Genomic DNA, 283573 nt, shown 5'->3' on the forward strand with positions numbered 1-283573 from the left:
AAATAATTTTTAAAAATGAACAAAGCTTTTGAGAATTATGAGGTTATGTAAAGCGATCAAGCCTATGACTTATTGGCATTCCGGAGAGAGAAGAAAAAAAAGTAAGCAACCTGGAAAACATATTTGAAGGAATAATTCAGGAAAGAATTTTCCTAGTCTTACTAGAGAGATTGATATTGAGATACAAGAAATTCAGACAACTTCTGCAAGATACTACACAAGATAACCATTGCAAAGCATACAGTCATCAGACTTTCCAAGATCAATGTGAAAGAAAAAATCTTAAAGGCAGCTGAAGAAAAGGACCAAATTATCTCTAAAGGAAATCCCATCAGACTAACAGCAAACTTCTCAACCAAAATCTTACAAGTCAGAAGAGACTGGGGCCTATTTTTAGCCACCTAAAAGAAAAAAAAAAAAAGTGCTTGTCAAAGTTTCATACTCTGCCAAACTAAGCTTCATAAATGAAGGAGAAATAGTTTTTCCCAGACAGAGAAATGCTAAGGGAATTCATTAACACCAGACAGGCTCTAAATAAATGTCCAAAGGCGTTCTAAACATGGATGGTACTTGCTACCATAAAAGCACATGTAATTACAAAGCTCATAGACCCTATAAAGCAGTACATAATTGGGTCTACAAAGCAACTAGCTTAACACTATGACAAAAATAACACCTCACACATGAATATTAACCTTGAATGTAAATGGCCTAAAAGCTCCACTTAACAGGCATAGAGTAGTCCAGGCATGATGGCTCATACCTGCAATCTCAGCACTTTGGGAGGTCAAGGCAGGCAGATCACTTGAGGTCAGGAGTTCGAAACGAGCCTGGCCAACATGGTGAAACTTCATCTCCACTAACATACAAAAATTAGCTGGGCGTGGTGGTGGGTGCCTGTAACGCCAGCTACTCGGGAAGCTGAGGCAGGAGAACCACTTGAACCCAGGAAGCAGAGGCTGCAGTGAGCCAAGATCGCACCACTAAACTCAGCCTGGGTGACAGAGTGAGACTCCATTTAAAAAAAAAAAAAGGCATAAGGTGGCAAATTGGGAAAAAAAAAAATCAAACTTTCTGTGGCCTTTAAGAGAGATCTATCTTACATGTTATAGCGCCCAGAGGCTCAAAGTAAAGGGATAGAGAGAGATCTGTTATGCAAATGGAAAACAAAAAAGATCAGGAGTTGCTATTCTTGTATCAAGTAAAACAGACTAAACCAACAACGGCTAAAAAAAAAAAAAAAAAAAAAAAAGACAAGGAAGGGCATTATGTAATCAGAAAGCATTCAATTCAACAAAAAGATTTAACTATCCTAAATATATATGCACCTAACACTGAAGCACCCAAATTTATAAAACAAATACTACTAGACCTAAGCAAAGAAATAGCCATACTATAATAGTGGAGGACTTCAACATCCCACTGACAGCACTAGACAGATCACTGAGGCAGAAACCTAATAAAGAAACTTTGGACTTAAATTGGACTCTTGACCAAATGAATCTAATAGATGTCTATAGAATACTCTATCCAACAACCACAGAATATACGTTCTTCTCTTCTGTACACAGAACATTCTCTAAGATTGACCACATACTCAGTCATAAAGCAAGTCTCAATAAATTTTTTTAAATGAAATTATATCAAGTATCTTCTCAGACAACAGCAAATAAAAGCAGAAATCAATGCCAAGAGGAACTCTCAAAACCACACAAATACATGGAAACTAAACAACAGAGTCATTTTTGGGTAAACAATAAAATTAAGGCAGAAATAAAAAAATTGAAACAAATGAAAGTAGAGACACAATGTGTCAAAAACTCTGGAATACAGCAAAAGCAGTGTTAAGAGGAAAGTTTATAGCACTCAATATCTACCTTGAAAAGATAGAAAGATCTCAAATTAACAACATAATACCACACCTACAGAACTAGAAAAAGAAGAAGAAACAAAACCCAAAGCTAGGAGAAGGAAAGAAATAACTAAGATCAGAGCAGAACGAAATGAAACAGAGACAAAAAAAAAAAAAAAAAAAAAAACACACACACACACACAAAGGATCAATGAAATGAAGAGTTGGTTATTTGAATGATTGATAGACCACTAGCTAGATTAACCAGAAAAAAAAAGATCCAAATAAACACAATCAGAAATTACAAAGGTGACATTACAACTCATACCACAGAAATACAAAAGATCCTCAGCGACTACTATGAGCATCTCTATATGCACAAACTACAAAACCTAGAGGAAATAGTTAAATTCCTGGAAGCACACAACTTCTTAAGATTGAACCAGGAGAAACTGAAATCCTGAACAGATCAATAATGAGTTATGTAATTGAATCAGTAATAAAAATTCTACTAATCTGAAAGAGCCCTGGACCAGACAGAATTTTACAACTGAATTCTACCAGATATGCAAAGAAGAGCTGGTACCAATCTTACTAAAACTATTCCAAAAAATTGAGGATGAGGGATTCCTAACTCATTCTATGAAACCAGTATCATCCTGATACAAAAATCTGGCAGGGACACAATAAAAAAAGAAAACTACAGGCCAATATCCCTGATAAACATAGATGCAAAAATTCTCAACAAAATACTAGCAAACTGAATCCAGCAGCACATCAAAAAGATAATTCATCATGATCAAGTGGGCTTTATGCCTAGGATGCAAAGATGATTCAACAGATGCAAAAAAAAGATGCTATTCACTGCATAAACAGAATTTTTAAAAACCATATGATTATCTCAATAGATGCATAAAAAGCATTCAATAAAATCTTACATCCCTTGCATGATACACACCTTCAACAAACCAGCCATCAAAGGAACATAACTCAAAATAATAAGAGCCATCTATGACAAACCCATAGCCAACATCATGCTGAATAGGCAAAAGTTGGAAGCATTGCCCCTCATAACTGGAACAAGACAAGGACGTCCACTCTCACCACTCCTATTCAACACAGTACTGGAAATCCTGGCCAGAGCAATCAGTCAGGAGAAATAAAAATAAAAATAAAAAAGCAATCATCCAAATAGGAAAAGGGGAAGTCAAATTATCTCTGTTCACCAAAGACATGATCCTGTATCTAGAAATCTCTAAAGATTCCTCCAAGATACCCCTAGACTTGATAAACAAGTTCAGTAAAGTTTCAGGTTACAACATCAGCATACAAAAAATCAGTAGCATTTCTATACACTAAAAATGCTCGAGCTGAGACCCAAATCAAGAACTTAATCCCATTTACAATAGCCACACACACACACACACAGATAAAATAAACAAAATACCTAGGAATATATTTAACCAAGGAGGTCAAAGATCTGTACTGGGAGAACTACAAAACACTGATGAAAGAAATAATAGACAACACAAACAAATGGGAAAACATTCCATGCTTGTGGACTGGAAGAATCAATATTGTTAAAATGAGCATTCTCTGCAAAGCAATCTAAAGATTCAACGCAATTCCTATCAAGTTACCAATGTCATTTTTTACAGAATTAGGAAAAACATTATAAAATTCTTATGGGGCTGGACATGGTGGGTCACACCTGTAATCCCAGCACTTTGGGAGGCTGAGGCAGGAGGATCACTTGAGGTCAGGAGTTCGAGGGCAGCCTGGCCAGTATGGTGAAACCTCGTCTCTATCAAAACACACAAAAATTAGTAGGCGTGGTGGCACACACCTATAGTCCCAGCTACTTCAAGAGACCGAGGTGGGAGAATCACTTGAACCCAGAGGCAGAGGTTGTAGTGAGCCGAGCTTATGCCACTACACTCTAGCCTGGGTGACAGAGTGAGACCCTGTCTCAAAAAAAAAAAAAAAAAATCCCCATGGAACCAAAAAAGAGCCCGAATGATTAAGGAATCCAAAGCAAAAAGAACAAATCCAGAGGCATCACATTACCTAACTACAAACTATACTACAAGGCTATAGCAACAAAAACAGCATGGTACTGGTACAAAAATAGACACATAAATCAGTGGATAAGAATAGAGAACCTAGAAATAAAGTCACACACCTACAGCCAACTGATCTTTAACTAAGTTGACAAAAATAAACAATGGGGAAAATGATACCCTATTCAATAAATGGTGCTGGGAAAACTGGCTAGCCAAATGCACAAGAATAAAACTGGACCCTCACCTCCCACCATATACAAAAATTAATTCGAGATGGTTTACAGACTTAAATATAGGATGTCAAACTATAAAAATGCTAGAAGAAAACCTAGGAAAATCTCTTCTCGACATTGGCCTATGACTAAGACCTCAAAAGCAAATGCAACAAAAACGAAAATTGACAAATGGGACTTAAATGTAAAAAGCTTCTGCACTGCAAAAGAAATAATCAACAGAGTATACAGTCAACCTACAGAATGGGAGAAAATATTTGAAAACTATGCATCTGACAAAGGACTAATATCCAGACTCTATAAGAAACTTAAATCAACAAGAGAAAACCAAATAACCCTATTTTAAAAATGGGCAAAGGACATGGGTAGACACTTATCAAAGAAAGACATACAAGCAGTCAACAAATATATGAAAAAATGAACATCACTAATCATCAGAGAAATGCAAATTAAAACTACAGTGAGATATCATCTCACAGTAGTCAGAATGGCTATATTCCAGGCATAAGGCAACTGTGCTCTTCACGACTTCTCAATGTTTATTCACATTGAGAAGTAGGTTCTGTCATTCTCTTGAATGAAGCTCACCTGATATGGTAAGTTATCCTCATTTTAAAACATTCAGATTTTATCCTACAATCTTTTCACATGTGACAGTTTTTCTGTTCTTTCTAAGCATGTAATGGAAGTCAAGGAATTCTACATCCTCACGATCTATTAATATTTCTTACCTTCCCACAGCAGTGAAATTCTCATTCTAGTCTTCTGAAACAGAGATAGCTAATAAAGAAAACTCATTTCTTCTTTAACCTTTTCCATGAATTTCAGACCATTCTGGTTTTATTCTTTTCTACACAAAGTTTACTCTTTATAGGTGTTCAATAAATAAAATATAAACACTAATTTTAAAAATAATTTATTAATTTGATCTCTTCATTTAAAGATAATATCCAATGCCTCCAAGTTCCCACCCAAGAATTCTGTTGCACAGGGCTGGAAAAGTTCTGGAGAACATTCTTCTAGACCCTCTAGGCATCATGTCACAGGATGTCCTCGCCACAGCTGGAAGAGTGACTCTGAGTATATGAACGAGGGGCTACAGTGGACTGTGCAGTACCTAGGGAGGGAGAGACAGGGTTGCAATGAAGTCTGGAGGGATTTAGGGAATTCACTGATTGTACCAAACAAAAACTGATATTTCTTCTCTCCTATTCCATACCCAGGTGAAAGTGGGAAAGACAGGAAGAGAGACCCCAAGCTGCTTTCTAGTCGACAGCTAGTGACTCTCTGATTATCTGCAAAGATTGGGAAAGGAACTTAAACATGACATGTAGATTTTCCAGAACTATTTACTCCTGGAGCTAGGAGTCTGTGAACACGTAGGTGGGATCTTGTAAGAAGCAGCCTTATCTAGATTGGGAATAAGCTATGATAGTTTTAGGCTGTGTGGATCTGGTCAATTTTTGTGCTGCCTACTTCTCTTTGCTTCTATGACCGGGCATTGCTGCAGAAAGGAAGAAATATGGAAGTGACTTCATCTTTGATTTTTTTTCCTTCTGGAAGCCAGAAAACTCCAGTTTTCTTCCCTGAGCCCTTTTTCTGTTGCAGAACTACGGTGTGGACTACAGGTCCTACCTATGGAAGATGGAGGTAGATACTTCACAGGGAATACAAACAACCCAGACAAGTCGCATCTTTAGGTAACAGATACTTTCAAAAATGTACTTTCCTGCACCCATTAAAATTTTAGTCTCAGCCAGTCAGAAAACCTGGTGTCCTCATGCACTGGGATAACAGTGCAGTATGGCTCAGGCTCAGGTTTTGCTGGGCACACCACAGTAGGCCACACACTCTCACATGCAATGGCTTCAGGTATGGACCAGGGTCTTTCCCCCTAACTGGCTTTGGTTATGATGTTGTAGGTCATCATTCTTCTGGCCTTAATATGAGAGAAGAAGGGGTGTAGAATAATTGGTCTCCAAGTGAGAGCATCCAGGGTGAAGAGTGTGGGAATAAAGGTCGTTAGCACAAGAGAAGAGGCAGGTGATATCCAAGGCATATAGTAATGGCATAAAGGTGGAATGTTGCTCTCATTCTGCTGAAGTGGGCACCATGGAAACCTTGGTGCTACCAGTCGCCAGTCAGGCCACAAGCCCAAGAACAGCACCAGGCAGTATAAGGACATATAAGAATGGCATCACTTCAGATAGTCCTGAGAATGAGACCTAGCCCTGTTTGGGGCAAACCACTCGCTGGGAGCAATAGTACCCTTCCTGCTTCCCTATCTGGGCTGATTGTAAGGAACAAATGAAATCATGCACACAAATGTGCTTTACACCTGTAACACTCTGCCCCAAGAAGCGATATGCCCTTTTGAGACTCCCTAGATGTGGACAGAAACATAAACTTTCTGCCTTTCTACCTTTTCCTTGGTCACCATTGCTGAGCACATGCTCCAGCCTCTCCCTCAGGCGGTCATTGAGGCTGACAGACTCCTCCAGGCGCTGGCGCAGTTTCTGGATCTCAGCAAGATTCTTTTCCAGCAGGTCAGCCGGTACTGCAAACCACCAAGACATAGGAGAGGTAGGAGGTGGGGAAGCCTGATCATCCCTGGGCAGCTGTGGGGCCTGCCTGGCATCTGTCTGCAAGATCTCTACCTATCTCTATCCTTCCGTCAGCTTCTTCCTCTCTCCTTGGCATTCCTCTCTCCTTGGCATTGAGGAAGCACCAGGCAACTTTAGTTAAAGCTCCTGGGCTTTCAACCACAAGGTGGCCCCTGTGAGGAAACACCACAGGCCTCCTCCCAGACAGAGATCACCAAGTACATCTAAGGGAGATGGACACGGGGTGAGAAACTACTAAAGGCCTCTAGGCAGAACTGGCCTAGTAATGGGAAAGGCTGTCTACCTCCTGGGCATGGATAGCAATCCAGAGAATCTCTCTCTCCATCTCATCCCTCTCTCCCATGATGATCCCAACTCAACAGCCTTTGAGATTCACTCACTTACAGAGAGAAAGACCAAGGTAAGTGCATATGAAATTAAACCAGGCTGTGAATAATGAGTAATAGTGAATGTTCTCCTTTAACCAGCTTTGGCAAAAAAGGAACATGAAAGAGCCTGGGGAGGTGTCAGGATCTGAAGTAGGAACAGGAGAGAAGGGAACAATCTCCAAGGAAGGAAAAAGATGCACAGAGGGAGGAGGCTGAGAATAGGCTTTACCCACTGGGAGATTTTGCGTAGGGTCAGGTTTTTCTCTGAGAATTTAAAATGTCATATTGTTATATTACCCGGGACACAGAAATGGAGCTACTTCAAGCCATTCCTCTAAATAGCTGCACTCCTAGCTGCTGGGTGCCAGGATGCTTGGCTCCAAATCCAAAAGCAATGTTTATGGGGGCAGGATTGGCTCGTGGTTGTATGCATGGTGTGTGTCAAAGAGTGGAAAGAGTGTGTAGGGGTGGGTGACTCTGTAGAAATAGTTTTCCATCCTACAGTAGCTCTTGACCTAAGGAAGACCTTCCCCATGGAATCTGAGCTTAGCATTCCAGGGCAGTCTTAATCTAGGCTTAAGAAGGTTGTAGTACAGAGAGAAGCCAGCATTTAAATGTGAGGTAACTTATCCTCCTTGTAGAGCACCTCAGAATGTCCCTGACTTCTCCTACTCTCCTGCCCAGAGTGAGTTCCTAGGTAGGATGACTAGGAGAAGGCACTTACAAAGAACCAGCACTGAGCTGGTTCTCACTGTCTGGCTTATCCACATATTGTCCCATCATTTTTTATGAGCCAAGTTCTAACAGAGGAATCAAAAAATCCTCTGGCCAGGAAAGGAATGTGTCATTCCTATCAATGGGCTCGATTTCACCAAGTGCACCTTTGTGTTTTACCAGAGGTTTCGGAGTTGGGCTGGTACAAACAGGAGAAGGAGGCTAGGTCTCCAGATGCATTCATTTTTTGAGGCCTCATCTCTTCCCATGGGCCACTGCTACCGTGTTCTAGTGTCCTGCTCAGCTGGCCAGTGCCGCTTGAAGGATGGAAGGGCTGAGCAGACCTGGCTCCTTGGTTGCTGGGCAAAGCAGCTGAATCAGCAGAAGTGGCAGCGCTGGCATCTGTCCAGAAAGGAATGTGAGTGAGAAACCAACAGGGAAGTCATAAATGAGTGTTTTAAAGGTAATTATAGTGAGTTGAATAGTGTCCTCCAAAAATTCATTCAGTGAATGAATTCATTCAGTTCACTTGGAACTTCAGAATGTGATCTTATTTGTAAATGGGATTTTTGCAGATGTAATAAGCTAAGATGAGATGACACTCAATTGGGGGTATGTCTTAAATCCAACATGACTGATGTCCTTATGAGAAGAGAGGAGACACAGATAAAGAGACACATAGAGAAGAAGACCATGTAACAACAGAGGTAGAGATTGGGGTGATGTGTCTACAAGCCAGGGGAACACCCCCAGAAACCACCAGAAGCTAGGAAGAGGCAAGGAAGGATCCTTCCCTGGAGCCTTCAGAGGGAGCATGACCCTGCTGACTTCCTGATTTCAGACGTTTTCACTTCCAGAACTGTGAAAGAATACATTTCTGTTTTAAAACGCCCAGTTTGCGTTTCTTTGTGTTGGAAGCCCTCGAAAACTAATAAAGCAATCCATGGAATGAAGGCTAAGGCAGATGTCATCAGATTCATTTTCCAAGGACTCCCCATTTCACTCTAAAGTCACTGGTATTTCTCATCCTATGACATAAGCAGTAGTGGTTAGATATGATATCTGAGCATCACAGCACACACAGGAAAAATATGGGGCCCCTCTCCTAGCTCCTTTTATGATTTCCAGATCCTGGGGAGGTACTTCAGAAATGTTTCTTCTAATAGCAGGACTCACACCCAGTCCTAGGAGTTCAGACAGTGAGGGATGAAGCATTTTGTTGGTCTGTAAACAGGTGACTATTTATTCAACATTCTATGCCCTTGCCAGAAACACACCAGCTACTCCTTCCTGGGATTGTTTTACATTGAGGCTATTGGAGGAGGAGGGGAAAATGGCCTCCACTTCTGGACAATGTGCAGAGAACCGAGACAGTGTTGCTTCCACTCCTAGTGGTTCTCGTTCTGGCCTCGGCTGACTCTGGACCTGCAGTGAAGCTGAGCGGGTGTCTAAGGCAAGTGGTGATTTGGATTCTACCTAGAATGGCTTTTGACACTGCAAAAATAATTCTTATGTACAGCTCACATTGTCTGGCTCCTATCCAAAGGACAGCTAGTGTACTGTTGCATAGGGGATTGTAGAAGCAGAAAACACATGGCATCTTACAGCTCAGTGATGCCATGACAACATGGCCAGATCCTCTGGGCCCTTCATTACTGTCTCCCTTTAAGAGAAAAAACCCAGCTGGGGTGGCAGGGCCATAATTCAGAGAAAAGTTTGAGTCTTTCCCCTGTCAAGGATTATTATCAAGGGCTAAAGAATAGACAAGTTTCTCCTCTGAGCAGGTGGGAGTGAGGTTTCTGTTTGCCCTCAAAACATCATGTTCTTTTAGGAACTGTATATTTAAATCAGTATCCAGTAGGTCTCTCCTTCTCCAGTTGATAAAATATCAGATACTAATTAGAATCACTCTGAAATAAGGAGTAAGGACAACTATGTTAAGTCTTTAATACAATGCCTGACTTAAAGTAGGAACTCAATCAAAATGTGATTCCCACCCCCTTTCAAACCTCCTTTATCTCAGAAAATCAGTTTACTCTCAACCATGGCCATAGGAAGTTCTAAGTTTTATCAGTAACAGTGATCAGTGTTTTAACATTCCCTGGCCATACCACATGGGGAACATGCCCTACACTGCAGATGGAAAGCAACAGAGACTAGACTTTTGTGAGGGAAATTTAGCCTCACAGTGTAGTTGTCATGCCAGTGCACTACAGGTTGACTGTTCTAGAAATTCTGATTGAAAAAGCAAAGAGGAAGTGGTGATAAACAGTTGCCCCTCTGAAAGGACAGTGACTTCCAATGGGAAAGAGAAGGGCTTTAATCTCCCTCAGGAAAGATATTCGCAGCAAAAAGTAAGGCTAGTGCTCTCCAGATGCATCACTCCAGAGGCCACACCTCACTGCAGGCAGTGGCAGGGATTGCAGGTAAGGGAAACATGGGCTTGCCCTTCTGCCATCTCTCGGGGCAGTGCTGAGGTTGAAACAAGTGCCTCTGGGCAACTGAATCAAGGATGCACGTAAAAGTCCCATTGGCCCCTTGAAATAGGTGATGTACACATCAGGGGCAGCTCATCTATTTACAAATGGTTAGATAGAAGTGTAATATGTATAAGGTCTTGTCCCATCTTCAGAGGCCAGAACTCTGTGCTGGGTACACAGAGCAGAAAAAGTGAAATGAGAAAAACACTGGCTCCAGAAGCCTAGCAAAAGAGGTGCTGAGGAGTGAGCACCCTCCGTATGCAGCCCTTGACTTCTCAGGCTGCAGAGTGAAATACTCAGAACCTGAGCTTTGAGTCAGGTAGACTCAAAGCTGCTTTGTCTTCAGTAAGTTCCTCAACTTTGCTGAGCCTCAGTGTCCTCCACTAGAAAAGCAGAACACCACTACCTACTTGAGGGGATCACTGTGTCAATTAAATGAGGCAACATATGTATAGTGGTCAATATTGTGAGCATAATAGGTGCTCAATCAATGAGAAGTTCCTGTCTTTCTTTGGCTGCTATAATCTTAGAGGAAACATTTTGCTGCTTTGCTCCTCATTGTGAAATGAGAAACGGGAGTAGTACCAGATCAAAACCCATTACGGGCTGGGCATGGTGGCTCATGCCTGTAAGCCCAGCACTTTGGGAGGCTGAGGCAGTTGGATCACCTGAGGTCAGGAGTTCGAGACCAGCCTGGCCAACATGGTCAAACCCTGTCTCTACTAAAAATATAAAAATTAACCGAGCATGGTATCAAGCACCTGTAATCCCAGCTACTTGGGAGGCTGAGGCTGGAGAATCACTTGAACGCAGGAGGCAGAGGTTGCAGTGAGCTGAGATCGCACCACTGCACTCCAGCCTGGGCGACAACAGCAAAACTCCATCTCAAAAACAACAACAACAACAACAAAAAACCATTATGGCTCATTCATTACCTAAAATAGCCACTTTAGAAAAAAACATCAGCTACAGCCAGGGACTAAAAATAATTTCCTGGTATTGTCCACATTAGGATTTGATTCATACTGGCCTAAAACTTCAAACACTTTTCTCAAGAGGAAAATTAAAGAGAAAACTGAGCAGGAGAAAAAAACTTAATCTCTTCTTCCCATCTCTACCAAGGCTACCCCAAGGACCCTCTCAGGGAAATTCTCAGGAGGGACATGCTATGCTGGTTGGTGATATACTCAGCTTGAACCTCACAGAATGTCCCCATTTACTGATGGTTTAGAGGGTGTTATAGCAAACTTATTAGGATGATGGATGGGGTCTGTAAATTCACAAATGATAAAGGTGATTTTAGTGGTGAACAAAAAGTAGGAACTGTGGCTGTTTACCCCAGGGATTCCAGGATCAGGTGCACAATGTTAGCAACACTCATGTCCCTAGTTTGAAAGATGACATAATTGTGTGCAGTGAAGAGGAACTATTTGCCCCCTTTCTCCCCTTCCCAACTCATGCCCCCCAAGTCCAACACCATGTATGTGTCAGAGAGGATCTAGTGACTGATGACATGTGAGACTGGGAATGGAGAAAAGCTACCAGAAACCTTTGGGGCTTATGCTGAGCACTGAGTCCCATAGCTATGTCCGACTAGGTGCATCACGGTGGATCTATAGGGCCCAGCTGCAAAGATGCCACCTCTTGGCCTAGATAATGTGTGAGCACCGAAAAACTGGAACCATGTGGGTACTCACTGACTACAGTCACTGAAGGACGCACTTCCTGCTTGTCAAGCTGTGGAGACGTGCTGCTCAGGGAGTGATGTGGGGCAGACCGGGTGTGGTTGTTGCACCAGATCTGGGGCTGAGTCTGGGACTGGGCATCCCGCTTGGTCTCTAGGACTTCTGTCACTTTACTCATATTATGCATCTTCCTCAAGATACTAGTGGGGTAAGAAGGAAGAAAAAATAAAGGCCACCTAATGCCACAGCTGTACTAATCTGGAGACTCACAGGAGAAGTAAAGGGGAGGTCAAGAGGATCATTCCTTCAGAGGAGAAGCCAAACAATTCATCTCTGTTTAGGGATAGAGTATGGAGGGAAGGCAGGGGGCAGGGAGAGCAGCAGTTGTCTGGTGCATTGGCTACAAACATCCTGAGGAAAAGAGAAGCCTTAACGGGCCCTTTAAATAACACTCATGCTTCCTTCACAAGACACCCAGAGACCCATAAGAGTTCAACTCCAGGTATGGGCATGGTGGCGCATGCCTGTAATCCCAGCAATCTGGGAGGCCAAGGCAGGAGAATTGCTTGAGCCCAGGAATTCAAGACCAAATTGAGAAACATAGTAGAGACCCTCTGTCTACAAAAAATAAAAATAAAAAATGAGCTGGATGTAGTGGTGTGCACCTGTAGTCCCAGCTACTCAGGAGGCTGAGGAGGATCACTTGAGCCCAGGAGGTCAAGGATGCAGTGAGCAGTGATCGTGCCACTGAATTCCAGCCTGAGCAACAGAGCAAGACCTCATCTCAAAAATAAATTTTAAAAAATGTAAAAAGAAAAAAAAAGTTCAACTCACTCTGTGAACATAGTTTTTTAAATAGTATTTGCCGTAGGCCGTTTAAAACAGATTCCCCGGGCAATGTAGCCTCACTGGTGTCTTGCAGTTTCTAGATCTCCTTCCCTAAGTATAGAGACACAGTATAAACTTTTGTTTGCAAGGAAAATTTGTAGCTGTTTAACATCTTCCAGCACTCCTTGGGTCACCCTTGAAGAAATCAGATATAATCTTACTCTGGTCTTTAAATAAGGGAAATCCCTGGAGGTTCAGAAGACTCCTAAGACCCAGATAGGTTAGAGCAGCTCTATATTACTAAACTGGTGAATTAATTGGTGAAAATAAAAGAATAATACATTTTTTAAAAATTTTTAAAAGTGAGACTGCCTTATCACTAAGGATACATAATGGTTTAATGAATAAATAAGCTATTTGTTTTTTTACTGGCCGTGTATGCTACTATTTCTTTGAGCTTCTGGCTCTTGCTTCTGGATCCTTCACCAGATTACATCTTCGATAGTCCCTGAAAATTTGGAGTTACCTGAGAGTCGAAGGCACCTGTCCTACTTGATTCTTCTTAGTTGTACAGTCATCTGAGAACAAAATTCAAAAGGACCAGTCATGCTTTAAGTGGGTCTCATTTCCCAGACTGCAGACAAACACGGAGTTCTATCTGGGACCAGAGACCTAACTACCTGATGCTTGCCTTGATTCCAGGATACTCTGAATTTTCCCAGATCTTGGGTTGAGTCTTTAGAGAGCTTGCCTGGCAGGCTTTCCTGAGCCCACCATGAAGGTCCTCATCTCTACTTGCTTTGCCCTGAGTCACAGCAAAAAGCTAAAAATGTCTTTATTCCCACAGATCATGGGACACGTATCCAGCTGCCCTCTGGACCACTCCAGTCAAAGCCTCCAAGTCCTGGCACAAGGCCAGCACCCAAACGCCTGGCTGTGTGTTCCACCATAGATTTCATGCAGAACCTTCTCCCTTCTCCAAGATGATAGACATCCCTGTCCCACCTGCCATGAGGAGACAGCACAGTGAACTCGCCCTCTGCTACTATGTGCCCTTGGGTCCTCAGGGAGAAATTTCATGTAAAAGGCTCCTGAAACAGCTAATTATCTCAACACCTTGTACTAGTACACACAGCGCCTAAACCATGCCAAAGTCAACATGATTCTTTTTCATTTTTTTGAAGTGCGCTGATTAATGTTACTTATTTAATCCCTAGAACAATAATGCAACATTCAAGGACTGGTATTATTTGACTTAATTTTTTAGGTAGAGAAATAGAAATCAAAATAAATATTAACCTGTCCAGAGCTAGTAAGGAACACATATAAGCTAGAGGTAGGGTCTTTGGATTCCCAGTTCAGGGCCCTTCCCAGTTCAGCTGCCCTTGATCCTTCTGTCTTTCTGCCAATTAGTTTCAAATAAATACCATCATCCCCGGGGATGCCTCCTGCCCTCACAGTCATATTCCATGAGGGATGGAGGTGCTGGTGGTCATCATGGCATCCTCAACCCTTCTTCTTGGAGCTCCTCACCAGCCAGTCCTGACTCTGTCATGGTCTTAAGGTGGTAATTACAAAGCAGGACACCAGTTGAAAAGTGACTTGTGAATGGGGGTGGGATCCTGTGAACTTAGGACCTTGGGAAAGACTGAAAATCTTCCTAAGCTCTGCAGCCAACTTACCCGTGCTGAATTTTCTGGCAAGGCTCTCTGCCAGCTGGCTTCCTTTGGCCAGCTGCTCGCGGAAGTGCTGCTCCATATAGTGGTCAATGTTATTGCTGTGGAGTAGCTCCTCAAAGGCCTTTACTGTGTTCTTGACATGCTGAATGAGAAGCTCAGAGGCCACTCTGCCAAGCTTCATCTTCTGCCGTAGATGGGTTAACTCTCGAGCCTGATCCTGAATCAAGGAATGATACTTCCTAAAGTAGAAAAAAAGAAGTAAAGTTGGATAGGAATAACTGATAGGTTATAGCAATTTAGGAGAAGGGACTTGAGAGTATCACCAAAGGAGGCCACACACTGAATTCTAGCATATGTTTAGTGTCCTGAATATGGTAAAAGGAATGAAGGAAATGAAAACAATCTTTATGTGAAAGATCCCTTCTGAGATTGTCATTTTCCCTGCCACTTGCTAAAGAAGAAAAATCACATGATCATATTAATAGATGAAGAAAAAGCATTTGACAAAATTCAACACTCATTCATCATAAAAACTCTCAACAAAGTGGGAATAGAGGAGAACTTCCTCAACTTGATAAAGAACATCTATAGAAACTCTACACTAATGTCATACTAGAAACTAGAAGCTTTCTCACTAACATCAACAATAAGGCAAGGATTTCCTCTCTTACCACTCCTTTTCAACATCATACTGGAAATCCTAGCTAATGCAGTAAGATAAGCAAAGGAAATAAATGGTATACAGATTAGAAAAGACGAACTAAAACTGTCTTTGTTCACACATGATACAGTTATCTATGTATTATACAAAATCTCCAACATGGTGAAACCTATCTTTACTGAAAATACAAAAATTAGCCGGGCGTGGTGACATGCACTTGTAATCCTTGGGAGGCTGAGGCAGGAGAAGTGCTTGAACCCAGGAAGCGGAGGTTGCAGTGAGCTGAGATCATGCCACTCTGCACTCCACCCTGAGCGACAAAGCGAGACACTGATTCAAAAAAAAAAAGAAAGAAAAGAAAAAGAAAAAGAAAAGAAAGAAAATATGAAAGAATTGTCAACAAAAATCTCCTGAAACTAGTAAGTGATTATGTCAAGGTAAAATCTAACAAAACATGTACAAGATCTGTATGAGGAAAACTACAACTCTGTTGAGATCACAGAAGCACTAAATACACAGAGAGATATTCTGTGTTCATGAACAGGAAGACTAAATATTGTCAAGACGTCAGTTCTTCCCAACTTGATCTGAAGATTCAATGCAATACCAATCAAAATCTCAGCAAATAAATCTTGTGAATATCAACTAATAGATGCTAAGGTTTACATAGAGAGGCAAAAGACCCAGAATGGCCAACACAATATTGAAAAGGAACAGAGGGCTGATTTGACCTGGTTTCAAGACTTACTGTAAAGCTACAGTAATCAGGACAGTATGAGATTTGTGAAAGAATAGACAAATAAGTCAGTGGAGCAGAATAGAGATTCCAGAAGACTCCAAAATATAGCAGATTGATCTTTGACAAAGGGACAAGGGCAATGGACAAAAGATGGTATTTTCAACAAATGGTGCTGGAACAACTGGACATCCACATGCAAAAAAAGTGAATCTAGACACAGACTTCACATTCTTCATGAAAACTTACTCAAAATGGATCATAGGCTTAAATGTAAAACAGAAAATGATTATAAACCCCTAAAAGATAACAACAGCAGAAAATCTAGATGACCTTGTGTTTGGTGATGACTTTTTATTTATTTTATTTATTGATCTAAAGATTCAATGCAATACCAATTTTAATTTAGAGACAGTCTCTAAATAAATAAATTATTTTATTTATTTGTTGGAGGGCATGATCATGGCTCACTGCAGCATAATCACACCATGGTGTGATCATGGTGTGATTATGGCTTACTGCAGCCAAACCCTTGGGCTCAAGTGATCCTCTCGCCTCAGCCTTCCAAAGCCTGTGATTATAGGTGTGAGCCACTGAGCCCAGTTATATGATTACTTTTCAGATATAACACAAAAGGCATGATCCATAAAAGAAATAACTGATAATCTGGACTTCATTAAAATTAAAAACTTCTGCTCTGCAAAAGACACATCGAGAGAATGAGAAGACAACACACTTGGAGAAAATAATTGCAAAAGACATATCTGGTAAAGGACTATTATCCCAAATACACAAAGAACTCTTAAACTCAACAATAAGAAAATGAACAACACCATAAAAAATGAGCAAAAAACCCTGAACAGACACCTCACCAAAGATGACGGTAAATAAGAATATGAAAGGATGCTCAACATCATGTCATTAGGGAAATGCAAATTAAAACAATGAGATACCACTCTACACCTATTAGAATGGCAAAATCCAGTACACTGATAACACCAAATGCTGGTAAGGATGTGGAACAACAGGTATCTTCATTCATTGCTGGTGGGAATGCAAAATAGTACAGCCACTTTGGAAGACAGTTTGGCATTTTCTTGTGAAACTAAACATACTGTTACCAAATGACCTAGCAATCTGCTCCTTAGTATTTATCCAAATGAGGTAAAAACTTAACTTCACACAAAAACCTGCACATGATGTTTATAGCAGCTTTATTCATAACTGCAAAAACTTGGAAGCAACCAAGATGTCCTTCAGTAGGTGAATGGATTCATTTTGGTACATGCAGTCAATGGAATATTATTTGGTACTAAAAAGAAATGAGTTATGAAGCCATGATGACATGAAAGAAACTTAAGTGTGTATTACTAAGTGAAAGAAGCCAATCTAAAAAAGCTACATACTGTATGACTCTGACTATATGACACTATGGAATAGGTAAAACAGTGGAGACAGTAAAAAGATCAGTGGTTGCCAGGTGTTAGGGTGAAAAGGAGAACGAATAAGCAGAGCACAGAGGATTTTTAGGGCAGAGAGTAGTCATTCATTATAATAGTGGATACATGTCATTATACATTTATACTTGTGTCAAAACCTATAGGATATACACCACCAAGAATGAACCCCACTGTAAACTGTGGACTTTGGGTGATGATGATGAGTTAACGTAGGTTCATCAATTGTAACAAATGTTATCACTCGGGGGCAAGATGTGGATAGTGAGGGAGGCTATGTCTGTGCATGGGTAAGGGGCATATGGGAACTCTGTGACTTTCCACTCAATTTTGCTGTGAACTTAAAACTGCTCTTTAAAAGTCTATTAAAAAAAGAATGATCACAGGAGTATAATTTTTAAAAATATATTTGATAAAGTAGGTGTAGTGTAGGCTTTGCGAGAGCACAGGATTCTAATGTTATCTCTGCCAGAGGCTATTATGCAACTTTGATCAAATGACTGTCTCTTAGGGCCTAAGCGTTCTCGTTCTAAAATGATGAAATGAGACTAACTGACTCTTGAGTTTTTTGGGTGTTTTGTTTTGTTTGAGATGGAATCTCGCTCTGTCATCCAGGCTGGAGTGCAGTGGTGCAATCTTGGCTCACTGCAATTTCCGCCTCCCGGGTTCAAGTAATTCTTCTGCCTCAGCCTTCTGAGTAGCTGGGATTACAGGAGCCCACCACCATGCCCAGCTAATTTTTGTATTTTTAGTAGAGAAGGGATTTCACAATATTGGCCAGGCTGTCTCCAACTCCTGACCTCAAGTGATCCGCCCACCTCAACCTCCCAAAGCGCTGAGATTACAGGCGTGAGCCACTGCACCTGGCCAAGAGTTATTTTACCTCTAACTAACATTATTCTCTGGGTCAGTGAAATTTAAGTGGAATATATTGGGCAGTGACCTAATGGAGCATGAAGCAGGATTTGAATCACTTCCAAAGCTGTGCACCAACCACTTAGACAAATTAGTGATTTCAGTAACTTAGTATTTCAGTAACTGGTGCTCACAGGCAAATGCGTAATGGATTAACCCCATATTATTTAAATGCTTCCAAAAAGCTATAGGAAAATGGCCATTAAAAACTAACTGACAAATCTAGCCAATGGGCCTCTATTTGACAATTCTGCAAGCTTATTTTTAAAATTGAGCTTATCAAAATTGCCATTCCAGAAGCCAGGACCTGAGTTTCCATAGGGGATGGAGTAGAATGGAGGGGCCTCTGTATAAATCTACCTCCTCGGGAACTGGGATGGTTCAGCATTCACCGGAGCAACATATGAAGAAATAGGAGATTCCTACATGCTCCTGGGGATCCAGAAGAGAGACCACTCACGTGACTGGAAGATTTCCAGCTCAGGTAACCATGAAGACCATATATTTGGTGAATACATGCAATGTTAGTTAGAATAAAACCAAATTTCTCTGAATAATATAAAGTCATTACTAATAAAACTGTAATAGATTTTTCTCTAAAGAAATTTCCAGGAAGGTGTTAAGAGAAAGTCCTACAATTAAGGTATGGAGGCTGGCTGCAGGCCCTGAAAGCTACTCTGACGATCGATGACTTAATGCTGATAGTGGGAAGTCTCTTACCCACTGCGGGATACAGAGGAGAATTCTGCTTCCTCAGGCTGAGGCTTCTGCTCACTCACTTCCTTCTCAGCAGGTCCCTTCTTCTCTGAGGGCTGATGCATCCCAGCCTTCAGCTGGGACATTTTCTCATGAAGAGTTCTCTTACAGCCGTCTTTGAAAGGAAGGACAGAGAAGAAAGATGTCTACGTCTCCACAATGGCCAGGCTTTTCTCCAAAGCTACCTAAAGAATTGAAACAAAATTACGGCTTACAGAGATTAGATTATTAGTGAAGATCCTGTAGGAGGATAGAATCTCAAGAGCAGAGCCTACCAGGAAGTAAAGAGTGAAGCATACAACTTCCTCAGCCATGAGGACCCAACAATCCACTGGGTAAAGGAAAGATGCAGCAAGTGCGGGGAGCGGGGTGGGGGGTGTTGTTATGAGGAGGATGTGGAGGTCCCACAAGTGTTTAGAAAAAACAGGCAAATGATGAAATAAATGAATGATAACAAATGGGGTTTAAACTGAGCTAAGGGGTAAGTATTTTTGTTTCTTATAGTTGAGATAAGGTTCTTATAAAGTTCCCAAGGAATATTCCTTCAGAAGTCAGGAAGCAATTTTGCTTCCACAAGTTTTGAGAGTCATGAAGGCAGGAACATGGCAGAGCTCAAATGCCAGAGCTCAAATCCCATGTCACTGGGACATCAACAATAGTGCTATGGAGAAGACTCAGGTTGCCGGCTCTTGAGTCACAATCACAGAATTAGAATGTGGAAGTAGCTACAGAACCCAAGGAAGCCCTGCTTTCTGATAGCCACACTCAATGCAAGGCTGCCTGTTTCACCCTGGAGGTCTCTATATCAGTGGAGGCCACCCCTCAACAGCCAGCTCTAATGTTTGTGTACCCTTTTGCTTATATTGTCAACCAATTTCTAACCACAGTAAAATAACCTAAGTATACCTCTCCTTGAAAACATCAAAACATTTTCTCAGCAGACAATTTCAATAAAAACAATTCTTGTGGCTTTTCCTTAATTTTTTTTTTAACTTCTACTGATTCTTACTGTTCCTTTTTAGGAACTCTCCAGGTTTTCACTTCCTACATTCTTTCAAGAGTATAGTGCCTACAACTGGAGAATGATCATCTAAGTATGACTAATAAATTTAGTATCATGTTGTATTACCTTTTAATACATAATAAATAATATATCTCAATGCGATACTTGCTTCCTTTCCCTTGCAGTAGCAATGTGTAGGGGTTTCATTTAATATGAAGTCAATTTTTACCTTCCAAACTCCCATCCCACCGACCTTTGCTTGCACTGATGGGAAGACTCAGTCTATATCTGGTTTGCCCACATTCCTAGGCTATAGACTTCTGGGGCTCCCAATCTGAGAGGCACCATTTTTTTAGAAGGTACTGAATTTTAATTTCTGTCTCCTTTGCATCCTTACCAATGCAAACTGCTTTCAGCCACTCTCTGCTAGCCTCTCACCAGCACAGAGCTGAATTCACAAATGCCTTGAGGGGAAAACGTTTACCAAATGTTCAGTTCACATCTCAATTCACTCTAGAATCTTGGCTTTTCAAGTCAGAATACCAGGACAGCTTCACATGTCTACCCATTCCCCAACCCCATGAGGTTACTTAAAGTGCTGCTGTTTTCTCTGATTCCTAACCACTGCCCTCTCCCCAGCTTCTCAGCCTCTTGTCCCTTGCCAAGAACTAGCAAATGCCCTGAGGGGAAAAATTGTTTAATTCCAATGATCTTCTCTCTTTCTCTCTCTCTCTCTCCCTCTCTCTCTCCACCCCTGTTCTGTAGCTGGCCCTGTGGGTCCTAGCTTTTCAAAGACTTCAAACAGTATTCCTTTAAACAAGATTTTATCTACTTATTTTCAAAGGGAGTGCTGGTTTGCTACAAAACTCTATTGTAACTGAAAGAGGAAATCTACAAATTCCAGGTAAATCAAATTTTCTTACCTTGATTTCTGAAGAAAAAAAAAAAAGAGAAGAGGCCACTGGTAGGTACATACTTGCATTTTTCTTGTAATACTTAGGTAAGTCTGAATGGGTATTAAAGGCTCTTGCTAGAATCAAGTGCTAAAGATTGTCTACCATGAACTAAACAATCATGCCTGCCCAAGGTCCAAGAATTTGATAAGGTTGGATCCAGTCCCCTGGTGCACTAACAGAGATCCTGTAGGGGATAGAATCCTCCTATAGAATTCTATGTCTGCACTTTGAGTAGATCCTTCAAGTAACCAGTTTTTCAGACACCTGGCCATTAATGTGGGGAGAAGAGGTCAACTAAACCATTGAACATTTCTAATTTATTTTAGGGAATGTTGAAAGTTCTCACTGGCACAGTTAGAAATGAAAACAAAGACATAATAATAATAATAATAATAATAATAATAACTGTTTCAAGAGCATTATCATATGACTGGCATGGTTCCTAAGTGTTTTACTGTCTAGTAACTTATTTAGTCCAAGTAACAACCCTACAAAATAGTGTTGATTTTTTTGTTTGGTTGTTGTTGTTGTTGCTGCTGTTGTTTGAGATGGAGTCTCTCTCTGTCACCCAGGCTGGAGTGTAGTGGCGTGATCTTGGCTCACTGCAACCTCTGCCTCCCGGGTTCAAGCGATTCTCCTACCTCAGCCTCCTGAACAGCTGGCTGACAGGCCCCCACCATCCTGCCCAGCTAATTATTGTATTTTTAGTAGAGATGGGATTTGACCATGTTGGCCAGGCTGGTCTCAAACTCCTGATCTCAGGAGATCTGCCTACCTTGGCCTCCCAAAGTGCTGGGATTACAGGCTGAGCCACCGCGCCCAGTCGATAGTGTCGATTATTATAACCCCTTGTTGCAGGTGAGAACATTGCACTGAAAGACTGAACTTACCTTTCCAAGGGTCCCATCATCTCTATGAGATTGAGAGCCAGGACTCATCCAGACCCTTGCTCTGAGCCATTAGGCTTGGTGGGAACTAAGAAGATCTCACTAAGACGCACATTCCCTCCTTCTTGCTCAGTGTGCAAGATTTCGAGGAGAAAATGGAAATTAAAAGTAAGACCTACAAGATGGCTATTATTTTAAAAAGAGGGAAAGAAAATTACCAGTGTTGGTGATGATGTGGAAAAATTGAAACCCCTGTGCACTGTTGTTGGGAATGTATTAGGTTGGTGCAAAAGTAACTGTGGTTTTTGTCATTACTTTTAATAGCAAAAATCGCAATTACTTTTGCACCAACCTAATAAAATGGTACAGCTACTGTGGAAAACCATATGGTGATTACTCAAAATATTAAAAATAATATCACATGATCCAACAATTTTACTTCTGAATATATACTCAAAAGAACTGAAAGCAAGGAATCAAAGAGATATTTGTTCACCTACATCAATAGCAGTATTACAATAGCTAAAGAATGGAAACAACCCCAGTGTCCAACAACAGGTAAATGAATAAACAAAATGTGGCAAATACCTGCAATGCAATATTATTCAGCCTTAAAAAAGAAAAGAAATTCAGACACATGCTACAACAGAGATGAACCTGAAGACATTATGCTAAGTGAAATAAACCAGTCACAAAGGGAAAAATACTACATAATTCTGCTTATATGAAGTACCTAGAGTAGTTAAATTCGTTAGAGACAGGAAATAGAAAGGTGGTTGTGCCAGGGGATAGGGAGGGAAGAATGGGAAATTAATGGGTATAGGGTTTAGGAACTTTAGTCTAAGAAAGTAGAATATTGGATGCCAGAAATTCAGTTTTCTTTCTGTTCCAAGATCCCCTTTAGCTAGAGCAATATATTGAAGTCAGAGTTCTTAGGGAAAATCATTGTGTATGGAGATCATCCTGTGGATCAAATGTGACTCAATAGTAGATCAAAAGATATTCCACTTTTGCAGATATTGACACCTGTTGGACTCACAGGATTTTATCTAGTATTAGATAGATAAGATGTGAACCACTTCCCAACACTGCAGACTCAAATACTAGGAAATACTAAGAACCTCAAGACAAACAAATAGCCAATCCAAAAAGACTCACAGACTAGATAAGCTGTCAGCTACCACCTAACAGATAATGTATTCCTGTTAACCACTATCCCCAGATGTTCATTTCATAAAATCAAAAACAGAATTCCATATTGATCACTGATGGGAAAAAATAGTCAACAATGTACAAATGGGAGAGAGAAAAAATACTTGTCTAAGAATTACATTTAGTGTCTAAAAGTCAAATAGCTCAATTTCTGCTCATGAGATTCAACAGATGAACTGAGGGAACATATGCCAATAACTCTGAGATTACAGGTCTACATGGAATGCCCGTAAGGTGCAGGATTCTATTAGCTGTGATGATATGTCTCACGTGGGCAAATCTTTGTGGAAATAGCAGGAAAAAAGAAAAACTGTCAAGGAATAATATAGAGACAGTGTGATGGTTAATTTTATGTGTTAACTTGGCTAGACCACAGTGCCCAGGTATGTGGTCAAATATGATTTCAGAGGTTTCTGAGAAAGGGTCTTTTGGATGAGAGTAACATTTACATTAGTAGACTTTGAGTAGAGCAGGTTGTCCTATGTCATGTGGGTGGACCTCATCCAATCAGGTGAAGGCCTGAATGGAATGAGATTGACCTTCCTAGAAGAAGAGGAAATTCTACCAACAGAATATTTTAGGACTTGCATAACAACCCTTCCCTGGGTCTCCAGCCTCCCTGCCTCGAACTTTCACAATCATGTGAGCGAATTCTTTAAAATAAATCAATAAAAATAGATAATAGATAGATGATGCTGTTTCTCTGGAGAACCTTGACTAATATAGATAGCATACTAATTCACCCTTGCCATTTACAGAGGAAAGAGTGGAGTAATAAATATCAGATACCAATAACGTTTTTCTTCCCTTGTGAAAGCTGCTTGGCACAAAGCTATTACGGGCGCGGTGGCTCAAGCCTGTAATCCCAGCACTTTGGGAGGCCGAGGCGGGTGAATCACGAGGTCAGGAATCGACACCATCCTGGCTAACCCGGTGAAACCCCGTCTCTACTAAAAAATACAAAAAATTAGCAGGGCGAGGTAGCGGGCGCCTGTAGTCCCAGTTACTCGGGAGGCTGAAGCGGGAGAATGGCATAAATCCAGGAGGCGGAGCTTGGAATGAGCTGAGATCCAGCCACTGCCCTCCAGCCTGGGCGACAGAGCGAGACTCCGTCTCAAAAAAAAAAAAAAAAAAAAAAAAAGAGGTGACTCTAGCCTGGTCTTCTCCAGACCTACTCACCACAGAAACAAATTATAGCTATACAAAATATCTTGAAGGTTTAGCTGAAGAGATGGGGAGATACCCTACTGCTCAATGTCCCTCATGTCACCTGTTGTACCTCCCCTTAGTTAAGTCAGGAGGGCAACACTCCTTTTATTTTTTATTTTATTTTGTATGTTTGTGCGTATGAGATGGAGTCTCGCTCTGTGGCCCAGGCTGGAGTACAGTGGCATGATCTTGGCTCACTGCAACCCTGCTTCCCAGGTTCAAGTGATTCTTGTGCCTCAGCCTCCTGAGTAGATAAGATTACAGGAAAATCATGGAACCAACTTAATTTCAAAAACAACATGTAAAGGATTAGATGATGGAATAAACAAAAGAAGAAATGCCTTCATCAAAAATAATGCAGAGGGCAATAATAATCTTGATTCTACTGATAACATTATTGATCGAGCAATTATTAAATCTAGGCACATCCTGCAAATGAGGTATTATTACCATCCTCATATTACAGTTGAAAAAATATTGAGGTACAAATAGCTTGTCAACAGCCCAAGGGCACAGACAAACAGAAACAAGATTTCACCCAGAAGCCCTGAACAGATCACACACAGTTTCTCTTGTTCCCTAGTCCAAGGAACTTCTGTACCCTCCAACTACATTTCTTCCCAGGCAGAGACCTTCTTGGAGGATGAGAAGCAGCCACTAGATGACAGGAGGGGAAGTGAGGTATGTAGTCTTCAAGGGAGCAGACCACCTTGGGAGTTATAAAAGGGTACAGACGCCTCTGGGTGGGGTCGAACCACCAGCCTTTTGGTTAACAGCCAAACGCGCTAACCGATTGCGCCACAGAGACACAGCTAAGCTTTTGCTTTCATTCGAAAAGAGAGTAAGCTGTCACTAAACGCTAGCTAACACCATGCACCTTTTGCAAAATGACTGGGTAATCTCCAAAGCCTCGGAAAGCCTGAGCAGTCAGAGCGACGAATCCACTTGTTTGTCAAGTTTGAAACCTGTGCGTTGGGTGATTCCGAAACGCCCCGCGCCCCGTCTTGTCCCCTCACCTAACTCAGAAGCCAGCGCCTCCGGAGACGCGGGGACCGCGACTCCTGTTAGAGCGACTTGGGCCCCAGGGAAGCTGAAACGCCCAGGGCGCTCAATTAGGACTAGTTGAATTAATAATACATTTGAGAGACTGAATATACAATCGGACAGTGGCCGGATTATACGTAAAAATAGAACTCTGATCCACTACCAGGGGCCACCTGTACAGGAAATCAACTTCCTTATCTACAAACAACCGGGGAAGCCAGCCTGCTATTATATAAGTCAGACTCACCGGGAGCAGTTATCTGTAGTAACAAACAATAACTTCCATAACAATCGGCTCCAAATGGCCAGAGCTTGGTTAGTAACTGACACTTTCCCTAATTTATCTTCCCACTTGCAACTTAGGACGAACCAGGGAAAGCCAAATATGCACCCATAACCAAGCACACAGGATGTCCCCCTTCTAGTTAGCCTCCCTCCCCCACACCAACAGCCTCCAATCAGGGCACACCTGAAGCCTTCCCTTTCCTCAGCTCTAAGGCTGTCCCACTCCTCTGCCTGCCTTCTAGGCTCCGTCAAAACGCAAGTGCCGCTGGCTGATGCCCTAGTGTCAGAATAAATAACCATTGCTTTTTCATTTGATTGGCCTTCATTTTCACACTTTGTCATCTTTAAGCTTTTAGTCCTTTGGAAAATTCTGAGAGTGGAAAATAAATGAAAGGTTTTTTTCAAAGTGGGGAGTTCTTTTTTTAAAGGCTTTATGCTGGTCAACAGATTTCCAAGTGTGCAATGTCCCATGGGGTAGGCCACAAAGGGGCCTAGAGTGCACCATCTGCGCTGCTGCAGCTCCTGGCTCTCAACAGATCTGAGATCTAAGGGGTCTGTGGGGTCAGTGGGCAAGATCAGGAAAGGGGCAGGGACCAAAGGAGACATGAAGAGGGAAACAGCAGGGACAATGAGACCTCCCAGGAGACTTGTGCAGAGGCAAAGCCTGGATCCTGAGAGATAAGAATTGTTTTTGTCATGTATTTGAATGGGAAGAAATAGAAAAAGGACATGAAAGAGAAAAAAAACACAAGAACTTGTAGCTATCCAAGAGCAAAACAGGAAAATATTGTGGATGTTTTTGCATCAAAAATATTAAAAGCAGCCCACTGGCAACCCCAGGTTTATGATGCACCATGAGAGTATAACAGTTAGCACTCTTCGTTGTGGCCGAAGCAATCTTGGCTGGAATTGGAGCCGCAGTAGCATCTGGCTTCCTTCTTGGCAAGATTTGGTATGTGTTACAGTTTCACTTTTTAAATCCCCTTACCAACTGCACCCAGTAGCTGTGGTCAGAGAGTAGGGCTGTGTCTCCCTGCAACACAGTCAGGACAAGAGAAGGAAACCCCCACAGTGCACTGACCTAGGGCAGAGTCTTTGGGGAAGGTTAGAAGGGGCCGTGTGTCTGAGCATGTGCAGGAACCATCTCAAAAGGTAAAGAGCCCTGACTCTCCAGGAGCCTTGTCTGTAGCTTCAACTGATGTAATGGTGTGGTAATAACCATTTTTCTGGCTGAGATATTTCAAAGGTCAGTAAGGCCTTTTTAGATGCAATGACAATGAGCTTGGTATGAGTTCTCATTCAACAGGGTACTTTACAATAAAATCTGATAATGTAAAACCCAATAAATGTAATAGAACCTAAACTGGATGCCATCCTCCACTTCCCCCACCCCGTTTTTTGGTAGTTTAATGTAATTATACTACATTACTGAAGTATAATTCACAAACAGTAAAATGCACAAATCTTAAGGGCATAGAAATGTAACCATCACCTAGATCAAGTTATAGAAAATTTCCATCAGCCCAGAAAGGTCAATAACCTCCTGTAGATTCCCACCTACCTTCCTTTCACTTAGGCAAACCATTCTGATTTCTATCTTCACAGATGAATGTTGACTGTTTCTGAAATTCACATAAATGAATATACATTTTTGTGTCTGACTTCTAATTTCATGCAGCATAATGTTTTTGATATGCATCCATGTTTTGAGTATATTATTTTGGTGTTAATTAATGACAATTAATTCTGTGTGGTTGACTGGGTTATTTCCAATTCTGGCTCTCATGAGCAAAGCTGCTATATTCTAGTACGATTCTTTTTGTAGACATGTGCACTCATTTTTCTTGAGTTTGTTTATACTTTGAAGTGGAGTGGCTAGGTCATGGAGTAGGTCTAAATTTAACTTTATTATAAACTGCCAAACAGTTGTCCAAAGTGGTTGTGCTATTTTACCTTCTCACCAGCAACGAGAGTTATAGTTACTCCACATTCTTGTCAGTACTTCTTGTCTTTCAAGATTCTTCCATTCAAGCTGTTAAAATACCTTAAACCGAGTAGCTTACAAACAAGAGAAATTTATTTCTCACAGTTCTGGAGGCTGAGAAGTCCAAGTTCCAGGTGCCAGCAGATTTTGTGTCTGATGAGGGCTCACTCTCTGGTTTATAGGCTGTGCCTTCTCCATGTGTCCTCACACGGTGGAAGGGCAAACAAGCTCCCTCCAGCCTCTTTTATAAAGATACTAATCCTATGCATGAAGGCAGAGTCCTCATGATCTGATCAGCTTCCAAGGGCCTAAACTTCCTATTACCACCAACTTGGGGATTAGGAGTTCAACAAATAAATTTGGTGGGGGGATGCAGACACACAAACATTCAGACCATAGCATTGCATAAAAGTAGCTCATCACTGAAGTTTTAATTTGTGTTTCCCTAATAAGTAATGATTTTGAACATTTTTTCTTATGTCTTTTGGCCATTTAGAAATTTTGTGTGTGTGAAGAAAGCCTATTCATGTATTTTGCTCATTTTTAAATAGCTTGGCTTTTATTATTAATGTATAAAAGTTCTCTCTAAATATTCAATATCTGAGTTATTTTTCAAATAAGCATACTGCAAATATCTTCTCCCAGTCTTAAGAAGGCTTGCCTTCTTTCTTGTGGTAATTTTTTGATGAGTAGCAGTTTTTAATTTTGATGAAATCCAATTTTATTTTTTTGTGACCTCTAAGACACCTTTCCTACCCTACAATTGTGCATATATTTTCCTGCATTTTCTTCCAGAAACGTGTGTTTTTATTTTTATTTTTAAATCTATAATTCTTCTTAATTTCATTTTCTGATCTCAGCATGATGCTTAACCACTATAAAATCCACAACTTGCAGACCAACAGTTCAGTCTCCCGGAAACTTGTATAACCCTTGATGTAACAACATTTACAGTAGTTTCCTGCTGTGCTCTTTGACAGCTATAGATCCTTGTGCTTCCACCCCTCACTCCCTCCCTCTCTTGCCTTCTCCCTTCTTCTCTCTCCTTTTCTCACCCCTACAAGGTGAGAAAACCAGAAAGACCTAAAACTGAGGAGAAGAAAGACCTGGTCTAATCTGTGCTCAAGATATTAGAGCACAAGAAGAAGAAAGACTGGGTCTGATCTGTGCTCAAACCACACCTGTATTCTGGTTTGTAAATCTAGTTCTGCCCCTGTGTGGCCTTGGATAAATAACTTAAACTTTATGTGCCTCCATTCTTTCTTCTATAAAATGGAGCTAATAAGAGTAGTCTTAGGCCAGGTGTGGTGGCTCATGCCTATAATCCCAGCACTTTGGGAGGCCAAGGCAGGCAGATCACTTGAGGTCAGGAGTTCAAGATCAGCCTGGCCAACATGGTGAAACCCCATCTCTACTAAAAATACCAAAATTAGCTGGGCATGGTGGCAGGCACCTGTAATCTCAGCTACTCAGGAAGCTGAGGCAGGAGAACTGCTTGAAACCAGGAGTTGGAGGTTGCAGTGAGGTGAGATTGCACCACTGCACTCCAGCCTGGGCAACAAAGCAAAACTCCATCTCAAAAAAAAAAAAAAAAAGAAAGAAAGAAAGAAAGAAAGAAAGAAAGAAAGAAAGAAAGAAAGAAAGAAAGAAAGAAAGAAAGAAAGAAAAGAAAAAAGTAGTCTAATTCATTTTGCCATTGTTAGCTGTGTCTGGATATGGTTGATGATTAATTAATAATCAAGCAGAATGATCTTCCTCATTGTCATTTTCCTCTGCATTATTTTTGAAAGCCACTGTGCTGATGTTTTGCATCTTAAATTAGTTTTGCTTCTAAGAATTCCTGTAGATGGACTCATGGAGAATGCCCACTGTTATGTCCAGTTCTTTCTTTCTGCATAATGTCTCTGAGTTTTATTCACATTGTTGAGTATATCAGATGTTCATTCCTTTTTATTGCTGAGCAGTATTCCATTGAATGAGTATACCACACTTTATTTACCAGTGTCCTGATAATAGACACTTAGGTTGTTTGTAGTTTTGGGTATTGTGAATAAAGCAGCTATGAACGTTCCTGTTATAATTTGTGTGTGTGTGTGTGTGTACATGTTTTAAAGTCTCTTGGAAGAATATCTAGATGAAGAATTGCTAGGAAAAAAAAAGATGTTTATGTTTAAATTTATAGGAGACTGTCAAACCAAAGTGATTATAACATGTTACATTCCCTCTAAAAATGTATGAGTTCTAGGTTTTCCATATCTTCACCAAGATTTGGTGTTTTCTGACTTTATAATTTTGCCATGCTAAAATGGTGGAGTGGTATCTCAATCTTGTTTAAGTTTATTTCTCTCACAACTAATGATATTGAGTACTCTTTTATGAACTGACTGGCCACTAGTATATTTTCCTGTCTGAAATGTCTGTTTAAGCTTTTGCCCATTTTTAAGATGAGTGTTTCCATTTCTAATACTGAATTGCAGGAGCTAATTATATACTCTGGATACAGGTTCTTGGTTAAATACGTTTTGTGAATATTTTCTCCTAGTCCATGGCTTGCTTTTTCATTTACTTAATGGTGTCTTTGGATGAAAAGACATTTCATATCGATAAAGTCTAATTTATCATTTTTCTGTTTTACCTATTTCTCTGTGTAATATTTAGAAAATACTTGCTTTCTGCCAAGTCATAATAACATTTTCATGCATTTTCTTCTAAAACTTTATAGATTGCATGGTTTGTTCTGTGATAAAACTCAAATTAGCTTTTGTGTATGTTGTGAGGTAGGGATTGAGACTTTTTTCCTCACTAGGAGATATCTAGTTGGTCCAGCACTATTTGCTGAAATGACTCTTCTTCCCCATTGTACTGCTTTGGTGCCTTTTTTGAAAAAAAAAAAAATCAATTGGGCATATAACAAGGATCTGTTTTAGGTGTCTCACTTCAGTTTCATTTATCAATATGTGTATCCTTTTGCCATGTTCACACTGTTTTGTTTATAGTAATAAATAGCTTAATAGTAAGTCTTCCAGGTTTGACAACTCAATAAACCTGAAATGTGTACATCCTGTGGTGCCACCATGAAAATCAAGACATGCTGTCACTTAATCTCCCTCATTTCACTAGAGGACACATCTCTCATAAACAATGGTTGACCCCTTAGCCAAAGATCCTCTGTTGCACTCTCTGGAGAAAATAAATCTCCAGTTGCCTTAAGAGCTGATCTAGAGGTGATCTAGATACCTGCAACATTCAGCAATGAATTTAGATTTTCCTTGGAAAAAAGTTCATTTTCAATGTGGTTTTTTTTTTTTTTTTTTTTGCCACAGAATTTTTTTTTTTTCCTGTTACTTAGTAGCATGAAGTACAACATTTGGTTTGCAATTTCTGTTCTGTGTAGGAAGAAAAACTTTAGTGGAAACAACCAGTACTTAAAGACCATTTTATGAGGCTGTCATTCACATATTATCTCTTTTGCCGTTTTTGTTAAAATGGTATAAGGTGGGCTTTATATGCTTTCTGTATATTCTTTGGAATGTGTATTTAAATTAAAAACAAAATTAAAATATTCATCCTAGACTCAGGTTAAAGTCCACCAACAATACACTTAAAATAGGATGGGCCCAACCTAAGTGTACAACCTACCTGCTTGAAGTGTGTAGTTGGTGTGTGTGTGAGACATTCTCAACAGTATTTGTGTTCCCTGATGTAGTGATTTTCGTTTTCTTCCCACCCTTGAAAGTCCTCGACTTAAAACCCATCTAGAACATTTCCTTTGCTAAGACTTTAAAGTATTCTTTCTTCAGGTAAGGGCAGTTTTTAAATAGTTATCAGTTACATGCTTGGAATTCATAGAAAGCTTGGGGAGAAACAATCCAACGGCACAAGTTCAAGCGCCCGACGGGGCGGAGAAGGGACTGTATACTCACTGATTGCCAAGCCGAAATTGTCCGACTTGCCTGCTTTGGCTGAGACTAGAGACGGAAACTCCATTCAACAGCGACTAGAGGGCTGAAACAGGGCGCAAGAGTGCGGCTGCCCTTCGCCTACCGGTCCCTCCTGCCTTGACGCCTTCGGAGTTCGAACTGACCCGGGACGTTGCTGGAGCCGGCAGGAACTGCAGACTCACCACGCGCGTCCCCGCACACCCGCACCTGCGCCTGGAGAACTCCTCGCCAATTGAACACCCGGTCCCCCGCCGAGCTTCGCTGCAGGTTACAGGAAAGAGGTGCAGGGTTGCGGACCCGAGGAGAGAAGCCGCGCGGAGAGGACCGGGTCCTGCCACTGGTCCCCAAGAAGACAGGCCTAGAGAGGCCGATTTTGACCTGCAGGGCCACAGTCCAATGGCCGCTTAAAACCCTAATGTCTGGTAGCGAGTTGAAGCGATCTCTGTGCCTTGCTTGTCGTTTGCCAAAATTCAGAGACCAAGAAAGACAATAGCTGTGGGGATCAAAATCTGCAATTAACCAGAAAAGAAACATGATCCTGTGTTAGCTTGTTTAGGAAAAAAGGAAGAAGGAAGGAAAGAAGGAAGGAAGGGAGGAAAGAATGGAGGCAGGGAAGAAAGATGAAAAAATCAACCAAAAAAAGAAACATGATTTACTAACTAATCGGATGTGGGTCGTGAGAGAAAGACCTGCGTCCAGTTTTTGGCCTGAAAGTGTGGAGGGTGGAGTTGCCATTAACTAACGTGGGAAAAGGCAGGTGTAGTAAGTTGTAGAGAAAATATCCGGAATTCCGTTCAGGGCTCTGGGGTCTTCCTTGAAAGAGTTTTCCATCCAGGCCGTCTCGGTTTCCGCATCCGTCTGAGTTGTTTATGATGTCGGGAATGCAGGAGTCTGAGTCCTTTATGATATTGAGGGTGCCACGGTCTCACCCCAGGCGCCTCCCAGCTCCAGCCTCCTCCCGGGAACCTGGTGCGCTCCGGCCCCGACAACCGGCGACAGTCTCTCCACGCGCTGCGGCCTAGCAAAGGTGCATCTCTAGGTAGGTGGTGAGGTGCGGCCGGGACGCTGCAACTCGCTCCGGGACTTGTAGACCTGGCAAATGTTCCGGGAGCGCCACTGGCTGGACGGAAAGGAGAGCGCCACTGGCTGGACACGTCGCGTGTGGGCTCGCAACTTGCAGAAAGCAGGGAGAGGACGGCCTTTTGGGACTATTCCTTGGATGTGCAGGTGGCGCCAGGAAGGGTAGATGGAGCTTTCTAGAGGTCAATGTCAGCGTAGTTTCTGCTGGAACAATTGAAGGAGAAAAGAAAAAAAAAAAATGTGCGTTGTGGTTTCCTGGTAGTCTATTGGCTAAAGTTGGGCGCTTTCACCGCTTAGACGAGTTGATTCCAGATTAGGGTACGACGAGGTCTTGGCCTCACTGTGTGATATTGTTCTTTCCTGTGTTTGCCATCTACCACCGCTGTGGCTCAACTATTCCAAGGCTGCTGGAGAAATGGAGTTAATTTCGATCCTAAAATTTAAGCTATTTATCTAGGATAAACTCCAAATAGTGGAACTGCTAGGTGAAATTTAGTGTGAATTTAAGATTCCGATTTATACAGTCCACCAACGTATAAGCACCAATTACATGCCCCAAAGTGTGTGACACTGTATCTTTTCCCCAGCATTTAAAACCAACGCTAGAAAGTATTAATCCTTTAGACATAATGTTAAGCTATATTTATCATCAAAGGATTTCTTCATAGTTTCCCCTTAAACTATAAATCCGCAAGAGATGGCAAAGCTGGAAGAACTTCCCAGAATTTCAGTAAACTTGAATTCAATAGTCTCTCTGTTCTCTCCTGTTTTGGCATCTATCCTTTTCTTCCAGGTAAGATTCGTCATAATAGAAAAATAATTTAATAAATGTAATAAAAATGTAAGCCTGGACTTTTTGCTCACAGTGTTCTCCCTGGGTCTAAATTTTGTGAATGTGGTGCTGTTCCTTGGATAGTCTCATGGTTTTGCTTGAGACTTTAGGCCCTTGGGACACCTGGTGCACAGAAGGGTCCCAAAACCCATCTTTGGGTGTGCTGGCAGAGCAAATAATAAAGTAATAAAGTAATAAACCAGTAATAAACCAGTAATAAAGGCAAGGGCACCTGAAGACCTAAGGCTGGTTGGAACCAAAGCAGAGTTTTCAAAACCAGAGAGGGCTTGTGTTCATAATTTAATAATTTAATTTTTATTTTGATGAAATTTAAATTTGATTTAAATTTTCATAATTTAATTTTCATTTTGATGGCCACTTTATTTTGAAAAAGACACTAGTGGAGGAAAGTCTCTTTATTGGACCATCAATTTCCCTATAAATCTTTGTCTCAGAAAAATTTAATAATAATTTAATAATAAATTATAATAAAATAATGTTTCACATCTTACATTATTCACATTTGATTTAGTTGGCTTATGCTGTCAATGTGTTGCCCACTGTATAACACTCCTGAAGAGTTACATTCAACTATGTAGTAATACATATTACTATACATACACACACGTATACATGTGTATACGTATACGTGTGTGTGTATATATGTATATAACCATATGTGATTTCAAAAGGTAAATTAAAGATAATGGGAAGGTGTTGGTAACCTCTCAGATAGTGTAGCACTAGGATAACTGAATTTATGGCGTGGTGTCACATACTTCAGATATCTATGCTGTAATATTAAAATGGCATTTCATTGGCCAACTAACTTGTCCATTTCCTGGCCCAGCATGATACATGAAAGGAGTGAAAATGGGAAGAAAATAGACTTTTGAAAGACTTGCCTAATAAACTTCTCCCTTAGCATTACTTGGAGTGACATCAGAAAATTGGAATGAAATAATTGTGTAAAAAAGGCAAATTCTCTGCTCTCTTTCTCCCCCAATCCTTAATAACAAGGAGGAAACCTAGACTCAGGTTAGGTTTTCTCTTCTTATTCTTCACGTACCAGGACAGGTTGAGCTTGTTTGTTACTATTTGGGGACTTAGTATATTGTACAAAGGGATGTGGCTATTACTGCCCCTTTTCTACCAGAGCATCAAAACTGGCAACCTGGCTGGTGTTAAGGGGAGCTTCTAACCTTGAATCCCCACTCCATGTGACTTCTTTCTGGTTCTCTCTTCTCAGAACTTGCAGTCATCAGATTCATTTGGAGAAGTTTGATAAAGGTTGCTTTATGCTTAGACAGAAGAAAAAGCCCTAAGGCCTTGAACTGAGCCTTATCCTCTGATAGGGTTTACTGGAATTCCCTCCACTGTGGCACAAGCCCTGCCGTAAATTGTGATTATCTATACCTTGTCAGTTTTATCTATGTATATATCTTTTATAGTAGTCCCCACATCCACCAGAGAATCTAGGTTATTGGCAGAATGAGATTTGGCAATTTTTTGGTCCTCTGGCCAGACATTATCAGTTAGTACTCTGATTCCACCATTTTTGAAATTATATACAACAAATTATAAGTACCGTTTATTTTGGAGAGTTCAGGTTAAAGGAAATGAAGGTTATTGTTGAGTATTATTTCTGTAATTTTCTAATTGTAACCATAACATAGGTTTCTTATCAAAAAGTATGGAAGCCAGAAAGCAGTGAAGCAATAATACTTTCTCCAAAACAAACAGGCCAAACTTTGGCAGGAGTTACAAATCTGACATGCAATCGTGGCTTCTATATCAGAAATCGAGTCTTTTACTTTGTGAGAGGCAGTAGCTTTTAGTTTTTTGTCTTCCTTTCGGCTGCCAGAGGAACTGAACATTGTGAATTCACTGGCATAGTCCCAAGAACCTTTACTTGGCAAGCAAGCTATTGATTTTGGTGGGGTTTATCAGTCACTCCTACCAGCAGAGATGTGATAACACTGCAGTCAGAGAAGTTGAGTTTTAAAATTTTGACTTGCCAACCAACAGGACACTATTTATACGGTGAAACTTAGACATCAGAGGCTACAGGCACTCAGGCTAAATTCTGACCCGTTCATTGGTGGCAAATATTAAGGGATTTTTGCCCCATTAGCCCTTTTTTTACTCATGATGGTACTCTGAACAGAAGAATCTCCTCTAACAGTTTAAGACCATTCATTGTAGAAGCATGTAACTCATCAATCTCAAGGACACATTTTCACAACTATACATTGAATTGGCTCAGAGGCTTCACTCATAACTTTAACTTTTTTTCCCCCCTTTACTGAAAGTTTTACCCTAACTCTGTCAGTTGAACTCACACTCTGCAGGAACACATACCAAGAGGTTTAACACATGCACTTTAGTTACAACAGCACCTGCCAGGAGAACATCTTACCGCCTTGACTGAGAGTTCAACGAGTGCAGGGAGGTGTGACCGGCCATCAAGAAGCAGTGGAAAGACTTCTTTCCTTAAAGTACCTGAGTCAGGTAGAGGGGAAGAGAAGAATTAGGAGCACAAAGAGAGCAGGCACACAACAGGAAGCACAACTCTGCAATTGCTTATGGTTTTAAGAGGCTGTCCATTCAGTTTTTTGGGGTTTTGTTTGTTTGTTTGTTTGTTTTTTCTTTTTTCTGAGATGGAGTTGCCCAGGCTGCAGTGCAGTAGTGTGATCTCAGCTCACTACAACCTCCACTTTCTGGGTTCAAGCGATTCTCCTGCCTCAGCCTCCCAAGTAACTGAGATTACAAGCTCCTGCCACCATGTCTGGCTAAGTTTTCTATTTTTAGTAGAGACGAGGTTTAACCATGTTGGCCAAGCTGGTCTCGAACTCCTGACCTCAGGTGATCCGCCTGCCTCGGCCTCCCAAAGTGCTGGGATTACAGACATGAGCCACCATGCCCAGCCTGTCCATTCAGTTTCAATGAATTTTAAACAACAAAAAATGCCATTTGGGTGGCTGGTTTCAAGTCCTCCTTGTCAATGCTCAGCCTCCAAATATTCACTAACACATAGGACAGTAGGAGGACTGTTACTCTCCTCTCACACCTACTACTTGAGAGAGAACATCTGCTACCAAATCCTGGACGCCCTTCTCAAGCCTGCTAACCTGGCTCCATGCAGTTCTTTCTGTTTTTTCTCCTAGAAGGCATTGTGACCTTACTGGTCCCATGTTGGGCATCAAATCTGTGAATGGCTCACACTTGGACTTATGCACACAGCATAAGTAATAGGGGATATCTATGCATAAGAAAGATTAGTATGTTGTCAGCTCCCCACATCCATAATTCCAGAGCATGACACCAAACTGGGTTACTAGATGACAACCCAAGTGGTGGGTTGCTCTGTCAAGAAGGGGCCAATTTTATATTGCAGCTAGGCAGTTATAGTCTGTAGTTGTACCACTGAGGGAATTGGAGCAAGATGGAAATTTCCATGGCTTACCAGAAACAGGTGAGAAACTGCCTGCTGGTAGCCTGTTGCAAGACAAGGAGGCCCCCACAAGAGATGAGTAAGAAAGAGTCTTACGATAACGCCTCCGAAGACTACCTATCTTACCATGGCCCAGGAGGGCATTTGGTCAAGGTTTGAGTCATAGTTTGGTTGAGCCTTGCCTATGAGAAGTTTAAGCAAAGCTATTCCCTTATACCTTGTACCTTGAACCTTGAACCTTGAAGAGAGCTTCATTGGATATAATATCCTTAATTTATACTTTCTTCTTTTTAATGAGTAAATTGCATTTTATTTTATTTTATTTTATTTCATTTTTTGAGACGGAGTCTCCCTCTGTCGCCCAGGCTGGAGTGCAGTGGCACGATCTCAGCTCACTGCAAGCTCCGCCTCCCGGGTCCACGCCATTCTCCTGCTTCAGCCTCCCAAGTAGCTGGGACTACAGGTACCCGCTACCACCCCTGGCTAATTTTTTGTATTTTTAGTAGAGATGGAGTTTCACCATGTTAGCCAGTATGTCTTGATCTCCTGACCTCATGATCCCCCCAAGGAGTCTCTCTCCCTCCTTGTGTTCTAGTCTGTGAATGGTTCAGACTTGAACTTAGTGTAGGCTCCTAGTGGGAGGAGCAAGAGTGGTGAAAATCCTCATCATATGGAAAAATGTAACCCAAACCTCTAGAGGTTTCATAATTTTCCTCTTGCTTCTAAAAACATAGTTATGTCTTATGGGGTGTTATGTGCTTTATATCTTAACATTTTCCACTTGCTGCTGCTTTGTTTGAGGGGAGAAATGCCAGCATGTGGCAAATGGAGAATAAGACTGGTGGAAGCTGCAGGGCAAGGCCTTTACTTCCAGTGACACTGTTCCCAACTCCCTCCAGCATGAGCTGAGCCTCCTCAGGCTGTGGTTGTGCAGCAGACAGGGTGTGAGGAAATCCTGCTTTGCCCTGGTTACCCAGGATGGCACTGAATTCTAAAAGGCAAAGGGTATGTGGTGAGGGGCCAGGCTGAAGACCTGGTGTGGTACTTTTGTGAGCAGTGGCACAATTTGAGGCTGGGTTGAAGAGAGGTGCAGGGCCTGGCTCCCCAAAAGACCAGCAGATAAACTGGGGCAGAGAGAGAGATTCCAGTGTAACCAGGAAGGCTGCAGATCATAACAACTATGGCTGCTGATTTGGCATCAAAAATGTGGCATAGTCTAAGCCATAATTGTTGAGAATGGCACCAACATGCTGCAGCTGCAGAGAGTGGGTGACCAACATTTTGAAGTGGCATCGTTGTCTGGGGTAAATATCCAAGGTTCATTGCCTCACACCAAGGGAATTGAGGACGTGGACACACAAGAAGTGGGTTTAGGAGTGGAGGTTTAATAGGCAAAAGAAAGAGAAAGGAAAATAGCTGTCTCTCCTGAGAGAGAGGGTTGCCAGACTGGAACTTCTGGTTTTGTGGTGAAGCGCACAGGGTTTTATAGGCTGGCTTGAGGAGGCAGTGTCTGATTTACACAGGACCCAAAGATTGGTTGGACCAGATGTGACATTTACTTAGTGCTGGAAGAAGCTGGCCACCCCGCCCTAATCTTCTTATTACGCAAATGTGTTTTCTACTTGACCTGTGCCATGTTGTTTGCTCCTTACTGTACACGTGGTTACAAAGGAAAAGGGAAGATGGAGCCACCATGTTGAACATGCCTAGCCCCCAGGTAGCCTTGTCCTATTGGCACAGCTGCCAGTATTCACCCGTGCAAGCTTCCAGCTTGCTTATCTATGTCTGCAGCTCGATTTTAGAGGCTGCTCTTTGTTAGAAAAGAAATTATTTGGGGGCTGCTTTTCATTAAAAGGGAAACCTTACCGAGGACTTCCTTACCCTAGTGCCTAAATAATTTCTTTTTAACTCCTATATCAATTTGTTTGAAGAACAGATAACATTTTGAATGGCCCAGCCTACAGCCCAAAATTTCAAGGGAAGACCTGTCTGCTAGCTTCTCTTGGATGATGTCTTCCATAAAACCGCCTAGGCACTTACATAGCATATTTTTCTGTCCACTGTCTTGCTAGTCTGTTGTACTTCTCTCTGTTGGCCTTGTAGGTATGGGCTATCTCTAGAACTAGAGGGTCATTGAGGTTGGGGACGCTGGGCAGTGAGCAGATGGACAAGAGAAATTTTGACACAGTCAATGCTAGAGACCACTGAGACCATAGGATGTCGAAGCAGATGCTGCCATTGCTATTGATATTGGGGTGATAAATTTTGGTTGTGAAAGCAACCTTTGGGGGCTTGAACAGGTAATCCATAGGAAAGTGGATGGTCAGGAAGAAAACACCTCCTTGGCAAGGACTGTCATTAATTATCACCCAGAGGCCCCGTGGAGCACTGGGCAGGAGGATCCCTCTGCAAGTTGGTTAATTCATTCTGGATTCACTTTAGTGCCATCCTACCCCATTGCTGGGGGCTGGGGCGGCCCAGCCACACTGCACTTTCTTTTTTTTTTTTTTTTTTTTTTTTTGAGACGGAGTCTCGCTCTGTCGCCCAGGCTGGAGTGCAGTGGCGCAATCTCGGCTCACTGCAAGCTCCACCTCCCGGGTTCACGCCATTCTCCTGCCTCAGCCTCCCGAGTAGCTGGGACTACAGGCGCCCGCCCCTGCGCCCGGCTAATTTTTTCTATTTTTAGTAGAGACGGGGTTTCACCATGGTCTCGATCTCCTGACCTTGTGATCCGCCCACCTTGGCCTCCCAAAGTGCTGGGATTACAGGCGTGAGCCACCACGCCCGGCCTGCACTTTCTATATACATGTTTTTTGAAATTGATGCTTCACTGTTACCTTGCCTTTTATGTTAGTGCCCATCTAATTCAGTTGCTTTTGTAATTTGTTCCACAGTGATGCCTGGAGACCTGAGTATGTTTTATCTTTAAAATCTAATAATTTTACTAGGATATTGTCTTGAAGTTGATCATCCTGGTTTAATTTTTGCTGCCACTTGATGGGCCATTTCAATGTGCTTCATCATGTAAGTAATCTGTCATTTTCATTTTTGTAAATCAAGTCTCCTAGATCGTTTGCCTGAAAGCCTGATTCCTCTTTAGAGAACAGAAAACAAAAAACAAAAACAAGAAACTGTATATCGCATTACAATTTTTATTCAACAAATACAGAGATTCCCAAAATAGTTAAAACAAAGTAGAAAACAACTCTGGTGTTATAGAAGCAGTAGGTTCATATGCCCACTGTGCGGTAATAAACCAATACGCTGAGAGAACAGTTTGCAACAAATAATTTAATGATCACAGGGCAGCCAAGGGGAAAGATACAAGTAGACCTCAAATCCATCTCCTCAAGAACTTCTGCATTAGGGCTTTTAAGGGGATTGTGGAGGGTGAGGGGTTGGAATATTAAGGTTGTTGATTGGTCAGGGGAAGGGGGATGAAATCATTAGGATGTGGAAACTGCATTCTGAGTCAGTTCCTCAGTGGGGTCCTTCAGATCAGCTGACATCAGTGGTTTCACTGGTACACAGGATCTGAAAGAATATCTCTAACGGAAAACTTAACATTTCATAATGTTCAGGTTGTTATCTATAGAACAGTTCAGGAGAACTATAATCTAGGGCTTGCCTGATTCTAGCACAAGCACCAAACAACTGTGAGGAAGCAGGTCCAAGAGCAGGCTGCCCTCAAGAGTAATGCAAATGTGCAGCAAGCTTATTTATTTTTGTTTCTCCACTTCCCTTCTTCCCTGATTAATTTTATAAAGTTTATAGGGACAGTTTCAATGGCTTCAACACAGTATTGCCAAGTAAGGATTTGAACCTGAGAGGTGGAAGTTGAAGTGAGTTGAGACCAAGCCACTGTTGCACTGCTCCAACTCAAAAAAAAAAAAAAAAAAAAAAAAGGTCAACACCTGTTGACACACATTGCTAGAAATCCCTTTGGGAAAGTGAATGGGCTTACGGAACACGTGGAGGCCATGGTAGGTGACAACGTTAACTAATTCTGTTCATGGCGTCCAGGGTACAGGCCTGAGGGTCCACTTGCCACCTCTGCCCAAAGCCACGACTCCGCCACTCCCCTCATCTCCACACGGATTCCTCCCCACATGCCTCCCCTTTCCTTGGGTTGCTGACACCTGACACCACCAAGGTGACTGCTCCTCCCCACAGCTTCTCTCCTTCCGGGACTTCACTTCTTGATCCTTGCTCCATAGTGAGGCATGACCCAGCGGTCAGCCCAAGGTCTAGCATGCGAATCAGGGATGTGATGGTTCTTCGGGATTCCAGGGATCTACCTGGAGAATAGATGAAAGTAACAAAAGTTTTACATACCAATATTCAAAACTGCATCGAACTACCAGAAACACTTGCCACTGTCAAAGATAAACTATGCTAAGTAGTTCCAGGCGTGCACCACCATGCCTGGTAAATTTTTGTATTTTTAGTAGAGACTGGGTTTCATCATGTTGGCCAGGCTGGTCTTGAACTCCTGACTTCAGGTGATCCACCTGCCTTGACCTCCCAAAATGCTGGGATTACAGGAATGGCTTTTGACTCTAATTGCAAGGTCACTAGATCATTAGTTCATTTCCTGAACATCTTATGCTTCAGGCATTGGCCATCACTTGGGTTACCATTGTCATCGGTCAAAAGCCTCTACAACCAAGGCCCTTAAACACGGGATAGCTGTGTAGGGCAGAAGTATAAAGAATATAGAGAAGTGAAGGACAAAACTTGTTGCATTGCCAGGAATTGAACCAGGGTCTCCTATGCAGGAGGTGAAAAGTCTACCACTGGACCACCAATCCAGCTCCTATGTGTGGTCCTGGAGGAACAATTGAAATACAATACTGAAAAAGACAGAAATTTTTCCAAAAGAAGCTTTTTACAATATTGACTAAAAGCTAACAAAGACATCCAGAACCAAGGTTTTCATAGAAGACTTTTACCAGACAAAATTATAAATATTAAAATAGACAGAGTTTGTCTGCTCAAACTCTAATTCCAAAAAAAGCTCTTTCCAACTGCATAACAGACTCCTATATAAAAATGAATCAGAAATTCAAACAGGTTCCTTGTTTTTGATCCTAAATCTTCAATTTAGGACCTCAACCTCAAACTGTTGCTTCAGTGACTCTGAGAAGGGAGCACTAACTGGTAGCATAGGTAAGTAAAATTTTAATCTAGGGAAGAAATAAGAAGCAGAATCAGAATTAGAATTAGAAGAAAGAGGAAATATGTTATACCAGAATATCAGAGGCAAAAAAAGAAGATTAAGAAAGAGGAAATAAAAGGCCAGAATCAAGGTAATGCCAATGGAGTTAGTTCTTTACAGTTGTAAAAGAGTAATGATCAGTCTTGTAATCATTATAATACTATTATTTGTCTGCTTTCTAAAATGTATAAAATATTTGAAGGAATATATGATATAAAAAGATTAATAATGCTTGCAGTCAATGTTTCATTGTTTGGGAGAATTCAGTTTCCTCAGTTAATACACTTTCGTGTAATAGCTGGTTTAAAGACATATTAATGGCTGAAATATTAACATATTGGTCTTTTGACGAAGTTCAAATAGTAGAGATATTTCTTTCCCCAATTTTCCCTAGAAAGATTAAACAGAAGAGAAAAATCTGGAGAGTTTGCCCCACATGTTGGGTCTAGGAGTCATTATGACTTTTTCAAAGACAGGAGTTGTGTGTGACATGGAATCATGCTTCTTCTCTAGTTGAGAAGCCAAGCTAGGTCCAGGTTGAATCATAAACTTGAACCCAACAAGGAAATCACCCTTCACATTGACCTTGCAGAGCTTTGGCTCTATCTGTTCTCTGCCCAACACGCAAGACACATACTAGCTCTTGCCAACAAACCTTCACATATTGTCTATGTCAACCAGAGCTACATTTATTCTCAAATCTCTCTCTAAAATACAAACCTGTACTTTCTACTCTCAACTCCAAAATTTACAAGAGACCTCATATGCATCTCAGAGTCACAGATGCTAAAACTCAACATACCAGTGTGTTCCCTGTCAGCATCATGTACCACCCTCTACCTCAAAACTCAGTGGTCAGCCCCAAGCCAGCATCTCCCAAAGAGTAGTGCACTGTCCTGGGTGTTTCAACAGATCACTAAAACCTGCTTCTACCCCTGCCTAGACACTTACCCTCACTGCTATGCATCCTGCTGCTCAAATCAGATGTTGATATCTTCTTTAAACACTCCCAGTCTCCCAACACAACAATTTATTTCCGAAGAATAACAGTATTTAAGTTTATTGGACTCTCTACAGACTCATTCCCACTTTGCTACTACGCTGGTCCATCCATCACCTCCATTAACATAAGCAGATCAAAAACTGGCCTCTCTACAGCCAGTCTTGTCTATTCTGACACATTTGCCACACTGTATCCTGAGTCACCTTTCCACAGTGTAAATCTGGACATAACTGTAGCCTTAAATCATATCTACCAACATAGTAGCCAAGCAACAGCAATCCCCTTTCCTTTGGTCATTAGAGTCCTAGAGACCAAGGGGATGTTAGGAAAAGAATTGCCATGGATCAGCTCTCAGGGGCAGTGGATTCTGGACTTGTGCTGGCTTTGATGTATGTACATTGGAAAAGCTCAAGTACCTGGCAATGCTTGGAGATTAGGAAGTAAGGATGAAAATAAATCACTGCACTAAATAACATGACAATAATCACTTATGCAAAAATTTTAAAGATAAGGAATATTTAAAGATTTATTAGTTTATCATAGCTTTATAGTTGGAGAGTGAAGAAGAAAATACCAAAGCTCTTTGTCTAAACAAAATGGTGCAGAGAGATTAACATATATTGTTACCTATAATAACCAGTCAGCACAAAAAGTATGTAGAAAGGAATGGCTATATTCTCTAAGAGGTATATTCTGATGTCATGTTTTTTTGCCTTAGAGTCTATTAATGTAGCCAGCTTTTTGTTAATGTTTTCAGTCAAGCTCCTTTTCTCGCCTTCCATTTCCAATGTTTCTCTCACTTTCTGGTTTAGATACAACTCCTAAATACAGCACATAGTTAATTTTAAAATCCAGTCTAGCAATATTTTAGGATTTTTTTTACTGGATAATTTGGTCCACTTACATTTAATGTAATTGTTGACATATATTAATTTTAAATCTACCATCTTTATTTTTTCTCTATCTATTCTCCTTATTCTGTTTCTATTTCTTTTCTTGTCTGTTTTGGATTGGTTATTTTTAACTATTATAATAGTATATCTTTTTACTTTTTTACATACTTTGCTTTACTTTTTTCCTTATATATTTTTAATTGTATTTAAGTTGCTTCTATTCTTTTGCAGTTACTTTAAAAATTACAGTCTTAATCCTTAATTTTTTTTTTTTTTTTTTTTTTTTTTTTTGGAGACAGAGTTTTACTCTGTCTCCAGGCTGGAGTGCAGTACCTCCATCTTGGCTCATGGCAACCTCTGCTTCTTCGGTTCAAGCGATTCTCCTGCCTCAGCCTACAGAGTAGCTGGGACTACAGGCATAGCTAATTTTTGTATTTTTTTAGTAGAGATGGGGTTTCACTGTGTTGGCCAGGATGGTCTCCATCTCTTGACCTCATGATCCACCCAGCTTGGCCTCCCAAAGTGCTGGGATTACAGGTGTGAGCCACCATGTCTAGCTAATCCTTAATTTATTAAGCATAGTAATAGTTGATACCCTTATCCTCATCCTGGACAATATATGGATGTTGGAATACTTTTATTCCATTTAATCTCACTCTATATGTATGCTGTTCTCATTTATTAGGTCTAAGTATTAATATTTTTAAACCCCAGAAGACTAGACATATTTTATGTAGTTAATGTTAATTTAGATTTGCAACATATGTGCTGCTATCTTGCTCTTTATTTCTGCCATGTCTCTGAATTTCCATATGTAATCATGGTCCTTCTACCTGAGAAACGTCATTTAGAATTTCCTTTTGTGTTGGTCTGCTTGTGAAAAACTGTTTCAGCTATTTTTCTTTGAACATGTCTTTGTTTTGCTTTAATTATTGGAGATTATTTTTACTAAGTATGTAATTCAGGAGGCAGTTATTTTCTTTCAGCATATTGAAGATATTTGCATTTGATTATTGCTTTTCAGAAGGCAGCCAATTGTCTAGCTGCTGCTTATTTGAACGTAATCTTCCTTTCTTTCCTGTTTTTTGTCTTTACTATTTTTGTCTTTTTTTTTTTTTATTGTCTGCAGTTTTACCATTCTGTCTTTAGGTATGGAGTTCCCTTTATTTATCTTGTTTGATTGTTAGGCCTTCTAGAATCTGTTGACTTTTGAGTTTCATTTTGTCTGGAAAACTCTCAAATATTATCTATTCAGTTATTGCCTCTATTTTCTCTCTCTTCTACTTTTGAGCCCCTAACTAAAAATAAAATACTTTCTCACTCTATTTGTTATATTTTTGTGTTTGTGTATTAAATATTATTTTTTCTCCTTGTTATATATTCTGAATTTTTTTCTTCTTCCCCATCTCCCACTTTACTAGTTCTCTTTTCACCTGTGACTGCTCTCCTGTTAAACTCTTCCATTGAGCTCTTAATTTTTTTTTCTGAATTTCATTTGCCTCTCTCTAAATCTATTCTGTCATTTTTTTTGTTGTTTCCAATTGGTGTGTAAATTGTTAACAAAACCCTTTTCTACTTCTGCATGATAATTTGACCTTTAATTAACTTTCTAGCTCTGACCACCTAGAGCCTTCTAATGACAAAATGTCAACTATTTTACTAAGCAAACGCTGCATATCATAAAAAAGACTCCTAAATGATGGACTATGCTTGGACTGGGAAAACTAAGTATCTGGAAGAAGCCAGGCTTCGAGCTTCTCTGAATGCAGTGACTCCTATAACTTGCATACACCTGGCATGAGCATTGGAAACTGCTCCATTAAATTCTTACAAGAGATAATGGCTCCAGGATGGTGCCACATGCACCTTGGCTGTCCCCAAGTAGAGAGTGAGGGGTGGAGAGCCAAGAGACTATCTCCTAGTTACTGTGTGGACTGGTGCTGCAGGGACTGCTCCTATAGAAATATCATGCCTGATGCAGTCCTGCTAGCAAGCTATAGTTCTTATCCTATGTCTTTCTGATTAGACTGGTGCCAAGTATGGCCTCTGAGATTCTTGTGAGCCTGAATGTTAAGTTGAAGCTAAGAAAACATCCGAGTGGGCAGAATTCTTCCAAATTTTTGTTTCATGAATAATGCAGGCATCATTGTTTTGCAGTCTTTCTAATATATCTAATATTTGGGGGCTTGATTTCAACTGCCTGATGTGTCTGCTGGTTTTCACACCTGGTTTAGTTTCTTTGTGTTCATTATTATTTTTGAGTATGTGCCATATCTTGTGTTTGGAAAAATACTTTTGGAATAATTTGAGATCTACGACGAAAGCTTTCTTGCCCAGCACCTGGGGGCACTTCCAGCCCAGAACCACCTTTAACCAAGTAAAAGATGTGAAAGATGCTCTGAACTTAAACTGCGTAACATAAGGGATGTTTCTTTTATAGCTCATTTTCATCCCAAGATTATAGAAATTTAAGGTCCTACCTTACTGTAGGATTATTCTCCTGGTAAACTCCCCAACTTGGGAAGACTCTGGTCTGTCCCATTAGTCACAGAAGGCTGTCAAAACCTAATATGCAGGTCAAGAAATGCCCTTAGCTAAAAAATGATTTATCTGCTTGCTTATGGCTCTGGGTTCCAGTTTTTCCTTTACTTCAGGCCTCGTAATTCTTCAGTGTTAATCATCATCTTGATGCTTTTAAGAATATTTGTTTTCTATATTTTATCTAAATAGCTTAGTTACTGTTACCAGAAATGTATCATCAACTTTTTTTTTTTTTTTTTTTTTTTTTTTTTTTGAGATGGAGTCTCGCTCTGTCGCCCAGGCTGGAGTGCAGTGGCACAATCTCGGCTCACTGCAAGCTCCGCCTCCCGGGTTCACGCCATTCTCCTGCCTCAGCCTCCCTAGTAGCTGGGACTACAGGCACCCGCCACCACGCCCGGGTAATTTTTTTGTATTTTTAGTAGAGGTGGGGTTTCACCATGTTAGCCAGGATGATCTTGATCTCCTGACCTCATGATCCGCCCGCCTCGGCCTCCCAAAGTGCTGGGATTATAGGCATGAGCCACCGCACCCGGCTGATCAACTTTTAAAATATACTAAATGCTTAAAAAAATATAAAGTCATATTTTACTGCAATGGCTCTGACTGAAACTAAGTTGATGAGGCCATGAGCTGGAGCACAAATCAGTCCCCCCACTGTGAAACTGTCAGGTCACTACAAATACATATTTTATTAGCAATGCAGAATTTTTCTTTTCCGTCTTAAGTCATCCAGTGACCAATTGGTTCTAGGCCACAAGATCAAAAACTCCAGTCTCAAAATCTAACAACCCCCAGCTGGTAATCTCATGCATGCTCAGATTTTACTTTGTAAAAGAGAATCAAGCCGCATCATATAAAATTAAACATTTATTATTTTTCTTCATAGTGTAATAGAGAAATGCGTTTGTGTATATTGGCCAGAAAGTGGGCTAAAATTTTCACAAATGGAAATCAAGAATGTTACCATAAAACTGTCAATGCCAACTTTAACTATCTGAATCAGATGGCATAGCCTACTTTCCTCCACAACTGACAGCACACTCTTTGGTATCTGGTAGTTTTCAGTGTCCTTGAAATGTTTAACTACCCATGAAAGAACAGGTCATATGGAATTAATAAACAAAGGGCTTCAGTTTCCATCAAGAACCTTCAAGTGAAAGGAAATGGATTTAAATAAAAGAATCTGAGTGAGCACAGGAAAGTGACTCTGCTGCCAAAGTGACTCAAACTCAAAAGGACAGGATGAGACTTACTCAGGACTTTAAGGAAGTGTAGAGAAATTCTCCACCACTTTTTATCCGAGAGATGCCTTCGTGGTTGTGACTCTACAGTGTAATGATTTGGGGATCCTTTCCAACTGGAATGACATCTTAGACTGAGGGGACCCAAGAAGCCTGATTTCTGTCACCCCTGACCGTCACAAAGCCCATGCAACAGGTCCATGCATTATCTAATGTTGACTCTGGGAATGGTCATTGTCATTGTTTCCTATTTGAATGGTTGTCACATTTCCTGCTTCAAATGATATCCAGAAATGATGGCTTGGGACCACATTCTCAATTTTTAGGTGGCAAGTAAACTCCAGAGACATCTGGCCGGCCGCGGTGGCTCAAGCCTTTAATCCCAGCACTTTGGGAGGCCGAGGCAGGTGGATCACGAGGTCAGGAGATCGAGATCATCCTGGCTAGCATGGTGAAACCCCGTCTCTACTAAAAATACAAAAGACTAGCCAGGCGAGGTGGCGGGCGCCTGTAGTCCCAGCTACTCGGAGGCTGAGGCAGGAGAATGGCGTGAACCCGGGAGGCGGAGCTTGCAGTGAGCCGAAATCGCGCCACTGCACTCCAGCCTGGGCGACACAGCGAGACTCCGTCTCAAAAAAAAAAAAAAAAAAAAAAAAAAACTCCAGAGACATCACACAAAATAAAATACTTGAACATTGAAAAGAAACAGTCAAGTCTATGACTTACAAGCTTGTAAAGATCCCTCAGATTAGTTATGTACATGGATTGAGAATCAGAAAAGGAAGGATGCTCTCTCAGGAGATAGAAAACCAGATAAAAGGAGCAACTGAAATTATCTGACCCACCCCTTCATCGCCTATGTAGAAGGGAAATTCTTACTTTATCTAACCAGTAGATAACAGACAGCCGCTTTCATTTCGGAGCTACCAGAAAGTAAAATAAACTGTGGTTTAGTTCAGTTCCCTCTTCCCTGTTCTTGAAATTTTGAAAACATTTTACTCTTTTTTCTTTTAGTGTTTCAGTGTGGATAATTTAATTTGATCTATTTTCAAGTTCATTTTTTAGGCCAAAATTTGTCAAATATTGGCAATTTCATATGATTCAACTTAATATATTAACCTAATGTGCAAAATTCAAATTTGTTTCTATACTACTAAGTAATATCCCCCTGAAATACTTTGCCAGGTTACTCCTATTGACAATGTATGAAAATATCCATTTTATTTCATCCTTTACAAGGTGCTATTATCAATAATTTATACTTTTCCCAATTTGGGAAGTGAAAAAGATGTTTAATTGTCTTGACTTGCATCTCCCTTATCACTGGTTAGTTTAAATTTCTATTCTCTGTTCATTTTTCTGTTTATTTTCTTTTGTAGTACCTATTACTTCTTGATATCTTTATTTAAGCTTTATATATTTACTTTTTACCTGTTAATTGTTGTAATCACCCACTAAAGAGTTAATACTGTCTGGGCACAGTAGCTCACACCTATAATCCCAGCACTTTGGAAGGCCCAGGTGAATGGATCACTTGAGGCCAGGAGTTTGAGACCAGCCTGGCCAACATGGTGAAACCCCATCCCTACTAGAAATAAAAAAATCAGCTGGGCATGGTAATGCACACCTGTGATCCCAGCTACGGAGGAGACTGAGACACAATAATCGCTTGAACCCGGGAGGCAGAGGTTGCAATAAGCCAAGATCGCACCACTGCACTCCAACCTGGGCAAGGAAAAAGAAAAAGAGTCAGTTCCATCAGAGCACGGATTAAGTCTCATTCACCACTGTATCTCTAGTGCCTAGAATATTTTATGTACTCAATATATAATAGTTAAATGAATGAATGAAAGTTAGACTGTAGGGGTGTCCATGAAAGTAGATATTAGCTAAGGTCCCAGAGATTGACTCCTCTTTTCCTGGTTCTCACACTTCAAGCTCTGTTAAGCCTGGAGAAGGGTGTTTCGTCTTTAAAAAGATACAGCTCCAGATTACCCCTTTGGACTAGTTCCTGTTGTTAGGTCTCAGACTTCCTCTATTCATGAATGGTGGACAGATATGATTTCCTGTGAAGTTTCTTTACATTATGACCATAATGAGTGTCGATTTTTAGTTCCTGATAACCTCACGTAATGACTGTTCAATTAATGACTTTTTGCCATAAGGGCTATTAAAAAGTTATGTCACTTTTTGGACAACTCCTTTTTTTTTTAATGATTTGTAAAATGATTTGTAATCCCAGCACTTTGGGAGGCCGAAATCGAGACCACAGTAAACATGCTAAAAATAAAAAATTATAGTCCCAGCTTTTGATGTCATAGCCACTTTCAAGCAGACAAAAAAAAAAAAAAAAAGAAATTATATTTTGATGTCATAGTTTCAAGCAGACATTATATAGAAGGATGTGTATGAATGAGTGTGTAGGGAAGTGGCCAAAGATGGGCCCACCCTCTGTAATCTGCTTTTTGATGCTAAGGTGAGGACTCTGCAAACCACATCTTTTTTGGCTTGCTGGATTTGTTGGTTTCTGTCAATAAGGGGTGTTAAAAGGAGACTGAAAGGCTGGAGGAGGGATATAGGTCTTGCTGCTTCCTATTTTGTTTCTTGTTTCTATTAGCATCATCTCAGCCATAATTTTTTACTCTGAAAGTGGTTGTTGTTTCCAGTTTCATTTCTTTTCTTTTCTTACAGTCTCAGAGCCAGTCTCGTGGCCCCCTCTCAAAGGCATGAGCATCAGTCACCCAGTGGATACCTCTTATTCAGAGGTCTGAGTCCCCACTACACTAGGTACTTCCTCTGAGTTCTGGGGGCACCAGCAACCTCCTTCTCAGAAGCCAGTCTCCCAGTTAAGTGTGACCCTTCATCCAACTTACTGAGTTCTAACATCCCAACACTTTTACCTTTGTTTCTACAACCCTAGGGTTGATCACTGCTTTGCTTTCTACACTTACTATCTCTGTGTCACATCAGTTCCCCATTTTGGCTTCTTAGACCTCCAATACCTGTTTCATTCCTTGTATTAAATTCTCTCTGGTATACTGTTAATTTTCTTTTCTTTTATTTATTTATTTTTATTTTTTTGAGACAGGGTCTTGTTCTGTCACCCAGACTCGAGTGCAGTGGTGCAATCATAGCTCACTGAAGCCTTAAACTCCTGGGCTCAAGTAAGTGTGCCACCATGCCCAGCTAATTTTTATTTTTTTTAGACACAGTGTTTCACTGTTTTTCCCAGGCTAATCTTAAATTACTAGATTCAAGTGATCCTCCCATTTTGGCATCTCAAAGTGTTGAGATTACAGGCATGAGCCACCATGCCCAGCCCATTTTCCTTTTAGACCCTGAATGACACACAGTACTACTCACCAATTTACCTGACATGACCATATGTAGTCAGAGAATATTGTGTGAAACAACTTTGAATTGCATGACTGTATTAGTCTGTTCTCACACTGCTAATAAAGACATATCTGAGACTAAGTAATTTATAAAGAAAAGAGACTTAATTAACTCACAGTTCAGCATGGCTGGGGAGCCCTCAGGAAATTTACAATCATGACAGAAGGAGATGCAAACACATCCCTCTTCACATGGCAGCAGCAAGGAGAAGTACAGAGTGAAAGCGGGGAAAAGCCCCTTATAAAACCATCAGATCTCATGAGAACTCACTATCACGAGAACAGCATGGGGGAACCACCCCCAAGATTCAATTACCTCCCACTGGGTCCCTCCCATTATGTGGGGTTTATGGGAACTACAATTCAAAGCATGATTTGGGTGGGGATAGAGCAAGACCATATCATTCTGCCCCAGCCCCTCCCAAATCTCATGTCCTCACATTTCAAAACACAGTCATACCTTCCCAACAGTCCCCCCAAATTTTAACTCATTCCATCATTAACTCAAAAGTCCAAGTCCAAAACCTCATCCAAAGGCGAGTCCCTTCTGTCTATGAGCTTGTAAAATCCCAAGTTAGTTACTTCCTAGATACAATGAAGGTACAGGCATTGGGTAAATAAAGCCATTGTAAATGGGAGAAATTGGCAAAAACAAAGGAGTTACAGGCCCCAGGCAAGTACGAAACGCAATAGGGCAGTAATTAAATCTTTAAGCTCCAAAATAATATCTCTTGACTCCATGTCTCAAATCCAGATCACACTGATGCAAGAGGTGGGCTCCCATGATGTTGGGCAGCTCCACCCCTGTGACTTTGCAAGGTACAGCCCCCTTCCTGGTAGCTTTCACAGCTGGCAATGAGTGTCTGAGTCTTTTCCAGGTGCATGGTGCAAGCTGTCAGTGGTTCTACTATCTTGGGGTCTAGAGGATGGTGGCCCTCTTCTATAGTTTTACTAGGAAGTATCCCAGTGGGGACTCTGTGTGGGGGCTCCAACCTCACATATCCCTTCTGCACTGCCCTAGCAGAGGTTCTTCATGAGGGCTCTGTCCTTGCAGCACACCTCTGCCTGGACATCCAGGCATTTCCGCACATCCTCTGAAATCTAGGTGGAGGTTCCCAAACCTCAGTTCTTGTCCTCTGCACACCTGCAGGACCAACACCATGTGAAAGCTGCCAAGGCTTGGGGCTTGCACCTTCTGAAGTCATGACTCAAGCTGTACCTTGGTCCCTTGTAGCCATGGTTGGAGTGGCTGGGACACAGGGCACCAAGTTCCTAGGCTGCACACAGCAGGGAAGTCTCTGACATGCCTTGAAGACCTTTTTCCCATTGTCTTGGCGATTAACATTTGGCTCCTCATTACTTATGCAAATTTCTGCAGCCAGCTTGAATGTCTCCCCAGAAAATGGGTTTTTCTTTTCTACCACATAGGCTGCAAATTTTCCAAACTTTTATGCTCTGTCACCTCTTGAATGCTTTGCTGCTTAGAAATTTCTTCTACCAGATACCCTAAATCATCTCTCTCAAGTTCAGAATTCCACAGATCTCTAGAGCAGGGGTAAAATGCTGCCAGTCTCTTTGCTAAAGCATAACAAGAGACCTTTCCTCCAGTTCCCAACTAATTACCATTTCCATCTGAGACCACCTCAGCCTGGACTTTATTGTCCATATCACTATCAGCATTTTGGTCAAAGCCATTCAACAAGTCTCTAGGAAGTTCCAAACGTTCCCACATCCTCCTGTCTTTTTCTGAGCCCCTCCAAACTCTTTCAACCTCTGCCTGTTACCCAGTTCCAAAGTTGCTTCTACATTTTCAGATATGTTTACAGCAGTGCCCCACTACCCAGTGCCAATTTACTGTATTAGTCCATTCTCACACTGCTAATAAAGACATACCTGAGACTGGGTAATTTATAAAGGAAAAAGGTTTAATTGACTCACAGTTCTGCATAGGTGGGGATGCCCCAGGAAACTTACAGTCATGGTGGAATGGGAAGCAAACACATCCTTCTTCACATGGCAACAGCAAGAAGAAGTACAGAGCGAAGTAGGGGGAAAGTCCCTTATAATACCATCAGATCTTGTGAGAACTCACTGTCATGAGAACAGTATGAAGGTAACTGGCCCCATGATTCAACTGCCTCCCACTGGGTCCCTCCCCATGACACGTGGGGATTATGGAAGCTATAATTCAAGATGAGATTTGGGTGAGGACACAGCCAAAACAAATCAATGACATATTAAGATGAACCCAAAACACTGTTTTTCATATACATGCCAAGCAAAGTGAATGAGAGGGTTGCATCTTCTATGACTGTTCAATCTGCTGTACATGTTCACCATTTCAATGTTCTATAAAGCCTTTTGGTGTTTAACTTTTATTTGGTCAAAGCCTTAAGGTAAAGGAAATTATTAATCACATAAAATTTGATACTGAATGCTGGTCTGGCACTGAATCTTCACTGACTCTGAAAGAATAATCCCTTCCCAGTCCTCTTCCATTGACCATCACTTACAACCAAGTCTTCTCTTCCTCCTTTGATGAATACAGTAAAAATTCATATGTGAAAACTGTATTTATTTTTATTTATCATTTACATAAATTTAGTTTGTTTAATCTATATGTTTTCTATCTATTGGATATCTTGGGTTAATTTTTCTCTTTAGAATAACAAAAACTTTTTCTTCACATATTTTCACTTAGTTGTAAGATTTTCAAGCATAAATTAAAGTCATTAAGTAAATGTTTGTGTACAAGACACACGGATCCAGAAACTGCCAGGAAAGGCTCTAGTAACTTCCATACTTCTAATTTTGCATATAAGCTGTCTTCAGGATACACAAAGACTGACGGAAGAGAAGATGCTAATCAGTTATGTGTTTATGTATTCATTATCAAGCATGTATTATCTGAATGTCTTTGTAAGGCAATATACAAATAGAATAGGAACGTGATATATTTACTTCTCCAATTGTGGTGTAAACATCCTCTAAAAATGCTTACACCACAATTGGGGAAGTAAATATGTCATGTATATAATGAATAGACTATAAAAAAGAACACATGGGCCAGGTTCGATGGCTCATACCCGTAATCCAGAACTTTGAGAGGCCAAGGCAGACGGATCACTTGAGGTCAGGAGTTTGAGACTAGCCTGGTCAATGTGATGAAACCCCATCTCTATTAAAAATATGAAAATTAGCCCAGTGTGGTGGCGCAGGCCTGTAATCACAGCTTGTTGGGAGGCTGAGGCAGAGGATCCCCTGAACCTGGGAGGCGGAGGTTGCCGCGAACTGAGATCACACCACTGCACTCCAGCCTGGGTGACAGAGTGAGACTCTATCTCAAAAAAAAAAAAAAAAAAAAAAAAAAAACACAAAGAAAGAAATGAAAAAGCAGGAACACGTGATAAAGTAGTCTGAGTCCTGTACAAATAGGAACAGTAACATAGACAAGGAGTAATTAGAGTAGGCTGAAAACAAATCAAAAGGTCTTCCTGAACAAGATCCTGAAGTAATTTATGAAACTGAGTTGACTAAGGGAATAAGGAAACACATGAGTAAATACAGCAACATTACCTAAATTCCCTTTCCATCATCTCTCTGTCATCTTCTCCCACTTTTCCTAACCAACCCACAGAGATTTAAAATCATCATTGAATTTTTATCTACATCTGATGGAGGATGGACAGGAAGAGAATTACTGATTACTCTTTCAGTCAGGATTCATCCTAGCAGCAATTATTTGTAACTTAACAGAAATAAGTCCATTTGACTAAAGAGATGGCCTGGAAATCACTAAAATGAGAAAGGAGATGTTTTAGACAGTATGACTTATATATGTGAATGAAAGAGAAATCACCCTTAAACTCCCTGGTTTGGGGAAGTGAAGGTCCCACAAATCTGACACACAGGAAATTGCCTTTCCGTATGTGAGTTTTCTGAACTGAACCAACTGCCATCGATCTGCACTAGTAAGACAGTATTCCTAATCAAAGCAGGGAAAACAATGATATGATCCCAGGAAGTCCTTGCACTCCCAGACTTCTAGCCTCATCTGTTTAATTTGTCATTGTAGGGACCAAGAAAAAGCTTTCCCTTCTACCCTCTGAAAGTTTTTTGAAAATGGACTATAGACAAATTAATAGGAGAAAAAGCCATACAAAATGTATTTAACATGTATAGCTCAGGGGAATTAAAGGAGGATGATTACCCAACAACCCAACAAGGTCTAAATGGTTATATACCCTTCCTTACAGAGAAAAGGGAGATGAAAGGTGTAGCAGTAAATAGTTTTCAGGGGGAATGAATGAACCCAAAGAATAGTGGTCTGGGACAAAGTTCCTCTGAGCTCTGGGGTCAGTGGCCAGAAGGTGAAGGACAGAACTTTACTGTGAACAAAGGTTGTTTTATTATGCAGATAAATCCTCTCGGATACTCTCTCTGAGCTGCACTCAGAGTAATACATGAAAAGTCTGTCAGGGCAAGGTAAGGATTCCTAGTTTCTTCTTTTGTAGTTAATCTTTTGTGGTTATTTGATGAGATTCCCAGGGAGAGAGTTTTAAGACAATTGCATTTTTATTTTATTTTATTTTATTTCATTTCATTTCATTTTTATTTTATTTTATTTTATTTTTTGAGATGGAGTCTTGCTCTGTCACCCACGCTGGAGTGCAGTGGCATAATCTCAGCTCACTGCAACCTCCACCTCCCATGTTTAAGCAATTCTCCTGCCTCAGCCTCCTGAGTAGCTGGGAGTACAGATGCATGCCACCACAATCAGCTAATTTTTTGTATTTCTAATAGAGATGGGATTTCACCATGTTGGCCAGCCTGGTCTCGAACTCCTGGTCTCAAGTAATCCTCCTGCCTCAGCCTCCCAAAGTGCTAGGATTACAGGCATTAGCCACCGTGCCCAGCAATTCTTTTGGAAACAATCTTTCTTAGTCAGGTAAGGAAGTTCCATAGAGAGTCCCTGCTGGTGCTTCAGGAAAGTAAGAGGATGGGGTGAGGTGTGGGTAAGGGTGGGGAGAGGTCAGAGAGAGATACTTTGAGGCTGCTTCTTTAGTTCAGCATGTCAAAGTGCCATATTTTGGGATATTGTTTTCTGAGCCCCAGCAGCATCAAAGGTGAAACTGCAGAGACAGCACTGAAGACTGCCATGTAGGAAACAGGATGTCTCTAAAGTGAAAGAGCCAAGACTTGGATCTAGGAGTAGTAGAATGGGAAAGAATCTAGTTGTAACTTAGAAAGCACCTCAATCCTTCCTGGGGTAGCATTTGCCATCGTTTACTTAGGCTGCTGCTAAGGGATTCGATTCAAGCCTCTGTGACTCAGCAGTGGGCACAAACATCGCTATCCCCCTTTTTTCTAGGATAATGTTCAAAAGAAAACCTTGACACAAACTGTGCATTAACCCTATATTACAACATCTTCATAGAGTCAGGTGAGAAGAAGGGAGGCCAGAGGATCCAGTCTGGAATGCTAACAGTATCTTGAACAGGGTCTTGATTGAGTTCTACCCTAGTATTGTAAATTATAGTTGTAAGGAGAATGGTCTCCCCTTGTCCCTTTTGACTACAAGAAGCCTGTACCTACCCTCTGAAAAGTCAGAAGATGTACAACATCTGCTACTCCTACCAAATGCTAAGCCACTGTGAGGATATAATGCTTTATTTTTATTTATTTATTTATTTACTTATTTATTTAGAGACAGAGTCTCACTCTGTCACCCAGGCTGGAATGCAGTGGTGCAATCATGGCTCACTATAGCCTCAAACTCCTGGGCACAAGTGGTCCTCCTGCCTCAGCCTCCCAAGTAGCTGGGATCATAGGCATGAGCCACCAGGCCCAGCAATGCTTTATTTCTTTTCGTGCATATGTGAGACAGAGTCTCGCTCTGTTGCCCAGGCTAGAGTGCAGTGGCACAATCTCAGCTCACTGCAACCGCTGCCTCCCGGGTTCAAGCAATTCTCCTGCCTCAGCCTACCGAGTAGCTAGGACTACAGGCACACACCACCACGCCTGGCTAATTTTTGTATTTTTTTTTAGTAGAGACGGGGTTTCTCCATATTGGCTGGTCTTGAACTTCTGACCTCCAGATCCACCCGCCTCGGCCTCCCAAAGTGCTGGGATTACAGGTGTGAACCACTGCGCCCAGTCAACAGTGCTTTATTTCTTGACTCTCTTTCTACATCCCTACTGCACAGGACTAGTTTTCTGCAAAGAGGACCTGATTTTGACTGAATTTTAGCCTCTTCCTCTTTCACATGATAAAGCTGCTAATTGCCTGAGAGAAGATTGCTGGGTTACAGTGTAGAGGGAAGCATACTCAGCGACAATTAGCAATAATTCTGTTTCTGTTAAACCTTATAATTCTTATATCACCACTGCACAGAACTAGACATGGAGCTAGTTTGTGTCTCACTGTACCATTTACTAATTTTTTGACCCTGAGGAAGTAACTTGACCTCTTGTAGCTTTATCTGATGTACAAAATTGAGACAACGGTAAGATGTTATCATCTAAATAAAATGTTGAAATGTTGGAGTGTTCCAGGCTTGTTGAGATGGATGGAAAACACACACACACACACACACACACACACGTTCTCTCTCTGTTTCTCTCTTTCTCTTTGTTACTCTGTCTTTCCAATAAGTCTTGTTTTCACTTCCTGCTAAGAATCAGCCTAAAGGTGACTGGAGGAAGAGAAACTAAGTTGTGGTAACAAAGAACAAGACTATGAGTAAGGATCAGTCTTACCCTTACAGACCGGATAAAACCCTAAGAAACAAAATCATTGTGCAAAACCTTTCAGGCCAGGCTTGGTGGCTCATACCTGTAATCCCAGCACTTTGGGAGGCCAAGGCAAGAGGATCATTTGAGCCCAAGGGTTCAATGTCAGCCTGGGCAATATAAGAAGACCTTGACTCTACAAAAAATATAAAAATTACCCGAGCGTGGTCTTGCATGCATGTAGCTCCAGCCACTCAGGAGCTAAGGTGGGACGATCACTTGAGCATGGGAGGTCAAGGCTGCAGTGAGCCATGATCATGCCACTGCACTCCAGCCTGAGAGCCAAAGCAAGACCCTATCTCAAAAAAAATTTTTTTCAAGGAATAGAACCACTGCACATGCTCCTCCTGATCCCCCAAAGTGTAAGATTTTCATGCAAATAGCTATCTTACTAAATAGCTACTTAAGTATCTGGATATAAAAATCAATGCTCCCTAAATCAGCTGCATTTCCATTATGTCAAAAATAAACATATTCAATGTAAATCTGATCTAAATCCCAACAAATACTAAGAAATCTGACAACTTGATTCAATGTGTACATTAATGAGCAAAAATCCAAGAATAACTATGAAAATCCTGAGATGAATAAGGAGATGTGCACTACCATATATAAGGATGTATTTATAAAGCTATAGTATTAAGACAATGTGGTATTGAGACAAAGATAAGCAAATTGCTGGTGAAATAGCCTAAGCTCTAGAAAGAGAAACACATATATATGAAACTTTGTGACAGAATTGTCAGTTCATATCAAAAAGAGGATGATTAGGTTTTTTAAATGGTACTGAGACAACTGGTTATACATATGGGGAAAAAAAAGAAATTAGATACTTGCCTCACATCACCTACAGACATGGATTTAAGGCTTAAATGTAAAAGGCAAAACTTTAATACTTCTAGAAGAAAATACTTTGGAATCGGCAAAGATTTCATAAGCAAGACAAAAATATTAATAGTAAAATAAAATACTGACAGAGTAAACCACATCAAAATTAAGAACTTTTGTACATGAAAAGACAAGATAAAGAAAGTCAGGAGATGAGCTGCCAATCAGGAAAAAAATAATTTCAACAGAAGTAAGCCATGAGGATTTGTATCAGGCTAAATTTTTAAACATTTATAAACCAATAAGAAATAGACAAAAGTACACACAATGAACAAAATAAAAGCCACAAACAGATATTTCATGGAAGAAACTACATAAATGGTAACATATGAAAAAGGACTCAACCTCATTAGTAATCAGGGAAATCTAAATTAAGACTACCATAGAGTACTATTTTATAACTAGAAAAATGGAAATGGGGACTAAGACGTCTTCTTACAACATATAAACCAAAAATAAAATTTTAAGGTCCCCCAAGCATCTGAATGGACCCCTCCTCTTGGCCAAGGGCATTCCAAAGTTAACCTGAAAAGCTAGTTCAGGCCATGATGGGAAGAGGGAGCTGAACATGCCTCATCATACCCTCCTCCCTTTTGGAATTACTGATAGAACAGATTCTTTAAATCTGATAAAAAAAAAAAAAAAATTACAATCTGTTCTCTCTGAAGTCTGCTGCCTGGATACCTGGAGGCTTCATCTGAATGATAAAACGTTGGTCTCCACAACCCCTTATCACAAGCCAGACATTCCTTTCTATTGATAATAACCAATTGCCAATCAGAAAATCTTTGAATCTGCCTATGACTTGGAAGCCACCCCACCCCTGCCTGCTACTTCCAGTTGTCCTGCCTTCCCAAACTGAACCAATGTACATTTTACATGTATTGACTGATGCCTTATGTCTCTGTAAAATGTATAAAACCAAGCTGCATTCTGACCACCTTGAGTACATGTACTCAGGATCTCCTGAGGGCTGTGTCACAGGCCATTGGTCACTCATATTTGGCTCAAGATAAATCTCTTCAAATATTTTACAGAGTTTGACTTTTTTGTTGACAAATACTAAGTGTTGACAAGGGATTTAGTGGCATGGAAATCCTTATATCCTATTAATGGCAGGGCAAAGTAGTATAACCATATAGAAATTAGCATGGCATCATCTTATAAAATTAAAAATTTATACATTTATAACACCTTCTTTTTCTTTCAGTACCTTTTAAAGATGTTGTTGCTACATTGACTTCTTACTTGCATTATTTCCAACAAGAAATCTGTTTCCTTTGTTCCTCTGTGTGTAGCATGTCTTTTCATCTCTGATCACTTTTGAGATTTTCTCTTCATCATTAATTTTCAGTAATTTGATTATTAAATCCTTATGCTGTTTTCTTCATGGTTTTTGTTGTTTGGGGTTTTTTTTTATTTGTTTTTGTGCTTGGGGTTCATTGAGAATCTTGGATTTATAAATTTATGATGTAGAGGAGAAAAAATAATTTTTCTTCTACCCTTCTGAGTTCTCAGCTGGGACTTTTATAACAAAAGACAGATTAGCAAGAGAAAAACAGATAATCAGGGAAAAATGAGTAACTCCCAAAGAGGTGGCCTAGAATTGTGGCTTATGTAGCATCTTCAACTAAAAGAAAGAAAGGTGTTGGGAAAGCAAGCTATGGGAAAGTGTTCAGGAAAATCAAACAAGAGTAAGGTTTATTATGCAGATTTAAATTGGTGCTTCTCCATGGATAAGAGCCTTTTGTGATTTAGTCCTCCTTCTTTTCCCAGCACAGAGAGGGAGATAGCCTAACAAATGGAGATTTCTTTTAAAAATGTAAATTTCTCTTACAGAAAGGTAACTTCTGTGTTTTTAGAATTCTCCTGTGTCTACTGTTTCTCAAAATAATCAGCTCAAAATAATCCTTATGCCAAAAAGTCATGTTTTAGGGTGGCACATTCCTGTCTCCTATAAGTTTTCATCAAGTTTGAAAATTTTTTGGTCATTCTTTGTTCAAATATTTTTTCTATCTGTTACCAGAAAGGGGTCCCAATCCAGACTCCATGAGAGGGTTCTTGGATCTCATGCAAGGAAGAATTTGGAGTGAGTCCATAAAGTAAAGTGAAAGCAAGTAAAGAATGACTACTCCATAGGCAGAGCAGCCCCAGGGGTTACTGGTTGGCTATTTTTGTGGTTATTTCTTGATTATATGCTAAACAAGGGGTGGATTATTATTCCTTTCCAGGAAAGGGAGGGCAATTCCAGGAACTGACAGTTCCTCCCCTTTTTAGACCATATAGTGTAATTTCCTGATGTTGCCATGGAACTTGTAAACTGTCATGGTGCTGGTGGGAGTGTCTTTTAACATGCTAATAGTTATAATTAGCATAAAATAAGCAGTAAGGACGATCAAAGGTCACTTTCATCACCATCTTGGTTTTAATGGGTTTTGGCCAACTTCTTTACCATATCCTTCTATCAGCAAGGTCTTTGTGACCTGTTCCTTGTGCTGACCTCCTATCTCATCCTGTGACTAAGAATGCCTTAACCTCCTGGGAATGCGGCCCAGTAGGTCTCAGCCTTATTTCACCCAGCCCCTATTCAAGGTGGAGTTGCTCTGGTTCAAACACTTTTGACATATCCACCTTCCTCTTTTTTCAAGGACTCCAATTGTAACGCTAAAGGTTTTTGCCTTAGCCACGCCAAAGAATTGGTGTGGCGGCTGCCCGTGGCGATGGAGACTCGGACCAAGAGAAGAAAAGCTGTAGGCTTTATTGAGCAGAGTGACAGTACAAAACTTTTACAGCGTGGAAGGGATTTCGAGCAGGTAGTCAGAGTTCGATTACGCAGTTGCTTTTTAAACTCTTTAAGGTGGGAAATACGTGTAGAGGGAAGATGTTACCAGAGCGAGAAACAAAGGCAGTAAATTATTTTGTGACATGTCTTAGATTTTGAGGAAAACCAGAATTGTAACTTAGGTTTTATTTATTTTATGACCTTGCAGCGGCATGGCAAAGGAAACAGGATCTTACAGGACTTTATAAAGTATGTTTATGAGGAATTGGAATTGGGAGCATAGATAGGGTTCGCTGGTCATAGAAAAATGGGCATTAAATATTCCTTTTAGTTTTGGGGGAGGGGGAAGGGAGAGAGGCAGAGAGGACACGGGGAAGCTTACAGCAAAATTTTTGCTGTTTATAGCTTTTTTGGGGAAGAAAACACATGCACAAATCCTGGTGTTAGGAATATTTTAAGCGTATATCTTTAATATTATTCATTCAGGACCAAAGTAAGTTCTGATGCAGGAAATGGGTGAGTTTTACAGCTTTCTGAGCCCCTATTTGACCCAGGAAGCCCAGCTGGCCCCTCCTTTCACAATTACACATGTATTAGGCCACTTGAAGTTGCCCCACACCTCACTGATGCTCTTCTCATTTTCTTTTTAACCCTGTGTTTCATTTTGGATTGTTTTTATTGCTCTGTCTTTGCATTCATTAATCTTCTTTTCTGTGATCTAATGTGCTCTTAATCCCATCCGGCATACTGGTTTTCATCTCTAGAAGTTGGATTTTAGTCTTTTTCTATTTTCCATGTCTTTACTGAGGTAAGTCCCTTCTGGGTTCTCTATCACAGGTCTTGTGAATTGTGCTCTCCTTTTTTGGGAACTGGCCCTATTTCCAGCAGCCCTGTGTGAGTGTAGGGTACTGTTCTAGCTAATGCTTTCAAGTGGTTCTTTCCCGGGGTAGTTTTTTCACATACATGCACCTGTGAAATAAAAAAAAAAAAAAAAAAAAGAAGAAGAAGAAACCTTTTATCTGAGGAATGTGAGCCCCTTTAAATTATCAGGCTCAGAGAGGCACTGGAATGAAACTGCAGTCACATCACTTCCCCTTGAGCTAAATAATTATCTCAGAAAGCCACTTGCTATATGGGCTCCAGACTAACTGATGCCAAGCAGCCATAAAATGCCATATGCTGGACACCATAACTCATACCCTACAGTTCAACAATGTATAGCCAATAACTAATCAATGTCATCTCTGTAAGCCAATGAACATTTCTATCAAAGAACTTTGTATCCACCCACTCCTTCTTATCTTTGCCTTTAAAAACCTGCTTGTAACAAAGGCTGACTGAGCACTCCCTGAGTTAACTTGGAAGTGTGTTCTGGGCAACTGTCTTCACTTTGGCTCAAGTAAACTCTTTAAAGTATATCTTGTGCTTCAGCCTCTTCCTTCTAGATCAACACACTGATTACTACTCTGCTGAATACTTGGTGGGGACCTCAGCAGATCTCTGGAATTCTCTCTGTGTGCAGCTTTTTCATTTCCATTTCTCTGGTCCACGAGCTCTCTAGCCACCTTGATCTCTCCAGACTCAGCTCTGTCTCCTCAATTCTGGGACTCCACTGGGATCTGCCGAGTTCCCCTCCCTGTACCACAGCCTGGAGACCCTCTCAATGCAGTAGGTGAGGCAATTGCAGGGTTCATCTTTTTTCTTCCCTCTCTCTCAGAGATGACTGTCTTTTGTTGCCTGATGTCCACAGTTTCAAAAAAACATTGTTTCATGTATTTTGTTCTTTTGTTTAGTTTAATTTTGTTTCAGGTGAGAGGATAAATCCAGTCTCTGCTACTCCATGTTGGCTGGAAATCTGGCATGTGATTAATAATATTCTAGTTGTTAATTTGAGTTGTGGGTTTATAAATGTTCACTTTCTTATTTTGCATCATTAACCATATACACATATATATTACACATTTTTTCATTTGTGTAAAATATTAGTCGACTTTTTCAAGTTCTAAAAGAAAGTGAAGAGCCCTAGGGCAGGACAAGGGCAAAGAAGTAGGAAGAGTCCGTGGCCAACCTCTTACCTCATGTACCTTTCTGACCCTTCTATCTCTTCTACCTAGAGCGCTCCATCTCAGCCAATTTCCCCCGTCCTTGTCACCATGACTCTGAAGGTGCTTTTCGGACACACCAAGATGGTCAAGGAAAAGTGGTGCTGGGTTAGGGGACAGGGAAGATCCTGAGCTTTCATACTTTATGATCTAACAAGCCACTATAGTCTGTGACACTTATGTACTAAATGAGGGTCTTTCAGAATAGTGCTGCAGTGTCTGCACCTGACTCACATTATCAGGCAGTTAAAAGCTGGGGAAGGAGCGCATATGAAGAGTTTTTCCATTTCGGATGATAGCTATTTTTAGGAACACAAGCTACATAAATGTTTTAACCCTTTTCCCATCCTTCTCCGCTTGCTGCTGTGATAAAGGAACAAAATCAAAATGGAGTGCCCTTGCTATCTGGGGAAAGATGAAAACTGCATATGCAAAAGCAAACAGACTGAGATTTATAATGAGTTGATCCCTTAAAAGCTTAGGAAAGAATCTCAAGGGCACATAGGAAAATAGGCAAAGGACTTGTTAGACATATTCATGACAACACAAAAAGGTGAAGTCAGGGGAAGAGGAAATGGACAAGGTCATCCCAAATTGAAACAACTTATAAAAGATAAATTATAATATCTCCAGAAATTAACTGTAAACGTCCCTATAAAATCATAGATGAGAATTTTTGAAAATAAAAGATTGAGTAGTAAGAATAACTAAGAATAAAAAATTAATGAGTTCCTAATGGAAACTTAAAATTGAACCACTGGGGGACTTTTTATAACGAACGGCAGTTGAAGAAAAACATCGGGTAAACTTTATGTGAATCTTTGAAAAACACCTCAAGCATTAGCAACTACATAAAAGTTATATATTTCACCTGTCTGAGAGCTGTTACAACAGTATACAAAACATATTAAGCAAAATTGTGCTATAGACAATTACTTATACTCAATTCTTTACTTAAAATTTAGCAGATACACTTGAATAGTTTCTAAAACACATGATCATCAGAGAAGGAATTGAGCAGGAAATAAAGCATTACTGTTTTTTACTCATAAAGAGATGAAAATAAAATAAATTATTGGTCAATTATTTATGAGATTTAAATTATCTTAGCATTTATTTGTTTGCTTTTGAGACGGTCTTGCTCTGTCACTCAGGCTAGAGTGCAGTGACACAATCACAGTGCACTGCAGCCTTAACCTCCCAGACTCAAGCAATCCTCCTGCCTCAGCCTCCCAAGTAGCTGGGACCACAGGCATGAACTACCATGCCCAGCATATGCTTTTTATTTTTAGTAGAGACGGGATCTCACTATATTACCTAGGTCAGTTTCAAATTCCTGGGCTCAAGCAATCCACACACCTTGGCCTCCCAAAATGTTGGGATTACAGGCGTGAGCCACTGCATCCAGTCCGTCCTATCTTTTAAAAAATATATCAAATAATTGTTCATAAATCATTTTCTGTAGTAGAGAAGAGAGCAATTTTTCTTAAAATTGGCAAATAAGATTTTGCATCTACCTTTGAGAAAATCGTATTTGTAAAGTGATTTTAAAAGAATGAAGTCTATGAGTATAATGGCATTATAAAAGTATCAGTGGCCAGGCACAGTGGCTCATGCCTGTAATCCCAGCACTTTGGGAGGCTGAGGCAGGGGGATCCCAAGGTCAAGAGATTGAGACCATCCTGGCCAACATAGTAAAACCCCGTCTCTACTGAAAATATAAAAATTAGCTGGGCGTGGTGGCATGCACCTGTGGTCCCAGCTACTGGGGAGGCTGAGGCAGGAGAATTGCTTGAACCTGGGGGGTGGAGGTTGCAGTGAGCCAAGATCATGCCACTGCACTCCAGCCTGGGTGACAGAGCAAGATTCCACCTCAAAAAAAAAAAAAGTATTAATATATGGAAATACAAATGTCATATATAGATGTAAATTCTCCTAATGGTTCTCCTGAGCATCATGATTTTTTTCCACGAATTTTTATTTTAAGTTCCGGGGTACATGTGCAGGATGTGCAGGTTTGTTACATAGATAAACGTGTGCCATAGTGATTTGCTGCACAGGTCAACCCGTCACCTAGGTATTAAGCCCAGCATTTATTAGCTGTTCTTCCTGACACTCTCCTTCCCCCAACCCCACCCGACTGGCCGCAGTGTGTGTTTTTCCCCCACCATGTGTCCGTGTCTTCTCATCGTTCAGCTCCCACTTATAAGTGAGAACAGAGCATCATAATTTTCATTGTCTATCAAATGCTAGAAGACTACTCTGTCTGCGTTTGTTACTATGTTTGCCCCATTTTTCTAGCTGTTCTTACATGAATTTAAACCTACATCAATGGCTATTTCCTCAACATTTGGAAACAACAGATACTTATTAGAAAGAAAGTATTTTATCCTTCCTGGCTATAGATCTTACATTCCTCTTATATAACAATCCTAATTCCCTCATGTTATCCTAATCAATGAAATGATTTCACTTATTTTTCAAAGAAGTAGCTATTTTACTACAAAGCAGAAATCGCAAGGCATGGGGTGGGCACTGTTATACTCCATCAGTCAGTATGTAAGGGAAATCAAACTGTCTGATTTTGAATCCTGCTTCTACTTTTTACAACCTTGGACAAATTACCGATCTCCTCTTTCACTAGATTTATTATCTAGTGATAATAAATGGAGATAATAAATCTCCATTATAAAATGGAGATACTAACATCTACTCATAGATTACTGTGAGGTTTAAATAAGAAAATATGTATCAAGCATATTTTTCTGGCATGTAATAAGCACTCTAAAATTTATGCAGTGATGAGGATAATGATCATAGACAATCTGACAGCATCTTATCCGAAGGAAAAAATGCGCATTTCCTTTGAGTAAGTGCTACTGATTCTAGGAATGTGTCCTAAGGAAACAATAAGTCAAATGTTTAAAGGTAGGCACAAGACTACTTATGGTAGTAAGCAATATTTTTTACTAGTCATACAGCAAAAAATTAGAAATAACCTACCTGTTCATGAAGAGAAGTTGGTGAAATAAATTATGGGACATGCATACAGTGGAAAACTTTGGAGACAAAATAGTAAAATAGTTACAAATATAGGCTTTGAATATAAATTTTGACAAACTGAGACTTCTCTCATCTCTTCAGAACACCCTGAGTTCTTCCTGGCCTTTCTTCCTTGCTTTTCATTTGTGTCAGTCAGCTCTTGCTCATATAGCAATCTTAAAATCTCAGTGGCATATAATGGTGAGCGTTTCGTTCTCACTGTTGCAGGGCAGGTGAGGCAGTTCCGCCTCAAACCACAATGTCTAGGACAGCTCTGTTTTGCACTGTGGCCGACTAGCTAAAAAATGTTCTTGTGTCAGCAGTCACAGGAGAACAAGAGGATGAGAGATAATGTGTGAAGCTTCCTAAGTGCTAAGTTTGAAATGAGCACCATGTCGTTTCCATTCACATTTCGCTGGCCAGTGAAAGTTGCATCATGAGCCACAGTCAAGAGTCAGAGAGGTACCCTCATGAGGCTGTGGAGAGAGTGTAGATTCAGGGAGCGGTGAGAAACTGGGGCCAGTACGTCAATCTACAGCATGATTTGTCATTTTTCATTCTCTGCCAGTAAGATTGCCAGTCTCTCTGCACTCATTGAATTCATCCTAGTTTCTGTTTAGCTCTCTTTCTCTCTTACCACAATACCTAAAAATCTTTTTGTAGGGTTACAACTCTGTCTCAGGAGCCACCTCAGTTTGGTGGCACAGAGCTCACCACTGGTACTCTGAAACTCTTTTCTTGAAGACATTCCTATCCATGGGCATGGGTTATTTTTCGTCTCCATGGCATCCACATTAAACATTTAATTACCTTGGATTTAGCCAAAATAAACACTCCAAATTTATGACGTCTTTCAGGAAGAGAGTGTGTTTACTTTTTTAACCACAATGGGAGATTGATCCTGTCTGTGTCCCCAGAGGAGCAGAGGCTGGTTTGCGTGAGGGCAGCTCTTGTAGATGTGTGACTTTTCCCATGGCCTCATAGAGGCTGATATAGAAACTTCTGGATCCAAAGGATCGTTTGGAGGCATTAGCCAGGCATTGAACCAATGATAAGAGTGAGGTTTTGCCATATTCTAACCCTAAGAAACAGAAACGGTAGAGGGAAAAACTAATCAGAATGGAATATCAATACAACTTTAGCCTTTCCCTGGATTCTGAGAGTTCATAACCTAAAAATTAGAACTTCAAAGTGGGAGAGATGGGCTAAGAGGTATGAGCATGGGGAAAGCATGTTTCAGAATTCAAGATGTATTTCCCAGAAAAGGAACAGTCAGAAAAGGCAACTTCCTTCCTCTTTTCTAATTTGGCTCTGGAGCCCCAGCAGAACCTCTTCAATATCTTGCATGTTACAGATTTCGCTGCTCCCACCAGCTTGGAGACAACATGTGGTTCTTGACAGCTCTGCTCCTTTGGGGTAAGTTGGACTCAGAGGGGTAGTTAGAAGGGTACAGGCTGTGGCTGTGGGGAGTCAAGAGTTTTGTCTTCCTGTGGTAACTCTGGGTAGAACTCATGAGTGTGGAGACAACTTGTATCTGTGCTTCCATGGTTTATTAGAGTTTATTTTATCAAAAGGATGGGAAGGGGGACCCTGAGGTAGCATTAAGCCTGGAAACACCACAGTAAAGTTTCATTGATAACCACCTGTAGCTTGTTCAGTTCTGTTAGTACTGGATTTTGAGAGACAGAAATAGAAACTCAAGAGACCTGAGTTGATCTCTCAGAGTCTACATTAATTCTGTGTCCCCAGTTCTCTCTTCCTCATCATTTTCCCTGGACCAACTGATATCTTTATTCTCTGATCTCTTGCAGTTCCAGTTGATGGGCAAGTGGGTGAGTGACCTCTAACTCAGCTTCTTCTCCTATGCCACTTTCCTACTTCCAAAGGTTGGATCCTATTAACCTGAAGAAGAGCATATAGGGAAAGCAGAGAAAGAAGAAAGATTCATAAATTATGTAAAATCTCCCATATTCAGAGCATGATTTTCATAAAAACCATGTTTTGTAAGCTTTCTTTCTAAAGTTCCCTGAGTGAGCTCTTCCCTCTGAACGAAATGCCTAAATATATCTATAATAGCAGGAAAGGGCCAGAATTGCACAAACACTGAAGAAGTCTGCTGGGTTTCCCAACATCCCCTAAACCAGTCCCTTTGCAAGAAAGCAGAGTGGGTTTTTTTCTCCTCAGAAAGATCCAGGCAAATACTGAAAGCTTCAAAGAGAGGAGTTTGAACCTCTGTTTCCAACGCACAAGCTGCGGAAGCCCTGCTCTGTACCTTCAGAGACTGTAGCTCAGAGGACAAGGAACACAGCTCCGCTCGGCTTGCCCAAGTCTAAAACCCTGCTTCATTGCTCCCAGCGGGAAAACCTACATCAGTAATTTAATCCTCAGCAGCCCCAAATTCCCAACACCCAGACGAGGATTTCATAACATGAACAGAGGTCTCTGCAGCAGGAATTGGACACTCGTAAAGGCTGGCTTTTGTAGGTGTCCACTTGCTTATTTTTCAAGTAAATCTAAATATGTATTTTTCCCTTGTGCGATCCACAAAAGCCTTACCAGTCACTCAGAGCCCTCCCCTTTACTCCACTTGATCTTTTTCTTTTTCTTCTTGTAACCTCCAAGTAGATACCACAAAGGCAGTGATCACTTTGCAGCCTCCATGGGTCAGCGTGTTCCAAGAGGAAACTGTAACCTTACAGTGTGAGGTGCCCCGTCTGCCTGGGAGCAGCTCCACACAGTGGTTTCTCAATGGCACAGCCACTCAGACCTTGACTCCCAGCTACAGAATCACCTCTGCCAGTGTCAAGGACAGTGGTGAATACAGGTGCCAGAGAGGTCCCTCAGGGCGAAGTGACCCCATACAGCTGGAAATCCACAGAGGTAATTATGACTTGGACCAGGAGGGCCAGAAACCACAAGGTCTTCCTCTGCGTTCTCTCCTTTCTGGACACCAGATGTGTGTGTGTCAATTTATCTGATGCAGGTCTCAGCACTATGTACCTACCAGGTGAAACTAAATCAATATACTCAAAACATCACAGCAGGGTCCTTAAACTATGTACCAACAGAACCTCAGCTGGGCCAGCTGTAAGTAGGATGTCTAGAGTGAGACTTAGGCCCTAAGATTGTATCATTATTCCAAATGTATGCCTGCACATAGTACATGATAATAATTCAAACAAATGGGCAATAATGAACAATGAAATATCTTCCTCCCACCCAGTACCCTAGGTCTGCAGTCACCTTCCACAGAAACAAAACTGCATATATATATATATACACACACACATATTATGTGTATATATACATATTATGCATATATATTAGCATTATGATATATAAACTACATATATATACACACGCATATACATAGTTTTAAAGCTGTGGTTGGTAAGAACACTTTTTAAGTATTGTCCTACATCTTACTTTTATCACTTAATAGAAATCTACTTTAAAATGTCTGCTGCACAGCTGTAGCAGAATTAATTTAACCATTCTGCCTATTAGCAAATTTTTAAGATGTTTCCACTCTTTTGATTTTGTAAGCACTGCTGCAATAATCATCTTTATACATACATCCCTGGGGCACATTTCATAGTATATCTGTAAGATAATCTGGACATGGACTTATTGTCATATTTTAATAAATGGAAGCAGAAAAGCCCACCACCCAAAGAAACCTGTAAGGAGTTTCTATTCATCAAGAGATGGAGACTGCAATCTTCAGGGAAAAATGCTTCATTCAATATGCAAGACAAAATAACCAAATGTATTATTTAGTTATTCAGAAGTACTGAGTTTAAACTTCTTTGAAAGTGATCATGCAAAAGTTAATCCACACTAGAGGCAAAATTACCTTTATGCAGACATGGTTGCTGTTAGAGGAAATGTGTTTTAGCCAAGGAAATGTTGAGAATGTCTGAGGGAAGGCTTGATATTTCTTGTGTGTCCCTTAGGTCTCTGTAAATAAGTTCTTAGGATGGAGAGGTGAGGGAAGCTGACAGAGCTGTTTCCTTTTTTTTTTTTTTTTTTTTTTTTTTTTTGAGACAGAGTCTCACTCTGTCGCCCAGGCTGGAATGCAGTGGTGCGATCTTGGTTCACTGCAACCTCTGACAGAGCTGTTTCAACAAGACACTTTGGACAGTTCAAGCAGAAGTGTCTCATGATTCAAGTGACAACAAAAGGACTAGGGCTGGGAAGAGGCAATTTTCTTCACCTCTAAATAGACTCTAGGACACCCACATCAGTGACTTATTGAAAATCATATCTTTTTTACATCACATTTTCATGTGAATTTTCATTGAAATGTAACTTATGTACAGCAAGCCATAAATGTACACCACAGTAAATTTTTGCAAAGTAAACAACATCCCGATCTATTTTAGACATTTCCAGCACCTCAGAAACTCCTTCTTGCCCATTTCTAGTCCACCCCCTGACACTGACTTCCAGCACCATAGTTTTTTTGCCTCTTTTTGAACTTCATATAAAGGGCTACAGTATGGGACAGGATGTACTCTTTTGTGTCTGGTTTATTTTTCTCAACATTATGATTGTGAACTGTATACGGTATAAATTGAAGTTCATTTGTTCTTATTACTGTATATTTCATATTTTCCCGTTCTGCTGAGGGACTCGGGCTGTTTCTGGTTTTGACCTCTTACAAATAGTAATGCTGTGGACATTTTTTAAACACGATTCAAATATTTTCTACCATTACTAGTGTTTGACAGTTTCTGATGGAGGTATGTTACAATTTCCCACTCTTGGATACACAAATGCAAATTAAGCATTTCCTTAATGACTATGATATTGACCATTTTTCACATGTTTATTACCTATTTGGGTATCCTTTTTTGTAAGGTCTTTTTGACAATTTTTCTATTGTCTGTCTTTTACTGACTTATAGGAGTTATTTATATATTCTGGATATAAGTCCTTTTTCAAGTGTTTTAAATATCTTCTCCCACTCTGTGGCTTTTCTTTTCACTATCATATTATAGTTTTGTTTGTTTTCAATGAACAAGACTTGTTAATTTTACTACAGTACAATACACCAAAAATTTTGGTTGGTGCTGTCTATGCCCTATTTTAAAATGTTTTGCCACAGTCAGCCACGGGGAATTCAATTGCAGCTCACTGACTCTGAGTCATTTCAATTTAATCAGTATATGCTAAGACCAAGAAAATGAAGCTGGTTGGTGGACCCGGGTCCTAATCATATGGCTGACTCCAAAGTCATGAAGATGGGGGAATGATTGCTGAGTAGGAAATTAGTAATGTCTGCTAAAAGCTGCATCTCGTGAATTTTTTTTTTTTTTTTTTTTTTTTGAGACGGAGTCTCGCTCTGTCGCCCAGGCTGGAGTGCAGTGGCGCGATCTCGGCTCACTGCAAGCTCCGCCTCCCGGGTTCACGCCATTCTCCTGCCTCAGCCTCCCGAGTAGCTGGGACTACAGGCGCCCGCCACCTCGCCCGGCTAGTTTTTTGTATTTTTAGTAGAGACGGGGTTTCACCGTGGTCTCGATCTCCTGACCTTGTGATCCGCCCGCCTCGGCCTCCCAAAGCGCTGGGATTACAGGCGTGAGCCACCGCGCCCGGCCATCTCGTGAATTTTGATATATAATACTCCCACTACCATTTAAGGTTAAAAATTTATAAATTTCCATTATACATTATTTTATTCATGAGTTATTTAGATGTTTTTTGGAGGGTGGGTTTTTGTTATTTTTTGTTATTTTTTTTGTTATTGATTTCTCATGTTATGGCACTTTGGTTAGAATTTGTGTTAAATATGGTATCAGTTCATTAGTATTTGTTGAAAATTGCTTTGTGGCCTAATTCACACTTAATTTTTCTAACATTGCATGTGTGTTTGGAAAGCATATGAATTTTCTTTCTAAAGGAGAGCATCCCACAAGATCAAGCCTATTAATTGTGTCATTCAAATATTTTCTACCATGACTAGTGTTTGACAGTTTCTGATGGAGATGTGATACCATTTCCTACTCTTTTAGACATATGAAGCAAAGATGGCAGTGTTTGGGCAGTGCAGTCTTTCAGCGCCTCCTGGCTGTGGATGGCAATAAGGGAGGGAAGATAATTAATTATATTCGGAAGCATTATATCCGTATCCATGACTGTAAAATTCATGCTACGTACGGCATAGAAACACTTGCCTTCCAGTCTTAGATAAGTTCTGGAGGGGGGAAAAGCACTATTGTCTCTTCTCCTTCTTGGTCTCCTAAGAGCCCCATTTTTATTTAGCCAAACCAACTGCCTCTGGAGAAAAGAAAAGTAGTTGAAACATTTTTGGTTATGTGTAGAGGTGTACGTCAAAAGGAAGAACTCATTGACTTGGAGCTTGTTTTGCTGGTGGTATCATTGATCTTACATATGTGAGTATTCATATCAATGTAGTGGGATGTTTATATCTGGATGTTTGCCCTTCTGTGTGTTTGTCTTAGGATGTGTGGTCCTGTTAACAAATTTGTCAAGAGTTGGAGTGTATTTGTTTTATATTGCTGTGTAACAAGTTTAGCAGCTTGCAACAACATACATTTATGATCTTCCTGTTTCCAGGGGTCAGGACTCCCATCACAGCTTAGCTGAGTGCTCTGCTGAGGGTCTTCCAAGGCTGTAGTCAGGGTGTTGACTTTGCTGTGTTTCTTTTTTCAGCTCTTCTACGCTCACAAGGTCACTGGCAGAATTCAGTTCTTTGTGGTTCTAGGACTGAGGTTCCTACTTTCTTGCTGCACGTCAGTAGGGGGCCACTCTCAGCTCCTAGAGGCCCTTGACTTGTGGTGCTCTCATAGGTCCTCTCCTGGCATGGCAGCTTACTTCTTCAAGTTCAGCAGGAGACCTTCTCCATCCAGACTGCTAAGATAGAGTCTTACATAATGTAGCAATCCCAAGAGTGACATTTCATCACCCTTGTCATATTCTCAAGGGGATTATACAAGGGAGTGGGTCATTGGGATCATTTTAGAATTCTGTCTACCATGCTGTATGAACTGTTTTTGTTTCAATCAACTTCTGAGATCTGGAAAGGGAAGATAAGAAAGGGCCGTGTGCACAGTTGCCAGTAAAGATTGCTTTTCTTTCCACCGAAGCTAAAGATATTTGAGGAACTGGATATAGGCCTGAGATTTAGCAGAGCTCTGAGGCTGGATGTTGCAAGGAGAAGAAACAGAAAGCCCACAGGGCCAAGCTTGGGCCTCCTTGTACCTCCTCCACTGTATACATACATTTTGGGTTCACTTTTTTCAGACTGGCTACTACTGCAGGTATCCAGCAGAGTCTTCACAGAAGGAGAACCTCTGGCCTTGAGGTGTCATGCATGGAAGGATAAGCTGGTGTACAATGTGCTTTACTATCAAAATGGCAAAGCCTTTAAGTTTTTCTACCGGAATTCTAAACTCACCATTCTGAAAACCAACATAAGTCACAACGGCGCCTACCACTGCTCAGGCATGGGAAAGCATCGCTACACATCAGCAGGAGTATCTGTCACTGTGAAAGGTATCGTATAGGAACAGTCATAGAACTGATAGTCCCTCCCCCTGAGGGACCATCATAAATAATCTAAACTCCTCACTTTAATCTACAAGCGAAGAAACGGGGCTCCAGAGAAGTCAACTGCCTTACTAAAGGCCACACCATGACCAGTAGCTGGAACCAGAACTGAGGTCTCTGGGTCCCAGTCCATTACTCTTTCCGGTGTACCGCAGCCCCCATCAATAATCACAGGAGCTAATGTCAGTGTCAGGGCATAATGGTGGTCCATTTCATCCATCTTATTTTAGTTGTAAGGAATAGAGACTCACTCTAGGTAGCTAGGAGAGTTAGAAAATAATGCCATGGAATCTCATGAAAGCTCCATAGAAAGAGAAACCTGGAAAACATGAGGAACAGGTTATACTGTCCATCTACCTCTCAGGGACAAAGCGGCCTCGGTGGCACCACTTCTTCCTGAGCATCTGCAAGCTAAGCAGTTTGCATATGGCCTTGCTCTGACCCTTTCACAGCCTTTCCTCCTAATACAATCACTAGCAATTTTCTCTGTCTGAAAAAAAAGAAGTTCACTCCTGTGGGAAAGAAATTATTGTTCCAGATTATCCTTCTAAGTCAGGAACACAAGTAATGAGTCACTGAAATGGCAAATGTGTGAGTCAGGGTCCACTCCTAGTTGACCACTGCCAGAAGGGCACGGTTATCTACCAGATGACATAGCCATTCAGGGAAGGATGGACCATGTAGAGCAGGGGTTCTCAACCCTTACTGGTCCGTGGCCTATTAGGAACTGGGCTGCCCAGCAGGAGATGAGCTTCCTCATGAGCCAGCAGTACAGCCTGAGCTCCTCCTCCTGTCCAATCAGTGGTGGTATTAGATTCTCATAGAAACATGAACCCTATTGTGAACTGCGCATGCCTGATGATCTGAGGTGGAATAGTTTCCTTCCAAAACCATCCCCACCCCAGCCCCCGGCTGTGGAAAAATTGCCTTGCACAAAACCCAGCCCTAGTGCCAAAAAGGTTGGGGACCACTGGTGTAGAGGTATCCTCGGTAGGACTGAGCAAGCTGGCAACCCTAATTATGTCTATTAGGACACCCCAAGAATGGCTTTCTGCTGGAAGTAAGAAGGGTTAATGCCTTATGGATGCATTTTCTAGGGCCAGGTTTCCCAAGGGGGTAAAGCATGTGTCTTTTGTGAAAAGGACCTGGATGCTAAACAGGTAACCCTGTCCCCCATCAACTTTCTCCTTAGAGCTATTTCCAGCTCCAGTGCTGAATGCATCCGTGACATCCCCGCTCCTGGAGGGGAATCTGGTCACCCTGAGCTGTGAAACAAAGTTGCTTCTGCAGAGGCCTGGTTTGCAGCTTTACTTCTCCTTCTACATGGGCAGCAAGACCCTGCGAGGCAGGAACACGTCCTCTGAATACCAAATACTAACTGCTAGAAGAGAAGACTCTGGGTTTTACTGGTGCGAGGCCACCACAGAAGACGGAAATGTCCTTAAGCGCAGCCCTGAGTTGGAGCTTCAAGTGCTTGGTGAGTGAGAATGATGAGAGGCCACTAGCGCAGGAGAAGGGACTCCCTTATCTCCCATGGGACTGAGGTTTGTTCAAGGGTTTCATGGCCCAAAGAGGAGGGGTAAGTCTCTTCAGGAAAAGCCCACAAGCAGACCTTTCCTTCCTTGATTCAGAACATCACTCTTCTCCTCGCAAAGTTTATTAAATTTCCTTTCCTTTCTTTTTCTTTTTCCTTTGCCTTTCCGTCCTCCATTTCTTTCCTTCATTTTCTCCTCTGTCCTTCTTTTCTTCTCCTTCTTTATTTTATTTTCCCCTCCCTCCCACTCTTTCCGCCACCCCATAACCCCCCTTCTCACTCTCTCTTCCTGCTTCCCTGTCTCCCTCCCCCTCACCAACAATCTCACCAACAATTTATCAAGTTCCTCCTATCTATTTTCGTAGGTCTGGAGATATAAAAATGTTTGAGCATAGTTTTTGCTTCAAGGAGCTCACAAGGTGGATTTATCAGACACTGATTTTGTAAACTGCAAATCACCACCTCCCCAAGTGTCTCTATGTAACTGAGGCAGAGGGATTGTGAGCTCCAGAACAAAGGCTACTTGGGGGTGAAAAAAGTTAATCTTCAACCCAAATTCATTTCAAGTATTAAATGGCATAGAGATACCAGTTGTTTCTGGAACTAGGGAGTAAGTCCACTGACAGGGCCCAGCGATTAAGCTCTTCCAAGGAGCCTGTCCCCATCTATACACCATATAGCCAGTTAGAGCTACTGCCAGTTCCTTCCTGCTCCCTAAAATGATCAGTGCCTCCTTGAGGACAGGCACATCAGGTCTCAGTCAACCTTCCCCTCCAAACATAATTCAGCCAGACCCCTCTGGTCTCTAAATAGTATCTCTTCTCTTTGTCTTTTTCTGTTTCAGGCCTCCAGTTACCAACTCCTGTCTGGCTTCATGTCCTTTTCTATCTGGTAGTGGGAATAATGTTTTTAGTGAACACTGTTCTCTGGGTGACAATACGTAAAGAACTGAAAAGAAAGAAAAAGTGGAATTTAGAAATCTCTTTGGATTCTGCTCATGAGAAGAAGGTAACTTCCAGCCTTCAAGAAGACAGACATTTAGAAGAAGAGCTGAAGAGTCAGGAACAAGAATAAAGAACAGCTGCAGGAAGGGGTGCACCGGAAGGAGCCTGAGGAGGCCAAGTAGCAGCAGCTCAGTGGGTGGCCATCGATCTGGACCGTCCCCTGCCCACTTCCTCCCTGTGAGCACTGCACACAAACATCCAAAAGTTCAACAACACCAGAACTATGTGTCTCATGGCATATAACTCTTAAATAAAGCAAATAAATGAACTGACTTCAACTGGGATACATTTGGAAATTTGGTCATCAAAGATGACTTTAAATGAGGCCTACTCTAAACAAATCTTGAAAAACTTACAAATCAAGCCTAGCCTGATAATAATCCTATTACATAGTTTGAAAAATAGTACTTCATTTCTCAGAACAAGGTAAAAAGGTGAGTGGGTGCATATGTACAGAAGATTAAGATAGAGAAAGAGACAAAATGAGAGAGAGGGAGACAAAGAGACACACACACAGCCAGGAGTGGGCAGATTTCAGGGAGACAAGAGGGAATAGTATAGACGATAAGGAAGGAGATAGAACTTACAAATGACTCCTAAGGGACTGTGAGACTGAGAGGGCTCACGCCTCTGTGTTCAGGACACTTAGTTCATGGCTTTTCTCTTTGACTTTACTAAAAGAGAATGTCCCCATGTATGTTCTAGGCATACAAGGGGGTAACTCATGATGACAGATGGATATATTATTCTTGCCCTCTCTTTTGAGGCTTTCTCATAACCCCTGTATTTCTAGAGACAACAGAAATGCTGCCAGTCCTAGGCCCTTGTCCTGTAGGAAGGCAGAATGTAACTGTTCTTTTTGTTTAACAATTAAGTCCAAATCTCCAAGTGCGGCACTGCAAGGAGAAACTTCAAGTAGGTAGAAGCGGCGATACCACAGAGTCCAGACCTTGCCTCCAGAGGTTTGCTTTACCTTCCTGATTTTCTGGTTGATTACTAACTAGCTTCAGGATACGCTGCTCACACTTGGGCTGTAATTTGGAGACAAAATATTTTCCTGCCACTCTGTAACATAGCTGAGATAAAAACTGAACTATGTAAATGACTCTACTAAAAGTTTAGGGAAAAAACAGGAGGAGTATGACACACGTAGCAACTTGATTCTAGATTATTTGACCCGTAAATGATGGGTTGGAGCGTCGCGCACCGAGCGTGTCCCACGGCAGGGCGCTTGCGCCGCACTGTGGCCGCCTGTGCATATTGCAGCCTCCGCCCCCATCTGAGGGCCCCAGCCGCCGGCGCCCGGGAACCCAGCGGCGGCGAAAGCTGTTGGGCTCGCGCTTCTCCGCAGCTCCGCCCTCACCAAAACCCAGTGAGAAATTATTTGCATTCCTGGAGGCTGCAGAAGCGACAAATGAGCTCTAGGAGTCGGTGGGTGGGAGCAGCGGCAGGCGGATGGAAGAGAGCAAGGGGTCGGCCGTTCGTGTCTGATTCGCCCGAGTCAAGGGGCAGTCCCCCAAAATCCCAACGTCATTGTTTCTTCTGGGCCGGCAGATGTGAAAATCCGGCGGCAGGATGCAAGTTCCGTAGTCCGCGAGGGCCCGCGGCCTCCCCAGGCGCGTAGCTTTGAGTCGCTCCCACCCCGCCCCGGGCCCTGCCTGCTCTCGGGCCCCGGTACGGCGCCACCTGGCGGCGTCTATGGAGGTTGCAGCTGCCGTCTGTGGAGGTTGCAGCTGCCGCCAAGCCTTGGTTCTGCTGCGGGCCTGAGGTGCGCCAGGCCGAGCCTCCGCGAAGAGTAGGACTGATAGATCACAGGAAGCGGGAGGACGGCGCTGGGTTCCCAGCAGCCGTCCCAGCTTCTTGGACTGGCGCTAGAGCGGCCAGAGGCGGCGGCGGTAGGGAGAGAGCGGGTGAGGAGTGCGAACGGCCGCCCGCCTCCCCGTCCAGCTCGGAGGACCTCCCAGCTGGTTCCCTCGCGGTCAGAAGCAGGAAGGGAGCTGGCTGGCTCCGCGGGATCAGCAAGCCCGCAGGCAAGAAGGTTCCAGGCTCCGCAGGGGCCAACCCACATGGACTCGGAAACCGCCGAGCTTCACCCACAAGGGTCCACGGCCCATCCTATCACGGATGAAAAGATTACAGGACTGACAATGAGGCCCTGGAGGGATCTGATGCATCTGGTGGGGAGGAGGGTGGGTCGGACTTTTGGGGGATCGCAGGGTGGAAGAATGTCTTTCTTCTCCCTGGGACCTACCGAGGCTTCACCTGTGAGGGTCTTGGGCCCATCCTTCAATCCGAGGGCTTCCAAGTCAAAGCACAACTCCCCAGAGTGGACAGGCGGAGTAGAACCGGCATTAGGTTGGGAGGGTGGGTCGTTGTGGGTCGTTAGCGGTCGTTCCTCACCTTCCAGGCTCGGTATGGAGACCCCTAAATTCATTGTAGGACCACAAGAGCTTCTGTAAGAGTCCGGGCCGTTTCAGAACACTCAGAGGGTCCTAACCTGAGAAGTAATCCCCAAAGCAGACCAACCCGGTTTGGGGTAAAACAGGAATAGCTTGGTCCATTCTGGATCTTTCCTAGCTAAATGCCTTCAGGATTTAGGAATCTTTTCCTAGGAGGGCCAAGGATTAGCTAGACCTGCCCAGCGATTCCAGCCCTGAGAACCAGACAGAATGGAGGCATAGCTGACAGCTGGCTGGGAGGGGGCTGACGGTCCTCACTGCCACCAGGCTTAGTTGAGACAGATCCCCCAAGCTGTAGAGAAGACAACAGAAGCAAGGAGACCAGTTAGGAATCTAGGTGAGAGGCAGTGGCAGCCTGGACTAACATGGTAACAGTGGAGCTATTGAGAGTGGTCACATTTGGAAGATGTTTTGTAGGAAGAGTCAACAAAGTTTCTTATTGATTAGATGTAGGGAATGTGAGAAAGAGAATGGGAGGGAAAACACCTAGATTTGGGGCCAAAGCAATAAATAGTCCATTGACAGAATTGAGAAAGCAAGTTGGAGGAGGGGAACAGGGTAGCAAGAAGCAAAAGTTTCATATTGGACATGTTAAGATTCCTATTTGACATTTAAGTGTAACTATTGAAAAAGCAAGGGATATATGAAGAATCCTGGACTAGAGATACAAATTTGCCAATCATCATATAGATGTGGTATTTAGAGTCAGAGGACTAGAAAGGACAATGTGAGGGGGAAGTACAGATAGAAAAAGGTCTAAGCCTGAACCGTGAAACATGCCACATTTTAGAGGTTGCGTAGAAGAGGTGACAGCAGAGGATACTGATAAGGAGTAGCCAGTGAGGTAGGAGGAAAAACAGAGAAGAAAATGCCTCAAGAAAGAGAGATCAACTATGTCAAATTCTCCTGAGAAAACGATTGGATTTGGAGTGGGACTGCACTAAATCTGTAGATCTTTTGGGGGCGGGAGGGAGAGGGTTAGGGAGGATTGATATCATTCCAACATTGACTTTCCAATCCATGAACTCTCCATTTATTTATTTATGTCACTGTTACTGTCTCACAACAATATTGTAATATTCTCTCTAGATGTGTTAGATGTATTCTTAGGTCCTTCATTTTTGTGTCATTGTAAATGGTATTGTTAGAATCTTCAGAAGTAATTATTGGCCACATGCGTGTAATCCTAGCACTTTGGGAGGCGGAGGCAGGCAGACGCTTGAGTCAGGTGTTGGAGACCAGCCTGGGCAACATGGCAAACCCCATCTCTACAAAAAATGCAAAAATTAGCCAGTGGCACACGCCTGTAGTCCCAGCGACTCGGGAGACTGAGGTAGGGGGATCAATTGAGCCCAGGAGGTGGAGGCTGCAGTAAGCCAAGATTGCACCACTGCACTTCAGCCTGGGTGGCAGAGGGAAATCCTGTCTCAAATAATAATAATAAAAATTGATTATTACCAGTCTCATAGCTGAGGTAGAAATTTTTTTAAAAAAATAAGTAAGTACTGCATTTATTCACTCCAAGAAAAGTAAAAGCTAAGGCCCAGAATGTGGCAAGTCAAGGGTTAAAAGAAGAGAACAAGTTTTCCTCTGCCTAGCAAGCTCACTTCAAGGACAATTATAAGATAACGCTGTCCGAATAGCCAAGGCCAAAGGAATAGGCTCCAGACACCTCTCCCTTCCAGAGCAAGGTTGAAGGAAAAAAAAGAGAAAGACAGATTCTTTTACTGTTACTCTTTCCCCAGGCTTCTTAAACATTATTATTTACAAATGTCTGTATTTAGCCAGTTTTTGTTTTTCTTTCAATGCAACTACAGGGTCACCAGCTATGCAAGGTCCCAAGTTATGTTATGCTATAGATTACATAACCTGTCACTGTATGATTAACTGCTTTTGTTTTGCTTCTGTAAGGCCGCTTCTAAAAACCCCACTCTGTCTTTGTCCAATGCTCAGCTTTTTAGATGCAAATCTAAAAACTGAAAGACCAAATATAAAAACTGAAAGACCTTAAGACACATATATCTTAAGCTTGGCAATGGAAAGCAGGATGTCACACACACACAAAGCTAGTAATGTGAAAATCTGGTCTTGCATAAGGTCTTTTAGGTTTAGACTTCTTTGTTAATGCACATTGGCAGGAAAATGGGAACCAATAAAATTGTTTGCTGTCCTTCTCCCTCTATTCTCCACTTCTGGTTTTGTTTCTCAATGTGGGGTCAAAACTTCCAAAGGGTAAGAAGCTCATTTTTCTGCCTTTCCCCTTCATCTCCCTATCGCACTAGGTACATACTACTCCTTAACACTTAGAGAAGATAAAAAAAGAATACATTGCGGAGAGGGAGCATATGTGAAAGTAAAAGATTCCCAGACATAAAATGGGAGTTAATGGAGAAAGAAAATCTCTAAGGAAGACTGGAAATAATTGGGTTAGGGATTCTCGAGAAGTAAACTAAATTCCCCAAATGTGGTATTCTCTGAGAAGATAATTTAATTTTGAAGAAGAAATGGCATGCTATCCAGTGAAACAGCGGTCCTCTGGAGCCTGGCTGTGACTTCAAGGCCCACTTCTGGAAGGTCAGAAAAAGACCTCAAAGAGGAGAAATGGGCATTTACGTAGGTTTATAAGTACCATCTTTATTTTAGAAAATAATCATTTTCTACCTTGAATTCTAGTTTATTGTGACGAAAGATTGTAAAATTTCGGGACATGACTGAATTGAAATCTTGGTCCTGCACTTCTATAGCTCCTTGAATTGCAATTTCTTATCCCAATTATTTTATCCTTTCATTCTACTATGAAATCTATATCATGGCACATAATAGTCAACTTTATTATTTTAATTTACCGAATGCTTATTTACCTTTCATGGGTTATTTCATTTAGCCTTCATAATATCTGTTGTCATTGCCTCACACTCAGTAGGTGGCTTTTAATACTATTCTATTATTTTGATCAATTTGTATGATATGAATGTTCTCTCCTCAGTGTTTGGTAATGCTGCCTGGGCTTGCTTTTGTTTGTTTTTTGAGACAGAGTCTTGTTGTGTCACCCAGGCTGGAGTACAGTGGCGCAATCTCAGCTCACTGCAATCTCTGCCTCCTGGGTTCAAGTGATTCTCCTGCCTCAGACTGCCAAGTAGCCAGGATTATAGGCACACGCCACCACACCTGACTAATTTTTGTATTTTTAGTAGAGACGAAGTTTCACCATGTTGGCTAGGCTGGTCTCAAACTCCTGACCTCAAGTGATCCACCCACCTCGCTCTCCCAAAGTGCTGGGATTACAGGTGTTGAGGTGCCACACCCAGCCTTGGTACTATTTTTAAGGATATGTATATCTGATTTTTTTTCTGTTTATCTTATAGTTATTCTTTATTCAGGTATTTTACTTTTCTTAGCTCAACTTTGGTAATGTGTATGGAAAAGTCACCATTTTGTCTACAATTGCAAATATATTTATATCAAAAATACACATCACTTTAGTATCTTCTATATCTAATATTACTTATGTGCTTTTTCAATAGTAAGCTTATGGAAGGATTAACTCTAATTTTCTTTTCAGAGAACAGCCTTTGGTTTTATAAATTCCATTTTGGTGGAATAGGAAGGTATGATCTGTTTCATTGACTATGCTTTCATCTTAGTTTGTTCCTTCTACTTTACACAGGTTTTTGTTGTGTTCCTTTATTAGTGTTTGAGTTAAAAACTTAATGCTCTCTCTGTTGCTCAGGCTGGAGTGCAGTGGCATGATCTCAACTCACTGTAACCTCCGCCTCCCAGGCTCAACGATCCTCCTGTCTCAGCCTCCCTAGTAGCTGGGACTATAGCCATGCACCAGCACATCCAGCTAATTTTTGTATCTATTGGAGACACAGGGTCCTGCCATGTTGTCCAGGCTGGTCTCCAACTCCTGAGGCAATAATTGGGAGTCCAAGGCGATCTGCCCACCAATTATTTTCTCTTAAATGCATTTTAAAGCTACGAATTTTCTCCTGACTGCTTCACATAGGTTTTAATATTATTTGCCATGAAATATATTCCACAGTGGAATGACAGATAATTGGGATAAGAAATAGCAATTCAATGAGTTATTTAAATATAGGGCTAAGATTTGAATTCTAGCTTACTGGGACCAAAGCTTGTGAAGTCTCAGGGTATGGTTGAATTATAGTGCTCTTGTTATTTCTAAAGAGTGTGTAATTTTTATTCTGATATCCCTTTTAACCCATGTGCTTTTTCCTAAGAGTACATCTTAAGGAGGGCATGTTTGATTATTTTATTGTTTTATAATCAGTTAACTATGCCCTGGTCCTATATGGTTTCAGCTTTTCAACACTTGAGACTTAATTTGCCATCTCACTTATGGTCAATTTTTGTCAATAGTCCATGTGAATCTGAAAATAAGGTAACTTTCCTATTTTGAATATAAGATGGCATAGGCATAATTATAGTTATGATTAATCTTATTAACCATGTTCTTCAAATTCTCCATATCCTCAATAAGTTTCAATCAACTGGATCTGTCAATTCCTAAGAAAGGTGTATTAAACTTATCACTGTGATTGTTGACTTACATGCACATATGTGTGTATCCTTGTTAAATGCAAATAATTCATGGTCATTCCTTAATGGAGCACTACCTTTATGAATATGAGATACCCTTCTAGTACCATATATAAATGTATTTTTAAACTTTTTTTTTTTGAGACAGGAACTTGCTCTGTCACCCAGGCCAGAGTGCAAAGGTGCAATCATAGCTAACTGCAGCCTCGACCACCTAGGCTCAAGCAATCCTCCTCCTTCAGCCTCCTAAGTAGCTGGGACTACAGGTGCATGTAACCATGCCTGGCTAATATTTTTACTTTTTATAGAGACAGGGGTCTTGTTTTGTTGCCCAGGCTGATCTCGAACTCTTGGCTTCAAATGATCCTCCTGCCTCAGCCTCCCAAAGTGCCAGGATTATGTGTGACCCACCATGTAAGCCCATATTTTTCTAACTTCTACAGTAATAGTATCTGTATCCTATTTATTTATAACATAAATCTTACTTAGCCTGTTTTACTTCTCTTCACTCTTGCTCTCCCTACCTCCCTCCTATATCACCTGGAATTGGAATTCCAGGTTTTCTTTTTAACTTTCTAGAACCTAAATTCACTTTGTTTAGCAATATCTTTTACCAAATACATTACCACCGTTGCTTCTGTTATCTCACATCTTCCCTTATGATTTTTTAAATTATTGCTGGAATAGAATTCTGAAAAGTCACCCACACTTAAGTGATAGTTTAATTGAATTCAAAATTGTTTTCCCTCGATTTTAAAAAATAATGCTTCGTGTCTTCTTATATCCAGTGGAGCCCAAATGAGAAGTTGGATGTAAATTTAACTTCCATTTCTTCATAAGCATTTTCCCTGAATATGTTTAGAAATTTCTCTTTGTTCTCAAATTTTGTCACTGTGAATCTAGGTGAGAGTCCTTCTCATCCTGTATGCTCAGAATTTAATAGGACCTTGCAGTCGAAGGATGTATGTATGCATTTAGATCCTGTGAAATATCCTTTTCTCATGACTGTGGTTGCATACTACACAATAGTAGGTTGTACACTACACATTGGCAAATCTTATTATTCAAATGGCATCCCCTGAAATTGTGCAGTGCACAATCAGCAAATCTTATTTGGTAGATCTGTATTTTATTTCTTACATGTTCTCAATTCTCCCCTCCTCTCTAACTCCTCATCCTACTAGATGAGTTTAGAACATCTGGATCTATTTTTCATATCATTTAACTTTTCTTTCATTTCTGCATGCATCTTTTTATATGGTTTTGTGGAGGAATTTCTGGCTTATCTTGATCATTGTGAGTGGGGAGAAACTCAAACTATGTGTTTCCTGTGCTTTCACACCACAACACTCAACACAGAAGACTGACCAAATGTGACGGGGGGGGGTGGGTGGGGAAAGGGTCTCCACACAGCAAGCAAGCAGTCAGTTCTGCAGTGGACAGCAGCTGAGTATAACTCCAATTCAATTTTTACACTATTTGTCAGGAGATCCCACAGGTTGAGGGCTGAGTCTACCAGACTGCCCCCACTTTAAATGCCAGTTGCAAGTCTGGGCCTCCAGAACTTCTGACCAACTATTTCCAGGTTGGGATTCCCATGGCTTCCTCGTTTGCATTGGATTAATTTGCTAGAGCAGCTCCTGAAATTCAGAGAAACACTTGTGTTTACTGATTTATAACAAAAAATACAGATGAAAAGATGCATAAGGGCTCAGCCTCCCAAAGTGCCAGGATTACATGTGTGACCCACATGGGGGAAGGAGCATGGAGCTTCCGTGCACCCTCACTGGGTGCGCCGCCCTTCAGGAACCTCTACATGTTCAGCTATCCAGAAGCTCTCCAAGCCCTGTCCCTTTGGGTCTTTACAGAGGCTCCGTTACATAGGCATCACTGATTAAACCATTGGCCATTGGTGATCAGCTTAACCTTCAGCCCCTCTCCCGTCCCAGGAAGTTGGAGGTGGGCTGAAAGTCCAAACTCTCTAATCCTCCCTTGTTCTTTCTGGTCACCAACCCCCATCCTGAAGCTACCCAGGGGCTGCCAGACATCAGTCAACTCATTAATAAACAAAAAGACATCACTTTAGTGTTTCTAAGGATTTTAGGAGTTGTATGTCAGGAAATGGGGTTGAAGACCAAATATATATTTCATAATAGCACAATCTTTCAGCTTATTTATGTTCTCTTGGCTATATCTATCCTGTTCTGGATTTATCCCTTGTTGAATTTTTACATAAATAACAAAATTTTAAATTTCCAAGGCGTGGGAGCGCCCAGTTACTTGGTACATTTTCCTGCCTCCTTGAATCAAATGACCACACTCATTGCTGGTGTCAAAGATGTCAGTCACCAGCCAGGCATGGTGATTCACACCTGTAATCCCAGCACTTTGGGAGGCCAAGGTGGGTGGATCCCTTGAGCCCAGGAGTTTGAGACCAGCCTGGGCAAAATGGTGAAACCCTGTCTCTACAAAAAATACAAAAATTAGCTGGTTGTGGTGGTGCATGCCTGTGGTCCCAACTACTCAGGAGGCTGAGGTGGGAGGAGAGCTTGAGCCCAGGAGGTTGGGGCTGCAGTAAGCTGAGATCGTGCCACTGCACTCCAGCGTGGGCAATAGAACAAAACCCGGTCTCTACAAAACAAATAAAAAGACTTCAGTCACCAAGGTAGGAGACGGGCAGATACTCCTACTGAAGTACCTGAACTGTCATCCTGTCAGCTGCCCCAAGACCAACTTTTGTCTCCTGGTTCCAAAACATGTGGATCATTTTTTGGTCCACTCCTGTCTTCTGCAGAAGTCCTCCTTGGCACTCTTCACTGTTACCCCATCTGCCATCTTCGTCCATTTTTTATCATTTCTAGGAATTTGGGGTAGAATATGAGAAGAAAGCAACATATCTTCAGTACACAATCTTGAATCCGTAGCTATTTTTCACCTGTGCATTAGAGACGGGAAACTTGCAGAGCCCTCGACAGGACTTCCCTACAACCATCAACTAATATTTATTGAATTGGTTATTAGTAGGAAACATTAAGCAATTATCCTTCATAAAAACATTATGAAGTAAGCATTACTATATTCCCAGTTTTAAGATGAGAAAACACAGATTAAAAACACCCTAAAGAGCAGAGCCAGGTTACACACCACGTGGTCCGTCTCAGGAGCCTGCACTCTTTACTAATACACTATACGATGGCATATCCGGATGATTTTGGGAACACATTATACTTCTAACCTGCCAGGAGGGCCAAATATATTTACTTTGTCATCTCTGTGCTGTAAGGGGCCACATTTCTACCCATCAACTCAATCTACATTACTCAAGCCTGCTTGTAATTCATATGATATTTCCTTATGCCAGGAACAATAGTCACAGTTCTGTTTTGCTACTCTTTTATCTTTGTGACTCAAATTCCCCCCTCCCCACTATAAATGATTTGCACATACTAGTCTAGAAAGATTTATCTAATATGCCACTTTCCCCCACAGACACATCTCCACAATCATAAACACCATGAAATAAACTTCTCTTAGACAAATGAAAAATTTTCTTACTTTTTTTCTCCAGGCTAAGGATCAGAATTCAAGTTTTACTTGGTTAACTCTCCAGCTAATCCGAAAGCTGTCTTCTTCTCTATAGATGCTTGCTCTTTCAGGGGGGCAGGTGGGAGTTAATTTCCATTACCTAATTCCTTGATACTAATGTGAAAAAATTATGAAAATCAGAGGTCAAACACTTAAAAAGATCCAGGAAAAATCTCCTACAAAGACACTTAAATAAGCAAAATCATCAAATTTTCATAATGCGACAGGGAGAAGATTGAAGAAACCAAAAAAAGCAAGTATGTTCCTTTGCTGGAACTAATCCTATGGCTGATATATACATGTAAGTTAATCAGCATACCTTTCTCCTGCTCATTATTCTACATATATAATATGGGTCTTAAGTAACTAAATATTCCAAACTAGATGAAATATAGTTCCAGAGAGAAATTATAAGTAGTTTAAGACTTAACCCTTTGTATTAATCAGAGTTCTCCAGAGGGATAAAACTAATAGGGGAGACATATACCTATATCTATAGATGATAATAGATTAGATATAGATATATTAAAGGGAGTTTATTAAGGAGAATTGGCTCACATGATTACAAGGCAAAGTCCCACAGTGGGCCGTCTGCAAGCTGAGGAAGAAGCCAGTAGTGGCTCAGTCTGAGTCCAAAAGCCTCAAGAGTGGGGAAGCCCACAGTGCAGACTTCAGTCTGTGGCTGAAAGCCCAAAAGCCTCAGGCCAGCCACTGGTGTTAAGTCCAAGAGTCCAAAGAACCTGGAGTCTCATGTCCAAAGGCAGGAGGAATGGATGGAGGCATCCAGCACAGGAGAGAAATGAAAGCCAGAAGACTCTGCAAGCCAGCTTAGCCCACTTCTTTCTCCTGCTTTGTTCTAGCCACCCTGGCAGCCAACTGGATGGTCCCAACCCACATTGAGGGTGAGTCGTCTTCTCCCAGTCCACTGACTCAAATGTTAATCTCCTCTGGCAACACCCTCTCAGACACACCCAGAAACAATACTTAGCTATCTAGGCATCCTTTAATCCTATCAAATTTATACCTAATATTAACCATCACATCCTAGAATTTAGAATTTTCTTAAGAACACTGAATGACCCTTGCCTAGGGTTGTATCTGTGCTGTGGCTGAAGTCTGTTTTAGACTCCCTCCTGGCCTAAAGAATTTTCCTTCAATGCATTGAAAAATGTTAATCCCACAAACTAGAAACCAAGACTTTTGCAAAATCAAAACATCATTGAGAAGGCGGGTGTGAGGAAATCAAGCCTTTATCTTTAGATATATTCTATTCCTAGGTGTTAAAAACACTAATATTAAAAAGTGGTATGGATCTCCACCTACCCTCTGGTAATTTGCAGTTATTGCCCTTTGATCATGTAAAGCAACTGAGATCATTTGCTCCTGACTTCACGTCACTAATCTGTATCCTTCATTTTTTGCTCCAAGTGTTGCTTCTTCTGAGTGCCGAGTGCTGCCCAGTACCTAGATTGATCTCTCTCTCTCTCTCTCTCTGTCTCTCAGTATCCAACCAATCCCAAGCTGTATTACCTCTTTACCATCTTTGGGAAAGTGGACCAGTATCCAGGCTTGGATAAGCCAAGGAAAAATACTAAGGAACTGCTTAAAGCTCTAGTAGTTCTTCTACTTTGCTGTTTTTGGCTTTGGCCATCTAAAGCAAAGTTCCTTGGACTGGTTGACAGTGAGATACTCTCTAGATTCTTGTGTCTTTTTAGTAGGACCACCTAAAATGTGTCATCCATTGTGTAACGAGTTCTTGACCAAAGAAAAGAAATCTGAAGGTCTTCAGACTCTGTCATCTTCCTTGTTTGCCACTCTTTGGATTGTAATTTGAAGAGAAAAAATCTTGTTTTCTTGCAAAAATGTTGGATGCTGAGTAGTTGGCAAGAACAGTAACTTCAGCTAGAAAATGCTGGAAACAATTTAACAAGCAGAAATGATTAACTCAGAAATCATCGACAGAACTCCACCAACCCCATTTTTAAATTTGTTTAAACATTTCCCAAATTATTTGCACATTCTTCTTTTGGCTGTAAGACATTATTTTCTCTATGCTAGCTAATAGTTTTCCAGATAATTTCTATTCCCTTGACTTGTTCTTATGTTAAATCCTCAAAATTAAGGGCTTTCCGCTCAAAAATCAGAAATAGGAAAGAAGTGTTTAATGAAATGATTTCATTTTTTTCTGAAAGTATTGATGTGAAGTATTAAAAGCATCATCTGATAGAAAAAGAAGGTACTTGCCAAATATTATATCGGCCTTTATAGAGCACTAGTTTAACAGACACTAGTAACTCAAAGTCTTTTGTTTCCTAATTTATTCTTTTCCTAATAGGCCACGTAGCAGACACTGAAGGTTCTACGTAACAAAGGTCCTACAAGTAAATTGTGAAAATGCCTTACTGGATGGTGTTTCTAGAATACAGAAGGTCTTATTTCCTTAATGCAAGATGCCTAGGGAAGTCACTCTCAAGTCACCAGAAATCTACTAAAGCACCACTTGCTGGAAAATGGAATGTGCTTTGGAAGTACAACAGTGCTCTTGCAAGCGCCTTCCTAACCATAACAATAATAAGAGCAACACTGATCAAATATGTACCATGTTTCAGCCACTGTACTAAGTGCTTTGGGTACATTACCTCATTTAATCTTCATATCAAGCCTAGAAGATAGTTTCCACTATTTTTCCCATTTTACAGGGGAATAACTTGAGGATCAATTTGCTGTAAGGAAGTTTATTTATCACAAGTAGTAAAGAAACTTTTCCAAGGTCATACAGTCCTTACGTGGGGAAGCTATACTCAAAGCTGATGTTCATCACCACTACAAGATAGTGCCTACTCAGCAAGAACTACTCTAACAGTGCTAAGAGGAGAAATGGGCAAGGTGGTAAGAGCCAGAATATCTGTTGTTGATGTGGCAGATTCAGCTCTGAACTTATGACCCTAAAATGATCTCCAACCTCAGCTGCCTGAGATGCCTTCAGCATGATATGTGATCATGTGAAAGCTATGTTATATGTATTATTTTTACTACCTCTTCTGCATCCAGATAGGTAGATTGTTTTTTTCCTCTAGAAAAAAAAAAAAAAAAAAAAAAAAAAAAAAAACAGAAAAGAACTAAGACAAAAAAACAGGGAGATCTTAGCAGAACCAAGGCAGATTAGATTATATTAGCCTTGAAAACGGTGATAGCAATCAGTGATGTTGAACCTGAAATAATTTAAATAATTATCAGCAACTTACCAGAGCTACGTTAGTGGACCACTGGGATCTCTCTTATTTGGGTCTCAGTCTTCCATAAAGTGAAGGGACTATAATTGTCCATCTTCAAGGTTCCTTCTAATTGTGACTCAGGTATAACCCCTTGACTCTTTTAGGAGATTTCTGGCAGTTAATGTCAATACTACCCTTCATATTGCCTCTGAGTTAGCTTAGGTAAGGTCCTTAAATACCCAATGACTTATACTCTGAGGCTTCTAACCTGGTATGTGGACCTTGGTGGTTGCAACTTCACCCAAATCCTCATTCTGTGTTGTGCTGTCCCTAATTTAGAGGGCAAAAGATTTCAAACTCAATTGTTTCTTGTTAAATTCAACTCTTGGAGCTCCACCTGTCATAAATACAACCCCATTTCCCATGTACTCAATTACTTCTGTTTCTCGAATCCATCATTCATCCCAGATATTTAGTGCCTAATGTATTTCAGATATAGTTCTACATAATAGGGATAGAGCAGTGTATGAAACAAAGTACCTACCTTCGTAGGACTTATTCTGAGGAGGTAGGAGGGGAGACAAATGATGTATTACTCAGATATAGTCTAAGTTATTATAACAAATAAGTCTTTTAAAACAGTGGCTTGAATAAGATACAAGTTTATTTATCTCTAATGTAACAGTCCAGGGCTAACAAAGCAGTTCTGCCATCCTCATCGCAGGGCTTCTGCCTCTCGGTCCAAAGTAGTTGCCCCAATTCCTGCCATCACATCTGCACCCCAGCCAGTGCAGAGGGTAAGAGGGCAAGGGCAACATATACATATTCTTTTTTACGGCACAAACTAGAAGTAATATATACAACTTCCATTCACATCTCATTGGCCCCAAACTTTGAACAAACCCAGATGCAAGAGAAGCTGGTAAATTAGCCTTTAATTGAGAAGCCATGCGCCCAGAAAGCAGGGAGTTAAAGTATACAAGGAAAGATCATTTTTATGGATATCAGTCTCATTCAGAAATAAACAAGTAAATAAATACATTAGTATTCAGATGGCATATGGGGAAAAATTAAGAAAGTTATGAGAGGCCGGGCACAGTGGCTAACACCTATAATCCCAGCACGTTGGGAGGTCAAGGGGGGTGGATCACAAGGTCAGGAGATCGAGACCATCCTGACTAACACAGTGAAACCCCATCTCTACTAAAAATACAAAAAATTATCCGGGTCTGGTGGCAAACACCTGTAGTCCCAGCTGCTCGGGAGCGGAGGTTGCAGTGAGCTGAGATTGCACCACTGCACTCCAGCCTGGGCAAGAGTGAGACTCCATCTCAGAAAAAAAAAAAAAAAAAAAAAAAAGTTATGAGATAAGGAATACCAACAACTGAGGAAAGAAGAGGAGGGGGCTTGTTATCTTACCTAAGATGTTCAGGGAAGACCTCAATGATAGTTGGTAAGGTAACTTCTGGGAAGAGCCTTTTGAGAAAAGGAAATAGCAAGTGCAAACATCCTGAGATAGAAGGGCCTTGATGTATTCAAGGAAGTACAAAGAGAAAATTATGATGAAATGGAGCAAACTAGGGAGTAGTAAGAGAGAAGGTCAGAGAAGTGAATGTGGGCCTTGATGCTGAAGCCATCGGAGGGTTTTCTGTTGGGGAGGAGTAAGGGAATGATATGATCTGACTTATGTTTCAAAAAGTGTACTCTAGCTGCTTTGTGGGAAATACAGGAGGGAGAGAGCAGAATCAAGGAGGCCATTTAAAAAGCCACTGCAAATATTCGACATGTGGAAGCTTGGAGCAGGGAAACAGTGGTGAAGGTGGTGAGATGTGGTTAGACACTGGACATATTTTGAGTCAAGAGGATTTTCTGATAAATTGCATATGGAAAATAAGAAAAAGCTTATTCACTCACCACTCTAATAGTCACACCAGTCTATAATCCCAGCACTTCGGGAAGCCAAGGCAGGTGGATCACTTGAGCCCATGAGTTCAAGACCAACCTGGGCAACATAATGAGACCCCATCTCTACCAAAAAACTCTAAAAATTAGCCAGGCATGGTGGCATGCACCTGTAGTCCCAGCTACTCAGGAAGCTGAGGTGGAATGATCACCTGAGCCTGGGAGGTCAAGGCTGCAATGAACTGTAATCATGCCACTGCACTCCAGACTGGGTGACAGAGCAAGACCCTGTCTGGAAGAAAAAAAAAAGGGGCGGGCATGGTGGTTCACACCTATAATCCCAGCACTTTGGGAGGCAGAGGCAGGCAGATCACCTGAGATTGGGAGTTCGAGACCAGCCTGGCCAAAATGTGAAACCCCACTTCTACAAAAATATAAAAATTAGCTGGGCATGATGGCTGCCATGTGTAATCCCAGCTACTCGGGGGGTTGAGGCAGGAGAATCACTTGAACCCGAGAGACAAAGGATGCAGTGAGCCAAGATTATGTCACTGTACTCCAGCCTGGGTGACAGAGTGAGACTCCATCTCAAAAAAAAGAAGGAAGAGGGAGAGAGAGAGAAAAGAAATAATAATCACACCCCAAGAAAAGACAGCCTCAAGAAAATCAAGCTACGACCATGGTGAACAATGCTCCAAGGGTTTTGTGATGCTGTAAGCTGAGTATGATGGGCATAAATTGTTTTGCACTCTGCAGGTAGGAAGGTGGGATAGCCAAAGCTGTTCAATATAATATTAAAAAATAAAATCTCGATTGAAGTAAAATAAAAGTTATCTTAAGAGATGTATTAAAGTAAATGGAAATGTTACAACCTGGATGATGGGGTAAGGAATTAATAACCTCTAATCACAGAATAAAAATGGAATGATTGAGAATTCCATCTACCCAAATCAGACAACTAAAAAGTTGAAAGAGGTTACAGTAAAAATTGGGTAAAACTAAATCTTAAAAAAAAAAAAAAATTCCAGAGGATACGTGATATACTTGTCACAAAGAAAATTCCAGTTGAATCTTATGGACTTGAGGAATGGATACCTTTGTGTCTCCATCACTTAGCACAATAACTGGTACCATGTAAGTTCTCACAGAATTTTCCTGAACTCTCCAACCAGAGGCAACCTTTCACTCTCAATTCACATAACATTTCCCTCTTACTCCTCTTTTGGGAATAACACATCTTGCTTTAATTGTATTTATCTTTATGCCAGTTTAATTCTCTCTTTTAAATTCATTTACATCTTTGTATCCTCTAGCTCATTATTTTTTCAAAATAAAATGGATTCAAATAAAAAATTATTAAAGAGGTAAAGTAAAAGAAGATATTACAACCTGGCTGAGGGGCAAAAATTATATGTTCAACGTATATTTGATAATACATACTGAGAAAACACAGCCTACTTTTACTTTTCAAAAGTTTGTTCATGTTGACATTGTGGGACCTAGAAGATTTTTATCAAGTTTTCTATTTTTGCCAAGTCATATGATCGGTTACAGTTCAGCTGGAGTTAACCAAATGTAGAAAAAAAAAACAAAAACTTCCATAATATCTAGTAATTCTCCAAAACAAGCTTGTTTTTTCCTTGTTGAACACTGACATTCTTTGATAACTCTATCCCACAGAGGTCATGTACTTATTTCCCATATGTTGTCCTATGCTTAAATTCCAAATTCAGTTGCATTGACTTTTAGAACAGCTTTAGGAACTGCACCTAGTTTTAAAATACGTTATTTGTCTACAAATTATGACAAAAGATTAAACTGTCATCTTTGTAGGTTTCTACACATACTCCAACTCATTCACTAATCCTTGAAAAGATTATGTAACCAATCTCAATGCCCTGACCCAGGTCAAGCCCATTTCTACATGTGCAGTGTTCTCTGGATCTGATATTTAAAGCCCCTTATCCTGATACTACATACCTTTTTTGTCTTCTGGAATGTGCCTCTCTTCTCATCCTTTTTCAAGGCACTAGAAAAGCAGACCATTTCTCCAGCACCTCAAACCACGGTGAGAAAGCTCCACTCGAATCTCATCATTTTGGCTACGTAGATACACTGGCTCAAGGGAAGATGCCAAGTGTAGTACTCTACCATTCTGAGAATTTTTGAATCTGTAACAGTTGTGTCAACTGGGCAAATAATTATGAAGGGCAATAATCAAGAGTATCCATGCTGGCCGGGCACAGTGGCTCATGCCTGTAATCCCAGCACTTTGGGAGGATGAGGTGGGCAGATCACGACCGTGGTCAGGAGATCAAGACCATCCTGGCTAACATAGTGAAACCCCGTCTCTACTAAAAATACAAAAACAAAATTAGCCGGGCATGGTGGTGGGCACCTGTAGTCCCAGATACTCGGGAGGCTGAGGCGGGAGAATGGCGGGAACCCAGGAGGCAGAGCTTGCAGTGAGCTGAGATCATCCACTGCGCTGCACTCCAGCTGGGGCGACAGAGTAAGACTCCATCTCAAAAAAAAAAAAAAAGTATCCATGCTAAAGAAGAAAAAAGTTAGAAAAAAGGTAGAGAAAAATATTTACTGGAGTATTTGAACCCACCACTCTCAGATCAATTTTCTAGTGTTCTGTTGACTGAGCAACCAGTCAACAAACTTTCACTGAGAAGCTATTTTATAGTAGGCATTGGGATAGCCTTTGTGGACTACCAAGCAGCATATGTCTCTAACAGAAGACAAACAAGAAAATGTAAAAACAAGAAAAAGAAATTGAGGAATAAGGCTACAGTTTACAAAGCTACACAATTGTTCATTGTGCAAGGAGTGAGGCCTTAAGAAAAGACTTCCCTGTGAACTACAATGAGATGAAAAGGTTTCTCAGAGTGAGATTTGAACAAGAGTTTAAAGAACTGACAGACTGATAATAAGTTTCAAGTAGTCTAGAGGACTGAGTACTAAAACTCAGAACAATGTAATAAAAGCACAGAAGAGAAAGTTAGGATGTTTTACATGACGGTAGAACATTTAGGCTAAGCTGGAGGACTTGGGAGAACAAGTGAAGAGGGTAAGTTTTGGTTAAATAATAGGTGGCCTTTAGTTTCAGGATGAGGATTTGGAAGTTAATCTTTTGGTCAATGGGTAATAAATGATGGTATTTGTGTAGTTGAGCCAGTTGACAATGCTTTAACAACTTCAAAAGGCCCTGAAAGACATGGTCCTAATCCATAGGAAAAAATGAACTCCTGACTTCAGGACCCTAAGCTAGGAGGAGATTGGATAGACTCTCTTATGGCCCAACTGTATAGAAAATAGACCACTTCGGCCATCTCACTTATTGAGTAACCTTTCCTACCAGAAAATGTGCTATATATTATTTATTTTCTTTCAATGGAAATTTTGGATTCTCAGTTATCTTTCCCTGACCTCTTGTCTGGTGATCAGAAAAAGATGACTAAACTGGGAATCTTAATTTTCTAGTGGAAAAAAAATCATGTATACCACATTTTATATAACTTTTAATTGGGTGTAAATTTGAACTCCAACATCATAAAAATTATTAGTAAAATTCATTTTAAGCACAAAGTTGTTAATTCCCCCAAGATTTATCAAGAATGGCTTAATTTCAAAGGCTGTCGAGTTAATTATAAACTAAGATTTTCCAGTTGCACCAAGGGCATATTTTATTTGGCAAAAGAAGCATCCACTGGCTTTTGTCAGGATGAGTTATACAAGTTTTGAACTGAGAGGTCTTCAGAAATTCATTCCACATATTAACTGTGGCCTTCTCTACACCACAAATTCCCCTCCACTCATCCTCAAATTGTTTCCTTTCTCAGAACATCTGTGACACAAAGACTGCGACACACCCACAGGTCGATTAACCTGAGTACCCAACACCTATTAAAACATCCCCACTCCTGAGAACACTAAAAACTAACCACCTCCTCAGGTCCCACCTCCAGTCTAGCTGAATCAGGAAACCTCAGGATAAGCACCTGGAAGCGGGTTTAACAAGCGCAAAGGTGATTCTTATAATTGGGAAAGTTTGTTACAGAACCAAGACACGGTCCTTGCCCTGGAGGAGGTATTTTCTTGTGGAGAAGGACCTGTAAACAGCCTATAAGTGCTCAGCTTTCACCAAGAACAAAAACATGGACTGGTAGGGTTAAGGAAAAGTTTGATTGATATGAGGATTAAATCCTGAAGATTAGGGATGTCTTTGGGCGCTGGGGTCTCTCAATCACCAAAGATCAACATTATAGGCTAGGTAGCTTTGTCCCCCCAGACTGTCCTGTGCCTTATGCTTAGCACTCCCGGCCTCTGCCCATTGGATACTTGTAGCACCCCACCTGACAACCCAAAACATCTGTAGATATTGCCAAATACTCCACAGGGGGTGGGGGAGGTGGCAATATATCTCCCTGATTGAAGTCACTGGAATGGAAGTTAGGGGAGGATGGCTAAGTCAGGACCTGCAAAAAGGCTAAGGGACGAAAGCACATGGCTATATTCAACAAAGTTTGTGACAGACGCCTCTAGATATATGGTTAAGGAAAACAGATTAAAACACTAAGAAATAGAAAGAGGTTGGACTGAGGGTTTCTCATCTGTATAGGAAATCTCATCTCGTTCATTACTTTCAGAAACGAAAAGGAAAACGACTTTCGAGATACAGGTTAAAGGTTGAAGGGGTGGGAAACCACCCCCCGTGCCTCCCTCCCTCCCTCCCTCCAAAACATCCCAGAACGATAGTCAAACCTTTCTAATCTCTTAGTACAGGTAACTAGCAACTCAGTGTAAGACTGGGCGAGGATGACGGAGGGCCACCTCATTTCAGGATTACAAGAAACTCCTTAGTCCTAAACCCGAATGCATCCGTGACCATGGTCACAATCCCCACCTGACCAAAAGCTATCCAACGCTCTGACAAGTGTTTACAGCTGCTATCTCGATTACTGAAGTGGCTCTGAAAAGAGCCTTTGGGGTAAGGTGGTTGATCTATTGCGTCCCTTGCACACCCTTACTTCGAGCTGGTGTACTTGGTGACCGCCTTGGTGCCCTCGGACACGGCGTGCTTGGCCAGCTCGCCGGGCAGCAGCAGGCGCACGGCCGTCTGGATCTCGCGGGACGTGATGGTGGAGCGCTTGTTGTAGTGCGCCAGGCGGGACGCCTCTCCTGCGATGCGCTCGAAGATGTCGTTGACGAAGGAGTTCATGATGCCCATGGCCTTGGACGAGATGCCGGTGTCGGGGTGGACCTGCTTCAGCACCTTGTACACGTAAACGGAGTAGCTCTCCTTGCGGCTGCGCTTGCGCTTCTTGCCGTCCTTCTTCTGCACTTTCGTAACAGCCTTTTTGGAGCCCTTCTTGGGAGCAGGAGCGGATTTTGCTGGATCCGGCATTTTTGCGCGAAAAATGCAACAGAGACTGAAAGAAGTAATTCCCGACTACCACAAAAAGGGCTGGTTACGCGCTACTTATAGAGCTTGTATGCAAATGAGGACTCACAAAGTGCTGCGTTTTTATTGGTTAACTTACAATGGTGTCGTCAGAGGGGTGGAGTCTATGTAAATAATAGATTCTGGTCGTGCTTCCTTAGTGGTCACTGGAACAAAAGTCTTGTTATCCAATCAGAATGGTCCATTTCACACTAGCCAGTATTAAGCTAGGTGAAGCGATAGTTTCAACGGCTAGGGGTTTTTTCTTGGTTTTCACTTTCCATCACAGACTTGCATACGGAAGAAATCTTAACGCCAGCTAGACAAGTTAACTCTTCCCTTGTTTTTGCATTTTTATTCTATACTTTGTGGAAATTTTGTTCTCTTCCTTGAAATAATACCTCAGCCCATATATTTTTAAAAATCGCCAGGTATTTACTCCCGCCCGCTTAAATTACTATTCTGGCTTGGGCACCGCCTGTAGTATGCAATGAGGAAGATGCTGAGCTTTAATTAAACTTATACACTTCTTAAATAAACCTGGAAACGGGTTTATAATTTTTAAGGGACTCGCCCCACCCTTACACTTAGAATCTTCCACATCTCGAAACTCCCCACATTGTCTCTTGCCGCCATGCAAAACTTGACCCACAGAATTGGGAGCCAGAGCTCTGGCCTTAAACCAGGGTGAAAAGGCAGGCTCGGCCGGAACCACAAGGACCATGCCTCTGTGGCTTTTTCTACCGCCAGCCAACTCGCGGCTGGGCTTTGGGTTCTGTAACGTCACCCACCACTACGAGTGCCCCTGGCCCCTGACCGGTGCGCAAGGCAGACGCACGCCAGATGGAGAGCCACTACAGCTACTCTTGATGAAATCGGCAGTGGCTCTGAAAAGAGCCTTTAGATCGACCACTTAAAAATATGCCTTAGGCCCGCTCCCCGCGGATGCGGCGGGCCAACTGGATGTCCTTGGGCATGATGGTCACGCGCTTGGCATGGATGGCGCACAGGTTCGTGTCTTCGAACAGCCCCACCAGGTAGGCCTCGCTGGCCTCCTGCAGCGCCATCACGGCAGAACTCTGGAAGCGCAGGTCCGTCTTAAAGTCCTGCGCGATCTCGCGTACCAGCCGCTGGAAGGGCAGCTTGCGGATCAGCAGCTCCGTGGACTTCTGGTAGCGCCGGATCTCCCGCAGGGCCACGGTGCCGGGCCGGTAGCGGTGCGGCTTCTTCACCCCGCCCGTGGCCGGCGCGCTCTTGCGGGCAGCTTTGGTGGCCAGCTGCTTCCTCGGGGCCTTGCCGCCGGTCGACTTGCGGGCAGTCTGCTTAGTACGGGCCATGCTGTATCATTGTTATGAGAGAGGCCAGGCAGTCTTATTTATAGACATAGCTTCGTCTTGATTGGGCATGAAAAGGAAATTTTCAAACTTGTTATCTCATTGGTTAAAATTCAATCCTATTTACCGGGGTAGAAGATTGTTCTGCTAATCTTTCTTCCCTTATTATTTCCCCCTTTCCCGATTCTTTTCTGTAATTTTATCTATCACGGGTTGTTTTTGAAACGTTTCCGTTAAATTGGTGTAACTTTTGTAAAAGCAATGTGTAAAGCGTTTTGCATCCCATTTTAACAGATTTTTTTTTCTCAGAATTCAACTATGGCCTTCTATGAGCTATTAGCCTATGTTTCAGGTTACCTGTTACTGTAGCTCTTCTACCATAGCTAACATTTATTTCATGTCTGGCATTTTGCTCAGCAAGTTAGATGCATTATGTACCATGGATGACCAAAGCTTAGCAAAAAAAATATGTAACTGAAGGAATGAAAAGATTGAACTTATTTATTTGACCTCCCAACCCAGCCAAAGCCACTTCATCTGGGTAGTGTGCTGACCTATATTGACCTGATATTAGAGTCTCTGCCTTCCTTTAGTCTTTTCTGCCTGCGATGTGGTTCCCTCTTCCTCATCCTCACATCAATGACCAGTTAGGTCTTGCAGATGATAAACTTCTAAATCGAAGAAGGACAACACCAGAAATATTCATTTCTCCTTTACAATGTAGAATAGTTTGTAAATAAGTGCTTATTAGCCAGATTAAAAGTTAAAGTTTCAAAGCAAATTATTCATCAGTTGCTGACTTGCAAACATTTTATTCAGTAAAGTGTTTTATAATGCTTAAAAGTTTAATATTTTTTTCTGTTCTCTATGAAGAGAGTAAAGATGCTTTGCTTTTTCAATTTCATGTGCTTTGAAGTATGTATTGTTCAGAACAGTAAATATCATAATGGTTATATAAAAGTAACTGATAGTTAAAAGTTGTAGTAGTTAATATAAAACTTTTAATCATATGCTTATTTTACTTAAAAATCATTACAAGCTATAAAAACTCAAACCTGAGAAAAGCAGGCCCAAAAAGCTTAAAATTTACTTTGATGGTGTCATTATGAACTATCTTCCTACTGAAGTAAAAGTAAAGTAAAAGTGATTTTAAGGGGACTTCCTGAACACTAAACACAATGTAGAAGTCTGTTAGCTTAATTAATATCTTCAAGAGTCTTTCATGGGCAAAAGCATCTTCCTCTCGAGAGATCTAAAATGTACAAAAGTGTAACTGATGTGAACAAATGTTATTGCTCTCTGTGGTCGTTTTGTAATAATGCCTTACAGACAGCAGGTACTACTCAGTGTTTAAAGTTCTTCTGCATATACTTTATCATTTAATCCCTACTCTGTGAAATAGGTGTTACTTTTCTCACTTTACAGATAAGAAAACTGAGTCTCAGAGAAATTATGGCTTGTCCTGGGTAAGTAACAAAGCCTGTGTAATATTCTAAAGCAAAAGAATGAAACTGTAATGATGAAACTTTCTATTTCATTAGGCTTAGAGGATACCTTTTTTTTTTTTTCTTTTGAGACAAAGTCTCACTCTGTCACCCAGGCTGGAGTACAGTGGTGGGATCTCTGCTCACTGCAACCTCTGCCTCCTGGGTTCAAGCGATTCTCCTGTCTCAGCCTCCTGAATAGCTGGGACTACAGGCGCAAGCCAACACCCCCAGCTTATTTATTCATTTATTTATATTTTTACTAGAGACAGGGTTTCACCATATTGGTCAGGCTGGTCTCAAACTCCTGACCTCAGGTGATCCACCCTCCTTAGCCTCCCAAAGTGCTTGGGTTACAGGCGTGAGCCCCACGTACCCAGCCAGTACATTTTAAAGCACAAAAGCGTTTTCCCACCATGCAATCACACCATCTAGTATTTCTCAAACATCTATACCCAACTCTTCCCATCAGAAGGGAACACTACCCCATGGAATCTGGATGATAGCCCAAAGCAGCCCACCCAAGCATCCCATTTCTTTGCAATATACTTTCTCTATGATGTATGCACTCTTGACCATAATGTATAGATGTGTTCATTTAAATAAGAAAAGGGCATTCAATCAGAAGAGTAAACTTCTAATGGCTATAGGTATCATTTCTCAGAATAAAACAATCAGATGTATAGTTGCCTTAGAAGTCATCTTTAAGAACAGAATTCAGATCAATTGTTAGTTCAATTTCACCTAGTCCCCACATTGGACACCAGAGTGACATTTCTGTGAAAGGTCTCAACCCACCACTATATCAGAAGCAGCTTTATGGTGCAAAAGAAGCTCTGCTTTTCTGGAGTTGTAACATAGAGGGAATATTCCTCCTAAAATTTTTGAACTGTCCTTCAGCAGAAATTATAAGGGTGTGCAGCTTGAATACTGAGAACTGGAATTTCATTAGGTAGCACGGGGGAATAGACAAGAGAAGATTAAAATTTACCTAACAAGAAATAAACAGGCAAAAGAAAATATTAATAAATGAATTATTAGGTACATAATATTTTGTATGTACATGTGTTTACTTTTAATACAAAAGTAACGGACTAAGTTAAGATAGATGTTCCAATAAGATACTTTATGTTTCATTTTTGGCTTCAAGTACCCTCAGGGTTACAAGTATCATAAGCTGAGACCAGGTGAATTGTTGGTTTGTGGGTTGGTGAGGCCCTGTGCCTGATTTGATTTTTCTCTTGAATGGTCTGCAGCCCTGGACCAAGTTGAGGAAGACTTGAGAGTGTCAGCTTTTTTCCTTACCCCATTATAAGTTAAACGCATTCCTTAAATATTCTGCTCATTTGATAAAACTTGGCACAGCACCCTTCTCCTTTCTACTGGTCCCTAATACTACCTGTACTCTACAACTCAAATTTTTTACAATTTCTGCCTTTATTATCTAACATATTCCACTGGAATATGTGTTACAGGAAAGGGGTCCCAATCCAGACCCCTAGAGAGGGTTATTTGATATCCGGCAAGAAGGAATTCAGGACCAGTCCATAAAGTGAAAGCAAGTTTATTAGGAAAGTAAAGGAATAAAAGAATGCTACTCCATAGAGAGAACAACCCTGAGGGCTGCTGGTTGCCCATTTTTATGGTTATTTCTTGATTATATGGTAAACAGCGGTGGGGTGGTGGGCCACGCCTTTAATCCCAGCTACTCCGGAGGCTGAGACAAGATCACTTGAACCCAGGAGGCAGAGGTTGCAGTGAGCTGACATCGCGCCACTGCACTCCAGCCTGGACCGAGAATCCGTCCCCCGCACCCCGCCACCCGCAAAAAATCACTGCCAGTAAGGAACAAACAGCCAAGACGAAGTACTGAGATGTAAAGAGATGTAAAACAGGCCGGGTGCGGCGGCTCACGGCCGTAATCCCAGCAATTTGGGAGGCCGAGGCGAGCGGATTACGAGGTCAGGAAATCGAGACCATCCTGGCTAACACGGTGAAATCCCGTCTCTACTAAAAATATAAAAGAAAAGAAACTAGCCGGGCGTGGTGGCAGGTGCCTGTAGTCCCAGCTACTTGGGAGGCTGAGGCAGGAGAATGGCGTGAACCCGGGAGGCGGAGCTTGAAGTGAGCCGAGATCTCGCCACTGCACTCCAGCCTGGGTGACACTATGAGACTCCGTCTCAAAAAAAAAAAAAAAAAAAAAGATGTAAAATAATGTGATACATTCTGCGAGAGTTACTAGAGAGTCAGAAAAGGGCAAGAGTGTTTCTTCTCTGCCCTGAAGCAGCCAAGGGGGAAGAAGATATCTGTTGCCAACGCTGGGGTGTTACAGGTGCACACTGCCATGCCCGCTAATTTTTTGTATTTTAGTAGACACAAGGTTTCACGATGTTACCCAGGCTGGTCTCAAACTCCTGAGCTCAGGCAATCCACCCGCCTCGCCTCACAAAGTGCTAGGATTACAGGCGTGAGCCACCACGCCCGGCCTATATATGTATATTTTTTCTAACACATACTTTTTCTTGGTGCCAACAATGTTTTAAACACTTTACATTATTAACTCATTTTATCTTCACAAAACCCTATCAAGTAGGTAGTATAAGTATGTCCATTTACAGATTGGGACATGGAGGAATCACAGAGAGGTTAAGAAACTTTCTCATCGTCACACAGTCGGTGCCAAACCAGGTTTCAACTCCAGAGTCTGCCTTTAGTCACTATTCAACACTACTAACATCAAAGAAGTAAGATGTTGATGCAGCATTTATAGTAATTTAAAAGATTAGAAATAACCAACAGCCGGGGTATAGTGGCCCATGCTTGTAATTCCAGCAGCTTGGGAGCCCGAGGTGGGCAAGTTTGTTGGGAGCTGGAGACCAGCCTGATGACATGGCAAAACCCTGTTTCTACAAAAAATATAAAAATTAGCTGGACGTGGTGGTGCATGCACTTGTAGTCTGAGCTACTTGGGAGGCTGAGGTGGGAGGATTGCTGGAGCCTGGGAGATCGAGGCTGCAGGCTGCAGTGAGTTATGATCACACCACTGCACTCCAACCTGGGCGACAGAGACCCAAAAACAAAACAAAACAACCTCTGACAATGTAGGAATGCTGAAATGAATATTAATTCTAAGTAAAAACTCAACCTATCCCAATTAGCCCAAGACCACTACTTAGTCCACCTAAGCCAAGTTTGTTGACTTATTACAATGAGGGAGAACACACAACAGAGAAACTGGTGGCAGGGTGATGGGAGGAGGGTGCTCACCAAACAAGAGGAAAATTGGAGTTATCATTGATTTTGGGAGAAGAGTGGAGTGTAGTTTTCATAGGCTCAAAGCAAAGCAGGGCTGTGTGAAAGGGTAGGCATAGGATGGGACTTTGAAGTGGATCCAGGGTCTTGTTTCCTTGGAAACTACGAAGTTGAGATAGAGGTGGAATGCTGTGTTCAGAAATCCCTTACTTGAAGTTTTGCACCTGGGTTGAAAATTACTGCGTTTTTTTGTGTCAAGGTGGCTTAGGTCCTTCACTGGAGAAGGGGGATGCTTCGTTGTTGCTTGATATGATTTCAAGCAGCCAAAGTTCTGATGGTCTTGATTTTGAGCACAAGTTTCTCAGTGAATAAGAAAGGAGTGGTCACTCAAAGAGGGGAGTTAAGAGCCTTTATAGCTGTAGCATGCCCTTGGGAGAAGAATGTTTTCTGTTATTTCTAGGCCAGCTTTATCTCTGTTAGTGCAGCCTAATGAATGGCAGAACAGGTTTTGATTTTCTCAGTCCTAGCGAATTTCTGCTTCTCGAAGTGCATGTTAGTGGTAATGTGTTTTATATCTTACTATCTTATTTTCCCTCCCTTTAATCTATATTTTATTTTATTTAGTTTTTTGAGACAGAGTCTCGCTCTGTCCCCAGGGTAGAGTGCAGTGGTGCGATCTCAGCTCACTGCAACCTCTGCCTCCCGGGTTCAAGCGATTCTCCTGCCTCTTTCTCCTGCCTCAGCCTCCCGAGTAACTGGGACTATAGGCGCGCACCACCACACCTGGCTAATTTTTGTATTTTTAGGAGAGGCAAGGTTTCACTATGTTGGCCAGGCTGGTCTCGATCTCCTGACCTCGTGATCCACCGGCCTCGACCTTCCAAAGTGCTGGGATTACAGGCATAAGCCACCACGCCTGGCCTAACTTATATTTAAAAAATTGAACTTTTCCATGTACTCCTGAACATTAAATAAACATTAAAAACAAACAAACATACAAAACAACAACAACAACCAAAAAGAAAAAAAAACAGGCTGGGCATGGTGGCTCACGCTTGTAATCACAGCACTTTGGAAGGCCGAGGCGGGCAGATCATGAGGTCAAGAGTTCGAGACCAGCCTGACTAACATGGTGAAATCCCATCTGTACTCAAACTACAAAAATTAGCCAGGCATGGTGGTGCGCGCCTGTAATCCCAGCTACTCAGGAGGCTGAGGCAGGAGAATCTCTTGAACCATGAGGAGGAGTTTGCAGTGAGCCGAGATCATGCCACTGCACTCCAGCCAGGACGACAGAGCGAGACTCCATCTCAAAAACAAAACAAAACAAACAAACAAACAAAAACCAGAAAAACAAAAACAAAAGAACCTCCCAAAAAAACCACAACTATAAGTTATAATCCATAGTACAATTAATTTACTTGGTAGAGATCATCTTTTCCTTTCATTTTGCCCTTTTAAAAGAATAATAAAACGAGAAAATATCACCAATAGTAATTATCATTATGTGAAACTTGTTGCAATTTTTATTTTCCTGTAAATGTGACTGGGAGGCCATGTAATGTATTTCTTTTTTTTCTTTTTATTTTTTTTTCTGAGACAGAGAAAGGCTGTTGCCCAGGCTGGAGTGCAGTGGAGGATCTTGACTCACGGCAAGTCGCAAGCTCCGCCTTCCAGGTTCATGCCATTCTCCTGCCTCAGCCTCCTGAGTAGCTGGGACTACAGGTGCCCGCCACCCATGTCCGGCTAAATTTTTTTTTTTTTTTTTTTTTTTTAGTAGAGATGGGTTTTCACCATGTTAACCAGGATGGTCTTGATCTCCTGACCTGTGATCCACCCGCCTCAGCCTCCCAGAATGCTGGGATTACGGGCATGAGCCACAGCGCCTGGCCAATGTAAATGTATTTCTTACTGTAGACTGAGGTCAGGAGAGTGGGCTGTACTGTACACATATTGATATTATTTGTGTCTATTCCATGTATCACTCTCCTGAAGCATCTAATCTAATACAAAAAAAAAAGCAAAACACAAAACCTAGGCCCAAATTCCACCTTGGCCATGTTTTAGCCCAGTAACTCACATTCCCCAGTGTCTAATCTTTACCAGAAACTTACTTATCTGTAAAATAGGGTAAAAGCCTTTTCTTCATTCCAGGGTTGTTGTGCACTCAAACGAGAGGCTGTTAGTGAAAGGTTTCTGTGAATTATAAAGCTCCTAGGAACCCAATTATTCCTGCTGGCTTGGCCACATAGTCTAGAAGAATCTCTACATAATTAGCATCTAGAGATTAGATAATTTACCCATTATTTTCCACGTGCTTGTCTATTTCCCAGCATGATGGTAACATTTCACAGGGAAAGATTTAGAATATATATTCTATGAATTAATGTTTATCATAAAAATAATGAAATTGCTAATAACTATTGATTTATTGTCATGTTGAGACTCTGCTCTAAGTACTTTGTATGGACTGTATAGCAATTTATCCCTGCACTAATCCTATGAGGTATGTGTATTTATTGTTACTGTTTTACAGATATTGAAACTAAGACACTGAGCCTCTATTTTAGCCTCATGTCTTCTTTCCTTCCAGCTTTCCCCAGGCAAGTAAAGGCAGGCCACAGTCTGCCAGCCGCCCAACCATTCAGGCTTTTCATTATTATAGGAGGTATCTGGTCAAGGACCACCAACCATCTTCCTGTCCTGCCCCGTGAGTTCCCCAAGTGGAGACACAGCCTGTTCCCCAACACCTACACTCATGAACACAGGAGGGTTGGTCAAAATTGCACAGCTTTCATGCTTAGTTTTATACTCAGGTGTCAGTGACTGATAGAAGGGCCTTTTGGAGGTAGAGAGTGCACAGGCTCTGAAGAGGCAAGACCAGGGGAAGTCTGGACCTGCTTCCAGAGTGTCCTCCCACAAGGCTTAGTGCTCAGGACCTGTAGTGTGTTGAATATGTTCCCTAAATTTCATGTCTGTATTCTCCTTGAGAGCCTTTAGAGGGAGCATGGTACTTTATTTCAGACTTCCGGTCTCCAGAACTCTGGAAGAATACAGTTCTGTTGTTTTAAGCTACCAAGTTTGTGGTCATTTATTATGGCAGGCCTAGGAAACTAACACAGGTTGAGTATCCCTTATCTGAAATGCTTGGGATTGGGAGTGTTTCGGGTCTCAGATTTTGGAATATTTGCATATATATAATGAGATATATTGGGGATGGGACCCAAGACTGAACACGAAATCCATCTATGTTTCACGAATACCTTAATAACACTTACACTGTGCTCCATTTTCTCCAACAACTTGACTTTCTGTACTATAGATAAACATAAATGTTTTCTCTCCCCACCTACGCTTTTTTTTTTTTGAGACAGACACTTGCTCTGTCGCCCAGGCTGGAGTGCAATGGCACAATCTCAGGTTCACTACAACCTCTGCCTCCTGGATTCAAGTGATTCTTCTGCCTCAGCCTTCCGAGTTGCTGGACTACAGGCATGTGCCGCCACGCCTGGCTAAATTTTTTGAATTTTTAGTAGAGATGGGGTTTCACCATGTTGGTCAGGCTGGTCTCAAACTCCTGACCTCAGGTGATCCAGCCGCCTCGGCCTTGCAAAGTGCTGGGATCACAGGCATGAGTCACCGTGCCTGGCCTTGCTTATTCTCTTTTAAAATCACTGTAACTCATGGGGTATCTGCAGGCCTCTTTCATATTTTCAACAATATCTTTATACCACAGAGCAGAGAATAAACAAACAAACAAAACCCCACAGTGAGTAAGGCACGTAGGTCTTGGCTCATACGTGGGGCATTATGGGAACGTGCTGTTGATGACACTGGCCTGCACACATGCCATTTTATGACCCTTTGTGAGTGTGTGCACGTTGGGGAAACCGGGCATGTGCAAAAAAGGTACATCTCAGTGGAAAGGGGCTGGGAGGGCCTTTTTTTTTTTCCTTGGGAACCCTGAATAAGCTATACATTGTATGACCCATTGTGTGAGATCAGGTGTGGCATTTTCCACTGAGGCACCACATTAGTGCACAAAATTGTTCAGATTTTGGAGCACAGGGTTTCGGATTTTCAGATTAGGGATGCTCAACATGTACAACATCCTTGCAACAATCTAGGTGTGAGCTTTCCTCAAGAGCAAGAAGAGCTTGCCACTTCCGCTATATGACCACGGTGAAGCCAGCCTGTCACCCTCCTGCCCTGGATGACCCCAGGGAGCTCTACAGAGGTCCATGGCTGTGGGAGGCCAGTAATTGTCTAGGAGAGCTCAGTGCCACTTGCAAAGACCACAGATCTCTCTAGAAATTCTGGGCTGAGCAGGTGAAGGCGGCTGGTCAGGCCCATGAAGGAGCCTAGTCAGCCTTAAGGAAAGGTTCACTGTGGGGCCCCCGACTTCCCATTCCTGATCTCCTTTTCACCTCTGCTGCCCACTTCCTTTTCTCTTTCCCTCCAAGTACACCTCATACTCTGCTCCTGATGACACTCAAATCTCACCCCTCCCCGCCCCCCCGTCAAATAAAAAGAGCCTAGCGGCTCTTGTAAGAACGGTGTATTCATTTCCTAGTGTTGCATTAATAAGTTATCATAGACTTAGTGGTTTAAAACAACACAAATTTGCCGGGCGTGGTGGCTCACGCCTGTAATCCCAGCACTTTGGGAGGCCAAGGCGAGTGGATCACCTGAGGTCAGGAGTTCGAGACCAGCCTGACCAACATGGTGAAAACCCGTCTCTCCTAAAAATACCGCCAAGGCGGGTGTCTCACTTGAGGTCAGGAGTTCGAGACCAGCACGTGCCTGTAATCTCAGCTACTCAGGAGGCTAAGGCAGGAGAATTGCTTGAACCTGGGAGGCGGAGGATGCAGTGAGCTGACATCACGCCATTGCACTCCAGATTAGGCAACCAGAGCGAAACTACGTCTCAAAAAAAAAAAAGAAAGAAAGAAACAAAACAACAACAACAAAAAAAACCCATACAAATTTATTCTGTTATCATTCTGGAGGTCAGAAGCCCAACATAAGTTTCAAGGGGCTAAAACAAATGTCTGAAGGACTGGTTTATTCTGGAGGCTCCAGGTATATAATCCATTTTTTTTAATCTTCCAGCTTCTAGAAACTGGCATTTTTTAGCCCCTGGACAGATCACTCTAATGTCTGCGTCTGTCATCACACCCTCTTCTCCCTGATTGACCCTCTCGTCTCTCTAAGGACTCATGTGATTATATGAGGGGCTCATCTCAATAATCCAGGGTAAGTTCTTTATCTCAAGGTCCTTAATTTATTCACATCTGCAGAGTTCCTCTGCTATATAAGGTAACATATTCACAGATTCCAAGGATTGGGATGCGGATATCTCTGTGGGGCTATTATTCAGTCTACCCCAAATGTGCACTCCTCCCCAAAGTATTTATCTTTGAGCACCAAGGGGAACTCTGCCTTCGGCTAAGGCTATACAACTAGCCTGATGGTGGACTGTAGCAACTTGTAGGCAAGGGGTACAGCTCAGGGCAGCTACCCCTCCCTCTTCTGGGGCCAGCCTGGAGGAAGTTCCTTCCAGAGTCCAGGTTATATTGCTTCTGGCCTGCAAATTCCTGAGAATTCTTTGAAACCTAGGAGGGGCCTGGGTATTATGCCCTTTTGAGTGAGAATTCAGAGGCCAGTGGAATCAGGGCAATCAGGCATTTCCTGATCATCTACTATGCTCCAGGATGCTGACTTGGAGAGATGAACAAGGCAAAATGCCCATTCTGACGGCACTCAGAATTTCGCAGGGAACTGGAAGGATAAATGAATCTGGGAGGAACTGCTAAACCAGAGGAGAGGGTAAGCTTGTTAGAACCTGAGAAGAATGCCGTCTGAAAAGGTAGAGAAGTCAGAAGAAGCAGTGAGGCCCTCAACCGTGTGTATCACAATGCCTCCTGTCACTTCCTTTCTGAGCTTCCATTACAAGCTTGTCCGTGGGTATTTTCTGCCCGAGCACCTGAACTTTGGAGACCTCGCACTTTGGACAAAGTCCCTGGCCCTGACACTTAATAGTTTTGGGAACTTGGGCAAAATACTCAAAGCTTCCTAGTCTGTAAAATGAGAATGATAAAACATCTGCCTTCCTTGCAGGATTGTTGTGGTGATGTATAAGACGTAAAATATGAAGCACAGTCAGCAGTCACTGAGCTTAAGGAATGTTAAGTTATAATCATTATTTCTGAACTTTGGTGCACAATATGACCCTGTTGACACCTCCTTTGCCTCCTTGGGACATATTCTCTTCTAGTGGTCCTCATCCCTTTCCAGCTATCCTCTGTCTCTTGGTATTCTCCTAATCTACCAACTCCCATCAATGTTCCTGCTTGCCCAGGGTGCCTGTCTCAGTCTTCTTCTTTTCTCCCTAACCCCTGCGAAGATCTCATCAAATTCCCTGCCTTTCATTTTCCTTGTCGGTTTGCTGACGGCTTACTGACAAGTATCTCCAGCTGAGACCCTTTACTGATTAGAGTAATAACAACTGGTGGATGTGTTCTCCTAGATAGAGAACAAGAATCTCAATTTTCAATGTCGGGAGGGACTTTATGCATCTTTTTCCTTTCAAAAGCAATTTCTCTCTGGGTGTGGTGGTCCATGCCTGTAATTCCAGCACTTTGGGAGGCCAAGGCGTGTGTCTCACTTGAGGTCAGGAGTTCGAGACCAGCCCGGCCAAAACGGTGAAACCTCGTCTCTAGTAAAAATACAAAAAATTAGCTGGGCATGGTGTCAGGCACCTATAATCCCAGCTACTTGGGAGGCTGAGGCAGGAGAATCGCTTGAACCCTGAGAGGGGGAGGTTGCAGCGAGCAGAGATCTTTCCACTGCACTCCAGCCTGGGCAACCGAGAGAGACTCTGTCTCAAAAAACCAAAAAAAAAAAAAAGAAAAGCAATTTCTTCTCTCTGCATTCTCCATGTTACTAAAATCTAACATCAACCCCATAGCTCCTCAGGCCAGAAGCTCCTTTGTTGCATGCATTCTCCAAATGCCTAAATCACCAATTTTTTTTTTTTTTTTTTCTGAGATGAAGTCTCACTCTGTCGCCCAGGCTAGAGTGCAGTGGCACGATCTTGGCTCACTGTAACCTCCACCACCCTGGTTCTAGCAATTCTCCTGCCTCAGCCTCCCGAGTAGCTGGGACTACAGGTGTGCACCACCACGCCTGGCTGATTTTTTTTTTTTTTTTGAGACGGAGTCTTGCTTTGTCGCCTAGGCTGGAGTGCAGTGGTGCCATCTGGGCTCGCTGCAGGCTCTGCCTCCCGGGCTCACGCCATTCTCCTGCCTCAGCCTCCTGAGTAGCTGGGACTACAGGCACCTGCCACCACACCCGGCTAATTTTTTGTATCTGTAGTAGAGACAGGGTTTCACCGTGTTAGCCAGGATGGTCTCCATCTCCTGACCTCATTATCCCCCCACCTCAGCCTCCCAAAGTGCTGGGATTACAGGCATGAGCCACCGTGCCTGGCCAACTTTTGTATTTTCAGTAGAGACGAGGTTTCACCGTGTTGGCCAGGCTGGTCTTGAACTGACCTCATGTGATCGGCCCACCTTGGCCTCACAAAGTGCTGGGATTACAGGCATGAGCCATCACGTCCCGCCCTAAAACACCAAATCTTATTAAATCTACATTCTACAATTCTGTCACATCTATCACTTCATGTCTGTCCACTCCTAGCACTGACTTAGCTGAGGACATCATCAACTCTGATCAAAGGACCCTAAGTCTAAGTAACAATACCAGTTTCACGGCAGGGCTTCCCTGGAACCAGGCTGGATGTAACGAGAATTTTCAAGAGAATGTGATTTGCTCTTTATTTGATTTTCTTTTCTTCTCTTTCTTTCTTTCTTTTTCTTTCTTTCTTTCTTTCTTTCTTTCTTTCTTTCTTTCTTTCTTCCTTCCTTCCTTCCTTCTTTCCTTCTTTTTCTTTCTTTCTTTTTCTTTCTTTCTCTCTTTCTCTCTTTCTCTCTTTCTTTCTTCTTTCTTTCTCTTTCTTTCCTTTCTTTTCTTTCTTTCTTTTTCTTTCCTTTCTTTTCTTTCTTTCTTCTTTTTGTTTTGAGACGGAGTATCGCTTTTGTCACCCAGTTTGGAGTGCAATGATGCAATCTCAGCTCACTGCAACCTCCGCCTCCCAGGTCCAAGCGATTCTCGTGCCTTATCCTCCTGAGTAGGTGGGATTACAGGCGCCCGCCAACAAGTCCGGCTAACCTTTTTTTTTTTTTTTTTTTTGTATTTTTAGTAGAGATGGGGTTTCACCACGTTGGTCAGGCTGGTCTCGAACTCCGGATCTCAGGTGATCTGCCCGCCTGGGCTTCCCAAAGTGCTGGAATTACAGGCATGAGCCACCGCGCCCGGCGATTTTCTTTTCTTTCTTTCTTTTTTTTTTTTGAGACGGAGTCTCGCTCTGTCGCCCAGGTTGGAGTGCAGTGGCGGGATCTTGGCTCACTGCAAGTTCCGCCACCCGGGTTTACGCCATTCTCCTGCCTCAGCCTCCCGAGTAGCTGGGACTACAGGTGCCCAATACCTCGCCCGGCTAGTTTTTTTGTATTTTTTTAGTAGAGACGGGGTTTCACCGTATTAGCCAGGATGGTCTCGATCTCCTGACCTCGTGATCTGCCTGTCTCGGCCTCCCAAAGTGCTGGGATTCCAGGCTTGAGCCACTGCGCCAGGCCGATTTTCTTTTCTTTAAGACCAATCTGAAAGTGCGGAACTCTGTGCACCTGAAATGATTACATTTTGATATTGACGTGAAAAAATTGGGTTCTACTTTGCCCCAGTTTCTCAACCCAAAGAAGACATTCCAAAAGTTTCCTATGGGGCCTAGGAAGTTTGGCCTTCACAGGATAGTGGCAGGAGTGTTAACTTTGTCCTATTACCAAAAGGTGTCAAAGCTGTTACTAAACTGTCTGTGACAGTATGGGAAACCCTGACAGCACTGGGGAATTCCTCATGGTCCTTCCAGACCATGGTCACAGTGAGAACCCGATTCTGTTGCCCTGGCCCTGTGGGGAAATCCCCAAGATAGCTGCTGATAGTTAAGGAAACAGTGTCCTGCCTAGGCTGGGTGAGAGAGATTGGGTCAGACAGGCTGCACTTCCTCAGTGAGTGTGCATATGCCCGTCCGCACTGCCTATCGTTTCCTCACCCAATGTGAGAGCGGGGGGCTGAGCTGAGCTGCGTGGAGAATTCATGGGACCTTTCGATGGTCAAGACCCAAAACTTCTATTGTATAGCATCCCTGGAACAGAGAACAGGAGGCAGTCAAGGCCCCAGCTTCAACCTTTTGACAGTAAACCAGAAAAGACCAAGTAGTGAGGCCTCCACTGTCTCACACAAGCCAAGACCAGGTCTTAGACTATCCAGTGTTCCTTTCTCTCTTTCACGGTGCTGATAATTTGGGGAATGAGCACTCCATTGTCATAGGAGGGGCAGATGGGGGTGGAAGAGTGAGAAGGGTGAAGTTAGGACATAGACGTTCCCACTAAGCCAGAGACCCCTGAACTGCCATAGCCATGACATGCACAGGTTGTCCTCAAATCCCAGGGCCATGGACAGGTCTTGGGTGTCTTTCGAATTTTAAGTTGGTTGGCATCTGTCTAGTTCAAAACCTGATTTAGGTTCAGTTCAACCAGGGAGTATGATTCTTTGGGGAGAGGGCCTTGACCTAGAAATCTATATGCTCAGCGGTCTGCCCAGCTGCTAATGGCTCTGACACACTGGAAAGGCACTCACCCTCTGAGGGTTTCAGACTATATCTTTGAAAATAAAATTCAGTGGATGAGGTACCGGGTGCAAAGGTATTGTCCTCAACAGCTCTAGTTGCTACTTCTAACTCACAGGGTACGTATCACGAAGGATCCCACCATCCATTGTCGGTCTGAGCAGGGAATGGGATTTTGGCAGACCATGAATCCTGTATTAGTTTCTAGAGAGACTATAACAAAACACCACAGACTTGGGTGTTTAAACCGAGATTGTACCACTGCACTCCAGCCTGGGTGACAGAGTAAGACTCTGAATCAAAAAAAAAAAAAAAAAAAAGTGTATACATAGGAGCACTCTGAGATGAGTAACTCAAAGGGGTGGTTAGAATTTGGGATCTACCTAACAGCAGGGGAAAAGGAGGAGGAATAAAGGACATATGGAAAACCAAATGACTTTTGAAAAGATAAATGGTCCCTTAGAATAGATGGAAGATTCGAGTCTTGTGACAATGTCTATTTGGGTGTGATGACTACTTCTCATCTCTGAGATTAGATTTGCTTCTAGTCCTGAAGAAGATTTATGACAACTGAGTTAAAAATTTGAGACTTGCGAGGAGGATCTGCTATTAAACAGGTAAGGGATTTTAGCTGTTTATTTCAGCTGAAAATAATTCTTCAGTTGAAACTGGCACATTTGGAGGTAGCATGTCCTGATCCCCTTAAAAAGGGAACTGAATAGACCCCGTATCTCTGATTCTGCCCAGGGTCCTGTGCCCGCTGACACCAGAAATCACCACTTCTCTCAGCCTTGTTTTGTGGTGGTTTTATCAAGCTGCAATTTGGTTATGTCTTTTCTAACAGTGTTTAAAAGCAATCAGATGCAGGCACTTTTCCTTTTATTAACTATTATTGAGCTTATATTGGACACTGAACTAAGTGTCAGTTTACAAAAATGAATAAACAAAAATCACTGCCAGTAAGGAACACACAGCCAAGATGGGGGGAGTACTAAGATGTAAAGAGATGTAAAATAATGTGATAGATTTGGCGAGAGTTTTACTAAAGAGTCAGAAAAGGGCAAGCATGTTTCTTCTCTGTCCTGAAGCAGCCAAGGGAGAGGAAGATATCTGATGCCAATGCTGGGGTGTTGGTTTAGGCATGTAGATGCTGTGATGGGTAGTGGAACCGTTCAATGAGCAGACAGGAGAACCAGCTTTATGCGGGGAGGGAGAGAAGTGCTCCCCTCATCCCCCGTGAGTCACACCCTGGAGATTATAAATGTCAACATTTTGATTTCGGGAGATTTTGAGTTTTGAGCTTAAAATGACTGAAGAACCACGAGGTGGATCTACGTGTTTCGAGTCTAGAAGTCTGAATACAGATTTACGATTTATGAGCACATAGGAGGTGGATCCAAGGGAGAGATTAAACAGGGCACAGAAGAGTTTTTAAAAATAATATTTTTCCGGGGAAAAAACCCCAACAAAACACGATTCTTTCAGCAGAAACCAGAACATTTTCTCACAGACTCTCCTACAGAGAGCCCTGATAAAGTAATAAACATGCTAACAGTAAGAACCCCAACCAATTTCATAGGGCAGTTTGTGGTAATTACTCTCAGTATGGAGCAGATAGTCCTCTTGCAAAACCCGATGCAGCAAACTTTGCTAGCTCCATGTGGGGCCTCCAGAGGACACAGTTGGGCACTAAATCCTGGCTGAAAACAAAGGCCGATTTAGAGGATCCGTAGAAACGGATGCACAGAATATCCCTCAGTTTTCTCTGTGTAGCAGGCCCTCCATATACGCGGGTTCCCCAAGATCGAAATATCAAACAAATGAATTAAAAAAAAAAAATACAACAAAAGCTAGTAAAAATAAAAACAGTATAACAATTACTTACATAGCATTTACATTGGATTAGGTGTTACAGAGTAATTTAGAGACCATTTAAAGTACACGGGAGGATGTGCATAGTTATGTGCAAATACTACGCCATTTTCTATGAGAGACTTGAGCAACCAGGATTTTGGTATCGGCGGGAGCCCTGGACCAATCCCCCTCAGTTCTACCGAGGGAGAACTGTTTTGTTTCTTCCAGCACTGCTTTGACCGACAGTGTGTTGGGATTCGCTGACCTCCATGAGAAAGCTTGGCAGCATGCTGAGATCAATTTTCCCAGGGCCAGAATTCTCCTGCGTGAGCTAAAATAGAGTGGCTCGGTCCAACAAAACAGAGCCTAGAGTCAGGAATTATGGCGAACCTGCTCCCTCCCGTCCTCCCTTGGCGCACAGATCCCTGGCGCCGCCGCTCTTGAGGTCGCCTCTCGCGTGCCGGCCTCATCGCCGGAACGGCGCTTCCTGAGGCTTTATATAAGGACGGCTCTGAATCCGCTCGTCGGGATTAAATCCTGCGCTGGCGCGCTCCTGCCCGCCTCTGGCCTCCATTTGCTCTACCTGAGGCTCCCTCCAGAAGAACTTTCCCTTAGCCTCAGTGCAGTGGCTTTCGGGCGTCCTCAGACCAGACACAGGCCAAAGCCACCGCAGAATCCGGAAGCCCTGGGTTGGGATGTGAATTCTCCCGGGGACTATGGCGTAGCGGGGCGCGGGGGGGGGGGGAAGAGGGTGGGAGGGACCTGAGCAGAGTGGAGGAGGAGGGAGAGGAGAACAGAAAAGAAATGACGAAATGTCGAGAGGGCGGGGACAATTGAGAAAGCTTCCCGCCGGCGCGCTTTCGGTTTTCAATCTGGTCCGATACTCTTGTATATCAGGGGAAGACCGTGCTTGCCCTGACAGAAGCTGTCTTTCAGGCTGTAGCAGTCATGTCTGGCAGGGGAAAGGGTGGAAAAGGCTTAGGCAAAGGGGGCGCTAAGCGCCACCGCAAGGTCCTGAGAGACAACATTCAGGGCATCACCAAGCCTGCCATTCGGCGTCTAGCTCGGCGTGGCGGCGTTAAGCGGATCTCTGGCCTCATTTACGAGGAGACCCGCGGTGTGCTGAAGGTGTTCCTGGAGAACGTGATTCGGGACGCAGTCACCTACACCGAGCACGCCAAGCGCAAGACCGTCACAGCCATGGATGTGGTGTACGCGCTCAAGCGCCAGGGGCGCACACTGTACGGCTTCGGAGGCTAGGCCGCCGCTCCAGCTTTGCACGTTTCGATCCCAAAGGCCCTTTTTAGGGCCGACCACTCGCTCATCTGAGGAGCTGGACACTTGACTGCATAAAGTGCAACAGTAACGATGTTGGAAGGTAACTTTGGCAGTGGGGCGACAGTCGGATCTGAAGTTAACGGAAAGCTACTGTGGCCCATGGCGCTCACAGCCGTAAAGACTTAAGTCGTTGACCGAAAGCGGCTTTTTCACTTACTTGGGCTTTTTTTTTTTTTTTTTTTTTTTTTTTTTTTTTTTGCCTTTATCGATATGAAAGGTTAAATGTGCTCTAGGTTTGACCACTACTTTCTCGGCTTGCTCTTCTGGAGCAGTATATAGGCACACCTAGAGGGGCACGTCTTTGCGATCACCAGATCTGGTTCTGAGAAATAGGCACTGGCAATTTACACGTGCCTTGCTATGTAATCTCCCTATATTTGCTCAGGCAAAGTGGGAGAAGCAGCCTTAGATCTTCATTCTATAGATGCCGGCTTTCCCACCTGATCGGCTTAGATTTCGCGATTGACTGTTCTGGGCTTCATTTTACCCTCTACATAACAAGCGGGTGGACTAGATCCCTTAGTAAGGGTCCATGTTATGTGGTATCTTCAGCCACGCACTCAGCTCAATCTTAGTACAGTTAAAAAAATGAATTTCTAGCAAGCTATCTGCCCAGTGCCTGGAAAGTATCATTTCTTGTGTTCAGTAAAAAGGCTCCTAATTTAATCAAGGACCTATGAGATAACTGTCTTTCAGTTGTGGCATTGCAAGGATACAAATGCAGAGACATTTTAATGTGATCCTTCTATAAGAGTGAACCAACGATATGATCTGAAAGCAACCTCACAACTAATTCAGGTGTGTGACTTCTACTTCTTAGGGCCTGTTGTAGCTTAGAATGAGAGACGTGCAGAAACGTGCCCACCATCAATACAGAAAGCACAATTTAATTTTGACAAGGCAAAAGTCAATTCTTTTTTTTTTTTTTTTTTTTTTTTTTTTTTTTTGAGACGGAGTCTCATGTTGCCCAGGCTGGAGTGCAGTGGCGCGATCTCGGCTCACTGCAAGCTCCGCCTCCCGGGTTCCCGCCTTTACCTGCCTCAGCCTCCTGAGTAGCTGGGACTACAGGCGCCCGCCACCGCGCCCGGCTAATTTTTTGTATTTTTTAGTAGAGACGGGGTTTCACTGTGGTCTTGATCTCCTGACCTTGTGATCCGCCCGCCTCGGCCTCCCAAAGTGCTGGGATTACAGGCTTGAGCCACCGCGCCCGGCCGCCAATTCTATATCAGCATGGCATCTGTTAAAGCAAGCCATTCTTTACACTACCACCTCTAAATTGCCCTCATTTGGATTAAAATGTGGGTTCACATTTCTAATCCTTACAGTTTTGCAGCCATTGCATATCCCATAAGTTTCTTTTTTGTTTGTTTTTTGTTTTTTTTTTTTTTTTTTTTTTTAAGATTCTAGGCTTATGATTTTACTGTGTATGTATTTGGAAGAAGAAATTCTGTCACCTCCCAAAGGATAAACCAGCAGTTGCTTTATTGGTTTTCAGATGTGGCTGCTCTCATCAGCATCAAACACGTGAGACTGAACTAAGCTTAAAACACGGTACTTAGCAATCAGGTTGCCGGCAAAGCACTGGTGCGAGACTTGCCTTCCAGGAGCTTACCAATGGGGCTGCCAGCAAAGCGGTGGATGCAAGACTTGCCCTCCAGGAGCTTACCATCAGAACGGAGAGACAATAAATGCATAATATATAGACGACATAAATCCATACCTGTACACATTTAAGAATAAACAGTCCAACAGTAAGAGGCAGTACATATTCAATATGCTGAGAAATGTAGACAATAACTACTATAGGAATCCTAATGCTACAGGAGTCACTGGCTGCTGGGAAACCAAGGAAAACTTGGCTATGGACGTTGGGGCTTGTGTCGGACTCTGAATAAAGGGCAGAATGATTGGCATCCTACTGAGATACAGAGTAAAAGGGTTGAGGGCAGGGAGGAAGTGGCAAGAATAACATTTGTGAAGATGTCCAGGTAAGAAATAGAGGTTGTAATGCTCAAGATGTTTCCTTTTCCCTTTTAAATCTGACCTGTGATTTTCAGCATTGCTATTTCAAGTATCACTGATTTTTTTTTTAATTTTAAAGGCAATGCTGATGAATCTATCTGATCCTCACCAAGATCCACTAAAGAAGGAGATATCAAAAATTTGAAGATAAAGAAAGAAAGGGAGTGGGGGAGAAAACACGTCCATTGTCTGAATCAGTTGTTCTCAAAATGTAGCCTCTCATCTAGCAGCACTGATCACCTGGGATAAAGTCTTGGGCCCCACCCCAGACCTATTGAATGAGAAACTGAAGAAACTGAGGGGTGAGACATAGTAATCTGTGCTTTAAAAAAGCCCTCCCGGTGATTCTGATACACATTAAAGGTTGAAAGCCACTGACTTAGGTAACAGCATTTCTTTCTTTCTCTCTCTCTTTCTCTTTCTTTCTTTCTTTCTCTTTCTTTTTCTTTTTCTTTTCTTTCTTTTTCTTTCCTTCCTTCTTCCTTCCTTTCCTTTCTTTCTTTCCCTTCCTTCCTTCCTTCCTCTTTCTTTTTATGAGATGGAGTCTTGATCTGTCACGCAGGCTGGAATGCAGTGGCACGATCTTGGCTGACCGCAACCTCTACCTCCCGGGTTCAAGTGATTCTCCTGCCTCAGCCTCCCGAGTAGCTGGGACCACAGGTGCCCACCACCACGCCGGGCTAATTTTTGTATTTTTAGTAGAGATGGAGGTTTTGCCATGTTGGCCAGGCTGGTCTCGAACTCCTGACTTTAGGTGACCCGCCCTCCTCGGCCTCCCAAAATGCTGGGATTACAGGAGTGAGCCACCGCGCCTGTCCTCTTTTTCTTTTTTTTAAACAGTTTTTGTTTTAATGCAAAAATATTTAAAACCTGAATATATGTTGCCCAGATGTTCACCCAAATGTTAAAATTTGCTTTAGTTTGAAGTCCAGCTAATTTGTGTATTTTTAGTAGAGACCGGGTTTCACCGTGTTGGCCAGGCTGGTCTTGAACTCCTGACCTCAGGGGATCCACCCCTCTCAGCCTCCCAAAGTGCTGGGATTACAGGTGTGAGCCACCATGCCCGGCCAATTACTGAGAATTCCTGCCTTTTTCACAGGATTATTTTAAGGATCAAATGAAAAGTTATACGTGAAAGAAGAATGACGCCATGAAGTGATACCGAAACCAAAGTTGATATATGTATTGCCTTTCCCACTCAATGTAGTTCGTTTTTTGTTTTGTTTTTTTGAGAGACGATTTAACTCTACTTATGGTGACCAGGCATTGCTTGGGTACGGCTACTACGGAAATAAACAAAGACAAATCCTCACCCTGAGAAATGTTGCCAGCCTAATGCTGAGAGGTTAAGGAAGGGAAGGGGTATTAAGATAGGAGAGGGCAGAGGCAAGGAGGAGGGCCCAAAGAGATGAGGGCAAAGAAGAGCAAGGGAGCCGGGCACTGTGGCTCATGCCTGTAATCCCAGCACTTTGGGAGGCCAAGACAGGCAGATGACGAGGTCAAGAGATTGAGACCATCCTGGCCAACATGGTGAAACCCCGTCTCTACTAAAAATATAAAAATTAGCTGAGCGTGGTGACACGCACCTGTAGTCCCAGCTACTCCAGAGGCCGAGGCAGGAGAATCGCATGAACCCGGGAGACGGTGGTTGGAGTGAGCCGAGATGGTGCCTCTGCACTCCAGCCAGGGCGACAGAGCGGGACTCCGTCTCAAAAAAAAAAAAAGAAAGAAAAAGATATCTCGTACAGAATGGAAGCTCAGTGTGGCAGGGCAGAAAGACTATCCTGACTATGTAATCTACTAGACCAGAGCTGGCGAGAGCTTCAGTTAAGGCATGGTCATGGGTGGACGGAGAAAAGGTGATACAATTGAAAGTCAGAAGGTAGATTTAGTAACATTTGGAACTCATGAGATTTGCACAGAGGGCAAGAGGAAGGGACACCTGACTCAGAACAGATGGGGGTAATGAAGGTGTCTTCCAGGAAGATGGGGAATGTGGAAAGAAACAAATCGGTTTGGAAAGCAAGATGATGCATGTGGTTTTGGAAATAAGCTGGGTTTGAAGTGCCTAGTATCCATCCAGAAGGACCTATCTACCAGGCAGTTAGAAACATTGGTGTAGCCAGGCACAGTGGCCCACGTCTATAATCCCAGCACTTTGGGAGTCCAAGGTGGGAGGATGGCTTGAGCCCAGGATTTCGAGACCAGCCTGGGCAATGCAGTGAGACCCTGACTCTACAAAAAATAAAAAAAATTAGCCGGGCCTGGTGGTGTGTGCCTGTAGTCCCAGTTACTCAGATGGCTGAGGTGGGAGGACCCCTGAACCCAGGAGTCCAAGGTTGCAGTGATCTTTGATTGTGCTACTGCACTCCAGCCTAGACGAGTGAGACCCTGTTTCTCACACACACACACACACACACACACACACACACACACACACAAAATGTGTAGCGCTCAGGATAGGGTCTCAGCAGAAGATACCAATTTGGGAGCACTTAGCTAAGGGACAGAAATATGGAAAGCAGGGAGTCAATCTCACTTGAGTTGCACGGAGAAAAGAAGATGGCCAAGGCCAGCACGGGGGAAACCAGGAATATTGACGGGGAAGAGAAAGACATGAGAAGACTGAGATGCGGACCGAGAGAAGGATAAGGGTGACCAGGAGAGTGGACAAGTCCTCTTCTAAGGAAGAAAAAGCAGTGTAAACATGGCCATGTCTCTTACCATGTAGTTCCCCTCCAAACACACACACACACACACACACACACCTGTCCCCCACTAGCCTGCCTAAGGCAGAATTAAATGTGAACAAAGCACGTTTTTCACTTCATAAAAGCCACAGATTCAGAGTGGGCTTACTGGCAACCAAGGTAGCCACGTAGAAGCTAGTTATTAGAGGAAGAGGTGGGTTTGAGACAGGGTCTCACTATCTTGTCACCCACACTGGAGTGCAGTGGCACAATCTCAGCTCACAGCAGTCTCTGCCTCCCGGGCATAAGTGATTCTCCCACCTCAGCCACCCTAGTAGCTGGGACCACAGGCAAATGGCACCACTCCCGGCTAGGTATTTCTTTTTTCTTTTTCTTTTTTCTGTTGTTGTTGTAGAGACAGGGTCTTGCTATGTTTCCCAAGCTGGTCTGGAACTTTGACTTCAAGCAATCCGCCCGCCTCCGCCTCCCAAAGTGCCGGGATTAACAGCTGTGAGCCACAGTGCCCAGCCAGAGGAAGAGTATTTCTTTACCGTATCCTTAATTATCCTTTAACTGTCACCTGAGGGGAGACAATGATTTAAGTACAGGGAATGCTTAAATGTTAAAACTTAGCATTTTAGAATGTTATCTTGTATTGATGAATTCAGCTTATGCTGGTCTCGCAAACAAATACGAAGACTGACAGATTCCTGTGAGTGCAGGCCTTCACAGTGCCAGGACCACAAGATGTAATGAATTCTACTCCTGACTGGATATAAAAAAAAAGCCACGAAATTTTCCTTTGAGATTCAGCCGGGGAGACCTCCTGGAGTTTAGAGGTGCCCAGACTGGTGAGTGAAAGGAGTGTGATCTGGGGTGCGGGGTGGGGGGGCAGTCAGAGGACCTAGATGTCTGACACCAACATCCGCAGCTTCCGGTCTCTGCTCAGTCACTACTGGACCTGAGAAGCTGGGTGTAGAGATGGTGGGTGACCTGCCCACCTCTGAAGGTCACTAGTTTTTGAAGTCAGAATACCGCCCATGCACTGTGGGCCTAAGCAGGTTATGAGGGTCTCCGCAGAGACCCAGAGGCATGCTCTAGAAATTGCTGTGACCCTGGAGCAGAAACATGTGGCAGTCCCCAGCAGGGCTCACCTACACTGCTCTCCTCACTTAACACGCCTCAGGAAAGGCAAAATGGCAGCTTTACAAAACGAAGTTTTATTCCATTTTCCCTTCTCCCCTCTTAATTCTCACAGATCTCTGCGGTGAATGCTTTTAACCTGTCAACTGTGATGAAACAAACAGAAAACCAAAGCCCTGGCTTCTTTGAGGTGCAACTAAATGACCGAGAAGGTGTTACCTAAGACCTCTACGGCCATTTGTATCTGGCCCTGTGTAGAGTGGGCTCTGCAAGACCCTGCCTCACTTTCCCACTAAGAGGCCTTGGACTTCCCAGCTCCCAGAGACTATAGAGATCGCCTCTGAGGCCTCCTGTCACGATTTCCTAAGGTGAGGAACTTCATTTGCCCAACGGAGGCCCACGTTCTGCCTGTTTGATCTACTGTCTTCCCAAGGATCTGACCTCGGGGACCAGCGTCTGCCCACGTGTCCGACGAAAACAATGTCAAGGAACTACTGAGTCTGGACAGAAAATCCAGACACACCATGCAGCTTCTAAGAGGACCGAGTGCCCTCATTGGAATAGAGTGAGTCTCCTGTGGACATGGACAGGGAACAGCTCGATTAAGCCCAGATTCACAAAATTCCGCCCACACCCCGTGACCCCGGGAATTTTGGCTTAGGGGCAGGATGTGGGGGTTACCACTGTGCTGGTGGAGGTGGCGTGGGCCCGACCGGCAGCCCCAGCGCAGTTCTCCCCACGTTTGCCCGCAGAACCCCGGCGAGGCCGAGGTGGTCATTTCCCTCGCTAGCCGGAGGGCCGCGCCGGGTGAGGCCGGTTTGGGCGCGAAGCACGGGCGTGTGGCCCTCCACTTCCGCAAAGGCCAGGCGCTCTCAGGACCGCGAGCCCTGAGCGTCCGCCTGGTGACCCCTGGCCTCGGGACCGACGCCCCGTCCCTCCTGCCCTGCCTCCCCCCGCCACGCAGGGCCCCGGTCACGCGCAGGAAGAGCCGGACCGTCACAGCCCCCAAGCCGGCGCCAAGGAAAGCGGCCGCAGCCCGGCCAGTCCGGATAGGCCAACTGGCCGAAGTCGGCAGAGCTCAAGGTGGCACCGCAGCAGGGGACCTGACTTGTCAACCGGCCCCGTGTTTTGTTGGGAGCCCAACCGGAAGTGCCTTCCCCGCTCTAATGCCAGAGGGGGAGCACGGAGGGCAAGCGGTACAGCTTCTTCCAAGTGCTGATGTGGGTGGCTCTGAAAAGAGCCTTTTGGATACGATGGAACCTCCGACCGAACGCGCACTTCTTAAGCCCGCTCACCACGGATGCGGCGGGCCAGCTGGATGTCCTTGGGCATGATGGTCACGCGCTTGGCATGGATGGCGCACAGGTTCGTGTCTTCGAACAGCCCCACCAGGTAGGCCTCGCTGGCCTCCTGCAGCGCCATCACGGCAGAACTCTGGAAGCGCAGGTCCGTCTTAAAGTCCTGCGCGATCTCGCGTACCAGCCGCTGGAAGGGCAGCTTGCGGATCAGCAGCTCCGTGGACTTCTGGTAGCGCCGGATCTCCCGCAGGGCCACGGTGCCGGGCCGGTAGCGGTGCGGCTTCTTCACCCCGCCCGTGGCCGGCGCGCTCTTGCGGGCCGCCTTGGTGGCCAGCTGCTTCCTCGGGGCCTTGCCGCCGGTCGACTTGCGGGCAGTCTGCTTAGTACGGGCCATAGCGAACCAAAACACAAGCTTACCAGCGCAGCGGCGGGGAAAGAAACGAGCTGCTGGCCCCGCGGCAGCCGTCTTTATAAGCACAGTCTTTTCCGATTGGGCGGAACAAGAATTGAAAATCCCGCGCTGGCTGTCCATTGGCTGTGACGTCACCCGTCCTAAAGTCACCGGTTGGCTTGGGCAGAGTCCTCCCTAATCCCGCCCACCCGCCTCACTTTCTACTTTCCAGTTGGCCAAGTTTTGCAAGCTTGTTTTTCCCCCTTTCCTTCAGGGTGAAAGTCGTTTTCCGTTGCAGTTTTGTCAGATTGTTCCCTGTCCGCCCTTCGCTTCCTTTCTTGTTGCGCCCAGCGGCTCCGGCATGGAACCTCATTCTTCCATTTGCCCCCAGCCTCCAGTTGCTACTTGGCGGATCGTTTTTCGCCTGTCGGGTACCTTTTGGGTGGGAGAGGTGCCCGCCCCCAGATTCCGCCTCCGAGACCCTTACTCTCCGCCGCCAAGGCGCTTTGGGAAACAAAACAGAAACTAAGACTTAAGTCAGCTCCGTGAAGCCAAGACCCAGCTCCGCCACACTGGCGAGCACTACCCGCTCAGGTCCTCCTCCCCATCGGGGGTGGGGGCAAGGAGCACGTCCCGCTAGTGCTAGGCTAGGTCTAAGTGCCCGGCCATGGCCTGCGGAAACCACTGGGGAAGCGCGCGCTCCGGGCGCAACACTTTAAGCGCCTTGGGTACTGCCCGCGGCGCTGGTGTTTGTGACTGTGTGGAGTGGACCGTGGCGGCACCCAGGATGTTTGGTGCCTCCACCTGCGCTGGGAAGTCCTAGGAGTGGGGACCCACTCATCGATGACCCAAGGCAGTTACGTGCTCCAGATGCAAGACGGCACACGCGCGCGCGCACACACACACACACACACACACACACACACACACCCGTTCCGTCCCGTCCCGTCCGCTGCAGGTTCGCCGTTTACTACTGAGAAACGCTGGACTGAGAGGAGCCGGCATTAGCAACTCTTTTATTTGAAAACGTGGGTGGCTCTGAAAAGAGCCTTTTGAGTTCACAGGTGCCCCTTCGAGACGCGGGCCGGGCTGGGCCCACTTGGGCCGGACGTCAGCCTCACTTGCCCTTTGCCTTGTGGTGACTCTCCGTCTTCTTAGGGAGCAGCACGGCCTGGATGTTAGGCAGGACGCCGCCCTGGGCGATGGTGACTTTGCCCAGCAGCTTGTTCAGTTCCTCGTCGTTGCGGATGGCCAGCTGGAGGTGACGAGGGATGATGCGCGTCTTCTTGTTGTCCCGAGCCGCGTTGCCCGCCAGCTCCAGGATCTCGGCGGTCAGGTACTCGAGGACCGCCGCCATGTAGACTGGCGCGCCGGCCCCCACCCGCTCCGCGTAGTTGCCTTTGCGCAGCAAGCGGTGCACTCGCCCTACCGGGAACTGGAGGCCAGCGCGGGACGAGCGCGACTTGGCCTTGGCGCGGGCCTTGCCTCCTTGCTTGCCACGACCGGACATCACAGCGATAGTAGTAGTCACCGAGTGAAACTCCTGCCTGGCGACCGGAAAAGTCACCGAAAACGCCGCCGCTTCACCCTTTTATAGACAGAACGGCGATTGTCCACGGAGCACTTTGATTGGCTCAAGCAAATTTTGTCCCGATAGCCAATAGGATAGCTCAGCCAGAATCCACTCATTTACATAATCTCGTCTCTCTCGCATTGGGCGCCGCGAAAAACTCGCGAACCGCAACGCAGCGTCACGCGCACGGCCTCTGCAAGTGCACAGTCGTTTCCGGTAGAGCCCGAGACCAAGGTTCTGCCTGCGTTCTCGGCGGGTGAGAGTCGGTCTTGGGTCTGGCCGTGCCTGAACCTGCAAAGTCCGCGCCGGCTCCCAAGAAGGGCGCCAAGAAAGCCGTCACCAAAGCCCAGAAGAAAGACGGCAAGCAGCGCAAGCGCAGCCGCAAGGAGAGCTACTCCATCTGCATGTACAAGGTGCTGAAGCAGGTCCACCCCGACACCGGCATCTCGTCCAAGGCCATGGGCATCATGAACTCCTTCGCCAACGACATCTTCGAGCGCATCGCGGGAGAGGCGTCCCGCCTGGCGCACTACAACAAGCGCTCCACCATCACGTCCCGCGAGAGCCAGACGGCCCTGCGCCTGCTGCTGCCCGGCGAGCTGGCCCAAGCACGCCTTGTCCCAGGGCACTTGCAAGGCTGTCACCAAGTACACCGGCTCCAAGCGAGTCCCGGCTGCTTGACTCCAAAGTCTCTTTTCTGGGCTGCTTAACCCCTTCAGTGAAATAGGCTGTTTTCACACTGCTTACTGTAAGTTCTACTTAGGGAGTTTTTCACAGCACCTATCCCTTTTTCTGCAGCTGATGGGAGAGGAATATAAGATAAAGCCAGAATCTGTAGCTTGGTCGAGAACTACCTGGTAATAACATGGTAATGTGCACATAATTTGTCTTTTCCATAGTCGGTTTGCTACCGGGGCGGTCAGTGTAAATCTGCTCAGGAGAGTGGAAGGAAAAAATATAAATGCATATTGAGCTCGTTAAATTTTGTAGTAACCTGAGAATATTCCTAAACTTTTGCGACCACGCCTCACCATGTAAACTTTCCTTCCGCACCTGTAGACCTCCATTCTATGGTTGAAGCAATTTTCCGTTTACATAGTTCTTTTTTCTCAATTTGATATTCCTTTCAGGTACTGTGAATCTATAGGTATTTATTCCTGGATTTCAAGACGTTAAATGCTCTCAGAATAGAGTAATGGAAAGGCTGCTGTCATGGATAGTAAAGCTTTTTAGTCAAGTGTTGATATGTAGACAATTCCCCACTGTTATCGTTGGGTATTTTACCATTTTCTGCGCAAGAAATGTAATGAAAAAATTAGGTCTAAGTTTTAAGGCCTTCATTTTTGAGACTGGATACCTTAAACAATAGTTTCCTAAACAGTTAAAACTTATTTTACCCTGAAGCTTTTGAGACACACACAAATATATATACCCTGAAGCTTTTGCGACACACACAAATATATACATAAATATATTTTATATTCCTTAAACCCCACATATTTCCACTGATCCAAATCACTGGGGGCGAGATACAAGCAATCTATGACACAACACCAGGTGATTCATAAGTTTGGTAACCACTGACATTTGGTTATGCAGTTGCCATATTCCTTGGTAAGAACGTGTTCACAATTTTCAGTCACTATGCCAGATAATTCCCCCTCCCCACACTCCCCTTTTTTCCGAGAATTGCAGTGCGATATACAAAAGTTTCATTTAATCCTTTATTAAATCAGGACTTTATATATTTTTATTAGGATTGAAAATACATTTCAAAAAGATCAAGTGAGAACAGAAGATAAAAGTACCAAGATAATGGCATAATACAAACTTAACTAGAAAATACACATTAAGCATACTGCAGTGTCCTAGTAGCCCCTTTTCACTTTTTTCTCTTTATGTACCTACATAAAATTCCAAATAGTATCTTCCAGGATGACACACTTGCTGTGTACCCCACCCAAATAAAAACAGATTTTTTAGTTATTAGGTATTGTGCTAAATATACCTTATTTTATTGCCAAAAGAAAAAAAAAAAAGCAAGCTTTTCAAAGCTTCATCCCCAGAAAACATTTTCTTCCTTTTACACATACCTTACATGGCTCTACTGAGAGATAAAGCCTAAGCCTGCAAAGTTAATTTAAAGCATGGAGGTGGGGGTCAGAAAGACAGTAGGGAAAGGTTGAGTTAATAAGGCAGGTATGTGACTTCATTTTAACAGGCACCTGCATGGCATCGAGTAAATAACCAGTTATATGTGGGGGAGGGAGTGGTCAACATTTGGTCCTGGGGACTGAGAATAAGAGCAGGAAAGCAATAAACAGCTAACTATGAGAGTGACTCAATGTAATTATATTACTTGTCAATCGCTACTTTTCCTTTCTTACCAAAATTCACACAGGTATGAAAGCAATATGACATTCAGGTTCCATTATGTGTATTTGTGCACACGACTTCCCACAATAAGGGAGAAGAAAAACCACTGCACATTCGGATAAAACATGCTGGGAATACAGCAGTAAACAGAATAGAAAAAGTCTACACTTTAATTAGTGGATAAGTAAAAATAAGTGAACAAATAAATTTATATTATTCAGGGGGCCATATGTGCAATTCTGTTAAGTAAAGCAGAACATGGAGTGGAATAGGGATGACAGGTTTGATCAGTTAATACTTGAGCAGAGCTGTATACAGTAAGATAGTTATAGAATATCTTAAGGCAGAGTATTCTCAGAACAACATGGTAAGTACAAAGGCCCCAAGGCAGGAACAAGCTTGGTGAATGTGGGTGAAGCACACTGACCAAGGGAAAGTTTTGCACAGATCAGAGAGGTGCTTGAAGGCCAGATCATGTAGGCCATTAAGGAGCTTCACAGGCCATTGCAGAGATTTTGTCTTTTAAATGAGATAGAGTACTCTTGGAGAATTTGACTGGAGAGGCTGGTGGTAGCAATGGAGATGTGGAGATGCAGGTTAGTTGCGGAGATACTTTAAATGAAATTGATTTAGTATAGGCTGACTAAAAGAGAAATCAAGGATTAATTGTAGGTTTTTACACTGAGCACTTGAAAAGAGCTACTATTTGCTGATAGGAGGGAGGAGTAGTCTTGGAGGAAGGAAACCAAGAATACTGTTGAACAAAATGTTGAAGACCTCCTGGTAAGTATCGAAGTATAAATATCACAGGAAGTCAGAAATATGAGAATCTGGAGTTTAGGAAAGAAGGGGATTAGGTTTGTAAGATCTCATATCAGTCTGATTCTTACTCTTTTGTAGATAATCTACCCTTTCTGTAAATATTTAGAAATCATGTCGTGTGTATACACACACACACACACACACTTCCCCCCTGCCCCCAGGACTGCCTCAGCTTTCATCTCAGTATTTGACTGAAACCTGTTCAACTTCAGTTTCAGCCTTAGAATAACGAGATGTCTATGTCAATGTCATTTGGGGCATCTCTGGTCTTGTGCAATCACAAAAGTCACCATTACCACTACACAGTATGTATTATGACCAATGGATATCATTCAGAGTTCTAGTTTACATATGCTATTATCAAACGTATATAATAAAGCTTTTAATATAACTTGGGGGTGAAATTAGTAAACTATCAATTTACATAAATTAATTTTATTGTAAAAATAAAATACATTAATGTATGAGTTTCTGTACTGTCTTTGATTACAGTTTTTAAAGTATTTCCCATTTTTTTATTTTGAAAATTTTAAACCTACAGAAAAGTTGGAAAGAAAAGTACAAAGAACAACCATAGTCCCTTCACCTGGATTCACCAATTATTATGATTTCGCTGCATTTGCCTTATCTTTGTCTTCTCAGGTACACACAGCCCCTGACCCATCTGGAAAATAAACTGCAAATATGTTGGCACTTCTCCGTAAATACGGTGGCATGTCTCTTAAAAACAGGATATTCTCCTAAATAGCTACAATAACATTATTATACCTAACAAATTTAATGCTGATTCAGTATTAATATGCAATCCATATTCAGATTTCTCCAATTATTGAAAAAACTCTGTATAGCTGTTGTATTAGTTTCCTGTGGCTGCTGCAACAAATTACTACAAACTTAATGGTTTTAAAACAACAGTCATTTATTCTCTTACAGTTTTGGGGGTCTGAAGTACAAAATCAATTTTACTCAGTAGAAATCAAGGCTGCACTCCCTCCAGAGGCCTTAAGGGGGAGGGTCTATTTCCATGCCTTTTCCAGCTTCTAGAGGTTTATTTCTGGTTTATGGTCCCTTCTGTCTTCAAAGGAAGCAGCCTGTTAATCTTCAAATCTCTCTCTGCTTCTACACTTGACTTTCTTGCCTCTCCTATACGGACTGTGGTGATTACATTTGGGGCCTACCTGGATAATCTGGCATAATCTCTCAATCTCAGAATTACATCTGCAAAATCTCCTTGGCTATATAAGGTAATACTCAGGCTCTAGGGATTAGGATATGGACATATTTGGGAGCCACATTTAGCCTGCCACAGCCATTGACTAATGTTATGGGTTGAGTTGTGTCCCCCCGAAAGATATGTTGAAGTCTAACCCCTAGTTCCTTAGAATTTTGCCTTCTTTGGAAATAGGGTCTTTGCAGATGTAACCAAGTTAAAATGAGGTCGTTAGGGTGGGCCCTAATCCAGTATGACTGATACCCTTATAAGAAGACATGGAGACGGCTGGGTGCGGTGGCGCACGTCTGTAATCTCAGCACTTTGGGAGGCCAAGGCCAGCCTGACCAACATGATGAAACTCCATCTCTACCAAAAATACCAAATTAGCCGGGCGTGCTGATGCACGCATGTGATCCCAGCTACTCAGGAGGCTGAGGCAGGGAAATTGCTTGAACCCCGGGGGGCAGAGGTTGCAGTGAGCCAAGATCATGCCATTGCACTCCAGCCTGGGTAACAAGAGAGAAACTCCATCTAAAAAAAGAAAGAAAGAAAACATGGAGACATACATGAAAAGACTGAGGTAGAGATTACAGTTATGCTGCCACAAACCAAAAAACAAATGGGGCTACCAGACACTGAAAGACAAGAGTCTTCCCCTAGTGGGTTTGGAGAGAGCATGGCCCTACCAACACTTTGATTTCAAACTTCTGGCCTCTAAAACCATGAAAGAATAAGTTTCTGTTGTTTTACGCCATACAATTTATGGTACTTTGACAGCCCCAGGAAATTAATACAACTACTAAAATTTTTTGATTTAATTTAAAAATTTTAAATAACATTTCACATCTAAAAAAAAAAAAACCCTGGACATTCTTCCTGTGATGGTAATACTAGTCTTTAGCCTTAGTCAAGTATTGATTTTCAACATTTGGACATTTGTTCCAAATATGTAATAGGAGCAACTCTGTCCTAATAGACCCCATTTGACTTCTTTGAGACCTTTCACGAAAGATCTTTCCTTGTATCTAGGAAATTATTTATTATTCCTGAAATATTTCAAGATTCAAACTGGTATAAACAAATATGTCAGACAAATTGGCTTAACTGGAAGTCCAAAGGTACAGCAGGGATCCAAGGTTGGCTGAACTCCATGAGTGGCTCAGTTCTCTGATTCTCCCACACTGTGCCCTCCTCTGCATTTTCTCTATAATCATTCTTGCCTTCATACCTAAAGACAGTCCATCCTGCTGCTGCCTCTTGAAAGCAAATAAGCTGCTTTCCCAAAAGATAATAGCATGCTACACTCCCCTGCTGAGTTAGTTGTTAACTCAGTTCATTTCCTGAAATGTTAAATGCCAATTAGTTTGATCTAGATTCCTGAACTAATCACAGTAAGAAGCAGGTTGAGACAACAAACAAATCAGGCCAACCCTAAGAACTGTGGGCAAAATGCGTTTCTGGGAAACACATGTGGCAGCACTGTAACAGAAACAGAATTATAAAAACAAATACTACCTAGTCAGTAACATACATTATAGGACTATGAACTACTCAGTTATACCTCATGACAAAACACATGAGTAATAAAGTCTAAAAAAATACTTTAAGGTGATCTCCATCATTCCCATTGCTGTGTTCACAGTTCACAGGTAGATCTTAAAGACAAGCTTGTGTTGTCTTTACTGAACTCTAGATCCATCTCTCCAACTGTCAGCTGCACATATCCACTTGAATAGCAAAGAGCTTCTCAAATTTCAAGTGGAACTCTGGATCTCCTTTCAGTGTCCCAATGAGTATCTTCTCCCAGTGTTCTATCCTAATAGTACCACGATCTACACAGTTGCTCAAGCCAAAAATCTAGGGGTTTCACTGTTACCTAAATCCTGTTCCTCAGCCACATCTATTCTACGTCAAAGATAAAATCCAACATTTCTGTTTCCATTACCACCACTGCACTCCAACATGTTATTTATCTGGTGTTTTTCACACTTTAGCATGCATCAGCATCACCCAGAAAGCTTGTTAACACAAATAATGGAACCTGGGAATTTTCATTTTTAATAACTTCAACTAATGCAGATGCTGCTGGTCTGGAAAGACTTTAAGACTTAATCACTGCTCCAGACCACAAAACTGCAACAGCCTCCTAATTGCTTTCCTTGCTTCTATTGTGGCCAGCCTAGGATTTATGATTCCCCAAAGCCATCAGTATAATCTTTTAAGGTTAATGAGGCTCTGTGATTCCAAATCCAGTGTTTCCAAAGCAGAGAACCTAATCAACTTCTCTTGCAAATTGCTGGTCCTTCTGTTCTTCAGGCATCCCAAACTCTGGCTTCAGAAATCATATATATTTTGTTGCCATTGTATGGAACTAATCATTAAACTGGACAAGCTTTTCCAAGTGATAATTCTTAGGGAAAAAATCACTATTTAATGGTATTGGGTAGATTTTAGGGTATCTCAAGTAGGAAGCACAGATGGTGTTAACGGTGTGAATTCCTGGTTATCAAAATCAAACTTCCATCTACCTGCTTAAGAAATTTTCACATGAACGGTGTAGGCACGTGTTTGTGAACCAACGATATAAAAACCTCAAGAAATTTCTCGATACCATATATAAAAGTTGAACTATTTATTCCCTTCTAAGTACACATCTGAGAGCATACAATGTATTTAATCTCTATCTTCATTTTACCACTGAAGAGCAGACCCAACCTTTGTTCACATAGACAATTTGATCTTACATAAGCTTACCAAAATTAACACTGCATTTCTAACCAGGACACAATTTGCTAGGCACACATTCACGGGTACGTAGGCAGAACAAAGACAGTTTCAAGAGCAGCCCCTAAGGCAAACCCCAGCATATCTAGACCATAGTAAGATACCACTATCAATCTATGTAAGCTTACTTACAACAATGCCTATGTGAAAAGAATATAGTTCTCTGTGCTTGGTGGAGTTGCGTGCTCTCCGAAAAGCTGACGAGAAACCAAAAATATAAACTGGGACTGACAACACAGGAAAGATTCTTTCACTGAGGGGGTTAAGCAGCCCAGAAAAGAGACTTTGGAGTCAAGCAGCCGGGACTCGCTTGGAGCCGGTGTACTTGGTGACAGCCTTGCAAGTGCCCTGGGACAAGGCGTGCTTGGGCCAGCTCGCCGGGCAGCAGCAGGCGCAGGGCCGTCTGGCTCTCGCGGGACGTGATGGTGGAGCGCTTGTTGTAGTGCGCCAGGCGGGACGCCTCTCCCGCGATGCGCTCGAAGATGTCGTTGGCGAAGGAGTTCATGATGCCCATGGCCTTGGACGAGATGCCGGTGTCGGGGTGGACCTGCTTCAGCACCTTGTACATGCAGATGGAGTAGCTCTCCTTGCGGCTGCGCTTGCGCTTGCTTGCCGTCTTTCTTCTGGGCTTTGGTGACGGCTTTCTTGGCGCCCTTCTTGGGAGCCGGCGCGGACTTTGCAGGTTCAGGCACGGCCAGACCCAAGACCGACTCTCACCCGCCGAGAACGCAGGCAGAACCTTGGTCTCGGGCTCTACCGGAAACGACTGTGCACTTGCAGAGGCCGTGCGCGTGACGCTGCGTTGCGGTTCGCGAGTTTTTCGCGCGCCCAATGCGAGAGAGACGAGATTATGTAAATGAGTGGATTCTGGCTGAGCTATCCTATTGGCTATCGGGACAAAATTTGCTTGAGCCAATCAAAGTGCTCCGTGGACAATCGCCGTTCTGTCTATAAAAGGGTGAAGCGGCGGCGTTTTCGGTGACTTTTCCGGTCACCAGGCAGGAGTTTCACTCGGTGACTACTACTATCGCTGTGATGTCTGGTCGTGGCAAGCAAGGAGGCAAGGCCCGCGCCAAGGCCAAGTCGCGCTCGTCCCGCGCTGGCCTCCAGTTCCCGGTAGGGCGAGTGCACCGCTTGCTGCGCAAAGGCAACTACGCGGAGCGGGTGGGGGCCGGCGCGCCAGTCTACATGGCGGCGGTCCTCGAGTACCTGACCGCCGAGATCCTGGAGCTGGCGGGCAACGCGGCTCGGGACAACAAGAAGACGCGCATCATCCCTCGTCACCTCCAGCTGGCCATCCGCAACGACGAGGAACTGAACAAGCTGCTGGGCAAAGTCACCATCGCCCAGGGCGGCGTCCTGCCTAACATCCAGGCCGTGCTGCTCCCTAAGAAGACGGAGAGTCACCACAAGGCAAAGGGCAAGTGAGGCTGACGTCCGGCCCAAGTGGGCCCAGCCCGGCCCGCGTCTCGAAGGGGCACCTGTGAACTCAAAAGGCTCTTTTCAGAGCCACCCACGTTTTCAAATAAAAGAGTTGCTAATGCCGGCTCCTCTCAGTCCAGCGTTTCTCAGTAGTAAACGGCGAACCTGCAGCGGACGGGACGGAACGGGGGTGTGTGTGTGTGTGTGTGTGTGTGTGTGTGCGCGCGCGCGCGTGTGCCGTCTTGCATCTGGAGCACGTAACTGCCTTGGGTCATCGATGAGTGGGTCCCCACTCCTAGGACTTCCCAGCGCAGGTGGAGGCACCAAACATCCTGGGTGCCGCCACGGTCCACTCCACACAGTCACAAACACCAGCGCCGCGGGCAGTACCCAAGGCGCTTAAAGTGTTGCTCCCGGAGCGCGCGCTTCCCCAGTGGTTTCCGCAGGCCATGGCCGGGCACTTAGACCTAGCCTAGCACTAGCGGGACGTGCTCCTTGCCCCCACCCCCGATGGGGAGGACCCTGAGCGGGTAGTGCTCGCCAGTGTGGCGGAGCTGGGTCTTGGCTTCACGGAGCTGACTTAAGTCTTAGTTTCTGTTTTGTTTCCCAAAGCGCCTTGGCGGCGGAGAGTAAGGGTCTCGGAGGCGGGATCTGGGGGCGGGCACCTCTCCCACCCAAAAGGTACCCGACAGGCGAAAAACGATCCGCCAAGTAGCAACTGGAGGCTGGGGGCAAATGGAAGAATGAGGTTCCATGCCGGAGCCGCTGGGCGCAACAAGAAAGGAAGCGAAGGGCGGACAGGGAACAATCTGACAAAACTGCAACGGAAAACGACTTTCACCCTGAAGGAAAGGGGGAAAAACAAGCTTGCAAAACTTGGCCAACTGGAAAGTAGAAAGTGAGGCGGGTGGGCGGGATTAGGGAGGACTCTGCCCAAGCCAACCGGTGACTTTAGGACGGGTGACGTCACAGCCAATGGACAGCCAGCGCGGGATTTTCAATTCTTGTTCCGCCCAATCGGGAAAAGACTGTGCTTATAAAGACGGCTGCCGCGGGGCCAGCAGCTCGTTTCTTTCCCCGCCGCTGCGCTGGTAAGCTTGTGTTTTGGTTCGCTATGGCCCGTACTAAGCAGACTGCCCGCAAGTCGACCGGCGGCAAGGCCCCGAGGAAGCAGCTGGCCACCAAGGCGGCCCGCAAGAGCGCGCCGGCCACGGGCGGGGTGAAGAAGCCGCACCGCTACCGGCCCGGCACCGTGGCCCTGCGGGAGATCCGGCGCTACCAGAAGTCCACGGAGCTGCTGATCCGCAAGCTGCCCTTCCAGCGGCTGGTACGCGAGATCGCGCAGGACTTTAAGACGGACCTGCGCTTCCAGAGTTCTGCCGTGATGGCGCTGCAGGAGGCCAGCGAGGCCTACCTGGTGGGGCTGTTCGAAGACACGAACCTGTGCGCCATCCACGCCAAGCGCGTGACCATCATGCCCAAGGACATCCAGCTGGCCCGCCGCATCCGTGGTGAGCGGGCTTAAGAAGTGCGCGTTCGGTCGGAGGTTCCATCGTATCCAAAAGGCTCTTTTCAGAGCCACCCACATCAGCACTTGGAAGAAGCTGTACCGCTTGCCCTCCGTGCTCCCCCTCCGGCATTAGAGCGGGGAAGGCACTTCCGGTTGGGCTCCCAACAAAACACGGGGCCGGTTGACAAGTCAGGTCCCCTGCTGCGGCGCCATCTTGAGCTCTGCCGACTTCGGCCAGTTGGCCTATCCGGACTGGCCGGGCTGCGGCCGCTTTCCTTGGCGCCGGCTTGGGGGCTGTGACGGTCCGGCTCTTCCTGCGCGTGACCGGGGCCCTGCGTGGCGGTGGGGAGGCAGGGCAGGAGGGACGGGGCGTCGGTCCCGAGGCCAGGGGTCACCAGGCGGACGCTCAGGGCTCGCGGTCCTGAGAGCGCCTGGCCTTTGCGGAAGTGGAGGGCCACACGCCGGTGCTTCGCGCCCAAACCGGCCTCACCCGGCGCGGCCCTCCGGCTAGCGAGGGAAATGACCACCTCGGCCTCGCCGGGGTTCTGCGGGCAAACGTGGGGAGAACTGCGCTGGGGCTGCCGGTCGGGCCCACGCCACCTCCACCAGCACAGTGGTAACCCCCACATCCTGCCCCTAAGCCAAAATTCCCGGGGTCACGGGGTGTGGGCGGAATTTTGTGAATCTGGGCTTAATCGAGCTGTTCCCTGTCCATGTCCACAGGAGACTCACTCTATTCCAATGAGGGCACTCGGTCCTCTTAGAAGCTGCAATGGTGTGTCTGGATTTTCTGTCCAGACTCAGTAGTTCCTTTACATCGTTTTCGTCGGACACGTGGGCAGACGCTGGTCCCCGAGGTCAGATCCTTGGGAAGACAGTAGATCAAACAGGCAGAACGTGGGCCTCCGTTGGGCAAATGAAGTTCCTCACCTTAGGAAATCGTGACAGGAGGCCTCAGAGGCGATCTCTATAGTCTCTGGGAGCTGGGAAGTCCAAGGCCTCTTAGTGGGAAAATGAGGCAGGGTCTTGCAGAGCCCACTCTACACAGGGCCAGATACAAATGGCCGTAGAGGTCTTAGGTAACACCTTCTCGGTCATTTAGTTGCACCTCAAAGAAGCCAGGGCTTTGGTTTTCTGTTTGTTTCATCACAGTTGACAGGTTAAAAGCATTCACCGCAGAGATCTGTGAGAATTAAGAGGGGAGAAGGGAAAATGGAATAAAACTTCGTTTTGTAAAGCTGCCATTTTGCCTTTCCTGAGGCGTGTTAAGTGAGGAGAGCAGTGTAGGTGAGCCCTGCTGGGGACTGCCACATGTTTCTGCTCCAGGGTCACAGCAATTTCTAGAGCATGCCTCTGGGTCTCTGCGGAGACCCTCATAACCTGCTTAGGCCCACAGTGCATGGGCGGTATTCTGACTTCAAAAACTAGTGACCTTCAGAGGTGGGCAGGTCACCCACCATCTCTGCACCCAGCTTCTCAGGTCCAGTAGTGACTGAGCAGAGACCGGAAGCTGCGGATGTTGGTGTCAGACATCTAGGTCCTCTGACTGCCCCCCCAACCCCGCACCCCAGATCACACTCCTTTCACTCACCAGTCTGGGCACCTCTAAACTCCAGGAGGTCTCCCCGGCTGAATCTCAAAGGAAAATTTCGTGGCTTTTTTTTTATATCCAGTCAGGAGTAGAATTCATTACATCTTGTGGTCCTGGCACTGTGAAGGCCTGCACTCACAGGAATCTGTCAGTCTTCGTATTTGTTTGCGAGACCAGCATAAGCTGAATTCATCAATACAAGATAACACTCTAAAATGCTAAGTTTTAACATTTAATCATTCCCTGTACTTAAATCATTGTCTCCCCTCAGGTGACAGTTAAAGGATAATTAAGGATACGGTAAAGAAATACTCTTCCTCTGGCTGGGCACTGTGGCTCACAGCTGTTAATCCCGGCACTTTGGGAGGCGGAGGCGGGCGGATTGCTTGAAGTCAAAGTTCCAGACCAGCTTGGGAAACATAGCAAGACCCTGTCTCTACAACAACAACAGAAAAAAGAAAAAGAAAAAAGAAATACCTAGCCGGGAGTGGTGCCATTTGCCTGTGGTCCCAGCTACTAGGGTGGCTGAGGTGGGAGAATCACTTATGCCCGGGAGGCAGAGACTGCTGTGAGCTGAGATTGTGCCACTGCACTCCAGTGTGGGTGACAAGATAGTGAGACCCTGTCTCAAACCCACCTCTTCCTCTAATAACTAGCTTCTACGTGGCTACCTTGGTTGCCAGTAAGCCCACTCTGAATCTGTGGCTTTTATGAAGTGAAAAACGTGCTTTGTTCACATTTAATTCTGCCTTAGGCAGGCTAGTGGGGGACAGGTGTGTGTGTGTGTGTGTGTGTGTTTGGAGGGGAACTACATGGTAAGAGACATGGCCATGTTTACACTGCTTTTTCTTCCTTAGAAGAGGACTTGTCCACTCTCCTGGTCACCCTTATCCTTCTCTCGGTCCGCATCTCAGTCTTCTCATGTCTTTCTCTTCCCCGTCAATATTCCTGGTTTCCCCCGTGCTGGCCTTGGCCATCTTCTTTTCTCCGTGCAACTCAAGTGAGATTGACTCCCTGCTTTCCATATTTCTGTCCCTTAGCTAAGTGCTCCCAAATTGGTATCTTCTGCTGAGACCCTATCCTGAGCGCTACACATTTTGTGTGTGTGTGTGTGTGTGTGTGTGTGTGTGTGTGTGTGTGTGAGAAACAGGGTCTCACTCGTCTAGGCTGGAGTGCAGTAGCACAATCAAAGATCACTGCAACCTTGGACTCCTGGGTTCAGGGGTCCTCCCACCTCAGCCATCTGAGTAACTGGGACTACAGGCACACACCACCAGTCCCGGCTAATTTTTTTTATTTTTTGTAGAGTCAGGGTCTCACTGCATTGCCCAGGCTGGTCTCGAAATCCTGGGCTCAAGCCATCCTCCCACCTTGGACTCCCAAAGTGCTGGGATTATAGATGTGGGCCACTGTGCCTGGCTACACCAGTGTTTCTAACTGCCTGGTAGATAGGTCCTTCTGGATGGATACTAGGCACTTCAAACCCAGCTTATTTCCAAAACCACATGCATCATCTTGCTTTCCAAACCGATTTGTTTCTTTCCACATTCCCCATCTTCCTGGAAGACACCTTCATTACCCCCATCTGTTCTGAGTCAGGTGTCCCTTCCTCTTGCCCTCTGTGCAAATCTCATGAGTTCCAAATGTTACTAAATCTACCTTCTGACTTTCAATTGTATCACCTTTTCTCCGTCCACCCATGACCATGCCTTAACTGAAGCTCTCGCCAGCTCTGGTCTAGTAGATTACATAGTCAGGATAGTCTTTCTGCCCTGCCACACTGAGCTTCCATTCTGTACGAGAGAGATCTTTTATTTTTTTTTTTTTTTTTTTTTTTTTTTTTTTGAGACGGAGTCCCGCTCTGTCGCCCTGGCTGGAGTGCAGAGGCACCATCTCGGCTCACTCCAACCACCGTCTCCCGGGTTCATGCGATTCTCCTGCCTCGGCCTCTGGAGTAGCTGGGACTACAGGTGCGTGTCACCACGCTCAGCTAATTTTTTATATTTTTAGTAGAGACGGGGTTTCACCATGTTGGCCAGGATGGTCTCAATCTCTTGACCTCGTCATCTGCCTGTCTTGGCCTCCCAAAGTGCTGGGATTACAGGCATGAGCCACAGTGCCCGGCTCCCTTGCTCTTCTTTGCCCTCATCTCTTTGGGCCCTCCTCCTTGCCTCTGCCCTCTCCTATCTTAATACCCCTTCCCTTCCTTAACCTCTCAGCATTAGGCTGGCAACATTTCTCAGGGTGAGGATTTGTCTTTGTTTATTTCCGTAGTAGCCGTACCCAAGCAATGCCTGGTCACCATAAGTAGAGTTAAATCGTCTCTCAAAAAAACAAAACAAAAAACGAACTACATTGAGTGGGAAAGGCAATACATATATCAACTTTGGTTTCGGTATCACTTCATGGCGTCATTCTTCTTTCACGTATAACTTTTCATTTGATCCTTAAAATAATCCTGTGAAAAAGGCAGGAATTCTCAGTAATTGGCCGGGCATGGCATGGCTCACACCTGTAATCCCAGCACTTTGGGAGGCTGAGAGGGGTGGATCCCCTGAGGTCAGGAGTTCAAGACCAGCCTGGCCAACACGGTGAAACCCGGTCTCTACTAAAAATACACAAATTAGCTGGACTTCAAACTAAAGCAAATTTTAACATTTGGGTGAACATCTGGGCAACATATATTCAGGTTTTAAATATTTTTGCATTAAAACAAAAACTGTTTAAAAAAAAGAAAAAGAGGACAGGCGCGGTGGCTCACTCCTGTAATCCCAGCATTTTGGGAGGCCGAGGAGGGCGGGTCACCTAAAGTCAGGAGTTCGAGACCAGCCTGGCCAACATGGCAAAACCTCCATCTCTACTAAAAATACAAAAATTAGCCCGGCGTGGTGGTGGGCACCTGTGGTCCCAGCTACTCGGGAGGCTGAGGCAGGAGAATCACTTGAACCCGGGAGGTAGAGGTTGCGGTCAGCCAAGATCGTGCCACTGCATTCCAGCCTGCGTGACAGATCAAGACTCCATCTCATAAAAAGAAAGAGGAAGGAAGGAAGGAAGGGAAAGAAAGAAAGGAAAGGAAGGAAGAAGGAAGGAAAGAAAAAGAAAGAAAAGAAAAAAAAAGAAAGAAAGAGAAAGAAAGAAAAAGAAAGAGAAAGAGAGAGAGAAAGAAAGAAATGCTGTTACCTAAGTCAGTGGCTTTCAACCTTTAATGTGTATCAGAATCACCGGGAGGGCTTTTTTAAAGCACAGATTACTATGTCTCACCCCTCAGTTTCTTCAGTTTCTCATTCAATCGGTCTGGGGTGGGGCCCAAGACTTTATCCCAGGTGATCAGTGCTGCTAGATGAGAGGCTACATTTTGAGAACAACTGATTCAGACAATGGACGTGTTTTCTCCCCCACTCCCTTTTCTTTCTTTATCTTCAAATTTTTGATATCTCCTTCTTTAGTGGATCTTGATGAGGATCAGATAGATTCATCAGCATTGCCTTTAAAATTAAAAAAAAAAATCAGTGATACTTGAAATAGCAATGCTGAAAATCACAGGTCAGATTTAAAAGGGAAAAGGAAACATCTTGAGCATTACAACCTCTATTTCTTACCTGGACATCTTCACAAATGTTATTCTTGCCACTTCCTCCCTGCCCTCAACCCTTTTACTCTGTATCTCAGTAGGATGCCAATCATTCTGCCCTTTATTCAGAGTCCGACACAAGCCCCAACGTCCATAGCCAAGTTTTCCTTGGTTTCCCAGCAGCCAGTGACTCCTGTAGCATTAGGATTCCTATAGTAGTTATTGTCTACATTTCTCAGCATATTGAATATGTACTGCCTCTTACTGTTGGACTGTTTATTCTTAAATGTGTACAGGTATGGATTTATGTCGTCTATATATTATGCATTTATTGTCCTCTCCGTTCTGATGGTAAGCTCCTGGAGGGCAAGTCTTGCATCCACCGCTTTGCTGGCAGCCCCATTGGTAAGCTCCTGGAAGGCAAGTCTCGCACCAGTGCTTTGCCGGCAACCTGATTGCTAAGTACCGTGTTTTAAGCTTAGTTCAGTCTCAAGTGTTTGATGCTGATGAGAGCAGCCACATCTGAAAACCAATAAAGCAACTGCTGGTTTATCCTTTGGGAGCTGACAGAATTTCTTCTTCCAAATACATACACAGTAAAATCATAAGCCTAGAATCTTAAAAAAAAAAAAAAAAAAAAAAAAAAAAAAAAAAAAAAAAAAAACTTATGGGATATGCAATGGCTGCAAAACTGTAAGGATTAGAAATGTGAACCCACATTTTAATCCAAATGAGGGCAATTTAGAGGTGGTAGTGTAAAGAATAGCTTGCTTTAACAGATGCCATGCTGATATAGAATGGCGGCCGGGCGCGGTGGCTCAAGCCTGAACCCAGCATTTTGGGAGGCCGAGGCGGGCGGATCACAAGGTCAGGAGATCAAGACCACAGTGGCTAAAAAATACAAAAAATTAGCCGGGCGCGGTGGCGGGCGCCTGTAGTCCCAGCTACTCAGGAGGCTGAGGCAGGAGAATAGCTTGCAGTGAGCCGAGATCGCGCCACTGCTGAGCGTGAGACTCCGTCTCAAAAAAAAAAAAAAAAAAACCAAAAAAAAAAAAAGAATTGGCTTTTGCCTTGTCAAAATTAAATTGTGCTTTCTGTATTGATGGTGGGCACGTTTCTGCACGTCTCTCATTCTAAGCTACAACAGGCCCTAAGAAGTAGAAGTCACATACCTGAATTAGTTGTGAAGTTGCTTTCAGATCATATCGTTGGTTCACTCTTATAGAAGGATCACATTAAAATGTCTCTGCATTTGTATCCTTGCAATGCCACAACTGAAAGACAGTTATCTCATAGGTCCTTGATTAAATTAGGAGCCTTTTTACTGAACACAAGAAATGATACTTTTCAGGCACTGGGCAGATAGCTTGCTAGAAATTCATTTTTTTAACTGTACTAAGATTGAGCTGAGTGCGTGGCTGAAGATACCACATAACATGGACCCTTACTAAGGGATCTAGTCCACCCGCTTGTTATGTAGAGGGTAAAATGAAGCCCAGAACAGTCAATCGCGAAATCTAAGCCGATCAGGTGGGAAAGCCGGCATCTATAGAATGAAGATCTAAGGCTGCTTCTCCCACTTTGCCTGAGCAAATATAGGGAGATTACATAGCAAGGCACGTGTAAATTGCCAGTGCCTATTTCTCAGAACCAGATCTGGTGATCGCAAAGACGTGCCCCTCTAGGTGTGCCTATATACTGCTCCAGAAGAGCAAGCCGAGAAAGTAGTGGTCAAACCTAGAGCACATTCAACCTTTCATATCGATAAAGGCAAAAAAAAAAAAAAAGCCCAAGTAAGTGAAAAAGCCGCTTTCGGTCAACGACTTAAGTCTTTACGGCTGTGAGCGCCATGGGCCACAGTAGCTTTCCGTTAACTTCAGATCCGACTGTCGCCCCACTGCCAAAGTTACCTTCCAACATCGTTACTGTTGCACTTTATGCAGTCAAGTGTCCAGCTCCTCAGATGAGCGAGTGGTCGGCCCTAAAAAGGGCCTTTGGGATCGAAACGTGCAAAGCTGGAGCGGCGGCCTAGCCTCCGAAGCCGTACAGTGTGCGCCCCTGGCGCTTGAGCGCGTACACCACATCCATGGCTGTGACGGTCTTGCGCTTGGCGTGCTCAGTGTAGGTGACTGCGTCCCGAATCACGTTCTCCAGGAACACCTTCAGCACACCGCGGGTCTCCTCGTAAATGAGGCCAGAGATCCGCTTAACGCCGCCACGCCGAGCTAGACGCCGAATGGCAGGCTTGGTGATGCCCTGAATGTTGTCTCTCAGGACCTTGCGGTGGCGCTTAGCGCCCCCTTTGCCTAAGCCTTTTCCACCCTTTCCCCTGCCAGACATGACTGCTACAGCCTGAAAGACAGCTTCTGTCAGGGCAAGCACGGTCTTCCCCTGATATACAAGAGTATCGGACCAGATTGAAAACCGAAAGCGCGCCGGCGGGAAGCTTTCTCAATTGTCCCCGCCCTCTCGACATTTCGTCATTTCTTTTCTGTTCTCCTCTCCCTCCTCCTCCACTCTGCTCAGGTCCCTCCCACCCTCTTCCCCCCCCCCGCGCCCCGCTACGCCATAGTCCCCGGGAGAATTCGCATCCCAACCCAGGGCTTCCGGATTCTGCGGTGGCTTTGGCCTGTGTCTGGTCTGAGGACGCCCGAAAGGCACTGCACTGAGGCTAAGGGAAAGTTCTTCTGGAGGGAGCCTCAGGTAGAGCAAATGGAGGCCAGAGGCGGGCAGGAGCGCGCCAGCGCAGGATTTAATCCCGACGAGCGGATTCAGAGCCGTCCTTATATAAAGCCTCAGGAAGCGCCGTTCCGGCGATGAGGCCGGCACGCGAGAGGCGACCTCAAGAGCGGCGGCGCCAGGGATCTGTGCGCCAAGGGAGGACGGGAGGGAGCAGGTTCGCCATAATTCCTGACTCTAGGCTCTGTTTTGTTGGACCGAGCCACTCTATTTTAGCTCACGCAGGAGAATTCTGGCCCTGGGAAAATTGATCTCAGCATGCTGCCAAGCTTTCTCATGGAGGTCAGCGAATCCCAACACACTGTCGGTCAAAGCAGTGCTGGAAGAAACAAAACAGTTCTCCCTCGGCAGAACTGAGGGGGATTGGTCCAGGGCTCCCGCCGATACCAAAATCCTGGTTGCTCAAGTCTCTCATAGAAAATGGCGTAGTATTTGCACATAACTATGCACATCCTCCCGTGTACTTTAAATGGTCTCTAAATTACTCTGTAACACCTAATCCAATATAAATGCTATGTAAGTAATTGTTATACTGTTTTTATTTTTACTAGCTTCTGTTGTATTTTTTTTTTTAATTCATTTGTTTGATATTTCGATCATGGGGAACCCGCGTATATGGAGGGCCTGCTACACAGAGAAAACTGAGGGGTATTCTGTGCATCCGTTTCTACGGATCCTCTAAATCGGCCTTTGTTTTCAGCCAGGATTTAGTGCCCAACTGTGTCCTCTGGAGGCCCCACATGGAGCTAGCAAAGTTTGCTGCATCGGGTTTTGCAAGAGGACTATCTGCTCCATACTGAGAGTAATTACCACAAACTGCCCTATGAAATTGGTTGGGGTTCTTACTGTTAGCATGTTTATTACTTTATCAGGGCTCTCTGTAGGAGAGTCTGTGAGAAAATGTTCTGGTTTCTGCTGAAAGAATCGTGTTTTGTGGGGTTTTTTTCCGCGGAAAAATATTATTTTTAAAAACTTCTGTGCCCTGTTTAATCTCTCCCTTGGATCCACCTCCTATGTGCTCATAAATCGTAAATCTGTATTCAGACTTCTAGACTCGAAACACGTAGATCCACCTCGTGGTTCTTCAGTCATTTTAAGCTCAAAACTCAAAATCTCCCGAAATCAAAATGTTGACATTTATAATCTCCAGGGTGTGACTCACGGGGGATGAGGGGAGCACTTCTCTCCCTCCCCGCATAAAGCTGGTTCTCCTGTCTGCTCATTGAACGGTTCCACTACCCATCACAGCATCTACATGCCTAAACCAACACCCCAGCATTGGCATCAGATATCTTCCTCTCCCTTGGCTGCTTCAGGACAGAGAAGAAACATGCTTGCCCTTTTCTGACTCTTTAGTAACTCTCGCCAAATCTATCACATTATTTTACATCTCTTTACATCTTAGTACTCCCCCCATCTTGGCTGTGTGTTCCTTACTGGCAGTGATTTTTGTTTATTCATTTTTGTAAACTGACACTTAGTTCAGTGTCCAATATAAGCTCAATAATAGTTAATAAAAGGAAAAGTGCCTGCATCTGATTGCTTTTAAACACTGCTAGAAAAGACATAACCAAATTGCAGCTTGATAAAACCACCACAAAACAAGGCTGAGAGAAGTGGTGATTTCTGGTGTCAGCGGGCACAGGACCCTGGGCAGAATCAGAGATACGGGGTCTATTCAGTTCCCTTTTTAAGGGGATCAGGACATGCTACCTCCAAATGTGCCAGTTTCGACTGAAGAATTATTTTCAGCTGAAATAAACAGCTAAAATCCCTTACCTGTTTAATAGCAGATCCTCCTCGCAAGTCTCAAATTTTTAACTCAGTTGTCATAAATCTTCTTCAGGACTAGAAGCAAATCTAATCTCAGAGATGAGAAGTAGTCATCACACCCAAATAGACATTGTCACAAGACTCGAATCTTCCATCTATTCTAAGGGACCATTTATCTTTTCAAAAGTCATTTGGTTTTCCATATGTCCTTTATTCCTCCTCCTTTTCCCCTGCTGTTAGGTAGATCCCAAATTCTAACCACCCCTTTGAGTTACTCATCTCAGAGTGCTCCTATGTATACACTTTTTTTTTTTTTTTTGATTCAGAGTCTTACTCTGTCACCCAGGCTGGAGTGCAGTGGTACAATCTCGGTTTAAACACCCAAGTCTGTGGTGTTTTGTTATAGTCCCTCTAGAAACTAATACAGGATTCATGGTCTGCCAAAATCCCATTCCCTGCTCAGACCGACAATGGATGATGGGATCCTTTGTGATACGTACCCTGTGAGTTAGAAGTAGCAACTAGAGCTGTTGAGGACAATACCTTTGCACCCGGTACCTCATCCACTGAAGTTTATTTTCAAAGATATAGTCTGAAACCCTCAGAGGGTGAGTGCCTTTCCAGTGTGTCAGAGCCGTTAGCAGCTGGGCAGACCCCGAGCATGTAGATTTCTAGGTCAAGGCCCTCTCCCCAAAGAATCATACTCCCTGGTTGAACTGAACCTAAATCAGGTTTTGAACTAGACAGATGCCAACCAACTTAAAATTCGAAAGACACCCAAGACCTGTCCATGGCCCTGGGATTTGAGGACAACCTGTGCATGTCATGGCTATGGCAGTTCAGGGGTCTCTGGCTTAGTGGGAATGTCTATGTCCTAACTTCACCCTTCTCACTCTTCCACCCCCATCTGCCCCTCCTATGACAATGGAGTGCTCATTCCCCAAATTATCAGCACCGTTAAAGAGAGAAAGGAACACTGGATAGTCTAAGACCTGGTCTTGGCTTGTGTGAGACAGTGGAGGCCTCACTACTTGGTCTTTTCTGGTTTACTGTCAAAAGGTTGAAGCTGGGGCCTTGACTGCCTCCTGTTCTCTGTTCCAGGGATGCTATACAATAGAAGTTTTGGGTCTTGACCATCGAAAGGTCCCATGAATTCTCCACTCAGCTCAGCTCAGCCCCCTGCTCTCACATCGGGTGAGGAAACGATAGGCAGTGCGGACGGGCATATGCACACTCACTGAGGAAGTGCAGCCTGTCTGACCCAATCTCTCTCACCCAGCCTAGGCAGGACACTGTTTCCTTAACTATCAGCAGCTATCTTGGGGATTTCCCCACAGGGCCAGGGCAACAGAATCGGGTTCTCACTGTGACCATGGTCTGGAAGGACCATGAGGAATTCCCCAGTGCTGTCAGGGTTTCCCATACTGTCACAGACAGTTTAGTAACAGCTTTGACACCTTTTGGTAATAGGACAAAGTTAACACTCCTGCCACTATCCTGTGAAGGCCAAACTTCCTAGGCCCCATAGGAAACTTTTGGAATGTCTTCTTTGGGTTGAGAAACTGGGGCAAAGTAGAACCCAATTTTTTCACGTCAATATCAAAATGTAATCATTTCAGGTGCACAGAGTTCCGCACTTTCAGATTGGTCTTAAAGAAAAGAAAATCGGCCTGGCGCGGTGGCTCAAGCCTGGAATCCCAGCACTTTGGGAGGCCGAGACAGGCAGATCACGAGGTCAGGAGATCGAGACCATCCTGGCTAACACGGTGAAACCCCGTCTCTACTAAAAAAATACAAAAAAACTAGCCGGGCGAGGTATTGGGCACCTGTAGTCCCAGCTACTCGGGAGGCTGAGGCAGGATAATGGCGTAAACCCGGGTGGCGGAACTTGCAGTGAGCCAAGATCCGGCCACTGCACTCCAACCTGGGCGACAGAGCGAGACTCCGTCTCAAAAAAAAAAAAAAAAAGAAAGAAAAGAAAAGAAAATTGCCGGGCGCGGTGGCTCACGCACTTTGGGAAGCCGAGGTGGGCAGATCACCTGAGATCAGGAGTTCGAGACCAGCCTGACCAACGTGGTGAAACCCCATCTCTACTAAAAATAAAACAAAAGAAACAAAAAAAAAGTTAACCGGACTTGTTGGCGGGCCCCTGTAATCCCACCTACTCAGGAGGATAAGGCACGAGAATCGCTTGGACCCGGGAGGCGGACGTTGCAGTGAGCTGAGATCGCACTACTGCACTCCAAACTGGGTGACAAAAGCGATACTCCATCTCAAAACAAAAAGAAGAAAGAAAGGAAACAAAGAGAAAGAGAGAAAAAAAGAGAGAAAGAGAGAAAGAGAAGAAAGAAAGAAAGAAAGAAAGAAAGAAAGAAAGAAAGAAAGAAAGAAAGAAAGAAAGAAAAGAAAGAAAGAGAAAGAAAGAAAAGAAAGAAAGAAAGAAAGAAAGAAAGAAAGAGAAGAAAATCAAGTAAAGAGCAATTCACATTCTCTTGAAAATTCTCATTACATCCAGCCTGGTTCCAGGGAAGCCCTGCCGTGAAACTGGTATTGTTACTTAGACTTAGGGTCCTTTGATCAGAGTTGATGATGTCCTCAGCTAAGTCAGTGCTAGGAGTGGACAGAGATGAAGTGATAGATGTGACAGAATTGTAGAATGTAGATTTAATAAGATTTGGTATTTTAGGGCAGGGCGTGATGGCTCATGCCTGTAATCCCATTACTTTGTGAGGCCAAGGTGGGCCGATCACATGAGGTCAGGAGTTCAAGACCAGCCTAGCCAACACGGTGAAACCTCCTCTCTACTGAAAATACAAAAGTTGGCCAGGCACGGTGGCTCATGCCTGTAATCCCAGCACTTTGGGAGGCTGAGGCGGGGGGATAATGAGGTCAGGAGATGGAGACCATCCTGGCTAACACGGTGAAACCCTGTCTCTACTACAGATACAAAAAATTAGCCGGGTGTGGTGGCAGGTGCCTGTAGTCCCAGCTACTCAGGAGGCTGAGGCAGGAGAATGGCGTGAGCCCGGGAGGCAGAGCCTGCAGCGAGCCCAGATGGCACCACTGCACTCCAGCCTAGGCGACAAAGCAAGACTCCATCTCAAAAAAAAAAAAAAAAAAAAAAAATCAGCCAGGCGTGGTGGTGCACACCTGTAGTCCCAGCTACTCGGGAGGCTGAGGCAGGAGAATTGCTAGAACCAGGGTGGTGAAGGTTACAGTGAGCCAAGATCGTGCCACTGCACTCTAGCCTGGGCGACAGAGTGAGACTTCATCTCAGAAAAAAAAACAAAAAAAAATTGGTGATTTAGGCATTTGGAGAATGCATGCAACAAAGGAGCTTCTGGCCTGAGGAGCTATGGGGTTGATGTTAGATTTTAGTAACATGGAGAATGCAGAGAGAAGAAATTGCTTTTCTTTTTGTTTTTGGTTTTTTGAGACAGAGTCTCTCTCGGTTGCCCAGGCTGGAGTGCAGTGGAAAGATCTCTGCTCGCTGCAACCTCCCCCTCTCGGGTTCAAGCGATTCTCCTGCCTCAGCCTCCCAAGTAGCTGGGATTATAGACGCCTGACACCATGCCCAGCTAATTTTTTGTATTTTTACTAGAGACGAGGTTTCACCGTTTTGGCAGGGCTGGTCTCGAACTCCTGACCTCAAGTGAGACACACGCCTTGGCCTCCCAAAGTGCTGGAATTACAGGCATGGACCACCACACCCAGAGAGAAATTGCTTTTGAAAGCAAAAAGATGCATAAAGTCCCTCCCGACATTGAAAATTGAGATTCTTGTTCTCTATCTAGGAGAACACATCCACCAGTTGTTATTACTCTAATCAGTAAAGGGTCTCAGCTGGAGATACTTGTCAGTAAGCCGTCAGCAAATCGATAAGGAAAATGAAAGGCAGGGAATTTGATGAGATCTTCGCAGGGGTTAGGGAGAAAAGAAGAAGGCTGAGACAGGCACTCTGGGCAAGCAGGAACATTGATGGGAGTTAGTAGATTAGGAGAATACCAAGAGACAGAGGATAGCTGGAAAGGGATGAGGACCACCAGAAGAGAATATGTCCCAAGGAGGCAAAGGAGGTGTCAACAGGGTCGTATTGTGCACCAAAGTTCAGAAATAATGATTATAACTTAACATTCCTTAAGCTCAGTGACTGCTGACTGTGCTTCATATTTTACGTCTTATACATCACCACAACAATCCTGCAAGGAAGGCAGATGTTTTATCATTCTCATTTTACAGACTAGGAAGCTTTGAGTATTTTGCCCAAGTTCCCAAAACTATTAAGTGTCAGGGCCAGGGACTTTGTCCAAAGTGCGAGGTCTCCAAAGTTCAGGTGCTCGGGCAGAAAATACCCACGGAGAAGCTTGTAATGGAAGCTCAGAAAGGAAGTGACAGGAGGCATTGTGATACACACGGTTGAGGGCCTCACTGCTTCTTCTGACTTCTCTACCTTTTCAGACGGCATTCTTCTCAGGTTCTAACAAGCTTACCCTCTCCTCTGGTTTAGCAGTTCCTCCCAGATTCATTTATCCTTCCAGTTCCCTGCGAAATTCTGAGTGCCGTCAGAATGGGCATTTTGCCTTGTTCATCTCACCAAGTCAGCATCCTGGAGCATAGCAGATGACCAGGAAATGCCTGATTGCCCTGATTCCACTGGCCTCTGAATTCTCACTCAAAAGGGCATAATACCCAGGCCCCTCCTAGGTTTCAAAGAATTCTCAGGAATTTGCAGGCCAGAAGCAATATAACCTGGACTCTGGAAGGAACTTCCTCCAGGCTGGCCCCAGAAGAGGGAGGGGTAGCTGCCCTGAGCTGTACCCCTTGCCTACAAGTTGCTACAGTCCACCATCAGGCTAGTTGTGTAGCCTTAGCCGAAGGCAGAGTTCCCCTTGGTGCTCAAAGATAAATACTTTGGGGAGGAGTGCACATTTGGGGTAGACTGAATAATAGCCCCACAGAGATATCCGCATCCCAATCCTTGGAATCTGTGAATATGTTACCTTATATAGCAGAGGAACTCTGCAGATGTGAATAAATTAAGGACCTTGAGATAAAGAACTTATCCTGGATTATTGAGATGAGCCCCTCATATAATCACATGAGTCCTTAGAGAGACGAGAGGGTCAATCAGGGAGAAGAGGGTGTGATGACAGACGCAGACATTAGAGTGATCTGTCCACGTGCTAAAAAATGCCAGTTTCTAGAAGCTGGAAGATTCAAAAAATGGATTATATACCTGGAGCCTCCAGAATAAACCAGTCCTTCAGACATTTGTTTTAGCCCCTTGAAACTTATGTTGGGCTTCTGACCTCCAGAATGATAAGAGAATAAATTTGTATGGGTTTTTTTGTTGTTGTTGTTTTGTTTCTTTCTTTCTTTTTTTTTTTTTTTTTTTGAGACGTAGTTTCGCTCTGGTTGCCTAATCTGGAGTGCAATGGCGTGATGTCAGCTCACTGCATCCTCCGCCTCCCAGGTTCAAGCAAGTCTCCTGCCTTAGCCTCCTGAGTAGCTGAGATTACAGGCACGTGCTGGTCTCGAACTCCTGACCTCAAGTGAGACACCCGCCTTGGCGGTATTTTTAGGAGAGACGGGTTTTCACCATGTTGGTCAGGCTGGTCTCGAACTCCTGACCTCAGGTGATCCACTCGCCTTGGCCTCCCAAAGTGCTGGGATTACAGTCGTGAGCCACCACGCCCGGCAAATTTGTGTTGTTTTAAACCACTAAGTCTATGATAACTTATTAATGCAACACTAGGAAATGAATACACCGTTCTTACAAGAGCCGCTAGGCTCTTTTTATTTGACGGGGGGGCGGGGAGGGGTGAGATTTGAGTGTCATCAGGAGCAGAGTATGAGGTGTACTTGGAGGGAAAGAGAAAAGGAAGTGGGCAGCAGAGGTGAAAAGGAGATCAGGAATGGGAAGTCAGGGGCCCCACAGTGAACCTTTCCTTAAGGCTGACTAGGCTCCTTCATGGGCCTGACCAGCCGCCTTCACCTGCTCAGCCCAGAATTTCTAGAGAGATCTGTGGTCTTTGCAAGTGGCACTGAGCTCTCCTAGACAATTACTGGCCTCCCACAGCCATGGACCTCTGTAGAGCTCCCTGGGGTCATCCAGGGCAGGAGGGTGACAGGCTGGCTTCACCGTGGTCATATAGCGGAAGTGGCAAGCTCTTCTTGCTCTTGAGGAAAGCTCACACCTAGATTGTTGCAAGGATGTTGTACATGTTGAGCATCCCTAATCTGAAAATCTGAAACCCTGTGCTCCAAAATCTGAACAATTTTGTGCACTAATGTGGTGCCTCAGTGGAAAATGCCACACCTGATCTCACACAATGGGTCATACAATGTATAGCTTATTCAGGGTTCCCAAGGAAAACAAAAGAAAAGGCCCTCCCAGCCCCTTTCCACTGAGATGTCTCTTTTTTGCACATGCCCGGTTTCCCCAACGTGCACACACTCACAAAGGGTCATAAAATGGCATGTGTGCAGGCCAGTGTCATCAACAGCACGTTCCCCATAATGCCCCACGTAGGAGCCAAGACCTACGTGCCTTACTCACTGTGGGTTTTTGTTTGTTTATTCTCTGCTCTGTGGTATAAAGATATTGTTGAAAATATGAAAGAAGCCTGCAGATACCCCATGAGTAACAGTGATTTTAAAAGAGAAGCAAGGCCAGGCACGGTGACTCATGCCTGTGATCCCAGCACTTTGCAAGGCCGAGGCGGCTGGATCACCTGAGGTCAGGAGTTTGAGACCAGCCTGACCAACATGGTGAAACCCCATCTCTACTAAAAATTCAAAATTTAGCCAGGCGTGGCGGCACATGCCTGTAGTCCAGCAACTCGGAAGGCTGAGGCAGAAGAATCACTTGAATCCAGGAGGCAGAGGTTGTAGTGACCTGAGATTGTGCCATTGCACTCCAGCCTGGGCGACAGAGCAAGTCTCTGTCTCAAAAAAAAAAAGTGGTGGGGAGAGAAAACGTTTATGTTTATCTATAGTACAGAAAGTCAAGTTGCTGGAGAAAATGGAGCACAGTGTAAGTGTTATTAAGGTATTTATGAAACATAGATGGATTTCGTGTTCAGTCTTGGGTCCCATTCCCAATATATCTCATTATATATATGCAAATATTCCAAAATCTGAGACCCGTAACACTCCCAGTCCCAAGCATTTCAGATAAGGGATACTCAACCTGTGTTAGTTTCCTAGGCCTGCCATAATAAATGACCACAAACTTGGTAGCTTAAAACAACAGAACTGTATTCTTCCACAGTTCTGGAGACCGGAAGTCTGAAATAAAGTACCATGCTCCCTCTAAAGGCTCTCAAGGAGAATACAGACATGAAATTTAGGGAACATATTCAACACACTACAGGTCCTGAGCACTAAGCCTTGTGGGAGGACACTCTGGAAGCAGGTCCAGACTTCCCCTGGTCTTGCCTCTTCAGAGCCTGTGCACTCTCTACCTCCAAAAGGCCCTTCTATCAGTCACTGACACCTGAGTATAAAACTAAGCATGAAAGCTGTGCAATTTTGACCAACCCTCCTGTGTTCATGAGTGTAGGTGTTGGGGAACAGGCTGTGTCTCCACTTGGGGAACTCACGGGGCAGGACAGGAAGATGGTGGTGGTCCTTGACCAGATACCTCCTATAATAATGAAAAGCCTGAATGGTTGGGTGGCTGGCAGACTGTGGCCTGCATTTACTTGCCTGGGGAAAGTTGGAAAGAAAGAAGACATGAGGCTAAAATAGAGGCTCAGTGTCTTAGTTTCAATATCTGTAAAACAGTAACAATAAATACACATACCTCATAGGATTAGTGCAGGGATAAATTGCTATACAGTCCATACAAAGTACTTAGAGCAGAGTCTCAACATGATAATAAATCAATAGTTATTAGCAATTTCATTATTTTTATGATAAACATTAATTGATATGATATATATTCTAGATCTCTCCCTTGGAAATGTTACCATCATGCTGGGAAATAGACAAGCACGTGGAAAATAATGGGTAAATTATCTAATCTCTAGATGCTAATTATGTAGAGATTCTTCTAGACTATGTGGCCAAGCCAGCAGGAATAATTGGGTTCCTAGGAGCTTTATAATTCACAGAAATCTTTCACTAACAGCCTCTCATTTGAGTCCACAACAACCCTGGAAAGAAGAAAAGGCTTTTACCCTATTTTACAGATAAGGAAGTTTCTGGTAAAGATTAGACACTGGGGAATGTGAGTTACTGGGCTAAAACATGGCCAAGGTGGAATTTGGGCCTAGGTTTTGTGTTTTGCTTTTTTTTTTTTTTTTTTTTTTTTTGTATTAGATTCTATGCTTCAGGAGAAAGTGATACATGGAATGGATACAAATAATATCAATATGTGTACATTACAGCCCACTTTCCTGACCTCAGTCTACAGTAAGAAATACATTTACATTGGCCGGGTACTGTGGCTCACGCCTGTCATCCCAGCATTCTGGGAGGCCAAGGCGGGTGGATCACAAGGTCAGGAGATCAAGACCATCCTGGTTAACATGGTGAAAACCCATCTCTATTAAAAATAAAAACAAAAATAAAATATTAGCCGGGCATGGGTGGCGGGCGCCTGTAGTCCCAGCTACTCAGGAGGCTGAGGCAGAATGGCGTGAACCCGGGAGGCGGAGCTTGCAGTGAGTCAAGATCCGCCACTGCACTCCAGCCTGGGCGACAGAGTGAGACTCCGTCTCAAAAAAATAAAAAATAAATAAAATAAAATATAGATTAAAGGGAGGGAAAATAAGAAAGTAAGATATAAAACACATTACCACTAACATGCACTTCGAGAAGCAGAAATTCAGTAGGACTGAGAATATCAAAACCTGTTCTGCCATTCATTAGGCTGCAGTAACAGAGATAAAGCTGGCCTAGAAATAACAGAAAACATTCTTCTCCCAAGGGCATGCTACAGCTATAAAGGCTCATAAGTCCCCTCTCTCCTTTCTTATTCACTGAGAAACTTGTGCTCAAAATCACAGACCATCAGAACTTTGGCTGCTTGAAATCATATCAAGCAACAATGAAGCATCCCCCTTCTCCAGTGAAGGACCTAAGCCACCTTGACACAAAAAAACACAGTAATTTTCAACCCAGGTGCAAAACTTCAAGTAAGGGATTTCTGAACACAGCATTCCACCTCTACCTCAACTTCGTAGTTTCCAAGGAAACAAGACCCTGGATCCACTTCAAAGTCCCATCCTATGCCTACCCTTTCACACAGCCCTGCTTTGCTTTGAGCCTATGAAAACTACACTCCACTCTTCTCCCAAAATCAATGATAAGTCCAACTTTCCTCTTGTTTGGTGAGCACCCTCCTCCCATCACCCTGCCACCAGTTTCTCTGTTGTGTGTTCTCCCTCATTGTAACAAGTCAACAAACTTGGCTTAGGTGGACTAAGTAGTGGTCTTGGGCTAATTGGGATAGGTTGAGTTTTTACTTAGAATTAATATTCATTTCAGCATTCCTACATTGTCAGAGGTTGTTTTGTTTTGTTTTTGGGTCTCTGTCGCCCAGGCTGGAGTGCAGTGGTGTGATCATAACTCACTGCAGCCTGCAGCCTCGATCTCCCAGGCTCCAGCAATCCTCCCACCTCAGCCTCCCAAGTAGCTCAGACTACAAGTGCATGCACCACCACGTCCAGCTAATTTTTATATTTTTTGTAGAAACAGGGTTTTGCCATGTCGTCAGGCTGGTCTCCAGCTCCCAACAAACTTGCCCGCCTCGGGCTCCCAAACTGCTGGAATTACAAGCATGGGCTACTACACCCCGGCTGTTGGTTATTTCTAATCTTTTAAATTACTATAGGCTGGGCGCGGTGGCTCACGCCTATAATCCCAGCACTTTGGGAGGCCCAGGCGGGTGGATAACCTGAGATCAGAGTTCAAGACCAGCCTGATCAACATGGAGAAACCTCGTCTCTACTAAAAATACAAAATTAGCCGGACGTGGTGGCGCATGCCTGTTATCCCAGCTACTCGGGAGGCTGAGACAGGAGAATCGCTTGAACCCAGGAGGCGGAGGTTGTGGTGAGCCGATATCATGCCATTGCATTCCAGCCTGGGCAACAGAGCAAGACTTCATCTCAAAAAAAACAAAAAAAAATTACTATAAATGCTGCATCAACATCTTACTTCTTTGATATTAGTAGCGTTGAATAGTGACTAAAGGCAGACTCTGGAGTTGAAACCTGGTTTGGCACCGACTGTGTGACGATGAGAAAGTTTCTTAACCTCTCTGTGATTCCTCCATGTCCCAATCTGTAAATGGACATACTTATACTACCTACTTGATAGGGTTTTGTAAGGGTAAAATGAGTTAATACATGTAAAGTATTTAAAACATTGTTGGCACCAAAAAAAAGTATGTAAGTGTTAGAAAAAATATGCATATATAGGCCGGGCGTGGTGGCTCACGCCTGTAATCCTAGCACTTTGTGAGGCGAGGCGGGTGGATTGCCTGAGCTCAGGAGTTCGAGACCAGCCAGGGAACACAGTGAAACCTTGTCTCTACTAAAATCCAAAAAATTAGTCAGGCATGGCAGTGTGCACCTGTAATCCCAGATAGGAGACTGAGACAGCAGAATCGCTTGAGCCCAGGAGGCTTAGGTTGCAGTGAGCCAAGATAGTGCCATTGCACTCCAGCCTGCATGACAGAGCAAGACTCAAAAAAAAAGAAAAGAAAAGAAAAGAAGGAGAAAATATATGTGGTGTTATAATGTATATTGGTTTTTGTCCAGAGAGGGTGCCGCCCTATACACTGGGGGAAGGAATGCTGACATCATGAAGCTTCCATAAAAACCCAAGAGGAGGCCAGGCATGGTGGCTCACGCCTACAATCCCAGCACTTTGGGAGGCCCAGGTGGGCAAATCACAAGATCAGGATTTCGAGACCAGCCTGGCCAATATGGTGAAACTCCATCTCAACTAAAATACAAAAATTAGTTGGCCGTTGTGACTGGAGCCTGTAATCCCAGTTATTCGGGAGGCTGAGACAGGAGAATTATTTGAACCCGGGAGGTGGAGGTTGCATTGAGCCGAGATCGTGCCATTTCACTCCAGCCTGGGCAACAAGAGCAAAACTCCGTCTTAAAAAAAAAAAAAAGTACTATGTAAGAATAATTTTTACATGCATAGAAATATACTTTTTCACAATAACACATAAAAGCAAAAAGAACAATTGTCTCAGACTGAGTAAGGAATGCACATAAAATGGGATAATACTAAATAAGGAAGAGTTATCTCCAAATAAGTTTGCATTAAAAACAAAATTTTAAGGAGGAAATGTCAGGGGACACAGTGCAGCCATGATTCTAAGTAACGTGATATGAGCTGTGTATAAAGTGGGTTAATTTGGGATGGAGGGTGCAAAAGGTATCAGAAGGGAGCCATACCCAAAGCAGGAGGCCAAGTCTTGGGGACGAAGATGAGAGGACCAAGATGAGAACAAGGGAACTACACACAGGAATGGACAGGAGGGGAACTGTTGACTTTATTGTACATAGAAGATTGCCTGAACCTGGAGAGGGGGAAAAGCAGAAAGGGAGTTGTTGGGGCAAAATGTAATCCAAGATGACTCTGCACCTTCCTGCCTGAATGACTAGGAGAATGATGCCACCTTCACAGGAATAGACAGCCTGCGAAGAGGAGCTGCTGAAGAGAGTTCACTTTAGGCCACACTGGATCATAACCGTCAACTGGCAATGGCAAGTGGCCACGTACTTCAGGCAGCTGGGAGTGTGTATCTGGAGGCACATCTAGAGACCCAGCTGGCTTCTCTCATCTGCCCAGATGAGCTGGAGAAAGCCCTGGGAGTCCCTGGGAAGAGCTTATGAAGAGGTGGCCCCAGCCAGACACAGTGGCTCACACCTATAATCCCAGCACATTGGGAGGGCCAAGCGGGAAGGTCACTTAAGTCCAGGAGTTTGAGACCATGGAGAAACCCCATCTCTACCAAAGATACAAAAATTAGCTGGGCATGGTGGTGCACACCTGTAGTCCCAGCTACTTGGGAAGCTAAAGCACAAGGATGGCTTGAACCCAGGAGGCAGAGGTTGCCATGAGCCGAGATCATGCCACTGCAATCAAGCCTGGGTGACGGAGTGAGACCCTGTCTCCAAAAAAAAAAAGAGATGTTCCCAAAGATGGGCCTCTAAAGAACATCTACTCCACTTAGGGATCTGATGGGGATAGGAGGTGAGAGAATAATTTTTTACTAAAATCAGGGAAAACATCATATGAGGAAATTGGACCAGATGATTTCTGGGTTCCTTCCAGCACTAATATTCTACGGTTCTATTAAACAGACATGAAAAATACGTTGCTAGATCCTCAGATTATTTGCGATTTGCAAATTTTAGACAAATATTTTAGTAAAATTCAGTAGCATCATGGTGTATCAGGGAATGCCAAGTTATTTAAACTGCATAAATATCCATTTCTTTCTTTGTAAAATGGGGGTAATATTTACCTTTTGGGGGTTGTTTTGATACAACATGATGTACTAGAAGGAAAATTCCAAGTTCTTTGACATGTCTGAACCTCAGTATCCTCCACTATAAAAACCATAACATTTACCTTTCAGGATTTGTTCTGAGGATTTGAAATGGTATGTCTATAGTATTTTGCATGCTGTGGGCTTTCAGTAACTGGGAATTTTTACTTTTTACTCTTTTATTTTAAAATTAATTTAAATCACAGAAAAGTATCTGACTTCAGACACACAGTTCCTTTATATTCCTGTAGTAGGCAAAATTCTGTGATGGCTCCTGTGATTCCTGGCCCCTGGTACCTGTTGTTTAAATCCCCTTCCTTTAAGTATGGGTAGAACCTGTACTTGCTGTTAATCGAGAAAACTTTGCAGATGTAGTTAAGATCCTTCATCAGTTGACTTTGAGTTAGTAGAAAGGGAATCCCTGACTTAGGTAAGCCTCTTTTTTTTTTTTTTTTTTTTTGAGACAGAGTCTTACTCTGTCGCCCAGGCTGGAGTGCAGTGGTGTGATCCAGGGTCACTGTAACCTATACCTCCTGGGTTCAAATGATCCTCCTGCCTCAACCTCCTGAGTAGCTGGGATTACAGGCACCTGCCACCATGCCCGGGTAATTTTTGTATTTTTAGTAGAGCTGGGGCTTCACCATGTTGGCCAGGCTGGTCTTGAACCTCAGGTGATTTACCCGCCATGAACTCCCAAAGTGCTGGGATTACAGGCATGAGTCACTGCACTCGGCCTAGTGAGCTTTTTAAAAGAGAGTCAAGGCCTTCCCTGAATTAGATAAAATGGAAGCAACAGAGATACTCTTCTGCTGGCCATTAGAAGCAAATATCCATGCTGTGACCTGCCTATGGAGAAAGGCAGCCTCTGAGGACCTCAGTTCTACACCTGCAAGAAACTGAATTCTGCCAACAACCTGGATGAGTTTGGAAGACCCCAGCCTTCATTGGAAAATGCAGCCCAGTTCACACTTCGATTTTACCCCTGTAAGATTCTAATCAGAGACTCCCACTATGCCATGCCCAGACCTACAGAAACTATGAGAGGCTAAATGAGTATTGTCCTAAGTCACTTAATTTGGGGTAATTTTTTACATATAAATAGAAAACTAAAACAATTTTTTGCCTCCTTCATTCAGAACATGGTTTTTGTTTATCTTCTCTCTCCCTGCTGTCTCTATGCTTGTCTAAGACCTCATTACTGGTTGCAGCAGCCTCCCCACTGGTTTCCGGTTTCCTGTATTCTCTTTCTTCTATGCATCCTGCACATTTCTTCAGAATAAAGGTACAAAGGTCATAGTAACCCTCCCAAAGTATTATTCTTGACTTGCTCAAGAACCTATACCAACTCTCCCAGGCCGGTTCCATCAACTCTGATTTTTAGCTACTTTCCCAGCTCTCGATGACCCAGTCCTCCTTAAAGAGGCTGACTGGCTCTCCTGGTCTGTCTGATGACCAGACCTGTGACCGAAAAACTCATTAGCGAAGTTAACTAGTCAGGAAAATCACTCCAGAGACTGCCTCCTGCAAAGCAAGTGTTCATTAATCTTGAGGGATTTTTAAAAAATAGGTTAGGAATAGTGGAGACTCAATCCCAAACCTATATGCCACCTCATCCACCCCTAGGGACTTCTGGAGTTTTTGTTGTTGTTGCTGTTGCTGCTATTGTTATTAAGTTGATTGCTGTTTGCATTGATGAAGATTTTTTTAGACTATTTTTCAGAATTAACTACAATGTATTGAGAGTCTACTCAGTGCCAGGCAGTAGAACAGGTATTTTTAAATACATTATTTTCACCAAAAAAAATTCTTATAGGCTTTTTTTTTTTTAAGGCCAATAATCCCACTGTTCACATAACCTCTGCTGACATTGTTTTTAAGTGAACATTGATCATAAATTTAAACAGTACTGAAAGATGTAAAGGAAAAAGCAAAATCTTCCCTCTGGCCCAAGGAAATTCTTCTCCTTAAGAGTAGCCACTATTGGCCAGGCGCATTGGTTCATGCCTATAATCCCAGTATTTTGGGAGGCCGAGGTGGGTGGATCACGGGGTCAGGAGTTCAAGATCAGCCTGGCCAACATGGTGAAACCCCGTCTCTACTAAAAACTACAAAAATTAGCCAGGCATGGTGGCACGCGCCTGTAGTTCCGGCTACTTGGGAGGCTGAGACTGAAGAATCGCTTGAACCCGGGAGGTGGAGATTGCAGTGAGCCATGATCATGTCACTGCACTCCAGCCTGGGTGACAGGGCGAGACTGTCTCAAAAAAAAAAAAAAAAGAAAAGAAAAGAAAAGAGTAGCCACTATCGGCCAGGCACGGTGGTTCACACCTATAACTGCAGCACTTTGGGAGGCCAAGACGGGTAAATCACCTGAGGTCAGGAATTTGAGACCAGCCTGGTCAACATGGTGAAACCTCATCTCTACTAAAAATACAAAAAATTGGCCAGGCGTGGAGGCACACATCTGTAATCCCAGTTACATGGGAAGCTGAGGCAGGAGAATCACTTGAACCTGAGAGGTGGAGGTTGCAGTGAGCTGAGATCGTGCCATGGCACTCCAGCGTGGGCAACAAGAGTAAGACTCCATCTCAAAAAAAAAAAAAAAAAAAAAAAAAAAAGAGTAGCCACTATTATTAGTTTTGTTATGTGAAATCCCAGAAAAGTGTTTTACGTAATATCAGTGCATACATATCAATACACACATGTCCTTTTTTATTTCCACCAAAAAGGATCCTAACACTTTATTGCCACATGCTAGTAGATACGTAAGTAGTTTCCAGATATTTACTATTAAAAATAATAATTTTTCCCAGGGATTTGAAAAGAAGTGAGAAGATCACTTGAGGCCAGGAGTTTACATCTCTACAAAAAACTTAAAAATTAACTCAACGTGGTGATGCCTACCTGTAGTTCTAGCTACTGGGAAGGCTGAGGTGGGAGGATCACTTGAGCCAAGGAGTTTGAGGTTCCAGTGAGCTATGATCTAGCCACTGTACTCCAGCCTAGGTGACAGACCAAGACCTTATCTCTAAAAAATAATAATATTCCTCTTTACTGAAGTATTCCAGCTAATATGTGAAAGAAGAGTGACAGAATATCATTATTTTGCAATTGATAATGAATTAATTGATCTAATAAGCATTGAGAATCAATCACTGCTGTTACACAAAAAAAGAAGCAGCTAGACATTACATGTCTCCTGATAGAAAAGAAATAGTACCACCTATGAAGTAGTCATGTCATGGGGTGAAACAGTAAACCTAAATCTAATCAAGCCTCTAAGTACCAATTTACAGAAAATAGAGGACAGAGGATCATGATAACCTACATCCTGGAGACAACTCTCTAAAGAGCACATATTGGGTTCCACTGATCCACCCATCGTTCCATGGAAGCACAGTTGTAAAGAAAGGCAAACTATAATGAGAAGGCCACCTGCAGCACACAGAGGCAGGTGACCATGGCAGTTGTTGTCAACCTGGTTGGCCTGACAAAGCCATTTCCACTTTAAGGGAAGCCCTGTTGCAGGGAACAAACACACACTTTTGAGGGTCAGGGTACCATCTGCTCCAGAGAGTGCTTCATTGGCATAAACCATGTGGCCTCTGAAACTTTAACTCTTCCGGTTTTAGTGCACACAGCTCCTTTCTGTTCCCATAGTCAGGTCAGCCTAGGAGCTCATTGGGTTCTTTAAAGTCAGTTTACACATTCTAGCCTAGTCCTGCAAGATCTGGCTCTGTCTAACCGTGTAACCTCTTGATGCTGCTCTGTCCTCCTTGCCCTGTAACCACCACCTGTACTAGACTTCCTGCAGTTCTTCCTATCTACCTGAGCATGATCTTTTCCACTCTCTCCAGGCCTTTGCCCATGCCATCCACTGCCTGGTAAACCCTTCCTATCCTTGTCAAGTGTCATCCTAAAGGTCCTTTCCTCAGGGAGTCCTTCCCTACACCCACCAACATGAAGTCAGGACTCCCTCCATTATACTCTCTGTATCTATACCTCTACAGTTGTAATACTTGTCACACTTTCTCATAGTCATGGGATTAATATATCTTCTCTTCTAGTCACTGGAGGTCCAGGAAGGCAGAAGCCACTCCTGTTCAATTTTCTGTCCTCACTACCTAGCAGATTACCTGCCATCTTCACAGATACTCAATAAATTCTTGAATGAAAGAACAAATGATATCACACCTAACAATGCTTAGGAGTCAGAGAGAAGAAAATGGTCCTAGAATGCTGTTCTTACAGAATTTAATAATGTTCATAGATAATATTTATAAAATTAGTAGATACAGATTTTCAATCACACGTATTAAATGAATTATTAAACCTAGTCCCCTAGGTTACAGAGACAGTCTCTCACTTAAGGGTCAATTTCTGAAACCCAAACAGAGCTGCCCTTCAGGCCTACTACAGAATTATTGATAAGCAATATTACGAGCTATGACAGTGTCCTTCTGGTCCTTTTTTTTTAGATTGTGTTTTCCTCTGTCACCCAGGCTGCAGTGCAGTGGCAGCAGCCTCCACCTCCCAGGTTCAAGGGATTCTCCTGCCTCAGCCTCCTGAGTAGCTGGGACTATAGGCGCCCACCACCATGCCAACTTTTGTATTTTTAGTAGAGGTGGGGTTTCACCATGTTAGCCAGGCTGGTCTTGAACTCCTGACCTCAAATGATCCACCCACCTGGGATTACAGGTGTGAGCCACTGCGTGCGGCCAACAGAACCTATCTTAACAAGTGGCTGTAGGCTGGGCACGGTGGCTCACACTTGTAATCCCAGAACTCTGGGAGGCCGAGGCGGGCAGATCACGAGGTCAGATCGAGACCATCCTGCTAAGTAAGTGTAAGGTAAACTCTTAGCTTACTGCTAAGTAAGTTTAAGGTAAACAGTTAAGTGCTCAGTAATTAACAATTATTGTTATTAACCCCAACAAAAGCAAATGTTTAAAGATGTCTGAGCAGGAGAAATGATCAAAGAGGTTCTTGAAGATTAATCTCACCAATTACTTCTCCTCCAGAGTTAAAATATCAAATCTATCACCTCCTCCCCCTTCCTCACTCTGTAACATCCTTCCCAGTGAACATCATCCCCAGGAGGAGCCCAAAACCAGCAACTAAGGTTCTCTCATGTTAGTGAAAGGATTCCAGCTGGTGAGCCCCACCACTGTGGGGACAAACTCAATTGAGTTGAGCTATGGCTTCTGGGATGGAGGCTCACAGCCACCTAATCCCACCCTCAATGTACTCAGCCACCACGACCCAGGATTTACATCCAGCGTGCACTCAGAAGAGAATAAAACCAGTGATATTTCTTTTCAATTCTAAAGCATAGATATTTCCCCCTAAAACACAGGGAAGGGTCCAGGTTTTCAGAATGACCCTGTTTCTCAAGTCCCTTAACTGCTAACCTAGGAGCTTATCCTCTGGAGAGTTTCTGAAGAAAGGCTTCTCTTTGCCTCAGTTTCCTTATCTGTAAAATGGGTGATAATAATGGTACTACTTCCTGAGGTCCTGGTGAGAATTAGATGAGTCAATATGTATAAAGGGCCTAGAACACTACCTGGCACACAGTAAGTGCTCCGTAGGTGTTAGCTTAACTTCATTATGAACTTTAGTTCTTCCATCTTATTTGTACTGCTTTCTATTTGTGATCATATATTTTTCAATTACTAAGCATTAACAGTGGCCTTGTAAGAGACTATTTCAGCCCTAGTGCACCTTTGGGGCAGCAGTTTGGCTGGTGGCTTATAAATAGTCATCCCCCAGATCAGAGGCACCCATGCTTTTCTATAGACCCTGTGTAAGTTGTATCTGTTAATTTCCTTCATTGAGAAATATATACTGTAGATAAAAGAATCCAGCAAAGCCTTTAATTGGTAACTTTATTAATAACAATAGCATCTACACACATTTGAAAACACACATGTAGGAGACAGTTAAGATTTATTCAGTCTGTGATAATGTCTAGAGCTCATTTGGATTCATCAGACCCCTGCTATCAACTCCAAAAACCCTTAGCCAAAAACAGAGTTGAATCACTCATCAAACCATCAGTGTCTTCCTCGGCAGAATCAAGGGTTGGACAGAAAGAGTAAATATTCTGTACCTCCACAAAATAAAACTAAAATGCAATTGTCCTGCATCTGAGAATACAAGGGTGGACAGTATGAGCTGCATGACTGTGAACCAATGAGGCTTCCCTTGGCCTCATTTGTAAAAAGGAGATTAACCCTGTAGTCCTGCCTATCTTGCATGGCCTCCTGGAAAGCAAATGAGGTGATGACTGTCAATTAAAAGCTCCTCTCCTTTAAGAGGGGAACACCAAGAGGGGAGAGTAAGAAAAGAAGGAAAAGGCTCTTTCCAGTGACCAATACGCTGAATTTGATGAAAATCCAAAAGAGGTTATGCTAAACTGGGAAGCGTAAGGGTGGATCTACCATTGCCACCTCCTCTTTGATGCAAAAAAAATCTTAACACGGCCCCCTCCCAGCTGTTGCACTGAGGTGACTAAGGACACATTTGAGGAAGTAGCTCCAAAAACATTTCCATTTTCACCGTGCCTTCACATACATCTAACGGAAATGAACAGCACCCATCATCCATCCACGAAAGCGATTAAGAAAACGATGGGATGGAAAAACTAACCCAACAATATTACATCAATACGTAGTATTTAGTAAGTGTCCATAATGTGCCAGGCTGAAGATGCACGGGAAAACCACACCAGCCGGTCAAGGGCTTGAGAATACCATAAACAAGAAAACAGACGAACCAATTTCAGACAGCTGCTAGAAGGAAGATAAAATGAGACAGGCAAGTATGAGCGGCGCGAATTCCTTAGTGGATGACGTAGATCTCTGACAGGTGACTTTTGAGCCCGTATCTACACGGTAAGTGCCTCGCAGTGACCTGGGGCCGCAGCCTTACCCTTTAAAGAGAGACCATTAAATGCAAAAATTATCAACAAAACGAGAAATAGGAATTTCAAAGTCTCAAAGTGAACGACGGAAACTGAAATCTACAAATTAGAAAGAGGCGCAGAATTTTGAATATTCATGTCGCCCAATCAGGAAAAGGCTGGGACCCGGCTGCGCGGGCTTCGTCCAAAATACACAGAACGGCTGGTATCCACAGGAGACCCCATCGCACAGCAGAACTGGTGACCGGACACAAAAGGTGCTGCCAAGCGTCAGTCATACACAGCTGTCACGCAGTGTTTGCGGAACCTGGGCTGAATCGTGCCCTGGAGTTCTCTTAAATAACAGCCGAACTCAGCCACTTCGTTTTAGAATGAAACAGACCCAAGAAGCCACCAGGGCGCCAGTGTGGGGCGGGAGTGGGGGCGGGTAAAGAGGCGGATTCCCAACATCCTAATTGAGAACCGACTCCTGGGAATGCTAAGCAGCACAATGAGTGAAGACACGCTCTAGATTCAAAAGCAAATCCAATCATGCACCGGGGACCTCAAGTTCCAAATGGTTAAAAACCTACGTGTGGCATTTCCCATGACCTTTACGCTAAAATTACTTTATGAGAACAAACTAAGGGAGTAAGTGAACAAGCTCTTTTCTAGTGATTAGGTGGGTGGCTCTGAAAAGAGCCTTTGGAGTCAAGCAGCCGGCGACTCGAGCGAGCGAGCGCCAGGTCCCGGCAGGGACTCACTTGGAGCTGGTGTACTTGGTGACTGCCTTGGTGCCCTCGGACACGGCGTGCTTGGCCAGCTCGCCGGGCAGCAGCAGGCGCACGGCCGTCTGGATCTCGCGGGACGTGATGGTGGAGCGCTTGTTGTAGTGCGCCAGGCGGGACGCCTCTCCCGCGATGCGCTCGAAAATGTCGTTGACGAAGGAGTTCATGATGCCCATGGCCTTGGACGAGATGCCGGTGTCGGGGTGGACCTGCTTCAGCACCTTGTACACGTAGATGGAGTAGCTCTCCTTGCGGCTGCGCTTGCGCTTCTTGCCGTCTTTCTTCTGGGCTTTGGTGACGGCTTTCTTGGAGCCCTTTTTAGGAGCCGGAGCGGATTTTGCCGGTTCAGGCATGGTAAGACACAGTACAAACGCGGCTTAGCCAAGAAAAGAAGTAAGAGAATGGGCGGGCCTGATTCTTTTATAACCACCTTATGCAAATTAGGGCTCCGAAAGTCATTCATTTCCATTGGTCCGTGTGCGGACCTTGCGTTTTCAGCAATGCGTACGCAACAACACCGACTCTTGACTTGATTGGCCGGTTCTGAAGCCATATTAGGACCAATGAAAAACTCGTTCTAGACCCCACCCCTAGGAAAGCTTATAAAGGCTTTCCTCTTGGTTCTCTTTCAAGCTTATTTTGTAGCGAGGTTCTGAGCATTGTCTGTGTTTAACCTTGGTTTCAGTCATGTCTGGTCGTGGCAAACAAGGAGGCAAGGCTCGCGCCAAGGCCAAGTCGCGCTCGTCCCGCGCCGGCCTCCAGTTCCCGGTAGGGCGAGTGCACCGCTTGCTGCGCAAAGGCAACTACGCGGAGCGGGTGGGGGCTGGCGCGCCAGTCTACATGGCGGCGGTCCTCGAGTACCTGACCGCCGAGATCCTGGAGCTGGCGGGCAACGCGGCTCGGGACAACAAGAAGACGCGCATCATCCCTCGTCACCTCCAGCTGGCCATCCGCAACGACGAGGAACTGAACAAGCTGCTGGGCAAAGTCACCATCGCCCAGGGCGGCGTTTTGCCTAACATCCAGGCCGTTCTGTTACCAAAGAAAACTGAAAGCCACAAAGCCAAAAGCAAATAAATGCAGACAAACAAACCAAAGACCAAAGGCTCTTTTTAGAGCCACCCAAGTTTTCAAAAAAAGAGCTAATGCGCTATTTCGTGATCAGCCCTTCATTTGACACTTTGGTGGCTCTTAAAAGAGCCTTTGGGGTGAATGAGTATGGTGTCAAGCCTCTTAATTACTTGTTCTTGCCAGGCTTATGACTCTCCGTTTTCTTGGGCAACAGGACAGCCTGGATATTGGGTAAGACGCCGCCCTGGGCAATGGTGACACCCCCGAGTAACTTGTTGAGCTCTTCGTCATTCCTCACGGCTAGTTGCAGATGGCGAGGGATGATGCGCGTCTTCTTGTTGTCCCGAGCCGCGTTGCCTGCTAGCTCCAGAATTTCCGCGGTCAGGTACTCGAGGACCGCCGCCAGGTACACCGGGGCGCCTGCCCCCACCCGTTCCGCGTAGTTGCCCTTGCGCAGCAAGCGGTGCACTCGCCCCACCGGGAACTGGAGGCCAGCGCGGGACGAGCGCGACTTGGCCTTAGCGCGGGCCTTGCCTCCCTGCTTTCCGCGTCCTGACATTACGGCTAAAATTGCAGTTACAGCTTCTTTTACAAGGAGAAGAATGTGGAAAGAATAACCAATTTGATGTAATTTATAAGAGCTACCGGGAGGGGTGAAGGGAAGTCGTTTGATTGGCTAAAAGCGGAGCCGTATCCAACAGCCAATAGAAAAACAGAAAGCCGCCTCTTGGTTTGCATCCTGCCCTGAAAGGAAATGACGGATTTCGTAAGTATCTACCAATCGCTGAGAGCCACATTAAAGCCCCTTATTTGCATGGCAGGATCTTTAAAGAAAGTAGGCTTTCAAACAAAATGTCTTGTACTATGGGGTTTTGCTTTGCTTTGTTTAGTTTACAGCCGGTAAATCCCAACATGGACCCTAAGAAACTGCAGAAGACATCCGTAGACTGAGAGTTACTCTCACGCAAGAGTAGGGGATTCTGAAGCCAATGATCCCCTTGAGCTCTAAACTACTAAGTCCCGCCCTTTCTGTCTCGTCACAGCCAAATTCCCTTTAAAAATACAAGTACTACTAAGGCTGCCTCCTTTCTCGCCCCTCAACTTAAGTCGCCCGCAGCGACTCCGCCCCACCCCCACCCGCCTGCACTCCTTGGAATTCAGTTTGACCGAGGCTAGATCTGTCATCCTCTTGACCTCCAGGAGGCGGCCTTGAAGCTTACTCCCTTGGCTTTCAAAATGTCGCCCTGCGTTTTTCTTCTTAGCTCGCCGACTTTTCTTATCCTGCTTCCCCATGCCATCTCTAAATCTGCGAGTCCAGCTGGATTCTGCTTCTCTATCTCCAATTCTTCACTTATCCCGAAGAGTCTTACCCATTTATATGCTTTCAACTAACATCCAAATTTGTTTCAGAAGCTCAGACCCTTGTGCCTAACTGCTTACTGAATACTTCAACCTACTACTTGTCCCAACGAGCACCTCAAACTCAAACTCAACCTCAGCCTATTCGAACGCGAACTCCTGCAAACAACCTCCCCTCTTTGCCCTCTTCCTGAAATGCGCCAGCATACTTACAGATAACTAAGCCGAAATCTACTCTACTCTTCCCTTCGTCTCAGCATGTCCAGTCAGTTGCTTCCTTAATATCCCTTCAATCTTTTTCTCCACGCTCCCTTGTCCACCTCATCATCATCCCTTAGATTTCAGCAACAGCCGGGAAAGGGTAACTTTGCTGTCAGGCATTAATTGCTGGTGTGACTCCAGCGGCCTTAGAAATCTTTCCTGAAAGCTCTTCTTTTTTTCTTTTATCCCATATAACAGATGAACCTGAAAGCTCTTGTGTTTCTTCCTCCTCAACGTCCCATCTCTGGGAGTTCTACATCTCCTACACCATTCTCACCCTTTCCTTAGTATCCCTTAAGGTCAGGTAGAATAATAGAGAGAAAAAATAGACTTGTGGTTTTTTTGGTTTTTTGAGGCGGAGTTTCGCTCTGTCGCCCAGGCTGGAGCACTTCTCAGCTCACTGCAACCTCCACCACCACCTCCTCTACCCCGCCCCCACCCACCCGGGTTCAAGCGATCCTCCCACCTCAGCCTCCCAGGTAGCTGGGATGACAGACGCCCACCACCATGCCCGGCTAATTTTTGTATTTTTAGTAGAGATGGGGTTTCATCTCTACTAATGTTGACCAGGCTAATCTCGAACTCCTGATCTCAAATCTCGAATGTTGGCCAGGCTGGTCTCAAACTCCGACCTCATGATCTGCCCACCTCAACCTCCCAAAGTTCTGGGATTACAGGCGTGAGCCACTGCACCCGGCCAGAAAATACTTAAATCTTATTCTTTGACACCTTTTCTGATGTTTTCTCCTTTATTCTCACCAGTTTATTCAACTGGCATTTATTGGATGTGTGCTGTTGGGCAATGGGTGTATAGATAATTGAAAGTAGTACAAACAAGTCTGTGATGAAATGCCTCCAGAAAATGGAGGAAATCTGGTGAACTCTGAGAGTTAAATTAGTTAAAATCAGCTACGTCTAGAGATTACTCCTGGTAAGAATGCTGGTATAGATTTGGGGAACACCAAAGTTCAGACAGAGGTGACCAGGGTGTAACCTAAGATCCTTCTAATCCAATTGATTATATCATTTGAGAAGATGAATGTTAACAGAAAGGTGCAGTCTACATAGAGTCCAAACAGGTGGCAATTGTAGTAGAAATATGTTATGTTTTCACCAACAATAAAATATATCTGGCAGAGGCAAAGTTTGGCCTACTAGAAAAGGGTCCTTGGTTATGAAAGCATCAGCCTTTTCTCACAGCCTGGGTGAAATATTTCTGAAGACTATCCAAGTTCCTTCATTCAGATTCTGTGCTCAATTAACAACTTTCTGATTGTTCTATTCCAAGATAAACACATAAGACTGAAGTAGGGGGAGCCAGTTATAGAAAGATGTTCATCATAGAATTCAATGAATTTGCATTTTGGACTATTCATAAATTTCGTGTGTACTTTGTTAGCATGGGTCCCTCCCCAAGAAGCCAGTCAGTCCTGGAAGTTCTAATAGTGTCAACTTTTCAGACCTAAAGGGCAGAGAAAAAACCCAGATGATAGGGGACCCTACCATAATCCTGGCACCCCATAAGGCCCTGCTTGAGGGGCATGCTGACCTTCCTTTCTTTCTCTGACCTCCTCTTTTTTTTTTTTTTTTTTTTCCAGACAGAGTCTCACTCTGTCACCCAGGCTGGAGTGCAGTGGCAGAATCTCAGCTCACTGCAACCTCTGCTTCTTGGGTTTAAGTGATTCTCATGCCTCAGCCGACAAACAGCTGAGATTACAGGCATGCGCCAGCACATCCAGCTAATTTTGTATTTTCAGTAGAAACAGGGTTTTGCCATGTTGTCCAGGCTGGCCTCGAACTCCCAAAGTGCTGGGATGACAGGTGTGAGCCACTGCGCCTGGACTTGACCTCTGATTTCTTTTTTACTTATATCACAGTGCTCTGTGCCATAAGAAGGGTGAAAGAAAAAAAAAGATTATGTTGAAACCCTACTATGATAAACCCTACAGTAGCAACTGCCTACAAAGTAGATAAAATTATGTGTTTCACAAATAAACTGAAGCTCACAGGGATTAAAACAATTGCTGGGCTGGGTGTGGTGGCTCACGCCTGTAATCCCAGCACTTTGGGAGACCAAGGCAGATGGCTTTTACCCAGGAGTTTGAGACCAGCCTGGGCAACATGGCGAAACCCTATCTCTACAAAAAATACAAAAATTAACTGAGTGTGGTGGGGCACACACCTGTGACCTGTGGTCTCAGCTACTTGGGAGGCTGAGGTTGGAGGATTACTTGAGCCCAGAAGGCACAGGTTGCAGTGAGCCGAAACAGCGCCACTGCACTCCAGCCTGGGCGACACAGCAAGACTCTAAAAAAAAAAACTCAAAAAAAAAAAAAAAAAAAAATTGCTGAAGGTCACACAGCCACATGATTAGAGTCTAGGTCTGCCTGACTCAAAGAACATGCTCCTCACGATGTCTAGATGTTGGGCTTAATGAAGTCATTTAATTTATCCAGCCATTGTTTCTTCCTCTGTACAAAAAAAGGAAGAAAGAATTATTAGAGGAGAACTTCCCTACTCCCACACAAATATCCTTGCTGTGCCCACATCTCTTTGTTCATATCCTGGTGACAGCACTCACCATTCGGTACTGTGCTTTTTTTTTTTTTTTTTTTTTTGAGATGGAGTTTCGCTCTGTCGCCTAGACTGGAGTGCAATGGCACGATCTCCGCCCACTGCAGCCTCTGCTTCCCAGGTTCAAGAGATTCTCCTGCCTCAGTCTCCCAAGTAGCTGGGATTACAGGAATGTGCCACCATACCTGGCTAATTTTTGTATTTTTAGTAGAAGTGGGGTTTCACTGGATTTGCAAACTGCAAGGTCCTAACCAAAGTAAGTCCTATAGATGCCATCTTTGTAGCAGCTTTCTAATCAATTTACTTCTCTCTAGCCCATCTTGTGCCTTCACTCAGGTTATCTTTCACCCAGACTACCAACAAAGACTTTTCTGCTCCTCTCCCTGCTTCTACTCTTCCCACTCCTCACTAGAGTGGCCTTTCTAATAAACATTCTGATTCTTTTCTCACCATCTACTCTCTCCCCAGGTGATCACATACCACACCTCAGCCCCACCCCCATGATCTCATTTTATCTTCAACAACCCCTAAGAGATGTCTCAAACATACTTCTCAGATGCTAAAATTAGTGGGAAAAAAAAATAATGGAGAAATAGGAAAGTAGATAGACTTAAAGTATCTTCCACAATTACAGACAGAAAAGGAATTTTATAGTGGAAAAGCCTGACAGATACCATCTTAATCAAATGATCAGAATTATCACTAGTAATAAGAAAAATAAAGATCACGTGCCCTGGTAAGTTTCACAGAGAAGAATTCAACATTACTTCTGCAGTATTCTGGCCAAAAAATGCATGTGCTAAATTTTAATCATAAAGAAACATCAGACAAACCCAGATTGAGGGACATTCTACAAAATAAATGTCTGTAACTTCAAAACTGCCAAAGTCATGAAAGACAAAATCTAGGAAACTATTCCAAGTTAATGGAGAACAAAGAGATATAACAACTGAATGCAACATGTGATCCTAGATTGGATCCTGGACCAGAAAATATTTCTTTTCATTTTATATATAGGATAGAAGTGAACAATTGGCAAATTTTGAATAAGGTCTGTAGATTAGATAATAGTACTGTATCTATGTTAATTTCTAGAGTCTGACAGTTATATTCTGGTTATGTGAGAAAATGTCTTTTTTTTTTAAGTAAATATACATTAGTCAGGATTCTCCAGGGAAACAGAACCAACAGTAGATAGATTGATAGATTGACAGATAGTTTTATTATAAAAAATTGGCTTTTTGATTATGGAAGCTAATAAATCCCAAGATCCCCGAGATCTTCAGGGTAAGCTGGCAAGCTGGAGACCCAAGAAAGGTGCTGATATAGTTCCAGTCCAAATCCAAAGGCCTGAGAACCAATGGTGTAGTTCCAGTCCAAAGGCCGAGTCTAAGACCCAGATGGAGCCAGTGTTTACTTCTGAGTCTGAAGGCTGGGAAAAGCCAACGTCCTGGTCTCAAAGCAGTCAGGCAGAAGGAAGTCTCTCTTACTCAGGAGAGGGTCCGTCTTTTTGTTCTAGTCAAGTTTTCAACTGGTTGGATGGGACCCACCTACATTAGGGAGGGCAATTTACTCCGTCTACCAATTCAAATGTTAATTTCATTCAAAATACCCTCACAGAAACACCCAAATTTTGCCAAATATCTGAGCACCAATCCTCTAGAAGTTGGCACATTAACCATCACAGGCCAGGCGTAGTGGCTCACGCTTGTAATCCCAGCACTTTAGGAGGCTGAGGTGGGCAGATCACCTGAGGTCGGGAGTTCGAGACCACCCTGGCCAACATGGTGAAACCCCCTCTCCACTAAAAACACAAAAATTAGCCAGGCGCCGTGGTCCACGCCTGTGATCCCATCACTTTGGGAGGCTGAGGCAGGCGGATCACTTGAGGTCAGGAGTTCCAGACCAGCCTGGCCAACATAGTGAAACCCCATCTCTACTAGAAATACAAAAAAATTTAGCCGAGTGTGGTGGCACCCACCTGTAGTCCCAGCTACTCAGGAGGCTGAGGCAGGAGAATCACTTGAACTCAGAAAGTGGAGGTTGCAGTAGGCCAAGATGGCGCCACTGCACTCCAGTCTGGGTGACAGAGTGAGATTCCATTAAAAAAAAAAAAAGAATTTTGGGCCAGGCACAGTGGCTCACGCCTGTAATCCCGGTAATCCTGGGTGGCCGAGGAGGGCGGATCACCTGAGGTTGGAGTTCCAGACCAGCCTGATCAACATGGAGAAACCCCGTCTCTACTAAAAATACAAAATTAGCTGGGCATGGTGGCACATGTCTGTAATCCCAGTTACTCAGGACACTGAGGCAGGAGACTTGCTTGAACCCAGGAGGCAGAGGTTGCAGTGAGCCGAGATCATGCCATTGCACTCCAGCCTGGGCAACAAAAGCAAAACTCCGTCTCAAAAAAAAAAAGAATTTTGCACCTAACTCAAGTGAGTCAGCAGAAATAATTATTATTATTTCGTTATTATTATACACACATACATTAAAAGAGATACAAAGACAAGTCTGGCAAAATGTTATCAGTGAATCTAGGTGAATAGTGGATAAATGGGTTGCTCATTCTATTAATCTTGCAACTTTTCTGGAAGTTTTAAATTTTTTTTAAAGGCTAGGGAAAACAGTGTATGTCATAGGTTAAATTTCTTGAGTGTGATAAGGATATTGTGGTTATGTGGTAGAATATCTTTGTTGTTAGGAGATACATGTTGGAGTAGTTAGGAGTGAAATGTCATGCTACCTGCAACTTATTTTCAAATTGTTCATCCAAAAAAGTACATAAATATATTTTAAAGTATATGTAAAGTACTTAAATATATGAGTATATATGTACAAGTATAAAATAAATATAAATGTAAAAAATGGTGGGCCAAGTGAAAGATAGAGGGTGTTGCTTTGAACTATTCAACTTTTCTATGGCTTTGACGTTTTTCAAAATGAGAAGTTGGGGAAAAACATTTAGAAATATGTAAATATATTAAGGATACAAAATAAAATTTAAATAAATTTAAAAGTTAAGAATCGCCAAGTGTGGTGGCTCACGCCTGTAATCCCAGCTCTCAAGGAGGCAGAGTCAGGAGGATAGTTTGAGCCCAGAAGTTCAAGACCTGCCTAGGCAATATAGCGAGACCCCATTCTCCACAAAAAGGAAGTAAAAACAAAGACAAAAATATATATATAAAGCGTAAAAGTTAAGAATCATCCTGGAAAAATTACATCCTGTTACATCCCTGTTTAAAACCTCAGTAGCTTCCCACTACTTCTAGGATAAAGACAAAATTGCCTAACAAGGGCTACAAGGCCTGGGGAGGTCTGGGCCCTTTCTCTCCTCCCGGTACCCTACTCATCACCATCATCTGCCCCGTAGGCTCCAACCACACATAACCACACCCTAACTACACCAGAAAGACTCCCTCAAAATTCTCTCTCCTCTTGTCCTTTACACATGTGGCAACCACAGCCAAAACCTCACTATGAGGGACTGAGAAATGGATTTTCATGTTGTTTCCGCCAAACTGTTTCCCTAAATCTCGGAAATATTCTCTGCCCGCCCGTCATTCCACCTCTCCAACCCCGGCCAAGTCTGGGTAACTTGCCTCCGTAGCATCCTGTGTTTATCTCATCGTAGCACTTAGTACCCAGTACTGCAATTGTCCGCTCACTTGTTAGTCTTCAGTGCTCTGTAAACTCCTTGAAGACAGGGTCTGACTTGACTCTCCAGTCCCCAGCACTAGTCTGAGGCACAGTAATTATGTATTCAATCAGACTTCCATTTTCTTGTATATAAAATAAAGGAATTGGGCTGGATGATCTACAATATCTATTGGCAGTAAAATAGATCTAATAATCCCAACCCCAGCTGCGCGTGAAATCCCTTTTTCTTCGCGTTGCTGGGTTGAGAGTTTCCGACGACCTTACCGGTGGGGAGAATCCAAGACTACAGTTCCCACGAGCCCTTAGGGCACCACGTGGTGCCTGCCCGTCCTACTAGCGCACAGCAAGGACTCCATTTCCCAGCGTGCCTCAGGAAGGGCGCCAGGACTGCATTTTGCTCGGCAGCGTCCAGAGTCCTGGCCTTGAGCGGGAGTCGCAATATCCGAGGCTGAGCGGCAGGTAAAAGGGGCTTCTCCTGGGCTTTACAGGGATCACAGGGGCTTCGGCCCAACCACAAGTACGCAGTTGCACATGCCCTACATTTGCCCATTCTTTGCAAATCCCGTAAGGAACGAACGCGCCTCGCTTGCGGGCCTTTCTAATCTCCGCTTGTCCCTCCACTCCCACAGCTGGAGGTCGAATTCACCGTGTCACGTAGAGAAAAGGGGCGGTGTCTCGAGTCTCCCTGTGTGGCGTTGAGGCGGTCTCCCGACAGGAGCTGGTGTGGACACCTGGGCGTGGGGTTAGAGCAGATGCGGGGGTCGCGGGGCGGGTGTTGATACTGTGCTCTCACCAGGCGGATCATCTCGACCCTCACTCCTCGTGTCTCTGGCGTAGCCGATGCTGAGTGGTCGCCTGGTCCCAGGTCTGGTCTCCATGGCTGGCCGGGTCTGTTTGTCCCGGGGCAGCGCGGGATCCGGGGCCATCGGTCCAGTGGAGGCCGCCATTCGCACGAAGCTGGAGCAGGCCCTGAGCCCCGAGGTGCTGGAGCTTCGCAACGAGAGCAGTGGCCACGCGGTCCCGCCTGGCAGTGAGACGCACTTCCGCGTGGCTGTGGTGAGCTCTCGTTTCGAGGGACTAAGCCCCCTACAACGACACCGGCTGGTCCACGCAGCACTGGCCGAGGAGCTGGCAGGGCCGGTCCATGCACTGGCCATCCAGGCACGGACCCCCGCCCAGTGGAGAGAGAACTCTCAGCTGGACACTAGCCCCCCATGCCTGGGTGGGAACAAGAAAGCTCTAGGAACCCCTTGAGCCCCAAGAGAGGGGCAGGACCAGGATCCGAATGGGCTGAGTGAGCACGAACTACTGAGGCCTTCCCTTCGATATAGTCCAGGATTTGAAAGGGATGAAGACCCCTGAGCTCTATTCTATTGGGGTCCATACATATTCTCCGAAGATAGCAACTTGCTTCAGGTCAAAGTGAACCCAAGAAAAGAGAAGAATCACTCACTACTGCTCTTGCCCTGGACTATTCAGGAAGGGCAGCCCGGATGTTCCATGTTAAATCGTGACAGAACTGCACCAAACCTGATGAGTTGGAAACAATCCTATACATTAAAAGAAATTACACTATGAGTCTGTGTTCTTAATGGACTGCTGAATCAGTGCCACAGGTGTTCTTGGGAGAAGAAAGATACCTGTAGACTAGTCGGGAACGGCTTTATGAGGGAAGTGATCTACTTGGGTCTTTAAAGGAAAGCACAAAATTAACCAGAAAGGAGAGGATAGGTGCTGCAGGCAGAGAGAAGAACCTGAGCAAAGGCATAGACACTGGACTGAGCAGTGAGTTAATGGACAAGACAGGCGATATAGGCAGGGACACATTTGCACTTCATCTCAGGGGAATGTTTGCCTTTTTTACAGCCTATCCATTTCCAAAAAGTAGTACTTGTATTTGTTTAAAAGAAAAATGTTTTTAAAAACCACTAAAGCAGTGAAAAGAGAATAAGAACTAAGAAAATTACTAGAGATGATGGAGAAACCTTTATATAGCCCCCTTTTTTTTTTTTTTTTTTTTTTTTTTTTTTTGAGACGGAGTTTCGCTCTTGTCGCCCAGGCTGCAGTGCAGTGGCGCAATCTCGGCTCACTGCAACCTCTGCCTCCTGGGTTCAAGTGATTCTCCTACCTCAGCCTCCCCAGTAGCTGGGATGACAGGCATGCACCACCACGTCCAGCAATTTTTTGTATTTTTAGTAGAGATGGGGTTTCACCATGTTGACCAAGATGGTCTCAAACTTCTGACCTCAGGTGATCCTCCTGCCTCAGCCTCCCAAGGTGTTGGGATTACAGGTGTGAGCCACCACCCCTAGTGTTTTTTGTTTGTTTCTTTAAGACGGAGTCTCTGTTGCCCAAGCTGGAGTGCAGTGGCACGATCACAACTCACTGCAACCTCCACCTCCCAGGTTTAAGCAATTCTCCTGCCTCAGCCTCCCAAGTAGCTGGGACTAGAGGCTTGTGCCACCACACCCGTCTAATTTTTTGTATTTTAGTAGAGACAGGGTTCACCATGTTGCCCAGGCTGGTCTTAGACTCCTGAGCTCAGGCACTCTGCCCACCGCCTCCCAAGGTGCTAGGATTACAGGTGTAAGCCACCATGCCCCACAATGTAGCCCTTTTTGAGCATTACAAATGTTGTCATATTTCTGAGGGGAGCTCAAGTAATGTCTATAGAAGCAACTTTCTAATAATCTCAATGTGGAAATTATTAGAGAACAAAACTTGGTTAACATATATCTTTTTTTTTTTTTTTTTTTTTTTTTAGACAGAGTTTTGCTCTTGTTGCCCAGGCTGGAGTGCAATGGCCTGATCTCAGCTCACTGCAACCTCCGTCTCCCAGGTTCAAGCAATTCTCCTGTCTCAGCCTCCTGACTAGCTGGGATTACAGGTGCCTGCCACCATGCCCGGCTAATTTTTGTATTTTTAGTGAAGACAAGGTTTCATCATATTGGTCAGGCTGGTCTCAAACTCCTGACCTCAAGCGATCCGCCTGCGTCAACCTCCTAAAGTGCTGGGATTACAGGCATGAGCCACCACGCCCGGCCCGGTTAACATATATCTTGATCATTTCTAGCTAAAGAATTTAAGGTGCATGTGGTTGGGCAGTAGGGAGTTATTAACGAATTTTGAGTACAGACATGCCAGAGAGCATTTGGGGTCAGATGGATCTGGCAGTGATGTGTAAGTGAGTTGGCATGGGAGATTGGAGGAAAAGAGATCAATCCAGAGTGAAGGTAGAACCCTGATTTACAGGTCATCTGTGGGAATGGAAAGGAAGGAGTTGATTTGAGAGCTACCATAAAATCAGAAAATGGTTTGATTAGAACAGAAATGGACTAGAGTGAGAGGGGAGTCAAGGTAACACCAAGGCAGTGGTTTTCAGATTTTCTCTTAGGTAAGAACTCCCATGGGAGATTGTTCAAAATGTAGCTTCCGGCCGGTCGTGGTGGCTCACACTTGTAATCCCAGCACTTTGGGAGGCCGTGGTGGGCGGATCACCTGAGGTCAGGAGTTCGAGACCATCCTGGCCCCATATCTACAAAAATTAGCCGGGTGTGGTGGCAGGCGCCAACCACACTTAGGAAGCTGAGGCAGGAGAATCGCTTGAACCCGAGAGGCAGAGGTTGCAGTGAGCTGAGATCACACCATTGCACTCCAGCCTGAGCAACAAAGCGAGACTCTGTCTCAAAAAAAGGAGATTCAAGGTCCCCATCCTTCCAAACCAAGAAAAAAAAAGGGTTCTGATTCAACAAGTCAAGAGTGGAGTCTGGAGTGTGTATTTTTAAAAAGCATAACAGAAGATTTAGGGAAAAGTTGGTTCTATTCTTATGAAATGTTACTCCCAAAGTTTTCAAATCTGGGAGACTTAGAGGGCCTTCCATCTGTAGGGGAAAGATCAAGGTAGAGAGGCCAATTTAGGAAATAAAGCTGGTACACCATGTTATTCTGACCTTCAGTTTGGAAAGCTGTTTTTCCATCTCACCATTTTACCCTCCAAGGCTGTTAGGAGAATTGGATGTAGGTGGAGAGTCACAGAAGCAGGTATAGCCATTTTGTATTTTGAGGATTTGTTTCCGTTTTATTTTTCATCAATATTTTTCATTGCATTTTTCACATCAACAGAGTTGGGTTTGGGGTTCCCCAGGAGAGCAAGGGAGATGGATGGGTCCCTCCCAGGGGTGCAAGGAAGAGGGCTACGTCCAGCATGTGAGGAGTGAGGGACAAGGGCACAGGGCACACATTCATACACTGGGCATTGGAGGAGAAGGCAGTCTTTTGAGCACAGACACCAAAGAGTTAAACAGTCACCACCTGGTACAGTGTTACAAAATGGGGGGAGTGACCACAGGGTTGGGGTACCGGACGCAGCATGACGAAGGTGAATTTTGATTTTCTTTTTTGTTATTTTCACTTTTTTCCTTTTTAACTTTTTTTAAACATTTTACAAACATCTAAAAACTACAACACATCACAGCTACAGTGGGGTGAGGGGAGGGCACCAAAGAAAGCAGCCACACAGAGTAGGGTGGGACGGGGCAGCCTAACCTACAGAGGCTATTGTGTGGAAGGGTAAAATGGGGAAACTGAGGCTTCTAGTCCCTGCGTTAGGGGTCCCTCACTCACTGCCCAACCTCTCCCCACTCAGAGGAGCTGCCAGGAGGGCCCCTGCTTCTTGCCTCTGCCCCAGCTCCTTGTGCTTTTTGATCTGCTGGTTTGACCAGATGCCTGGTTTCTTTCCCTCCCCTGCTCCCCTGCCTGTGAGGGGACAGGTCGGGGGTATGGGAGGGCAGCTGTGCTGTTCCCACCTGTGCTGTAGTGGGTGGAGCCTCTCACTCCAGAGGAGGCCCGTGCTTCTTAAGGAGGGAAGCAGATGAGCCTTGTCAGATGCCCTCAGATCTCCCGAGACTGTGGGTCTCTTATCCCTGGCTGGCCTAGGGCTCCTCCATCCCAGGCTCAACACAGAAACCAGATTAGGGGAGGGACTATGGGAGGCAGGGTTGTGTGTGCGTCCGCTGAAATTAACCCTTGGCTTATATTTGAGGACAGTATAGTGATACCCCCCGCCCCATGGCACATGCACACACATATATAAGTATACACACACATTCACACACAGTCCTGCAGAGCTGCCTCAGAACTTAATCTATTAATAAATAAGAATCGGAAAGCTAATTTCATACAATTCGGGCTTCATATTTGCAGCCCAAATTGAGAGGGAAGTGGAGGCCAGAGGGCTGAGGTTTATTGCTTCTCCCTCAGCATCCAACAGGAGGTGTGAGAGGGCACCCGAGGCCCACCCTTCAGACTCAGAAGTTCTTTTGGTCCATGGTCTACACCAGAGTCCCAGCCCCCATCATAATTGCATACCTGTGGTTTCACCAGGGCCTAGGCAGAGGGAATGATGGGGAAGGCAGGAAGCCTATTCTGGAACCCCTGGAACAGGGAAGCAAGGGCCCCTCTCTAACAGGGAGAGAAGGATGGGGCTCAGCCTTCTCTTGTGCAAAGTCAAGGTAGTGGGAAGTGGGGAGTACAGCTTCATCTCAAAACTGGGATGAAGGAGCCTTCCCTGTAGTCCCTGCCCACGGGGGTCACACACATGCACACTCACACACACACACAGCTAAGACACCAAACACAGGGAGCGGGGAGTGAGGGCTCTGGAAGTCAGGATGGCAGGGCAGGGAGGGGAAGGAAGGAGTTGTTGGTCTCACAGTGTGCCTGCCAATCCCAAAGCCCTAGAGATCCCTTCACTGCAGCACCTGCCCCCGGGTCTCAGGCAGCTTCAGGGCCAGAGAGCTGCCAAGGGCAAGGGCAGCTGAGGCAAAGAGGATGGGGGCAGCCTTGGTGATTCCCACGAAGGATGTGAAGATGCTGATCCCCAGCACAGCTGCCAGCTTACACAGGGCATTCAGGAAGCCGAAAGCTGTGGTCCTGCTCAGGAGTCCCCCAGTGCAGCATGGCGCAAGGTACAGGAAGGAGGCAAAGGAAGAGTGGAGGGCAGGGAAGTGAAGGCCAGGAAGATGCAGGCAGTGTCCAAGAGGGAGACAGAAGGTTGGAGAGATCAGAGAGGTAAAGGATGTACGCCAGGAATGTAGATAAATTAAGAGACAAGGGGAAAGGAGACCAAAAATTGAGGTTAACAGTTAAGACTTGGAGGAGTAGATACAAAAGCTACCAGATTTTTTCTTTTCTCTTTTTCTTTTTCTTTTTTTTTTTTTTCTTTTTTTTTTTTTTTTTTTTTTTGAGACACTCCAGCTCTGTTGCCCAGGCTGGAGTGCAGTGGCGTGATCTCGGCTCACTGAGAGCTCCGCCTCCCGGGTTCACGCCATTCTCCTGCCTTAGCTTCCCGAGTAGCTGGGATTACAGGTACCCGGCTAACTTTTTGTATTTTTAGTACAGACAGGGTTTCACCATGTTGGCCAGGCTGGTATCAAACTCCTGACCTCAGGTGATCCGCCTGCCTCGGCATCCCAAAGCACTGGGATTACAGACAGGCGTGAGTCACTGCGCCCGCCCAAAGCTACCAGATTTTAGAGGAGAAAATGGAAATGTATCTTCCTTCACCCCTAAGGATGCTCTTCCCATTCAGCCCTCCTTCCTCACCCCACCCCTCCCCTGAATCCACTGCCCTGCCCCCACCGCATTCCAACTACCTCTTGTCTGAGGGGTAGAGTTCAACAGTCAACACGTCCAGCGCATTCCAGGATGCAATGCTGACCCCACCAAAAAGGCAGAGCAGAGCGATCATGGCTGACTCGCTGTTCCCAAAAGACAGGAAGAAGCAAGAGACACAGGACATCACGCTGGAGCCAGCTGGATAGAGCCAGGAGAGGAGAGAACAGCATGAGCCTGGCCACAGTGAAACCTACCCACAGCCCGCCGTGTCCCATCAGGTGGCTTTCAGATAGCCCAGGATGAGACTTGTTCCCAAGGTATCCAAAAGGAAGGCTTTTCACTCCTCCTCAACCTCCCTTATAATTAATAATATCAATAACCATCATTTATTCAATGCCAGCCATGGGCCAAGCCAATTGATGCTTTACATGCATTGATCTAGCACATCAACCCTACGACACAGGTACTATTATCACCTCCATTTTGCAGAGGAAACAACCAGGCTTACAGAGTTAACTTGCCAGAGGCCAGAGATGGGTGGTGGAGCTGAGATTCAAAACTCATAACCTCAAAGCCTGTGCCCTAACTACTTGCAATTCTGCTTACCTCCTTTACCCCCAGAAAAACTTCTGTGCCAGTCCCCACCCCATGCTGCAGCACCCCCTAAACAGAAAACATGAGAGAGAGGAACTCTCTGACCAATCTCTTCCACAGCCCAAGGTGAGAAGCCTGTTGCCTGCCTCCCACAGCCCCTGGCCCCTACTATCAGATCTGACTCAGCCTCTCCCCCTTACCAAGCATTCTGAGCCTGCCGATCTTGTCCATGAGCAGGGCCGACACGATATTCCCAGGAAGCACTGCCAGTGTCCCCAGGAAGCTCACAAAGTATACCATGTAGGCACCTTCGCCCGTCCCTGTCACGTCTAGCGGGCAGCCCTCCTTGTTGTGCAGGAATGTGCTGTTTACCAGACGGCTGTTCACAAACTTGTACTCAAACAGGTCTGTGGGCAAAGGCCAAGATAAGCAGACAGTCATAGCAGATGGGAGAGGGAGGCTGCTACGGCTTATGGCTCGGGGCTCTGCATGTATGGAAGTTAGTAGGAGGCGCTCTCAAAATTATTCACAGTGCTAATTGCAAAACATCAAATAATATCACTATGGGAACTAGGGATCCTTAGAGCAGAAAATGACCATCATCTGTCCAACAGTGTGACTTTGTCCAAGTTCTCCCATTAATAGTCTTAGCTGCTTATTCATTCTTTCTGTCCGTGCTAGCTGACTATAAGCAGTAGCAATGCTGTGGACTTAGGAAATTTTTCTGAGAAAAACATTTAAAATAAAAAGTCCTATCCATTGTTGTTTTCCTGCAAGATGGGAAAAGCTCACCCAGTATGAGGTGGAAAACTTCAGTCTAGCTCACAAAACCAGCATTTCATGTGCATATACTGAAGTTTGAGAATCACTATTAAAAAAGAGTGGATTCATGCAATGATCCCCACCAAATACCCCTTTTATTGTTTTTGTTTTTTCCAAGAATGCTATTTTGGATAATTTTACCTTCTTCAAAGGTGCATTAATTTTGCCTCACTGAGATACAGTTTCAGCCAAAGGCAAATAAACTTGATGTTTTTGTCAGATATTCTATTACAGGAAAATGTCCAACATCCATTAGATTTTCAAAATTATTGGTGGTAGCTGTCAAGCCCCTCTACCACCTTCCTACAGGGGTCCAGGGATCTCAGCCTGAGAACACCAAGATAGTGAATGAAAAAGGTTCCTTCTCATCGAGGTCCACCCAACCCTTTGGTCTGATACCCACCAGCCACCCCGCCTTACCAGTGTTATAGAACACAGTGTTGATGAATGTGCAGTTGCGGAAAAACGTGTTGCTAGATGTGACATCCTCAAAATAACACTCTTCAAACAGGGAATCCTCAAAGGACACTGACTTCAGGCGCAGCCCAATGAACCTGTAAGGCCAGGATGATGAAAGACACTCCCCCCTCATCCTCATGCCCCCTCCAAGACTCACTCTTTAGTGAATGAATGGGGAGCTGGGCATTGAGGAGAAACCTCAAGTGTTTCCCCCAAATGTCTTGTCTTGAACCCCTAGACTCATAAAAAAGACAAGAGGTAGCAGGAACAGGGAAGAAGTGAAGTTTAAAGGTCCCCACATACTTGTCATTGAAGTACTGCCCGCCTCGGTGGATCTGATTCTCCAAGGTGAAGTTAAAAGTCACATGCTCTACACGCTCCCCGGGGAACACTTTGGTGCGGGATGCGTAGTCCACTGCCTGGAGGTGGCGGATCATGTCAGGAAACCAGACGGTCAGGCCATAGTAGCTGAAGAGTCAAGGACAATGGAAACAGACAACAGGCTTCAGACAGGGCTCAGAGATTAGAATGAGGCAGAGGAGAAAATGGAAATGTGTATCCTCTCCAGAACGAGGGAGAAATGGAGTCAACCTCTGTTAGGACCTTGCTGCTCTCCAGCCTCACCAACTTCTCCCTGCTCCTCCCTTCACCAGTTGCTGTGCTCCTGGGGACTTCAGGGTCTCACACAGCAGCCACTAAATTTTTTCTTACCTCCCGAGCATTTGCTTTTCCCTCTACCAAAAACACTTTTCTCCACCCCAGCCACCCCCACTCCCTGTCTGACTCCCATTCGCCCTTTAGGACTTAGGTCCCCACCCCAGCCCAAGTCCTCCCATCACCCTTTCCCCACCCTTCTCTCATCACCCTGCTTCCTAGCAAGTTTTGTCCCGCTTCTTGACCAAAACATAAACTCCAGGAGGACCTGGGACCACGTCTGTTTCATCCCAGCACAGAACAGAAACGGAATCCTGGTCAGCCTACAGTACAAGTTTGTTGAGTGAACTAGTGAAGTAGAGGAGCTGGCTGCAGGAGCAGAGGCGGTCTGCATGGCACCTTCCCTCATCACTTGTCCCCTGCATCTCCATTCTCCCCACCTCTCTCCCAGCTCACACACCACCACAACCACCACATACCACCCAGCCCACCCATCTTCTCACCTGAATGACATGGTGAACCATACACCCATCATCATCAGAGTGATGCGCCGATATTCGGGACCAAAACAGGAGAGAAAATTCCCCCAAACCTACAGGGGACCAGACAAAGTTAGACCTTGGCTATACTAAATTCTAGCACCCATAGATCCCCACTTTTCTGCCCTCCCACCTCCCTTCAGCTCACCCATCACCCACACACATGGACTTCAGTCCTGCCTTCTTCTCCACTTCCCCCACTCCCTTCTCTCTACCACCCCGTCAGCCATTACCTGCCCCCCTAGGCTCAAGGCCCGGACACCCCAGCGCTGGTACCAGGTCCCTGTGTCCGACTGGATCTCAATCAGTTCATCCTCCTGATGGATCGTCTTAATGTGGGTTACCTGGGGTCAAGAGAAGGGGTGGGCAGTCACACATCCTGTGTTTCCCAACCTCCACCAGGTGCCTCAGTTTCCCCTGCATTAGCAAAATGGGAAGCAGGGGGTGGATATGATACCCTGAAAATCTCCTTATGGTAGAGTGTGGTCTGAGGTCAGGGGTACTCAGAGAGGGGCCAGGTAGGGGCTGGGGCTGCAGGGCGCGGAGGTCTGAGTCGGGAGGTCTGTGGCTTACTGAGAACACGCGCTCAGGATGTCCCTTGGCTCGCATGTTGGTATCATGGACCTGCTTCAGCACCATCCAGGCCTCATCATGCTTCCCATTCTAGAGCCAAAGACACAATCCCCACATCCAAGTCAGCCCCTACCTGACCCAGACCAGAGTTATAGATCCCCTCCCTCCCACCTGGCTTCTGTAGTCACAGGACACTAAATGGCTCCCGGCCCTCAATCCCACCACCAAGCCCTGACCTATGAGCATGCACTGCCCACTCTGAAAGAGCCCCGAGCTGAGGTATAGCAAGACGACCAGACCTGGGCAAGAGCTGCAGGTTGGGGGTGGGGAGTGTTGTCCAGGGGAAAAAGGCAAGCACAGGCAACCATAGGTAAGGGAAATGATGGGCAAGCATGTAGTCAAAGACCTAATCCTGCTGGGGTTAGGAGGGGAAGGTGTAGGGGGTGGGAATGTCTCTTGAGCTGTAAATGCAGGACAGGGCCAAGGCCCTTCCCTGCAAAATCTTAAGTCATCCAAGGGTGAAGAGGTCCCCTGGTTTCTCCACCCAAGAACCCCTCAGGGATACATTCCAAGGCAAAAGATGCAAGATAAAGTCCCCCAGAGAATGGACGCTGTGAGGAAGGCCCGCAGCTGAACAGGATCAAATCAAACCCCAGTGGGTGTTTGAACACAGGAGCCCCTGCTGCTCTCCACACTCCACAGCCTGCACCCCACCCCACCCCACACAGCTCAGCTCCATCACCTCTAGGAAGAAACGGGGACTTTCAGGCTGCGTGGTCAGAGCCCCAATGGCAAACACAGAAGGAAAGGCGCAGACGAGGACGAAGACCCTCCAGCTGTGGAACTGGTAGGCAGAACCCATCTGAAAACTCCACCCTGGCAGGGAGAGAGTGACAGCATCAGCAGAGAGGCCAGAGGCTAAGGGAACCCACCACAGGGAGCACAGAAGAGGGAGGAGGGAGATAACCTGGGGTGGATTCCGGGGGGCTGCTCACCATAGTGGGGGATGATGGCCCAGGCCATAGCAGCTGCGTACACACCACCAATCATCCAAAACATGCAGAGCCAGCTCAGATGCTCCCCTCTTTTCTCCTGGGCCAGAAACTCAGAGAAATAGGAGAAGACAATGGGGATGGACCCTCCAATCCTGGAGCACATTTCAAGAATTCAGCATTAGCAAATGGCCATAGTCCTGATCCCCTGCCCCACTGCTCTGGACCCTGAGCCCCTTTTGTCTTCCAGGCTTTTGAAGAGATTCCATCTCACACAAAAAGCCCTACAAGCTCCCCTGGGGGCCAGCCATCAAGCACCCATCCTTGGGACCATGGGAAACAGGCAAGCAAGTCTCAGGGAAAAGGAAAGAGCAAATCTTAAATCTTGAAAATGACTTACAGAGTTGGAAGGGAGGGAAGGTAATTGCAGAAAAGAGAATAAATCTCCAGAGAAAAAAGACAAGCCAAAAGCCTCCAAGGGCAGATGTTGTGGGAACGGCCAGAAAAGAGCTTGGAGTTGAGGCAGAGTAAGCGTGCCTGCCATGCGTGCAAAAGTGAAGGGGCAGTGTGGGCAACGCATCAGGGTTCTGGCAGGTGTGGGTGTTAGCAAGGTTTGTTGTGGAATGCAGGAAATGTGTAGACTCTGGTAGGGGGTAACTCTGGGTCCACAGGAGTCCAGGGGTGGGGCTGAGGCCCAGTAGGCCTCTTCGTGGAGGCAGGCTCAAAAATGGAACTAGAAGTGGGATGGAGGACTCAGGAGTGGGCCGACATGGAATAGCACTCTGGACTGTAGTAGACAGGTCCTGGGCAGGGAGGAGCTGGCCTGAAGATGGTTGGGGGAGAAAGGAACTCATTCATCCATTCAACTCACACAGATTTAAGGTGCATTTGGTGTGCCTGGCACTGTGCTGGGCCCTAAAGATGCAACAGTGACCAAGGCACAGTACTGCCCTCAAGGGGCTTAGGAAGTGGACACTCACCCAACCCCAGAAAGGAGGCGGCAGAAGAGGAAAGTGCCGTAACCCTGGACAAAAGATGAGAAGAAGGCAAAGACGCTGTTGACTGAGAGCGAGATGAGCAGACATTGCCTCCGACCCAGCCGGTCAGCCAGACCTCCCCAGAGGAAGGCTCCCACCATCATGCCCAGGTAGACGATGAGGCCTGGAAGGAGGAGGAAAACAGAGGCAGAGGGGGCGTGAGAAGACACACCTCAATTCTCCCAGGAGATGAGCACTGAGGGAGCTGAAGGATCTGAAGAACTTCTAGAAGCTAAGTCTACCCAGAGATTAGAGCAAGTGAGAGAAAATGAATGGTGTGAGCAAAGATAGAAGGTCATCTCTGCAGGCCAGGCGTTCAAAGGCAGGAATGAAGATACGGGAGAACCTACAACTCTCCACTGTCTTCGGTCTGTCTCATTTCTCACTGTGAGACACACACACACACACACACAAACACACACACACATACAGTGACACCCTTACCCCTGGCTCACTTTGAAGGAGGAATGGGTGTGCCTAGGATCCCAGACCATCCCAGGGTCCTCTCTATTCTCCCTGCTTTGATCCCTCGAAGCAGCAAGACTGCTCTCATTTGTTCCTGGGGAAAGGGGCTCCAATTCCTTTCATCTTCCCAGAAAATCCCCCACACAAAATCCATGCTTTCTTCCTCCCAGTCTCAATATTTCTGGTCCAAAAACTCTCCTGTTTTTCACTTCCTTCATAAAACCAAAGCTGGAATTAATCTTTAAAATCATCTACTCCAAACTTCATATTTTCTCATGTCCAAACCAAGCCCCAGGAAGAAGAGACCTGTCCAAGACCCCATGGCAATTTGGTGGCAGAGTAAGGCCTCGATTCTTTCTCTGTGAGTCTAGGGGGTTCCTCCTCAGAGTCCCTGTCAGGAAAGGTCATCAAATAGTACATTCTGTCCCCTGGAAACTCCCGTCTGAGTGAGAGAAAGTCTAAACAGCTTCTCTGGCAGAAGATCCAGGACCCTCCCCCTCCCCCAACCACCCCAAACTGACTCTCCCCATTTATACCAAGGAGTTTGGATACTGGCTTCTTGTTTCCCAATCAGTGAAATGGAATAAGATAACCAGAGGGAAAGCTATGAAGAAACATTAAATGGTAAGGACCATCCTACCACAGCCACCTCCTGCAGAATAAAGCAGACCACCACCCAACCACTGGCCCAAGCCCCAGTCCAACTGCCCTCCTGCAAGTCCCTGTTTCACATTCAACTTCACTCTGACCCAAGGCCAAGAAGAGGGAGTGTGTGAGGGAAGAGTGTGCAGAGGAGCCCTGAGCCCTCCAGGAACATCTTGGGTGCAGGGTCCTAGGGAACCCAGTGGTAAGGACAAGAGCAATTTCCAGGAGCAAGGAGGTTTCCAGAGTTTGAGGGGATAGGGCTGGAGCCCCCCATGTCTTACCTAGCATGCCTTTGTTGGAGTCGGACAGGCACATGTCTTTCTCAGCGCTGGGCAGCACGAAGCCCACCACAAAGACCTCCACACCATCAGCCATCAGCGCCAGACCAAGCACAAAATACAGTGTCCACTGGAAGCGGCCGTGGCCACACTCCCGTAAGATAGCTTCATACTGTTGGGCCAGTTCTTCTCGTTCTTTCCGTCGTTGTGCCTCCCCCCGGCCCCCAGGGGGACCCTCCCCATCGCTCAAGCCCCCCCTTACTCCAGCCAGGGGTGCCCCATCTGCCATCCGCTCGCCTTTGCCCCCAGACTCTGCCCGGGGGATGCCCTGATATTCCCCTTCGTAGATCTCATCATCCTCGTCATGGCCCTCAGTAGCATCACTGGACGCACCGCCTTCCTCCTCATCCTGGGTCCCTTCTCCTCGGTAATAGCTATCACTGGGGGCAGGGAAGTCGTCATCATCATCCTCCTCCTCAAAGCGGGAGTAGGATCTTCGGGAATATTCGTCCTGGACTCTGTCCAGGCCCTTCACCACCTTCTTGGCCGCATGCTTCTTGACTTCCTTAGCAATGTCTTTGGCCCCACGGATGAAAGCTGCCCGATCTCGGAAGCCCTCTTCCATGATGGGGCCCTGAGGCACTTCACCGGGTCTTCTCCACTTCCTGCTTCTTTTTCAGCTTTTTGCTCAAGGACTTGTAGAGTCAAAAAGACCCCTCCCCACAGTTACTTAGATGAAGTGTGTTCCAGTATCTTTGGGCACACAAAAAAAGAGCAAACAGGTCCTAGCCAATGAGTGCCTAGGAGAGAAAAGGAAGGAGAGGAACTTTGACCTATACCCAGTTCAGTTGGGTGGATGGCGAAGGGACAGGAGGATCAGGGGAATGGGAAGGGGAAGGGGAGCCAGATTGGGAGGCTAAGCCAGGATAACTCAGGAAGGGTCGCCTACTTCTCTTCCACAAGCCTCTGGAGACCTGGAAAAAATAACAGACAGCAAAAGGAAGTTGTGAGTCCTAAGGTGGTGAAGAAGGCCAATATAAAGCTTCTCAACCCAGAGCCCCATCTGGACCATGTGGTGCAGAGATGGTCTTCTCGCTTTAGGCTCCCATTCACACACTAAAAAGGGATGGCTATCTGGGCTAACCGGGTCACTCGCATAGAAGTCCCCTTACTTTGACCTTGGAGGCCTGGCCTATGGAATTTGCTCCAAAGTCACAGTCACCTACTCTGAGCCCTTCTCCTAACCCCCGAGCCCAGCCCAGCCCTTGCTTTATCACCAATCTGCAAAGAACTGAACAGGAAATATGAGAAACCAGAATTCCCTTCTTTAGTCTTGCCTGGGTTTCTTACTGGGGATGGAGTTGAGAAGGATGTGTAAGAGGACAAGCCCTCCAACCTGTGGCCTTCCCTCCACTGATGGCATCTGAAGGCAGGGGCTTCCACTGTCCTTCCTTCAGGTCCCATGTTTACAGGCTTCAACAAGGAGGGATTTTCTCTCAACATAGTCTAATGGGTAAAAGCTCAGCTTCCAGAGTCACAAAGACATGGGTTTGACTTCCTGTTTTGGCAATTGCTGGCTAAGGGACCAAGCCTCAGTTTCTTCTTATTTTAAAAGGGGAAAGTAAGGGTTGAATGATATATCTGTGCTCCTTAACGTAAGTCAGCTAGCACTTAAAAATGATGAATAAATATTAACTATTATTTTTGTGGTGACAGTAATATAGTGAAATGCCCTATACTACCTCATAAGGTCCCCAAACGAAAGCCGTCTTGGATGCTCTTTAGGGTGAGCAGCAGGAAGGGACGCTGGCAAGGAGAATGCTGGTTCAGGGCAAAGCACATGACCATTAGGGGTGACCTAAGTTGAAATCCCAACTCTGCCGCTTACTAACTGATCTCGGTCAGGCTAGTTAACCTCCCTAAGCCTCAGAGTCCATATACTTTAATTGGGGATAATTACATTGGGAGACTGTTTCTTGGAGTTGATGTGAGAATGTAATCTCACAGTACATGCTCTATGTTAGTTTTCTTCCTTCCTATGATGTTGAAAAGTGGGAAAGAAGCAAGAAGCAGCAAGGGACAACAGCGGGGTCATACTTAGATGCTGTTGCCCAGCATCCTTGCAAACAGAGTCCCAAGACCCCCTGTCTGTGTTTCAACTAATTCCAGCAGCTGGGCCCACATTAACTACCTCCGGAAAAACAAGGGGAGACCCAGAAAAGGGGGACCTGGAACCCAAGTAAAGTGGAGGAAAGATGGAAAGCTAAGAAAGAGGTGATGACTGTCCACTGCCACCTTGCTTCAGAATGTCATAGATGGGTCCCCTTTCCACGGATGGGGGTGAGAATGGAAATGACTGTCAAATGCATTTCCAACATGAGGTTCTAAGGCCTACAGTTGCGTCCCATCCCTCCAGGGCCTCCCTTCCTAATCCCCCTTAATCCTTTCCACTCCTCCTCCAGGAGTCAAGGAAGAAGGAGTCCACAAACACCGCATTGCGTAGGAGGTGGATGTAGAATAAAGGGGGTTTGGGTGTTCCCCAAAAAAAGACGTTCTCCAGAGGAAGGCATGGGATAGCCCCCCTTCCTTCATAGGAGGAGAGGAAGCAGGCCTAGATTCTAATCAGAAATCATTCCCCCAAAAATTTCCGGTGCTCCCACCCATCCAGAGCCTTCATTAAATGTCTCTCTCTCTCTCACACACACACACACACACACACACACACACACACACACACACACACACCCTGGTAGAAGAGGGTAAGCAATGCTATGTGGTTCAGAGAGAAGCACTGGCAAGCAGGGCCTTACCCCTCAGGACAGATGTAAGCAGTGGACCACGGTGACCAGAAGCAGTGACCCCTGTCACCTTTTCTTCATTGTTCAGGGCCCAACCATCCCCCATGAAAGCGCTGGAACTGTGGAATCCCCTCAGCGCATGGCAATTTGCTAGCTTTCCTCTCTTTCCTAACCAGGATCTCCCCTCCAGCCCTGAAGGAGGCAGGACCCACCAGGAGCCATACTCTCTGTTTGTTGACCCTATTTCCCCCTTAGAGGGGCATGTAGGGCAGAGAAGCCTTCCACAACCGCAGCAGGATATGAGGGCTCAGCAGTCAGCTCCCTCAGGGCCAGCAAGCCCAGGAGGTCAGGAGAGAGAGAAAGAAGACAAATTCTTTGAGCTGGTGAGGAAGTGGTGCTATTTTTAGCCCCAAAAACAGCACAGGGTGGCTAAGCCTGGGGGAGAGAGACAAGACTTGGAGAAGTGGAGGTTAAAGGAGACAAGGTTCAGGGTTACAAGGTCCTAGGCTGGCTGACTTCACCTGACAGGAAGAAATGTGCCCAGGAGATTTTCTGCAGAGGGTGGAGACAGGCGGGGGACTCCAGAGCAAATGCTTCCTTTCAGAACAGCTCATCCAGCCCTGGATCAGAGGAGGGTCCAGAACCCCCCACCCTCCTCCCAGTCAAAGCCCCTGACTTTGGGGGCCACCCAGATCCCCAGGCCTTCCTAGCTCAGGTGACAAGGTCATTAAAAAGCAATCACTTATCAAAACGTCCGCGGGGGCAGGGGTAGAATGTGGGAGGTGCGGGAGCACCCCTTCCCCATGACAGCGGGGTCATTGAACCTCAGCCCCCACCCAGGACCATCAAGGCTGTGCCTCCCCTCCCCACATCCTACCCAGGGTTAGGAAGATGGGAGCACCCACAGTTCTGAGGGATAAAAATGAGGGTGTCAGCTGAGAATGCACACTGAGGAATACGGAGAGGCAGAGAGGGGGACGCAGGGAGAGACCTCCGCACGCACAGACTTAGAGACCGCCCCTATCAGCATTTGCAGGGACCCCCCCACACCCCATCTTGCCTCAGCTCCGGAATAAGGGAAAAGCCCCCAAAACTGACTAAATCCCTGCTCTGAGCACCTCCTCCACCCTTGGTCCTGCTGCTAGACAAGTGCCCACCTTCACTCAACACCCCTTCCCCCAACCCTGGAGCAACTGCCGCCAGCCCCCGCCATCCATGCCCCCAATACCTGGCCGCTCTCCATTTGTCTCCCCAGTATGTCCATTCTTCACTCCCCTTCCCTCCATCCTTCACCTGCCCTTCTTCCCCTGCCCCCCCCACCCCACCCACCCGAGTCCAGGCGCGCACACTGAGGCAGCATCCATTCTCCAGCCCCAGCCAAGGTCATTTATCATTCATCCTGGGGGTGGGGGGACGTCAAGGTGAGGAGGGGATAGGAGTTTGAGGGAACTCCACCCACCTCACAACCCCACCACCCCGTTAATCTCCGAAGGGGATAGTGGGGACTTGGTTAAGGTAGAGAAAAACACCCCTCCTCCCCATTCACCAATATTAAACATATGCGTGTGTGTGTGTGTCCTGAAGAGCACAACTGAAATAAATGTACATCCCCAAACCACCACCAACCAACCAACCCCCCTCACCCCTAGAGAGGGGATCGTCACCCTCCCTATAAGCAAAGCATCGGAGGATAAAATGGCTGCAAGGCAAGGCAAAGATGCTTCTGCCAGAGGCGGGGTGGAGGTGAGCGACTGAGAGAGGGGTCTCACCTGGACTGGGTTTCCCGGGTAAGGAGTCCCAGGCGACGACGGGGGTCCCGGCCGCGGGCGGAGGCGGCAGCGGCGACTGCTCCGGGTACCAGGGAAGCGGCAATGCAGACCTGCACCCCCCCCACTCCAGCCCCGCCTCCGCCGCCCCCCCCCCCCACCCCCACCCCGCGCCACTGAGCATCGGGAGAGACCATTGGTGGGGTGGGGGAGAGAAAAAAGGATGGGGAGGGAGTCAGGGCACGGGGAGAAATCATGAAAGGGCCGGGGGTTGTCACAAGAACAGCTGGAAATGGCACACAGCCCTTCCCAGGCCCTTCCTAGTAAAAGATAAAAGGAACTAAAGAAAAAAACAGTGATGTTAGGAAGACTAGTGGGAAGATAGGGAGATGGGGAATGTGGCAGCCCCTTCCTTAGCACCCCAGTCTCAGTATGGCAGGACTCAATAATTTCAGGGGCTTTTGCTGCCTTCAAAACACCTCCCTTGCCTTCTCCACTGCTCTCAAACTCCTTTTTCACAACAGTCTCCCAAATCCAGAGTGCTCCTACTCCAAGTTTACCTGGACATTTTAGAGAAAGCAGAGATAACAAGGTGTGGTTTCTATCCTGAACTGCCAAAGTCAGAGACCCCTGGATTCCTTCCATCTCTTTCCTCGAAAAACAGTCCAGGTTACTTACTTACAGTGCAGACCTCCTCATCCTGTCCATTCAGTTGGTGGTAGCAGAAGTATTGGGGAAGCTCAGGGATTTTTACAGACCTGACCAACTGGACAGATCCCCTTCCATTAATTTGCTCCAATGACTCAAAAAGGATCCCTCTCAATACCCTTCTCCATTTTCTCTTACTCTCCTCAACCTCCCTCCCCTCCACACACTTGTCCTTCCCAGGCAGGAAGAAGTAAATTGGTTTCAGCTTTTCCTTTCATCTTTCCTTTGCTCCTGCACCAGTAATCTGGATTCAGAGATCCAAGACATGCCACTTGGTGACACTTGATGACCATCCCTGCCGAAGGAGTGAGAGGAAATGCGGTGAGTGGGGAAAATACATCCTGAATGTGCCTATGTCAGATAAGATCAGGACCTTCTGGACAGCACTGACATGGGTTTGGACCTGGGTTCTCATTGCTAACAAGCTGTCAATTCTTGGTCAAGTTCTCCACATCTGTGAACTTCAGGTTTCTCATCTGGAAAAGGGGGGCTTGTACTAGATGCTGCATCAGGCTCCTCTCAGATCTAATAGCATGTGATTCTACCTTACTAAATGTGGAGGCTTCAGAATGCTGAGATATATACATGGAGAAAGCTGACAGGCTATATCCAAAGAGACCACACAGGTAACATTTGACAGGTTGAATTTACATCTGACAGGGACATGGGCCTGGGCTTTGCAGACTCCAAAGCTAGATCTTGGAAACAATCATTCATGCCAACAAAGTTCACAGTCTTCTGAAATATAAAGCCATCATACATAAATATTAATTTATCATAAATATTTAACTGTTACTCAGACTGAAAACTCCTATCTACATGTCTAGTACATTCTCTCCCTGAAGCCAAATCAGAATCATAATGTCAATGTATAAATGCACAATGACATTACTGGAGGATTTGTATCTTTAATGGCATCTGGCCATCTGCAATAAGGAGCCATGCCAATGGGTCCAGAAAACTCTTATTGGCAATAATCTTCTACCCCCACCTCTTTGCTATGGGCAGCCTTGCCAGCACTCCTGGACTACTCTGAATCTGATGGCTTTCCAGGATGGTGCTTGGACTGGCCTCGGGAACTCTCCCTTTACTAGGCTTTCATTGCTGACCCCTCTTCAGGTTAACACATATTCTTTTTTTTTTTTTTTTTTTTTTTTTTTTTGAGATGGAACCTCACTCTGTCACCCAGGCTGGAGTGCAGTGGCGCCATCTCAGCTCACTGTAACCTCCGCCTCCCGGGTTCAAGTGATTCCCCTGCCTCAGCCTCCCAAGCAACTAGGTCTACAAGCACGTGCCACCACACCCAGCTAACTTTTTTTTCTTTTTTTTTTTTTTGAGACAGTCTTGCTCCGTCACCCAGGCTAGAGTGCAGTGGTGCGATCTCGGCTCACTGCAAGCTCCACCTCCCGGGTTCACACCATTCTCCTGCCTCAGCCTACCCAGTAGCTGGGACTACAGGCGCCCACCACCACGCCCGGCTAATTTTTTGTATTTTTAGTAGAGACAGGTTTCACTGTGTTACCCAGGATGGTCTTGATCTCCTGACCTTGTGATCTGCCCACCTCGGCCTCCCAAAGGGCTGGGATTACAGGCGTGAGCCACCACGCCCCGCTAACTTTTGTATTTTTAATGGAGACAGGGTTTCCCCATGTTGGCCAGGCTGGTCTCGAACTCCCAACTTCGAGTGATCCACTCACCTCTGCCTCCCAAAGTGCTGGGATTACAGGCATTAGCCACCACACACAGCCAGGCTGACAACATTCTTTATTTAAATGTGTTAACATTTTCAATTAGGTTATAGCCAAGTCCTGCTGGCAGGGAGTCGTTTCTTCCCTTTAAGGTGACTTTGCCTACTCTCCATTGATACCTTATTTGCTAAAATAGAAATCTTGTACTCTTAGAGTGAAAGCTTATACCATCAGCCCTCCGTATCCATGGGTTTGGCATCCATGGATTCAACCAACTGTGGATGGAAAATGTAGTTAAGCCTATGATGGTTGCATTTGTACTGAACATGTATAGACATTCTCCTCTTGACATTTATTTCCTAAACAATACAGTATAATAACTACTCGCATAGTATTTACACTGCAGTAGGTATCACAAGTAATCTAGATATGATTTAAAACACACTGGAGGATGTGCCTAGGTTATATGCAAATGTGCCATTTTATATAAGAGATTTGAGCATTTGTGAATTTTGATTATCTGTGGAGGGTCCTGGAACCAATCCCTTGAGAATACGCAGATGACTGTATATATTTTCAAGTTCTGAGGGACGACTTCATCATTTTCCCCCAGGTGCCAGTGCCCTATCCCACCAACCACTTCTTTGTGGTCTCCTTTGCTGGGGTCATTTAATTTTAGAGTTCCTATGGGCTCAGTCTCAGGGGCGGGAAGGCTTCTACTCTCTTCTTGCTCACCACAGGCAGTCCCCACTTTTTTTTTTTTTTGAAACGAGTCTCGCTCTGTCGCCCAGGCTGGAGCGCAGTGGCCAGATCTCAGCTCACTGCAAGCTCCGCCTCCCAGGTTCACGCCATTCTCCTGCCTCAGCCTCCCGAGTAGCTGCGACTACAGGCGCCCGTCACCTCACCCCGCTAGTTTTTTATTTTTTTTTAGTAGAGACAGGGTTTCACCGTGTTAGCCAGGATGGTCTCGATCTCCTGACCTCGTGATCCACCCGTCTCAGCCTCCCAAAGTGCTGGGATTACAGGCTTGAGCCACCGCGCCTGACCCCGGCAGTCCCGACTTTAATACTGTCTATATGCGGATGATTCCCATTTATATCTGCAGTCCAGACCTTCCTATCAAGCCCCGACTCAAAATCTCCATTCAATTATCACCACACGAACATCTAATAAGCACATCAAACTGGGGCAGCTAGAATTTCCGAGCCAACAGCCTCCAGGCTGAAGCAGCTGCCTCCCCTTACCTCAATGTTGTTTCAAATGGTTCCCTGCTGCCATGATGTGAAAAAGGGCTGAGAAATGGTTTTTGGGAGCTCCCTAACTGGCTCTGACCTCAGCCTGCCTCCAATCCCAAACAGCTCTAGTGCGTTATACACCATGTTATTTATCAATCTGTTTCTCCTCAGAAACATCCCATCCACCTGGAATGAATTTCTCCTTGCCTGGGAAAGGTCTATCCTTCCTTTAAGATTAAATGCAGGTATCACTTTTTTTCCCAGGAAGTTTTCCTGGACTTTTATTTTTTTGACAGGGTAGGTGGGGGACAGTTTCGCTCGTTGCCCAGGCTGGAATGCAATGACTTGATCTCAGCTCACTGCAACCTCCACCTCCCGGATTCAAGCGATTCTCCTGTCTCAGCCTCCTGAGTAGCTGGGATTACAGGCGCCCGCCACTGCACCTGGCTAATTTTTGGTATTTTTAGTAGAGACGGAGTTTCATCATGTTGCCCAGGCTGGTCTCGAACTCCTGACCTCAGGTGGTCTGCCCGCCTCAGCCTCCCAAAGTGCTGGGATTACAGGCCACTGCGCCTGGTCATTTTCCTGGACTTTCATGCCAGAATAGGTAACTTTCTTCCTGCTCTCAAAATATTTTGTTTCATTAACAGTCTCTTGTGTGTCAGTTGTGGCAGAACTGCCTTGCTTATCTTTGAATCCTTAGCTGCCACCAACAGAGAGCCTTTGTAGGTACCATAAAAATGTTAATGAGAATGATGGAAGAGAACAAGAGGGCCAGGCTCACTTCTTGCCTAGAATTTAGTAAAGTTCATGGTTACATAAGCCAGAGGGCACGTCAAGAAAGGGGTGACTTAACAGAATCAATGTGGCAAAGAACATGGGGGAAAAAAAGGCTATTGGATTTGGTCTACTGAAAAGTCTTTAAACTCAGATTAAATGTGAAAATCAAGTTTGGAAGGACTGAGAATGAGAAAAAAATTGAAATACAAACTCCTTATGAGATGACTGTTTATAGACATCTGTAGGAACAGAACAAAATGGAACATTTACTGTCTCCATTTACTCATTTTAACTTTGTTTTGTATTATGTAAGACATCTATATTGTTCCAAATGAAAAACACATTAACACAGTATACTGAGAGAATCCAACTTCCCTCAATATCCCCTCCCTCACCAGTGTTATCAATTTCCATTAGTATTTGGTTTACCCTTTTTTTTTTTTTTTGAGTTGGAGTCTCGCTCTGTCGCCCAGGCTGGAATGCAATGGCACGATCTCAGCTCACTGCAGCCTCCAACTCCCAGATTCAAGCGATTCTCCTGCCTCAGCCTCCTGAGTAGCTGGTTTACCCATTTTTAAAAACGTTAAGTAAATAGAAAATATATATGCCACCCTTAGAGAAGGTAGCACACTATACACATTATTTTTCTTCACTTGGAGATCTCTCCACAGCAGTATGTAGAGATCATCCCCATTCCTTTTTACAGCTGCACAGTACTCTGTTGCATGAATTTATCAGTTTATTCAACCCGTCCCTTTACTGATGGAGATGTGAGTTGTTTCCAATCTACTGCCATTATAACGGTGCTGCAATAAATTGCTTAGTGCATGTTACTTCATTTTTGCCAGACATCTCCAGGTACATCTGTTCTCACTTTAAAACAATAATCTGGCTGGGCGAGGTGACTCACATCTGTAATCCCAGCCCTTTGGGAGGCTGAGGCAGAGGGATCGCTTGAACCCAGGAGTTCAAAACCAGTCTGGGCAACATGGCAAAACCTCACCTCTACAAAAAATACAAAAATTAGCTGGGTGTGATGGCATACACCTGTGATCCCAGCTACTTGGGAGGCTTTGGTGGGAGAATCACCTGAGCCTGGGAGGTTGGGGGTGCAGTGAGCTGTGATCATGCCACCGCACTCCAGCCTAGGCAACAGAGCAAGACCATGTCTCCAAAAAAAAAAAAAAAAAAGAAAAAAACACGATGATCCTACACTATAGATATTGGGTCCCCCTATCTTCCAAACTAGAAGATAAGCTCTATGTAAGGAAACAATTACTCTAGTGCACAGCAGAGCTCAGCAACTGCAACAGCACATTACAGAACAAGCCTTTAAAATGTGGAGTGAGCACCCTTGCTCCTACTCCTACCTTACCATTCTTTTCATGATACTCTGACATCTCTTCTTAAAGAAAAAAAGTTACTGTTGTCAAGGAAAACACCACAAATAAACAAGCAGTTTAGTTTTATTTTCTCTGTGCATTTGCAAAATACTCAGGACCAACATAAAAAAGAAATACCTCCTGTGGAAAAAATTACATTAAAAAGGGGAATGGGGTGGGGGTGCTGAAAGGGATTAGTACCTTAGCCCCAAGGAGCTACAGCATCTCTGATTGGTCCAAGGAATAGAAAAGGTATTGGGAAGATGTAACAGGAGGAAGGAAAAATGTGAATTTACTGAGGGAGAGGGCCTCGAAGCGGACCTCGAGGGGGAACTGGTGGCCGGGGAGTGGGTCTGGGTGGAGGGAGAGGCCCCCGCTGGTAGCCATAGGGTGGGGGTCGTGGAGGGCCAGTGTATCCATGCGGGGGCATCAGTGGAGGAGGTCCACGCATACCATGCGGAGGCATAGGACCTGGGTGACCTGCAAGGAGTAAAAGAAAAGTTAGTAAGGGCACGGGACAAGGGATGTGCCTACAGGAAGCTGTAAGAACATGATAGGTGCAGATGAGGGAGGTGGCTAGAGACGACTTACCCATGGGAGATCCGAATGGAGGCCCTCGGGGGGGCATACCCATTGGAGGAGGTCCAGGATGAGGCATTCCAGGTGGTGGTCGGGGTGGTGGCTGCCCCCCAGAGCCTGGGGGTCCAGCGTGGGGATGTCCTAAGCCATGAGGGCCATGGTGTGCCAGCTGCATCTGAGACATCCCTATGAAAATAAAACAGACACAAGAAGAAAAGAGACAAAGAGAAGGCAAAGAAAATAGAGAAAAGAACAAAATTAGAAAGAAAGTGACATCAGAAAGAGAACTATACAGAAAAAAGGGTACAGAAAATAAGGCTGGCTGGGCACAGTGGCTCATGCCAATAATCCCAGCACTTCGGGAGGCCTAGGTGGATCACTTGAGCCCAGGAGTTCAAGACCAGCCTGGGCAACACAGTGAGAACCCATCTCTATCAAAAAATACTTTTAATTAGCCAGGCATGGTGGTGTGTGCCTGTAGTCCCAGGTACTCAGGAGGCTGAGATGGGAGGATCAAGGCTACAATAAGCCAAAACTACACTACTGCACTCCAGCCTGAGTGAAAGAGTGAGACCCCATCACCAAACAAACAAACAAACAAACAAAAAAAGAAGGGTGGTAAAAAGTGCTCCCTATCCTTGACCCTATTCCAACAGCACAAACCAACCAATTACTCAATCAACTCCTTACGCTCGCTTCTCCCATGATTTTAGGTACTGTAATAGTAATGCTGAAGTATATAACAAGTGGAGTAATGACTCTGTTGATAGGATTTGAGAAAGTAGCAGAGAACATACTGTCTAAGCCAAGATCTAATTCTAAAGGATGAATGCTTCAGGAGGGTAAGATCATGGGAAGAAAGCATCCCAAGCAGAAAGATTACAGGTGTGTCAAACAGCACAATATATTCCAGGAAATGCCAGTTAACTCAGTAATCAGGAGCAAAATGCAGTTACAGAAATGAGGGGCAGGGGCCAGCTCATAAAGAGCTGTGAATGCTATGGTAATGAGTTTGAGTTTTACTCTGTAGGTAAAAGGGAGCAACAGAGTCATTTTGAGCAAGTGTGTGCACATCTGTGTTTTAAAAAACCTACTCTGTGAAAGTAGATCGAAGTTAGGGAAAACTGGAGTCCAAGTGGAAGGAGATTACTACAATAAATTAAGTGTTAAATAATGAGGGAATGAGAGACTGAACTAGGGCACTGGCCATGGGGAGAGATGCCACTGATATTAAATAAGACTTGGTATTAAGAGTGGGGTGATAGGGAGCAGTCAAACATCGCTCTCAGATTCATGAATTAAGCACCTGAAAAAAAAGACTGCTAGAGAAAGAATGGGTTTGAAGGAGAGGGACAGAAAAATGACGCTATCTATTAAGCAGCAGCATTAAAGCATTAAGGATCCGGAATGTCAACAGCTATGGACTAAAGATACAGATCTAGGAGGCATCAGTATATGCCCAATTAAAACTATAGATATATGCAGAAAAGAGAAACAAGCACAAAAATCTAGGCACAAGTAGACAAGAGTCTATCATGGTAGCTGAGATTAAGGAGTCAGAGAGGTGGAGGATCTAGAAAAGCAAAAGCAAAAAGAGACGAGAATTTCAAACAGGAGGACACGACTAGTTTCAAGTACATCAGAGGTCAAACTAGATAAGGAGCAGAAGTGTCCCTGAGATTTGGCAATTAGGTCACCACTTTGAGCTGGAGTCAGAGAAGAGAATGGAACTAAAGGTTAAAGAAATAAAAACCAGCAAGTATAGTCTTCTTGTCAGAAAAACTTAAGAAATGGATACAGGGAGGTGGATGTTAGAGAGTATTTTGTATGTTTTTATAATAGAATGTCTGAAGGAAAGGAAACTCTGAAACTGTTACTGTTGAGGAACAAAGGGCAGCAGGGTGAGAGGTAACAGAGATGCTCTACCAAGCTCTTCCCTCCCAACAAAGCACACCTACCTGGATGGGGCATCCCACCTGGTGGGAATGGGTGAGGATGTGAGTGTCCATGACCAGGATGTCCTGCCCCTGGGGTTCCTGCCGATGGGGGGCCATGTCCTGCAGCTCCAGGAGGCATAGGTGGTGGGGGCATGGCTGGGGGTATCCCAGGTGGGAGGGCTCCAGGAGGTGGCACTGGGGGTGGGAAGGAGCCAGGAGGAGGCATGCCTATAGAGGAAATGGAAAAAGGAAAAGTTAATGGTAGTGAGGAGAAAATGTCTTTAAAGAGCCTGTCCTGATCTGGCCTCTCTGGGCAGGGTGAGCTCTTTCCCCCTCCTCCCAGTGCTCTAAAATCAAAAGCAATGTTAGAAAAGTCAACCAACTTCACCCTCCTAAAGAAACCCAACAACTTTCTTCTCCACCACTACCATCACCCCTCAGTCCTCTTCCCATCACTCACTGACTCCATGTCCCATCCCCCTTTCAGGCTCTTTTTTTCTTCCTCCTGACTCTCTCCCCCAACCTTAAGACAAACAAATTTTAACCAAAACCTTTACCTGGTGGAGGAAGCCCAGACCCCAATGATGATACCACAGGATTGGGGGCAGAGGGTGGAGGAGGTGCATCTGCAAACAGCTGATGAGGGCGGTCAGCCTGGGACAGCGGGTTCTGAGCTGCCAGAAGTCGTTCGGCTGCTGAGCCATGGCGCTCACCCTTGGAGTCCTTCTTGAAGGCATAAGATACGGTGATAGGGCGGTTACAGAGGTACTGCCCATTCATGGCTTCAATTGCTGCATCCGAAGCATCAAATGAAGCAAAATTAATAAAGGCATAACCTTTGGAGTTGCCTGTGTCAGGGTCCCGCATAATCTTGGGGGTTTGTAAGATGACCCCAAAAGCGCTGAAAGTATCATAAAGCAACTTCTCATCAATCTCAGGGTCCAGGTTCCCAATGAAAATGTTGGCCCCTACATCCAGGTTTTTGTTGTGGGCTGATGCCTTGTTCACCCGTATTGGCTTCCCATAGAGTTTGATCATGTTCATGATCTTAATGGCATAGTCAGCATCTTCCTCACTCAAGAATTCCACAAAGCCATAGCCTGGAGAAGTGGAGAAGAGGAGGTTAACAACATAAGAGATTGAAAATGGGGTAAAACTCATCTACCCTCTAATCACAAAGAACAAGAAAGAAACAATCTCACTTAAGAATGGTTCCAGAAATAAACTGAACAGAGGCTTAAAAGAAAGAAATACTTTAGGTTGCTCATGTTATTCCAAAACAGTTGTGAATACTGCCGGGACCCTCCGGAAGCAAATTGCCCCTTGCCATGTACTCACCTTGGTGCTGGCCAGTGACTCTATCCTTTGGCATGTGGGTGTTGACTACTGGTCCAGCCTGGAGAAACAGTTCCCACAGCAGTGGTTCACTAACCTTCTCATCCAGGCCCCCCACGTACACAGTGGCATCTGAAGGGAGGGAGCAGAAAGTTAGAGCAAGGGTGAGAGTATAACATGAAAGAAGGAGGTGATGGAAACATGAAGATGGAACCCAACCGGGGGAACTGGGGACGCGGGTAGGGGACAGGAGCAAAAAAAAAAAGTTAAACCCTTAAACTTCTCTCTCCAGGACTTCAGGAATCCTCTGAAGTCTAATTTAGTATTCTGAGTGGATTTTTTTGTTTTTTTGAGTGAGAACTCAGCAGGGGATTGGACGTAAGTATCACACCCACAGGCCTCAGCCAGCACCTGGCCACCCCGCCCCCAGGAGGCACGGGGCCGGTCTCGCGCCCTCTGGGGAATGGATGAGTCCAGTCTCCCACCCCTGCAGAGGCACTTCTGGCTGTAGTAGGGGCCTCCTAGCCACGCTGAGCCCATTCCAGACTTTCCCCCTCCAGTTACCCTGGTTCCGCTCGGAGATCGGCCCGGCAGCCATGGCGAAAGAGCTCCCGCCGTCTCCCAGCAGCGGTTCCGCCTTCTGACCTCAGCACGACTTCCACTTCCGGGGCGAAGGAGGACGTAGCGGTGGGCGGAGCCGCGGAAGAGGAGGGGCCTGGAAGCGGCTGCAGCCATTTTAGGAGCCTCCAAGACTTAACTCGGGTTGGGCGGTGGAGTCCTCGGCACCCGCGCAGAGCTGCCGCTGCTAGTGGTCTTAGCGAGGAGGGCGGAACGGAAACGCTCAGACCGTCTTAATGCACTGCTAGACTTGAAAGAATCACACTGCTCCCAAAAATGTAAATTCGAAAGCTAAAAGAACAAAAACTTCAGTTTTCATGTATTTTGTAGCCAGTGATGATGTTTTGTTGTCCAGAGAAGGATGTGCTGAAGAGTCCCCCCAACCCGAGGACTTGGCTGCTTTCAGGCGCAGAGGGAACCCTCCATCTCGCCTGCAACCTTCTTGCAGATTTGGCCTCAACAGCCCTGATTTGGGCTGGAGGTATTTGGTTTTCCCTCAGGGGAGGAGACTGCGAAATGTCTGAGCTGGAGTGACGTCTGCGCTCATCTCGTCGTAATTGCATGGGGAGGGTGAGGGCTGCTCCAAGGTGGTGTGTGACCACAGGTGAGGGGTGGATAGGATCGGAGCTCAGAGACTTCAGTCTGGATCTCTAGAACAATCTGGCCCCATCTGCCTCTAAATGGGAGACACACACAGAATCCTTTCCCCAAACTGCACTTGAATTCTGCAGTCTCACCAAATCCAGTTCCCCTATTTCTTTAGCAATAATACAGTAGATGCCTTCCTCTCTTGGATCATACCCACCTTTTACCCACCACTTTCCTACCTAGGAGAATCCTTTATTCAAACACAAGAAACAATGCCAGTAATGTGTATAAATACTATGCTTTAATGAGCCCCTTAAATAGAAAATTCCGCTACAAAAATACAGAGGAGACAGGGTGTTTCCTGTATCCGCCTCATTCCCATAGAAAACTATAAGGGAAGAAATAGAAGTTGGAATTAAAGCAGCAGCAAGGCGAGGTGAGAATGCGATCTCTAGGCCATCTTGTTGGGACTGATGAACAGCATCTCTGATCTCACGATTTAACATCTGGTTATCCAGAAGGGATGGAATTGGTCTAAAAAAACCGATCAATTTCTGGATTGTTTTTGTTTCTTAATCCTTCAAATGACAAGAAACAAAAATATCCGTAGGAACTAAGCAAGACAGGACAAGAGTTGGAGCAGTTAACACCACCATCTGCAGCAGAAACTCAGACCTTCTTAGTGAACTTAAGGGCTGGAGTGTGAAAGCTGAGGCTGCAAGTCCAGAAACAAAAAAAAAAAAAAAAAAAAAAGGATTAGACAGAACCGTCCTCTACCCCAGATCCCCCTCTGCCCTGCCTTTGAGAATGCCCACAATTTCAGTGGGATTGAGAATGGTATGTGGATCTCTTTTCTTGGAGTGAACTTCAGGAGATATTCTTGGTGTCCATTTCCGTAATAGCTCCTGAAGATGGGATAGCTCATCCTGGAGGCCAGAGATTGTAGGAGCTGAGAGGCCCATCTGGGGAGGAGGCAAAGAGGAACAGAGAGGAATACTGTTGTAGCTCTGGCCCCCGGCTTCTCTGCTACTTCTGGTGTCTTTAATTCTGTTTCCCTTTCCAGCTGTGCCCTAAATTCCACTTAATCTAAGCCACAAGCACTTTCCCGCACCTCCTACACTCCCAAACCCTGTTTGATACCAAGAGGAGTAGAACTTCACTTCCCAGTCCCCCCAGCCTTCAGCTCCTTGCCTTTCCAGCTCCTGTTCATCTGGTTCAGCAGAGTCAAGTCCCTTCTCCCACTCCCAGTCTTATTTTCCCTTCTTACCTGGACCTCAGGCCTTCCCCTCAGGTAGCAGCGTCTCCAGAACCTGATCTGGGGTCCCAGATATCCAGGCAGCAGCAGCCCTGGAGGTAAAGGGCAAGCTCCCCAATGTGAGGGGAGACCCCATTCCTGGTCAGCCAGGCTTTCAGAGGAGATAGCAGGTCGAGGGAGCCAACGAGAAGAGACTGCCAGCAGGGAGGGACTGTCCCGCCAAGGACAGAGGTGATTTAAGGGGGTCAATGCTCCTCTAGAGAAGAGCCACACAGAACTGGGGGGTCCAGGAATCATGAAGCTTGGCTAAAGGGAAAAGGAAATCAGCTGGCAACAGAGAGACCAGATAACCCTAGTTTCCCCAATCTGGATCGGGATAGGGTGTCCTGCCGCCATCCACTCACTGTACTGGTGACTAGAACTACAAGCCTCCCCATGAGAATTCTTCTACCCTCCTCATTAGGCTTCAACTAAGCCTCAGGACTGATTAAGGTTGATTTTAGGGCAACTTATGTGTGCATGAGACAGGAAGATGAGTAAACAGACTTGAGGAAGGACAAAAAGGGTGCCCTCTGTGCTATTCTAGGACTTCTGTCTTCCTAGGGACACCCAGGGACTATAAGTGACAGCTGCAGAAGAGTAGTGGAGTAGCTTTCCCTAAGGAACTCAAGACATTATGTCTTTCACTTCTCACTGTCTAGTAGCATGAGCCTGTGGGAACGTCAAGGGAATTTAGGAAGTTTAGACACTTCACCTGCGGTCTAGGGAGCCAGGAATCTGGACAGTGTTCTGGGTCATAGCCAGGATTCTGGAATTGTAGTATCTGTGCATTGCTATAGCGTAAATCCCAGTCCCAGACAGACAGCTGCAGGTTAAAAGAGTTCCCAGCTGGGGGCTGGGAGTATCCTGGGGTGTAGACTTGTGTATAGGAGTTTAACTGGACAGAGGAAGCAAGAAAAAGGATGGTTACACACAATCCTCCCACATCTAGAGACAAATCATGAGATTCTCACCTCTTATTCTAGGAAAGATATAGGGCAAAAGTCCTGTCCTGAAAATGAGACTAAATCTCTCCCTCCCCACCCACAGACCTCACTTCTCATAAAACAAATCAAGACCAAACTTCAGAGAGTACATCTCAATGGAAAAAAAACACAAGTCAAAAATAGAAGTCACTGACCTGTCCGCTCTGCTTTCCGCGCTCCCAGGGGGTATTTCTCAGGAAGGTAAGGGTGTCAGGAACCCTGACGCTGTCATGAAGAGCAAGAAGGAAAAACTCAGAGAATTCAAAATCAGCTGGAAACTGCTGGAGGAGCTGCCAGACACAATCAAGGAAGAGGAGAAACACCGGAGCCTGAAAAGAGAGAAATTAAGAGGTTGGAAGGGATTATTGGGACCCGAAGAGGGGGGATGATGAGATGATAAGGGAATAGGGGGCACTATGGAGGTCGGGGAATGAAAATCTGAATTGAGGGTAGCAGGGGCTTATGAGGCCTCACTCATCAGGATCTTCATCTCAGCCTAACCTTGGGGCCCTTCTGACTGGATTCACCTCCAGTGAATTATACAAAATAATTTTCTCATTCTCTTACTTCTTTAGTAATATCCCCCCGATGCCATCCCAAATTGTTCTCACCTCTTCACTGGCCCCAGTTCCCCCAAGCCGAGTCAGGAAGGGATGTCCAGCTGCCACCCACTCTCGCTGCACTAGGGATTGGAAGCCAAACAGTGTTCGGGCTTCGGGGGCTGAAAGCAGCTGGACGAGTGAAGAGAGGAGGCCATTGAGATCACGATCACCGCGCTCTGGGTGATAAAGAGGAAGAAGGGACAAAGAAGAGGGGTCCAAGAAACTAGGGCAGAAGAGAATGAGACGAGAAGTATGGCATTGAGAAGTGAGAGGCACAGAGGGGAAAGGTTTGGGGTAGGAAGGATTGAGAGAGCACATAGAAGTGAAGAAAAAACAAAGACCTTGAATGATTCACGTCCTAGACTCCACCCGGATAGAAATACCCAGTTTCACATGTAAGGGGCAGAATCATAATTCTCAAACCAGCTTCCACACTGCCCTTCCCACCCCAACCCCAGTCCCCATCCACTGATGGAAGGAAAGGAACAAAGGGGCTAAGACCATCCTAGTGTCAGGGACCACAAGGTGTGATGGGGAGGCAGAGAGAGCACTGAAGGATGAGAGTAGAGCTCGCAGGTAGTTCCCAGGAACAGGAGAGGAAGAAGCCTTATGGGTCTCCCTCCCTGAATGCAATCTGGTCAGGTGGGTAAAGAAAAGAGGCAAAGAATGGAATGGGCTTACCCAAGGAACTCACCTTGAAGTATTACAGAACGAACCCTGGATGTCACTAATACTGAAATGTCACTGGCCTTTCGAAGACAAGCCCTGGAGGAGCAGATGAGGAAGAGGGAGGAAAAATGATAAGCCTAGGGGAATGGAGTGATGGGTCATGGGATGGAATAAGGCCGACTCCAAATCCTACCCCTCTTTCTTCTAAAAAGCAGAAAATGGCAGTCTTCTTGGGAAGCTGAGGAGAAGAACTAAAGAAAGGCCATTTAGGAGGCCAAGTTAACAGAAGGTTGAAGAAGGTTGAATTATAAATGATGGCTAGAAGAAGCGAAGGAGTACCTGATATAGTCCAGCCATCGTGTTCCTTCCAGGGCTGAAAGCCATTTATCCTCAGCCACAGATGAATCTGATAGAGAGTAGAAAGATCAGAAGGGCAAAGAGATTAGAACTCAGGATTCAGAATTCAGGTTGATAGCCTGCTGGGTTAAGAATAGGAATGAAAAGTAATTGTAAATGGCCAGGATGGTTTTCTAAAATTAAACTGTGGTGATGGTTGTACAACATTGTAAATACCATAAAACTCACTGAATTGTATACTTCAGTGAAGGGTAAATTTTATGGTATGTACATTATGTCTCAATAAAGCTGTTTAAAAAAGAATAAATTGGGGTCAAGAAGACAGGAAATCAGTGAGTCTGTGGGAGAGGTGGGAGAGATGGGAGGTGAGTAGAAAACAGTCTCACTGGCCAGGCACGGTGACTCATGCCTATAATCCCAGCACTTTAGGAGGACAAGGTGGGTGGATCACCTGAGGAGTTCGAGACCAGCCTAGTCTAACACGGGGAACATGGTGAAACCTCGTCTCTACTAAAAATACAAAAATTGCCAGGCATGGTGGCAGGCGCCTATAATCCCAGTTACTAGAGAGGCTGAGGCAGGAGAACCGCTTGAACGTGGGAGTTGGAGGTTGCAATGAGCCAAGATCTTGCCACTGCACTCCAGCTTGGGCGACAGAGGGAGACTCCGTCTCATCTGCCTTTTTTTTTTTTTTTTTTTTTTTTTGAGACGGAGTCTCGCTCTGTCGCCCAGGCTGGAGTGCAGTGGCGCGATCTCTGCTCACTGCAAGCTCCGCTGCCTCCCAGGTTCACACCATTCTCCTGCCTCAGCCTCCCTAGAAGCTGGGACTACAGGTGCCCGCCACCACGCCCGGCTAATTTTTTTGTATATTTAGTAGAGACGGGGCTTCACCGTGTTCGCCAGGATGGTCTCGATCTCCTGACCTTGTGATCCGCCCACCTCGGCCTCCCAAAGTTCTGGGATTACAGGCGTGAGCCACCGCACCTGGCCTTTTTTTTTTTTTTTTTAAACAAGTTTCACTCTTGTCGCCTAGGCTGGAATGCAATGGCACATTCTCAGTTCACCCACCTCCTGGGTTCAAGCGATTCTCTGTGCCTCAGCCTCCCAAGTAGCCAGGATTACAGGCGTCTGCCACCGCACCCAGCCAATTTTTATTTTTTTTATTTTTTTTTATTTTTAGTAGAAACAGGGTTTCACCACGTTGGCCAGGTTGGTCTCAAACTCCTGACCTCAGGTGATCCACCTGCCTCGGCCTCCCATAGTGCTGAGATTACAGGCGTGAGCCACCATGCCCAGCCGAGACTCCGTCTCAAGAAAAAAAAAAAAAAGAAAGAAAAGAAAAGAGAACAGGCTTATTGGACTAAAGAGCTATTCATCTACAGCAAGCAAAGGGTAAACCAGGTTAGGCTCAGCAGACCTAGGGGTGAGGGTGAGGGGTCAAAGGTTATTCTCACCAGGCAGGCAGAGGGCCCTCAGCCTCAGGTGGGCAAGTTGGACATCTGCAAGGCTGGGCAGCTCATCCATAGTGTCTACCAGGACAACATCTGAATGCCCAGCCTGGAGCATCGACTCCACTGCTCTGGAGGGGAGGGAGTCAGGAAATAAGAGAAGGAGTCTGCCCTGAGCACCTAACCCTTGATTCTTCTCATCAAGCCTCCCTCACCTGATATCCTCCTTGTTAGGGTCGCTGGCTGTATAGAAGCCTCCACAGCGGAGAAGATCACTGCCTCCAGGGTGATGCCAGGACAAGCGCTTCACATGGGACAGAAGAGGGTCATTGTGGGAGAAACACCTAGCTCCACGCTACCCTTGCCCCCACACAGACCTCACAGAGGTTCCTCCCTCCACATTGTCCCTGGCCTCCCATGACCCTCTAATCCACAGCCATTACCCTAACCCTCACACTGACCGGTCCACGGCCCTGATGAAAGTGGCCAAATGCTCTCCTGACCTCACTGTCCAGAATTCGGTTAGGGACCCAGAAGTAACGGGGGAGGCTGTGAAATGAGAGTGGTATTACAGTTTGACTCAGTGACTTCATTACAACGTAAAGCTGTTATTACAAGGAAGCTGCTTCGGAGGGACCATTCCAAGGGATTTCAGGTTTAGGGATCTAGGAGGTAAGAGAAATAGCTTTGTGGGTGTCTAGGAGGCTGGAGTCTGTGGGAAGTCCTAGCTTTAGAGGATCAAGGAACTAAGGGAAGATTGAGAGAGCAGCAGGGTTGGGGTGCACTGGGGCATCACCTGGTGGCTACGTCGAACCTCTCGTTGACCGTGCTGACTCTCCAGCCTCTGGCTGCCTGCTTCTTCCGCTCAGTCTCCCAGTCTTCTGCTGTCTCCATGAGAGGAACTGGTGGTTTTCTGGAGCCAGAAGCCTGGCCTAGAACAGGAGTGAGACATAGAGGAGGAAGGAGAAAATCGGAGATAGCTTCTCGGCTCTTTGTCGTCAGCCATCCTCTGCTTTTTCAGATTCTTCCTTACCCTAAAGTACTCTCACTCACCAGCCTTGCTCAGGGTTATCCCCGAATACGGTTGGGCTGGATTGCTCTGAGCTCTGGCTTGGACAATGGCCATGGTCACCTGTGGAGGAGAGGACATTCCATCCTTTGGCTTAGGCTGAGTAAGTGAAAAGAAGGAAATGGAGCACATGTGTTGCTCCACTCTCTTTGCCAATAATAAAGAACAGTGAAGAAAGTCCCTAGAGAAGGGGGCTTCCTCAGGTCATGGGGACTGGGGTCGGGAGAACAAATCTGGAACCACAGAATCCTAGAATAATGATTCTGGGAGGAATCCTGGTTTTTCAGAGGAGGAAACTCGCCCAGAGTCACACTGCTGGTAATTAATAGAGTAAGGCTGGAGCGCAGGCTCTTTACTCTCATCACACAATCATTTATCCCAGCCTTTTAGCCTTTCCTTGAGAGAAGCAGGGGGAATGATGAGAGGATCCCAGGGACTAGAGGAATCTCGGAAATTGTCAGTGAGAGGATCCCAAGGTTCTGAGATGAGGAGGAAGCCTCAGGTTAGGGGCCTCTTACCTGAAAAGCCTGAGGCTCTAGGCCTCCAGCCTCAAAACCAACTCTGAGTAGCCGGAAGTCTCGGCCATGAATCATAATCTCCTCAGGGATAAATTTAAGCAGGGACCCTGGACGGAGGAGCTGGACTCGGGACAAGCCGCTCACTGAAGTGAAGAGGTACAGAGCAGTGTAACCATGGACCAGGGTCCCTCCAGAAGGGACTCTTCCAGCCCATCCCACTCCATCCCTGCTGTTTTCTGAGAATATAGGAAGGATGAGGAGGAGGGAGTTCCAACACACCCAGTGAACCCTTCATCAAACCCCCCCAACTTACCAGCCTCTAATCGCCCAATGTTGACCAGGGCAAAATCATATTCACTGCTTAAGGGAGTGTCCTAGAGGAAGCATGTGACTGGGTAGACATCTGAAATGGCCCTCATTTTCCTACTCTGGCAGCCCCAACCCCTAGGGTGCAACTACCCTAGAGAGAGTTCCCACTGATTATCAATGACACATTCAAAAGACAGCCCTTAACCCATAATGTTTGTCTAAATCCTGCTAGACTCCCCTACCCATTTCCCACTAGCTGTCATTTTTGTTGCCCCAACCATCTCACCTCATTCTGCTGCCATCCACAGGGCTGGAAGGTGACCCTAAAGTTGGTACAGATCAGGGTTCCAGACAATTCCGGTTCCAGCCCCTTCCTCAGCCCTGGGGCCCATGCTAGGATCTGCTCCCCTAAAGGGGAAGAAGGGAAGCCCCGTTATGACTATTCCCAGTGTTGCCCACACTTGGATACACCCACCCCTCTGAGAAAGGGAGATCTAAATAGGGAAGATTAAAATCCTCCCCAAAGCCCACTACAATGTAAGCTTATGAGGAGGAAAGATATGTGTGTGTGTGTGTGTGTGTGTGTGTGTGTGTGTGTGTGTGTATTTAAATGTCTGTAACTAGAACAGAGCCTAGAACAGGGCCTGGCACATAGCAGGCACTAACTATGTATTGAATAAGTAAATTTGAAAAGGGGTAACAGGGTCAAGGAAACAGAAGGAATGTCAAGGTCCAGCTCTCAGCCAGCTCTAGAGGCCGTTGGGGAGGACAGTGAGCCTCAGGCAGAAGTACTTTGAGCCAGGAGAGGAACACAGGGGTATCTTTGGTGAGAGCATGAAACGAGATTGGTATAGGATGAAATTTGGAAGAGTCTTTGGAGAGTGCTAGGGCATTATTACCTGGGAGGCATCTGGAGGCCAGGCAACTGCTAGGCTGACGACTCCTGTGCTCCGGCATCCTGCTTTCCTGGACAGACTTTGGTCCAGAGAGTTGAGGGGGGTCTAGAGTTAACCCCTAGGCTCCCCAACTCCCCAAAGGTAGCTGCCTTTAGAGGCCTACACTCACACTCTCGGGGGAAACTGAGATCAGTGTCTGTGGGGAGCTCCAGACCTACCAGGGCTGGCAGACAGTAAAGGGAGGGGCTGGTTAATGGATAATGAGACAACGAAATTGAGACTATGAAAAAGACAGACCAGGCTCCATCAGCAGAAGCTGATAGGACAGACACACCCTCCTCCTCCTCTAGAACCTTTGCTTCCCCCTTTTATCTCCACCTCATCCCCATTCTCACCCTCTTGCCGACACCCCCCCCAAATTCCTTCTCCTTACCCCCATCTCTGGCTCCTCCTTCTGGGGGGCAATGTTGAAACTCTGGCCCCGGCCCCCCCACCACATTTCTCTGGCTCCATCCGGGGACGGAGCAGTTAAGGGTGGGAAACCTCAAGGATGCTCACCCACCTCAGGGAGAGGCTGAGTCTTGTTGAGAAGAGGGCAGTTAGGGAGAGGGGTAGGGGGTTGGACACAAGGGAAAGGCGCATTTGAGGTGCACAGAGCAGAGTGTGGGGGTCCTTGGAAAGGTGTGTCCAGCCCAGCCTGAGAAGTCTCCTCGGAAACTTCAGTCGACTCTGGAGAGGGCGGGAGAGATGCCCAGCCCCTTAAAGGAGAATACACACAATTCTGGAAAAGTGGAGAGGAAACGGTGGAATCTGAGACGGACGGGTTGGGGAGAAATGGGGACTGAGAGAAAAATATCAACTCTCTTCTTTACCCCAATCCCAGACCCTGTTCTCTTCCTGTTCATGAGTACTGGGGACTGTTTGAGGGGAGCAGCTCTATTGATTATGAAGCTGGAATCATTTGGGCTACCTCTCTGGAGTGTCTCAGTGATGACTTCCCTTGGAAGCTCAGTTCTTTTGTCTTCTCAAAGGGGTTTGGGGCAGGGAGAGGGGTAGGAATGTGAAAGTGTTTCAAGCCTCCTTGTCCCCTCTTCCAGAAGAAAATGAAAATTAGACCTGGGGGGAATTAGGTGGGGAAGCAGGGAAACTGGTTAAAGTGGTTTTGCATGTCTTTCTCTAGAGGGCATGACACAGACATCATGTGAAGAGTGCAGTGGAGAAGTATAAAAAGAGATGGAAATGTGTCCAAGATGCAGGCACAAGTACAAGTATGCTTGTGTGCAAGTCTTGTGGATGCAGGTGGGACAAAAAGATCTTACCAGTTAATCTTGCCCATCACGTAGATACACAACCAATTGGTGCCCATTCCCGTATGTGACTCCACCCCTCCAACCCAGACACCAGATCTCCAAATGAATGATTCATGTTCAGGGCTTTCACAGGTGAGGGCTGGAAACCTCTCTTCAGCTCAACAGTCCATCCCCCATCCCTCCCATCTGCAACCCAAGAAGCAAAGCTGGGTAAGAAAAGCTGGGAACAAGGAGAGAAGTCAAGGAGCTGCAGCTCCTTTAAAGGAGGGGGACTTGGGGACAGCAAAGCAAAAATCTTTATTTAGACATGAAAAAGACAGAAAATAAAATACAAAATAAGAGTTAATGAGCTGCTGTTTTATTGCTTTTGAATCTACAGAGGCAGCAATCCTTAGGTGGGGGCACCAGTTTTCCAAAGTGACACTCAATTTTTCCCTCCCCCCAGTACACCACCCTTCTGGCCTCAGCTTTCAGTTTCCTGTCTTGGCTGCAACTGTGGAAATAGTGAAGATATTGTGAGACAGGAAGTCAGTCTGCAACAAAGAGGTATACACCTGCTAGGAAGGTGGCCCAGAAGCCTGATTCTAGAAGTCCTAAAGGCTACAGAGCATCACCACCCCACCTCCCCCTAATGCATTCCATGGGCCTCAACCTCTTGGGGGAAGAAAATACTTCCCAAAGTCTGTTGTAAAAAGAAAATAGGGGCTGGGCACAGTGTCTCACACCTGTAATCCCAAGCACTTTAGAAAGCCAAGGCAGGCGGATCACTTGAGGTCAGGAGTTCAGGACCACCTGGCCAACATGGTGAAACCCCATCTCTACTGAAAACACAAAAATTAGCCAGGTGTAGTGGCTCACACCTATAATCCCAGCTACTTGGGAGGCTGAGGCAGGAGAATCGCTTGAACCCAGGAAGCAGAGGTTGCAATGAGCCAAGATCTCATGACTACACTCCAGCCTGGGCAACACAGCAATACTCCATCTCAAAAAAAAAGCATAAGAAGAGGTGTGTACCTAACTTTTAAATCCCATTATCCACTTTCCTTCTCACCACCATCCTTTATTCAACAGCCTCATTCTATTATTTAGCACTTTGAGGTGTGGAGACAGTGGAGGAACACGGAGGAAAAAATATCGGGCAAGGGAGTGTGGGGGCGGTGGCTCATGCCTGTAATCCTAGCACTTTGGAAGGCTGAGGTGGGTGGATCACCTGAGGTCAGGAATTCGAGACCAGCCTGGCCAACCTGGTGAATTCCGACTCTACTAAAAAAACAAAAAAAAAGAAAAAAAAAAGGCCGGGCGCGGTGGCTCACGCCTGTAATCCCAGCACTTTGGGAGGCCGAGACGGGCGGATCACGAGGTCAGGTGATCGAGACCATCCTGGCTAAACCCCGTCTCTACTAATAAAATACAAAAAACTAGCCAGGCGAGGTGGCGGGCGCCTGTAGTCCCAGCTACTCGGGAGGCTGAGGCAGGAGAATGACGTGAACCCGGGAGGCGGAGCTTGCAGTGAGCTGAGATCTTGCCACTGCACTCCAGCCTGGGCGACAGAGTGAGACTCCGTCTCAAAAAAAAAGAAAAAAGAAAAAGAAAAAAAACATTAGCCAGGCGTGATGGTGGGTGCCTGTAATCCCAGCTACTTGGGAGGCTGAGGAGGCAGGAGAATCCCTTGAACCCAGGAGACAAAGGTTGCAGTGAGCCGGGATCGCGCCATTGCACTCCATCCTGGGCGACAAGATCGAAACTCCGTCTCAAAAAAAAAAAAAAAAAAAAGTGGGGGGTCGGGGGAAATTAGGAGAAAAAAATTGGGAGATTTGGATCAATACTTAACTAGGAATGGAGTGGGCAGGAGCTGAGGATTAAGGCTGCCTCTCCCCATCCCACACACCCCCAGCAGAAGTACTAGATGAAGACCAGGGTGGAGAGGCAAGGGGCTATGTCAGATTTTTCCATTTTCAGAATCCTAGTCTGGCTGCAGGTTTGTGCCAGGAGTAAAGGCTGCTGGGAGGGGCAGCCGGAGGAGGGAGGTGGAGCTGAGTGACTCACAAGATGAGTCACAGATCCAGTTATAAGCACAGAAAGAGGCCAAGGTCCTTCCCACCCCCATTCCTCTTAACTGCTACCAGCCAGCTTCCGTTGCTCTTTTCTACTGCCCCTTACCCACTTGGCCAATGCAGGAGGTGGCACGGAGAAAGTCTACATGGGGACATCGTAATATTTTGTTACCCAACCAACATATGGAGGCAAAATACCCTGTGATTTGCAGACGGGGTGTCTGCAAAGTAAAAAAGACAGAATGCCTGCATGACTCATCCAAATCTATAGTTGAAAGGCCTGGAGGGAAAGAAGGAAATTAGAAAAATCTGGAGTGCAGGTGATTCCAGGCCGGGAAGGGGCTTCTAATTCTGTCTTCTCACCTGTGGCTGTATGTCTGGGGCACTGACTCATTGGAGAAGGAAGACACAGAGGCCGGGCACGGTGGCTCATGCCTGTAATCCCAGCACTTTGGGAGGCCAAGGCTGGTGGATCACCTGAAGTCAGGAGTTCAAGACCAGCCTAGTCAATATGGTGAAACCCCGTCTCTACTAAAATACAAAAATTAGCTGTGCATGATTGCGGGTGCCTGTAATCCCAGCTACTTGGGAGGCTGAGATGGGAGAATCGCTTGAACCCAGGAGACGGTGGTTGGAGTGAGCCGAGATCGCACCACTGCACTCCAGCCTAGGCGGCTGAGGGAGACTCTGTCTCAAAAAAAAAAAAAAAAAAAAGAAAAGAAAAGAAAAGAAAAAAGAAAGAAGACTCAGAGTCCAGAGGTGTCTGAGTAATTCAGAGACAATCATCTCTGAAATACTCTTTACTGAGGAAAAAAAAAAAAAAAGTGACTGGAACCTTGGACACGTGGCTAAAAGGAGTAAGAATGGCAAAAGCTAGGTTCTCAGAACACATTCAAAACCAGCCTCCTTCTTTTGGGCTCAGTATCCCCCTGCAGATATACAACATGAAGTCACTGCTAATTCTTGTTTGTCTGTGGGCCTCAGTTTTGCTTGATAAAAAAAAAAAAAAAAAAAAAAAAAACCAAAGCTGAGCTAATAGAAGCAAGGTACTTCCCTTCCATGGCCCTCTACAGCACTGAGTTTAACACCATCCCCACTCCTTTAAAAGACTGAATCTTTAAAAAAATCTTTGGATATAATCTTTTTATTTTGTTGATAAAAACCAGTATGGAGGAAAGACTTCTGGTTAACTCTTGTAACTTTCAATAAATGCAGCATAGGTTAAGGAAGATGCAGAGGCCTAACCTACAGTAATACTTACTCCACTGGAGATGGGGCGGAGAGCATAGCAGGGAGGGAGTAGCACTGTCTAACATCAAAAAGGGAAAAACAAGAACCCTGAAAATCTCCCCTCTCCATTAAAAACTTCAGTAGGTACCCCAGTTGCCCTGGATTAAAGGAACTAAGTGCACTTAAATGTAAGCCTGAGAGATATATCATCCCTCACTTGGGGTTAAAGGGTCTACCTTCCCCCTTCACTCACACACCCCTCCTTAACTAAGCAATTTTTCTGCCCATTTCCAGTGCAGGCCATATGTCCCTTCTTTCCTTCTGTCTAACCCAGTAACGACATGGGCTTGCCTCTTCTATTCCCTCATCCTCCCAAAATACCACAAACCAAGCTGAATCTATATTAATTTCCCAGGCATTATTCCTTCACCTCCCCCCATCCCACCAAGTCCCTCCCCAAAAGAATGAAGCAAAACAAACTTCACTATCTCCTATAAAAAATATCCATTGTCTCAGGGTCTCTCATCCTTAGAATGGAGAGGTTTTTCAATGCCTCAATAAATAGTTACCTTCCCAAATAAAAAAAATAATTTATTTCTTAATAAAAAGCTATAAGGCCGAAAGCCCCATTTTACCATATTCACCCCACACCACCCCTCAAAATTTCCATCTTTTTTTATTTGAAAATAAGGCAAAAGGAATTGGGATTGGCTAACTTATAAATAAAAACAAACATGATACAAGGTTTTTTGTTCATTTGTCCTCAGTTGTTAAAAACAAAAGTATTAACTAGAATCTAACAACAGATCAAATCCAAACACAGCAGTCCAGTGGAGAATCAAACTTTTCCGGCTTTATTCTCTGGGAAAACCCCTGGTCTGTTTTCATTCCTATTGGTCCAGGCCAGCATCCTATGATATGAAGGCCTAAATTAGGAAAGCTAGGTGAGCTGTGCAAATTCAGGGTGTCTGAGCCACCTGTTGTTGTTTGGTGTGTGATGGGGGTGGAGGCGCACACAGTGGTGTTCTCACTAGTGTTGTTCAAATCACAGAAACAGGGACGTAGCTAGGGTGAGGTGAGTAAAGTACTCACCTTGGACACAAAATTTAACGAGTGCCCAAAAACCCAGTAACCAAGATAAATACTATTTTAATGCAGCATTTTTTAAAAATCACAATTAATGTAAAAAAATCTATGATGGACAATGTATTAAAATTTAAATTAAAATGATTCATCCCTATACTTACTCAATTCAGTCCCACTTCCCTCCTCCTAATCTCAGTCCTGTCAGATCCTGTAAGATTTCACTATTTTACTCAACATAAATTTTTTGCACTAATTTTTTAAATACTGCATTTTTAAAAGTATCTTGATTAATTAGTTTTATAGTAACCCTTAAATTTTGCACCTTAGGGGAGTGCTCATCTCATACCAGGTTCCAGACCTGCTTAGACATATACACACATCCCTTCCTTTGGAATCTCACTGCTTCCTTAAAACAAATCTATTTTCAAAGAAAAAACCCTAAGAATTAATAGCCATAGGAAATTATTAAATCAGATTTGGAAAATAGGTGATTTCTGAGTTTGTTGAGGAGAAAATAACCTTTCTAAACCATGAGCATTTCCAATGAGGACAATCTTGACTGGCTACCGAGGAGGAAAACACACACACATATATGTACGCACACATGCGCATGCATGTATGCACAACTGCTTTAGATCAAATGTGGGGATTACGTCCCACGGGATAGGTTATGAGTACATACCTCAAAAGAGAAATCCAAACACAGAAAAACAGCCCCAGTTAATACTCTGGACACATAAGTACACTTATTCTCCTTCTTCACATCTACCCGGGAGTGTATACAATTGCATAGTTGACTTTTTTTTCCCGGAAAATAATATAAAGAAAAAGGAAAATTGGCCCAGGATAGGTCTTCTGGTTTAAAGCTCTTAGAAATGGCTCTGGCCAGAGCATAGGCTGTTTAGACTTGTGCTTTGTGCAAAATGTGAAGGAGCTCCCCCTCCTGTGTCCACATCCCCACTCCCAGCCCCTAGAGAACAGGGATGGGTCAGGGAAAGGGAGAAATCTAAAGACAGATCAGCTCATTGGGAGTCATCTGTGCTCTGTGGTTATAGTTCACTAAAATATATTTCTCTAACTACCTTTTTATAAATTGCCCCTATATATTTCAACATCAGTCCTAATATCAAAAATATCTCTTCTTATAAAGTATTTTTAATTATTTTAATAAACTAACCACAGATTAAGGTCAGCTATGGCTTAACAAAAGAAGCCGGGATGTTAAGTTCATTCTCCAAAAGTAGAGCAAAGGGAGAAAGAACCACTTAAGTAGGAGAAAAAAAATCATTTCTTAAATGTTTTTGCTTGCTGGGGTCTTTTCCTTAAAAAAAAGTCAATAAGTTGCTTTCTACAGAAACGCAGCAGCCATAAAGGATTGTAGTGCTCTACTTAGGTTTTTGGTTTTGTTTGAAATAGTCTGGCTAAAATGTCTGTCCTCCCACCCCTCCCAAGGTGCGCTCAAACCCCAATGTATGGTTATTGCTGTGGTTAAAAAATAGATCAGTTCTGTCCCAATTCACCTGGAGAAAATGCAACACGCACGACTGCTATTCTCACCACGCTCTTCCCTTTCCCACTGGGAACTTAAACAAATACAATTAAAGACTTAGATGAGGAAAAGATAGGGGGTAATCAGCAATCTCTTCTCAACTCTTCTCAAACTGTAACAGGTGACAGATGACTGCTTGGAAGGAAATAAAGCTTAAGAGGAAAATGATTTCCCTTTAAGTTCCTCCCTTTCCCATCTAAACAAACGGATTTAAACTACCCCCACCTCCTAACAGGCACCCATGAGGACACATTACTGCCTTGTCTTTCCAGATCCTTCAAGGAGAAGAATTTATCCAACCTTAATTTCTATCTTAATTCAAATCAATAGCAAATATGTCCAATTTCCCACTTCCCCTCCACACCTCTCACTCCACCACCATGTGCTTTTTCCCAACCTAAAGAACTTTGGTTTTCTTTTATTGACTGAGAACCTCCTTTGCCCATTCCTCCCCAAGACTTCTGCCCACCTCCCACCCCCACACACCAAACCTTCCCCTGCTACTTTCTCTTAGGTCCTTGGATGGGACCCAGGAGGTTGTAAGACAGAATCGCCATCTTTCCCCCTTGTACCTCAGTCTCATCAAGTCAAGCTCTGCAGGGGAATAGTACAGCCCCTGGGGCGCCATCCAGCCCCGACCTGCTCTTGCCAGCCTGGCAGCACTCCTGTGCGCACACACTTAAAAGTTTCCAGGCAGGCTCCCACAAACATTACTGCATTTGCCCCATCAACATGGGGACTGTGTTCTTGATGAGCCAATTAGTTGAGCTTAACTTTGTTTAGCCTCCTTGCCCTTCAATGTTCCACCCGTTCAGAACCTGTGCACCAGGAGCTCCCCATCCGGTTCCCGCTCCCTCCTCCTCAGTTCTTCCCTGTAACAACAGGAACAGAAGTTGTTTGTCTCAGGGTGTCCATAGAAGCTGCAGTTCGGTTGTTTGCATTTGGTCTGGGTTGGGGGAAGCCCCCGGAGACCTCCAGCCCATCCATCTGGCTCAGGGGGCTCTCTGTAGCCATTGCTATAGGAATTGGCCACTCGGTAGGGGGGTGGTAACAATGTACCCCTGTGAACTCCATCCTTAGAGTGGCTGCCTGGCTCCAGAGAAGGGATGCTGTCCTGATGGGGGTAGGGTCGCCCAGGAGGGCACTGTCTGGGGAAGGTGGCATATGGTGGTAGGCCCCCGACACATGGACCTCCTGCCAATTGCCTCCGGGGTTCCTGGCAGTGGACTCCACCCCCAGAAGGCCGAGGGATAGTAAAGCCCCCAGGGTAGCCAGTAGAAAATGCCATTGCCTTGGACTCTGCTGGGGGACCGGTCGGCTGCTCTTCCCTAGCATCTGGCTCTGGCTTTTTGGCTGGAGGAGGGCCACCCCCTATTCCTCCATTCATGATCTTCCTCTCTGCCTCCTTCTGCTTCTGTTCTGCCAGGAATCTCTCCTCAGCATCAGAAAGGTAGCGCTGGATCATCTCCTCCTGATACTGGTGACGGTGACCCATCTTCAGGGTTCCAACAAAAATAAACTTCCCCTCCCCTTGCATGGCAGTCCTCAGAATGCTCAGGCTCTGCATCACCTCCTGGCTATACTTGCTCCCTCCGTTACCAATAGACTCAGCTGGGGGCTTCTCAGACACAGGCCCATCCCCAGCTGCCTCCTCCTTGCCACCCTTCCAGCTCTTCAGTGCGTTTTTCTTCTTCTTCTCCAGTGTCTCAGTGCCGCTGCTTCCCCCCGACCCTGTCCCCACCCCTCCAGGCTTCGACCCCTTGCTGTGCATCAGGCCCCCCATGTTCTTCTTGAGCTTGCTGCCCAAGGTTTTGCCAAAGCTGCCCAGTTTGTTAGCTACAGAATCTGCTCTCTTCTTTTCCTTCTCCCGATCTCGCTTTGACTTCTCCTTCCGCCGGCCGCCCTCGTTGCTGGTGGAACTGCTGCCAACTGACTCCTTGTCTGAGTCTCCAGACTCAGGAGTGGACCGGGGCTCATCTCCAGCTGAGGCAGTGGGGGACTCAGGCTGGGCCAGAGGAGCCTGGAAGAGACAAGAACACTGTTGACAGTTATCCCAGCAGCCCGGGATGGGGGAATCCCCCAGGACTCTAGCCCATCCATCTGGCTAAGGGAGCTCCCTGCAGTCATGGCTATAGAAATTAGCCAGGTAGAAGAAGGGTGGACACCTATGAACTCCGTCCTTTGTGTGACTGCCTAGTGACTGCCTTGCTCCAGAGAAGGGCTGCTGTCATGATGAGGGAAGGGTCACCTAGGATGACACTGTCCTTCCTGGGTTCCAGTCAGTCAGCTTTCTCCCCCACTGCAATCTGACTCCCTTCTGTAATAAGGAGATAGTAGAATGAAGCCTTTCTGTTCATTTAGAACAACGAGCAACCATATGATATGTGGCTTCTGGGTGAGAGGCCCAGGCACTAGAATGTTCTTCATTATAAATTTCTCTATGCCAAATTCTGCTCAAAACTAATCTCAAGAAAGTCTTGACTAATCAAAACTAACCAAGTCTAGCCACTTTGTATCCCCTCAACTTTTATACATTCCGCATTGGAGTTCATCAATTTGCCCTTACTCCTGTGCTCCTGTTCTAACTCAGAGCCCACTGAATTATGAGCTCTTTAAGCTACTCCGTCTCCTAGTGCCCAAAACAGAGGTCTATCTACAGAAGACTTAGGACAAAATAATGATCATCTCAAGTTCAACAAAGAGTCCTGAAAACCTTTCTTAAAGAATATGTTAAGCCAGGCGTGGTGACTCATGCCTGTAATCCCAGCACTTTCGGAGGCCGAGGTGGGCGGATCACCTAAGGTCGGGAGTTCCAGACCAGCCTGGCCAACATGGAGAAACCCTGTCTCCACTAAAAATACAAAATTAGCCGGACATGGTGGTGCATGTCTGTAATCCCAGCTACTCAGGAGGCTGACACTGGAGAATCGCTTGAACCCAGGAGGCGGAAGTTGCAGTGAGCTGAGATCGCACCACTGTACTCCAGCCTGGGCAACAAGAGCGAAACTTCATCGCAAAGAAAAAAATACAAAAATTAGCTGGGCATGATGGCGGGCACCTGTAATCTCAGCTACTCGGGAGGCTGAGGCAGGAGAATCGCTTGAACCCAGGAGGTGGAGGTTGCAGTGAGCCGAGATCGTGTCACTGCACTCCAGCCTGGGCGACAAGAGCAAGATTCCATCTCAAAAAATATATATGTTTCAGTATCAGATAACAGAGCCTGGCTGGAGAGGAGATGTGGAAAACAGGAGACTAACCGTTTTAAAAAAGCAGGAAAGGGCCGGGTGCGGTGGCTCATGCCTGTAATCCCAGAACTTTGGGAGGCCAAGGTGGGTGGATCACCTGAGGTCAGGAGTTCGAGACCAGCCTGGCCAACATAGTGAAACCCCATCTCTACTAAAAATACAAATATCAGCTGGGTGTGGTGGCACACATCTGTAATCCCAGCTACTCGTGAGGCTGAGGCAGGAGAATCGCTTGAACCCGTGAAGCGGAGGTTGCTGTGAGCCAAGATTGTGCCACTGCACTTCAGCCTGGGTGACAGAGCAAGACTTCCTCTTAAAAAAAAAAAAAAAAAAAAAGGCAGGAAAGGCCAGGCGCGGTGGCTCACGTCTGTAATCCCAGCACTGCGGGAGGCCAAGGCAGGCAGATCATCTGAGGTCAGGCATTCAAGACCAGCCTGGCCAAGATGGCGAAACCTGCCCTCTACTAAAAATACACAAATTAGCTGGACTTGGTGGCGCATGCCTGTAATCCCAGCTACTCAGGAGGCTGAGGCAGGAGAATCGCTTGAACCCAGGAGGCGGAGGTTGCAATGAGCCAAGATTGTGCCATTGCACTCCAGCCTGGGCGACAGAGCAAGACTCCATCTCAAAAAATATAAATAAAATAAAATATAAATAAATAAAATATAAATAAATAAAAAATACAATAAAAACAGGAAAAAGTGTGTTTCTAGTTTCTAGCTTCTAGTTACTTCTAACCTTGAATTGTAAGCCACCACTCAGAATAGATTCAGAAGGAAACCATCCCAGATCTCCTTGTTCTGTCACTGAAAATGAAATGCAGACACACCAGGGTAGATATGGGAGAAGTCTTCACCTGTGCATCAGAGGACAGTGGGATCCACTTCACATTCATGTAGCTATGCAGCAGATGCAATTTGACCTCTAGGGACAGAATTACACTATGAAAAAGAGAAAAAAAAAATTCACTGTGACCTTTCAAAAGCAAAGCAATTTGATATAGTTGGGAGAAAGGGTGGGAGAGGGCTACATGGCTTAGGACTCAAATAGGGTTGGGTTTGAACTATTTCTCCACTAATTAATAAGCTTTATGACCTTAAGCAAGTCACTTCAACCTCCCTGAAACTCAGTTGCAGCTAAGAATGGGTATAGATAATATCTATCTTGCAGGGTTGTTGTAAAGATTAAAATAGTGTTTGGAAAGAGCCCAGCACAGTGTCTGGAAAATGGAAAATACTAGACAGTAGCCATTATTATTGTTGTTGTTGTAAATATTATTTAGAAGGAGCTTTTGATAATTAGGTGAGAGGTTATTTTTAAAAAGTCATAAACTCTGGATTTTAAAATCAAACTCTCTTAGCTGGGACCCAGTTGCAGGAGCCCAGAGAGGAAAGCGCTGGGTAAGTACTAAGGGAGGAGCTTTTACATTCATACACTCTCCATCAGGAAGTTGATGGAGGAGGCAGAAGGAAAGCTTAACAAGCCATAGGGAGGTAGAGTGGGGGCTGAGAGGGTAGGGAACATATTTATCTTGCTATTAGTTTAAATTCCAGAAGGGCAAAAACTCAGAGCAAACTATTTTGATCACTTATTTATTTATTTATTTATTTTGGATGGAGTTTCGCTCTTGTTGCCCATACTGGAGTGTAATGGCACCATCTCAGCTCACCGCAACCTCTGCCTCCTGGGTTCAAGTGATTCTCCTGCGTCAGCCTCCCGAGTAGCTGGGATTATAGACATGCGCCACCACGCCTCGCTAATTTTGTATTTTTAGTAGAGACGAGGTTTCTCCATGTTGACCAGGCTGGTCTCAAACTCCCAACCTCAGGTGATTCGCCCACCTCAGCCTCCCAACATGCTGGGATTACAGGCATGAGCCACCGCGTCCAGCCTTGATCAACTCTTTAAAACTCCTCTCACTTGGGCTAAGATAAGTGATTTGATTCTCCTGATTTTCTTTCTTTCTTTCTTTCTGTTTTTTGAGACAGAGTCTCACTCTGTCACCCAGGCTGGAGTGCAGTGGCACGATGTCGGCTCACTGCAACCTCCAGCTCCCGAGTTCAAGTGATTCTGCTACCTCAGCCTCCCAAGTAGCCGGGACTACAGGTGCACGCTACCACACCCAGTTAACTTTTTTATTTTTAGTAGAAACGAGGTTTCACCATATTGACCAGGCTGGTCTTGAACTCCTGACCTCGTGATCCACCCACCTCGGCCTCCCAAAGTGCTGGGATTACAGGCATAAGCCACCACGCCCGGCCTTATTATCCTGATTTTCTGATTACTCTTTTAGGAATGAATCAGTACATGAACACTTTTCCTATTGTAAGAAAAGAACAAGTTGAGATGCTAGGATTCCCATCTCTTTCAGAGGGAGAAAAAGCAGCTACACCATGAAAGAGTCCCGGTGCCCAACCTGTCCTCTACCTCCCCATCTTCACAAAACTCGCCTTAGCTTGTGACCGTCTTGCCTGAGCTGAGGAAAAATCCCGGGGAGATGGATGCTGCATGTGGAAGAAATCCCACCTACAAAGTAGATGAAAAGACTAGGCCTGGCTTACCTGGCCAATCGGACATTGTCATTATCATCTTTGCCCCACTCCCATCCTTTTCCAGGGTCCACAGCAAAGTGCAAGGGCAGCAGCTTATACTCTGAATCTGTAAGTGGAATCACAGCTGGGGAGGAAGAAACATATCATTAAGGAATTTCCTTGAGAGAGAAAGGCAACTGAACACAGACTTACTTCACTAAAATCATACTAAGATCTTTAATTGTAGTCACTTCTCAGTTCTTACATGTGAATTAGCCCAGCATTAAAACTAATTGGCTAGTTTTCCCGCTACCACACAGCACATGTTTTAGGCCACAAATCTCCCTGAGTCCCCACCAGTCAGTTAACTAACTCTCACGATGTTCTTTCCAGTTAATGTATATTCAGATAATTCAGTCATAATTTAACACAAATTAGAAAAGCATCATTTAGAAGCTCTTACCACCTTAATCATAAGCCTTTACTCCAGAAGTGGGAATATAGGTCTTGCTTTACTCCCAAACCCCCACTTTTTTTTTTTTTTTTTAATTTGAAAACTCTGGCATAACTTATAGCTTAATAAAACAGTATCAACATGTGCTGTCTGGGCTTGCATGTCACTTAATTCTTTCCTCCTACATTAGATCTAATTCAAGTTTTTCAAGTAAAAATAATGCAGACCAAAAGACATGTCATTCAGCACCTTGTTCCTTGGTATTCTCCTTCTGCTCCATGGACACGAGTGCAGAAAAGTGGGCCTGATCATATGCGAGCACCAGAGGGGAGCGGTGACATTGGCTGGCTGGGACCTCCAAAGGCAGATAGATTCCTCCAAAGGGAATAGGGGCAAATGCTGCAGGAAGCCATGAAGATTATTATGAAGGCTATGTTTCTGCCTAGTGGACAATCCCTTCATCCCATTCTGCCAACTGAGCCCCTGCTTTCATTCCAACATGTTTAATAATTCTTTCCTAAGAAGCCCTGTCAACTAATCCCAACTGCTTTACTCAGAATCTCTTGAGAATTTTGCACTATTCTAATTGATAACTTGCTTTTTCCCCAAGGGTCTATATATCCCCTTTCCTGCCTTCCTTCCAATGCTTAGCCTAAGGCTCTGCAAAAGGGGGTGCTCAGGATGGAGTGAGGACTGACTGGCTGACTCACCTTCCCCTCCGGAGTCCCTCAGCATGGTGTCTGCCACGACGACTATGGGCCTCCTAAGCACATGAGCAAGGACAAAGACGTGAAACTCTTCAAGGCTCTCATATACAGGCTCCTCAGAACTCTCCACCCTGGAACGGCGGGAGGGGAAGAGAGTGGAAGGGGTGCGGTAAAAATGAGAGAGTAGAAACAGCAGACCCTGAAGACCAGTTCTGCACAAAGGGAAAAGAAGAATGCCCTTTCCTGGTTTTCCAATCTTAAGGCTGCCACTGATGTAGCTGATTATTTTATGCTACCATAGCTGTTTCTACTTCCTTTTCACATATGGGGAAATCCAAGAAAAGAGATTTGAAGTCTCTGGGGTTAAAGCAGTGTTAGGAATTTGGAGGTAATCCCTATCTCTTAATATTCCTCCTGTTCAATAGCCTCTCTCCATTCTCTTTATCCAGTAGCTCAATACACAACTGCATAGCTTCATCCTACTTACTTCATACACTACAACCACCCACACGTCACACTCATGTCTTATAAAAACGACCAAACACAATTCCTTTCCTATGTTCCTTCACTTAAAGAACAGCCTCACCATCTATCCAGTAGCCCAATCAGAAATTTGTGGAATATTTACTGTGCTTTTATCTCTCACCTTCCAGTAATCACGTGGTTTCACCAATCCCATTTCCTGTGTGTTTCTTTTATCTGTCTCCCATGGCCTATCTTCAGTCTACCTCACTGTTCACATCCATGGCCCTTTCCTGGATTACTACAACTGCCTCTTATCTCACTCCTTTCCACTTCATTAACCAGTGGAGTCAGTGTGTTCAAATATGGAGGGACAAATTTGCTCCTGTCATTCACATACTCAATATTCAATGGCTTCCACCCCCTAAAGCAATTTTATTCAATACTGGATGCTTATTACAAACAAAGATTTCTGGGCCTTACCTCTGTCCAACTCAACTGGACTTTTCTGGGGTGGAGGTCCAGAAATTAGCATTTTAAATAACTCTCCCAGATTATTCTTATGTACAACCAAATCTGGATAGGTTATAATTTTTAACCATTATGGAAAATTTCAAAATTTTAAACACATTCAATACTAGAAATGATAGTATACTAAACACTCATGCATCCATCACCCAGCTTTAACAATTATAAACACATGGTCAACCTTTTTTTTTCCTTTAAAGAGAAAGTTTATTACAGCATATTACAGCCTTGTGTCAGTACTAAATGGATCAATAAACAGATTCTAGGCTGCACTTTCAGGAATGCACCCAAAGCTACTCCTCAGATCTAGGGTAGCATGGGAACTGCTTGCTGCTCCTGCACATTTTTTTTTTTTTTATACTTTAAGTTCTAGGGTACATGTGCACAATGTGCAGGTTTGTTTTACATGTCTACATGTGCCATGTTGGTGTGCTGCACCCATTAACTTGTCATTTACATTAGGTATATCTCCTAATGCTATCCCTCCCCCCTCCCCCCACCCCACAACAGGCCCTGGTGTGTGATGTTCCCCACCCTATGTCCAAGTGTTCTCATTGTTCAATTCCCACCTATGAGTGAGAACACGCAGTGTTTGGTTTTCTCTCCTTGAGATAGTTTGCTCAGAATGATGGCTTCCAGCTTCATCCATGTCCCTGCAAAGGACATGAACTCATGCTTTTTTATGGCTGCAGAGTATTCCATGGTGTGTATGTGCCACATTTTCTTAATCCAGTCTATCATTGATGGACATTTGGGTTGGTTCCAGGTCTTTACTGTTGTGAATAGTGCCACAATATACATACGTGTGCATATGTCTTTACAGCAGCATGACTTATAATCCTTTGGGTATATACCCAGTAACGGGATGGCTGGGTCAAATGGTATTTCTAGTTCTAGATCCTTGAGGAATCGCCACACTGTCTTCCACAATGGTTGAACTAGTTCACAGTCCCACCAACAGTGTACGTGTTCCTATTTCTCCACATCCTCTCCAGCACCTGTTGTTTCCTGACTTTTTAATGATCGCCATTCTAACTGGTGTGAGATGGTATCTCATTGTGGTTTTGATTTGCATTTCTCTGATGGCCAGTGATGATGAGCATTTTTTCATGCGTCTGTTGGCTGCATAAATGTCTCCTTTTGAGAAGTGTCTGTTCATATCCTTCGCCCACTTTTTGATGGAGTTGTTTTTTTCTTGTAAATTTGTTTGAGTTCTTTGTAGATTCTGGATAGTAGCCCTTTGCCAGATGGGTAGGTTGTAAAAATTTTCTCCCATTCTGTAGGTTGCCTGTTCACTCTGATGGTGGTTCCTTTTGCTGTGCAGAGCTCTTTAGTTTAATTAGATCCCATTTGTCTATTTGGGCTTTTGTTGCCATTGCTTTTGGTGTTTTAGACATGAAGCCCGTGCCCATGCCTGTGTCCTGAATGGTATTGCCTAGGTTTTGTTCTAGGGTTTTTACGGTTGTAGGTCTAACATTTAAGTCTTTAATCCATCTTGAATTAATTTTTGTATAAGATGTAAGGAAGGGATCCAGTTTCAGCCTTCTACTTACAGCTAGCCAGTGTTCCCAGCACCATTTATTAAATAGGGAATCCTTTCCCCATTTCTTGTTTTTGTCAGGTTTGTCAAAGATCAGATGGTTGTACATGTGTGGTATTATTTCTGAGGGCTCTGTTCTGTTCCATTCATCTACATCTCTGTTTTGGTGCCAGTACCATGCTGTTTTGGTTACTATAGGCTTGTAGTATAGTTTCAAGTCAGGTAGCATGATGCCTCCAGTTTTGTTCTTTTGGCTTAGGATTGTCTTGGCAATGAGGGCTCTTTTTCAGTTCCATACAGACTTTAAAGTAGTTTTTTCCAATTCTGTGAAGAAAGTCACTGGTAGCTTGATGGGGATGGCATTGAATCTATAAATTACCTTGGGCAGTATGGCCATTTTCACGATATTGATTCTTCCTATCCATGAGTATGGAATGTTCTTCCATTTGTTTGTGTCCTCTTTTATTTCGTTGAGCAGTGGTTTGTAGTTCTTGAAGAGGTCCTTCATATCCCTCGTAAGTTGGATTCCTAGGTATTTTATTCTCTTTGAAGCAATTGTGAATGGGAGTTCACTCATGATTTGGCTCTCTATTATTGCTGTATAAGAATGCTTGTGATTTTTGCACATTGATTTTGTATCCTGAGACTTTGCTGAAGTTGCTTATCAGCTTAAGGAGATTTTGGGCTGAGATGATGGGGTTTTCTAAATATACAATCATGTCATCTGCAAACAGGGACAATTTGACTTCCTCTTTTCCTGATTGGATACCCTTTATTTCTTTCTCCTGCCTGATTGCCCTAGCCAGAACGTCTAACACTATGTTGAATAGGAATGGTGAGAAAGGGCATCCCTGTCTTGTGCCCTGGAAGTTTTCAAAGGGAATGCTTCCAGTTTTTGCCTATTCAGTATGACATTGGCTGTGGGTTTGTCATGAATAGCTCTTATTATTTTGAGATATGTCTCATCAATATATAGTTTATTGAGAGTTTTTAGCATGAAGAGCTGTTGAATTTTGTCGAAGGTCTTTTCTGCATCTACTGAGATAATCATGTGGTTTTTGTCTTTGATTCTGTTTATACGATGGACTATGTTTACTTATTTGCATATAATGAACCAGTCTTGCATCCCAGGGATGAAGCCAACTTGATCTTGGTGGATAAGATTTTTGATGTGCTGCTGGATTCGGTTTGCCAGTATTCTATTGAGGATTTATGCATCAATGTTCATCAGGGATATTGGTCTAAAATTCTTTTTTGTTGTGTCTCTGCCAGGCTTTGCTATCCGGATGATGCTGGCCTCATAAAATGAGTTAGGGAGGATTCCCTCTTTTTCTATTGATTGGAATAGTTTCAGAAGGAATGGTACCAACTCCTCCTTGTACCTCTGGTAGAATTCGGCTGTGAATCCATCTCGTCCTGGACTTTTTTTGATTGGTAGGCTATTAATTATTGCCTCAATTTCGAGCCTGCTATTGGTCTATTCATGGATTCAACTTCTTCCTGGTTTAGTCTTGGGAGGGTGTATGTGTCCAGGAATGTATCCATTTCTTCTAGATTTTCTAGTTTATTTGCTTAGAGGTGTTTATAGTATTCTCTGATGGTAGTTTGTATTTCTGTGGGATCGGTGGTGATATCCCCTTTATCATTTTTTATTGCATCTATTTGATTCTTCTCTCTTCTTTATTAGTCTTGCTAGTGGTCTATCAATTTTGTTGATCTTGTCAAAAAAACAGCTCCTGGATTCATTGATTTTTTGAAGGGTTTTTTGTATCTCTATCTCCTTCAGTTCTGCTCTGATCTTAGTTATTTCTTGCCTTCTGCTAGCTTTTGAATGTGTTTGCTCTTGCTTCTCTAGTTCTTTTAATTGTGATGTGAGGGTGTCAATTTTAGATCTTTCCTGCTTTCCCTTGTGGGCATTTAGTGCTACAAATTTCCCTCTACACACTGCTTTAACTGTGTCCCAGAGATTCCGGTATGTTGTGTCTTTGTTCTCATTGGTTTCAAAGAACATCTTTATTTCTGCCTTCATTTCGTTATGTACACAGTAGTCATTCAGGAGCAGGTTGTTCAGTTTCCATGCAGTTGAGCAGTTCTGAGTGAGTTTCTTAATCCTGAGTTCTAATTTGATTACACTGTGGTCTGAGAGACAGTTTGTTATAATTTCTGTTCTTTTACATTTGCTGAGAAGTGCTTTACTTCCAACTATGTGGTCAGTTTCGGAATAACTGCAATGTGGTGCTAAGAAGAATCTATATTCCGTTGATTTGGGGTGGAGAGTTCTGTAGATGTCTATTAGGTCTGTTTGGTGCAGAGCTGAGTTTAAGTCCTGGATATCCTTATTAATTTTCTGTCTCGATCTGTCTAATGTTGACAGTGGGGTATTAAAGTCTCCCATTACTATTGTATGGGAGCCTAAGTCTCCCTGTAGGTCTCTAAGGATTTGTTTTATGAATCTGGGTGCTCCTGTATTGGGTGCATATATATTTAAGATAGTTAGCTCTTCCTGTTGAATTGATCCCTTTACCATTTTGTAATGGCCTTCTTTGTCTCTTTTGATCTTTGTCGGTTTAAAGTCTGTTTTATCAGAGACTAGGATTGTAACCCCTGCTTTCTTGTTTTCCATTTGCTTGGTAGATCTTCCTCCATCCCTTTATTTTGAGCCTATGTGTGTCTCTGCACCTGAGATGGGTCTCCTGAATACAGCACACTGATGGGTCTTGACTCTTTATCCAATTTGCCAGTCTGCGTCTTTTACTTGGAGCATTTAGCCCATTTACATTTTTTTTTTTTTTTTTTTTTTTTTTTGAGACAGAGTCTTGCTCTGTCACCCAGGCTGGAGTGTAGTGGCCAGATCTCGGCTCACTGCAAGCTCCGCCTCCCGGGTTCACGCCATTCTCCTGCCTCAGCCTCCCGAGTAGCTGGGACTACAGGCACCCACCACCTCGCCCAGGTAGTTTTTTGTATTTTTTAGTAGAGACGGGGTTTCACCGTGTTAGCCAGGATGGTCTCGATCTCCTGACCTCATGATCCACCCGTCTCGGCCTCCCAAAGTGCTGGGATTACAGGCTTGAGCCACCGCGCCCGGCCGCCCATTTACATTTAAGGTTAATACTGTTATGTGTGAATTTGATCCTGTCATTATGATGTTAGCTGGTTATTTTGCTTGTTAGTTGATGCAGTTTCTTCCTAGCATCAATGGTCTTTACATTTTGGCATGTTTTTGCAGTGGCTGGTACCGGTTGTTCCTTTCCATGTTTAGTGCTTCCTTCAGGAGCTCTTGTAAGGCAGGCCTGGTGGTGACAAAATTTCTCCTCATTTGCTTGACTGTAAAGGATTTTATTTCTCATTCACTTATGAAGCTTATTTGGCTGGATATGAAATTCTGGGTTGAAAATTCTTTTCTTTAAGAATGTTGAATATTGGCTGTCACTCTCTTCTGGCTTGTAGCGTTTCTGCTGAGAGATCTGCTGTTAGTCTGATGGGCTTCCCTTTGTGGGTAACCCGACCTTTCTCTCTGACTGCCCTTAACATTTTCTCCTTCATTTCTATTTTGGTGAATCTGACAATTATGTATCTTGGAGTTGCTCTTCTCAAGGAGTATCTTTGTGGCGTTCTCTCTATTTCCTGAATTTGAACGTTGGCCTGCCTTGATAAGTTGGGGAAGTTCTCCTGAATAATATCCTGAAGAGTGTTTTCCAGCTTGGTTCCATTCTCCTCGTCATTTTCAGGTACACCTATCAGACATAGATTTGGTCTTTTCACAGTCCTATATTTCTTGGAGGCTTTATTCGTTTCTTTTTACTCTTTTTTCTCTGAACTTCTCGCTTCATTTCATTCATTTGATCTTCAATCACTGATACCCTTTCTTCCACTTGATCGAATTGGCTACTAAAGCTTGTGCATGCGTCGCATAGTTCTCGTGCCATGGTTTTCAGCTCCATCAGGTCATTTAAAGTCTTCTCTACATTGTTTATTCTAGTTAGTCATTCATCTAATCTTTTTTCAAGGTTTTTAGCTTCTTTGTGATGGGTTCGAACATCCTCCTTTAGCTCAGAGTTTGTTATTATCAATCGTCTGAAGCCTTCTCTCAACTTGTCAAAGTCATTCTCCGTCCAGCTTTTTTCTGTTGCTGGAGAGGAGCTGCGTTACTTTGGAGGAGAAGAGGCACTCTGATTTTTAGAATTTTCAGCTTTTCTGCTCTGGTTTCTCCCCATCTTTGTGGTTTTATCTACCTTTGGTCTTTGATGATGGTGATGTACAGATGGGGTTTTGGTGTGGATGTCCTTTCTGTTTGTTAGTTTTCCTTCTAACAGTCAGGACCCTCAGCTGCAGGTCTGTTGGAGTTTGCTGGAGGTCCACTCCAGACCCTGTTTGCCTGGGTATCACCAGTGGAGGCTGCAGAACAGCAAATATTGCAGAACGGTAAATGTTCCTGCCTGATCCTTCCTCTGGAAGCTTCGTCTCACAGCGGCACCCAGCTGTATGAGATGTTAGTTGGCCCCTACTGGGAGGTGTCTCCCAGTTAGGCTACTCGGGGGTCAGGGACCCACTTGAGGAGGGAGTCTGTCCGTTCTCAGATCTCGAACTCCGTGCTGGAAGAACCACTACTCTCTTCAAAGCTGTCAGACAGGGACGTTTAAGTCTGCAGAAGTTTCTGCTGCCTTTTGTTCAGCTATGCCCTGCCCACAGAAGTGGAGTCTACAGAGGCAGGCAGGCCTCCTTGAGCTGCGGTGGGCTCCCCCAAGTTCGAGCTTCCCAGTCGCTTTTTTTACCCACTCACACCTCAGTAATGGCAGATGCCCCTCCCCCAACCTCGCTGCCACCTTGCAGTTCAATCTCAGACTGCTGTGCTAGCAGTAAGCAAGGTTCCATGGGCGTGGGACCCTCCAAGCCAGGCGCGGAATATAATCTCCTGGTGTGCCATTTGCTAAGACCGTTGGAAAAGCACACTATTAGGGTGGGAGTGTCCCAATTTTCCGGGTACCGTCTGTCACGGCTTCCCTTGGCTAGGAAAGGGAATTCGCCAACCCCTTGCACTTCCCAGGTGAGGTGATGCCCTGCCCTGCTTCAGCTCACACTCCATGGGCTACACCCACTGTCCAACAAGCCCCAGTGAGATGAACCCAGTACCTCAGTTGGAAATGCAGAAATCATCCCTCTTCTGCGTCACTCAAGCTGGGAGCTGTAGATTGGAGCTGTTGCTATTCAGCCATCTTCAACACATGGTCAACCTTGTTTCACTACGCCTCAAATCTATTTACCTCCCTCCCCCACCACGGGGCTCCCACCAGATTATTTTGAAGCAAATCCTGGACGTTATGTAATTTCATCTGTTTTTATTTTATTTCAGTTTCTATCTCTAAAAAAATAAAGGACTACCTTTTTATTTTTTATTTTTTTTGAGATGGAGTCTCACTCTGTCGCCAGGGCTGGAGTACAGTGGCGTGATCTCAGCTGACTGCAATCTCTGCCTCCTGGGTTCAAGCAATTCTCCTGCCTTAGCCTCTCAAGTAGCTGGGATTACAGCCGCCCAGCACCACGCCCAGCTAATTTTTTGTATTTTTAGTAGAGACGGGGTTTCACCATGTTGGCCAGGCTGGTCTCGAATTCCCAACCACCTTGGCCTCCCAAAGTGCTGGGATTATAGGCATGAGCCACTGCGCCTGGCCAGGACTACCTTTTTAAACAACCACTATACCATTAATATCACACTTTATAATTTTAACAGTAATCAAACACAGAGACATTGTTCACATTTCCTTAATTGTGCACCACCATGCCTGGCTAATTTTCTTTTTTTTTTTTTTTTGGAAAGATGTGGTCTCACTGGCCAGGCATGGTGGCTCACGCCTGTAATCCCAGCACTTTGGGAGGCCAAGGTAGGTGGATCACTTGAGGCCAGGAGTTTGAGATCACCCTGGCCAAAATGGTGAAACCCTGTCTCTAATAAAAACATGAAAATTAGCTGGGCGTGCTGGCACACACCTGTAGTCCCAGCTACTTGGGAGGTTGAAACAGAGAATCACTGGAACCCGGGAGGCAGAGGATGCAGTGAGCAGAGATCACACCACTGCACTCCAGCCTGGGCAACAGAGTGAGATTCTGTCTCAAAAAAAAAATAAAAAAGAAAAGAAAGAAAAAAGAAATGGGGTCTCACTATGTTACCCAGGCTGGTTTCGAACTCCTGGGCTCACGCGATCCTCCTGCCTCAGCCTTTCAAAGTGCTGAGATTACAGGCGTGAGACACCGCACCCAGCCTGATATGTCTTTTTACTGCATTTAAACCTACAAGTTCCTTGTCCCTTTTTATTTTCCTTGCAGTTTACTTACTGAAGATACTGGGTCATTTGTCCTGAAGTTTCCAAAGTCTAGATGAGCTACTTTATATTCCAGTTCAATACTGAACTACCTGTAGTTCCTAAACATCATGTTGTTACACTTTTGTGCCGTTAGCATAGCTCCTCTCTTTCCTTCTAATATCCTCTTAGCACAGAGCTCTCTAGACAGTGGGCTGTGGAAGCCCAGTGAGGACTCTATGAAGGTTTCCCGTTCCCCAACTTAGCCATACTTACCCACCACAGTTGGCTCCATTGGTACCTAGATGCATTCGGGGTTCACTTGAGGCAAGCTTGATCAGTTCATTCCACTCCTTCTGCCATTCATCCTCTGTGTATACCAGCCCTGACTGTGTGAAGGACAGGCAGGGAACATCGGGCAATTAGAGGCTGGGTTCTAAGAGGCAATACCTATTCTACCTTACTCACTGTTACTCCACTCCCTAATCCCTTAGCACTTGGTTTACAAATTATACTACAAAGTCAAATCTCTTCCCTCTTTTACAGTCAAGATCCATGAACGAATAGTCTATGACTATTACACTTCTTTATAATCCATTCTTTTTTGACCTATTGCAATCTGTCCCGTTTCTGCCCTCCATCCTGCTCACCCACCTGCCACATACCATTTCACCTACCTGATTTTGGTAAAGAACAATGACCTTCTAATTGCCAAATTCAGTGCACCCTGGTTCTCATCTTAGCCTTCCCACGGGTTATTTTCCTTTTTAAATTTTCTTCACCATTAGCTTCCATAAGATTGCTTACTATTTCTCTAAACTCCGTCTGCCCCCAAAACAGTTGTGGTGTGTCAATGATTTTCGCCTTGGTTCCCTCTGGGTGATCTCTTCTACTGCCATAATCTCACCCACTACCATCTGTATGGTATATACCATCTATCTCCAGTCCAGATTTATTAATTTCTTTTTTTTTTTTTTTTCAGACAGAGTCACCCAGGCTGGAGTGCAATGGCACAATCTTGGCTCACTGCAACCTTCACCTCCCGGGTTCAAATGATTCTCCTGCCTCAGCCTCCCTAGTAGCTGGGATTACAGCACCTACCAACATACCCAGCTAATTTTTGTATTTTTAGTAGAGACAGGCTTTCACCATGTTGGCCAGGCTGGTCTCAAACTCCTGACCTGGTGATCCACCCGCCTCAGCCACCCAAAATGCTGGGATTACAGGCATGAGCCACTGCACCCAGTCTAGACTTCTTAATTTCTATATTCATATATCCAGCTACCTACTGGAGAATGCCACCTGCCCATGGCTACCTCAACTCTGTAGTCAAAATAGAACTCCTGTTTTTTCCCAAACCCACTCTTCTTTCTATTTTCCTACCTTAGTGAATAGTACCAACTATCACCCAAACATCCAAGCTCAAAACCAAGGAATTATTTAATATTCCTCTCTTTCTTTCACCCACCCCACACCTGGATACCTTCGTTTTTTTTTTTTTTTTTTTTTGTTTTTTTTTTTTGAGATGGAGTCTCGCTCTGTCGCCCAGGCTGTAGTACAGAGGAACAATCTCGGCTCACTGCAACCTCCATCTCCTGGGTTCAAGCGATTCTCTTGCCTCAGCCTCCCAAATGGAAACGCTGCATACAAAGCCTACCTCCTGGCCCCTACCCACTTCTCTAGTCAGATATATCTCACTGAATTAGCTGTAGTTCCTGAAATGTACCGTGTTGTTTTATACCACTGAGCTTTTGTCTAAGTTGTTCCTTTTGCCTGGAGTAGTTCACTTTCTACTGACCTTGTGAACAATTTCTCAACTTTTAGGACAGAACCCAAGTATCATTCCTCTAAATAGTCTCCTATATCTCCCTTGGTAGTCAACCACTCCTTCCTTTGTATCCTCTCTCCCTAACTGCTATAGAGTTGGTTTTTGTTGTTGTTGTTTTTGTTTGTTTGTTTTGAGACAAAGTCTTGCTCTGTCACCCAGGATGGAGTGCAGTGGCATGATCTTGGCTCACTGCAACCTCTACCTCTCAGGTTCAAGCAATTCTCCTGCCTCAGCCTCCTGAGTAGCTGGGACTACACATGCATGCCACCATGCCTGGCTAGTTTTGTATTTTTAGTAGAGATGGGGTTTCACCATGTTGGCCAGGCTAGTCTCGAACTAACAGGTGATCCACCTGCCTTGGCCTCCCAAAGTGCTGGGATTACAGGCATGAGCAAGCGCACCCGGCCGGCATTAACTGCTACAGAGATGTCTATCATGAGAGTCATACATGTTATAACCTGTTGCAATTATATATTTACATGTCCATCTTCTCCTCTACTCTAGGATCAGGTTTTATGCAATACGCCCAAGGTCTATTTTGTGACTGTAATCAATAAACATATGCTAAGTGAAACTACAATTTTTACCAAAGGAGACCAGGCAATGGTACAAGCAATTTTAAAACACGTTGGCTTTAGGATGTATATAATGATAAGGGAAATAAGTTTACCTTATTCATTTTATTTGGCTGACATTAGTATTAAAACGAGTCTACACTGCTTAACCGCACACTGACAGAGTAGAAGGAATCACTGGAAACATGAGGGGGACTGGGAACAAATTTAATTGGAAATTTTTTAATGATACAGCTATTTGACACATTTCAATTTGTAAAATGCTATCACAAATTTTACTTCAATTAAAAATAAAGAGAGCGGGCTGGGCACGGTGGCTCACGCCTGTAATCCCAGCACTTTGGGAGGCGGAGGCAGGTGGATCACGAGGTCAGGAGATTGAGACCATCCTGGCTAACACGGTGAAACTCCGTCTCTACTAAAAAGTACAAAAAATTAGCCGGGCGTAGTGGCGGGCACCTGTAGTCCCAGCTACTTGAGAGGCTGAGGCAGGAGAATGGTGTGAACCTGGGAGGCAGAGTTTGCAGTGAGCTGAGATGGTGCCACTGCACTCCAGCCTGGGCGACAGAGCAAGACTCTGTCTCATAAATAAATAAATAAATAAAGCAATGCCCAGGTTCTATATGGAGTGCTGCAGTCACTCCAATAGACGCATCCGGAGGGATCCGGCTCCCTCTTCCTCGCCTGTTTCTGCTTCCTGTTATAATACACACAGCCACTAGATGGTGTACACTTCTAGCTTTAACATTTAAGAAACTATTCCTGAGTCTCACCACCAATTTCAACATAAAACAAGGAAGCCCAGGAAATCAAAACTTACTTAGTGTGGTTTTGGTACTGGGGAGCTAAAGGAAGCTTCCCAAGTTCATTATCCCCCTCCTACCATTCCCACTCCCAAGGTAGGTATAATGCTATGAATGGTCTAAGCTAAGACAATTATGAAGGCCACATTTTCAGTATGAACGTTCACTGCGCTGAGCAAAAGGAGTAAAACGATCACTCCATTACTAGCCACTATTTTCTATGCATGTTGGGGACTTTTAGAGGGAAAGGCTGACTTTGAGAGGGAAAGGCTGGCTGGCCAAGGATAGAACAAGGTATTTCTGGGTTTCCTGGTTAAATACCATTATAATCTAACCCCATCTTTAGAATAACAGCTGTAATTGCTTTAATAACTGAAATTGGGTACACTTATTTTCTGGCTGTTGCTGTCATTTCTACTTAATAGCTGGCATGTTCTGGTTTGGCCTTTTCTTGCTTCTGCAGGGGTTAAGGTTCCGGTATTATCTGAACTCAACAGTGAAGAGGACAAAGTTGACTGCCACAAAACTGACTGCTGACTGGCTTTGGATTCTAAATTCTAGGCTAGCTCTAGCTTTTGGTGCTAATAAAGAATGTCATTTATGTGGCCTTGCCCCTATGGGTTTATTTCCCTCAGGAATCTTCTGGGGAAGACTGGCTGCTCAAGGACAGGATTCTGATCTTAATATCATCCTACTTTTAACAACTGGATTATATGTTTTTGAGGAAGAAACATAGCATGTTCTACTTACATATTAAATCTTCAGGACATAAAATTCTAAATAACTAAAACAAAAAAAATCTCTTCTATATTGTCAGTTATGACAGAGCTGACTACTCTGTCATAAGCTGACTACTACAGTGGTGCGACTTTTCTCATTTCTCATAAAATGAGAAAAAAAGAAAGATGGACGAAAAAGGAAAGCTTCTGAAGAGATACTGCCATATTAAATGCCAGAAAGATCCAGCCATAACATGGCAAAAAAAAAAAATAGATATAAATAAAAAGCAGGAGATATAAACATAAGAGACAGAATCACAGGAAAAGGAAATAGGGAGTCTCATTATTTTTATGTAAAGGCATAATGTCATTATTGAAGGGAAGTAATCAGCAAACTTTTTCTGTAAAGGGCCAGGTAGTCAATAAGTATGGACTTTGCAGGCCATATGTTACTACTCCGCTGTTGGAGGAAGAAAGCAGTTACACATGTAAACATGCAAGAAATGCGCAGGGCTGTGTTCTGATAAAAGTGGGTTTTTTTTTTTTTTTTTTTTTTTTTTCACAAAACAGCCATAGTTTGCCCAACCCATTTTGGAGAGGGCAAGTACAAACAATCTGTTGTTACTCCCTTATATAAGAGCAGCCTCAATATCTGTCAAACTCCTGAGAAGTACTGTTCAAACTCAATTAAACAGGTATGCTTTTTGTGTGTGTGTGATTAGAATGCTGGTTCCTTATGCTTTTTAAAATTTAAAATAAACTAAAACTGAGTATATGAAAAACAAATGGTATTTATGTCCAAAAAGATTTTTAAGTATTCACATTTCTATAGGGGCTGAAAACGTAAGTCTTTAAAAATTGATCTAGCCTTATTACAAGCAAAAAAAAACAAAACAATACAAAAATCCTATGGAATTGTCATAACTCATTTTGCAAAATACTGCCACTAAAAGCTATAAAGCACCTATTGGGGGAAAAGCACAATGTTAGATAACCTCTCTGTAGGTCTCATGCCCACCACCACTTCTCATGACCACATCAGAAGGCATTTACCCCACCGGCGTTAACTGCATTTTGTCCAATTTTCAGGATCATAAGGGGAGTCACACCGACTTAAACACTTGGAAATATTTTCTACTGGCAGGCACCAGGTGACTCTGGTAGCTAGGTAACTTTAGGAAACAAGGTGCTCCCACCCACACTCTCCCACCTCTTTATTCTGCTGTGTCTGCTGCCACCTCCAGCGCCTTTTCAATGCTTCCTTCTCGACTCCCTTCTCCATCAGTGCATACAAAGCTTTCCGCAGCATCAAGTCCCGATCATGGAAACCCCACATCCCTGTGGCAAAAAAGCATAATGGTAAGATACCTCAGCTTGACTCTGCTGACTGATGTATTTTTAGTAGAGACAGGGTTTCACCATATTGGCCAGGCTGGTCTCGAACTCCTGGCCTCAAGTGACCCCCCCTGCCTTTTTACCCTCCCAAAGTGCTGGGATTATAGGTGTGAGCCATGGCACCAGGCTGCAAATAATATATTAAGTTGTAAATTGACTTAATTTTTTGTTTATTTGGTTTTTTTGTGGGTTTTTGTTTTTGTTGTTGTTTTTTTTGAGACAGAGTTTCACTCTGTCCCCCAGGCTGGAATGCCATGTGTGGTCTTGGCTTACCGCAACCTCCGCCTCCCGTGTTCAAGAGATTCTCCTGCCTCAGCCTCCCAAGTAGCTGGGATTACAGGTACCCACCAACATATCCGGCTAATTTCTGTATTTTTAGTAGATACAGGGTTTCACGATGTTGGCCAGGCTGGTCTTGAACTTCCGACCTCAGGTGATCGGCCCACCTTGACCTCCCAAAGTGCTGGGATTACAGGTGTGAGCCACCACGCCTGGCTTTTTATTTATTTATTTATTTATTTTTTGAGACAGAGTCTTGCTCCGTTGCTCAGGCTGCAGTACAGTGGTGTGATCTCGGCTCACTCACTGCAACCTCCGTCCCCCGGATTCAATGATTCTCCTGCCTCAGCCTCCCTAGTAGCTGAGATTACAGGCACCTGCCACCATGCCGGGCTAATTTTTATATTTTTAGTAGAGACGAGGTTTCACCGTGTTGACCAGGCTGGTCTCAAACTCCTGGCCTCAAGTGATCTTCCCACCTTGGCCTCCCACAATGTTGGAATTATAGGCGTGAGCCACTGCACCCAGCCCTTACTTTAAATGTTAAGCCTATTTACAGCGGGGCATGGTGGCTCCCACCTGTAATCCCAGCTACTTGGGAGGCTGAGGCAGGAGAATCGCTTGAACCCAGGGGTGGAGGTTGCAGTGAGCCAAGATCATGCCCCTGTACTCCAGCCTGGGCAACAGACTGAGACTCCACCTCAAAAACTAAATAAATAAAATAAAGTAAGTGTGTGTTACAAAGGACTGCTAAAAATGTATCTTTTTCATACACCAAAAGAATAAATATCAAGTAGAATTGTACACATACACACACATCTAGCTATACATTGCTGGCTTACTCCTACTCACTACTCTTGGGGTCAGCTTTCAAAGCCAGCCCAAGCTAATATCTGTGCTCTCTTCACTATCTCACTCACAAAGGCAGGGCTCACTCCCATTTCCTGTTGTGCCAACATAAACACACAGACATGCACATATGCATGCACAATCTTGCTCTGAACCATCATTTCTGCCTAAGATCAAGGTTGTCTGGATCAAGTCCTACACATGAGATTTGACTCAACTGCTTCCTTTCTGCAGGCAAATGGAGGACTGCTTTCAAGACTCACCAAGGGAGGCTGCATGCAGGAGACAGTTCCCATCTCCAGTAGTTGCCAAAGGAAGCAGCCTCTGACAGGTGGGATCCACACTCACCCACCAGTTCAAACGCCCTGTAGAAACAAGATATTGGAGGAAAAGGAGATTATCCATGAAGCTCTTCCCACCTTCCTATTTCTAAAACACTCCAAAGCAGCCTCCTCTAGGATGCCTACCCAGAATAAAACCATCACTCGATTACTCTTTATATCTTCTTCACTTATATCTAGTCAGTCAGAATCTTGTGAGCACAATTGGTTAGATCAGTGAGTAGTGTCAATTTTGTCCCAAAGGGACACTGGCAATGACTGAAGATATGTTTGCATGTCACAACTGGTAGCGGGATGCTACTGGTATCTAATGGGCAGAGGTCAGGGATGCTGCTAACCTGATATAATGCACAAGGCAGCTTGCAAAACAAAGAATTATCTAGACCAAAATGTCAATAGTACCAAGGTTGAGAAACCCTGGGTTAAATGATGAGGCTAAGGACATAAGTTGAAACCGTTGACTGCTTGGACTGGCTCTGATTCCTTCCCTCCACTCAGGAGACGAGTATGTATCACAGCAACAAAGCTCAGCAAAAATACATCATGAACAAAACAAAAACAACTCAAAGCATGTATTTAAGGTGTCTTATGAGTATCATCTGCATATATGACAGTATGTCAGCATGTGTGGGGTGTGACTTTAAAGGAATAAGCAGTAAGATAAAGTACACAAAACACCCAAGAAAATAAGTTTTAATTCCATACAGTCATCCCACAATTGCCAACCCATTATTTACATGAGGAAAATATTTTATGAGTGATGCGTAAGTTTTCTTGAACTACTGCGGAGCATAGTTTCTTGAACTACTGAAAGAAAAACTGGCTTATAAACTCCCCAGACTTAAAATTATTAAGTTAGATAATTTACTAACTTAAAAAAAACATTACAAATAGATGTATATGGTTAGTATAGAAGGTTATGAAATGAAAAATAAAAGCTTCCTTTCCATGCCCTCATCTAACTCCAGTTCTTATCCCACGCAAGCATTTTAATGCCTAATTAGATTTTCCAAAATTCGCAGCTGCCTTACCCTGTAAGAATTAATTTTAACAATAATTTAAGATAAACACAATTACAAAGGTAAATACATTTGGGGGGATAGGTTCACTACTGTGCATCATCTACAGCATTGGTCATTTTTGTTCACAAGGGTGTTCCAGGGCCATTTATAATTAGTTGTATTTTTTTCATGTATTGATTTCTAGGTATTGATTCCTAGGCCTTTTCACATGTATATCTGGTTTCTCTTCCATCAAACAGGAAATTCCCAGAGTAAAGTATCTAATCTGTATCCTTTCTTTAAGGACAGCACAAGTTTATCCCACTGACTCCTGACTTTGACTGCAATCAGATCACACACTTAAACTGGAAGCTACCGATCAAGCACAGCCCCTCCACAAGGCTGCCTGTAGGTGGAGAGTAGAGGGAAGAGCGTGGGAGAGGAAGCACTCACTGACCTGCCTGTTCCAAGGCAACCAGCATGGACTGCTCAATGAGGTCTCTCTCTATGAAGCTGCGGAAGTCTTCATTATACACAGTGAGATCTGGAAGCTGGAAGGCACAGATGGGCATTTCCAGGGGGTGCTCATTGCTCCCCCCACCCCCACCATTGGAGGAGACATGGGACCGGGCCAGGGAAACAATGCTGGAGCTGGCGTGGGAGATGCCCCTAGACAGGCGTTTTTCTGCAATGAGAAATGGAGTCACCTTAGAACACACACAGCCCACTTGGAGAATTCTACACTGATGTGGTGATAGTTACCTCTCAACAAGGTTTACAGTCAGAGAAAAACTAAGTCTAACTGACTACTGAATTTCAGAATCCTTTTTCTGAAGCCAAATACAATTGGAGAAATAGAGAAAGTATTTTTGCAGGCACTCACATTAGCACCAAATATCCATTCCTCTTTCTACCCTTCTTTGGAATTTGCCTGATCTTCCCCTCCCTCTGACTCTGTCTTCCTCCACTGCCATTATTTCCCAATGTGATAGGGACCTATTCATTTAGCAATTTAGTCATTGTTTGGTGGGAGGAGAGGGAATAAGGGAAGTGAGGTTTCACTAGACTAGAGTTAGTCAAATAATCTCTGGTAATTTCAGGGTCTTGGAAAATACCTTTTCTAAAGGGTATTTTCATTCTAGAAAGATTATAAAAGATTTCCATTATAGAAAAGAAAATCCTTTGGGAGGCCGAGGCAGGTCGATCACTTTAGGTCAGGAGTTCGAGACCAGCCTGGCCAACATGGTGAAACCCTGTCTCTACTAAAAATACAAAAATTAGCCGGGCATGGTGGTGTGCCCCTGTAATCCCAGCTACTCAGGAGGCTGAGGTGGGAAAATTGCTTGAACCTAGGAGGTGGAAGCTGCAGTGAGCCGAGATCATGCCACTGCACTCCAGCCTGGGCAACAGAGCAAGACCCCATCTCAAAAAAAAAAAAAAAAAAAAAAGACAATCAACAATAAATCTTACACATTTGGGAACTTTCTTCCTACATCAATAACATTAATCTATACTGCTTACTACAACTTTTCTCAATACACATTATTTATCAGAAATTTATAGGGACAGTCAATTCTTAACAGTCTATAGAGGAGGGCAATAATATAGATAGTACCCCACATCATTTCATTTGTTTTGAATACATGACACTTGTAATTCCCAAGCAGATATTCCATTGTGATTATAATTTGCTCAGTGCAGTATTACAGTACATTTGTATGGCTTCAATTATGTAACAATTTAATGACGATCCAAAGGAGGCAAAATTTCAAAAGCATGTTGGGCCGTTCTTAATACAATATTTGCAATATATGATACACAAAATAAACTGAGTTGTCTAAAGTTATCTTATAGTGATGTTATTTTTAAAATACGTTTTAGTTTTGTTTTTTGTTTTTGTTCTTTAATTGAGAGAGTCTCACTCTGTCACTCAGGTTGGAGTGCAGTGCTGCAATCTCAGCTCACTGCAACCTCTGCCTCCCAGGTTCAAGAGATTCTCCTGCCTCAGCCTCTGAGTAGCTAGGATTACAGGCGCATGCCACCACACCCAGCTAATTATTTTTGTATTTTTAGTAGAGATGGGGTTTCTCCACATTGGCCAGGCTGTTCTCCTCAAACTCCTGACCTCAGGTGATCTGCCAGCCTTGGCCTCCTAAAGTGCTGGGATTACAGGCTTGAGCCACCACGCCCACCTTAAAAATATTTTTTAGGTATTCGTAGGCTGGGCATGGTGGCTCACACCTGTAATCCCAAAACTTTGGGAAGCCAAGGTAGAAGGATCACTTGAGCCCAGGAATTCGAGACCAGCCTGGGCAACAGAGTGAGACCCCATTTCTACAAAGAATCAAAAATTTAGCTAGGCGAGGTGGTGCGTGCCCATGGTTCCAGCTACTTGGGAGGCTGAGGCGGTAAGATCCCTTGAGCCCAGGAGGTTTAGACTGTAGTGAGCTGTGTTCCGCCAGCCTCACTCCAGCCTTGGGGGACAGAGCAAGACCCTGCCTCAAAAACAGTACCACGTGCCTATGGTAAAAAATTAATATACTATCAAAAAGTATCAAATGATTTCACAAGGAAGTCTTCTTCTCATTCAAAATTCCTGATCCCTTCCTCAGAGGCAAACTTTTGTATCCTTCTAGAAATTTTTATGCATACAGAAGCATACACAGGTTTTGGTCGGGCGTGGCGTCTCACGCCTGTAATCCCAGCACTTCAGGAGGCCAAGGCGGGCAGATCATGAGGTCAGGAGATCGATACCATCCTGGCCAACACAGTGAAACCCTATCTCTACTAAAAATGCATATACAGCTTTTAAAATAGTCTTTTAAAACACAAATGAGAGTATACTACATACACTGTATTGCATCTTATCTTTTTGAAAAAAACTATATATATATTTTTATATGGAGTCTCACTCCATCACCCAGGCTGGAGTGCAGTGGCGCAATCTAGGTTTACTGCAACCTCTGCCTCCTGGGCTTAAGCAAGTGTCCTGCCTCAGCCTCCCGAGTAGCTAGGATTACAGGTGTGCACCACCATGACCAGCTAATTTTTGTAATTTTAGCAAAGACAGGGTTTCACCATGTAGGCCAGGCTGGTCTCGAACTCCTGACCTCAGGTGATCCACCAGCTTTGGCCTCGCAAAGTGCAGGGATTACAGGTGTGAGCCACCACGCCCAGCCCCTTTCTGAATAGATTTTAGAAATTTTTCCAAAACAGTACACCAAGTTCTACCTAATTCTTTCTAATGACTGCAGAGTATTCCACAATATGGATGATTACAATTTACTTAACCACTCCTTTACTAATGGACATTAAATGTTTTCAGGGATAGGCACAGTGGCTCACACCTATAATCCCAGCATTTTGGGGGGCCAAGTCAGATGGATTGCCTCAAGGAAAAAAAAAAAAAGTTTCAAGATGTAATTATTGTAAAATAATGCTGCTGTGAGTAACCTTATATGCTGCATTTATATATTTCTTTTTTAAAATTTTTATTCATTTATTTATTTACTTTTTTGAGACAGTCTAGCTCTGTCACCCAGGCTGGAGTGCAGTGGTGTAATCTCAGTTCACTGCAACCTCCGCCTCCCAAGTTCAAGCAATTCTCCTGCCTCAACCTCCCAACTAGCTGGGATTACAGACATGTACCACCAAGCCTAGCTAATGTTTGTATTTTTAATAGAGATGGGGTTTTACCATGTTGGCCAGACTGGTCTTGAACTCCTGATCTCAGGTGATCCGTCCACCTCGGCCTCCCAAAGTGCTGGGATTACAGGCGTGAGCCACCACACCCGACCTTATGTATTTATTTAAAGGATACATATGTGCACATACACATATATGATAAATTGCTAGATATCAAATTGCTAAGTCAGAGTACGTATGCATTTTAATTTTGATAGATATTGGCAAATATTAACAAATTACCCCCCAAAGAGGTAGTGGTTCTTTCAATTCTACCTTTATGTGAACTTTATATCAACAAGGAGATTGTTATTCTCCTTCCTCTATTTCTTTCACAGTATCTGAGGAAGGCTTTTATACAAGATAACACTAAAGATGCAGAGATGCAGTGAGGGACTGCAGCACCTGGGCAGACTGAGGCCCCCTCAATCTGGGTTCAGCTGGGAGAAGGGGAAGAAATGGAATCACCTCCAATGAATCACTAGACTTTATGACTCCATTTAACAATCCCCTCCCTTCCTACTCCATATACGGAAACATTCCCCAGTCACCCCAGTACCTTGAACGATGTCATCCTGCCGTTGGAGGATGGGTCGGGGAGGGCGAGAAGGCTCTCTGTCAGAAAATCCTTTTTCAGGGGTCCTGGAGCCACCAATCCCCTCACTAAAGGATGGGGGTAGGTTCCCAGCATGGACTTGACGTAGCTGTTCAAAATCACTGAGGGCGGCACTTACGTCCCAATTCTTTCCTGTCAGGAGACAAAGCAAAAAGCAAATTGTGCACCCATAGTATAGAGACACAAAGATCACACTAACTATCCTATCAAAACCAGCATGCAAATACGCATGCACATAATCATTCTTTTTTTCCTTACCCTGCTTTAATTTTCTTTATAACACTTCAATCTAACTTACCAAATGTCTTTACTTACTTATTTGTTGTCTATTTCCTAAGTAAGTGCCATGAAAATAGAAACTTTGTCCCTCTGAACTAAAAGAGCCCTTAAAGATCTAGTAACCTAAAATTAAAACTTCCTTTTACAGATAAAGTCTAGAGAAGTAAATTATTTGCCCAAAGTCACAGCTAGTTCACACCAGACCCAGTAGGACGCAAGCCCAGGTCTCCTAATTCTGAGATCCAAAGAGGTTCTTAGTCTACATGTACTCTAGTGTGCCCTAAACCACTAAACCTGCATATAAGATCATGGGCTTGTGCATTTTCTAGTGAAAGAGTTCATAGCTGTCATCAGCTTATCAAAGGAAACAGTATTTCCCCCAAATTTAAGAATCACCATTCTACTAAAGAAATGACCCTGAGGCCGGGCGCGGTGGCTCAAGCCTGTAATCCCAGCACTTTGGGAGGCCAAGACGGGCGGATCACGAGGTCAGCAGATCGAGACCATCCTGGCTAACACGGTGAAACCCCGTCTCTACTAAAAAATACAAAAAACTAGCCGGGTGAGGTGGCGGGCGCCTGTAGTCCCAGCTACTCGGGAGGCTGAGGCAGGAGAATGGCGTAAACCCGGGAGGCGGAGCTTGCAGTGAGCTGAGATTCGGCCACTGCACTCCAGCCTGGGCGACAGAGCGCGACTCCGTCTCAAAAAAAAAAAAAAAAAAAAGACCCTGAAAGATAAGATTTGTCATAATGCATTTTTCTGATGCTTTCTCCAGCTAAATTATTCAACAAATATGCACTGTATAATTGCTCACACTTCTTTCTCTTCTATTCCATCTACCACCACCTTCATTCAATTCCTATCACCTACTGTCCTACTTCCAATCCATTCCAAAGAATCCCATGAGATTAATCTTTCTAAAGCATAGTTGTGATGATTTTAGTTCCATAATCGAGATTTTTAATGGTTTACCACTGCCTACAGAATAAAACTCAGGCTCTTTGGCCTGATACTCAAGGCTTTATATGTCCTGGCCTACTTATCTGGCCTCTTCTCTGTGCTTCAATGTACTTATCCGTGAAAATGCAGATGACAGTAACAGAACCAACCTCATAGAGTTGTTATCAAGATTAAATGAGCTGAAAGCACTTAGAATAGTGCTTGGTTTTACTTACAATTTTACATCTAAATCATGACTGATGATTTTACTTCTAAATCATTACATTAGCCAATTGTTCTGACTCCCTTTGCTTACTCTGTTCCAGTCATCACTGACCTTGCTGTTCCTAGAACATGCTAAGTCCACTCCCACTCTAGGGCCTTTCCACTGACTATTCCCTCTACCTAGAAGGTTCTTTCCCCAATATATCCACACAGACAACTCCTCATTAGCTTTAGGTATTTGCTTAAATATCACATTGTTAGTAAGGCCTACCCTGACTTAAAAATCAAAACCCACTTCATCATTCCCTTTACTCTTCTCCATAGCACTTAACAGTTTATAATATACTTTATAATTTACTTAGTTATCACATTTGTTGTTTATCGACCCTCTCTCCTGCTAGAACATGAAGGCAGGTATTTTTGTTTTGTTTTGTTAGAGCATCCAGAACAGTACCTGGCACACAGTAGTTACTCAATAAATATTTGTTGAATTAATGGAGAACTCTTCTCCTGAATCAATGCATGAATGAGTGACATCTGCCTTGAGCATCAGATCTATACTTCCAACTGTCTGCAAATCTCATTAAAATCAGGTCTTCCTAACAATCCACATGGCCAAATTGAGTATCCATCATTTTCCTTCCTAAAACTTGCTGCGTCTCCTCTTCCTACATTCCTTAAATCAGTAATGGCATCACAATCCCTCCAGGCCCTGAAACTTCAGTCATTTTCAGCTCCTCAAGTTTCCTCAGATCACACTCTTCCTCTTCCCTCACCACCAAGTCAATCTTCATAGTTGTTTGTACCCCTAAAACATCTCTCAAATCCATTTCTTATTATCCATTTTTATTGCCACTGCCCGATTTGAGGTCCTCATAATCTTTACTTGGTCTTTGGTCTTTTAGGAAGGAATTCTCTATCTGATCTCTCTCCTCCTAATCTCTTTCCTCTCTAATTTGTTCTTTATGATAGTTTACTTTTGATTTCTTTCTCTTCTTTTCTATTATCAGTATTGAACAGTCCTATTAGCCAGGTGTGGTGGTGTGTGCTCGTAGGCCTAGCTACTCAGGAGGCTGAGATGGGAGGCTCACTTGAGCCCAGGAGGCAGAGGTTGCAGTGAGCTAAGATCACACAACTACACTTCTGCCCGGATGACAGAATGAGACCCCATCTCATACAAAACAAAACAAAAACCGAACAGTCCTATTGAAATACAATCAGTTAACTTGTTGTTATTGAGATGGAGTCTTGCTCTGATACCCAGGCTGGGGTGCAGTGGCACACTCTCGGCTCACTGGAACCTCCTCCTCCTGGATTCAAGCAATTCTCCTGCCTCAGCCTCTCAAGTAACTGCGATAACAGGCGCGTGCCACCACTCCCGGCTAATTTTTGGTGTTTTTTTTTTTTTTGAGATGGAGCCTTGCTCTGTCGCCCAGGCTGGAGTGCAGTGGCCGGATCTCAGCTCATTGCAAGCTCTGCCTCCCGGGTTTACACCATTCTCCTGCCTCAGCCTCCCAAGTAGCTGGGACTACAGATGCCCGCCACCTTGCCCAGCTAGTTTTTTGTATTTTTTAGTAGAGACGGGGTTTCACCGTGTTAGCCAGGATGGTCTCAAACTCCTGACCTCAGGTGATCCACCTGCCTCCGCCTCCCAAAGTGCTGGGATTACAGGCATGAGCCACTGCACCCGGCCTCAGTTTTAAAAGAAAAAACAAGCAACAGAAAGAAAATGAGGATGTGGTCCTTTTATGCCCCTTCTAAACTTTTTTCTTTTTTTTTTTTCTTTTTCATTTTTGAGATGGAGTCTCATTCTGTCGCCCAGGCTGGAGTGCAGTGGCATGATCTCAGCTCACTGCAACCTCCACCTCCCGGGTTCAAGCCATTCTCTGCCTCAGCCTCCCAAGTAGCTGGGATTACAGGTGTGCACCACCATGCCTGGCTAATTTTTGTATTTTTTTAGTACAGACAGGGTTTCACCATGTTGGCCAGGCTGGTCTGGAACTCCAGAGTCTCGTTCTGTCACCCAGGCTGGAGTGCAGTGGTGCAATCTCGGCTCACTGCAACCTCCGCCCTACTGTGTTCAAGCAATTCTAACACTTCAGCCTCCTGAGTAGCTGGGATTACAGGCATGTGCCACCATGCTGAGCTAAGTTTTTTGTATTTTTCCTTCTAAATTATCTTAATTCCACCCACTTCTATCTATTGCTACCACCTTAGTCTACATCATCATCATCTGTCACCTGAACTAAGGCAATATTCCTAACTGTTTTAATCATTTATTCTCTGGCCAGAGTGTTCTCTACAAGTACACTGTTAAAAACTCAAATCCAGTCATGTCACTCCCCTGATTAAAATCCTTCACCAGTTTCCTAGTGAACTTAGAATAAAATTTCAACTCCTCACATCATAGCCTACAAAGGCCCTGCACTCTCTTTTTTTCTTTTCTTTCTTTTTTTTTTCTTAATAACTTTTTGTTGTTGTTGTTGTTGAGACAGAGTCTCACTCTGTCACCCGGGCTGGAGCGTAGTGGCAGAATCTCGGCTCACTGCAGCCTGTGCCTCCCAGGTTCAAGAGATTCTCCTGCCTCAGCCTCCCGAGCAGCTGGGACTACAGGCACCCGCCACCACACCCAGCTAATTTTTGTATTTTTAGTAGAGATGGGGTTTCACCATGTTGGCCAGGCTGGTCTCAAACTCCTGACCTCAGGTGATCTGCCTGCCTCAGCCTCCCAAAGTGTTAAGATTACAGGCATGAGCCACTGTGCCCAGCCTCTCTCTTTCTTCCTTTCTTTTCTTTCTTTTTTTTTTTTTTAAAGAGATGAGGTCTTGCTATGCTGCCCAGGCTGGTCTCAAACTCCTGGACTTAAGCGATCCTCCCACTTCAGCCTCCCAGGTAGCTGGGATTATACCTGGCTAGAGCCCCTATTTTCTGCTTCCTATCTATCTCACCAGCTTCCTACCACTCTTGCACCATTCTTACTACCTCATTATTAATAGTTTCTCCAATGTGCCAAACTCTCTTGCACCTTCGGGCCCTTGCACAAGCTGTTTATTCTGCATAAACACTCTCTTCTATATCCCTTTGTCTTGCTGCTCCTACTTGTCCTTCAGGGCTCAGCTTAAAAATCACTCCTCAGAAAAGGCCTTCCTGCACTCTAGATCTAAGTTAGGGTTCTTTCTTCACTCTCACAGAACCCTCGACATTTCTTTCACAGCATGTGTGTGTGTGTGTGTGCGTGTGTGTGCGTGTGTGTGCACGCACGCAAGCGCACACATGTGAGCATGCTAGCAATGATTTATAACATAATTGTTTACAGCCACACTCTGAAACCAGATTGCCTAGGTTCAAATCCTACTTAACTTCACTGAGCCTCAGGTTTTAAAATTATAACTCCAGGATAATAAAACTTTATTGTACAGTGGTTGTGAGAATAAAATAACGTATCTCAAGTACTTTGCACATATTGAACACTCATAAGTGTTCAACACGTTATAAGAGGAATGCAGAAACGTTGAGGATTTTATGAAAGAGGAAACATTTGAGCTGAATCTTGAAGGACAAGGAGAATAATAGAGGAAAGAAATGCTGCAAACTGAGGAAGTAACCTAACATGATCACCGAGAGGTGACAAGTCAGGCCTGGCTGCATAGAAGTATAGGAAAAAGTAGTAGGAGATGAAACTAAATATGCAAATTAGGCTGGGCACGGTGGCTCATGCCTGTAATCCTAGCACTTTGGGAGGCTGAGGTGGGCGGATCACGAGGTCAGAAGTTTGAGACCAGCCTGGCCAGCATGGTGAAACCCCATCTCTACTAAAAATAAACAAATTAGCTGGGCACCTGTAGTCCCACCAGCTACTCGGGAGGCTGAGGCAGGAGAAACGCTTGAATCTGGGAGGCGGAGGTTGTGGTGAGCCGACATCGCGCCACTGCACTCCAGCCTGGGTGACAGAGCAAGACTCCATCTCAAAAAGAAAAAAAAAAAGAAAATGCAAATTAAAGGCAAAGCTATACTGAATTACTAAACTGCAATTTAAACCCTGATCTTCTGTTTCCAAACTCATGCTCTCCTCACAGGTAGCCAAGCAAATGTCTAATTGTCACACCTTGTTAAGGGCTGGCAATTTAAAATATTACCTATGTATGCTAAGAACTTGCCCCTTCCCCATAGGCCTGCCTGTTTGTGTCATTACATATTTTCATATTGCCATCTATTATTTGTGACTGTAAATAAAGAATCCTAGGGACATGATTCTAACCCTTCAGGACCTTAAAATCTAGAATATTCAGCTGGGCACGGTGGCTCATGCCTGAAATCCCAGCACTTTGGGAGGCTGAGGCAGGTGGATCACCTGAGGTCAGGAGTTCGAGACCAGCCCGACCAAAATGGAGAAAACCCATCTCTACTAAAAATACAAAATTAGCTGGGTGTGGTGGTACATGTCTGTAACCCCAGCTACTCCAGAGGCTGAGACAGGAGAATTGCATGAACCCGGGAAGGAGGAGGTTGCAGTGACCCAAGATTGCACCACCACACTCTAGCCCGGGCAACAACAGCGAAACTCCATCTCAATAATAATAATAATTAAAAAATCTAGAACATTCAAACTTATGTATATAAAGATATAAGTAAACAAAAGCAGCAAAATGAAAACATTAAATTGATCTACTCAACATAGAATTACCTGTAATGTATGTTATGTAAGGAAAGAACAAAACCATGGATGATCCCATCATGAAAACCCTAAAGACACTTATATATAAAGAGGAAGTCTTAAAGATCTAAAATTATGTTTTTAGGCTGGGCACAGTGACTCATGCCTGTAATCCCAGCACTTTGGGAGGCCAAGGCAGGCAGATTACCTGAGGTAAGGAGTTCAAGACCAGTCCGGCCAACAGGTGAAACCTCAACTCTACTAAAAAATACAAAAATTAGCTGCATGTGGTGGCAGGCACCTGTAATCCCAGTTACTCGGGAGTCTGAGGCAGGAGAATTGATTGAACCTGGGAGGCACAGATTGCAGTGAGCCAAGATCGTGCCAGTGCTCTCCAGCCTGGGCAATAGAGCGAGACTGTCTCAAAAATAAATAAATAAATGAAAATAAAATAAAATTATGTTTGTAATGAACTAATATAAAATTTCACTTGCACTGCCTGAGCATAAACTGACAGTGGAAAAAACTACCCCAGGAAGTTCAAGGTGAAAAAGGGATTTTAAAATTTCAAATTATGATGGGTTACACACAAAGTATATCATTAGAATTAACTGTAGGGCCTACCATACACAAAGTATCTTCCTGATCACCTTAAATGTTCCAAATCATCCTAATGATAAATACTACATTTTACTTTCTTTTTTCTCATTCTCCCCTACAACTCCTCACCTTCTAGGAGATCTCGCGCTAGCCCTGGCTCTGCTCCTGTGGAACGGACAAAATCCGACAGAACAGCATCCATGTCCAGGGTCATGTGATCATCAAGTACTTTCAGCCAGCTGGATGTAGGTAGAACATAGATCAAAATTCAGGCATCCACCTGAGGAATAAATAAATACATAAGGCTCAAATTACACTGGAACAGGATAATCACAGCCCCATGTCAGCACCTTCCTAACCAAATGGGGAAACTATCCTAGCTCATTCATTTCAGTTGAATTTTAAAATACAGCACTTTAAAATTATGAAGAGTAACATTTTATTTCCTAACTCTTCATTAACATTAATATCTCAACATCTACATTAACCAGTAACCTGTAATACCACTCTGAAAAATGCTTTTCCTGTACTTTTCCTGAGTACTGCTTTTCTACCATGAGTTTGCTTATCCAAACTAAAGAAGGAAGCAACAGGCTACTATCCTGAAGAACTCCCCACCTGCAATAGTCTCTAACATGGTAGCTTTGTTTATTTCCTTCCTGGCACTTGAATACTCTCAAATTATTTTAATTAGTTGCTGTCTAGCCATCTCCTCTAATATAAAAGTTTCTTGAAAGCAGGAAACTTGTATGTCTCCTTCACTAATATATCCCCTGCATGTATCACTTGGCACAGTGCTAGGCACACTGGCCCTCAATAAATATTTGTTGAGTGAATGAACAATTACTATACACTGGATAATTTCAGAGTTGACTAGTGTTTTGATGCTAGCAGAGGAGTAAACTGATAGCTAAAACTACTCAAAATACAATATTAGGCCAGGTGCAGTGGCTCACGCCTTTAATCTCAGCACTTTGGGAGTCTGAGGCAGGTGTATCACCTGAGGTCAGGAGGTTGAGATCAGCCTGGCCAACATGGGGAAACCCCGTCTCAACTAAAATTACAAAATTATCCAGGTATGGTGGCAGGCACCTGTAATCCCAGCTACTCGGGAGGCTGAGGCAACAGAATCACTTGAACCCGCGTGGGGCGGACTTTGCATTGAGCCGAGATCACACCACTTCAGCCTGGTCAAAAGAGTGACTCTCCATCTCAAAAAATTAAATTAAATTAAATATAAGTTACTCCACAAAGCAGAGTGGGGACCTGAAAGGTTCATAACAAGAGTCAATCTCTATCCATTAACCTCATGAACCCAGGAAACACATCTACTCCAAACACGTCTTTCTCCACGCAGGACAAATGACTGCCAAATAAGTTCAACTGAAAAAGATCTCTTCTTTCAGACTTTGGCAGAAATTATGTCCCTGACCTGACAGCTGGCACCAATCCAACATTCCTCTGAGGTTAAAAGTCAGAGGGAAGCAGTAAGAGTGAAGAACAATCTCTGACCAAATTCTGCCAAGTTTACAGTTTTCTATAGAAGACTCATTCATTAAGTCGCCAGGTACACTTTCCCTACCATACCCACCAATCCCCTGCCTTTTGGGAAAGGTCAAAGTATAATTGTTGAAGGCAATAAGTGACAAGGCAAATAAACAAACAAGATTTGTGGGTTATAAAACCAGTAGGTCACGAACTTGCTAACACTGGATTTTTTTTTTTTTTTTTTTGAGAGAGAGAGATGGCAAAATAGAAATTATTCTCTCTTGTCCTGTTCTAGTAGTACAAGAGATCCGTGAGTGCAGGGACACGATTTCTTCATTTTTGTAACTCCAAGATCTAGTGTAGCATCTACAATATAGTAGGTAGTCAAATGTCTGAAGAATAAATGATTCAATGACTAAGCCAACTTCCACATCAGCTACCAACAAACCAACCAATTTGAAGCTTAGCAGATCAGAAATTCTAGGGCACTTCTTATCACCCTTCTATTTCTAAGTTTTAAAAACTCTCCTTTCTAAAGGGACATCAACCATGCTGTCACTACTCTTACCACCCTCACACTATATGAGTTTACCTACATACACCTATATGTATTAACTAGGTGACTTTGGTCAGATTACTTACAGGGTTTCAGTTGTCTCTTCTATAATCTAGACTTGGATTAGATGACTCCTAAGATACTTTCAAGGTTTAAAAAATAAACTTCTTCAGTTCACTACAGCCTCATGATCTATGATCTTTGACTATCTATTATTCTAGATATTGTCAATTTTAAATTTACCTGAGTTTCAATATCATAATTATCAGAAAGAATTACTAATACATAAAGAACTTTTGGTCTAAGATACCTCAAATTCAAAATGTCAAGTTATAAAGTAAATCAGTCCCTACCTTCAGGAATTAGGAATTAAATTCAGAATCAATAGATGAATAAATCCTCCTCCCATCCCCCAATATAGGCAAGAATTTCTTCTCCAAACCCATTTTAGCCACAGCCTTAGGTCACAGGAAGTGGTACCAGCTCAAATAATTTATACACGGCCGGGCGCGGTGGCTCAAGCCTGTAATCCCAGCACTTTGGGAGGCCGAGATAGGCGGATCACGAGGTCAGGAGATCGAGACCATCCTGGCTAACACGGTGAAACCCCGTCTCTACTAAAAAATGCAAAAAAACTAGCCGGGCGAGGTGGCGGGTGCCTGTAGTCCCAGCTACTCGGGAGGCTGAGGCAGGAGAATGGCGTAAACCCAGGAGGCGGAGCTTGCAGTGAGCTGAGATCCGGCCACTGCACTCCAGCCGGGGTGACAGAGCCAGACTCCGTCCCCCAAAAAAAAATAAAAAATAAAAAAATAATAATTTATACACATGAATAATCCAAAACCAAGTGTATAGCTGCAAAATAAATTTCAATCTTCTCTCTTTAAAAAAAGCAATGCAACTATAAAGCCATTTTAATAACTTTCTGAAAGAATGTGAGAAATATACAATAAGTACACAAAATAGTAATCACAAACAGGTGCTCAGCAAAAAGGAAGACTTGACTAAGCCATAGGCATGTAGGCAATTTCACAGCCAGTCTTCTGAGTGAGAGAAGTGAATCAAAACCAGTGTTATGGCATCATAGACCTCACATGTCAACATAGCACACAGGCTATTCTTTAAAAAAACATATTTTAACAAAGTAATTTAGAGGCTCAACATTATCTAGAATGCCTTGCTCTTTAGCAAAAATTTGAAGCACTAAGCCAAACTTCTTAACAGCACATTCTTACATTTGATGTCTCCAGGTGCATGCTGTGGACCCTGACCTAAACCCACCCAACAGGTGAGATCAACAGCTTTTGTTACATCACCACTAATACCTTGCTTAAGCTTTTCAAATTCCAAATGGAGATATCAAACCAATGATTAAAACACAGTGTTTGGGCCAGGCACGGTGGCTCATGCCTGTAATTCCAGCACTTTGGGAGGCCGAGGAGGGTGGATCATCTGAGATCAGGAGTTTGAGACTAGCCTGGCCAACATGGTGAAACCCTATCTTTACTAAAAATACAAAAATTTGCTGGGCGTGGTGGCTAGTCCCAGCTATTAGGGAGGCTGAGGCAGAAGGATCACTTGAACCAGGAAGGCAGAGATGCAGTGAGCTGAGATAGCACCACTGCACTCCAGCCTGGGCAACAGAGCAAGACTTTGTCTCAAAAAAAAAAAAAAAAAAAAAACTTCGGGCTGGGCACAGTGGCTCATGCCTATAATCCCAGCACTTTGAGAGGCTGAGGCAGGAGGATCACTTGAGCCCAGGAGTTTGAGACCAGCCTGGACAACATAGTGGGACCCTGTCTCTAAAAACCTTTTTTAAACTAGCTAAGCATGGTCGTGTGTGCCTGTAGTCCCAACTACTCGAGTGGCTGAGGTGGGAGGATTGCTTGAGCCTGGGAGGTCAAGGCTATATAGTGTGTGACAATTGTGCCCCTACTCTTCAGCCTGGGTGACAGAGTGAGACCCTGTTTCAAAACAAACAAACCAAACCAAACACAGTTTTTGGCTCAGTCTCAGGGAGAAGGACGAGGAGGAGGAGAAGGAGGAAGGAGAAGGGGAGGGGGAGGGGAAGGGGAGGAGGAGGAGAAGGGGGAAGGGGAAGGGGGAGGGGGAGAAGAAGAAAACCAGTGGCTTTCAACCTTTCAAATAAAACAGAGGAGGTTTTCAACTATTTGTTAACTGAATGGTGTAAAGACAGCTCTCACCTGGCATCAACATCTTCCAACTGAAAGGGCCTTTAGCAATTACTTAATCCAAATACCTGCCCCCATGCAAGAATCCTTCTATTACATCTCTGACATAAATCACATAGTCTCCACTTGAATACAAGGTCTGACAGGGACCTCATTACTCTGCTATAATGTCTACTTTATTAGTGGATAGTTTTAACTGTTAGAAAATGCTTTTCTAAACTAAAACAAAAGCTATCACCAGCCTCACACCCCAACTATAACTTTCACATACCGGTCTTGATTCTGTTCTCCAGGACAATAAAACCTACTTCCCAAGGATGATGGAATTTTCACGCAAAATTATTAGACAAAGCATTCTTTACATAAACATTTGTTGTAGATCAACATCATGATGTTGTTATGAGCCAAACAGTGGCCTTTATTTATAAAATCCTATCTTATATCGTTACTTGCTTGTATCTATATTCATTCATAAATATTTGTGCTGACCTCATTACATAAACTTAACAGGCTGAATAAATTATCTTGTTCAAAATTCGCTTCTGCTGTCTTTGCCTCTCACCCCTACTTCCACTTCCACACCATCTTGAAGTAGTGACAGCAGTCAAGATTAAAAACTAACAAGTTAATATTAGTTAAGCACTTCTAAAAACACTCTTACTCGGCCGGGAACGGTGGCTCACAACTGTAATCCCAGCACTTTGGGAGGCCAAGGCGGGTGGATCGCGAGGTCAGGAGATCGAGATCATCCTGGCTAACACAGTGAAACCCCGTCTCTACTAAAAATACAAAAATTAGTCAGATGTGGTGGCGGGCACCTGTGGTCCCAGTTACTTGGGAGGCTGAGGCAGGAGAATGGCGGGAACCCGGGAGGCGGAGCTTGCAGTGAGCCGAGATCTGGCCACTACACTCCAGCCTGGGTGACAGAGCAAGACTCCATCTGAAAAAAAAAAAGTAAATTTAAAAAAAAAAACAAAACACTCTTACTAATTAATGACAAAACTCTTGCAGCAGGTCTCATTCCCAATTTATAAATAGAGAAACAAAAAAGACTTCAAAAGTCAGGTAGGTAGGTGGCCCAAAGTCTGAACCTAGATAGTCTGAACCCATGCTCTTTCACTGTACCACACTAGGGCACGCATTACTGATTCCTGGAACTGCCCTGATTCTTACCCATTTAATTTGTTCACCATAGGAAAAGGTTGTACCTATCTCTCATATTTATCAAAGACTTAAACACCTGCCTTACATAACTTTATTTATTTATTTAGAGACAAGGTCTAGCTCTGTCACCCAGGCTGGAGGGCAGGGGTTTGATCTCGGCTCACTGCAACCTCCAGCCCCCAGGCTCAAGCAATCCTCCCACCTCAGCCTCCTGAGTAGCTGGGACCAAAGGCACTTTAATAACTTTAAATCCTACCATCTTCCTGAGCAATTTCAGTATCCATCTGCATTACTCACCTAACATTTCTGCCTTAGAATTTCATAATCTCTTCTAATACTAAGACCATCTCCGCAACAACAACTCAAACCTGGACCCTGCCATTTCCTGAAACCATTCCACCTCTTAATCTTAAACTCAAACATTTTACTCTGGCCACAACCTCATCTCCTTACAGTTTTTCCTCTCTACATTTTTTTTTTTTTTTTTTGAGACAGAGTCTCGCTCTGTCACCCAGGCTGGAGTGCAGTGGCACGATCTCGGCTCACTGCAAGCTCCGCCTCCCGGGTTCACGCCATTCGCCTGCCTCAACCTCCCGAGTAGCTGGGAAGCTGGGACTACAGGCGCCCGCCACCACATCCGGCTAATTCTTTTGTATTTTTAGTAGAGACGGGGTTTCACCGTGTTAGCCAAGATGGTCTCAATCTCCTGACCTCATGATCCACCCACCTTGGCCTCCCAAAGTGCTGGGATTACAGGCATGAGCCACCGCGCCCAGCCTTCTCTCTACTTTTAAACCTGCCTGCTCACTAAGACATCCAGTCTCTTAACCACCTTATTCATTAATTCAACAAAAGTATTTGGCGTGCCTCTGTGTGAAGCACTATGCTCAGGACTAAAAACGCAACAGTGAACTAGACACAATCCCTATCCTCAAAAGCTTCCAGCATGGAGGAAAAAACCCACAAAAACCTACCATCTTCCTGAGCAATTTCAACATCCACCTGCACAATTCATCTAACATTTCTGCCTTTCATAATCTTCTCAAATATTTTCAAAAACAATTATAATAATAATAAAGAAATGTTAGAGAAGGGAGTGTTATCTCCTATAGGCAGTCAGGAAAAGCTTCCCCAAGGAAATTATGTTTCATCTACGAATTAAGATTAATTAAGATTAAGCAGCAATTGGGCCGGGCGCGGTGGCTCAAGCCTGTAATCCCAGCACTTTGGGAGGCCGAGGCGGGCGGATCACAAGGTCAGGAGATCGAGACCACAGTGAAACCCCGTCTCTACTAAAAATACAAAAAATTAGCCGGGCGCGGTGGCGGGCGCCTGTAGTCCCAGCTACTCGGGAGGCTGAGGCAGGAGAATGGCGGGAACCCGGGAGGCGGAGCTTGCAGTGAGCCGAGATCGCGCCACTGCACTCCAGCCTGGGCAACAGCGTGAGACTCCGTCTCAAAAAAAAAAAAAAAAAAAAAAAAAGATTAAGCAGCAATTGGAGAGACAAATTGGGAAAGGAAGAATGCTCCAAGCAGAGGAAACATTAAAGTTCTGTGGCAGGAAGGAGCATAAAGATGAGAATGGTGCTACCGAAGGATGAAGAGAGGGCCTAGTGGACCCTGTTAAAGATTTGAGATCTTATCTTAAACATAATGAGAAGCCACCAAAGGGTTGCATGCAGAGATAGAACATAATCAGATTTGAATTGTTAAAAGATCACCCTGGTTACAATGAGAAGAGTTTGGAAGAAGCACAGTGGATTTATGGAGAGAATTGATTAGAAAATTCTTGCAAAATAGAGCTAAACCAGGATAAAAGCAGTGAAGGTTGAGAAAAATGGATAGATTCCACTTTATCTCTTCTTGCCTAACAAAGTAAAACCAATAATTGATCACCTAATTTACTTTCCTGTGAAAATTTAATTCCCTTATCCATTTCATCTGTCCAACTTGGATGGATCCCACATTCTAACTTCCCTGCTAACCTTGCAGAGCAATATGACTACTAACATGTTATTCAGTCACTTTCCTTTTATTGAAACACTGCTATCTTTTGCTTAACCTTAGTACCTCAATCAATCTTCTGAGCTACTATCCCATACTTCACCATGCTCCTTGAGCCTCCCACCCAATCCACATCACCTCCCCTTACTCCTGGTAAATGACCTTGCCTCCTACTTCACAGAAAAAAAAAAAAAAATTACAAAGCAAAGCAAGAGGGGTTCCTTTATATTTCCTCCCCTGCTCCTATTTGTTGGTGGTTACTCTCCTCTTCCCTGCAAAAATCCTTGTCCTCAACCTACAAAAATAGGCTTCTGCAGAAAGAGAATGGCACTGGCTTATATATAAGATCATCACAATCATCCTTACTTCTGCTCTCTTTGTAGCATTTGATACTTACTGACCACTCTTCCTGCTTCTCTGGCCCTGTGTCTTGGTCATCTTTGTGGACTCCCATTTCTGTCCCTGAACCAAACCTAGTGCACCCACCATTCTAGCCTTAGGCCTTCCATCTTCTCATTGAAACTTCATTCACAGCCCTAAGCACCCACATGTTCATGACTCCAAACGTATCTGCACCCCCAAATTCTTTTCACCTCACCTGGGAATCATACAGGCACTTAAAACTCAGAACATAAAAACAAGAGCTTATTCTCTCATCTCTGCTCCCATCCTTTGAAACTATTCCTCTTCCAGTACTCCATATTGTAGCAAATAGTCCCCAATCATCCAAGTCACAAGTCAGGGAGCCGCCCTGGACTTCTCTCTTGCCGTATCCACACAAATAATCTTTCACTAAGTTTTACTAATTTTACCTTAAATATCTCTCAAATCCCTGCAAAACCTTCCATAGGCTTCAGCTCTTTTATTCTCTCAGGTTTTCATAACCTGGACCCAGGAAATAGCTCCCTTACTCCTCCCTCTACCTCTCTGCATCAATTGATTGGCCTCCACAGGCAACCACTATAGCAATTTAAAATGCCAGTATCATAGTATTATATCCTACTGTTCTAAATTCTTCAGTGGATTTTCAATCGCTAAAGCCTAGATCCAAATTCCTATACAGGGGCCAGGCGCGGTGGCTCACACCTGTAATCCCAGCACTTTGGGAGGCCGAGGTGGGCAGATCACTTGAGGTCAAAAGTTCAAGACCAGCCTAGCCAACATGGTGAAACCCCATCTCTACAGAAAATAGAAAAATTAGCCAGGCGTGGTGGCATGCGCCTTTTATCCCAGCTACTCAGGAGGCTGAAGCAGGAGAATCACTTGAACCTGGGAGGCGGAGGTTGCAGTGAGCCAGGATTGCGCCACTGCACTCCAGCTTGGGTGACAGAGCGAGACCCCATCTCAAAATAAACAAGCAAACAAAAAAACAAATTCCTATACAGGGTCGGGCATGGTGGCTCATGATGGCTTGCACCTATAATCTTAGCACTTTGGGACGCCAAGGAGGGAGGATCACTTGAGTCCTGGAGTTTAAGACCAGCCTGGGCAATGCAGCGAGAACCCATCTCTACAAAAAAAAATTAATTAATTTAATTAGCCGGGTGTGGAGGCGCACGCCTGTAGTCCCAGCTACTCAGGAGGCTGAGGTGGGAGGATCACTTGAGCACAGAAGGTTGATGCTGCAGTTAGCCATGATGGCACCACTGCACTCAGCCTGATGGATACAGGAGACCCTTTATGGGAAAAAAAAAAAAAAAATCTATACAGCACAAACAAGGCCCTTCATGATCTGGCTCTACCTAACTCTTCAGTCTTTTCTACCTCCCATCATTCCCTCGCTTGTACTAGGAGTTCCCCAAGTGTACTATGTGCTTCAAATCTCAGTCCCTTTGCATATATTGTTCCCTCTAACTAGAGTAACTCCGAGGTATAGCAGGTGAATTCCTACCTCTTCTTTAAAACTAACTTAAATACTACCTCATTTGCAAAAGTTCTCTGAATTCCTAAATTGCCTACTTCTTTTTTGGTGCCCCCACTGCACCCTGTACTCTACTTCTATCATAATGTTTATCACCCTGCATGGTAGTTGTGTTTATTCACATGTTTGTCTCCCCACTAAACCAGGAACAATTTGAGGGCAGGAATCTTGGCTTGTTCATCCAATATTCCCCAGCATCCAAGCACCTAGCAGGCACTCAATTTTTGTTCAGATGAACTGAAGTATATTTGTATGGTACCCCATAACACACACACACACACACACACACACACACACACACACACACGGTACTGTTGATAGTCTATCAGTGTTGTACACAGACAAGTCTAAAACAGTAACTCATCTCAAAGACATCTGTTTAAGATTGTTATACAACTTTATTTGCAACAGATTTCTCTTCCTAAACATTGTTTAGTTCAGAATAATATTAAAATCAGTCTGCATACTCCAAGTGTCCAACTTACTTAGTGACAGAGAAAAATGACCCAAAATTAAAGATCATGGATAATAAAGCTCTATTAAAATGCCAGAGAAACTACTGACCCTACATTCTCTCATTTACAACATCCCCCAAAGCTTCCACATTTTCACTCTCTACCCATCTCCTGATTCCACTGAAGCATTAGAACTGCATTTGAGTCCTCTCCAACTCTTCCCAAAACTCACTGGAAAACCACAACATTCAAGACTGTCAAAAACTTTAAAAAGTCAGAGACTCCTCCATGTCTATGATGTCAGTCCCAAGGAATCCAGACAGGGAGAAAGAGGAGGGACAGAGGCACTTAGAACTTTCACATAATTCTTGATTAGGTGGGAGGGAGAGATGAATAATTGTCTTGGCAGATTGTCTTTAGTTAATATGGGTCCTTTAAGTCAAAGAAACAAAATATAACCTTCTTAGAAAATATGACCAATTTTACCCTATTTTTCTTTTATTTGTGGATCTAGTCCTGAATCCAGACCAATCCTACTCTAAAGGGATCTATGTAACACTAAATGTTACAATCCAGAGGTAACAAGATGAGTCTTAAAGTAAAAAGAGAAAGAAAGTAATATGCTTTAAAGCTTTAGATATTATTTCATTTAAACTTCCAAACAACTTTAAGAAGTTTGTATTGTTACTCCACATCACAGAGGAAGATACTAAAGCTCACAGAGGTTGGGTAATACACCCAAGGCAACACAGGTAAAAGTGGCAGACCCAGGATTTTTATCAATCCAGCCCAGCTGACTCCAGAGAACATATGCTCACACACAATGCCACATTTCGTCCAGGGAGGAGGACTAAGAAAACACGAGCAGTCCACCATGTGGAAGTCCACCCTCACTGCTTCAACCCCTCTCAATTCCACATCAGAAGAAAGAACTGGCTGTGGATTCAGACAGATCTTGGTTCCAATCCCAGAGCTACTATTTAAGGGCTGTGTAATCACAGGTAAGTAATATAACCATTTTGGGCCTCAGATTCTTCATGTATAAAATCGGGGAAATGTATGCATTTCAGCCCTCCTGTTAGGATTAAATAACATACGTAAAGCCTTAGGGCAGCTTACTGATACACAATAAATCCTCAACAATTGTCAGTTGCCTTCTTTCTGCCCAATTCCTTCCCATACACTCTCTCACTCCACTGGTGCCCAACACAGCCCCCTCCCTGTATCTTTCCTTTAAAAGCTTCCTCTACCCCTCCCAAACAAACCCTTCAGTCCCACAACCATTTCCAAAACACAGTCTTGACACACACACAGTGCTCAGCCTATCATTTCCAATCCCGTGTCTTTCAACTCAAGCCTTCAAGAAAATATTCTAAAGGGGGTCCCTTAGTTGTACCTTCCACCAGATGGTCCCTCAAAAATAACAGCAAAAGAAAAGTATCTGTCCCTTCCTAGATGTACAAACACAGCTACATAGCTCATTCATTCCAAATCGCCAGGAACAGCAATTTCATACATATTTACTGGAATCCCAATGTCTTCATCTACCAATCCTACCTTCCCCACCTGTACCTCTTACTACTTCTACTCATTCCAGGTTCAAAGATTTTGTAATAGTCTCTTAATCTTATGTATATTGTCCATTTTTTTATTATTGGAAGGAAATGTTTATATATCCTTCTACTCACCCTGCATACTTCTACCTCTAATGCAGGATATACTTGGGGAATGTCTACTTTCTCCCCCTAAGTCAAACATGGAGTTAAAAAAAAAAAACCTCAACTCGTCATATAACCACTCCCAAAACAATTTATCATATGCTATTGTGGATACACAACATTAAGGTCTCAGGAACTAGCCCTGGTGGGCTACCACTAGTATGTATGTGTGTCAGAAAAAAATTTAACTATTTTTTCAAGAATTTCTAGTTTTGTATCAAGCCTACAAACAGCAGGCCTGATACAAAACTCCAACAGACAAATCCCATTAACAACCAAAGGGTAATATAAAGATCAGGGACTAGTGAACAGAGAACTTGGAAATTGGCATTTGTCTCTTTAGTGCTACTGATAAAGGTTCCTTAAATTACAGTTACTTGGGAAATTTAATAATTTGCAAGACTTGCAGAAGGGAAGTAATCTTTGGGAAAATGGGGGTAGGGAGAGTCATACAGAAAGTCTGTTATTATAATATTGGCACAATAGTAGCTTAAATAGAAACAAGAATTATGTCAGTGTTTATTTTTTTAGATCCAGACCAGCATGTCTATTTGCAACACACAATGAGTTTTTTCTTCCTTTCAACTAAGGCCAAGGATAGTCCAAGGTTTGGGCTCTCAACAAATTCAACTTTTAAAAGAATAATCTGCAAAAACAAAAGTTCTACTTGACCTATTAAAGATTCTAATTACTGAATTTTTGACACAAGAGAAAAAAAACACTATAAATCAAGAGACTAGGCTAATAGCAAAACATACTATCGCTCTAGAATCAGTTCTCAAACATTCATTCAGTAGCTGACAATCTTCTCTCCCTTTCTTGATTTCTTTAGTCATTTCACTATAAATTACAGAATTTCCATTCAAGGGGAGAAATAGAAGAAAGAAAAAAATTCAAATTACTATACTGTCCACTCTTGGTTATCCATAGGAAATTAATCTACTTCATAAATGAGGTCAAGAGATCAAGACAAAAAAAAAAAGCAAAGAAAAGTTTACAAAGCTTAAACAATATCCAGATAGCACAGAGGTTGGGCCTATGTATTCGGACTCAGAATGCAGGGCTCATATCAGTTTTTTTTTTTTTTTTTTTTTTTTTGAGACGGAGTCTCGCTCTGTCGCCCAGGCTGGAGTGCAGTGGCGCGATCTCAGCTCACTGCAAGCTCCGCCTCCCGGGTTTACGCCATTCTCCTGCCTCAGCCTCCCGAGTAGCTGGGACTACAGGCGCCCGCCACCTCGCCCAGCTAGTTTTTTCTATTTTTTAGTAGAGACGGGGTTTCACCATGTTAGCCGGGATGGTCTCGATCTTTTGACCTCGTGATCTGCCCGTCTTGGCCTCCCAAAGTGCTGGGATTACAGGCTTGAGCCACCGCGCCCGGCTTCATATCAGTTTTCTAGGGATTTATAGCAAAACCAGATCAGTTTAGACGTGCAAACTCCACAGCCTAAATAACTCTTACTATTTTGTTTTTTAAAATACTATCCATATTCTCTACATTGTCTCCTAGCCACTACTATCCTCCCCACCTCCCACCAACTCCACAAACACACACACATTTTCCAGGTTGGTGTTAAAAAGCAGAAACTCTAACCCAGTGTATCCTGGGCACTATTTGGGTCTCTCATTTCTACTGATTGTACCTTTTGTAATAATAATTTTTCTTTTAGAAGAAACCAAGTCTCATTTATTTATGCACATAAAATTAGTTACAAGCATATAACACAATCTGATAGTTCTAGTTTACCTGAGAACATAGAAAATATACTTCATTTATATAATTAATATTTCACATTTGGGTCTTATGTAGAACAAACCTGGTGGTGAGGTACAGAAAGTCAGTCTGTTTTCCTGATTGACACTTTAGAATCATAAGCTTTTAGAACTAGAACATCAGAGATTATTTTTATTCCACACCCTCAAGTTACAGATGACAACACAGAGAACCAGGAGAGTGAGATTAAGTGACTTGTCCAGATTCAAAGAGCTAACTATAGTAAAACTGAGTACAGAATATAAATCTGCTTACTCCCATTCCAGTAATCTTTCCTTGACTTCACATGTACCACTAGCCCTCAATTTTCCATGGGATCGACTTTGTGGATTTATTTACAAAAACTGCCTTTCCCCAGCCACCAGCTAAATCTCTTACTCCTGCAGATGCATACCAAAGAAAAATATGTATACCTAGGAAATTTAATCACTTAAGCAAGCCATATTTAGGAAAGGAAATCATCTATAAAGAAAATCATGGGGTGGGGCATGGTGGCTCATGCCTGTAATCTTAGCACTTTGGGAGGCCAAGGCAGGCAGATCATGAGGTCAAGAGATCAAGACCATCCTGGCCAACATGGTGAAACCCCATCTCTACTAAAAATACAAAATTAGCTGGGCGTGGTGGTGTGCACCTATAGTCCCAGCTACTTGGGAGGCTGAGGCAAGAGAAATACTTGAACCTAGGAGGCGGAGGTTGCAGTGAGCCGAGATCGCGCCACTGTACTCTAGCCTGGCGACAGAGCAAGACTCCATCGCAAAAAAAGAAAATCATGAAGGCATGCCAAAACCAAATAATCATTTATGTTTTGCTCATCACTACTAAAGATATAACTGAATTTGTAAGTATTCTTCTAATGTTACAACTATCTTGTAGCAAGAGGGTAGGACAAAATTATGTGTGACATCAGGATAGTTTTTCTCTTCTACTGATAGTTTGAGGCTATTTATCACACACCATCCAGAAATCACAGCTATATCTAAATTGTTTTTTGAGGTTTTTTTATTTTTATTATTATTTTTTTTTTTTTTGACAGAGTCTCACTGTCACCCAGGCTGGAGTGCAGTAGTGCAATCCCGGCTCACTGCAACCTCTGCCTCCCAGGTTCAAGCGATTCTCATGCCTCCTAAGTAGCTGGGATTATAGGCATGCACCACCACACCTGGCTAATTTTTGTATCATAGAGACGGGGTTTTGCCATGTTGTCCAGGCTGGTCTCAAACTCCTGGCCTCAAGTGATCCACCCGCCTGGGTCTCCCAAAGTGCTGGCATCGCTGGCGTGAGCCACCAGGCTGGCCTATAGCTAAATTTTGAACAGGACAAAACATAAAACCAAGAGAGAAATAAACTACCAACTTTTAACATACTGTATTACTTCTCCTTAGCCAAAAGTGTTGGCCGGGCATGGTGGCTCATGCCTGTAATCCCAACACTTTTTGGAGGCTGAGACGGGTGGATTACCTGAGGTCAGGGGTTCAAGACCAGTCTAGCCAATATGGGGAAACCCCATCTCTACTAAAAATACAAAACTTGGCCAGGTATGGTGGCACGTGCCTGTAATGCCAGCTACAAGGGAGGCTGAGGCAGGAGAATCGCTTGAACTAGGGAGGTGGAGGTTGCAATGAGCTGAGATCACACCACTGTACTCCAGCCTGGGTGACAGAGTAAGACTCTGTCTCAAAAAAAAAAAAAAAAAAAAGTATACAGCCTGAAAGCATCAAAGCAATAACTTTCCTCACATTCACATTTATTCAAGTTTATTTGTAGGAAGACAATATTTCCTCTTCCCCTGAGGAAGGCCCACCATCAGTACAGTAGTGCCCAGGTCACTGCAATTCTCTCCTGATGAAAACCTTAACATCCTGACTCAATCATTCAAAAAGCACTTAATAAGGACCCACTCTTAATGCCAGGCAGGCTGCTAAGTGAAGGGGATGCATCAGCCAGTAAGTCATCATCTCTGCTTTCCAAAAGTTCATCTAATGGACTGGTTCCAGAGAAAACCCCAAGATAGATATAAGCCAACTGCCTTTATTTAACGAAAGGTTTACTAAGTGCCAGACCAAGAGACAGAAAAAGATGAAGAGGAAATTTTAAAAGGTGAGAGGCTTTTTCAATTTACTAAACAAATTTACTAAACAATTTGCTCCTTTGGATTATTAAAGTCATGTGTTTCTCTCCAAGAATGTAATAATCAGAAATTGACTGTAAAGGTTTTTTTATGATAATATCTAACCAAATATTTTGGTCAAAGACACTGTTACCTTTATCTTACTAATCTGGGAAAACTAGCAGATACTGATCTACATCGATACATTTAAAAATATCTAATATCTGTATTATAGGAATGTGGTTGATCTTACCAAAACTGGGATGAGTTGCTTCCTGTGCAGACAGATGCTTCCAACAGAATGTACTCTAAGCCTCTACAGTCAAACGTGTAAATCCCGTTAAACTTCTTTGCCCCATACTGAGTGGGTACAAGTAGGATAGGCAACGCTTCACAATGACCACAATTACATAGGCCAAGTTTTCAGTGAAGGTTTCTGTTTTTCCTTCTCTTTTCCACAAAAACTACAAAAGGTATCAATTAGTACACAAGCCATTGGGTAAACATCTCACTGTGTTCTGAGTCTTCTTGAAATTAATCCAAGAAACCAACCCTTCTAAGAGTGAGTCCTATCCCATTATTATTTTTAACACTATTATTGGTAGTGGTAGTGGTGATAACAAGTGCTAACTTTGCAGTTCATAAAATACTTTCAAATATATTATCTCATTTACTGAAAAAAATGAAGAAGGGATAAAAGGAAATATCATAGGCAATTATCTCAAACATCAAAAACCAAACCCAGCCGGGCACGGTGGCTCATGCCTGTAATCCCAGCACTTTAGGAGGCTGAGGTGGGCAGATCACGAGGTCAAGAGATCAAGACCATCCTGGACAACATGTGGAAACCCCATCTCTACTAAAAATACAAAAAGTAGGTGGGCGTGGTGGCATGCGCCTGTGGTCCCATTTAATCGGGAGGCTGAGGCAGAAGAATCGCTTGAACCCGGGAAGCGGAGGTTGCAGTGAGCTGAGATCACGCCACTGCACTCCAGCCCGGCGACAGAGCGAGACTTCATCTCAAAAAAAAATTTTTTTTCTTTTTTTTTTTATAAGAGCAAGAGTCTTGCTCTATTAACCAGGCTGGAGCACAGTGGCACGATCATAGCTCACTGTAACCTCAAACTACTGGGCTCAGGCAATCCTCTTGCCTTAGCCTCCTGAGTAGCTAGGACTACAGGTGAATGCCACCATGCCTGGCTAATCAAACCCAATTTAACTGGAACTGCAGAGCAAGCATTTTCAATTCAAGAAGTTATTTCTATCAAAAAAGCATTGGACTGACTCTAGCAATGCAAAAATCACAGAAAAAATTTCCCCATAAATTGTCCCCTTAATTGCTAGGTCTAACTGATTCAATGTATAAATGTTAAGATTACAGTCTCAGCAAGAATTTGACACTATAAATCTTTGTTTACCTCAATCTCTTTCCCAAATGCTTTACCCACACTTAAACACTTAATAAATATTCTTCTACAGAAGGAATACTAATAATGAAGAAGCTGCTCTAGAAAAACTGACAATATTTAGCTTTCAAGGAAGATTTAACGTTTATTGTGCACCTAATTAAAGTACCATGCATTACTTGTGGGTTAGATACATCCACATAAATTATCTCGCTAACCTCATGAACCATGCCCAGATACTCCTGGATCCCCAGTACTAAAGTGATTAGCTTTCCAATACCAAACAGTTCTAATACTGGCAACCTTGGCCAGGCGCGGTGGCTCATACCTGTAATCCCAGCACTTTGGGAGGCTGAAGCAGGTGCATCAATTGAGGTCAGGAGTTAGAGACCAGCCTGGCCAAAGTGATGAAACCCTGTCCCTACTAAAAATACAAAAATTAGCCGGGCATGGTGGTATGTGCCTGTAATCCCAACTACTTGGGAGGCTGAGGCAGGAGAATCACTTGAACCTGGGAGGCAGGGGTTGCAGTGAGCCAAGATCGTGCCACTGCACTCCAGCCTGGGTCACAAAGCAAACCTCCACCTCAAAAAAAGAAAAAAAAGAAAAAGAAAAAAAGAAAGAAAGAAAGAAAAAACAGTGGCAACCTTGATCCCACCTAATTAATCCTTAGAACTCAACTGGAACTCAACTCCTACTGGAGCTCAGCTACTCGCTCTAAGTCTTAAGCATTTTTTTTTTAAGCTTTCTACTAGGTAATGCTCAAAATAAATCCTTGCACCTGTTCTGAAGATGCTAACTCCAGAGTAAAGACCATTCATCCCAGGTATGGCACATGATAATAGTGGCCATAATCTAAAACAAGTTCTCTCTTAGATAGCACAAGTTAAAGAATAAACATAGAACGCTAACAAAACTGAATTTCAGCTGTGCAAAAGACATTGGATCTTGGTATTGTTCCCAACCTCGAAACTCTTTTCTAGTCCTCTGAATACAGAAAGCTTTTTCTATTTGAATGAATTGAGCAGGCAAGTTTGACTCAAGAGTCCCTACCTGCATACTCATCAGAGAGAATTGAGGGAAAACAAAAAAAATTCCAGCTCGCATGACCACATTACAGTGTTAACAACACATTACTCACCACCGTGCTACAAGAAAGAACCTGCAAGTAGGCACGAACTTTCAGGAAGCCAAAAAAAACAAGCAAACAACATTCTTCTAGTTCTCAAAGCACAAACACATTCAAATGCCAAAGCAGGTCACACTGTCCAGTTTATACCCAGGTACAAGTGAGTGGAGAGGGAGAAGGGAGAGGCGAGAGGAAGAGAGGAGAAGCATTATTGTGCAGGTATGCTTTTCAGCACCAAGACACATTTCTTTCTCAGATTCATCAAGAACATTTTTAACAAAAACACACACACAAAAAACTGGGGTTCCACCTATTTTTATGCCTTTATATATTCACAGAGAACATCCAACGTATGTAAACAGTGGCATGACGTAACAATGGTTGCAGACATTCCTTTTGGAATCCGTTAGAGCTGTATCTAAATCCTACCTGTTACTTTCTTGACTTGTGACCTTGGGTAAATTATTTAACGTCTCTATTGCTTAGCAGATACTTCATCTGACATTCACTATAGTATCCTCAGGACCTTAAACAGTGCCTAAATCACACTAATACATACTTTGAATGAATTAATCTGTAAGGTGGCATAAGAGTATTTATTTTATGGAATTGTTATGAGTATAAATGAGGTGTTATATAAAGTGTTTAGTATAACTCAGGCTAGGATCTCACTACTACATAGTAAAGTTTTCTTCCCTTTATTCTCCAGCCAGGTCAAATGTTATGACAGACGAGCTGTGGCAAAGAATAAGATGGGATAAGCGTGGAAGAAGCCAAGCATTAGATGTTTACTACTATCACCATGGGCCATACCTAGGATGAGTGGTGCTTACTCTGGAGTTAGCAGCTTAAGAACAGGCACAAGGATTTTTTGTGAGCATTACCTAGTAGAAAACATTTTAAAATGCTTAAGACTGTGAGAGCAAGGAGCTGAGTTCCAGGAAGCAGCTGAGTTCCTAGTCAAAAAATCCGAGAATATTTAGTCTTGGCAGACGAAATTAAGTAACAGTGTCAGTTCCTTATGGTAGGTGCATAACAAGTGTTAGCTGATTCAGAAAATTGTATTTTCAATCCTCAAGTATCTGTTATCACATAAACAAAAGTCTGGCAAAAGAAGAAAACAAGAAAAGGGGTAGGAACGAGTCACATCTTAAATATGCCTGACTATGTATTTTAAAAGCAAATACAAAAGATCTAAGGCTATTCAACCCCGTAAAAAAATCTCCTATTAGCAAAAATACTCAATTGATTAATAGTATTTACTCTCCCTTTCAGGTAATAGGATCTATGTCAGTAAATTGTTTTTAACTGCTGACAGGGTAAATAAGCCTGAAAGATTTTAGTCTAAAGCTCTCTTCCTTTTACTAAAAAAAAGACTAATGGGCCTTTGAGGCTACTTCACCCACAGCTTTCAACTCAAGCAAGCCTACCTTCTTGCAGGGACAGTGGGCGGGGGGACACTAATTGTATCTTCAAATTGGGAGTCAGAGAGAATATGCAGTTAAATCCAAAATCTGAAGAAATATTTCCCCTTGAATATGAAGAATTGAATCTCAGAAGATAGCTCTAAGAAACCCAGGCCACTGTTGCATTAAGAGCCTGATAGACATAAGTACACACATTTTGTGTCTAAATATAAGGAAAACCCACAAGGAACTGAAACAGTTTGTGGTTAAACCTCACCATAATGTGGTCTTCAACTTCCCATTTCGTTTTCCAGGCATCGTTCTGTGTTTTTAACCACTTGATCCATCTCCTCTCAAGCAATGTCCTCTACTAGAAAGAGCACTAAACAACCATCAAAAGAACAAACTATACACACCAAGTCCTACTACTTACTAGGCATGCAAACATAAACCAGTAACTTAAACCCTGAATTCAGTATCCACTGAGAATGCTGAGCCAGACTCAGTACCTTTCAAAGCTGTCTACCAAGGTATCCCACTTTGGAGAGGCATCAGAAACCCACCAAACCCAGTTCTCCCTATTGCTATTACCCAGACTGAAAATGTGTGATCATTCTTATATAACCTTTTTCACAATAATCAATTACCAAATTCTATTTATCTCTCTTCAAATTACTCAAATCTCTCCCTCTTTCTGTATTACCATTACCCTTGTAGACAGTCTTTTTCCTGGACTATTATAACAGTCCTCTAACTGGTATCCTCTATTTTATACCACAAGGCTAAATCAGTTGTCCTAAAATACTAATTCATACAATACAATTCCCTACTCAGATATTTTTCACTATAAGTATAAAAACCAAATTCCTTTGGCTGAGATTTAAGTCTCGCTCCAATTTATCTAACTCTAACTTTACTGATCTTATTGCCCTCCTAGGTAAAACACTGTGCTACAAACTGCTTTTCCTGCCCCCAAAACAAGGTGAGCTCGGCTCACTGGTCCTTCACCTTGAATGTTTCCCCACTATATTTCTCTCTCCTCTAAGGTCTAGATTACCATAAAGGTAAAATTTTTCCCTATCTATTCCCTTTAAACTTCTATAAAGCTATGTAACTGTACTCCTCACTTGGTACTTAGTACCTAGGACTTTGTATTACTATTCATCTATTTATGCAAATGTTCAGTGTTCACAGATAATTAGTGAGTTCTTAATGACTTTGACTGTTTCTATAATATACTGGAGGCCTCACTTTTCAGAGAACAGACATCCAATACACTGTTGATAGTAACTACTACCTTAGACAAGTCATTTAAATTTTCTGGGTCTCGTTTTCCTCACCTAGAAAATGAAAATATGTAAATCTCTTTTCAGTTCTAAAATGCTATATGATATTATATATACTTCTACATAGCCTATATTTGTTTCTCACATTTTTTTCTTTATATGCATTTATCTACATGTAACCATGTCCTATGTAACCCAGAATATAAATTCCCAAGGGGCCAGTTCTCCTCCTGCTTATTTATTTACTGGGTGACACTTCCTTGGCATCTCCTTAGTGCATCGTGCCCAGATTCTAGTGCACAGCAAGTGTTCGGTGGAATTTGTAGTTTCAATCAGGCAGCAAACATCAAGGGAAATTCGCACAGATGATTTAAATCTCAGTTTTCATAATGAACTAGTATATTATACAAAATTACAAAGACGTGAGAAAGAAGGAACTTAAAGTTGTTAAAATGACCAGACACCTGGTGCCAAATAGCCAGGAATTTATTTCAGGCAAGCAAAGAAGCTAGGACACAGAAACTCTTAAGTCTAACTCTCAAATTATATTTTCAGAGTTCTAAGAAGGGGTATGGAAAGTCTCTATCCATGGTCAGTAAACAACAGGGACCAAGTATTGTTCATGTCAGAGAATCCTGTCCCTTAGAACTGATAGACATTTTCAGGAAATGGATGGTTTCATACCTAGCCAGGTGAGCTACCAGTTCAAGGGAGGCAAAACCAGATGCTCACAATGGAGCGCATAAGAGAAGGTAAGTTTCTAAAATATATTTTTGTTGGAGCTAGGCATGGTAAAAAAAAAAAAAAAAAAAAAAAAAAAAAAAAAAAAAAAAAAAAAAAAAAAAAAAAAAAAAAAAAAAAAAAAGGCACACACCTACAGTCCCAGCTACTCAGGAGGCTGAGGTGGGAGGATGGCTTGAGCCCAGGAGGTCAAGACCAGCCTGGGCAACATAGTGAGACCCTGTCTCTAATAAATAAATAAACTACATTTTTGTTAGTTAGTGTCATTGTATTTTCCCATTGTCATGCCTTAATTCTTCACATGCGACTACCTTTATATAAATATCAATATTTATTAACACTAAAGCCTCAGAGGAATTCGCTCCTTTTCTTTTGATGTTAGCTATTAATGATTCAAAAGTCACTAGTAGACCAACTCATTTAAAATGACCCTGACTTTTCAAAGAACTATTTTAGAACACAGCACTGGTACTTTCAAAGCTGCATTCTATCTATAATATTCTCTAAGTAGGTATCTGTAGAGTGTAGCCTGGATGCAACTTTGATATAGTTAAGATAAAAGGCTTATAAAGAATTCTAAGCCAGATTTTGAAGAATGAGAGGAAACAGAAGCCCTTTAAATGTTTATACCTATCCCCTTCTTTCTGCTCCTGTTCCTCAATCCTATTTTATAACATCTGCTAACTCCTACCTACTCTGCTTCTTTGCTCTTTCCCCTGTCTTATGCATTCTCCTCCCGTGCCCACCCCCAACCCTAAGAACAGCTCTGGGAGCCACAAGGTCAACAATCTGGTGCTAGGAACTAGGGCTCTTGCCCTCTTTCCTTTTAAGACCCCAAATAACATCAAAGAGACATGGGCAATCATCTTTTTCTGTGGTTTTCGCCCCCAACCAGATCTCCTTACCAAGACTAGAGAGGAGACATGGGGGTAGCAGGTAAGGGGGGGGGAATAAGTCATTTACTCATAGGAACTATAACCTCATTAAAGACAACTCAATAACATGGAGATATTTACAGCAAAAATGTTCATCTCAGGCTTATTTCCTAGAGCCTGTTGTGGCCTACAACTCTCATACGTTCCCCCTCCACCTTCTCAAATATACTAAATGTGTGCTCAGAAACAAAAAGCACTTATTAAAAATTTGAGCTAAAGATAACTACAAAAGAAAATCCCCTGCAAATTAAAGTTCAGAAATGCATTTTAGACGTATAAATGGGCCGAGCACAGTGGCTCACACCTGTAATCCCAACACTTTGGGAGGCAGCAGGAAGACTGCTTGAACCCAGGAATTCGAGATCAGCCTGGGCAACAAAGCAAAACCCCTCTCTACAAAAAATGTAAACAATTAGCTAGGTATGGTGTCACACACCTGTGGATCCCAGCTTCTTGAGAGGCTGAGGTGAGAGAATCACCTGAGCCAAGGAGCTCAAGGCTGCAGTGAGCTGCAATCGTGCCACTCTATTCCAAACTGGGTGACATAGCAAGACCTTAGCTCAAAAAAAAAAAAAAAAAAAAAAATGGATTTGGGATTATCTACTTCAAAAAGGTCCATTATATTGCCTTTCTGAATGCCAAAAGGAAATCACAACGTGTTGGTTTAACCAATCAAAATTGTCAAGAGTTGACTGCTTTTAACCTACAAAATGGCAATTTCACATAGTTTAACTTAATATTAATTTCCTACTTGGGGGTGCGAGGAGCTTCCATAAGGCCAAAACAATGTTATATTGGGACTATATGTTACAGAATTAAAAGCTTCAAAATATGCTGATACACAACCTGGCCTCATCATTAAAAAAAGGAGTGCGGTGAAAAGTACATGTACATAGATATGTGTGAATGGGTGTATCCAATAATTGGATACACATGTTGGTCCTCAGCAGTCTTTATTAAGTGAATAGACAGGCTGCCTTTTCTTAAGGCCCATCTCCATCTCCTGTGAAGGTGTCAAGACCTTGATGACAAAAGCAGAATCTGATAGCTAGTGAAATGAGTCTGGCCACATGAATACACTGCCTCAAAAGCCAACAGGATCAATTCCCAGGAGTTTCCCAATTGGGATGCTATCACCTATTAATTTCCATTTCATTTTCCAAGAAATGTTTGTTCTCACCCCTGCAGGAAGTTAGTCTTGACTACTTTTACCATTTATGGGCATTTTTATGTAATTTTCAGTGCCAAGTGTTTGTTTATAAGCTTTATTTTTCATGGGGTCCACCCCAATAGTCAAATTAATAGTTCACCAACATAAAAGATGGCCTTTTGTTGTTGTTCATAATCTATTTAGTCACGAACAGTGTCTAAATGCCTACTATGTGTAAGTTTCTACAGCATGCCTCATAAGGGATACAAAGAAAAAGAGACTACTTATCTGCTCTCAAAGAGCTTACGGTATAGTAGAAGAGGCATGCCAGGGGCACAAATAAACCAAAATACAAAAATACACAGCTACCACATGACAAGTACCAACAAAATGATAGGAAGATTCAGTTGTAGGAAAGATTATATCCTGCTGGAGAAAAAAGAAAATCAGGAACGTTTTTGTGGAAGAGATAGTTTACACTGGGACTTTATGAATGGGTAAGTTTTTTTTAATTAAAAAAAAAAAAAAAAAAAAAAAAAACAGGGCAAGTGGGAACTGGGCACAGTGGCTCACACCTGTAATCCTAACACTTTGGGAGACCGAGGCGGCCAGATCACTTGAGGTCAGGAGTTTGAGACCAGCCTGGCCAACATTAGGAAACCCTGTCTCTACGAAAAAATACAAAAAGTAGCCAGGTGTGGTAGCGCGCATCTGTAGTCTCAGCTTCTCGGGAGGCTGAGGCAGGACAATCACTTGAACCTGGGAGGTGGATGTTGCAGTGGGCAAAGATGGCGCTACCACACTCCAGCCTGGGTGATGGAGCAAGACCCTGTCTTAAAAAAAAGAAAACAAAAAACAAACAAACAAAAAAACAGGACAAGTGAGGAGGGCAATGGAGAAAACAGGTTTAAAACTTAGGTGACTGAATGAACTAGATCTACCTGTAGACATATCTGAAAAGCAATCTTGAGAAAAAAAAGTTGCAAAAGGATACATACATGATTCTATTTATGTAAGATTTCAAAACAAAACTATATGTTGCCTATGAATACATATGTGGGGTCGGGCGTGGTGGCTCATGCCTGCAATCCCAGCACTTTGGGAGGCCAAGGTGGGCAGATGACTTGAGGTCAGGAGTTCAAGACCAGCCTGGTCAATAGGGTGACACTCCGTCTCTACTAAAAATACAAAAATTACCTGGGCATTGTGGCATGCACCTGTAATCCCAGCTGCTTGGGAGGCTGAGGCAAGAGAATCACTTGAACCCGGGAGGCAGAGGTTGCAGTGAGCAGAGATTGCGCCACTGCACTCCAGCCTGGGTGACAGAGCAAGATTCCACCTCAAAAATAAATAAATAAATAAAGATGTGGGGGGGAAAGTATAAAACATGAAGGAATGAACACATCAATTCAGGCCAGTAGTCATTTCCTGAGAAAGAGGAGGGAAGAAAGGATGCAGGGTGGAACTTCAGCTATATCTATAACATTTAATATTTTAAAGAGAGTAAGACATCTAAAACAACTATGACAAAATGTTAATGTCCATCAAATTTGGGTTGCAGACTCAAAATTGTTTGAGTTTTTCCCCTGAACTTTTCTAAATGTTTGAAATATCTCATTATGTAAAATTGTAAAATTAATAAAGGGCCAGGTGATTGGAAGAATAGAGGAGTCAACACAAAAACAGTAAGGAGCAGAATGGCTTCCCGAAACTATAAGGAGATATCTGACTTGTTCAGTTTTAGAGTGAAGAGGAGCCTTCACATCCCTCAAACAGCGTGCACAAGCGGAGCTTCGAACAGGGTAGAGTGGGGACTGACAACAATGGATAAGAAGGTTTATTGCCATCTCAAATCAGATAGCGGAGGGGAGTGAAAAACCACCTTCCCACATAATTTAAATGCCAGTGTAACCAAGTTATCTCCCCTAAAACAGTCAAGGAAACTTCCAGTTACACAGGAATTCAGATAAGTACTCACTGTGAGTAGCTATTCTGTGCCTCCTCTCTATCCACCCCTTCCCTCTCCCAAATACAAACAAAAACAAAATGTACCCTTGCCCACTTGAGAAAGAATTAAGACTTGGCAGCTCTGCTAAAGTGGACAGCTTCCAAACCAAGGCCCTTCCCTGGGGAAGATGCTGACAGAGCCCAGAGAAAATAATTTAAAAATCACAACTCAGACAAGTTTTGAGGAAGGCCTATCAATGGAAGGTATCCATCCTTCCACACGTCCTTAAGTGCCAACTTCTCCCAGGGGTACCTAAGGACTTAGATGATGCCCTCTACCCTGTTCTGTTCTCCTCCAGCAAAAGTGACTAAAACACAAAATCCAAACTCTTGCTTAGCACTTTAAAACCACACTTGAAAACCAAACAATTTCCCTCCATAAAAATCCAATGAAAATAAAAATACAGGGAAGATGCAGAATCTGGGTATTTAATATTTTAAAGAAAGAAATATAAAACAAATAAGACAAAATGTTAATGTCCATCAAATTTGGGTTGTAGGCTCAAAATTGTGTCTGTTTGGGTTTCTTCCCTGAACTTTTCTCAACTTTGTTTAGATAAATATTCTTTTTTTTAAGATAAATATACTTTTAATCAGTGCCCATTTATCATAGCTTATTTAACAAGTTTCAGTGGCACAAATTAAAACTAAGTTTAAAAGAAAACAACTTAAAGGGAGCTTAGTGGCAGAGATAAAGACACTCAACAGAACAAATACCTTGACATTCTCTTACATCTGAATCACTACAGCAAAAAAATCCTAACACCTTATTCAGCCCAGTCCAGGGCACTGAACTGCCCCTCTTCCCAATGGTACTCTCAGGGCACATCTTTCTCAGTCAGACCTAAGAAAATACCTCTATTCAGTCTGGACTGGTTAAAAAAAGACAGTAGAATGGAATGACATTGAGTCCTTCTATCTTCTAGTACAATGCAATGTGGCAGAATGACACAAACACTGAAATGGGACTTGGGAGAGAACAGAGAGGTGAACTCACCTTTATTAATCACCTAGTACATATTGAAGACTGAATTCTAGACCAAGCTATCACAGACCCACTTCTGTGATCCTGCGTAAACCTCAGGTATTCTATTTGAAAGTGAATGAGGAAAACTAAGAAAGCATAGCGGTCCCTCCAGTTGTCTGATTCCAGGATTCTGTAAATATGATCACTCTCAATAAATGTGTTCAGCATAATAAAGTTACTGAAAGGACTTTTGCTTTCTCCATCTCCAATCCACCCTACACACCAATGACATGATCTTTCTAGGATGTGAAACTTATTAAATGGTTCATCATATACTGCAATGCAAGATAAAGCTCTGTATGATCCAGCACTGCCTACCTCTTCAGCCTGCCCTCCATCCCATCCTCCAGTCATAATTATTAAGTAACAGTTACCTGAAAAAGTCTGGCTTTCATTCCTTTAAGCTTTTGTTCATGGTATTTTCTGAGACTGGAATGTAATTCTTGTCATCTGTAGAGTATATCCTTAATTAATCTTTCAAGGCTCAACTCAAATGCTAACTCCTCGGTGAGGCTCTTTCCAACCTCTGTGTGCCCAAGAGAGAACTGACCCTTGGGCTCCCACTCTCCCTGCTACATACTTCTATCACAGCATCTATCACACTTCATTCCATCTATATATTTACATATCTGTCTCCTCCCACTAGACCCATACGCTCCTCGTGGGTTCCTTGTCTGCCTTACCTCCATCTCAGTGCCTAGGACAGTGTTTACAAGATAGGAGACGTGTTTAGGTTTAGATGTGTTTAAGTTTATCAGTACCATTTTCTTTGCCCTTCTGCTCTTTCCCTAAACTCTAGTCCTCAGAGAGCTTATTAATTATCTTGGCTACAGCTAACACATCTAGGCCATGAATTGCAAAACTGCATTCCCAAACCTACCCCCATCTCTACCCCAGCTCACACCCAGGATGGCCTTCATTTGGACATTTCATTGCCACTTTAAATCCAACACATCCCAAATTATACTCATCATATTTCCCTAAAATGAGGAAAGCTTCCTAACTTTTTTATTTCAGTCAATGTCTCAGACACCCAGCCATAATGTGTCACAGTCATAGTTGACTCATTACCCTTCTTCATCTCCCACATCCAGTCCTCATTAATTTCCATTTTTCCTTCACAGTCTCTTTTTCACTCTTTCCTCTCCTTAGCCTACCCTCCACAACTCTAACTCGGGCCTCATCATTTCACACACCCCCAGTGTCAATCTCCATTCCCTCCAAGCCAGCCTGTGTATTAGTATCATCATACCGCTATTCTATTCAAAAATCTTCTATCATTTAAAATATAAAGTTGACAGGGCATGGTGGCTCATGCCTGTCATCCCAGCACTTTGGGAGGCTGAGGTGGGTGGATCACTTGAGGTCAGGAGTTTGAGACCAGCCTGGCCAACATGGTGAAATCCTGTCTCTACTAAAAATACAAAAATTAGCTGGGCACGGTGGTGCACGCCTGTAGTTCCAGCTACTCGGGAAGCTGAGGCACGAGAATCGCTTGAACCCAGGAGGCGGAGACTACAGTGAGCCAAGACTGAGTCACTGCACTCCAGTCTGAGCTGGACGACAGAGCAAGACCCTGTCTCAAAAAAATAATAATTTTATATATATACATATATATATATGCCTGGCTTTTTAACACCCTCTATAAACATAGCTCCAAACCAACCTACCCACCTTCATTTCACTACTGCTCACTGCCACTCAAGTTAGTCTCCTCACTGCCCCAAGAACATCTCAGGTATAGTCCTGTTTCCAGGCTTTTGCTTGATCCCTTTCAGCTCCAATATGAAATGTTTTGTTATCCTCTTCATCTTCATCCCTTGTACCTAATACACTTTTATTTATCTTTTGTTTATTTATTTTCGAGACAGAGTCTTGCTCTGTCACCCAGGCTGGAGCGCAGTGGTGCCATCTCAGCTCATTGCAACCTCCACTTCCTGGATTCAAGTGATTCTCCTGCCTCAGCCTCCTGAGTAGCTAGGATTACAGGCATGAGCCACCATGTCTGGCCTATTTATTAAGATCTGAAATGAGTTATAATTCATTTGTGACATAACTACCTGAGTATTCTTCTCCCCAAATACCTATGGTATTAGGTCTGTACTATGCAACTAACAATATAGTTTTACATTTTAAAATTTTGTCTGGCATATTAAGAGGCTCAGCAAGTATTCATTCCTTCTTATTCTCCTTACTCCCAGCTGGACTGTAAACTCTTCAAGGACACAAAGTTGTCATTTTTCCTAATCCTCCGTAGCACCTAGCGAAGAATTAAACACGTAGCAGGTCACTACAAATAACAGTTTAGTAGTTTTCTTATCTAAAGCTGACTCTTAGAGGAAATAAAGGGATAAAGTATAATCCTAAAAAAAAAAAAACAGTCGAAAATAATCCCTATCTAGTTGTATAAAATAAGATTCCTGACTTTTCCACCTGATTTCTAGCTCAGAAATACTACAATCTCCTGATTCAAGAAGTAAATAATAATCCTGTGCTAGTGACATCACAGTTTGCTAATGATTATAAAGAGGTGGGGGAGGATGGCAGGGATAGAGGAAAGCAAGTCAACTGGAGGAAAAAAAAAGGATGAAAGAATGGCATGTGATTTTGTTTACTTCTTAAATGTGGACACTTCAGCCCATTCTTTTTTTTTTTTTTTTTTTAATTGGACATATTTTTCAAACAACTTTCCTACAGGAGGAAAAGTCTGACAGATTTTCAACTGATATCTGGAAGAGCCTCTACAAAGCACAAGTCCTTTGAGAAAGCCGGTTTAATCTTCAACAACACAACATAATGCAGTGGCATTCGTCCAGATACTGTGAGTGAAGGCTTGTTCTGGCTGGAACACAAGCATCACCTGCCAGTCATTCTCAGACATAAGACAGACGGCCTAGGAGGCCACATTGAATCC

General features: G+C 44.0%; 18 protein-coding genes, 1 long non-coding RNA gene, 1 other non-coding gene and 3 pseudogenes across 30 annotated transcripts in view; 7 read left to right on the top strand and 16 right to left on the bottom strand.

Annotated features, from left to right (window-relative positions):
- Positions 1 to 5048: 5048 nt before the first annotated feature.
- LOC126932185 (myomegalin-like) lies at positions 5049 to 31638 on the bottom strand. 4 transcript variants are annotated; one of them, XM_050750860.1, is made up of 8 exons: positions 31555 to 31638; positions 19016 to 19236; positions 14530 to 14765; positions 13374 to 13425; positions 12032 to 12219; positions 8035 to 8256; positions 6571 to 6705; positions 5049 to 5265 (listed from the first exon to the last, which is right to left on the bottom strand). In XM_050750860.1, exons 2-8 carry the CDS (start codon positions 19135 to 19137, stop codon positions 5189 to 5191), a joined length of 1032 nt encoding a protein of 343 aa, XP_050606817.1. In that variant the 5' UTR covers positions 19138 to 19236; positions 31555 to 31638; the 3' UTR covers positions 5049 to 5188. The 4 variants fall into 4 exon arrangements, with proteins under 4 accessions (XP_050606817.1, XP_050606806.1, XP_050606828.1 ...); XM_050750849.1 differs by having other exon boundaries at positions 19016 to 19166; positions 31555 to 31625; XM_050750871.1 differs by lacking the exon at positions 31555 to 31638 and adding an exon at positions 19327 to 19739.
- TRNAN-GUU (transfer RNA asparagine (anticodon GUU)) lies at positions 25053 to 25126 on the bottom strand. Its single transcript has one exon. It is a non-coding gene; the product is annotated as a tRNA-Asn (tRNA).
- Positions 31639 to 38974: 7336 nt separating the features above from the next.
- LOC126932596 (ubiquitin-conjugating enzyme E2 D4-like) lies at positions 38975 to 39386 on the bottom strand (annotated as a pseudogene).
- Positions 39387 to 39944: 558 nt separating this feature from the next.
- On the top strand, positions 39945 to 77229 carry FCGR1A (Fc gamma receptor Ia). The gene is given in 8 exon segments (XM_050750742.1): positions 39945 to 39962; positions 68190 to 68251; positions 68647 to 68667; positions 69461 to 69715; positions 74102 to 74353; positions 75600 to 75884; positions 76786 to 77012; positions 77014 to 77229. Coding segments are annotated over 8 exon segments (1170 nt in total). The 5' UTR covers positions 39945 to 39948; the 3' UTR covers positions 77068 to 77229.
- Positions 40075 to 98150, bottom strand: LOC126932605 (histone H2B type 2-F). Of its 3 annotated transcripts, none has more exons than XM_050751668.1 (2): positions 97706 to 98150; positions 40075 to 41236 (listed from the first exon to the last, which is right to left on the bottom strand). In XM_050751668.1, exons 1-2 carry the CDS (start codon positions 98080 to 98082, stop codon positions 41233 to 41235), a joined length of 381 nt encoding a protein of 126 aa, XP_050607625.1. In that variant the 5' UTR covers positions 98083 to 98150; the 3' UTR covers positions 40075 to 41232. The 3 variants fall into 3 exon arrangements, with proteins under 3 accessions (XP_050607625.1, XP_050607607.1, XP_050607617.1); XM_050751650.1 differs by lacking the exon at positions 40075 to 41236 and adding an exon at positions 66746 to 68737; XM_050751660.1 differs by lacking the exon at positions 40075 to 41236 and adding an exon at positions 88074 to 89464.
- Positions 77330 to 79379, bottom strand: LOC126951355 (uncharacterized). The gene is given in 5 exon segments (XM_050785408.1): positions 77330 to 78305; positions 78307 to 78419; positions 78421 to 78816; positions 79012 to 79119; positions 79197 to 79379. Coding segments are annotated over 5 exon segments (1050 nt in total). The 3' UTR covers positions 77330 to 78055.
- Positions 98151 to 98249: 99 nt separating the features above from the next.
- On the bottom strand, positions 98250 to 124735 carry LOC126952499 (uncharacterized). The gene is made up of 5 exons (XM_050787192.1): positions 124268 to 124735; positions 123941 to 124143; positions 116892 to 117132; positions 100508 to 100704; positions 98250 to 99456 (listed from the first exon to the last, which is right to left on the bottom strand). The coding sequence occupies exons 1-5, from the start codon at positions 124670 to 124672 to the stop codon at positions 99045 to 99047; spliced, it is 1458 nt and encodes a 485-aa protein (XP_050643149.1). The 5' UTR covers positions 124673 to 124735; the 3' UTR covers positions 98250 to 99044.
- Positions 115289 to 117751, top strand: LOC126932758 (histone H4). Its single transcript, XM_050751913.1, has one exon. It carries the CDS (start codon positions 116736 to 116738, stop codon positions 117045 to 117047), a length of 312 nt encoding a protein of 103 aa, XP_050607870.1. The 5' UTR covers positions 115289 to 116735; the 3' UTR covers positions 117048 to 117751.
- Positions 124736 to 125666: 931 nt separating the features above from the next.
- LOC126932652 (histone H2A type 2-A) lies at positions 125667 to 126389 on the bottom strand. Its single transcript, XM_050751743.1, has one exon. The coding sequence runs from the start codon at positions 126177 to 126179 to the stop codon at positions 125787 to 125789; it is 393 nt and encodes a 130-aa protein (XP_050607700.1). The 5' UTR covers positions 126180 to 126389; the 3' UTR covers positions 125667 to 125786.
- A 113-nt stretch (positions 126390 to 126502) lies between these two features.
- On the top strand, positions 126503 to 129916 carry LOC126952547 (histone H2B type 2-E-like; annotated as a pseudogene). Its single transcript, XR_007724956.1, has one exon. The product of XR_007724956.1 is annotated as a histone H2B type 2-E-like (transcript).
- A 3625-nt stretch (positions 129917 to 133541) lies between these two features.
- LOC126932811 (histone H2B 1/2-like) lies at positions 133542 to 134261 on the bottom strand (annotated as a pseudogene).
- A 94-nt stretch (positions 134262 to 134355) lies between these two features.
- Positions 134356 to 134981, top strand: LOC126932661 (histone H2A type 2-A). The gene has a single exon (XM_050751753.1). It carries the CDS (start codon positions 134473 to 134475, stop codon positions 134863 to 134865), a length of 393 nt encoding a protein of 130 aa, XP_050607710.1. The 5' UTR covers positions 134356 to 134472; the 3' UTR covers positions 134866 to 134981.
- A 599-nt stretch (positions 134982 to 135580) lies between these two features.
- Positions 135581 to 136576, top strand: LOC126932604 (histone H3). Its single transcript, XM_050751634.1, has one exon. The coding sequence runs from the start codon at positions 135974 to 135976 to the stop codon at positions 136382 to 136384; it is 411 nt and encodes a 136-aa protein (XP_050607591.1). The 5' UTR covers positions 135581 to 135973; the 3' UTR covers positions 136385 to 136576.
- A 624-nt stretch (positions 136577 to 137200) lies between these two features.
- On the bottom strand, positions 137201 to 142324 carry LOC126932826 (uncharacterized). The gene is made up of 4 exons (XR_007718336.1): positions 141560 to 142324; positions 141141 to 141445; positions 137961 to 138143; positions 137201 to 137552 (listed from the first exon to the last, which is right to left on the bottom strand). It is a non-coding gene; the product is annotated as an uncharacterized LOC126932826 (long non-coding RNA).
- Positions 142325 to 142828: 504 nt separating this feature from the next.
- On the bottom strand, positions 142829 to 143923 carry LOC126932754 (histone H4). The gene has a single exon (XM_050751899.1). The coding sequence runs from the start codon at positions 143869 to 143871 to the stop codon at positions 143560 to 143562; it is 312 nt and encodes a 103-aa protein (XP_050607856.1). The 5' UTR covers positions 143872 to 143923; the 3' UTR covers positions 142829 to 143559.
- Positions 143924 to 164441: 20518 nt separating this feature from the next.
- On the bottom strand, positions 164442 to 166611 carry LOC126932680 (histone H2B type 2-E). Its single transcript, XM_050751782.1, has one exon. The coding sequence runs from the start codon at positions 166609 to 166611 to the stop codon at positions 166231 to 166233; it is 381 nt and encodes a 126-aa protein (XP_050607739.1). The 3' UTR covers positions 164442 to 166230.
- Positions 166612 to 166945: 334 nt separating this feature from the next.
- Positions 166946 to 167346, top strand: LOC126932672 (histone H2A type 2-C). The gene has a single exon (XM_050751769.1). The coding sequence runs from the start codon at positions 166946 to 166948 to the stop codon at positions 167333 to 167335; it is 390 nt and encodes a 129-aa protein (XP_050607726.1). The 3' UTR covers positions 167336 to 167346.
- Positions 167347 to 167403: 57 nt separating this feature from the next.
- On the bottom strand, positions 167404 to 168178 carry LOC126932666 (histone H2A type 2-B). Its single transcript, XM_050751762.1, has one exon. The coding sequence runs from the start codon at positions 167886 to 167888 to the stop codon at positions 167496 to 167498; it is 393 nt and encodes a 130-aa protein (XP_050607719.1). The 5' UTR covers positions 167889 to 168178; the 3' UTR covers positions 167404 to 167495.
- Positions 168179 to 175526: 7348 nt separating this feature from the next.
- On the top strand, positions 175527 to 176761 carry BOLA1 (bolA family member 1). Of its 2 annotated transcripts, none has more exons than XM_050751603.1 (2): positions 175527 to 175642; positions 175980 to 176761. In XM_050751603.1, exon 2 carries the CDS (start codon positions 176024 to 176026, stop codon positions 176435 to 176437), a length of 414 nt encoding a protein of 137 aa, XP_050607560.1. In that variant the 5' UTR covers positions 175527 to 175642; positions 175980 to 176023; the 3' UTR covers positions 176438 to 176761. The 2 variants fall into 2 exon arrangements, with proteins under 2 accessions (XP_050607560.1, XP_050607570.1); XM_050751613.1 differs by having other exon boundaries at positions 175542 to 175642; positions 176021 to 176761.
- Positions 176762 to 179233: 2472 nt separating this feature from the next.
- SV2A (synaptic vesicle glycoprotein 2A) lies at positions 179234 to 193673 on the bottom strand. Of its 2 annotated transcripts, none has more exons than XM_050749977.1 (13): positions 193424 to 193673; positions 188860 to 189830; positions 187412 to 187592; positions 186435 to 186586; positions 186182 to 186315; positions 185440 to 185529; positions 185100 to 185210; positions 184831 to 184919; positions 183977 to 184141; positions 183635 to 183768; positions 182593 to 182799; positions 181837 to 181996; positions 179234 to 181114 (listed from the first exon to the last, which is right to left on the bottom strand). In XM_050749977.1, exons 2-13 carry the CDS (start codon positions 189479 to 189481, stop codon positions 180931 to 180933), a joined length of 2229 nt encoding a protein of 742 aa, XP_050605934.1. In that variant the 5' UTR covers positions 189482 to 189830; positions 193424 to 193673; the 3' UTR covers positions 179234 to 180930. The 2 variants fall into 2 exon arrangements, with proteins under 2 accessions (XP_050605934.1, XP_050605933.1); XM_050749976.1 differs by having other exon boundaries at positions 188860 to 189656; positions 193424 to 193561.
- A 5606-nt stretch (positions 193674 to 199279) lies between these two features.
- SF3B4 (splicing factor 3b subunit 4) lies at positions 199280 to 204269 on the bottom strand. The gene is made up of 6 exons (XM_050750664.1): positions 203629 to 204269; positions 203068 to 203196; positions 202287 to 202829; positions 201751 to 201957; positions 199805 to 199978; positions 199280 to 199693 (listed from the first exon to the last, which is right to left on the bottom strand). The coding sequence occupies exons 1-6, from the start codon at positions 203660 to 203662 to the stop codon at positions 199506 to 199508; spliced, it is 1275 nt and encodes a 424-aa protein (XP_050606621.1). The 5' UTR covers positions 203663 to 204269; the 3' UTR covers positions 199280 to 199505.
- Positions 204270 to 204552: 283 nt separating this feature from the next.
- On the bottom strand, positions 204553 to 214000 carry MTMR11 (myotubularin related protein 11). The gene is made up of 17 exons (XM_050749986.1): positions 212852 to 214000; positions 212422 to 212497; positions 211809 to 211930; positions 211527 to 211587; positions 211214 to 211356; positions 210680 to 210758; positions 210423 to 210558; positions 210088 to 210175; positions 209842 to 209930; positions 209633 to 209757; positions 208161 to 208227; positions 207847 to 207917; positions 207162 to 207328; positions 206706 to 206879; positions 206280 to 206462; positions 205538 to 205831; positions 204553 to 205232 (listed from the first exon to the last, which is right to left on the bottom strand). The coding sequence occupies exons 1-17, from the start codon at positions 212915 to 212917 to the stop codon at positions 205044 to 205046; spliced, it is 2130 nt and encodes a 709-aa protein (XP_050605943.1). The 5' UTR covers positions 212918 to 214000; the 3' UTR covers positions 204553 to 205043.
- A 2910-nt stretch (positions 214001 to 216910) lies between these two features.
- The window catches only part of OTUD7B (OTU deubiquitinase 7B), a 71583-nt gene continuing 4920 nt past the window's right edge, over positions 216911 to 283573 (bottom strand). Inside the window, exons 1-12 of one of the 3 annotated variants that reach the window (XM_050749878.1) lie at positions 269826 to 270570; positions 254327 to 254477; positions 247444 to 247632; positions 243658 to 243885; positions 242122 to 242223; positions 240546 to 240673; positions 235687 to 235799; positions 226588 to 226715; positions 226127 to 226276; positions 225454 to 225568; positions 223749 to 223833; positions 216911 to 221667 (exon numbers count right to left, since the gene is read on the bottom strand). In XM_050749878.1, coding sequence (XP_050605835.1) covers positions 220459 to 221667; positions 223749 to 223833; positions 225454 to 225568; positions 226127 to 226276; positions 226588 to 226715; positions 235687 to 235799; positions 240546 to 240673; positions 242122 to 242223; positions 243658 to 243885; positions 247444 to 247632; positions 254327 to 254411 — 2532 coding nt within the window. In that variant the 5' untranslated portion in view covers positions 254412 to 254477; positions 269826 to 270570 and the 3' untranslated portion in view covers positions 216911 to 220458. Of the gene's footprint in view, positions 221668 to 223748; positions 223834 to 225453; positions 225569 to 226126; positions 226277 to 226587; positions 226716 to 235686; positions 235800 to 240545; positions 240674 to 242121; positions 242224 to 243657; positions 243886 to 247443; positions 247633 to 254326; positions 254478 to 269825; positions 270571 to 283573 lie in introns of those variants that run through there. The other 2 variants (XM_050749868.1, XM_050749887.1) reach the window with 2 other exon arrangements.

This window comes from Macaca thibetana, chromosome 1 (genome assembly GCF_024542745.1).
Source record: "Macaca thibetana thibetana isolate TM-01 chromosome 1, ASM2454274v1, whole genome shotgun sequence".
Taxonomy (NCBI): Eukaryota; Metazoa; Chordata; class Mammalia; order Primates; family Cercopithecidae; genus Macaca; species Macaca thibetana.

Bases quoted from the DNA above. Each gene is read 5' to 3' on its own strand.
- LOC126932185 (XM_050750849.1), bottom strand. From the start codon at position 31,618: ATGGAGTTTCCGTCTCTAGTCTCAGCCAAAGCAGGCAAGTCGGACAAT. The intron at 19,167-31,554 runs GTGAGTATACAG...TTCCTTTCAAAG, and splicing joins CAATTTCGGCTTGGCAATCA to ACGGCTGTAAGAGAACTCTT. The intron at 5,266-6,570 runs GTAGAAAGGCAG...CTCCCTCCCTAG, and splicing joins CAATGGTGACCAAGGAAAAG to GTACTGCACAGTCCACTGTA.
- LOC126932605 (XM_050751650.1), bottom strand. From the start codon at position 98,082: ATGCCGGATCCAGCAAAATCCGCTCCTGCTCCCAAGAAGGGCTCCAAA. The intron at 68,738-97,705 runs GTAAGGGTGTGC...GCTCTTCTTCAG, and splicing joins ACCAAGTACACCAGCTCGAA to GTTAATAGGATCCAACCTTT.
- LOC126932758 (XM_050751913.1), top strand. From the start codon at position 116,736: ATGTCTGGCAGGGGAAAGGGTGGAAAAGGCTTAGGCAAAGGGGGCGCT.
- LOC126952499 (XM_050787192.1), bottom strand. From the start codon at position 124,672: ATGGCCCGTACTAAGCAGACTGCCCGCAAGTCGACCGGCGGCAAGGCC. The intron at 124,144-124,267 runs GCTTAAGAAGTG...CTCTGGCATTAG, and splicing joins GCCGCATCCGTGGTGAGCGG to AGCGGGGAAGGCACTTCCGG. The intron at 117,133-123,940 runs GTGGCGGGGGGA...CACTTTATGCAG, and splicing joins GCGCGTGACCGGGGCCCTGC to TCAAGTGTCCAGCTCCTCAG.
- LOC126932652 (XM_050751743.1), bottom strand. From the start codon at position 126,179: ATGTCCGGTCGTGGCAAGCAAGGAGGCAAGGCCCGCGCCAAGGCCAAG.
- LOC126932661 (XM_050751753.1), top strand. From the start codon at position 134,473: ATGTCTGGTCGTGGCAAGCAAGGAGGCAAGGCCCGCGCCAAGGCCAAG.
- LOC126932604 (XM_050751634.1), top strand. From the start codon at position 135,974: ATGGCCCGTACTAAGCAGACTGCCCGCAAGTCGACCGGCGGCAAGGCC.
- LOC126932754 (XM_050751899.1), bottom strand. From the start codon at position 143,871: ATGTCTGGCAGGGGAAAGGGTGGAAAAGGCTTAGGCAAAGGGGGCGCT.
- LOC126932680 (XM_050751782.1), bottom strand. From the start codon at position 166,611: ATGCCTGAACCGGCAAAATCCGCTCCGGCTCCTAAAAAGGGCTCCAAG.
- LOC126932672 (XM_050751769.1), top strand. From the start codon at position 166,946: ATGTCTGGTCGTGGCAAACAAGGAGGCAAGGCTCGCGCCAAGGCCAAG.
- LOC126932666 (XM_050751762.1), bottom strand. From the start codon at position 167,888: ATGTCAGGACGCGGAAAGCAGGGAGGCAAGGCCCGCGCTAAGGCCAAG.
- BOLA1 (XM_050751603.1), top strand. From the start codon at position 176,024: ATGCTGAGTGGTCGCCTGGTCCCAGGTCTGGTCTCCATGGCTGGCCGG.
- SV2A (XM_050749977.1), bottom strand. From the start codon at position 189,481: ATGGAAGAGGGCTTCCGAGATCGGGCAGCTTTCATCCGTGGGGCCAAA. The intron at 187,593-188,859 runs GTAAGACATGGG...TCCTCCTTCCAG, and splicing joins CTCCAACAAAGGCATGCTAG to GCCTCATCGTCTACCTGGGC. The intron at 184,142-184,830 runs GTGAGAAGATGG...TTGACTCTTCAG, and splicing joins TGGTTCACCATGTCATTCAG to CTACTATGGCCTGACCGTCT.
- SF3B4 (XM_050750664.1), bottom strand. From the start codon at position 203,662: ATGGCTGCCGGGCCGATCTCCGAGCGGAACCAGG. The intron at 202,830-203,067 runs GTGAGTACATGG...CCACTTCTCCAG, and splicing joins AGTCACTGGCCAGCACCAAG to GCTATGGCTTTGTGGAATTC. The intron at 199,979-201,750 runs GTAGGTGTGCTT...TTATTTTCATAG, and splicing joins AGGTGGGATGCCCCATCCAG to GGATGTCTCAGATGCAGCTG.
- MTMR11 (XM_050749986.1), bottom strand. From the start codon at position 212,917: ATGTGGTGGGGGGGCCGGGGCCAGAGTTTCAACATTGCCCCCCAGAAG. The intron at 210,176-210,422 runs GTGATGCCCCAG...CTCATTTCACAG, and splicing joins AGGTTCGACGTAGCCACCAG to CCTCCCCCGTTACTTCTGGG. The intron at 207,918-208,160 runs GTACTCCTTCGC...CTGCTCCTCCAG, and splicing joins CGATGGCTGGACTATATCAG to GGCTTGTCTTCGAAAGGCCA.